This window comes from Oncorhynchus clarkii, chromosome 17 (assembly GCF_045791955.1).
Source record: "Oncorhynchus clarkii lewisi isolate Uvic-CL-2024 chromosome 17, UVic_Ocla_1.0, whole genome shotgun sequence".
Lineage (NCBI taxonomy): Eukaryota > Metazoa > Chordata > Actinopteri > Salmoniformes > Salmonidae > Oncorhynchus > Oncorhynchus clarkii.
The window spans coordinates 41,624,160-41,912,517 of record NC_092163.1 but is presented as its reverse complement, the minus strand read 5'-3'; the positions used below and the strand labels follow the sequence as shown (position 1 = coordinate 41,912,517).

The window sequence follows — 288,358 nt, the reverse complement described above, 5'->3', positions numbered from 1 at the left end:
ACAGACAAACTTGAAGGTTTCCAAATTCTGACTTGCACTTTACTCTCGTACAAAGGTTGGATAGAAACCTGGTTAGTGTTGTTGATATTGACTTGTGTTTGAACAGAGAGGCTTTGACTCTGCTCCTGGATACCTTTCACAACGAGGCTGAGTCCTTTCTACTATCAGAGGTAACCTACTACACACGCGCACACAAACACGCATACGCACGCAGGCACAGACACACACACAAATGCACATGCACGGCACGCACACACACACACACACTGTCTTTCACACACACACACACACACAAACAAAAGCAAACATGTTTGGCTCTTTTTATTTTGAAAGTGTATGTGTGAGGTTGAAATCGCTCTGTTCTCCCTCCCCCCTCTGAAGGTGGAGCTTGTGTTGCATGTGGAACGGTTGGTCCAATCAGTGAAGGCTCTCTGCAGCTCGCTGGCTGCTGTGGAAACGCCTGACATCACTTCTGCCCTCAACCAGCTCCCAGCATGCCCCTGTCGTCTGCAGCCTAGAGTCCAGAAGGTAGACACATACACACACTGCCACATTTCAGATAGAAATGACCTTTAGGCACAGCTCTAATGTAACCTTAAAAAACAAAACTGAGCTTAGATCAGTTCTGTAACTGTGTGAGTGTCTCTTCACAGGATCCGTCACTGCTGGCCATCAAAGAGAACAGAGGTAGGTTCCTCGTGTCTTACTGTGCCACCACACAGAATATAACACACACACAGATACTGTAGCGTAGGGGATGAAAGACAGGACAGGCGGAGGGGAAGAGGAAGGAGAAAGAAGACAGAGAGAGGATGGGAAAGAGAAGAGGAAGTAAGGACGGGGAGGAAAGAAGGAGATGATATGGCACTATAGATGGGAGAAAGAGGACAGATGGAGAGGAGGATCGCCGGATTATAGGGTCATGGGATGATGGACAGGTCTGTACAGTAGTGTGACAGAATTAAAGGGATAGTTCACCCAAATTATCAAATGACGCATTGGTTTCCTTACTGTGTAAGCAGTTTATGGACAATGCATGACTGCAATCCATGCTTCGGTTTAGTTTCATTGGCACTGTTTGCACATGCTAATGTTTTAAGTCACGGGACCGATATTAGCATTTCTCATGATGCTCGAAAAATGCTGATATCGGTTCTTTGACTTGAATGTGGGTGGCAGGTAGCCTAGTGGTTAGAGTGTTGGGCCAGTACCCGAAAGGTTGCTAGATAAAATCCCAGAGCTGTCAAGGTAAAAATCTGTCTTTCTGCCCATGAGCATGGCAGTTAACCCACTGTTCCTAGGCCGTCATTGTAAATAAGATTTTTTTCTTAACTTACTTGCCTGGTTAAATATACAGTTGAAGTCAGAAGTTTACATACACCTTAACCAAACACATTTAAACTCAGTTTTTCACAATTCCTGACATTTAATCCTAGTAAAAATTCCCTGTTTTAGGTCAGAATGTGAAATGTCAGAATAATAGAGAGAATGATTTCTTTCAGCTTTATTTCTTTCATCACATTCCCAGTGGGTCAGAAGTTTACATACACTCAATTACTATTTGGTAGAATTGCCTTTAAATTGTTAAACTTGGGTCAAACATTTCGGGTAGCCTTCCACAAGCTTCCCACAGTAAGTTGGGTGAATGTTGGCCCATTCCTCCTGACAGAGCTGGTGTAACTGAGTCAGGTTTATAGGCCTCCTTGCTCACACACTCTTTTTCAGTTCTGCCCACACATTTTCTATAGGATTGAGGTCGGGCTTTTTGATGGTCACTCGAATACCATGACTTTGTTGTCCTTAAGCCATTTTGCCACAAATCTGGAAGTATGCTTAGGGTCATTGTCCATTTGGAAGACCCATTTGCGACCAAGCTTTAACTTCCTGACTGTTGTCTTGAGATGTTGCTTCAATATATCCGCATAATTTTCCTTCCTCATGATGCCATCTATTTTGTGAAGTACACCAGTCCCTCCTGCAGCAAAGCACCCCCACAACATAATGCTGCCACCCCTGTGCTTCACGGTTGGGATGGTATTCTTCGGCTTGCGAGCATCCCCCTTTTTCCTCCAAACATAACAATGGTCATTATGGCCAAACAGTTCTATTTTTGTTTCATTAGACTAGAGGACATTTCTCCAAAGTACATGTCCTAACCGACTTGCCAAATCTATAGTTTGTTAACAAGAAATTTGTGGAGTGGTTGAAAAACAAGTTTTAATGACTCCAAACTAAGTGTATGTAAACTTCCCAACTTCAAGTGTATATATATATTTTTTAAATGGGATTTGTGCCATGAATGCTAAAGCGATAGCATGTGGAAACCAGGGAAACTAAACCAAAGCATGGATTGCTCTCATACCTTGTCCATAGACTGATTATAGGGTAAGGAAACCAATATGTATTTTTTGTAATTTGGGTGAATTATCCCTTTAAGATCATACCTTAAGCTCTCCCAACAGCTTGAAATGTCTCCACTCACGTCACCGAATTACAAGCTTTTCAGCAGCGCAAGTACGTTGTGAAGCGGGCGGTCAGGTGTGTTTGCGTGGCATAGGAACCTGGTTTGAGCCGTTGTACGGACAGTGTACCCAGATGGGGAAGAAGCTAAACTGCTAAGCAGGCACACTGGTCTGTCACAGTAGCCCTACCTCGTGTCAGAGCGGAAGTGTCCTTGACTCGCTGTGACGTACGCCACGGATGTCCCTCTTTATCGATTTCTCTGGTTGGGTCCCAAAAGGCACCCCGTTTCCTTTATATTACACTACTTCTGACCAGGGCCCATTGTTCTCTGTTCAAAGGTAATGCACTACATAGGGTGCCATTTGAGACAAATCCCCTACCTCCCCCAGCTATACTCCGACAAACAGGAAGGATGGCTAATTTCATACAGGATACACAGATACACTCACCACCTCCTCCATCCATCTGCATCTCTATCCGTCTGTCTGCCCTCATAAAGAAAGGGGTAATATTTCCCGAGAGGTTGGATATTGTTTTCCCTACAGGGCTGAGCTGCTCCACTCGACGTATGAAGAGACATATGTAAAGAGTGGAAACCCAGCCAAATGAGCTGTGTTGACATGGCTGAATCCCAAACGGCATCCTATTCCCTACACAGTGGACTACTTTTGACCAGGGTCCATATTCCCTACATAGTGCACTGCTTTGGACCAGAGCCCTATGAATGATGGAGCTGATGTTTGACTCTCCTCTGGTAGTGTACAAACACAAGGCTATTAAGAGGTCAAATACACACTGTATGAGAGGTCATAGGATCAGTGTAGGAGTAAAGAGCTCTCAGGGATTAGCAGTATGGTGATAACATGGCAGTAAACTCTTAAGCGCATGGACTTGGTGTTGTGTATTACTCTGACTCTACTCTTAGATAACGAGTAATACTGACAGACAGCTGTTGTGATTCAGGAGAGATCTTTAATACATGCTAAGTTCTGCACACTGATTGTTACTAACATTTATTATTTAAGGTTTTACTTTTAAAGCTTGTGTTAAGTGGTTGTTTAGCCCTCTTTAATTGAATTCATTTAGAGAGTGTCCGCTAAATGAAGGCTCTGTGAATCTAAATGGTTTACTTCCCCCCTTGCAGAGAAAGTGGTGGAGAAGCTGACGGCAGCCATTTTGGATCTGGTGGAGCTGTACTGTAGCACGTTCAATGCTAACTTCCACACCACGGTGCAGAGCAACCGGCACACGTCACCCACACAGGAAGCAGGCCTGGTCACCAACGTCCTGTCTTTCAGCGTCTACGCTGCACATCGCATCCCCATCACATGGGCTGCCAGGTAAAACATATACTGTACACTCAGGCACGCACATACGCACGTAACAAGTAGTGTAAAGTACTAAAAATACTTTAAAGTACTACTTAAATAGTTTTTGGGGGCATCTGCACTTTACTTTGCTATTTATAATTTTGACTACTTTTACTTCAATACATTCCCAAAAGTACTCACTCATTACATTTTGAATGCTTAGCGGGACAGGAAATTGGTCCAATTCACACACTTATCAAGAGAACATTCTGGTCATACCTACTGTCTCTGTTCTGGCGGACTAAGTAAACACGCATTCTTCATTTGGAAATGATGTCTGGGTGTTGGAGTGTGCCCCTAGCTGTCCATAAATAAAATAAAACAAATAGTGCCATCTCGTTTGCTTAATATAAGGCATTTTAAATTATTTATACTTCTACTTTTGATATTTAAGTATATTTTAGCAAGTGAAAAAAAAAGACATTTTCTTTTAATATTAAAGCATATTTAAATACTTTTAGACTTTTACTCAAGTAGTATTTTACTCTGTGACTCACTTTTACTTGAGTCCTTTTCTATTAAGGTATCTTTACTTTTACTCAAGTATGACAATTGTGGGCCAGCTGTTCAGGCTGGATTTCCCCAGTATAATCCAAGTGGATTACATGGTGTTATGGAGCATAGCAGCATACATAGAGAACCCTGAGAAACAGCCTCATCTGCCACCCCCCCCCCAAAAAAAACTATTCATCCCCTTTTTCCTCCCCTCCCTTTACCCTTCTCCCCATTTTCACTTCCCTTTACTTCCCTATCCTCTCTTCCCTCCCACGTTTTCCCTTCTTTCTCCCATTACATCGCTCCCTCTATATTGGCCTGTGTATTCAGCTCAGCCCAACCCCCCCCCCCCTGAATCTCCATTCATATGTCTCCTCTCAGTAACTGCTCTTTCCTCTCCTCTCTTCTCCCCTGGCACAGCTCCATAACCAGGGCCAGATGCACTGCCACCTCACTATTCCCATACATTCTATCCAATGCATTCTATACCCCTGTCCTACCATTCCCTAACCTTCACCCAACAGCCTTATTGCCCCGACCACTGTCTCTGCCCCTGCACTTTACCCTGTCCCCACTGCTGTGCATTGGAATGGTCCTGCCACTCCCTTACCCCCTTCCAATCACGTGAATGGTCCACTGCTCCACCCCCACTCCCCTCGCTGAACCCCAGTTTGCTGTCTCCTTTGTCTCCCCTGAAACTGTTGCTGGCACGTGATTGGTCCCTAACAAAGGGTGATTGACAGCCTGGGAACCCTGCCTGACCTCTGACCCGAGGGGTGGGGCCGAGCTCTGATTGGTTGCTAGGCACTTGTGTGTGTGTGTGTGTGTGTGTGTGTGTGTGTGTGTGTGTGTGTGTGTGTGTGTGTGTGTGTGTGTGTGTGTGTGTGTGTGTGTGTGTGTGTGTGTGTGTGTGTTAGAAAGACACTAAAGGTGTGTGCAGGAAAAACTGATAATTGATACCAAAAGTATCTGATAATCTCCCACACGAGGTTGATATCATCTGCAGTGATAAGGTTTTCAGATCGAGTGCTATAGCTAGTTAAATCCCTATCTCACTGTAAGAAAAATAACATGGTAGCATTATTACCCAATGTTATTACCCTTTAATTACTATTCAGTCTGATGGGTAATTAATTGAAATAAGTACATCTGAATAATAATACGCCTAATACATCTCAACTTTAGGTTGGAGTTGATAGCTTAAACGGTGAAAGGTTCAAACACTCTTTTTTTTACCATTGTAGCCTATGGCCCTTTTGTGCCATTGAAATGCATTGGTATCCATAGCAATGGCTCCGTTTGGGCTGCTCAATGACGAGACACGAGAGAGCTGTTAGCTGGCGTTAGCTAGCTACTTTTCTAGCTACTCCGACAAACAGCTACTTTTGATTGGTGACAGATAATTGTCTTCTGATTCCAGATTTGAATACAGGTAAGTAGACCAATATGTCATACCCTCTAAAGTTTGATATAACTTATTGGGAAAGTGGTCAAAGTAACTGATTTGTGTAAAAAAAAAAAATGGTATTGTTGCGTCCACAGTGAATGGAATAGGAAAGGGGGATACCTAGTCAGTTGTACAACTGAATGCGTTCAACTGAAATGTGTCTTCCGCATTTAACCCAACCCCTCTGAATCAGAGAGGTGCGGGGCACTGCCTTAATCAACATCTACGTCATCAGTGCCCAGAGAACAGTGGGTTATCTGCCTTGCTCATAGGCAGAACAACAGATTTTGACCTTGTCAGCTCTGGGATTCGATCCAGCAGCCTTTCGGTTACTGGCCCAACAGGCTACATTAGAAGTCATGATGTCACAATGGAAGCTTTAGAATGTTGAAGAAATGCCATGAAAGTGGATGGAAGTTTAATGAAAGTGTAATAGTTCAAAAAGTATATGTAGTATCAACAAGTTGTAAGCACAATATCAGACCAGTCTGCACGTTTTAAAGTTAGCTTAAACGGAGTAAGAGGAGTAGCGTTGTAAATAATAGTAACGATAAGTCAGCAATAAGTGGTACACGGTTCCCCAACGTGCAGCGTGCGGGCCAAGTTCATCCCGCTGACCGCCAGTTTGGTAACCATGTACCACTTATTTTTAACTTATAGTTTTTATTGTTTTTTATTTGGGCCCCCCTATATTCTCTCCCCCCCCCATTTCATTGTTGGACTTTATTAGTTTTTTAAACACCAGGAAATCAGTTCCAAGTTATTTTAATTTAGGAAATCTGTTCCCAAGTGTTTCCATGCATAAGAGAGAGACACGTGATCATATACAAATGTAAGCAATGTTTGAAATGATTATATTTTAGTCAAATATTATATCTGTTTGGGCTTCTTGCGGTCAATTTGCAGTCTACAAATGATTTGTAATTATTTGTTCTGGCCGTCCCACCATCCACTCAAGAACAAATCGTTCCGTGCCTGAATCTAGTTGATGATCCCTGTAGTATTAGTATATAATATTATAAATGTCACATATACTCATATACACTGAGTGTACAAAAAATAAAGAACACATTCTTAATATTAAGTTGCACCCCCACTTTGTCCCTCAGAACAGCCTCAATTTATTGGGGCATGAACTCTACAAGCTGTTGAAAGCGTTCCACAAGGGATGCTGCCCCATGTTGACTCCATTGTTTCCCACAGTTGTGTCAAGTTGGCTGGGATGTCCTTTGGGTGGTGGACCATTGTTGATACACACAGGAATCTGTTGAGCGTGAAAAACCAAACAGTGTTGCAGTTCTTGACACAAACCGGTGCGCCTGGCACCTACTATCATACCCCGTTCAAAGGCCCTTAAATATTTTGTCTTGCCCATTCACCTTCTGAATGGCACACAATCCACGTCTCAATTGTCTCAAGGCTTAAAAATCCTTCTTTACCTGTCTCCTCCCCTTTCATCTGCACTGATTAACAAATGACATCAGTAAGGAATCATAGCTTTCACCTACATTCACCTGGTCAGTCTATGTCATGGAAAGAGCATAATGTTCATAATGTTCTGTACACTCAGTGTATACTCTAACATACACTGATATACACTACACAACTGACACACACTCACAAGAGAACTCCGTTCATTTCCCATAGTCAGAAGACATGGATTGAATTGAACACAGACCCACGGAGAAAATCTTGCTTGTTATGCATCATTTCGCATGACTCCAACTTGGTCCTCAGTTACTTGTAATAATAGCGTTTACATACATAGGCCAATGGGGTTTCATAATGACTATCATCTACTCTGTTGTCCCATTGGCTGACCTCCTCTTCCTCTTCCTGTTAGCTACGAGGGCTTCTTCCTGTCATGCTCTCTGACCCATGGAGGGGCGGAACTTTGTGCCCCGCAGCACACCAGCAAACAGCAGGTCAGCAAGTACCTGTTTCACCTGGTGGTCTGGGACCAGAGGTATGTACCCAAACACAGCCTGTTTCCCACAGGCCTTATAGACATTTTAACCAATCACAGCCAGGTACCTCAACCAACCTCACAGCCTATTAAAACATACCTTACAGACACCCAGCCTAGTTACAACCCACAAATAAAAACATACTGTGAACGGTTCACATCTGCTTCAATAAGCTTGCACGCTTAGTTACAATTTGTGGGTTGTAACTTATCTCCTTTACAAGAGATGTGAAGGTAGCTATGCAGCAGCATCCGGTGGCTATTTTCTGATCTCTCCAACCCCTACCTCATGTCCTTAAAGCATTGTCCCTGGGGCTATTTTTGAAGAAACTGTTGTTGGGATCTTTTTTTAGCGTCTATTGTAAGGATATTTTGAATCCTCCGGTATCCGGGTAGATTTAGTGTCCTGGTGGATTATCAACCCTGAGCTGACCTAGTGGTGCTGACATCTCCAGATGTGACAACAGCAGTGCAAAGCCTTCACAGTAAAACACCACTTCCCGAGAAGACTGCTTGACCCTGTCCGGCTTGATGGAGCCACTTAAGATAAGGTGGAATAAACACCAATAGGCCAAGTTTAGGGTTGCAAAATTCCGGGAACTTTCTATAAAAGTTACAACCAACAAACCAAGAGCTGTTTGAACAATCCTCCAACCCGGGATTTGGGGAAAACCAGGGAATTTATTTAAAGTTCCTGGAATTTTGCAGCCCTAGCCATGTTTAATTCTGTCCGGAGTGCTTTGGACAGGGAGTGCAGCGATCTACATCTTTGTAAGGTAGCCTTCCTCAAACAGCTCTTGGTTTGTTGGTTGTATAAAAGTCCTGAAAGTAAACTTTTTGGCTGGACATCTTATCGTGAGAGGCTTTTATGAGGCACCCGTCCATAATGTAGCCCACAGTCTGGCCGCATAACTGACAATGTTTTCTTAGTTAGCGACGCATGCTAATAGAACCCCCCATTGGCAATGGTGTGTGTTTTATAACGCGGCTATTTTTTGTTAGCAAGACGCTAGCTCCTTTCATGCTAACTAGTCTTTTTGAAGTTTTCAAATTCCAACAGAGTACTTAATATGTACTTCGCTATCATGTTGAAAGCGCACGGGTCCCATGTGGATGACACAGGGCCAAATATAATAGATGGGATCATTTACTGTTGACTAACAGTTACAGTGGTACTACTCTCTTGTAGTAAAATTTGAATTTACTTTATACTGCATTTCACAAGGACTCACGTGCAACTCTCTCTCTCACAACCCCCACCCTCTTTCCTTTTCCATTCCTCTCTTCCCCTTATATGCTTCTTTACCCTCCTCTCCATTGCATCTCTCTCCTCTCCCTCCCCCCTGTCCCTCTCGCCCCCCCAGGGTGTGTTTCCCAGTGCAGATTAACCAGTTGCCAAGGGAGACCCAGCTGACGGTGACTCTGTATGCCAGCGCTCTACCACCCCCTGGAGGTGCGGAGGAGAAGGGCAGCAAGCAGCGGAGGAGCATCGACTCTCTGGGCTGGGTCACCATGCCCCTCTTCAACTTCAGACAGTGAGTAGCAGTTCAGGAGGCTCTGTGTGTCTGTGCGTGCGTGTCGGTGGGATGACCGTCATCCTGTGTCTCCCCCAGCATCCTGACGTGTGGGAGGAAGCTACTGGGTCTGTGGCCTGCCACCCCAGGAAGTAACACTCGCTCCAGCTCCCCCAACTTCAGCCAGCCTGACAGCGTCATCCTGCAGGTAACTGGCCTAATCTCTCTCACGTACGCACGCTCACACACACACACGCTCGCTCACACACACACACACACACACACACGCTCACACACACACCATTTCTCCTCCTCCTCGTCCTTCCTTCCTCTCTCTTATCTGCGTCAATTTGTTTTTCAGGGTGTAGTTCCCTGATATTATCCACTTTTTCACTCCCAATCTCTTTTTTTCTCTTCCTCTGCTCTCCTATCCCTTTCTCTTTCTCTCTCTCCCTTTTACACCTTACTGTACTGTATGGGAACTTAGAGAGGTTTTAGACTGATCTGCTGCAATAAAACATCTACCTTAGCTCCTGGTCCAAAGAGCAATCTATAAAAGACATGCACGCGCGCGCACACACACACACACACACACACACACACACACACGTTACAGATACAATGTTAGTCCTCCTGGGTGTGTAACATATGAACATTTGATGTCTATATGGCCTGTTTTCGAGCTGTGGAGCATGAATGGTGTTAAGGGGATTTTCAGGTGAACAAAAGAGATGAGCATTTGCGGATATAATCAATAATAAATCAATCTGGTTTCATACAAGTCGCAATAGGGAGACACCTCCAAAACAGAAGCAGAGAAAATGTCACAGGATATACACAGCATCAGGAAATCAAAACAACTTTGTCAGCTACTAAAGAACCCACGGTGTTCCACAGAACGCAACAACAATCTGTCTTTGGCCTTTGGACCTCAAAGATAAACAGATATAACTTTAACATACAGCCTCGAGTCTAGGGACCATCCACCCGCACAACCAGAACACTTTTGAGATCATGTGTATTACTGAAAGGGGAAACAAATCTCCTCATCACTGCCTGTATGTGCCTATCTACGTCAAAACCATCAGAATGGAGAATTACATTTCAATTCACTTAGAATGTATTCTTTTTGCCATTCTAGAGTCATGCACTACTCATAAAACATGTTTAGAACTTGTATTTTTCAGAAACGTAAAATACCGTTAAAAATAAGAACAATATAGTGATATGATGCAGTATTTTGGCCATACCGCCCAGCCCTGTGTAGTACACATACACACAGATGTGGACCTTTACGCTCACACAGAAGCACATGCACGCACACACGCACACACATGCGCGCGAGCTACTGCTGCTTGCAGAAGGGACCTGAAAGTAGGTCAGATAGCTCTGCTCTGGCCAACAAAACTCGCCCTTCATATTAGACTCTCTATACCCTCCCTTTTGACACACACATCCTCTTTTCTCTCTATCGCTCTCTCTCTCTCTCTGTCACGCACGCACACACACACACACAGTGTTTCCTCTCAGCAGTATTGTAGTGTAAACTCAGTCCCTCCTGCAGTGCCAGCCCAGTGTCTCACAGTGCCAACTGGCCCGTGGCTCTGGTGCCCTATGGGTTTTTGTCTCAGTGCAGTGGCCTGTGTTCAAATGGGATGTGTGTGTTGCTGCAATCAGTCTCCTCATTAGCGTGGTGACATCATTTCAGGTTTCGTTCTTCATCACTGACGGCAGAACACATGCTTACGAACACATACGAACATCGCATAATACACATCTGGAGCCTGGCGTCCATCTGTCTCTCATTAACCCAAATGTAACCCCCTCACGCACACGTGCACACACACGTGCACACCGTCATACACACACGTACGTGCACACCGTCTAACATTACCCTCTGACTTTTTTCTCTTAGTTGTTTTTTTACATTCCTCTTCTGTTTAGGCCTCTGTCTTTCTTCCTCAAACTCTTTCCCCCATTGGCTTTTCCCCTCTCGGCTTTTACTTATTTTTCTTTTTTCTCTCTCTCCTACTTTCCTTGGATGAATTCTCACATCATTTTGTTCCTCTCCTCTCTCCCATCTCTTCATCTACCCGTTGCCTTGTCCATCTGCTCTGTAACAGTCAGGTCAGAAGTCTATTTCTACTCAGTGCCTTCGGAAAGTATTCAGACCCCTTGACTTTTTCCACATTTTGTTACTTACTACAACATTATCCAAAAATGGACGACACTGGGAGTCGGGAAGCAAGATCCGGGTGTGAATCATTTAATGAATAAATGAAAACATAATACAAAACAAGAAACCCGAACAACGCACAGACATGAAACAGAAACAATGACACCTGGGAAAGGAACCAAAGGGAGTGACAAATATAGGGCAGGTAATCAAGGAGGTGATGGAGTCCGGCTGAGTGCCATAATGCGCTGATGCGCGTAACGATGGTGGCAGGTGTGTGCCACAACGAGCAGCCTGGTGACCTAGAGGCCGGAGAGGGAGCACAGGTGACATAAACAAACAAACATCCTCAGTAATCTGCACACAAGACCCCATAATGACAAAGCGAAGACAGGTTTTTAGAATTGTTTGCAAATTGTATACAAATAAAAAACAGAAATACCTTGTTTACATAAGTATTCAGACCCTTTGCTGTGAGACTTGAAATTGAACTGAGTTACATCCAGTTTCCATTGATCATCCTTGAGATGTTTCTACTTGATTGGAGTCCACCTGTGTTAAATTCAATTGATTGTACATGATTTGGAGAGGCACACACCTGTCTATGTAAGGTCCCGCAGTTGACAGTGTCAGAGCAAAAAATCAAGCCATGAGGTCGAAGGAATTGTCTGTAGATCTCTGAAACAGGATTGTGTCGAGGCACAGATCTGGGGAAGGGTACCAAAACAGTTCTGCAGCATTAAAGGTCCCCAATAACACAGTGGCCTCCATCATTCTTAAATGGAAGAAGTTTGAAACCAAGACTCCTCCTAGAGCTGGTCGCCCAGGCCAAACTGAGCAATCAGGGAGGTGACCAAGAACACGATAGTCACTCTGACAGAGCTCTAGAGTCGCTCTGTGGAGATGGGCACATGACAGCCTGCTTGGAGTTTGCCAAAAGGCACATAAAGACTCTCAGACCATGAGAAAAAAGATTCACTAGTCTGATGAAACCAAGATTGAACTCTTTGGACTGACAGCCAAGCGTCACATCTGGAGGAAACCTGGCACCATCTCTATGGTGAAGTGTGGGGATGGCAGCATCATGCTGTAGGAATGTTTTTCAGCGGCAGGGTCTGGGAGACTAGTCAGGATTGAGGCAAAGATTAACAGAGAAAAGTACAGAGAGCTCCTTTGTGAAAACCTTCTCCAGAGCACTCAGGACCTCAGACTGGGGCGAAGGTTCACCTTCCAAGAGGACAAAGACCCTAAGCACACAGCGGAGGCAACGCAGGAGTGGCTTGGGGACAAGTCTCTGAATGTCCTTGAGTGGCCCAGCCAGAGCCTGGACTTGAACCCGATCAAACATCTCTGGAGAGACCAAGAGCTGTGCAGCAAAGCTCCCCATCCAACCTGACAGAGCTTGAGAGAATTTGCAAAGAAGAATGGGAGAAACTCCCCAAATAGAGGTGTGCCAAGCTTGTAGCGTCCTACTAAAGAAGACTCGAGGCTGTAATCGCTGCCAAAGGAGCTTCAACAAAGTACTGAGTTAAGGGTCTGAATACTTATGTAAATGTGATATATTCGTTTTTCATTTTTTATAAATTAGCAAACATTTCTAAAAACCTGTTATTGCTTTGTCATTGTGGGGTATTGTGTGTAGATTGATGGAAAAAATAATTTAATCAATTTAAGAATAAGGCTGTAACGTAACAAAATGTGTAAAAAGTCAAGGGGTCTGAATACATTCCGAAGGAACTGTATCTTGTTTAGATTAAGCTGTGAGAGATATAATGATTTAAATCAAAACTTGTCGATTTTTATTTATGTACATTTCCCTCCTCACAACACATTTTTTATTTTACCTTTATTTAACTAGGCAAATCAGTTAAGAACAAATTATTTTTTTCATTGATGGCCTAGGAACAGTGGGTTAACTGCCTGTTCAGGGGCAGAATGACAGATTTGTACCTTCTCAGCTCAGGGATTTGAACTTGCAACCTTTCGGTTACTGGTCCAATGCTCTAACCACTAGGCTACCCTGCCGCCCCACTTCATGAACAATCTTAATGTTGTGGTTAGTGTGACGCCTAACCTCTGACCTCTTCCTGTAGGTGGACTTTCCCACGTCGTCGTTTGAGGTGCGCTTTAGCACCCCCCCTCCCGCAGAGTTCAGTCCCCAGTATGACTTCTCCAGACTCGACCAGCACAGCCAGAGACAACTGCAGGATGTACTGCACAAGAAATCACTCTTCTGGTGAGACTACCACACTGTCAGTCAGTCAGTCAGTCTCTCTCTCTCTCTCTCTCTCTCTCTCTCTCTCTCTCTCTCTCGCTACCTTTCTGCTCACTCACTCACTCACTCCATGGAATGACAGAACAGCCCTGATAGACTGACATACATTATTACCACGTGTCATTATAATGTCACTGTTACGCTGCATTAGAGAGTATCGTATGTTTTTGTGCTAGTGTTCAAACCCAACAGCTGTAGACATTATTGAGGGGCGTTAATAGGTTAGTAGTAGCCTGAAATCCAGAACCTGTTTTGCTGACATTCAACTCCATGAAGTCCGTGTCATGCTAAACATGGCAAGGAGTGGAATGATATCTCAAACAGAATGGTACCCAGGCTAGGTTAATAGTGGACAGAGCAGGAAGACAGACAGGAGATGCAATGCTGCTGGAAAGTATGTGAACCCTACAGGGGTTTGCTGTAAAATATTAAAATAAACATAGAAAATCCTGATCTAAACCCCAATTTGTAATAAAGACATTCCAAGTAAATGACAGAAACCCACAAATATTATATTTTCGTTGTTTATTTAACAAAAGTGGTTTATTTAACAGATACTCAGATTTGATGTGTGCAAAAATATGTGAACCCCTTCAGTCAATAGCTTGGGGCACCTCCATTAGCAGCAATAACTTGGAGTCTCCTATAGCCAGTAATCAGTCTCTAACATCTGTTTTGAGGGATTTTCCCCCACTCCTCCTTACAGAACTCAGCCAATTGAGTGAGGGTTGAGAGGTGTCTGGCATGAACTCCCCGCTGCAGGTCCTGCCACAGTATCTCGATTGGATTTAGGTCAGGACTTTGACTTGGCCAATCCAAAACACAAGTCGTCTTTCTCCTGAGCCATTCTTTGGTAGATTTGCTTGAATGCTTTGGGTCGTTGTCTTGTTGGAAGATGAATTTTTGGCCCAGCTTTAGCTCCTTGACTGATGGCCTGACGTTCTGTTCCAGAATTTCCTGGTATACTTCAGAATTCATGGTTTCCTTTAATGATGTGAAGTCATACAGGTCCAGAGTAGGAAAAGCAGCACCAGATCTTGACATTCCCACCACCTTCCTTGACTGTTGGGATACGGTTCTTTTGGTGGTAGGCAGTGCTGGGTTTTTGCCAAACATAGCTGTGTTGATTCTGACCAAAAAGGTCAAAAATGTCTAGACGTTATGTTTGGGTTGGCTTTTACCTGATTTATTATTGGGGATATTGTGGAAGGGCGTTCACTTCTAGGCTAAGTTGCTGTCATGGTAAGTGCTCTCCGTTTGTAAATGATTTGCCTCAAAGCTCTAATCTTTTTTGAATGATTTTATGATTTGAGAACTGCTTTCCTCTCGGCATGGCGTGCTTTGCATTCACCTGGATGGGTAACACCAAACAGACCAGGTTTCTGATCCGTATTGATCAGAGTCCCGCCCAAACTCTTTACTAACGATCTCTCCTTTCATTGGGTCATTTGGTACCCGATTATTTACCCACCTGATTCTGCTCGCCGACTTGATTTAACCAATGCAACTTGGGGCTCACTTATTTTTGCACCTGCACTAATGACTTTTGTATTAGATTTTTCTACGACACACATGATTTCCTTTTCACCAACACATGGTAATGGTAAATATAAACCTGTAATATCAGATCAAAAAGACTGGTTCTGATTAAATGAAGATTTTATGGTAAAAACAAAAAAATATCTAATTGCAGCAGGGGTCCACATCCACATCCATCCGTCCAGTTGATGAGTGATGTCATAGCAGCAGCTGGTGGTGAATCCTCCCCAGATGATATTATACCCCCTCTCTCCTCCCCCCTCTAGTCTCACCATCCCCCTCTCCTCTTTTGTCCCGTGTGTGTGTGTGTTTGCATGTGTGCACCATTTACAAAAGAGAAGAAAAGGTCACTGAATATTAATCAGACCGGTGATCTGAATTCCTAAGAGAGGTAGAAAGAAACTAGGAGTGTTTGGGGAGCTCCGCTGGCCTTCTCTGAGGAGTGTGTCAACAACGTTTAACTCAACCCTCCCTGGATAGAGAAGGGTGTGTGTCTGTCTGTTTGTATGTGTGTCTATTCACCATATCTCAGTATAGTGTTTAGCCCATTAGTGGTTGTCATAGTTTATGATCTGTTTCCTGTTTGTTGTGAGAGAGATAAACAGAACCGTGTTTATCTTGGACCAGTGTGTGTTTTGTTTACTTCCAAGTATAATCTTTTTTCTGGGGCTTTGGAGCATGCCTTTGGATGGAAGGAAGGGAGATGTGCTCTTATCTGTGTCTCTGTCTGTGTCTCTGTCTTTGTCTGTGTCTGTGTCTCTGTCTGTTTGATGTTCACTTTGAGATAGGTCTCCCTCCCCTCTCTTTACCTCTAAATAACGTTGGCTTTTGACTAGAATGTACAATGTGCACACATTCAAAACTTCAACAAATGACCATTTATGGTCAGGATAAGTTTAATATTACATGGCAACTACAGGCAGATGAAGAAGAACGGATATATCAGTGTTGACAAACAATTATTTAAAGAACATTCTCTTAAGGTGCAGTGTTTCCAAACAAGTGTACTGGCTTCAGTGCCATCCAGTATCAGGCTCCAAGCAGGAAGTAGATTAGAGGAGTTCATCCAATAGCAACAACTGTTGTCCAGCTGGATCATCCAATCCCAACAATGACACAGTATATTCAGCCAATGGAAACAACCGTACCAAGGAGAACTCATCATACGTTAACAGCCCTCTGCCCTGTGTGTGTCTGCTAGAGCAGTTAGAGAAACCCGTGTGTGTAGATTTAGGCAGAGATTCAAACAAACATTGATTAACGTGTGTGTTGCGTGTGTGTGAGTGAGTGAGCGTGTGTGTGTGTGTGATGAGAATGAATGTACTCACTGACCTTTTAGTTTTCAGTTGACATTTTCACGGTTTCTCCACGAGGTACATCTACTGTTTATTCTCCCTTCTCCCAGTCATTTTATCTGTCTTTATCGTTCTTCCTCTACCTTTTGTCTCGCCTCTACTCCCTCTCTCCATCTGTCCCCCTCTCCCTTACACACCCGCTCCGATCAGTCTCTTTTTGTCTTTGTTTCATGCCTGTTTCAAATTCAGCTTGATCGTTTTTTTTCCATTGGTGTAACCGCGTTCAAATGAGGGTGGCCAAAGCAAGGAGAAACAAAGTAATGTTATCATGAAGACAGAACAAAGACATCATTGATACGTGTTGGCCACATTTATACAAAGGTAATCTATCTTTTTTTTTTTTACAGTGGAGAATGGCCATCTAATGCTGCAGTAAACAACACCACACTCTCTTTCCCTCTTTCTTTTCCTTTCATTGTGAGAAAGTATTCCAAGTATGCATTATTTCACTCCCTCTTCCCCTCTCTACCTTTTACCCTCTATACCCCTCCCCCTCTCCACATCCCCCTCTCTTTCTCTCACTCTCAAGCTAAGTATGCATGTAAGAAGGTGTTTATGTTTCTCCTCACTCTCTCCCCTCTATCTGCCCAGGTTGACTCCAGAGGACAAGCGTCTGTTGTGGGAGAAACGTTCGTTCTGCCAGTCAGAGAGTGGTGCCCTGCCCCTGGTGCTGGCTAGTGCCCCCCGCTGGGAGTGGGCATGCCTGTCAGATATCTATGCCCTGCTCCGCCAGTGGGCATGTCTCAACCACCACGACGCACTGGGCCTTCTGCATGCCACGTAAGGGAACTGTGCGCGTGCGTGTGCGTGTGTGTGTGGTTGCCAGGCAATGGTTTCTGGGGCAACACTCGTCAGGGAAATAGCCACCTTGGCAACAGTCAGTAGGCAACGGTCACCAGAAGGCCTGCGGTCGCCATTCGACCTTGTCATGTTGTGTTAGGACTGTGTAAACAACAGACACATTGGCAGTTTGGGGACATGGTCAGAGACGGGAGTGGACCAGACTTGCTTAGAATCCTGTTCTGGAACATAAACACCATGAACTCACCTCAGCAGGGCAACATGCAAGGCATCACATGCATCACTCACCTTTTAGAATTACAGTTCAAATATGAATGAGGAGGTTAGCAATTGATGTTCTTCAATAACACAAACTCCGAAGCAAATCAGGGGGAGAAAAAAAGGTTTATTTGAGAAGGACAAATCATAGATGTTATGCTGGGAGATACATGTTCAGTCTCCCCTGTCCTCAGCTTTTCTCCACCGAACAAAGAAACAGGATGCCACTTATAACCCCCCACCCTATCCTGGGGTTGACCTATCAGAAGTCTTTGCAGTACAACTGGACCAATGGCCAAATAACAAGTATCCTGCCCCAGACTCAATATACAGAACGTAGCACACACGTAGCTCTGAGTTCAGGTAAGGGAACTGTGCCCGTGCGTGTGTGTGGTTGCCAGGCAATGGTTTCTGGGGCAACACTCGCCAGGATCCACAGATTCTAAACAGATGTTGAACTGAAACCCAGCTCCTACTTACATTGACAATTCCCTATTGATCGTTACTTCCAGTACTCTCATCCTCTGCAAAATATTCGTATACTCCCACTAGACCATGTAAAAAATAAGTATAGTTAAAATGTCTTTTTAGAAAACAATAGAAAGCATGAAAAAATAGACAGAATATAAAAATTTGCAACAAGCATAAAATTGTTCACATTAAACACCTTGCATTCCTATAAAACACAACGGGCATATTTTAAATGCTGTTGCAATAAGAAATAGATTTCACACAAAGTTATAGAAAAGAGGTATTAACAAGTGTGTTACCACATCTGAGAGAGCATGTTTCATTACAGCACTGAGGACAGTTACCACGGGCACATTGACCACAATCATGAGGCTTGCTTGGTGTGATGATGAAGATTCTTATGATCCGAACCACATTCTTGTGAACACTACTGACACCCGTCTCCAAAAGGAAACGGTTGATGAGTCTTATGATATTCCCTATCTCGTAACCATCGGATTTTAGCAGACAAACATCGGGCAATAGCACACTTGATATCCTAGATGAGGATGAGAGAAATAACCACAGCTCCCACTATTGGAAGTATCATGCCTACCAAAAAACTTCACCATGTACCGAATGTGGAAGACAACCACATGACTAAGCCTAAATCATCTAGATTGTAATCATGATATTTAGCACCCTCAGTCCTGATCTTTTGGATTAGGTCAGTTATTTCCTCAGGATGATCAGGAATATTTGTACAGCCTCCAGCACCAGTAACAGCACATGCAACCACTTGTTCGGACAGAAGATAATCAAGGGCCAAACGATTTTGCATTGCCACTGTCCGAATGGCAACCATCTCAGCTGTGTTTAACTCAAGACTCTTAACTGTACTATTAGCTAGGATTTCCAAAGAGTCAGCTATATTCATAACTTCCCGTGCTATTTTACAAACACCATAAGAGGGAAAAGCAATCGCAAAGAATCTCTCCCTTTCTGTAATCACACGTTTATGACGCTGTGAAAAAAGATAATTCACAGAATGTCCTAATAACCCGACCCTTGACACAACTTTGGTAACCAGGAATAGGCATAGGATCCACAGATAAAGTAAGTCCCAGGAGCTATCATACCATTGTTGAAGATATTTCCAAAGGTTTTGGCATAGAAAGTAGTCCTAGTGCCATTACTGAGTGTCAATTCAACAGACCTTCAACAGACCATTAGACATTCCGCAACCAGTCACAGACAGATAGATAGATCTGTTGTCTGATCACACTTATTCTGTCCTACTTTGACAAATGCGTCCTGGTGCAGTTGATAAGTTATAAGAGAGAGTGACCTATTAACCTTTCTGGCGCAGGCGTTCCGCTAGCGACCCACCTCGACAACATCCGGTGAAATTGCCGAGCGCGAAATTCTAATTACAGAAATAGTCATATTTAACATTCATGAAAATACAAGTGTCATACATCAAAATAAAGCTTAACATCTTGTTAATCCAGCCGCTATGTCATATTTCAAAAAGGCTTTACGGCGAAAACCCACCATGCGATTATCTGAGGACAGTGCCCTGCACACAAAAGCATTAAAAACATTTTTCAACCAGGCAGGTGAAAGTCAGATATAGCGATAAAATAAATTCCTTAGCTTTGAAGATCTTCTTCTGTTGGCACTCCAAAAAGTCACAGCTACATCACAAATGCTCGATAAAGTCTGACTTTATATCCCCAAAAGCTCAGTTTAGCTGCCGTTCAATAATCTACCGGTTTCCGTCCTTCAAAATGCAAACAAAATGAATCCCCAACATTACCAATAAACTTCTCCAAACAAGTCAAACAATGTTTATAATCAAACCTCAGGTACCCTAATACGGAAATAAACGATAAAATTTGAGACGGAGAATCGTTATTGTCTTTACCGGAGATAAACAACAAAGAACGCGCTCTCATCCATGCGCATGAAAACACTACAGCCAAAATGGGAGCCACTTAGAAAAACTACAAATTCTAGCTAATTTTTCCAAAAACAAGCCTGAAACTCTTTCTAAAGACTGTTGACATCTAGTGGAAGCCCTAGGAACTGCAATCTGGGAGGTTTTCGCCTCATGTTAAACATGACAGTCATTGGAAACAGTGTAGGCTGAACTTTTTTTTTAATGGTTTGTCCTCGGGTTTTCACCTGCCATATCAGTTCTGTTATACTCACAGACATTATTTTAACAGTTTTAGAAACATAGAGTGTTAGAAACGTAGAGTGTTTTCTATCCAAATCTCCCAATTATATGCATATCTTAGCTTCTGGGCCTGAGTAACAGGCAGTTTACTTTGGGCACGCTTTTCATCCAGACGTCAAAATACTGCCCCCTAGCCCAAAGAGGTTCAAACATAAGCAGCCAACAGAGGCATGTGTAATAACTAGGTACGGTGGTCGCTGATTAGTGTCATTGGTAATCTCAAATGAAGGAAGGGACCTACCACTCCAGGATGTCAGCTCCACCCCCAACTCATCCACATGTTGTTGAATGGACACATATATAGGAGTCTCAGGCCTCCTCCAGCACCTATCGGCAGAACTAGGTACTCTCGCATGATGATGCGCAACATTCTTACCCAAATTAGGACCAGTATTTGTCTTATACCAATTAACATCTCTCCATATACCCAACATTTCACTCTGGTTAAAAGGAATAGACCCTTTTGGAATACCTGCCCGTGATGTGAATGGTACGTACGTACAAACCCAGCAACTACTTTGATTGACTACCGTGGCATAGCGTAGAGAGGGCTAGAAACGTATTGACTTCCGAGTGTCCCTCATCCATCGCTGTGTTAGAAATGGAAACACAACCCACATCCTGTATTAGGAGGAAACTCGCAAGGAAAATAGTTTCAAACGTCTTTCACTTGTCTGCAAGACCATAATGTTCAATCATCCTATTGACAAGGTATTCATTCACCACGTCCTTTAAAAGTGACCAGCTCTTCCACACTGGTATCAGTCCCACATAGATAACTATTTAAAATGATGTTCTGACAGTCTGTCGGTAGTGAGGAATTCTTCTTCCGTTCCACTGGTTGCACTTCACCGGTGAGCTTGTATCGTTTCAGGTACAGTCAAGGGATATTGCTGCAGCCTCAGACGATAGATTCTCATAACCTGTAACGAAGGAAACAAAAAAGTGAAAGTAACATGTCCTGGTTTCAAGAGAAATGTATATTTCACCTAGATTTCCCTAAGTAAGTATGTCCTGATTTTCCGGAGGAAATTGTACATTTCACCTAGATATCCCTAATATGAGGACTGCGGTACACAACATAGAAGCGTATCAGGTTCTGATCATCTTACTGTGCTTCTTCACCCGAGATTGGCCCCCAATTGCTAATCAATCAGTTCTGTTCTCCAGGCTCCGCTTTTGTCATCAAAATGGACAAGCTTGCAATGAATGACATGTATCCCATCGTGATTTTCCCTGGACTTTTACTGCTGACCATGATAATGACCTTCCCATTTTGGCCCTAATGTCTCTGTCACATATATTTTTTTACCATCACCCACTGTCCTGGCACTACGTCATGTCCCCCCTCGGGAGTTATTCCCCATTAAAGAGTTCTATGCAATAGTTAAGCTTTATGTCACTCATAAAGTGAACTTCTGTTTTTCTTCAAATCTAACGTGCCTGGTATGATCACCTTGTAGTAACTACCCATCCTACCTCCCTCACACCCCCCTCCATAATGCGTGAACCGTCTGCGTATAAGATAAGCTCAGGGTTTTCCAACGAGTGACTCTATAAACCCATCAGAGAGCTGATACAAAACCAACTCACAACAGTCGGTGTTCAAGTAATGTGGTGTCTGGAGGAAGCTCCAGAGTAGCTGGATTACACCGGGTCTTTTCAACTATACCCATGTCCCTTAGATCTTTAATCGCTACTTTAGTCACGTCCATAGCTTCCTTGCTAATGGGATATTGTTTCGTGCAAGGTAGGGCAGCACCTGTCAAGCACACTGATTCCATATCCAAAGTTCCACACTCATTTTTCTTCGTGGTCCAAATAGCATGGTTCTGAACTGTAGAGCCTGCTTCAATCTTCATTGGACCAATAGAAATTGATAATGGTTTGGTTTGTTTCACATGTGTCTTCGTCTCCCCCCCCCACTCCTGTTGCTCTCATCTTCTTGCCTGTGTACTGAGGACATATCATATATGTTTTGCATAAGATATATATATATCAAATACAGTGACTTCAGCACCCGTATCTACAAAAAAATCTCCTGCCACGTTGTTAACAGTCATATTCACATATATTCCATCCGATTTGATACAGTATGTACACCAGCTGAGATGGGACGTAAGAGGGGGTCTGTTAGTTTACCTCCACAGCATCCAGCAAACTCTGCTGCTGAGCCAAAGAGAGCTTCTTACATTTCTGCAACAACATTGTGCCGTTGGGGCTGTTGTCCTGATTCCATTTTCACTTAGATGGGCCCTTCTTCTCGATTCCACTTTTCATAAAATCACGTTTTCTTTTCCGACATTCTCGTTGCCAGTGACCCGAAATCCCAAAATAATAACACACACCAGGTTTCTCTTCTACTGAACGAATAATGTTGTTGGTTTCACTCAGAACCTGCACAACTCTGATACCCACGTCTCGTGGATGCTTCAAAGTTTTTGAGCATTCATCCAACTGTTTTGGAGATGCTGATTTGTGTGTGATTACTGTCTCTAGAGGTTTGTCTTACCTCCCTTTTACAGCCTGTGTTCTGGTTGGCCTAAGACATCGTTCGTCACTGCTGTCAGAATCTGTTGACTCAATGCCAGGCAGTGCTGACCAGATGCTTGAAACCTGATCTGCCTTACACAACTCAATGTGAGGATAGATTGGAGAACAGAGGTCGGGGTCACGTCTGACTTTTTCACCTGTGTCTCCTGCTGCAATAGGGAATTTCTCCTTTTAAGGTCTTTATTTGTTCACCAAGAGCTTTCAAACTACAATTTTCTCTCTGCAATGTCATAATATTAACTTCCAAAGTTGTATAATATATATCTCTATGTTTATATATGTATTTATCCCCAAAATATATATATTTATATAACCCCTTTTGAGGACTCAAACCTCTTCTAGAACACAAATTGTTTCTGTAGGGCCTGGCTACCCATAACTTATGTTCATTACTAAGAGCTTGTTGAAGGCTTACATTAACCACACGTGTAAAAATTGCTACTTCACTAGCAACTCACTTCTGTGCAACAAGAAGGTTTCACAAAACAAGATGCCTCAAACCTTTTAATAGAGTAAGGACTCCAACCTTTTAATCGAGTAACAAAGGACTAAACTCTGTAATACAACAAAGGACTTGAATGCTTATACATCACAGATACATATCACTCATTGCATGCACTTTTTGAACCTGATTTGGTTCTTTTTAAATGATATTGGTCCAGACTCACCCAGCAATTCTGCCGTCAATCAGGAGATTATGAGTTGACTCCCCAAAGTGGGTTGCGCGCAGCCTTCTCTCTTTCCTCTGGATCAACACACAGGTGATACGTTTTTCTGGTTGTTTAGAGCAAATCATCCGGGTCACGGCACCAAGTGTTATCAATTGATGTTATTCTTCAATTATACAAACTCCAAAGCAAATCAGAGGGAGAAAAATAGGTTTATTTGAGAAGGACAAATCATAGATGTTATGCTGGGAGATAGACGTTCAGTCTCCCCTGTCCTCAGCTTTTCTCCACCGAACAAAGAAACAGGATGCCACTTATAACCCCCCACCCTAGTCTGGGGTTGACCAATCAGATGTCCTTGCAGTATAACTGGGCCAATTGCCAAATAACAAGTATCCTGCCCCAGACTCAATGTACAGAGCGCAGCACACGTAGCTCTGAGTTCAGGAGTGACAATCCACAGATTCTAAACAGATGTTGAACTGAAACCCAAATCCCATTTACATTGACAATTCCCTATTGGTCGTTAATTCTAGTACTCTCATCCTCTGCATTGTGTATTTATCTTCAAAGTAGAAGTCCATGCGTTTGTTTGACCTCTCAAATATGTCATCATTTTGGATTGAAACAATGTAATAATTGAATGCATAATGGATTCAAATGTCTGTCAGCTTCCCTGATCAGGAGCTGAGGCGTACTGCAGTACAGTGGATGGACACCATCTCTGACCCTGAGCTGCTGGACTTCCTGCCGCAGCTGGTGCAGGTAAAACCTTTATAAATGCTTAATGAATGTCTTACAAACACTTCACGAACACCTTATGACCACCTCATCAAATGGCTATGTGGAGCTATATCCATATTTCTTACACCTATCCGTTGCACCTTTCTCTAACCATCTCTCTCGCTTTCTCTCAGGCTCTGAAATATGAGTGTTACCTTGATAGCCCGTTGGTACGTTTCCTGCTACGGAGAGCCATAGGGGACATGCGCATCGCGCACTACCTCTTCTGGTGAGACCGAATTCAGATATCAGCCGTACACTCAGCCTTCTCTGTCACACACAACTTGATGTAGGCTCTCACAGACATATACACATGTATACATGACACGTGCAGTGCCTTCAGAAAGTATTCACACCACGTTGACTTTTTCCCACATTTTTATTGTGTCACAGACTGAATTTAAAATGGATTAAATTGAGATTGTGTATCACTGTCCTACACACAACCCCATAATGTCAGTGGAATTTTGTTTCTAGAAATCTTTTCAAATTAATAAAAAATGAGAGGCTGAAATGTCTTGAGTCAATAAGTATTCAACCCCTTTGTTATGGCAAGCCTAAATAAGTTCAGGAGTAAAAATGTTTTTAATAAGTTGCATGGACTCACTCTTTGTACAATAATGTTGAACATGATTTTTGAATGACTACCTCATCTCTGTACTCTACACATACAATTATCTTCAAGGTCTCTCAGTCGAGTAGTGAATTGCTAACAGATTCATCCACAAACACCAGGGAGGTTTTCCAATGCCTCGCAAAGAAGGGCACCGATTGGTAGATGGGTAAAAATAAAATAAGCAGACATTGAATATCCCTTTGAGTATGATGAAGTTATTAATTACACTTTGATGGTGTATCAATACACCCCGGTAACTACAAAGATACAGGCGCCCTTCCTAACTCAGTTACCAGAGAGGAAGGAATCCGCTCAGGGATTTCACCATGAGGCCAATGGTGACTTTAAAACATTTTCAGAGTTGAATGGATGTGATAGGTGAAATCTGAGGATAGATCAACAACTTTTTAGTTACTCCACAATACTAACCTAATTGACAGAGTAAAAAGAAGGAAGCCTGTACAGAATACAAATTATATAATACTGCAAAATATTTGGGAAAGCGATTCACTTTTTTATCCTGAATACAAAGTGTTATGTTTGGGGCAAATACAATACATTACTGAGTACCACTCTTCATATTTTCAAGCATGATGGTGGCTGCATCAGGTTATGGGTATTCTTGTAATCGTTAAGGACTGGGGAGTATTTAAGGATAAAAAAGAAACTGAATGGAGCTAAACACATGCAAAATCCTACAGGAAAACCTGGTTCAGTCTGCTTTCCAGCAGACACTTGGAGATGAATTCTCCTTTCAGCAGAACAATAACCTAAAACACAAATCCAGATCTACATGGGAGTTGCTTACCAAGAAGTCAGTGAATGCTGCAGAGTTACAGTTTTGATTTAAATCTGATTGAAAATATATGACACGACCTGAATAAGGTTGTATAGCAATGATAAACAACCAATTTGACAGAGCTTGAAGAATTTTGATGAACAATCCAGGTGTGGAAAGCTCTTCAGAATATATTTTAATCCCAGTTTGTAAAACAACAATGTGAAAAAGCCAAGGGGTGTTAATACTTGCTGAAGGCACTGTATGCAAATTTCTATATTTAATTTTCAATAACTGTGCAAACATTTCCAAAAACATGTATTCACTTTGTCATTATGGGGTATTGTGTAGATGGGTGAGAAAAAAATAAAGAATCAATTTTGAATTCAGGCTGTAATGTGGAATAAGTCATGTGGTATGAATACTTCCTGAAGGCACTGTACATACAACCACCTCTAATTCACATAGACCAGTCATCTCATGACTCACATTCGCTCACAGAAACACCCGTTTAATCATACAGTACTGCACCGGAGCCCATACATGACAATGCAGTAATGTACGATATCATTGACACTTTGTATGCATGTTTGTCCTGAAGACATGTCGCCACCTGCTGGACAGATTGGGAAATGCCAGAACAAACTTTATGTAGTATACATTAGGATTTTCTGAATGGATTCTTAAAAATGACTTAACACAATAGCATCAGAACACAAAGTACACAATTGTATATATTTACACAATATACAGTACTGCACAAGGGACCGTAACAGAGAGTTGCAGTCCATTTTAGAATGGGTGGCTAGTAATAAACTAGTCCTGACCATCTCTAAAACTAAGAGCATTCTATTTGGTACAAATCATTACTTACGTTCTAGACCTCAGCTGAATCTGATAATGAATAATGTGTGGCTGTCGAGCAAGTTGAGGAGACAAAATGATTTGGTGTGACCTTGGATTGTAAAACTGTCATGGTCAAAACATATTGATTTAATGGTTTGAAAGATGGGAAGAGTTCTGTCCACGATAAAGAGATGCTTTGCTTTCTTGACACCACACTCCACAAAGCAAGTCCCACAAGCTCTAGTTCTATCTTGATTATTGCTCAGTTATATGGTCAGGTGCTGCAAAGAAGGACCTAGACAAAACTGCAGTGGTCCCAGAACAGAGCGGCACATCGTACTCTTCACTGTAATCAGACGGCCAATAATATGCATGCCCGTCTCTCCTGGCTAAAAGTAGAGGAGAGACTGACTGCAAATGTTTTTGATTTTATAAGAAACGTGTTAAATTCCAAAATTCCAGTAGCCAGGGAGATATTGGCCCTGTTGGAGTACTTCAGAAATGCGTTATTCTTTCCTACATTACTTTAAGAATACAGACCTGAATTGATTGAATTTGTGAAGAAAATAAATATGGTAACATTACTTTGACCACCAGATCATTTATAGATCGGTGCTTGCCTCAAGGGGGAAAAAGGATGGATACACGGCAATTGTTATAAAACAGTTTCTTTACGTGTTTTGAACCTCTCTCTCTCGCTCTCCCAGGTTGTTGAAGGACACTCTGCAGGACAGTCAGTTCAGTGGGAGGTACCAGCACCTGTTAGCAGGCCTGCTGTGCTGCGTGGGTCGGGGCCTCAGGGAGGAGTTTGACAGACAGTGCTGGCTGGTCACCATCCTGGCTAAAGTAGCCCAACGTGTCCGGGACACCTCTCCCTCCAGCAGACAGGCCATCCTTCGGGAGGGACTGGAGGAGGTCAGGCAGTTCTTCTCAGTCAGCAGCAGCTGCCGTCTCCCCCTCAACCCTGGCATGCTGGTCAAAGCCGTCAACATACAGGTACGTGTTTATTTAATTTAATCTTTATTTTGACAGGGAGTCAATGCTGAGACCGAGTCTCTTTCCCAGATGCACCGCAATACACATCAAAATACAATAAACACATTAAGCTACACATTCATATACACAATAAAATGCACATTATTATACACGAAAAGCTTTACACAATCAAATAACGGACACATTCTTCAGTTAAAAGGTCCCCTAACAACTGTCTGAAATGCCCTAGAGGCACCAATTCCTCCTATTTTAAAGTGTATTCTAGATCATTCCACACGTAAGGTGCACGGAAATGAAAGGCTGATTTACCTGACTCTCTAGACACCAAAGGAGTCTCCAGAGTTAATTAACCCTGTGAAGGGGTTTGATAACTTGTCATTTTCAATCTTAACAGTGATGTTAGGTAAGTCGGAAGTTTGCGGAGCCGGGCTGTGTAAACAAAAAGAGCGTGAGGATGTGACCTAGGTGACTTCAAAGACGTCCAGCCAACCTTTTGGTAAACAATGCAGTGATGAGTAATAAAACGGTCTGTGATAAAAGGAAGGGCGCTATGAAAACGTAGAGGCACGTGCACTTTGATAAATAGTAGAACCATAATCAAGAACCGGAAGAAAGGTTGCCTGCACAACCTGCTATCTAGAGAGAGACGAGATCTGTTTCTGTAAAAAAGAAGAAACAAAAGCAGACTATTTAAGTCTTAGTTTCTTAACAAGCTCGGTGGTATGTTTTTTAAAACAATAAGTCACTGTCTATCCAAATACCAAGGTGTTTGGATGCAAGGACTCGTTCGGTTATAGAACCATCCGATGAGTAAAGATGTAATCCACCCGAGACAATCGGACACGAACTAGAAAACAACATGTATTTCGTCTTTATCAGTAAGGGCTTCCTGCACAACTGCAAAATCGGACTGTAGCCTTGTCATAGCCAGGTCAGCAGTCGGGGCAATTGCCTGTGTAATAGTATCATCCGCATACATTTCAAAATGTTAACAGATTAATAGCATTTATATAAATACTGAAAACAACAGGTCCTAGTTGTCACGTTGGTCACAACGAGGAGACCAAGGCGCAGCGTGATGAGAATACATACTTCTTTTATTAAGACGAAGAACACTAAACAAACTATACAAAACAACAAAACCAACGTGAGGCTATGAGACACGAGTACTGACAGGCAACTACACATAGACAATAACCCACAAAATACCTAAGGAATATGGCTGCCTGAATATGGTCCCCAATCAGAGACAACGACAAACAGCTGCCTCTGATTGGGAACCAATCTAGGCAACCATAGACATATAAACCCCTAGACATACAAAAACCCCTAGACACTACAAAAACTACACAAACCACCCTCGTCACACCCTGACCTAACCAAAATAATAAAGAAAACAAAGATAACTAAGGCCAGGGCGTGACACTGGTATAGACCCATGCGGAACACCTTTATGTACTTCAAGAAATTCAAGAAACCCCGTCAATCACAATGGCCTGAGGTCTGACACTAAGATAATTATAAATCCATGACCAGGCGTCAGAGCTCAGGCCTATCGAGGACAACTTATTCAGTGAAATAGCATGATCAACAGTATCAAAAGCTTTTGGCAGGACCACAAACAAAGCAGCACTTTTCATTGTAGTGTCTAAAGCAATGACAAGATCATTAACAACTAAAGTGGTTGCTGTAATAGTCCTGCAGTACGCCCAGGCCTAAACCCTGGTTTACATTAAAAAAAATACACTTCTCAGATAAAAAGAGCAAAGTTGTACATTTCCCAAGGATTATAGAATCTTAGCTGGACAAGAAAGTCTTGAAATGGGGCGATAATTATTAAGATCACTACTATCGCCTCCCTTATGGAGTGGCAGCACAAGAGCTGATTTCCATACTTGGAAAATTTCATGATAACAATATTAAATAAAAAATGAGGGTTATTGAGCCAACATTGATGGGCGCTGCACACTTAAGCAGACCGGGATCCAATTGGTCGCCCCCTGTGGATTTATTGTTGTCTATTGCTAGCAAAGCATCCCGGACGTATTTTTTAAATAGCCTAAAAGAAAAGCATCCAACCCAATAGCATTGTGAATAGGCTTATTAGTTCCTTTCAAAGAGATAGCCCACTGAAATAAAATGGTGATTTAAATGCATCAATGATGGCATTTGTGTCCGTAATGAAGCCGGTCTGAATTAAGATGTTGGCAGAGAGGATGAAGGATTTGACAGTTTTCCAGAATTTAGCCGGGTTCCCATTACAATGGGAGAGCGGTTACATAATAATCAGATTGAACCTTTCTGATTTGTCTTACGCAATGATTCCTCAGTTGCTTAGAAGCTTGCCAGTCTGGGCCTAAGCCTGTGTTCCTGTCATTGACCCAAGTATCATCGCTTTCATGAATGATAATTCCCTGGTCAAATGAAGGATACTGTAGGGAATGGGGACGCATGCCCATGGTTTGTTTGCATAAATGCTAATGCACAGTGTCTTTGGTTTCTTGTGTGTATGTCTGCCTCTGGGTGTTCTGTGTTCAATTGTAGTATGTGTATGTTCCTTTTGTGTTTTAGTGTGTGTATGTGCTCCGTCCGGTGTGTGTTTTTAGTCTGTATGTACGCTCCTGTGTGTGTGTATTTGATCTCTAATCCTTTCTCTCATCTCCGGTCTGCAGTCGTGTTCCTACTTCAACTCCAATGCCGTGCCCCTCAAACTGTCCTTCCAGAACCTGGACCCTCGAGGAGACAACATCAACGTCATCTTCAAGGCACATATTCTAAACTACTGAATCAACAAACCACTTAATTGTGCCTTTCTGAACCCTTGTTGACCTTCGACATCTGTGACCTCTGTGACCTCTGTGTCTTGTGCCCTTTGACCTCTGCCTCACAGTCAGGTGATGACCTGCGCCAGGACATGCTGACCTTGCAGATCATCCGCATCATGAACAAGATCTGGATCCAGGAGGGACTGGACATGAGGATGGTCATCTTCAGATGCTTCTCTACTGGACGGGGCAGAGGTGAGAAGGGAGGAAGGGAGAGAGGGGGGAGGGGGGTGGAGATATAAATTGGGGATGAGTTACAGTACTGACTCGCTCCCCTCTCTACCTATCTCCTCCCCCTCTTTCTCCTCCTTTCTATCCCACCCTCTCTCTACCTCTTCCTTCCCCTCTCCCTCCCCATCTCTCTCTGTCAGGTATGGTGGAGATGATTCCCCAGGCTGAGACTCTGAGGAAGATCCAGGGGGAACATGGAGTGACTGGTTCCTTTAAGGACCGCCCCCTGGCTGACTGGCTACAGAAACACAACCCTACAGAGGACGAGTACGAGAAGGTACGGTCACTAAAGCGCACGCACACACTCACTCAAGCACACACACATATGCACACACACTCTCGCTCTCTGTCTCTCGCTCTCTCTCTCTGTTGTACACACTTTGACCTGTAACCTGTAACCCTGTTCCACGGCATGCTAGGCTGTGGAGAACTTCATTTACTCGTGCGCAGGCTGCTGCGTGGCCACCTACATCCTGGGTATCTGTGACCGCCACAACGACAACATCATGCTGAAGACCAGCGGTCACATGTTCCACATCGACTTCGGCAAGTTCCTGGGACATGCACAAATGTTTGGCAACATCAAACGGTGAGCCCGTGAGGCAGAGAGGACGCTGGGAAATGTATGCCCAACTTCAATTTAAAATCTAGCCGTAGCCCCTATCGCTGGGACAGAGGATCACAACTTTAGCCACTTAGTCTTTGTTTTTGGCTATGCCTTACCGAAGGGTCCTTGCTATCTAGAATCCTTTGGATGTCCCAACTCTGATGTCACCCCACTGAAGTTGACATTTAAAATGGTTACGGTAAGGGTAGGAGTTAATGTTAGGGCTTAGGGTATGGACATCCCAAGGATCCCGGAAACTGTCTTTTTCTGATTGGCAGACCGCTAAAGATGGTTCTGTTCCTATTGGCAGAGACCAATCGCCCTGTGTTCTGATTAGTGTTTCTCTGTGCGTGTGTGTTTGTGATTGTCAGGGACCGTGCTCCGTTTGTGTTCACCTCTGACATGGCCTACGTCATCAACGGAGGAGACAAACCTTCCAGTCGCTTCCATGACTTTGTGGACCTGTGCTGTGAGGCCTACAACCTCATCCGCAAACACGCACACCTCTTCCTCAACCTACTGGGACTGGTGCGTACACACACACGCACACGCAGACACACACACACGCACAAACACACACACACGCACACACACTGATGTTTTCCTGTGTTTTCTGTGTAAGATGTTGTCGTGTGGCATCCCTGAGCTGTCCGACCTGGATGATCTGAAGTACGTCTACGACGCGCTGAGACCTCACGAGTCTGAGGCTGACGCCACCATGTACTTCACCAGGTACACACACACACACACACACACTTCTGTTTCAATGTCTGACGTCAGATAGATCAGTGCAGGCGGCCGTCTGATAACTCGCAAACACCCATGGGATAGCTAGAAAGAAGTTCAGCTACAATATGCTGTCGAAAATGTTACCAAGGTGACACCGTAAATTTTTGATGGTAGAATAATTTATGAAATTTGAAATGTGCATGAAAATTTGCTCGCTGCTTGCTGGCTGAACTAGTATCAAATCAATCCATATGAAACAAAAGGGAGGGATGCTAACAACGCTAGTTCACACTCTCAATTCTGAGTACCCCATCATGCTAGCTAGCTAGTGTATTGGTGCTCTAGCAAATTTGCATGATATCTGTTCTGCCCTGATTAATGCGCTGAGTTCTACAGCACAGCTGAGTTCCACATTCTACATGACAGATTGGTTGAGGGACGAGTGTCACGTAGGAGTGATGCCATCTGACATGATACTATGACTTCTGTGAATAACTCCATAGACTGTGTGTCTCTGTCTGTTTTTTTCACTTGTCTGCTTTGGTTGTTGTCAATTGTTTGACTCATACCCCCCCCCCCCCCTCTCTCTCCTCTCTTTCCTCCCCCCTCTGTCTCCTCTCTCTCCTCTCTTTCTTCCCCCCTCTGTCTCCTCTCTCTCCTCTCTTTCTTCCCCCCTCTGTCTCCTCTCTCTCCCTGTCTTTCTGTCTTTCTCTTTTGTCTCTCTTTCTCTAGGTTGATAGAGTCCAGTCTGGGCAGTGTTGCCACTAAGTTGAACTTCTTCATCCACAACTTGGCTCAGATGAAGTTTGCCTCATCCGAGGAGCGTCCTGTGCTCTCCTTCGCCCCAAGGGTTTACACCCTCAAGACTGACGGACTCATCCGCAACCTCTTTGTCTGCCGACACATACGAACCTACAGCCCCAGCAAAGGATACGTAAGTCTACAGTCATACACACCTACGACCCTAGTAAATTAAACATACGTAAGTCTACAGTCATGCACACCTACGACCCTAGTAAATTAAACATACGTAAGTCTACAGTCATGCACACCTACGACCCTAGTAAATTAAACATACGTAAGTCTACAGTCATGCACACCTACGACCCTAGTAAATTAAACATACGTAAGTCTACAGTCATGCACACCTACGACCCTAGTAAATTAAACATACGTAAGTCTACAGTCATGCACACCTACGACCCTAGTAAATTAAACATACGTAAGTCTACAGTCATGCACACCTACGACCCTAGTAAATTAAACATACGTAAGTCTACAGTCATGCACACCTACGACCCTAGTAAATTAAACATACGTAAGTCTACAGTCATGCACACCTACGACCCTAGTAAATTAAACATACGTAAGTCTACAGTCATACACACCTACGACCCTAGTAAATTAAACATACGTAAGTCTACAGTCATACACACCTACGACCCTAGTAAATGTAACATACGTAAGTCTACAGTCATACACACCTACGACCCTAGTAAGTTAAACATACGTAAGTCTACAGTCATACACACCTACGACCCTAGTAAATGTAACATACGTAAGTCTACAGTCATGCACACCTACGACCCTAGTAAATGTAACATACGTAAGTCTACAGTCATGCATACCTACGACCCTAGTAAATTAAACATACGTAAGTCTACAGTCATGCACACCTACGACCCTAGTAAATTTAACATACGTAAGTCTACAGTCATGCATATGTAACGGATGTGAAACGGCTAGCTTAGTTAGCGTGGGCGCTAAATAGCGTTTCAATCAGTGACGTCACTTGCTCTGAGACCTTGAAGTAGTAGTTCCCCTTGCTCTGCAAGGGCCGCGGCTTTTGTGGAGCGATGGGTAACGACGCTTCGAGGGTGACTGTTGATGTGTGCAGAAGGTCCCTGGTTCGCGCCCGGGTATGGGCGAGGGGACGGTTTAAAATTTATACTGTTACACATACCTACGACCCTAGTAAATTAAACATACGGAAGTCTACAGTCATGTACACCTACGACCCTAGTAAATTTAACATACGTAAGTCTACAGTCATGCATACCTACGACCCTAGTAAATTAAACATACGGAAGTCTACAGTCATACACGCCTACAGTGGAACTTGCTTCAAGGTCCAAAGTTGAGTTAGTGGGACCTACACCACTAGTATAGGCCCATCAAAAATATAAAATTCAAACGGCCTCTACCGCACGCTTACCCACAGTATAGCCTCAGTAAAGAATACATCATGTAAGGGTCCAGTCATGTAAGATTATCTCTTCTATGGTTTAAGCCAGCGCCGCGGAACACATACTTCTGCAGTATGGGTTGGAATCTGTCCCTCTGCTGTTTCAGCAACTCTCTCCTCTTGTCTTTCCTCTCTATCCTACACCCCCCCCCAAAAAAATATATATGTTTAAAAGATCAACTTTGCTCCAGTATGTAACATACAAATCAAATACAAATCACATTTTATTTGTCACATGCGCCAAATACAACCGGTGTAGACCTTACCGTGAAATGCTTACTTACAAGCCCTAAACCAACAATGCAGTTCAAGAAATGGAGTTAAGAAAATATTTACTAAATTATCTAAGGTAAAAAGTCTAATAAAAAGTAGCACAATAAAATAACAATAACAAGGCTATATACAGGTGGTACCGGTACCGAGTCACTGTGCGGGGGTACGGGTTAGTCGAGGTCATTTGCACATGTAGGTAGGGGTAAAAGTGACGATGCATAGATAATAAACAGCGAGTAGCAACAATGTACAAACAATAGTTGGTGGTGGGTCAATTTAAATAGTCCTGGTGGCCATTTGATTAATTGTTCAGCAGTCTTCTGACTTGGGGGTAGAAGCTGTTAACGAGCCTCTTGGACCTAAACGTGGTGCTTCGGTACCTCTTGCCGTGCGGTAGCAGAGAGAGCGGACTATGACTTGGGTGACTGGAGTCTTTGACAATTTTTTGGGCCTTCCTCTGACACTGCCTAGTATATAGGTCCTGGATGGCAGGAAGCTTGGCCCCAGTGATGTACTAGGCCATACGCACTACCCTCTGTAGTTCCTTATGGTCAGATGTCGAGCAGTTGCCATACCAGGTGGTGATGCAACCATGCTCTCAATGCTGCAGTTGTACAACTTTTTGAGGATCTGGGGACCCATACCAAATCTTCTCAGTCTCTTGAGGGGGAAAAGGTGTTGTTGTGCCTTTTTCACGACTGTCTTGGTGTGTTTGGACCATGATAGTTTGTTGGTTATGTAGACACCAAGTAACTTGAAACTCTCAACCTGCTCCACTACAACCCCGTCGATGTGAATGGGGGTGTGTTCGGTCCTCTTTTTCCTGTAGTCCACAATCATCTCCTTTGTCTTGCTCACGTTTAGAGAGAGGTGGTTGTCCTGGCACCACACTTCCAGGTCTCTGACTTCCTACTTATAGGCTGTCTCATCATTGTCGGTTATCAGGCCTACCACTGTTGTGTTGTGAGCAAACTTAATGATGGTGTTGGAGTCGTGCTTGGCCACACAGTCGTGGGTGAACAGGAGGGGACTAAGCACGCACCCCTGAGGGGCCCCGTGTTGAGGATCAGCGTGGCAGATGTGTTGTTACCTACCCTTACCACTTGGGGAGGCACATCAGGAAGTCCAGGATCCAATTGTAGAGGGAGGTGTTTAGTCCCAGGGTCCTTAGCGATGAGCTTTGTGGGCACTATGGTGTTGAGCTATAGTCAATGAACAGCATTCTCACATAGGTGTTCTTTTTGTCCAGCTGGGAAAGGGCAAGTGTGGGAAAGGGAAAGTGTGGAGTGCAATTGCATCATCTGTGGGGGCAGTGTGCGAATTGGAGGGAGTCTAGGGTTTCCAGGATGAAGGTGTTAATTTGAGCCATTACCAGTCTTTCAAAGCACTTCTTTTTATTTATTTAACCAGGTAAGTTGACTGAGAACATGTTCTCATTTACGGCAACAACCTGGGGAATAGTTACAGGGGAGAGGAATGAGCCAATTGTAATCTGGGGATGATTAGTTAACCATGATGGTGTGAGGGCCAAGACACCGGGGTTTAGCCAGGACACTGGGGTTAACACCCCTACACAGGGCAATGTCCTGGGATATATTTATTTAGACCAGAGGACAGGGTGCCTCCTACTGGCCCTCCAACACCACTTCCAGCAGTGTCTAGTCTCCCATCGAGGGACCAACCCTGCTTAGCTTCAGAAGCAAGCCAGCAGTGGGATGCAGGGTGGTATGCTGCTGGCACGTCATGGCTACCGAGTGCTACAGGGCGGTAGTCATTTAGGCAGGATACCTTCGCTTTCTTGGGGACGGGGACCGTGGGGGTCTGCTTGAAACATGTAGGTATCACAGACCTAGTCATGGATAGGTTGAGAATGTCAGTGAAGAGATTGTGTGTGTGTGTCCCTCTCCCCAGGCTTTTGTGGTGAAGGTGGAGCGGGAAGGCCAGCAGGGGTCAGTGTTGGTTCAGAGGAGCTTTGAGGAGTTCTATGAACTACACAGTAAACTACGCCTCATCTTCCCCTCATCCAAACTACCCAGGTAACACGCACACATGCACTTATGCACACACACACACACACACACACACACACACACACTGATCGTGCACAGAGAACATCGCCCTTCTCTTGAAACAACAGTTAACTCTAAGTAGCGATAGAGGAATAGTCAAATTTTTCGGATAATAATGGAGTAGTAATCTCTCGTGGACAGACTGCGCATCTGACCAAATTCCGTTACATTTTAGTTCTGGATTAATTGAGCTTAATGGAGTCTAAATAACTGAAAGGAAAGGATGTCAGTGGTAATCTATCTGTACCCATACTAACTACCTACGGTAACTAGATGTAGCAACTGTAAAGTGAAACCATGACAAAGTCCTTTGCTGCCCCTCCCAGTTTCCCCAGCCGCTTTTTGATTGGGCGGTCTCGAGGAGAGGCGATGGCTGACAGGAGGAAAGACGAGCTGAACGGATACGTCTGGCATCTGGTGCATGCTGCGCCAGAGGTCGCCCAGGTAACCAGTCCCCTCTGACCTTTGGTGTGTTCACGAGACTGTCATCCTAATCCTGTAACATCCCATGTACAGTGGTTAGTGTAAATGACTGTATGAAACTACTGCGATTCTAAAATGACTGTATTCTTTTTTTCTAACTGACATCATAAAATATCCAGACGTGCACTTGGCAGAATGACTGGTGCAGAGTGTCTGTGTGTCTGTGGTTTCAGTTTGACTGCTGGGTTTCTTAGAATTCAGCCCCTCCTTTTTTCGAAGCAGCGTCATATCAGCTTTACAGACTTAGACACACATGCTGTCTCGGGGCGAGGTACTGCAGGCCCATATCAGAACTGTCCAGCCTCTGTGTGCTGGCAAACTTTCGTCCACTGTATCCGTAATAGAACAGTTGGACAAACTAAAACGCAAGCTAGAATTGCTAGCCCCGAAGTATTAGCATTTCATTTTTACGTTTTCAAAATGTTCATGTGCTACCTGTAAATGAATTAGACCTCATGGAGGTTGGCATTTTGTTGTTTTTCTGTCATCACTGAATATACACTTCCTCATACTCCTCTCTATCCCCCCCCCCCTCTCTCTATCTCTCAGTGTGACCTCATCTACACTTTCTTCCATCCTCTGCAAAGAGACGAGAAACCTGGAACAGTGGTGAACACACTGCAGAGCAAACCTGCAGGTACACAGACACACACACACACACACACACACACACACAGTGTGTGATTCATCAGATGACTCACTGACAGGATCGATAGTTATTTTAATGAGATCATTTGCACTGTAGGCACAGGGTCAAAGTTCATCACTTACTAAAGTGATGAGTCCAGTGTACTGCCAGCATCAGCTGACCCCGGGGCTCTGTGCCCTTAGCGACAGGAATAATAGCCTATGTGATAACTTTAACCAATCATAGACTAGGGTCTTATCATGCGCTGTTTGAACAACGTGTCGGCAATCACACAGCATGTCAAACACAGAGGTGTACACAAACACTAACGCACGTCTCTTAGACCATGCAGCATTTCTTGCTATGGGAGCAGTTTTCTTTACTTATTGCTGTTAGCACAGTTGTACAGTGCGATTTTATGGTTGCTGTGTTTGGTTACATTGATGTTGACCTCAGGTTCATGTGTTAGGGGTTAGAGGTTAATGGAACTCTAGCTGTCACTCTGCCTGATTGGCTTTCTAATGAACCTACAGCACTTACAGAGGAATAGAATCACCTATCTCTGTAGCTCCATCCCTCCCTCCTCCCTGGCCTGTCACACAATACGTGGACACATACTTCCTGCCACTATAAACACACACACTGTAGGCTATAGACTTATTCAGGTCCTACATTGTACTCTTTCAGCTCTAACCACATACTCTGTCTGAGTCTCTGTCTCTCTCCCCCAACTCCAGAGATCTGTTGGGGTCCAGTCTCAGGCAAAGTGGTAGGAGAGGTCAAGCTCTCCATCTCCTATAAGAGTGACAAGCTCTTCATCATGGTCATGCACATACGAGGCCTGGTGAGTGTGTGTGTGTGTGTGTGTGTGTGTGTGTGTGTGTGTACGCTCAGCATACTGTTTAAGTTGTATACTGTTATTGTGGATATACTGACTACCCCCCCCCCCCCCCTCTCTGTCTTTCCCAGCAACCCTTGCAGGATGGGACAGACCCTGACCCCTACGTCAAGCTGTACCTCCTCCCAGACCCCCAGAAAACCGGCAAGAGGAAGACCAAGGCTGCGAGACGCACCTGCAACCCCACCTACAACGAGATGGTGAGGAAATGTTCCTAAGTACAAAATAAAACAATTCATTCATCTTACAATGAAGTCAAGAAGATCAAATTTGTCCCTTCTCTCTCCCCGTAGCTGGTGTATGACCGTATCCCTCGCGGGGACCTGCAGCAGAGGGTGATCCACCTGCGGGTGCTGGGGGAGGGTGCGTTCTGGGAAAACACCCTGCTGGGCGAGGCCTTCATCCCCCTAAAGACCCTGACAGCCGGGCAGTGCTGGGCAGACTGGCACCAGCTGGGCACGCCCAGCACCGACTCCACACGCTGAGAAGGAGAGTCGGAGGTGGAGGGTGAGAGGGAGAGAGGAACGACTGATCAGGTTGTGCGTGCACACAGGTGTACGTGAGTGCGTTCAGTTGTTATGGTCAGAGTTGTCCAGCTTCTCGGGCTGGTTTATTCCCCCAGTGGGGGTGTGTGTGAACCCGTATCCTGCCCAGGTGGGATGTGTGTGTCCTATGTAGGTTTGAGGTGTGTTTGTGTGTCTGTAGACTCATTGACTCATTCGCTCCCGAGTGGCGCAGCTGTCTAAGGCACTGCATCTCAGTGCAAGAGGCGTCACTATGGTCCCTGGTTTGAATCCAGGCTTGTATCACATCCGGCCATGATTGAGAGACCCATAGGGCGGCGCGCAGTTGGCCCAGCGTTGTCCGGGTTTGGCCGGGGTAGGCAATCATTGTAAATAAGAATTTGTCCTTAACTGACTTGCCTAGTTAAATATAGGTTAAATTAAAAAATATATATAATTGACGGTCAATCGTCACTGGACACTGTATCCATGGGACTGTACTGGACTGTATGGACCCACTTTAAGACTCTCTGATCACCATAAGAAGGGACAACTGGGGCATGTGAAGATAACCAGTCTGTTCTTCTCAGTGACTCTTGACTTCCAGAAGACTTTTCTCTGGTAACAACATGGCCTCCCAAGACCAGGCAGCATGGGGGACCAGTGGGAGGAAGCAGAGGGCATTGTTACTCTGTGAAAACATGGACCGCTTCTTTCCCCTTTATCTAGGGGCAACGGAGAGACGTCCATCTTACCGCCTGGCGAAAAAGACTTTGAAACGGGTCTGGTCCTCTCCAAAGTCCTGTCTTTTAAAAGACTTTGAAACGGGTCTGGTCCCCTCCAAAGTCCTGTCTTTTAAAAGAGAACCGTAAGTTATTTATTTTTCAAGCGTTACCCTTCTGTTAGTGCCGCTCCATTTCGAGCTCTGTTTGGTTGTGTGTGTGTGTGTGTCTGTGTGTCTGTGTGTGTGTGTGTGTGTGTGTGTGTGTGTGTGTGTGTGTGTGTGTGTGTGTGTGTGTGTGTGTGTGTGTGTGTGTGTGTGTGTGTGTGTGTGTAAATGATTTTGATTTCTGTGTGTACCCCAGATTTATGCAGATCGTGATATGTGAATGATGTTGGATCCAGTCTTTCTGATTTGAGAGAGAGAGAGGGCGTAGATGCTTTTGTGTCATTGTGGGGTAGAGATGTACAGTATCAACCGGACCTGCCTATGGTTTGGGTCCTCCCTAACACATTTTAAAGACTCACGTGACTTTTGTCCACTCAGCCTGATTCAGTAGCTCCTCTGCATTAGAACTTGTTGGAGTGTGCACTGGTTTGGGTGTGTGTGTGTGTGTGTTTGTGTCTCCCATTGTTGACTAGCTGTTGTAAATCCAAGCCTTACCTACGCTTCATTTCGCCGTTTGATGATAATTGACACAGGTCACTAATCAAATTTTAAATGTAGTACTGTGCGTTGACATAACAATGTTGTCTTCATGGGAGAATCCTCAAATCTCAAACGTTTGTTCAAAAATGTTTCTTATATCAACGCCTTTAGAATATTTATTTTGTTGTCGTTGCATGAGTGCTTCTACGTTTACGTCTATGTGGGGAAAATCAGACGATTTGCTGGCGTCACGGATAAACTGCCTGAGCAAAGAAATGCTCTTTCAGACACTAAACTCTCACGCCATTCCGACTGTATGCAGTGGAAATGTTTCACTTGGTTTTTATTTCTCATGCATTTTGAACTTACATTTGACTTTCGTGGCTTTTTCAAACGACAAAGTGATCCTGTTCATGTGTTTTACAGTACTGTAGCTATAAGAGGGGGGACGGGTTGGGGGGGGGGGGACAGTGACAGAAGTGCTGACGAAGCAAATCAAGGTTTTGACTACGTGCACATTGCTCAACTCATTTGTGTCTTTCCTTGGGAGATACTCAGTGATTTGATAGTTTGCCATTTTTTGGCATTGATATCTCGCTCTCATTTTCTTGTGTAAGAGCTGGACACACTGTCCTTGTTTCACTGGCAGACAGACACTGTGACCTTTCGCAATGCAAAATTCCCACTTTCAGTGGGAAAATCTGCTTGTGGGCAGAGTTGTTGCTATTGAGAGAGGAATATCAAGGTTAACTCATGAATTGAGCAAGAAGGGTTGACCTGTAAAAAAAATATATAAATAACTAGGAGAAAGTTTATTCCTGGTCAGGAAAAAACAACTCCTGGTGAAATATGGTTAATCGGTGAAGGAAGTTTCTATAACAGAGCAGCTATCGGTAAGATAAGGACATCTTGGTGTCCGATGTTTTCAGATCACAATACAATTACAGACGACTACAGGTTAAGGCTGGCTTTCTAAGGTGTTGAAATGTAATGCGTATTTGTTTGGATCATTAAACATACCCGCATCCATTGCAAGGAATATTTAGATGCTATTTGTTTTGGTTTGCTTGCATAGGCTTTGACATAACATACAATTCACCAGCCCTGTTTTAAAAGCATTGATCTTTTTTCAAAATCTCTGAAAATGTTTCTTCATTCAGTAATCATAAAGAGTAGCTACATCGCTGTTTTAGAAACAAGGGTAAGACAGTTTTGAACAGGTGTGTGTTAGAAATGACAAGAGGAGCTCTTCGACTAAAGGTTAGCCTATCTCAGGCTGAAGTGCAGTAATCACACAGGACCAGCATGCTTAACCCGAACCAACCAGTTTAACCACTGCTCTCGTTCAAAAAACACTTTATTTGACTGCCCTTTGAATGTGTCTGGTGGATATTTACATATTTTTTCTAGAACAGGAAGAATATTCCCTGGGGGTGTTTCACTACAGTCTGAATGGCTATAATGTGGCTATAGTCTCTTAGTGTGACATTTTTAAATGATTGAAAGAGGACTTTCTCCATATTGAGTGTTGGTATTTGTTGTGTGCTAAACGACTGATGACCGATATTAAAGTGATTTTAATTGTTTTTTTCCCTTGTGACAGTTGTACCACTTTGGGGGAAAGGAGGGACACCATATGGCTTCCTTCTCCATGTCTCTTTTTCTTTCTGGTCTTGACACTCTAGCTAAGAGTAGAGTCAAATATGGATCTCTATGCAGTATAGGGCTCTGGTTAAAAGTTTTATGATAGAAATGTTGCTCTTGCCTAACAGGCCAGTGATTACACATGGAAGGAGACCAGGACAGGGGTTAATTGGAAGGCATTGGGACTCCCAAACCAAGCACCTACCTGCTAAATACCAAGTGTAAATCTGAAAATAATGTATAGGTCTGAGCAATATAGTGAAAATTCTACCAGAAGGTACCTCTCTAGTTCTTTCAGATCTATGTGAAGTGCCTAGGGGTAGGGGCTAGGGGTCAATTTGGGATGGGCAAGAGTTTGACCTGAGTCCTTCCAGGTCAGCTCCAAGGGACTGAACTCTGACCTCTATGGAATGCTGGGAAAACGGGACCGAATGTAAGTTCAAAATGAACTGGATCTTGTGTACTGTAAATACTGAGAATATCATTAATGTGGTTTCTTTCTTTTATTCAGGATATAGTTTTACCCCACTTCTTATGCTTTAGACTTTAAAATTGTATTGCATTTTCTTATTTTTTGACCATGTTTTGTAATATTGTTTGCACTAAATAATAACAAAATAAACTTGAATCTAAAAGACGTGTGTGGTGATATTGGTGTTTGTGTGAGCACTGTTCTTTTGTTTGTGTTTCATCTGATGAAAGCACTGTGTAAGATGAAACGTCCACTGACTCTGCAGCAGTTGTCTAATTACCATGAAAACCCAACTAGTCACAAAACTATGGGGGATCGGATTAATGATAATTAATGCCATAATTAAACCTCAACTTCTGTTGAAGGAAAAAATACTTTTCTGCAGATACAGCATTGGGGCTTAGGTATGGGTGGCGACCATGATATACCCCATTATTTTTGATAGAGGTAAGATTGAATCAATCAATTCCCTCTCTGTATCATAATACACCCCCCCCCCCCTTCTCGCTTTCTCTGAAACAGTTTCATGCGATGTTATTTGTTAATCGTATAGCTCAATGCCATGCCCTTATAATCCTTTTCACTATGAGGGAGGGAGGGAAGATAGGCTACACTTCAGTCAGTCTGCATACCTCTGTGTCCCAGCACACCTAGGCAGTCATCTGTGTAACAATCCGATTATTATAAGTGTGAATCACCGTGAGTAAACCTCTATGTGGGGAAGCAAGGTTCACCATTGCAGGGGTGTTGCTCAGACAAGATCTGCTGGCTAAATCTGAGAGCCCACAGATGACCACACAGAAACTTAAATACAGTATGATGAGAGTGTATGACATTCAACAGCTAGGAGTCAATGCTCCGTACCAGGCATACTGTAAGGGAAAGATTCAAGTTACACTGTGTTAGGCACTGATTAAATAAATCAGGGCACCCACATACGTTTATTTAACTAGGCAAGTGAGTTAAGAACAAATTATTATTTATAATGATGGCCTACCGGGGAACAGGGGGTTAACTGCCTTGTTCAGGGGCAGAATGACAGATTTTTACTTTGCCAGCTCAGGGATTCGATCCATTGTACAAATACAATGTATTATTTGGATTTTGGTCTGGACACTATTTTTAATGCTATCTCTGGCAACTTTCAGATGAGTGGACACTAATTTTGCTGTAAAATATATACTCGTTCATGTCTGACAGGGAGAGATTGAAACAAGATACTTTTCAATATAAACATTGACGGATCACAAAGAGAGCACTTACATGAGTTGGATTTTCATCCCGATGTGCAACCCTCCTTTTAAAAATGGGGAATTGAAAAATTTCTTGTCATGAATATTTGATGCCTTAAGAAGACCGTACAGGCAGCACTCAGAGAAAATGGGACATGATGCATACTTCATAAATACATGCATGGGTGGGTGGCCTCCTACAGGACACACTGCTGCATCAAAAGTTCAGCAGAGCAGCAGACACCTCTCACAGAATAAACCAGTAGAACGCTAATGGCTTCAAATGGGACCAAACACCCATTCTTCACGGTTATCAGGACCGCCGTGGGTTTGCTGCATCACTTATTAATCACATGCTCCAGAAACGTGAAAGATAGGCTATTGCTGTTGTGTGCTGTGTCAGTATAGTAGCCATCCATAGGCCTTCTGCAACTGGAGGGCAACAGAGTGGAATGTTAACTTGATGCTAAACACACTACTATATATGATTCCAAGTCCTGATGTATGGGTTGATTCCAGAAATACTATACCCTATGCAAAACGTATGACACAAACTCCTATTTTTAAGATGCAATATTTCTAACTATTCAGTTTATCTTGAAACCCAATATTTTTTTATTCAGTGTGAAGCATCACCAATTCAACACCTGTCACACTGTGCTTTTTCTATACACTGCAGGAGTCGGGACTTGGATTCACTTCATTATATAACCGGGACACTGCGTGTCATGCAACACCGCCTATGTGGTTTACTGACGCCGGTAACTCTGCGACGGTCCCTAAACAGTTCTACAAAGGCTCTTTCACGACGCCCCCTAAAGTTTCTGACGAAATCCTCTTGTGAAAAGCGGGCAAATGAGCAGCCGCACAAGGAAATGAAACAACGATTGAGAAAAGAGGAGAAATATAGCCCTGAATTCTTACAGCGAAATAATATATTTAGTTGATATCTAGATAAGACTATTATTTGTCTTACGGTGGCATTCGGTTAGGTTCATTGTAGCGAGTGAATATACATATAGTCCGTTCGTTGAAGTCTCTTTTTCAGACCACTGATTGTGGCGCAAAACATCCATTGGTTAGTGTTAGTAGCTAACTTAGTTTAAGTTCTAGTTACGTGTTGGAATTCAACCAGCTTTTTCTCCAGGCAAGACCAAAAATGGCTCTTATATCATCGTTGGACCTGGATTTATCCCTATGTTATGACTCGTCAAGTCTCTGCTCCGTTTCTACCGTCACGACGACCGCTGTTTTTACGAATCTTACTGCGCGAAAGAATATGAGAGTCGCGGACAACATGGACGATGCTATCCAGGAACCTAAGGAGAGCTAACCGGTATGCTATTGCTAACCTTCTGTAATGGATAAGGGACCGTAATGGCATTTTCACTGATCTGAACAACACACCAAGTTACCAGCTAAATTACCAGATTATGTCGCTAACGACAACTGCCAACGAAACGAACAATCTCAAATCAAGATAACGTCGTTAGTTAACGTTACCTAGCCTGTTAACAGCTGTGAAAACTAGCTACCAAGTTGCAAGTTCTTGCTATCCTTGATTGCCAGACCTAAGTTTGGTCGTAATAGACTTAAGCTAACGTTAGTTGTTTCATAACAACGATAACGTTGCTCCTGGACGTATACTTAACTTAGTTAGCTAGCTACAGCAACGTTAGCTAACCAAAAACGCTTTAGACAAACTGCACAACGGCAAGCAGTCAATTGGTATTCTTTATTAAAACTACTCATTTAGTTATCTTGCATAGCGACAATTTGTTTGCCACAAGCCAGTAGTACGAATGTTTAGGAACATGAATCGCGGGGAATACTTTTCTGGGGTGCAGACACCTCCATCCACTGCCGCCGGGCATGCAGTGGCCTCTCTCCGGCAACCAAACCAGAACAGCTCGTTGATGGGCATGTTCTCCGTGATTTCTAGGCCTGCCCTGTCATTTCTGCAAAATTATTTACCAGGGCGCCCTCGTAATCCTGCCCTGGCCGACAGTGTGTCAGGGTGGGTCAGTTGGGATTTCAAGCAGAACTTTGTAGAGGCAGAAAGTGCGTTTTTAGGACAACTGGATGACATATTGCCTGGAACTCCGCAGCATGCACACCACCTACCATACCTGCAATACCAGCATGGGCTACCAGCGTCAGGTTATAGTAATATGAATTGGTTGACAGCAGATTCTCTTAGCGAGTTAGGGATTCGAAATGCTGCTGAAATGGACTTACATTTAAGGCAAACTCCGGTAGGATACCTCGCAACCGGTTTTCTCGGTAAAGTTTTGTTGAACGCAGCGTCGTCTCAGGAAATTAAACACGCCAAGCAAGGGCACGTCCTTGGCGGGGATAGTTTTTCATCCGACGCGGTGACAGCCAGGGCAAAGAGTAGTACCGATGGTAAATGGTGGGGCGGGCTTTGGGGAACCGATGACAGTGCTCAAGGGTTGCTGTCAAATTTGTCGTCGAGCAGAGAGAGGACTGTGGAAAACAATCACAACCGCAACGTCCATTGTCGTCAACCAGAGTGTGGCACAAAGGCCGCCGTTACCATGCCAACAGAGCTGTTTGTACAGTGCAATGGTGGCGAAAGGACTGGACCCTTCTGCCACAAAGAGGAGCCAACGGACAATGGAAGCCTTCAAATGGCCACCCGGACAGAATCTCTCCCTAGCCCTGATGTTCTCCCCTTAGATCACCGGGAAACAGTCTGTTTCAGAAGTCATATTGTCAGTGTTGCAGCTGTCACTGCCTTCAGTGAGTTGTCAGTTCTCACCCCTGACCAGGATCATGGCTATTCCAGTCTGGAAGAAGAACACTCTACCTCCAGACTGTACATGTTGAGGCTTCCCTGTGAAGAGCTACAGGGGATCACAGAGAGAAAAGAGACAGACACACCAACACTGGGGAGTTCTGGTAAGAGGGAGCCGGAGGGAGAATTGGGTGAGACGGCCTTCACAGGAGGGATGGAAGGGGAGGAGGAGGAGGTTGAGGACTCGGACGTCACAGACTCTGAGGAAGAGGAAATGGCGTCCGCTGCACCCCCCTCCACACCTCGGTGCAGTAACAAGGCTATCGCCTACATCATGGGCAGCCCCTGCAGTGATGACAGCCAATCAGACGACTCGCTCAGCGAGGATGACGATGGTTTCAACAGTGACAGCTCGTCACAATTCTCAGATTCCGATGTGCTAGATGAGGATGCATCCGATTCCGAGCGGCCAGACTCAGAAACGGAGAGACTGTGGAACTCACTGTGCCAAAGCAATGATCCCTATAACCCCCAAAACTTTACTGCCCCCCTCCTCACCAGCCCTAGAACCGTCCTGTCCACCTCTACAGCCACAGCAGCCTGCTCCCTTCAAGCCTCACCTCCAGAGCAACCCCCCTCTCCCTTCTCCTCTTCCTCCTCTCCTGCGGAGGAGTTTGGCTCTGGGGATGAGTCCAGCAGCGGTGAGGTGGATGAGGCTGAGAGCCTGAGGCTGTGGAACTCCTTCAGCTCCTCCTCAGACCCCTACAGCCCTTTCAACTTCCAGGTCCCGCTCAGGACTAGAGAGCCGACAGGGGCTAAAGCAGGTGCAGGGACAGGGGCGCGCTGTAAGAGGAGCAGCAAGACAACCCCATGCTCCCACCGTCACGAACAGGGACAGAGCCACTCGCCTCCCCAGTACAAGAAAGAGGCAGCAGAGGAGAGGCTAGATAGTGGCTTCTCAGAGACCCTCTCCATCCCAGAGATCACCACCATGGGCTGTGTCACAGTAAAAAAGGTCAGTATGACTTCAGACACTGCTCTCTCTAGTGGAGAGTTCGTAATAGGCCTAAATAATGTTTACACACACTGTTATACGTCTCTTCCTTATACATGTTTTTCAAGGAATTGTAGGTAGTCCTATTCTTATCAGTCAAATTGTCATCTGTGGACCTTGGTCACTCGCATTCTTGTGACTGTTGTAAAATGTGGAAATCCATTGAGTCATAAAATATTGAATCTTCCCACTCGGCAGTCAGAAACGGCTGTATTTGTTAATGAGTAGCTGAAGAGGAAGTCTTTTATCTCCTGTAGTGTACTTGATGTATTATGACAGTATGTTACACTCTGCCACGCCCCATTTTATCATTCATAGATGGGTCCAGGAGTTTTCCCTGGCCATGTGAGTGAGGTGATGTGACCAAGAAAAGAAAACGAATGTCACACAAATGTCAAATAAGATATACAAACAATGCATCCCAAAAAATATACAAACAATACCACTCAAGAATAATGTGTCCATGTGTGCATGTCCACTCACAGTCCCTGCCATTACATTTGTTTTTTTTTGTTTTTTTTATCTGTTTTTCAAAAGTAATTTTGCTGTTTGCTTGCGCAATTGGAAATGTGAGTTCCATGCAATCATGGCTCTGTATAAAACTGCGTTGCCCTGAATTTGTTTTGGACCTAAAGAGACCCCAGGTGGTATGTATTGTGGGTTATTTCTGGGTGTCTGAGCTGAATGTTAATTGATTATGCAGACAATCTGGCATTTTCGTCACAGTAATATTTCTCGTAACTAGAAGACGAGCAGTTAATCTCTCGTCAAGCCTCAACCAGGGAAGACTGGCATGCATGTTGCTGTTCATTCTGTGTGTGCAGTTAAGGGCAAGACGTGCTGCTCTGTATTGAGCCAGCTGCAGCTTTGCTAGGTCTTTCTTTGCTGCACTTGGCCATATTACCGGACAGTAATCAAGATGGGACAACACCAGAGCCTGAACAACTAGTACAGTTGATTTTTGCGTAGGAAATGCAGAACAACTTTCTTTTTTCTTACAGACATATCTTCACATCAGCTTTAGCAAAATGACTTGCCCATGATAATTGACCATCCATTGTTATACCTAGGAGTTTAGCTTCCTCAACTTGCTCAATGGTCAATGGTTTAGCTCTTAGAGAATGTTTTGAACCAAATACAATGATTTTGGTTTTAGATGTATTTAAGACCAGTTTATTATTAATCACCCATTCTGATACTGACTGTAACTCCTTATTTAGAATTTCAGTGAGCTCACTGGCGTTGGGTGCTGACATGTAGAGTGTGGAATCAGCCACATAAATAGTCATTCTAGCTTGGTGTAAGACCAGCGGCGAATCATTTGTAAAAATAGAGACGAGTAACGGCCCAAGGCAGCGGCCATGAGGGACACGGCACTGTACATATTGTACGTTAGAGACGCTTCCATTGAAGAACACCCTCCGGGTTCTATTGGATAAATAACTCCAACAATTTGATGGCAGGTGACGTAAAGCCATAGCAAGTAACTTTTTGTCAAAAACTATTTAACATCAAAGGCTGCACTGAAATCTAACAATACAGCTCCAACTATCATCATATTATCCATTTCTTTTAACCAATCATCAGGAATCTGAGTCGGTGCAGTAGTCAAGTTTAGTGCCCTAAAAGCTTGTGCCCTCCATTCATGACAAATTTCCTCTGTTAGCGACGTAGCGCATCGTTCAAGCTCCATAGCCAATGTGGCTATCACTGTCAGGGGAATTCTTATGCTGGTTGTTGAACCATTCTGTGTGTGTGCGTGTGATGGATTTAGAACGTTGGCGTCTAGTCTGTCAGCATGCAGACAGGGAAAAGAGGGTAGCATGTTTACGTCTCCAGGGAGACGCGTCCGAGAGACACAGAGTGGGTTTTTAGAGAACCTCTGGAGCTCTATAACTGCTGGGAAAGCATCTTTCATTCTAGACATTTCTAATCAAATGCAGTCTAATGCTATGAGACCATCACCATGGGAGTAGACTTAATCACCAATGCACAATCCCACGGATTTCTTTGAAATGCTCGGGCTTCATTCTCCATGCCTGTTCTGTGACATTATCCCCCCTATTATGAGCACAGAACTGCCACGTTACTTAGCAACAGTGATAACTGGGCAAGACAAGAGGGAGGGAAAGAGATTTCTTCGAAGGCCTTATTTTTTTTCTTTCTTCTCCGTTTCTCTGGCTTAGAGCGTCAGCTCATAACCACCTCGCTCCTGCAACGTTTTCGCAGCCCTCCAGCCCGTGCCAAGCACATTTCAGTGTCTTTCATCTTTAGTTAATAACCTCCGCTCTGAATAGTGTATGTCAGTCGCTCCCAGTCTGCAGTGCTCAGTGGGTTGCTGCTTTATGCAGGCGAATTTTAGTGCGTCTGTGATGCGCTACAGGCCATCCATCAAACAGTCATTTCATGGTGATACTGATTCAGCTTCTTTACCCCTCTTTGCCTCTCCCTCACTTCACCTCTCCAATTTCTGCTTCTGCCTGTATTGCTGTAGCAGGCTAGATGTATAGTGAGTTTGGAGGGAAAAAAAGTAAAATGTGCAGAGAGCTGGAGCAAGTGTGATTTTCCGTGTGTGTGAATGTCTGGGTTTAGGCCTACAGTTTCTAATGGAAGTGTTTTTGGACACAATTGTAGTCCTGGATTTTGGATGAATTGTCCTGCAGTCCTTTCAGAATGTTTAGGACTATAACCCAGTGATGCTTTTTAATTAAATGTAGTTTCAGTGTGTTGAAAGTTGAGATCTGTTGTCTCACGTCTCTGTATCCTGCAGGTGTGTTTTAGTGATTAGTTAGGTGTGATTTAGTGTTTAAGTCGTATGTCAAGCTGATTTTTATGTTCTGTCGTACTCCAGGTGTGTTTCTGTGACACGGTGGAGGAGTTCTACGCCAGCGAGGACGACGAGGACCGGTGCGGGCCGTGGGAGGAGCTAGCCAGAGACCGCGCTCGTTTCCTCCGGCGTGTTCAGGATGTGGAGGACGGCATCGGCTACGTCCTCAGCACTACCTTCCGCGTAGCCGTCTACCAGAGACTACAGCACTACAACTGATCCTCACCCCTGACCTCTGACCCCTAATGTCCTACAACACTTGTGATCATCTGTCTTGTCTCTCTGTGACCCCTGTAGCACCAGTCCCATCTTCAACAGAATGCATCAGAACTTCTAAGTCATGCTTCATCCCCTTCCCTGTCGACCCCCAAACCTCATCTTCAACCTGGGTGTGTAGAAAAGATTACATCAGAGCGGTTGAGAACCCCCATACACTCCATCCCTCCTCACCCCCCCCTTTACTCTCAGTCTGGAGTGTTGGGGAAGATGTGATAAAAGACTTGCTCCCTCTCTTCACTGCCCTCTTCCTGATCGTTTGCTGTTTTTCTTTAACCTCAGTGGAGTGATGACCTAATTTACGATGTGATTCAGGATGACTGCTAACTAGGAGGAGTGCTGGTAATGTAAAGGTATAAGGGCTTACTGGTTCCAGTGGGAGAAACTCAGTCAAACACAGAGCAGGTCTTCCTGCTGGGCTGTGTGCTCAGTAACCTGACTGAAACGCAGAACTCTACACTTCAGCTAAGACTGTTTCTTTTAGTTTTAAAATGGATTCAAAACATTTTTTAGTCCCGTTGAGTTTACTGAACCTTTCGGTGTTGCGCCGTCCTTTTCTATCTGACGCGTGCTATCTGGGTCTCTGCCTGGTAGTGTTCTGTTTCATGTTAACCTGATCCCAGGCCGTGCCTACTGTCCTGTTCAGTATTTAAAATGTTCAGTATTATCCCCCTGAGCACCCATAGCCAAATGTCACACTGCTCCCCGGAGCTGAATCGGGTTTAAGAGCTTTTGGAAAACAAACCTGGTTTGAAATAACAGAAGAAAATAAATAATTCAAGGCTTCCTGTAAGCCGTAACAAGCAGAGTACCCGAATGTTGAAAGTGTTCTATTTGATCATAAGCCGAGGGTGTAAACCTACAGTATGTTGACGTGTATAGCAAGCCTCTATACTGTATTGATGGTAAAGTGTTGAAACCAAGCCTGTGTTGTTGTGGGCTCTTCCTGGTTTCGTTCATTTAGCCATTGACTTCAGTTCTATCCCATGTATTATTAGCTAACTGCAAAGATAACCCACCTCTGCCCTCAACTGGCTCTTCCAGTATTTACACCTGTAGATTTCCTCATAACAGCCCACAGTATGAATACACTAACCATCATAGAATAGACAATAGCATTGCTCTGCTTGTGACCTATCCAGTAATGTACAAGGCAAGATTTAAAAAAAATAATCTCTGGCTGCAAGCCAATGATCAGTAAAGGCCGAAGTGAATGCTTATGGGTAAGGGTGAAGTGAAATTATTTGCATGATCAACGCATCTTTAGTGGCTTCCTCGTCTACCTCCCTTAGTCATCACTGTGGTTTCCTCTAACAAAACAATATTGCTTTAATCTATTTACAGTTTGCACCAATAGGTTTCCTTCAGTAATGTGTTTCCCTTCTCCAGAGCTTGCATCCATCAGTGGTCATCTAGGAAAGGAGACGAGGAAAGCAAGCTCTCTACGACTCCTCCATTTATAGATGACCTATCCCCACTATTTATTAACCCTGTAATGCCTGTACAGACCCAGTGTTGTGTTACTCATTTTGAGGGGTTAATTTCTCCTATGTGGCTAAAAGGGTTCATCGCTGGTGTGACCAGGTTGGAAAGAAAGCAGGGATGTGAAATGCACGCTGTTCTGAAGTGATTCTCAGTATCATGGAGAAAATCAAATATATAAAAGATGCTTGGGAACTGAAAAATATAACTAATTTAACTTGGTGTTCTTTTAGTCAATACAGTTAACATGAAATTGATTTATTTTTGTAAAATATTTTAGGATGAGTTAGTAGTTCTACACTGTTCCTTATAATATACATTTTGAATTAATATTCAGTGGAAATAAATCTTCAATTATGAACAATGTTTCTGTCTCTTTTCTTGCGCCACATCTCCTCGTTTTAAATAATTTGCTGGTCTTATTTGGTTTGAATGTTGACACCCACCGACACTGGAGGGAGGAAGAATTGGGAGATCCGTTATTCTTCCTGGAGACACCAGATGAATATGGTTACCGTCGTTATAAAATGGTACTGCACCATCAACACGATGGCCGGGTTCGAACAGCGTCAAATCCATGGTGCGTTGGGGGTAAATTGTGACTGATCTACAAATAATAATGAGTAGTTACTTAAGCAAGGTGATTTGTAGTTTTACGCAGCACGTTTCTTTCTGAACATCCTGTAACGTTGCATGCACCGGACCTGTACTAGGCCCCAGTATTTATTATAGTCAGCGGTAGTGCAATCTCTAGCAACTGGAGCCAGTCAACAATGTGAGAGGTGCAGTAAGATAAAAGAACATGCACAAATGCAGACAGCTGTCAGACGGTCTCCCCAAAACATCACAGGCATACTCCGCCTGGAAAGGATTATAGAAAGATTAGCATATTTTTAGGACTGATTTGGACCCAATCCTTGTAGAGGCACTTAAAATGAGGTATGAGATTGGTGGCTGTATATATGGATATCCTATAGACATCCTTATGCAGATCCTTTACACGTTATGGATAGCAATCCTTTTAGTGGGATACGATATTGTCAGTGGTATTTTGTTGTAGTTACTTTTATGCCCACAGGAGAGAGCCATATTCTCAAGTAATCATTCTCAACCACTAGAGGTCGCTCTTGCTTGTTAGTCATTACAGTGCACCAGTCGAGCCATAGAGACAACCGACCAGTCTGGAATGGAGAGAACGGTCACTGTAATGGTTTTCAGCTGAAGATTTGCAGTGTAATAACATGACCAATTTGTATATGAATGAATTGAAATTCATTGCACTAGCCTTTTTTGCAAACCAAGTAGCACACACTAAGTATATGTCCATTTATTATTGGTAGAAACGGTGAAAATGTGTAGTCGGATACGCCCAAAGCAGGTTGATTGTAGATTTCAGTGTATGTCCTTCCCGGTTTTTGTGGTTACAGCATTATCAAAATATGAAGAACTGATCAAATCTGAACCAGTTAAATTGAGATTTGTCTATATTTTCTCAGGCATGTGTGACCTTTAACCTCAAAGTTTGATCTGCATTGTGTTCTTTCATTACACTGTCTGTTAGCTGATCTCCTTTTGTCCTTCTTCTTCTTTTGTCCTTCTGAGAACTCTATTCTTCTGAGGTAATGTGCTTCTCCTGCAGGGACATCCTGGGGGGACTGACCAATACTGTCACCTCATTGGCTCACTGGGATGCCTGGGGGTGGTGCCTAGGATGAGATTACAGGTCTCCCTCTTTCTCCCTTTCTCTCTCTCGCTCGCTCTAATGAAAGGAGGTTTGAACAGCCGTGACGTCACCACCCACCACCGATCCAAAAATCACTCTCTCCCCCTCCCTCTCTGTCGTTCTTCCTCCATCCCTCCCGCTCCCCTCCATCTCTCTCTATCTTCACTGCTTACAGAAGGACTGCAGCCTGGATGGGCTCATGTGACATTTAAATACCCTGGCATTTTCGACTGGGCATGCTCCGTTGCATCAATCGGTCGCTCCCCCTCCTCCTCGTCTTCCCCTCATTCCTCCTTTATCCATCCTTTCCTGAGGAGACGATGCCTATTATTGTCCTGTATCCCTGCTCAGTCACGCTGGTGCCTGTAGCTACTGGGGCTGTTGTCTCTCTCTGTTTCTCTCTGTTTCTCTCTCTCTCTCTCTGGTTCTCTGACTGACCGAGAGCTGTCTTTCCCCTGTTATTGTGAGGACGTGGAGGGATAGATAGACAGTGTGTTCTTCATGGTCACACTCTCTCTTCCCGTCTCCTGCTGTCTAACCGGGCTGACCGACCGCCTGCTGCTCTCTCCTGGGATGGATGGATGTACACTGTTCTAGCCTGACTGTCTGACACCCTCACTGACTGACTACAAAGGAGGAAGGAGGAGGGGCACACTGAACACATCAGCAGGTGGCTGGTAAGGGACACGCAGATTCATAATATCTATGTGTGTGTGTGTGCACCAGTTAATTTGCAACATGTCTTGGTTGAACAAGCTAGTAAGAGGGAGCGCTAGTGAGTGTGTGTGGGTTGTCCATTGCACGGTTCTCTGTGTGTATTTGTTTTATTGCCTACTGTGTATTGCTTTGTGTTGATGTCGATGGTCATAGACTGTGTCTATTTTCCTGCACGCCGTTTTTTCTCTCTCTCATATTACAGAGACAGGGTTGGTTCAGAGGGATAGAGGTTGGCTAGGGGTTGAAGTAATGGTTGTGGTTGGGTGTGGGGGCTCAGATGTGGCTGGCACCAGTAGCCAGGTTGTTGGTGCCCCGCTGCAGATGGGCATAGTCTGTCAGTCAGGGACCCCAGCGGTGCCACCACCTCTTCTCACACACACACACACACACACACACACACACACACACATACACTCTGCATATACATTCACACATACAAAATACTCGCTATAACACTCCAGCCATGCATGTTGATGGGTGATGTTTGGCAGTGCTCTGCTGCATGTTAAACGGCTCATGGCAGGACTAAGCCCGTCCAATCCCATCCCAGACAAGCCCGGCAGAGCCGATCTGAGCCAAAGCAGGGGGGATGAGGTGGACTTTGATTCAGAGGATAAGCGTTATTGACTTCAACAGGCGCCTGTCCTGTGTGCTGTGTGTAAGTGTGAGTGTTAGTGTGTCTGTGTGTCGGTGTGTGTGTCGGTGTGTGTGTGTGTGCGTGCGTGTGTGTGTGTGCGTGCGTGCGTGAATGCGTGTGTGTGTGTGTGTGGCTCTAGGTGTCTGATTAACATTGCCATTAATACACCCTGACAGTGACGGAGGAATTAGCCTGACCCTTTAATGCCCTTAGCGTTAGGGTATTGTAGTGTGTAGTGTGTGTGTGTGTGTGTGTGTGTGTGTGTGTGTGTGTTTTGTTTCTTTGAGACTCTGGCAGTTGCTGGCAGTTGAGGTGCTTCTGATTTAGGCATTAAACTGGATTTGTGACGCTTCTTTAAGAATGCCTGTGGATGGACACATACACACAAACACACATGCATGTTCCCACGCGCACACACGCGTCCTGTCTGTTGGCAGGTCACACCGTGTTCTGATGGTGCTTCCTAGCTCCCTGCCAGGGGTGCGGCCTGAAATGGTCCCCAGAATAGAGCCGTATTTGCGAATGACATCCCTCTTCTCTGTCCCAAGCGCCTCTGCTGACAACACTGCTGTCTGTTTGGCTGTTTTCTCACCGTGTCTCTGTCTCTTGTCTGCCTCTCTCTTTCTCTCTCTCTTTCTCTATCTTAGCCTCACTCTCTTTCCCTCTCTCTTTCTCTCTCTCTTTCTCTATCTCACCTCTCTTTCTCTCTCTCTTTCTCTATCTCACCTCACTCTCTTTCCCTCTCTCTGCCCTCACTCTCTCTTTCCCTCCATCTCTTCCGCTGTTTGCTGTGTGTTGATTGGTTTCTGGAAGGTAAATAGAACTGTTGTCCTGCATTTCCGTGGCTGTTTTTCTATGATGACTGCAATATGTGGTTTGTAATGGTTTTGCTGAGCCGTGTGTGTGTGTGTGTTTCTGCAGGGAGTGGGGTTATTGCTGCAGTGCTTACTGCACCCTCTCCGGCAGAGGGTGTGATCAGGAATTTAAGCACGTCTCAGTGCACACACACACACACACGCACACGCACACACGCACACACACACACACACACACACACACACACACACACACACACACACACACACAAACTGGGTGGAGTGAATACAGTTGTTCTCTGCAGAGAACTGCTACAGACCTACAACAACAACAACTGCATCTATATATCTATCTATCTCCCTCCCTTCGTTTCAACCTCTGTCCTTATGTCAATCCTCACCGAGTCGTAGAAATGGGTTTGCAGGTTACAATAACATCTCCTCGGCTTATCAACGACGTTACTGAGAGGGATGTGGGATACGTGTTTGAGAACGGAGTGAATATACACGGAGTGTACAAAACATTAAGAACACCTTCATAATATCGAGTTGCACCCCAAACCTTTGCCCTCAGAACAGCCTCAATTCGTGGGAACATGGACAGGAAACTGTTGAGCGTGAGAAAACCCAGCAGTGTTGCAGTTCTTGACACACTCAAACCGGTGCACCTGGCACCTACTACCATACCCCATTCAAAGGCACTTAAAATATTTTGTCTTGCCCATTCACCCTCTGAATGGCACACATACACAATCCTTGTCTCAATTGTCTCGAGGCTTAAAGATACTTATTTAACCAGTCTCCTCCCCTTCATCTACACTGATTGGAGTGAATTTATCAGGTGACATCAATAAGGGATCAAAGCTTTCACCTGGATTCACCTGGTCAGTCTATTTCCTGGAGAGAGCAGGTGTTCCTAATGTTTTGTACACTCAGTATATATACTGAACAAAAATGAAACGCAACATGCATATGAGGAAATCGAAATCAATTGAAATCAATTCATTGGGCCTTAATCTATGGAGTTCGCATGACTGGGAATACAGATATGCCTCTGTTGGTTACAGATACTTAACAAAACGGTAGGGTCGTGGATCAGAAAACCAGTCAGTATCTGGTGTGACCAACATTTGCCTCATGCAGCGTGACACATCTCCTTCGCATAGAGTTGATCAGGATGTTTATTGTGGCCTGTGGAATATTGTCCCACTCCTCTTCCATGGCTGTGTGAAGTTGCTGGATATTAGCGGGAACTGGAACACGCTGTTGTACACGTCGATCCAGAGCATCTCAAACATGCTCATTTGGTGACATGTACGGTGAGTATGCAGGCCATGGGAGAACTGGGATGTTTTCAGTTTCCAGGAATTGTGTACAGATCCTGGTGACATGGGGCTGTGCATTATCATGGTGAAACATGAGGTGATGGTGGCAGATGAATGGCACGACAATGGGCCTCGGGATCTCGTAACAGTATCTCTGAGCATTCAAATTGCCATTGATAAAATACAATTGTGTTCTTTGTCTGTAGTTTATGCCTGCCCATAACATAACCCCACCGCCACCATGGTTCACAATGTTGATATCAGCAAACCGCTCGCCCACACAACGCCATACATACTGTCTGCCATCTGCCCGGTACAGTGTAAACCGGGATTCATCCGTGAAGAGCACACTCTTCAGTGTGCCAGTGGCCATTGAAAGTGAGCATTTGCCAGCCGAAGTCGATTACGACGCCAAACTGCAGTCAGATCAAGACCCTGGTGAGGACGACAAGCACACAGATGAGCTTCCCTGAGCCGATTTCTGACAGTTTGTAAAGATATTCATCGCTTGTGCAAACACACAGTTTCATCAGCTATCCGGGTGGCTGGTCTCAAACAATTCCGCAGGTGAAGAAGCCGGATGTGGAGGTCCTGGGCTAGCGTTCTTGCAGTCAGCTTGTCAATTGTACACTTCCTCAAAACGTGAGACATCTGTGGCATTGTGTTGTGTGACAAAACTGCTAATTTTAGAGTGGCCTTTTATTGTCCCCAGCACAAGGTGCACCTGTGCAATGACCATGCTCTTTAATCAGCTTCATGTTATGCCACACCTGCCACACCTGGATAGGTTATCTTGGCAAAAAAGAAATGCTCACTAACAGGGATGTAAACAAATTTGTGCACACAATTTGAGAGAAATTAGCTTTTTGTGTGTATGAAAAATGTATGGTATCTTTTGTTTCAGCTCCTGAAACATGGGACCAACACTTTACATATTGCGTTTATATTTTTCTTCAGTGTATACGTATATATACAAAAGTATGTGGTTACCCCATAAAATATGTGGATTATTTCAGCCACACCCGTTGCTGACAGGTGTACGAAATCGAGCACACAGCCATGCAATCTCCATAGAGAACCATTGGCAGTAGAATGGCCTTACTGAAGAGCTCAGTGACTTTCAACGTGGCATTGTCCTAGGATGCCACCTTTCCAACAAGTCAGTTCGTCAAATTTCTGCCCTGCTAGAGCTGCCTCAGCCAAATATAAGTGCTGTTATTGTGAAGTGGAAACGTCTAGGAGCAACAACGGCTCAGCAGCGAAGTGGTAGGCCACACAAGCTCACAAAATGGGACCGCCAAGTGCTGAAGCGCATAGTGCGTAAAAGTAGTCTGTCCCTCAGTTGCAACACTCACTACTGAGTTCCAAACTGCCTCTGGAAGCAGCGTCAACACAATAACTGTTTGTCAGGAGCCTCATGAAATGGGTTTCTACGGCAGAGCAGCCGCACACAAGCCTAAGATCACCATGCACAATGCCAAGTGTTGGCTAGAGTGATGTAAAGCTCACCGCCATTGGACTCTGGAGCAGTGGCAACGCTTTCTCTGGAGTGATGAATCACACTTTGCCATCTGGCAGTCCAACGGAAGAATCTGGGTTCGGCGGGAAATCTTAGCGCTACAGCATACAATGACATTCTAGACGATTCTGTGCTTTCAACTTTGTGACAATAGTTTGGGGAAGGCCCTTTCCTGATTCAGCATGACAATGCCCCCATGTGTGGTTCACACAGAAGTGGTTTGTCGAGATTGGTGTGGAAGATATTGACAGAGCTCTGATCTCAACCCCATCAAACACCTTTGGGATGTATTGGAACACCGACTGCGAGCCAGGCCTAATCGCCCTACATCAGTGACCAACCTCACTAATGCTCTTGTGGCTGAGTGGAAGCAAATCCCCACAGCAATGTTCCAACATCTAGTGGAAAGCCTTCCCAGACGAGTGGAGGCTGTTACAGCAGCAAAGGGGGAACCAACTCCATATTAATGCCCATGATTTTGGAATGACAAGTTCGACGAGTAGGTGTCCACATATTTTTAGGTCATGTAGTATGTACAGTGCCTTGCGAAAGTATTCGGCCCCCTTGAACTTTGCGACCTTTTGCCACATTTCAGGCTTCAAACATAAAGATATAAAACTGTATTTTTGTGTGAAGAATCAACAACAAGTGGGACACAACCATGAAGTGGAACGACATTTATTGGATATTTCAAACTTTTTTAACAAATCAAAAACTGAAAAATTGGCCGTGCAAAATGATTCAGCCCCCTTAAGTTAATACTTTGTAGCGCCACCTTTTACTGCGATTACAGCTGTAAGTCGCTTGGGGTATGTCTCTATCAGTTTTGCACATCGAGAGACTGACATTTTTTCCCATTCCTCCTTGCAAAAGAGCTCGAGCTCAGTGAGGTTGGATGGAGAGCATTTGTGAACAGCAGTTTTCAGTTCTTTCCACAGATTCTCGATTGGATTCAGGTCTGGACTTTGACTTGGCCATTCTAACACCTGGATATGTTTATTTTTGAACCATTCCATTGTAGATTTTGCTTTATGTTTTGGATCATTGTCTTGTTGGAAGACAAATCTCCGTCCCAGTCTCAGGTCTTTTGCAGACTCCATCAGGTTTTCTTCCAGAATGGTCCTGTATTTGGCTCCATCCATCTTCCCATAAATTTTAACCATCTTCCCTGTCCCTGCTGAAGAAAAGCAGGCCCAAACCATGATGCTGCCACCACCATGTTTGACAGTGGGGATGGTGTGTTCAGGGTGATGAGCTGTGTTGCTTTTACGCCAAACATAACGTTTTGCATTGTTGCCAAAAGGTTCAATTTTGGTTTCATCTGACCAGAGCACCTTCTTCCACATGTTTGGTGTGTCTCCCAGGTGGCTTGTGGCAAACTTTAAACGACACTTTTTATGGATATCTTTAAGAAATGGCTTTCTTCTTGCCACTCTTCCATAAAGGCCAGATTTGTGCAATATACGACTGATTGTTGTCCTATGGACAGAGTCTCCCACCTCAGCTGTAGATCTCTGCAGTTCATCCAGAGTGATCATGGGCCTCTTGGCTGCATCTCTGATCAGTCTTCTCCTTGTATGAGCTGAAAGTTTAGAGGGACGGCCAGGTCTTGGTAGATTTGCAGTGGTCTGATACTCCTTCCATTTCAATATTATCGCTTGCACAGTGCTCCTTGGGATGTTTAAAGCTTGGGAAATCTTTTTGTATCCAAATCCGGCTTTAAACTTCTTCACAACAGTATCTCGGACCTGCCTGGTGTGTTCTTTGTTCTTCATGATGCTCTCTGCGTTTTTGACGGACCTCTGAGACTATCACAGTGCAGGTGCATTTATACGGAGACTTGATTACACACAGGTGGATTGTATTTATCATCATTAGTCATTTAGGTCAACATTGGATCATTCAGAGATCCTCACTGAACTTCTGGAGAGAGTTTGCTGCACTGAAAGTAAAGGGGCTGAATAATTTTGCACGCCCAATTTTTCAGTTTTTGATTTGTTAAAAAAGTTTGAAATATCCAATAAATGTCGTTCCACTTCATGATTGTGTCCCACTTGTTGTTGATTCTTCACAAAAAAAATACAGTTTTATATCTTTATGTTTGAAGCCTGAAATGTGGCAAAAGGTCGCAAAGTTCAAGGGGGCCGAATACTTTCGCAAGGCACTGTATATATATATACAGTTGAAGTCGGAAGTTTACATACACTTAGGTTGGAGTCATTAAAACATATTTTTCAACCACTCCACAAGTTTCTTGTTAACAAACTATCGTTTTGGCAAGTTGGTTAGGTGTATGTAAACTTCCGACTTCAACTGTATATAATCCTGACATTTAATCCTAAAAATTCCCTGTCTTAGGTCAGTTAGGATCACCACTTTATTTTAAGAATGTGAAATGTCAGCATAATAGTAGAAAAAATTATTTATTTCAGCTTTAATTTCTTTCATCACATTTCCAGTGGGTCAGAAGTTTACATACATTCAATTTGTATTTAATAGCATTGCCTTTAAATTGTTGAACTTGGGTCAAATGTTTCTGGTAGCCTTCCACGAGCTTCCCACAATAAGTTGGGTGAATTTTGGCCCATTCCTCCTGACAGAGCTGGTGTAACATAGTCAGGTTTGTAGGCCTCTTTGCTCACACGCTTTTTCAGTTCTACCCCCAAATTTTCTATTGGATTGAGGTCAGGGCTTTGTGATGGCTTCTCTAATACCTTGACTTTGTTGTCCATAAGCCATTTTGCCACAACTTTGGAAGTATGCTTGGGGTCATTGTCCATTTGGAACACCCATTTGTGACCAAGCTTGAGATGTTGCTTCAATATATCCACATAATTTTCCTACCTCATGATGCCATCTATTTTGTGAAGTGCACCAGTCGCTCCTGCAGCAAAGCACCTCCACAACATGATGCTGCCACCCCCGTGCTTCACAGTTGGGATGGTGTTCTTTGGCTTGCAAGCCTCTCCCTTTTTCCTCCAAATGGTCATTATGGCCAAACAGTTCTATTTTTGTTTCATCAGCCCAGAGGACATTTCTCCAAAAGGTACAAACTTTGTCCCCATGTGCAGTTGCAAACCGTAGTCTGGCTTTTTTATGGCGGTTTTGGAGCAGTGGCTTCTTCCTTGCTGAGCGGCCTTTCAGGTTATGTCGATATAGGACTTGTTTAACTTGTGTACCTGTTTCCTCCAGCACCTTCACACCTTGTACAGATGGCTGATTTCTTTTGATTTTCCCACAATGCCAAGCAAAGAGGCACTGGGTTTGAAGGTAGGCCTTGAAATACATCCACAGGTATTTTCCAATTGACTCAAATTATGTAAATTAGCCTATCAGAAGCTTCTAAAGCCATGATATAATTTTTCTGGAATTGTCCAAGCTGTTTATAGGCACAGTCAACTTAGTGTTTGTAAACTTCTGACCAACTGGAATTGTGATACAGTGAATGATAAGTGAAATAATCTGTCTGTAAACTATTTTTTGAAAAATTACTTGTGTCATGCCCAAAGTAGATGTCCTAACCAACTTGCCAAAACTATGGTTTGTTAACAAGAAATTTGTGGAGTGGTTGAAAAACAAGTTTTAATGTCTCCAACCTAAGTGTATGTAAACTTCTGACTTCAACTGTATTTATTTTTGCGTAATATAGTGTTGATGCGTAAAGGAGATGATTATTAGGTGATGACACACATATGTTCACACACCATCCTTGATGTCACCCTTATCAGTCAGAGGGGTTCACACATGCTCAGTGAGGGCCGTTGATGTCAAGCACTATCTTAATGAGTTTCGCTGTTGGTTTAGCTTGAATCTTGACATTTCTATGTAATGGACACCTGTCATTTTGTTATCTAGTGTATTCAGATGAACTGGGTTGTGCACAACTCTGTGTGTGTCCCTCTCTCTCTCTCTCTCTCTCTCTCTCTCTCTCTGCATGCTGGTTTTCTTCTGTGCATGATTAAGGTTATTGTTTTTGTTGTGGTAGAATTAAGCATTTTGTTTTTCGTATCGAAATTACCCTGATTTTGGCGGGGATGGCAGCCCGAATGGGGATGCCGTCCCTGTCACTTCGGCACGGCTTTAGGTGTGTAAGGGAATACCCCCCTGAATTGTACAAAAATGAATGGCAAGATATTGGCATTGGACAAACCATGTACACGATGTCCAATACCACCCAAAGCGGCGTTGATTCGTGCAAAGTATATGGCAAATGCCATATGGCAATTGCCAATTGTAACACCTCAAAAATCCAACAGGGGGCGAGTGCGCTCCACATGGGTTTTTCATATTGGAAATGCAACCCAAGTCAACATCCAAAAGAAAAATTTTGAAAAAAGGATATTTTTTTCAAAAACTTTTCACCCCTTAAAAAAGTGCTTTCTGGGCCTTTTTTCGAAATTCTTTCGCTTTTTTTGTCAATTACACATGTGTAAGAACTGTATGAATATACTTTTGTCCAATTTTGATATCAATTTTTTTTTGTTTTTAATTACATGCGCATAAGGCATATGTTTTGTCCATTTGCAATATGATTTCATAGGAAGTCAAAAGTCAAAAGTCAAAAATGTCAAAATTTGGTAAAAAACTTCACACATCCTTAAAAAAGTGCTTTCTGGACCGTTTTTCAAAATTCTTTCGAATTTTGTGTCAATTACACAAGTATAAGAACTGTATCAACATACTTTATTCGTATTTTATTATCATAATTTTTTTTTTTTTTTTTTACTTGTGCATAAGGTATATGTTTTGTCCATTTGCAATATGATTTAATAGGATGTCAATAGTCGAACATTTGATTTTTTTTTTAAACTTTAAAAACTAAAAAAAGTGCTTTCTGGACCGTTTTTCGAAATTGTTTCGATTTTAAGACAATTAATCATGTGTAAGAAGTGTATGAATATACTTTTGTAAAATGTTATTATCATAATTTTATTTTTTTTACTTGTGCATAAGGAATATGATTTGTCCATTTGCAATATGATTTCATAGGAAGTCAAAAGTCAAAGTCAAAAGTCAATTTTTTTGGGGGCCAAAATTGACTGAACTGATGAACTCGGGACGGCCGGGCAGTGATAGTTGTTCATTTCCATCACTCGTTGTGTTGATTTCATCATGTCCATTTGCAATATGTTTTTTCACTATAGAATCATATTGCAAATGCGCGTGCAACTGGTAACCGGGAAAAAAAAAATGATGATTTCATTATGTCCATTTGTTTATGTTTCCTTACTTTTTCAAAGTCACTGTGCATTTGCAATATGTTTTACCATCACGAATTTGTCATGCTCAAAATTCAAACTATACTTTGCTCAAACTATACCTTTGTCAACTTGTATTATCATAATTTTTTTTTGTTTTACTTGTGCATAAGGCATATGTTTTGTCCATTTGCAATATGATGTCATAGGAAGTCAAAAGTCAAAGTCAAAAGTAACGATTTTCCTCCGTGCAACTGGTGATCTGAAATGTGCAACTGGTGATCTGAAATGTGCAACTGGTAACCCAAAAAATAATAATTTGATTCTGTTTCCTTACTTTTTCAAAGTCACTGTGCATTTGCAATATGTTTTAATGGGCAGGTACCATCACGAATTTGTCATGCTATAAAAATCCTGCAGGAATGTGAAATTGACTGGCCCGATGAACTCGGGATGGCTTTGCAGTGATTCTGGGTCATCTCAATCGCTCGTTTGGGTTGATTTCAGAATGTCGCTTTTGGTGATGTTTTTTCACTATAGAATCATATTGCAAATGCACGTGCAACTGGTCACCCAAAAAAAAAATGTTTAGATTTTTTTTGTTTATGTTTCCTTACTTTTTCAAAGTCACTGTGCATTTGCAATATGTTTTTTCACTATAGAATCATATTGCAAATGCACGTGCAACTGGTCACCCCCCCCAAAAATAAAAAAATGTTGTTTATGTTTCCTTACTTTTTCAAAGTCACTGTGCATTTGCAATATGTTTTTTCACTATAGAATCATATTGCAAATGCACGTGCAACTGGTCATCCCCCCCCAAAAAATTTAGATTTTTTTTGTTTATTTTTCCTTACTTTTTCAAAGTCACTGTGCATTTGCAATATGTTTTTTCACTATAGAATCATATTGCAAATGCACATGCAACTGGTCACCCAAAAATAAAAAAATGTTGTTTATGTTTCCTTACTTTTTCAAAGTCACTGTGCATTTGCAATATGTTTTTTCACTATAGAATCATATTGCAAATGCACGTGCAACTGGTCATCCCCCCCAAAAAAAATTAGATTTTTTTTGTTTATTTTTCCTTACTTTTTCAAAGTCACTGTGCATTTGCAATATGTTTTTTCACTATAGAATCATATTGCAAATGCACATGCAACTGGTCATCCCCCCCCCCAAAAAATTGATTTTTTTTGTTTATGTTTCCTTACTTTTTCAAAGTCACTGTGCATTTGCAATATGTTTTTTCACTATAGAATCATATTGCAAATGCACGTGCAACTGGTCACCCAAAAAAAAAAAAGTTTGATTTTTTTTGTTTATGTTTCCTTACTTTTTCAAAGTCACTGTGCATTTGCAATATGTTTTAATGGGCAGGTACCATCACGAATTTGTCATGCTATAAAAATCCTGCAGGAATGTGAAATTGACTGGCCCGATGAACTCAGGATGGCTTTGCAGTGATTCTGGGTCATCTCAATCGCTCGTTTGGGTTGATTTCAGAATGTCGCTTTTGGTGATGTTTTTTCACTATAGAATCATATTGCAAATGCACGTGCAACTGGTCACCCAAAAAAAAAATGTTTAGATTTTTTTTGTTTATGTTTCCTTACTTTTTCAAAGTCACTGTGCATTTGCAATATGTTTTTTCACTATAGAATCATATTGCAAATGCACGTGCAACTGGTCACCCCCCCAAAAAAAATTTAGATTTTTTTTGTTTATGTTTCCTTACTTTTTCAAAGTCACTGTGCATTTGCAATATGTTTTTTCACTATAGAATCATATTGCAAATGCACGTGCAACTGGTCATCCCCCACCAAAAAATTTAGATTTTTTTTGTTTATTTTTCCTTACTTTTTCAAAGTCACTGTGCATTTGCAATATGTTTTTTCACTATAGAATCATATTGCAAATGCACATGCAACTGGTCACCCAAAAATAAAAAAATGTTGTTTATGTTTCCTTACTTTTTCAAAGTCACTGTGCATTTGCAATATGTTTTTTCACTATAGAATCATATTGCAAATGCACGTGCAACTGGTCATCCCCCCCCAAAAAATTTAGATTTTTTTTGTTTATTTTTCCTTACTTTTTCAAAGTCACTGTGCATTTGCAATATGTTTTTTCACTATAGAATCATATTGCAAATGCACATGCAACTGGTCATCCCCCCCCAAAAAAATTTGATTTTTTTTGTTTATGTTTCCTTACTTTTTCAAAGTCACTGTGCATTTGCAATATGTTTTTTCACTATAGAATCATATTGCAAATGCACGTGCAACTGGTCACCCAAAAAAAAAAAAGTTTGATTTTTTTTGTTTATGTTTCCTTACTTTTTCAAAGTCACTGTGCATTTGCAATATGTTTTAATGGGCAGGTACCATCACGAATTTGTCATGCTATAAAAATCCTGCAGGAATGTGAAATTGACTGGCCCGATGAACTCGGGATGGCTTTGCAGTGATTCTGGGTCATCTCAATCGCTCGTTTGGGTTGATTTCAGAATGTCGCTTTTGGTGATGTTTTTTCACTATAGAATCATATTGCAAATGCACGTGCAACTGGTCACCCAAAAAAAAAATGTTTAGATTTTTTTTGTTTATGTTTCCTTACTTTTTCAAAGTCACTGTGCATTTGCAATATGTTTTTTCACTATAGAATCATATTGCAAATGCACGTGCAACTGGTCACCCCCCCCAAAAAAAATTAGATTTTTTTTGTTTATGTTTCCTTACTTTTTCAAAGTCACTGTGCATTTGCAATATGTTTTTTCACTATAGAATCATATTGCAAATGCACGTGCAACTGGTCATCCCCCCAAAAAAAATTTAGATTTTTTTTGTTTATTTTTCCTTACTTTTTCAAAGTCACTGTGCATTTGCAATATGTTTTTTCACTATAGAATCATATTGCAAATGCACATGCAACTGGTCACCCAAAAATAAAAAAATGTTGTTTATGTTTCCTTACTTTTTCAAAGTCACTGTGCATTTGCAATATGTTTTTTCACTATAGAATCATATTGCAAATGCACGTGCAACTGGTCATCCCCCCCCAAAAAATTTAGATTTTTTTTGTTTATTTTTCCTTACTTTTTCAAAGTCACTGTGCATTTGCAATATGTTTTTTCACTATAGAATCATATTGCAAATGCACATGCAACTGGTCATCCCCCCCAAAAAAAATTTGATTTTTTTTGTTTATGTTTCCTTACTTTTTCAAAGTCACTGTGCATTTGCAATATGTTTTTTCACTATAGAATCATATTGCAAATGCACGTGCAACTGGTCACCCAAAAAAAAAAAAGTTTGATTTTTTTTGTTTATGTTTCCTTACTTTTTCAAAGTCACTGTGCATTTGCAATATGTTTTAATGGGCAGGTACCATCACGAATTTGTCATGCTATAAAAATCCTGCAGGAATGTGAAATTGACTGGCCCGATGAACTCGGGATGGCTTTGCAGTGATTCTGGGTCATCTCAATCGCTCGTTTGGGTTGATTTCAGAATGTCACATTTGGTGATGTTTTTTCACTATAGAATCATATTGCAAATGCACGTGCAACTGGTCACCCAAAAAAAAAAAAATTGATTTTTTTTGTTTATGTTTCCTTACTTTTTCAAAGTCACTGTGCATTTGCAATATGTTTCAATGGGCCGGCACCATCACGAATTGGTCATGCTATAAAAATCCTGCAGGAATGTGAAATTGACTGGCCCGATGAACTCGGGATGGCTTTGCAGTGATTCTGGTTCATCTCAATCGCTCGTTAGGGTTGATTTCAGAATGTCGCTTTTGGTGATGTTTTTTCACTATAGAATCATATTGCAAATGCACGTGCAACTGGTCACCCAAAAAAAAAATGTTTAGATTTTTTTTGTTTATGTTTCCTTACTTTTTCAAAGTCACTGTGCATTTGCAATATGTTTTTTCACTATAGAATCATATTGCAAATGCACGTGCAACTGGTCACCCCCCCCAAAAAAATTTAGATTTTTTTTGTTTATGTTTCCTTACTTTTTCAAAGTCACTGTGCATTTGCAATATGTTTTTTCACTATAGAATCATATTGCAAATGCACGTGCAACTGGTCATCCCCCCAAAAAAAATTTAGATTTTTTTTGTTTATTTTTCCTTACTTTTTCAAAGTCACTGTGCATTTGCAATATGTTTTTTCACTATAGAATCATATTGCAAATGCACATGCAACTGGTCACCCAAAAATAAAAAAATGTTGTTTATGTTTCCTTACTTTTTCAAAGTCACTGTGCATTTGCAATATGTTTTTTCACTATAGAATCATATTGCAAATGCACGTGCAACTGGTCATCCCCCCCAAAAAAATTTAGATTTTTTTTGTTTATTTTTCCTTACTTTTTCAAAGTCACTGTGCATTTGCAATATGTTTTTTCACTATAGAATCATATTGCAAATGCACATGCAACTGGTCATCCCCCCCCCAAAAAAATTGATTTTTTTTGTTTATGTTTCCTTACTTTTTCAAAGTCACTGTGCATTTGCAATATGTTTTTTCACTATAGAATCATATTGCAAATGCACGTGCAACTGGTCACCCAAAAAAAAAAAGTTTGATTTTTTTTGTTTATGTTTCCTTACTTTTTCAAAGTCACTGTGCATTTGCAATATGTTTTAATGGGCAGGTACCATCACGAATTTGTCATGCTATAAAAATCCTGCAGGAATGTGAAATTGACTGGCCCGATGAACTCGGGATGGCTTTGCAGTGATTCTGGGTCATCTCAATCGCTCGTTTGGGTTGATTTCAGAATGTCGCATTTGGTGATGTTTTTTCACTATAGAATCATATTGCAAATGCACGTGCAACTGGTCACCCAAAAAAAAAAAAATTTGATTTTTTTTGTTTATGTTTCCTTACTTTTTCAAAGTCACTGTGCATTTGCAATATGTTTCAATGGGCCGGCACCATCACGAATTGGTCATGCTATAAAAATCCTGCAGGAATGTGAAATTGACTGGCCCGATGAACTCGGGATGGCTTTGCAGTGATTCTGGTTCAACTCAATCGCTCGTTAGGGTTGATTTCAGAATGTCGCTTTTGGTGATGGTACCTCACTGTTTAAACATATTGCAAATGTACAAGAGTCAAGTGGACAAGAGTCCATCAGTCAATTAGATATCATTCTGACACCAAACTGATACAAACTGACACCAAACCCACTTTTTCCAACTCGTTTAGTAGCCAACTATTACATACTTCAGAGCTGGCCCAAAATTCACAACGCCTTGGGTTCAAACCATAAAAAAACCATAAAACACGTAGTTACGTTCTAGCTGCGGGTCCATTTCTTATGTTATGTGTTGGCCTAGCTGAGGCGACCCCGAATCCCAAGTTTCGGCTCGATAGGTCATTTGGTGTCCGAGAAAAACCCTAATTGGTGCTGAAAATCCACTATTTTCCATGACTTGCTACGGGGTCCTTGAACGAGCTATCGGACAGAAACGTCGGGGTCCGTCTCTATGGGCCGAGCCGGTTTCAATGCACCTAGCCTTGCGTCTCTGAGACTTTTCTAAACGTTGTCATTTTCGTGATGGTCAAAATGAATTGAAGGTATTGCAAATGTACGAGGCTGTTTCTCGGTCCGAGAACCATCTAGAGCCACGTAACTCACCACGCACCATCGACCGGAGGTCTAGAACAGGTTTCTAAAGTTTCGGAACTCTAGGTCTGACGGTTCTTTTTTAGCTCCAACAAAGCTAACTATTGCAGCCACTGTCTGTCTCTACGCACCCCAATACGTCCCTCCTTCCAAGTTGTGTTTTAGTGTAATTTTTTTTTCCTTTGAATTTTTTGGGGAAAAATGACTGATTTACAGTTCATGGGGGTTGCCTAATCACACATATGAAGTTTTGGACAGATCTGACTTTTTTAACCCTTCGAAACAGCCCCTGAGACACCAATTATGGCACTTCCGGTTGGCACAGGAAGCTACAAATCAACACATATCCTCATTGGGGTATGCTGTTACAGAATCCTGAGTTTTAAGTCCTTACGTTAAGAACTGACTGATTTACACAGGGTTGAATGCACTATGTCTGTCAAACTGCAGGCAGGGTATGGGTAAACACTTTTAGGGGCATTTTAACCACTTCCGGTTGGTCCAGGAGGCTCAGAATCAACACAGGTAGACCTCATAGTGGCCTGATGGACTGGTACCGAAGACAGGTTCATACGGCATTCATAACCCATATAGACTTCAGGTTGAAATTAGGGGTGCAGGCAATGTATTCCTATGGGGAGAGATGACACTGTAATCTGTGAGATCAAAAAACACTGTTTTACTGTTAAGGGTTAATGCCACACGGTCAAGGTTAGGCTTGCACGGATCGGGAGGACCTTAGGAACATTCCTGTGGTGGAATTTTTCTTCTCACCCTAACGGTTCTCTCACTCTCACCCAAAATCAAATGACGTTGTGGGGCAGGCTTCATTTTGGGCCTACTATTCTAATGGTTGCTGCGCCTAGACCGAGCGAGCTACGGTCAAGCGGGATAGCTCGTTGAACTCGGCACAGTCTGGAGACTATGGTGATGCCATTTTTTGTCTTGATTTCAGACTGACATTTTGGTGATGGTCCCTCTCCGTTTAAACATATTGCAAATGCACAAAAGTCAACTAGCAAGTCAGTGTCCATCAATCAATTAGATGTCATTATGACACCAAACGGATATCAATTGACACCAAACCCACTTTTTCCTACTCATTTAGAAGCCAACTATCACATATGTCAGAGCAGGCCCATAATTCACAGCGCCTTCGGTTTAAAACATAATAAAAAGGTAAAACACATAGTTACGTTTTAGCTGCGGGTCCAGTTCGGACATTATGTGAAGGCCTATGTGAGGCGACCCCGAATCCCGAGTTTCGGCTCGATAGGTCATTTGGTGTCCGAGAAAAACCCTAATTGGTGCTGAAAATCCACTTTTTTCCATGCCTTACTACGGGGTCCTTGAACGAGCTATCGGACAGACACGTTGGGGTCCGTCTCTATGGGCCGAGCCGGTTTCAATGCACCTAGCCTTGCGTCTCTGAGACTTTTCTAAACGTCGTCATTTTCGTAATGGTCAAAATGAATTGAAGGTATTGCAAATGTACGAGGCTGTTTCTCGGTCCGAGAACCGTCTAGGGCCACGTAACTCACCACGCACCATCGACCGGAGGTCTAGAACAGGTTTCTAAAGTTTCGGAACTCTAGGTCTGACGGTTCTTTTTTAGCTCCAACAAAGCTAACTATTGCAGCCACTGTCTGTCTCTACGCACCCCAATACGTCCCTCCATCCAAGGTGTGTTTTAGTGTGATTTTTTTTTCCTTTGATTTTTTTTGGGAAAAATGACTGATTTATAGTTCATGGGGGTTGCCTAATCACACATATGAAGTTTTGGAAAGATCTGACTTTTTTAACCCTTCGAAACAGCCCCTGAGACACCAATTATGGCACTTCCGGTTGGCACAGGAAGCTACAAATCAACACATATCCTCATTGGGGTATGCTGTTACAGAATCCTGAGTTTTAAGTCCTTACGTTAAGAATTGACTGATTTACACAGGGTTGAATGCACTATGTCTATCAAACTGCAGGCAGGGTATGGGTAAACACTTTTAGGGGCATTTTAACCACTTCCGGTTGGTCCAGGAAGCTCAGAATCAACACAGGTAGACCTCATAGTGGCCTGATGGACTGGTACCGAAGACAGGTTCATACGGCATTCATAACCCATATAGACTTCAGGTTGAAATTAGGGGTGCAGGCAATGTATTCCTATGGGGAGAGATGACATTGCATTCTGTGAGATCAAAAAACACTGTTTTACTGTTAAGGGTTAATGCCACACGGTCAAGGTTAGGCTTGCACGGATCGGGAGGACCTTAGGAACATTCCTGTGGTGGAATTTTTCTTCTCACCCTAACGGTTCTCTCACTCTCACCCAAAATCAAATGACGTTGTGGGGCAGACTTCATTTTGGGCCTACTATTCTAATGGTTGCTGCGCCTAGACCGAGCGGGCTACGGTCAAGCGGGATAGCTCGTTGAACTCGGCACAGTCTGGAGACTATGGTGATGCCATTTTTTGTCTTGATTTCAGACTGACATTTTGGTGATGGTCCCTCTCCGTTTAAACATATTGCAAATGCACAAAAGTCAACTAGCAAGTCAGTGTCCATCAATCAATTAGATGTCATTATGACACCAAACGGATATCAATTGACACCAAACCCACCTTTTCCTACTCATTTAGAAGCCAACTATCACATATGTCAGAGCAGGCCCATAATTCACAGCGCCTTCGGTTTAAAACATAATAAAAAGGTAAAACACATAGTTACGTTTTAGCTGCGGGTCCAGTTCGGACATTATGTGAAGGCCTATGTGAGGCGACCCCGAATCCCGAGTTTCGGCTCGATAGGTCATTTGGTGTCCGAGAAAAACCCTAATTGGTGCTGAAAATCCACTTTTTTCCATGCCTTGCTACGGGGTCCTTGAACGAGCTATCGGACAGACACGTTGGGGTCCGTCTCTATGGGCCGAGCCGGTTTCAATGCACCTAGCCTTGCGTCTCTGAGACTTTTCTAAACGTCGTCATTTTCGTAATGGTCTAAATGAATTGAAGGTATTGCAAATGTACGAGGCTGTTTCTCGGTCCGAGAACCGTCTAGAGCCACGTAACTCACCACGCACCATCGACCGGAGGTCTAGAACAGGTTTCTAAAGTTTCGGAACTCTAGGTCTGACGGTTCTTTTTTAGCTCCAACAAAGCTAACTATTGCAGCCACTGTCTGTCTCTACGCACCCCAATACGTCCCTCCATCCAAGGTGTGTTTTAGTGTGATTTTTTTTTCCTTTGATTTTTTTTTGGGAAAAATGACTGATTTATAGTTCATGGGGGTTGCCTAATCACACATATGAAGTTTTGGAAAGATCTGACTTTTTTAACCCTTCGAAACAGCCCCTGAGACACCAATTATGGCACTTCCGGTTGGCACAGGAAGCTACAAATCAACACATATCCTCATTGGGGTATGCTGTTACAGAATCCTGAGTTTTAAGTCCTTACGTTAAGAATTGACTGATTTACACAGGGTTGAATGCACTATGTCTATCAAACTGCAGGCAGGGTATGGGTAAACACTTTTAGGGGCATTTTAACCACTTCCGGTTGGTCCAGGAAGCTCAGAATCAACACAGGTAGACCTCATAGTGGCCTGATGGACTGGTACCGAAGACAGGTTCATACGGCATTCATAACCCATATAGACTTCAGGTTGAAATTAGGGGTGCAGGCAATGTATTCCTATGGGGAGAGATGACACTGTAATCTGTGAGATCAAAAAACACTGTTTTACTGTTAAGGGTTAATGCCACACGGTCAAGGTTAGGCTTGTACAGATCGGGAGGACCTTAGGAACATTCATGTGGTGGAATTTTTCTTCTCACCCTAACGGTTCTCTCACTGTCACTCAAAAGCAAATTACATTGTGGGGCAGGCTTCATTTTGGGCCTACTTTTCTAATGGTCGTTGCGCTTAGACCGAGCGAGCTACGGTCAAGCGGGATAGCTCGTTGAACTCAGCACAGTCTGGAGACTATGGTGATGCCATTTTTTGTGTTGATTTCAGAATGCCATTTTGGTGATGGTCCCTCTCCGTTTAAACATATTGCAAATGCACAAAAGTCAACTAGCAAGTCAGTGTCCATCAGTCAATTAGATGTCATTATGACACCAAACCCACTTTTTACTACTCATTTAGAAGCCAACTATCACATATGTCAGAGCAGTCCCATAATTCACAGCGCCTTTAGTTTAAAACATAATAAAAAGGTAAAACACATAGTTACGTTCTAGCTGCGGGTCCAGTTCGGACATTATGTGAAGTCCTATGTGAGGCGACCCCGAATCCCGAGTTTCGGCTCGATAGGTCATTTGGTGTCCGAGAAAAACCCTAATTGGTGCTGAAAATCCACTTTTTTCCATGCCTTGCTACGGGGTCCTTGAACGAGCTATCGGACAGAAACGTTGGGGTCTGTCTCTATGGGCCGAGCCGGTTTCAATGCACCTAGCCTTGCGTCTCTGAGACTTTTCTAAACGTCGTCATTTTCGTAATGGTCAAAATGAATTGAAGGTATTGCAAATGTACGGGGCTGTTTCTCGGTCCGAGAACCTTCTAGAGCCACGTAACTCACCACGCACCATCGACCGGAGGTCTAGAACAGGTTTCTAAAGTTTCGGAACTCTAAGTCTGACGGTTCTTTTTTAGCTCGAACAAAGCTAACTATTGCAGCCACTGTCTGTCTCTACGCACCCCAATACGTCCCTCCATTCAAGTTGTGTTTTAGTGTGATTTTTTTTTCCTTTGAATTTTTTGGGGAAAAATGACTGATTTACAGTTCATGGGGGTTGCCTAATCACATATATGAAGTTTTGGACAGATCTGACTTTTTTAACCCTTCGAAACAGCCCCTGAGACACCATTTAAGGCACTTCCGGTTGGCACAGGAAGCTATAATTCACCACATATCCTCATTGGGGTATGGTTTTACAGAATCCTGAGTTTTAAGTCTTTACGTTAAGAACTGAGTTATTTACGGAGGGTTTAGTATGTGTGTGTTATTTCAGAAAATCATAGAAAATCACAGAAATCTCGCAGAGCTCCGCAGCCCACTTTAAAAAGATTCGTATGAACACCCAGCAAATGGATCTGTAACCGTTGAAAAAAAAAACCGCCTATTTGTGACCATCGCCAAGTTGTCATTGTTCCGTTTCTCTTAAATGACGATAGATAAATGGCTGGTTCTTTTTTTATTGACACCGGAGGCTCCTTGACTTTGACCTGAAGTGGAAAAATAATTTCTCTATTTCCATTTAGGACCTTTAATCCCAGAAAAACGGCCATAACTCAAAAACCGTCGAGGCCTAGACGCCATCTTGTTCGGGGCCAACTGCCCATTATGCCAAACCTACGCTCACCAAGTTTCGGCTTCGAAATATTTTCCGTTTTCGAGATAAGGCCCCGTCGTGATTCGTGATGTTTTGCCAAATTGCCATATGATTCCGTATGCCCTCTGGAAATTCCGGGATAGCGGAAAAACGGTCAAAAACTTGTTTATTTTATAAAACGGAAACCGAATGTCCGACAAAGTTCATTTGATGACTCTAGGTCATTTGATGACTAGGTCTGGCCCTACCGCACGGCCCGACGCCGACCGCGAATTTTACAAACGATTTCGGACGTCTAGTAAGGGACCGTACATTTGCAATATGGACTTTCTCACTGATCATACACGAAATGCCGAAATGTTCCCTTAAGGTATGTGTTAGTGAAGCTACTGTCACGGTGGAGGAGTTTCTGGTCGCCGTAGAAGAGATGGTAGGATACGAGAATGTTGCTAATGCATCCCGGATGAATAAAGCGGTGGTGTTATTTCTTAAAGAAGAGTGTCTTGTTGATCGGATGGTTGAGCATGGCGTACTTCTTAAAGAAGAGAGTCTTGTTGATCGGATGGTTGAGCATGGCGTACTTCTTAAAGAAGAGTGTCTTGTTGATCGGATGGTTGAGCATAGCGTACTTCTTAAAGAAGTGTCTTGTTGATCGGATGGTTGAGCATGGCGTACTTCTTAAAGAAGAGTGTCTTGTTGATCGTATGGTTGAGCATGGTGTACTTCTTAAAGAAGAGTGTCCTGTTGATCGTATGGTTGAGCATGGTGTACTTCTTAAAGAAGAGTGTCTGGTTGATCGGATGGTTGAGCATGGTGTACTTCTTAAAGAAGAGTGTCTGGTTGATCGGATGGTTGAGCATGGTGTACTTCTTAAAGAAGAGTGTCTTGTTGATCGGATGGTTGAGCATGGTGTACTTCTTAAAGAAGAGTGTCTTGTAGATCGTATGGTTGAGCATGGTGTACTTCTTAAAGAAGAGTGTCTTGTTGATCGGATGGTTGAGCATGGTGTACTTCTTAAAGAAGAGTGTCTTGTTGATCGGATGGTTGAGCATGGTGTACTTCTTAAAGAAGAGTGTCTGGTTGATCGGATGGTTGAGCATGGTGTACTTCTTAAAGAAGAGTGTCTGGTTGATCGGATGGTTGAGCATGGTGTACTTCTTAAAGGAATGTTTATTCAAGTTACGCCGCTTTTTTCTCCATTTCTCCATGGGGCGGCAGGGTAGCCTAGTGGTTAGAGCGTTGGACTAGTAACCGGAAGGTTGCGAGTTCAAACCCCCGAGCTGACAAGGTACAAATCTGTCGTTCTGCCCCTGAACAGGCAGTTAACCCACTGTTCCCAGGCCGTCATTGAAAATAAGAATTTGTTCTTAACTGACTTGCCTGGCTAAATAAAGGTAAAATAAAATAAAAATAAATAAATAAAAACAAGGGTAACGATTTCAAATGTACCACCGTTTATTCCAAATGAGCTATTGGAGCGCGAGTTATTGCGCTTTGGGAAGTTCGCCAGTTCAATTAAGGTTGTCCCGTTGGGTTGCAAACACCCGGTGTTGAAACAGGTTTGTCATTTCAGCAACAGGTGTTTTTGTTTTTGGACTCACCGGAGCAGACTTTAGAGTTATTGTTTAAAATTAAGTATGACTATAGACTGTATATGACTTATGCTAGTACGGGTAGTCACCGCTGTTTTGAGTGTGGGGATGTTGGTCATAAGCGACATGCTTGCCCGAAAAGGGAGAAGGCCGAGGGATTGGCGCAGGTGGTCATTGTAACGCCTGGGCCCACTGATGTAGGGAGAGGTTGACCGACAGCGGTAGAGCAGCCACATGCACCTGTTGCTGAGGAACAAGTTATCCGTGTTGAGGGCACAGAGTTGCAACTTGTATTAGAGGAAAATGTTATGCTGCAGAAAAGTCTTGTTGTAGAAGGTAAGGATGTATCTAAAGAGCCAGTTCCTCAGACTGGTGAGCAGGTGCCCAGTACGAGTGCTGGGGTAAAGGAGGGGGTTCATGTGGAGCTAGGCTCCCACGTAGTGGAGGAGGTGCCCAGTACGAGTGCTGGGGTAAAGGAGGGGGTTCATGTGGAGCTAGGCTCCCAGGTAGTGGAGGAGATGCCCACTACGAGTAATGAGGTACAGGAGGGTTTTCATGTGGAGCTAGGATCCCAGGTAGTGCAGGAGATGCCCACTACGAGTGCTGGGGTTCATGTGGAGCTAGGCTCCCGGGGAGCGGAGGAGATGCCCACTACGAGTAATGAGGTACAGGAGGGTTTTCATGTGGAGCTAGGCTCCCAGGTAGTGCAGGAGATGCCCACTACGAGTGCTGGGGTTCATGTGGAGCTAGGCTCCCAGGTAGTGGAGGAGATGCCCACTATGAGTGCTGGGGTTCATGTGGAGCTAGGCTCCCAGGTAGTGGAGGAGATGCCCACTACGAGTGCTGGAGTTCATGTGGAGCTAGGCTCCCAGGTAGTGGAGGAGATGCCCACTACGAGTAATGATGTTCAGGTGGGGCTAGTCTCCCTGGTAGTGGAGGAGATGCCTGGTACGAGTGATGGGATGCAAGTGGGGAGTGTTGAAAGGGATGTGGTAGAGGGGAGTCAGTGGTCTGTGGCCTCAGCTGAGGATCAGGAGAAGGATATGGATATCTATTTTGATATGATAGCAGCTGGTGAGGACTCAATTTACGATCTAGAGGAGGTAAATGAGTTTCTGGATCAGACTTTTGGGAAATCTGTCAAATTGGCAGATTATTTTGATGTTGATAAGTTTGTCAGGTCAGCTGTGATGTTACAGAAGACGGTGGGGTTAGACCAATTGAGTGAGAAGAAGCGGTTTCGCTTGAGGAAATGTATTACTGCTGTTGCAGCAGCAAAAGGTGGTGGGAAACGTGGTCAGGTTAAGAGAAGATGAAAATAATGATGATGATCATGCTTCATAGGGTGCCTTTTTTTCACTTTGGTTTCTCTGTGGTTTCTTCTGCTTTTCTTTTCTCTTTTCTATATGGAGGTACTAAGAGTGTGTTCTCTCAATATTAATGGGGGAAGGGACAGGAATAAGAGGGCTTGGGTATTAGAAGTGATAAAACAGAAAAGGCTTAATGTAGTTTTCCTACAGGAGACACATAGTGATGAGGAAAATGAGGTTGACTGGGGTATGTGGTGGGAGGGGCAGCATGTACTCAGTCACGGTAATTTCAGTGCTGGTGTGGCAATCTTGTTTTCCTCAGGTTTAGGGGTGACTGTGGTATCTACAACAGAGATTGTCAAGGGATGGGTTTTATTGGTCAAGGTGGATGTTTTTTTTATGTTTATGCTCCTAATGAGGGTACAGAGCGTATTGCTATATTTGATCAAATAAAGGAAACCTTAAGACAGTGTGATCAAGAGGGGTGTATGGTTTTAGGGGGTGACTGGAACTGTACAGTGGATTTTACTGTTGATCGCACCGCTGAAGAACCTCACCTGCGGTCAGCCACTTGCCTATCTGGCCTATTAACTGAGTTTGAGCTTTCTGATGTGTGGAGAGTAAGGAATGCAAAAGTTAGGCAGTACACATGGCTAAAAATGAATGAAGGTTGTGTCAGTGCAACAAGGTTAGACAGGTTGTATGTATCTGAGCAATACTGTAGTAGGGTTGGAAGGTGTGCCATTACTCCTGTGGGTTTTTCTGATCATCATATTGTTACTGTTGATATTCACTTGTCCTGTCCACAAAGGTCATCACCTTACTGGTATTTTAATGTTAAATTGTTAAATGATGTCATGTTTTGTGACAGGTTTTTGTTGTTTTGGGAAAAATGGAGGGTTACAAAAAGGGAATTTTGAGTCCTTGAGACAATGGTGGGAGGTTGGGAAGGCCCAAATACGAGTATTTTGTCAACAGTATACTGCTCTGTCTCAAACTGAAGTTAAAGAGACTATCAAGGCCCTTGAACAGGACATCAAGTCTATTGAATTGAAGCTGCTCACTCAGAACGACCCTGGACAAGAGACATTAACTGAGGTCGTTTCTGCATGAAAGAGTGAAGGGTGCCTTGATTAGGTCTCGTTTCGCTTCCCTCAAGGATATGGATGCTCCTAGTGCTTTAAAAAAATTACCTAGGACAGTCGACATTGCAACGTAAACAGATGGTCTGCCTTCGTCTCCCTGATGGGAAGGTGACCACGGATGACAGTGAAATGCGTCAACATGCCGTGGATTTCTACTCGGCCCTCTATAAGGCGGAGGATTTTCATGAGGGTTCTCTTCCTGTATCCTGTCAACGTGCGGTGCTTTCACTGTTGCCAAAAAAGGGGAATTTGGCTCTCATAAAAAATTGGAGACCTGTTGCTTTGCTATGCGCTGAATACAAAATTGTTTCTAAATGTTTCTCAAACAGGTTGAAAGAGTATCTGGGATTGTTGGTCCACAAGGACCAGTCCTACTGTGTACCTGATCGCTCTATTGTTGACAATTTGTTTCTGATAAGAGATGTTTTAGACATTTGTAAACTGTCTGATGTAAATGTGGGTTTACTTTCTTTGGATCAGGAGAAGGCTTTTGATCGTGTGGACCACCAGTACTTGTTTAAAACAATGAAAGCCTTTGGGTTTGGGGATGCTTTTTTGTCTTGGGTGAATTTACTGTATGCTGGGGCCTCGTGTATGGTGAAGGTGGGGGGTGGTTTGAGTTTCCCCATCCCTGTCCAAAGGGGCATCAGGCAGGGATGCCCAATTTCAGGGCAGTTATATAGTCTGGCGATTGAACCAATGCATTGTTTTTTAAGAGAGAAGCTTACTGGTTTCTCTGTGCCAGGTGTCATGAAGGGTCCCACGATAGCACTGTCTGCGTATGCAGATGACGTGATAGTTTTTATTACAGGGGGTGAGGATGTTAAGGTTCTCTCAAACGCTTTAAAGGTGTGTCAATTGGGGAAAGAGTGAAGCTCTGTGGGCAGGTCAGCTTTAAACGGGGTCCGATCCACGGTTTCCAGGGGGCCTCAGTGGGGCAGAGATGGGATGAAGACTTTGGGGGGTTTTCTAGGCTCCGATGTCTTTCAGAAAAATAACTGGGAGGGTGTAGTGGAGAAAGTGTGTGCCAGACTGTCAAGATGGAAATGGGTTCTGCCCCAGCTGTCTTATAGGGGAAGGGTCCTGGTAGCTAATAATCTTGCTGCCTCTACCCTGTGGCACAGACTAATGATTTTGCAGCCACCAAAGGGTCTGATACAAGAGCTTCAGAGGACCCTTGTCAATTTCTTCTGGTCTGGACAACACTGGATTAAAGCTGCAGCCCTGTACCTGCCACTGCACGAGGGTGGACAAGGCCTGGTGGACATTTCCTCTAGAATCATGGCTTTCCGGCTTCAAGCAGCCCAGAGATTGTTGTACAGAGACGGTTCTAGCTGGGTCGAAACAGCCTACATATTGATGAGGAGAGCGGGCTGTTTGGGCTTAGACAAGCACCCTTTCCTCTTATAGCTGGAGGGGGGTGATTTGCCTGGCCTGACTCCATTTTATGTGTCTGTTATGCAGGCTTGGAGAGTCCTTGTCAAGTCCCGTAAGGCCTGCACGCCACCAGGGATGTGGCTTTTTGAAGAGCCTCTTTTTGGGTTCAGCTAGCCTACGTTCATGCCTGTTAGGCGTGGGGTGTACCAAGCTGGGTCATCTGATGCGGAGCAGGAGCAGTTCGTTGGAGGAGCTGGGAGAAAGAGCGGGGATCCGATAATCTCGCCTACTGAGGAAGGTCATCGCTGAGGTCTGCGACTCCTTGCCAGTGCTTCATCTGCAGTATGTGACTGACACTTCCAATTCTGATCAGTGGAAGGAGGGTCTGGATTATGTGTTCCCTGCACTGATTGTAAGTGCTGCGATGGGGGCATTCGAGGAAGACATGGGGATGCTGCTTTCCTTCCATACGCCGGAGCTTGGGGAGTTCAAGGAGGTGGGAAAGAAGGCCATGTACAGAATATGTGTAAAGGTGTCCCATGCCTCTTCCCTGGAAGGGGTAAAATCGACGAGGTGGGCGGGTGTGCTTGGTCCAAGTGCCTCTCCAAAACGCTGTTGGCGATCATTATACAAACTGCCTATTGATAAGAAGACAGCTGACATCCAATGGAGGATAATACATGGAGCTATAGCCACCAACATGCATCTGGTACACCTGGACCCTACTGTTGTCTGAATCTCTGGCACATCTGTTTTTACTGTGTCCCAGGTTGGTCGGGATGATTGAACTGATCACTGATTGGTTCTCAACGTTGGGAGAGGTTTTCTCTTCCCAACTGTATATATTTGGGCCAAAGTACAGGTTCAGTCAAAAGGGTGTAGTTGTGTTGCTTAATTTTGTGTTAGGGGCAGCAAAATTAGCGATATGGAAGACCCGAAAGAACAGTATTCAGGGACAGGGGTCTGTGGATGTGGTGGGAATGCTGGAGGGAATGTTGGCAGCGAGACTAAGGGTTGAGTTTGCCTATTATAAACTTGTCAACAACATTGATCTGTTTTTGAGTATATGGGGTATTCAGAGGCTGTTGTGTTTAGTTACTGTGGAGGAGGAATTGGAGTTGTGTTTTTAATTGATGTGTAACTGTGGTTTTGTATGAGTATTTATTGTGTGGTGGGCCCCCAAACCCAATAAAGATGATTTAAAACTCAAAAACTCTCTCTCTCTTTCTCGCTCTCTCTTTCTCTCTCTCTCTGTGGCTCTCTCTCTCTCTCTCTCTGTTTCTCTCTCTCTCTGTGGGTATCTCTCTCTCTATCTCTGTGGGTATCTCTCTCTTTCTCTCTGTGGGTATCTCTCTCTCTCTCTCTCTCTCTCTCTCTCTCTCTCTCTCTCTCTGTCTCTGTGGGTATCTCTGCCTGTGTCTGTGTCTGCCTGTCTGTGGGTGTGGCTGTGTGTGTTATCCTTTACTGTACTTATCTGTCAGCGCCCCTCGACTCTAATGTCATTAGTGGGTGTGTGTTTGTTTGTGTGAGAGATATATGGTATATGTAATGTAATTAAGGATAGTGAACAAGGCTTCATTCATAGACATACTACCTATAGACAGTCTTTCTAGATCTGTGCGTCTCTACGTGTGTGTGTTACATGTGAATGTAATTTGTCTGATGGATACCGGGCAGTGAGGATTAAAAGGTTAAGCCGCTCATCCTTCACCTTTCCCTGAAACCCCCAGGTGTTACCATAGCAACTCCTCAAGTAAGTGAAGCCAGGCAACCCCTCCATTCTGGGAGAGGAAGGGAGGACAAAGGAGAGAGTGAAGAGAGAGAGGGGGAAAGCGAAAGAGAGGGGAGAATAGGAGGAAAGTGTCCTGACAGAGGGAATGGGGGACTGTGCGAGGGGCAAAAATAAAAATGAGAAAGGAAGATATCCCAAGTAGGGGGAAGATAGATAAAGAGTTAGATGAAGGACGGTTTCCATACAGGGGGAGATAAAGCAAGAGAGAGGGAGAGAGGTATTGATAATGCTCTGTGCAATGTTCACCCTTTCCTCTGTCCTTGACTTGCACCTTGTTTAAGCTCCCATCCCCCATACTTTATACTGATAGAAATGGGACCCTCTCAATGCACTGTGTGTGTGTGTGTGTGTCTTTGTTAGTACTGTATGTGTATCCATGTCTTTGTCTGGTCTGCTCCTCCTCTCATGTGGTGTGTGTGTGTCTGTGTTATTCATTCTGGGACAGACTGTGTGTGTGTGTGTGTGTGTGTGTGTGTGTGTGTGAGAGAGAGAGAGAGAGAGAGAGAGAGAGAGAGAGAGAGAGAGAGAGAGAGAGAGAGAGAGAGAGAGAGAGAGAGAGAGAGAGAGAGAGAGAGAGAGAGAGAGAGAGAGAGAGAGAGAGAGAGAGAGAGAGAGAGAGAGAGAGAGAGAGAGAGAGAGAGAGAGAGAGAGAGAGAGAGAGAGAGAGAGAGAGAGAGAGAGAGAGAGAGAGAGAGAGCTGTGCCGGGACGGGACAGCAACATGCCCTCACAGTCTGACTTCAGAATCCGACATTGGTACGTAACTTTTCGAAGGATAAGTGAATAATTAATTCAGAGTAATTAGAGTAAGGGTTAAGGTTTGGGATAGAGATAAAACAACTCCACTGTTAACCATTTGGAATTAATGCCTAAACTTAAGGTAAGAGTTAAGGTTTGGGATAGGGTTAAAAGAACAACATTTAAATGAATGCGGAGCTCGTAGGAACAATTTGTTACATTCCCTAAAAACAAACCTAGAACTCGTCGCTCAACAGAAAAGGAAACTAACAAAGGATTCACTTTGACAACCAAACCAAAACATAAGACGTTTTCAAATGTGTGCTGAAAGACACCCATGGGGTAGCCCACTGAAAGTTGGGTCCTAAAAGACACCTATCATGGATATCCACTAGATTTGCCTCAGAAAAGGGAAACGAAAGGAAAAAACCTACACAAACGTGGGATAGGGAGTTACAAAGAATATTGACCAAACTCCACGAACTCAGAGCTGGAGCTCACGGTATACGCCCATCCCCCATCCCTGCCCACAACGGCTGAGCAAATCCCAAGCCTACATCATGGTAATAGCACTCACCATTGCCCCTAGTGGTCAGTTTTTGAGTCATCTCCCGACGTCCTGGGTAAATGGATGGACGTCGAATTCGACTTGGATCTTGAGCCGCCTGGCTGGGGACAGAGGAGCAGGTGGTGTATCAGGTGGCGTATCAGGTGGCATGTCAGGTGGTATAGCAGGTGGTGTATCAGGTGGTGTAGCAGGTGGTGTAGCAGGTGGTGAATCAGGTGGTGTATCAGGTGGTGTATCAGGTGGTGTATCAGGTGGTGTAGCAGGTGGTGTATCAGGTGGTGTAGCAGGTGGTGTATCAGGTGGTGTATCAGGTGGTGTATTAGATGGTGTATCAGGTGGTGAATCAGGTGGTGTATCAGGTGGCGTATCAGGTGACGTGTCAGGTGGTGTAGCAGGTGGTGTAGCAGGTGGTGAATCAGGTGGTGTATCAGGTGGTGTATCAGGTGGTGTAGCAGGTGGTGTAGCAGGTGGTGTATCCTGCCAAGAACCAGGCAGGCTGCATACAGTGTGTGTGTGTGTGTGTGTGTTTGCGTACGTGCCTCTCGCTCCTTCCTCTCTCGCTCTCAGGCAGCAGTTGAAGGATATCCACCTCTAAAATAGGATTACAGTAAGATACCACCTAGGAGGCATTTCAATAGTCTAAAGTGTCACCTTGTATTCCTTCCTTCATCTGCACTGGTATGGGAGAACTGAAAGCACATTAACAATACACAACCACTGTTTCGGCAAACACCTCTTCTATATAGATGAAGGAGAGGAGATGAAGAGAGGAGTTAGTGTGTGTGCACGCACTTGTCTATATGCTGGCGTGCATGCGTGTGTGAGGGCTGTGAGATGACAGTTGAGAAATTATTTCAGACTGCAGACTCGTTACAGGAGGCAATCTGCTGGGAAACAGCGGGAGGTCACACACGCACATGCGCACTCGCGCACACAGTCTCACTCACTCACTCACTCACTCACTCACTCACTCACTCACTCTCTCTCTGTTTGCTCTGCCCCCCCCCCGACGACTGTAGCAGTTTAATGACTGTAGCAGTTTATGCTGTGTCATTTCTGGGGAGGGTTTAAAAGCCACATCAGCGGGTGCTGAGGTTCTGAGCTCAGTATAATCCTCCCAGAGGCCCTGACTCTAGCAGATATGCTCATCATGGGGGTCGGATATGCTCCTTTCTGCTGCAGTGGAAAATACCCATCCCTTTGATGTGGAAGCCGCATTATACTCAGATCAGCATTCTGAGCTCAATCTGCCCCAACACACACACACACACACACACACTATTATTCTTGTCGTTAGCTTTCCGATCCGTCACTTGGATCGACCCAGAAAGCCCCATAGAGTCACAGTCAGTAGACTCCACAGAGGACAGACTCCCTAGTCTCTCCTGTGTTCTCCTGAGGCTTCAGGGTTAATCTAATCAGAGCTAGTCCAGGACAGACTTGAGGTAAGACATGGTCAGATGTAGCATAGGCACCATGCCAGGAGACTGTCCCTGCCCCTGTCCCTCTCTCCTCTCTCACCACTTCTCTACCTCTTATCCCTGTTTCTCTCTCTCCCTCTCCGTCTGACTCTTTTTCATCCTACCCCTCTGTCCCCTGCTATCTTCATTTTCCCCTCAATGGCTACCCCCTCTCCCTCCCCCTTACCCTCCATCTCTCCCCCCTCCCTCTCTCCTGTCCAAGGCCTCATTAATAGTCCTTTCTCCCTCTGCTCCTCCCCTGCATGTAGATGACAGTCAGTTCACCCTGGACCAGGTCGAAGCCCAGTCAGAAAGCCCCCAATGTCTGGCCTCATCTCAATGTGCTGTTCTGTACCATAGATGGATTCTTTAAGTCTCACACTGTATATACACTGTTATGTTAAGTATATCAATTCACACTTTATTCATTGCTGTATAAGAGGAGTTAGTGCCACCAGAGGGCGTGGTGTTTATAATGAGTGTTGGTCTAAACACTCTCAAGTCGTTCATTTGACGACGGACCATGACTAGACACTTCTACCGTACCATTAGTGGCCATTTTGAGTCAGCAAAGACTCACCACTCGGGACCTGGGGTTGAGGAAGGCTTGATTGGTTAATTAAACATTAAATTAGGCTAGATTGGACATTCATGCATTCCCCACAAGACATGCCACCAGAGGTCTCTTCACAGTCCCCAAGTCCAGAACATTCTATGGGAGGCGCAGAGTACTACATAGAGCCATGACTACATGGAACTCTATTCCACATCGGGTAACTGATGCAAAAAATGATAAAAGTACACCTTATGGAACAGCGGGAGAGAAAGGGATGGGGACTGTGAAGCAACACAAACATGAGCACAGACACATGTATACACACACATGATAACATACTCGCTACACACACACACGTACACATGGATTTTGTGTTGTAGATATGTGGTAATGGAGTAGGGTCCTGAGGGCACACACTCAGAGTGTAGTGAAATCTGTTGTGAATGTATTGTCATTTTTAGAATTGTATAACTGCCTTAATTTTGCTGGACCCGAGGAAGAGTAGAATAGTAGAATCCATAATAAATACAAATATAAATTGGTTAGTTAAACATTGAGTTAGGCTTGATTGGTTAGTTAAACATTGAGTAAGGCTTAATTGGTTAGTTAAATGTGTGTAATGCCACTAATTGAACAGGCAAAAATAAATAAGAACATGCACGCCTAGGAACACACACACAGCTGGGTGTGTGAGGGAGTGAGACAGATTTGGAGAAAAGAAAGCTCAGAAATCGGTTATGTCCATGTGAGATGCCCCTTGACCTAAAGGAGGTTTCCTAAAACCGAGATATAATTCAGACTAAAACGATCCATTAACCCTGCCCTGCCCTGCCCTGCCCTGCCCTGCCCTGCCCTGCCTTGCCTTGCCTTGCCCTGCCCTGCCCTGCCTTGCCTTGCCTTGCCTTGCCCTGCCCTGCCCTGCCCTGCCTTGCCTTGCCTTGCCTTGCCCTGCCCTGCCCTGCCCTGCCCTGCCCTGGCTTGCCTTGCCCTGCCTTGCCTTGCCTTGCCCTGCCCTGCCCTGCCCTGCCCTGCCCTGGCTTGCCTTGCCCTGCCCTGCCCTGCCCTGCACCACCTGCTGCCATACTGTCCATAATCTCCAGCGGCATAAAATAATCCCTGTGTTGTTATTCTCTCTATCCCAGGAGTTATGACCCACATCACAGACATAATACACAGACCTAATATTATGCCCCTCCACCATTAACCTGAGCAGAGAGCACACAGGAAATATAAACTCCTGCTTTATAATCTCAACCCTGCATTTTGCCCCTACTTTCATCATTGTTGTGAGGGGACAGCAGGGGCGGACTGGTGGATGGATGGCTTCCTTTCCTCTCAAAACCACATCCAACTGTCCTCCACTGTTTCTACACGCCTATATTACATCAATATCTGCTTTTTACTTTCCACTGACTGTGTGAGTGTGTGTGTGTGTGTGTGTGTGTGTGTGTGTGTGTGTGTGTGTGTGTGTGTGTGTGTGTGTGTGTGTGTGTGTGTGTGTGTGTGTGTGTGTGTGTGTGTGTGTGTGTGTGTGTGAGTGAGTGAGCGCGTGTGCGTGTGCGAGTGCTACTACATAGAATCCCAATCTGTTTTGTGAATGTAGCTGTCGCACTCTGTTTTTGTATCCTTGGGCCGCCGTCTACATGCCCCAGCTCTGTCACTGAATAACATGTTTTGAAGGAGAAAATAAGAGAGGGAGAGAAAAGGAGTGCAGGAAGAGAAGATATAACAGCCTGGTGTGTGCGGCTGACTCATAGCGGATGTGCCAGTTCGCACATCATGTCCTAACACATTGATAACACATCCACAACAACCTCACAACGCACTCAGACCACACATACAGTAGCCTACACAATTATTAATTCAGGCAAATGCCAGATGGGCTGGTGGATTTTTATCTCAGTGGGCCTGTCTAACTTAAGTATTTAGTTAAGTATTTAGCTCCAAAATGCAGGTGTTCCAGCCTAGCTCAGTGCTTTCTGTGGTGGTGGGGCTAGCCAGTAGAAAATACAGAGCGTTGCGCCTGATTGGCTCAGTTTTCTGTCACTCATGGGACAGTACGTCATCACCAATTCCACGGTTAGAGCTCGAAAATGTTTGCCCCTTGGGTTCTGCCATAGAGTTATATTAGAAGTGCCCATCCAAGAAGGCTCAAGGTCATTGGCCACAGATATAATTACATCAAATCACGTTATATCTACAGTAGCTTTGTGTAACGGTATTCGTCGTCTGAAGAAGAGGAAGAGGAATCATCGGACCAAAGTGCAGTGTGGTCAGTGTTCATGCTTTTTATTGGAACTGAACACTATAACAAAAATAACAGAGAATAACCGAAACCGAAACAGAAACAGTCATGTAAGGTGCAAAACACTACACAGAAATTAACTACCCACAAAAACCATGTGGGAAAAAGCTACCTAAGTTTGGTTCCCAATCAGAGACAACGATAGACAGCTGTCCCTGATTGAGAACCATACCCGGCCAAAACAAAGAAATACAAAGACATAGAAAAAATAACATAGAATGCCCACCCAAATCACACCCTGACCAAACCAAAATAGAGACATAAAAAGCTCTAAGGTCAGGGCGTGACACTTTGGACTCAACATCTTACTTTCGAAGTCTTAGCTAGCAGTCATTATGAGTTGTCGACAATCTACTGGCAAATCCTTTTTAATCCTTGTTATATGAAGAGAGAAAATTAAGAGGAATTATAGATAAAACATATCGGTGCTCATCGGCCATTGTACATAAAGATTACACAACAAGTTGGAAATGGCAAATTCAACAATGAGTTGTTTGAAAGGAATCAAAGGATAACTGCAAGCGTTAGCATGCTATTCAATGGAGTGGCTGTGTGTTTTCTTCCCCCCGAGTTCCCACCATAAATCCAGATAATGGCAGACTTTGATGACAAAGTTTGATGAGAAAATTTGCCAACAAAGGACCGTTGCACCACCTTCACAAGATGAGTCCAAAAATGTCCTGTATGCTTCTACATAAATTATTTATTATGCAAGGGAGAAATGTACACTGTACAGTAGCTAAGACAGTAATACTAAATGTATGTTGTGTAAGCTTTTAGTAGCCCATGTGCCTCACCCTAATAATTTGGTTTATTTTCACCAACGCGGTATTGTAAACACATCGTTCGTGGCCCGGTGTGTGCATGTTTGGCTCCTTTTTTTGTACAGCTTTGACAGTGCTACTGATAGTAGTGGTGGTGCTTGGCTTGCACGTGCAAATGTATATTCATTCTATAATTGAATTGTGTTATTTGACGTGTCAAATTAAAGGCTTATTTAATGCGTCAAATAGTGTTATATGACGTGTATCTTTATTGACAGGCAAAGACCCAAACGGCGTTCAATGTGCCTCACCCTAATAATTTGGTCTATTTTCACCTCTTAATTTCGCCTACTGTTCTGACTTGGTGTTGCACAAATGGCCTATAACCTGTTTTAAAGAAATGTAATCATTGAATATTGTAAGAGCTTGTCTGTTTATATGCCCCATTTATTTATCCTACAGTTCTGACTTGGTGTACAGGGAGAGCACTGTAAGAATGACCCATGTTCTGAATTCTGTCGCTGTACATTTCAAAAGTGCTGAACAAATAGTTATATTGACTACGTCCTTTGTCGCTTGCTCATTAATGTCTTCATTGAAATTACGGATGGCCTCTTATCCACTTGTCATCGTCCCCTTATGCCATAGTTTGTACATCTTAATTGTCAGTAGACAATTAACCACATTTGTAGTAACCACATTTGTTTAAGCAAGTCAGCCATATCAGCTGTGATTTCATGTGTAGTGGCTTTTCTGGCAGGCATCCCACTTTGTTTTGCTCCATCGAGATTTACATGCTAATATCGCCAATGTGTAGTTGGCAGGCGTAGGAGATTCCTTTTGAAGAATGGATTGAGAGACAGCGGAAGAGAGAGAGACAGAATATTTCTGAGTATTAGAGGGAAGCAAAATAGATTAGTAAATATGAGCGCGAGAAAGAGATAGAGGGAGAAAGAGAGAGAAAGAGAGACAGATGAGTGCTCCATCTGCAAAGTCAGTCTAAATCTCTTTGTGATGACCTCATCTATTCATCCAGCGAGAAACACTTCTAAAGACCTCCCCAAACACACAGCCTTTGCTGATAAAATACAATACCCCCCCTTCATATGGACTAATCCGAATACCCAAGATCTACATGGACACAACTCAAACCACAAGACCCAAAGAGGGGTGGGAGGATTACCGCGACAAGAAAGATATGAGAATAGGGTAGAACTTCTGTTCTCTCCCTTTCTGTCTCTCTCTCTCATTATCTCCAACTCTCGCTCTTTCTAACGACCTCTCTTTACCTCTTTTCTCCATCTCCCTTTCTCTACTCTCCCTGTATTCTCTTTTTCTTCCAACCCCTCTTTGTTCCTCTTCCTAACTCTCTCTTTGCCTGAGATCATTCATTTTAATCCAAGATGCCATGGTTGGTCATGTGGAAAATAAGGTACAGTATGTACGATATGGTCAACGGGACAGTGAACCCAAATCTGCGCCTTGAAGACCACTATTTTAGGTCTGTGTATGTTCAGATGTGAAATGGGCCACTAATGGCCCACCGGCAGTAGTAGCCTACCCTACATACCCCTGTGGTGGAAGTCTATATACTTATGGGTCGTGTGTTAGTGCTCTCTCTCTCTCTCTCTCTCTCTCTCTCTCTCTCTCTCTCTCTCTCTCTCTCTCTCTCTCTCTCAACCTTAAACTCTGACGCCCTCTGGTGGCATTTTCTAAACAAAGCATAATATTGTATACTACCCTCATAAAGTAAATTTCAGTGTCATAACTATAGCTCCTACAGACACATGCTTAGTACTTTTAGAATGATAAGAACTGTGAAATGCTGATAAAGGTGTAAGAAGCAATATGACTACCACAGAGCCCATGTTCTAAGAGATTTGAAAGTCTAGGTTTGAAATCAAACACGTCACCAATTACTGTTCCAAAATTATATTTTTTTTTAAAGAAAGAAAATGGTCAGATCCTTCACCTAATTCTGGCGCTCTAAACATGTGCAAATTCCCATAGGAACACAGCCATAAAAGCGCAGGGCTTGTGCAACGTGCCATGTGTTAATTTTTCGAGCACTAGTAGCCTCCAAAGTCTGTGGACCCTGTACTGGGTCCAAAACAATAACTCTGAGTTTAACAGACTAGGCATAGTCTTCTGTGTTTTATGAAGTGGTGTTGTTGCTGTTTATTGCTGTAGAGGAAGTGTTGTGAATGTGTTGCATTGTAAAAAAAAAAAGCTTATTTTTAGTTTACTCAACTTTTCGGCCGGTACCGGAATTTAAAATGTTTAGGTCTCCCAAACTTAGCCCCAAGTTGAGAAAAGTTCAGACAACATAAAATAGTGTGTTTGCTCGTCTTCTCATATTCAACTCTAAATTATTATTTGACACATGGTGGCGAAACAGAAAGATCAGTATGCTGTGAACCAAGAGATTGTGAGTTCAAGTCCCAGTTGAGGACATGTTGCATAATAATTTCAATTAGTAATCATGCATGTCAATTATGTAAGTTGAAAACATTGTATGTTAAAAGCACTGTTTGTGTGTGTGCAATTACTTCCTTTTTTAGATGCCCAACATTGTGTCATGAACGTGTCAGGGATGGCCGCCCCGTGTTCGGTTGTTAGTGCCGGGGACATGATGTATGAACTCGCACATCCACTATGAGTCAGCCTCACACACCGGGGTATTATATCTTCTCTTCTCTTCCTGCACTCCTTTTCTCTCCCTCGCTTTTCTTCTCCTTGAAAACATGTTTTTCAAGGACAGAGCTGGGACATGTAGACGGAGGCCCTTGCATAACAAGCGGTGTGACAGCTACACGCACACACACACACACGCAGTCAGTGGAAAGTTGAAAGCAGATATTGATTTAATATAGGCTTGTAGAAACAGTGGAGATCAGTAGATGTGGGTTTTGAGAGGAATGGAAGGCATCTATCGGGCCTGGAGAGAAGGTGTGGCAACTAAGGTATGGCTAGAAGTGTTAGCTAAGGTGTGGTTGTCTACCTCTGTGGTAAACATAGATACACATTGCTGTAATAACTAATATTAAGGGCGGGATGAACCGGTGTGGCGACACCCACCCACGCTTCATTCCTGAAGCAAGCAGGTGCGAGCTCTGAGTATCTTCAAGTTGGGACATGCTATGGCTTATGCCTCACAGAAGTCAAAGCCTAACAGTGTACTGCTAACAGACAGGTACCGGAATTTAACGTTAATGTTAGTGGCCGTTTAACGTTAATGCAAATGGCCACTAATGCTAGAAGCTAACGCTAATAGCTTCTGTTAGCAATGTGGGTACTATCGCTAGTCTGGACTGGTTGCAGCTGATTCATTACATCTGAAGCCAGGAAGAGATCCATCTTTATTGAACAGGGACACTTCACTTCCTGTGTGAAACATGACAGGACAGGACAGGACAGATCACTCCTAAAGGTATGAGAAGAGAGGGGGGAGAGGAGGGGAGAGGCTTGATGGGAGGTGGGAGTTAGTTTAGCTGACTTGGTCAGAGGTTTCAACAAATACTGTAGAGCTTCCAATGATTCTCGGAGAGCCTGTCAAATATGGATGTGGCACTCACATCAGCCTATCTGCTTTATAAGTCATCTGAAGTAAAGATGGAGGAGATGGAGAGTGAGAAAGGTGGAAACGAGAGCGTCAGTTAAGAGAGAGTAGTGAGATAAGTTGAGATAGAACCACTGAGATACCAGACAACAGGAGACTAGTTGGCTGTTTTATGGTGTTCCCCTCACTAAATCCAGATGTGTCTGCCATAGATTGAACTGACAAGGTGTGTGTCTTAGTCAATGTTTGTGTGTGTGTGTGTGTTATGATGGGATGTGAGACGGGCTGAATTAGCGAGGCGGTTAAGTCTGCAGTACAGTATGTGTCTTTGTTCTCCCTCTCTGTTTGTCTCTGTCTACTACCTCTCAATATCCCCATTCCATCGTTCTCTTCCCCTTTCTCCTCCCTCTTTTCTAAGTCTCCATCGCTCAGTCTCTCCATGAGTGTTTGTGTGTGGTATACTATATAGTGATATCTAGTATAGTGTGTGTCTGTGAGTGTACAGTGTGTGATTCCATGTGTGTGTGAGAGAGTGATGGTTCAGATTACAGCCCAGTTAGATAGTAATCTTACTGAGGCACCTGCCCTCTCTCCACACACACACACACACACACACACACACACACACGCACACACACACACACACACACACACACACACACACACACACACACACCACATCGCCTGTCCCGTTTGTCTCAGTCTCTCTCACTGTGCCAACCCCTCTCGACCCATACGCCACACGGCTAACACTTGCATAACAAGTCTCTCTCCATCTTCTCCTTTCTCTGATGTCCACCCATTCATTCACTTATCTAGTCTCTCCATTCTCCCTGCTACTCCGCCATGACTGACACACAATGGCTGACACGGACGCACAATGGAGAGGGGGAATGTCGGCTACTGGAGAGCCTGAATGAGGAAATAGACACGCACGCGCCTGCAGCAGGGCGAAGAGAGCTGAGGGCCGAGGGGACACTCTTTCGCTCCATCTCCTCTATAAGATCCTCTTGGCTCGGTTCTCCCATGCTCCTCTTCTCTTACCGGTTAGGCCAGAAAAGTAGCATTCACTTCTCTGTATTCCTTTCATGTGAAATCTGGGGTAAGTAACTAAGAAAGCATGTCCATTATATGATGGATTGGAAAGGCATTGCAACTACTCAGCCTTGAATTGGGCTTAGAAGGCATCCAAGTAATTGGCCATGATTGCATGGAACTTCCTTCCATCTCAGATTGCATGGAACTCCCTTCCATCTCAGATTGCATGGAACTCCCTTCCATCTCAGATTGCATGGAACTCCCTTCCATCTCAGATTGCATGGAACTCCCTTCCATCTCAGATTGCATGGAACTCCCTTCCATCTCAGACTCCCTTCCATCTCATATTGCTCACGTGAACAGCAAACTTGGTTTCAAAAACCAGATAAAGCAACACCTCACAGCAGAATGCCTGATACAGGTATGTAGTCTATGTGCGACGTTTTAAATGTATAGAGTTCTGTCCTTGATGTTCTGGATTATTATTTTATTCAGATTGTTCAGGGGGTGCCACAGCACCCTCAATCAATCAGTCAAATGTATTTATAAAGCCCTTTTTTTACATCAGCCAATGTCACAAAGTGCTGTACAGAAACCCAGCCTAAAACTCCAAACAGCAAACAATGCTTATATAGAAGCACATAGAAGTGGCTAGGAAAAACTACCTAGAAAGGCAAGGCTCTGAGGGGTGGCCAGTCCTCTTCTGGATGTGCCGGGTGGAGATTATAACAGAACATGGCCAAGATGTTCAAATGTTCATAGATGACCAGCAGGGTCAAATAATAATAATCACAGTGGTTGTAGAGGGTGTAACAGGTCAGCACCTCAGGAGTAAATGTGAGTTGGCTTCTCAAAGTTGATCATTCAGAGTTAGAGACAGCAGGTGCGGTAGAGAGAGAGAGTCCAAAACAGCAGGTCCGGGACAAGGTATCACGTCCAGTGAACAGGTCAGGGTCATTGGCGCAGGCAGAACAGTTGAAACAAGAGCAGCAGCATGGTCAGGTGGACTGGGGACAGCAAGGAGTTATCAGGCCAGGTAGTCCTGAGGCATGGTCCTAGGGCTCAGGTCCTCCAAGAGAAGAGAGAGAGAAAGAGAGAGTATTAGAGGGAGCATACTTAAATTCACACAGGACACTAGATAAGACAGGAGAAATACTTCAGATATAACAGACTGACCCTAGCCCACTGACACATAAACTATTGCAGCATAAATACTGGAGGCTGAGACAGGAGGGATCTGGAGACACTGTGGCCCTGTCCGACGATATCCCCGGACAGTGCCAAACAGGCAGGATATAACCACACCCACTTTGCCAAAGCACAGCCCCCACATCACTAGAGGGATATCTTCAACCACCAACCTACTACCCTGAGACAAGGCCGAGTATAGCCCACAAAGATCTCCCCCAAGGCACGAACCCGAGGGGGGCGCCAACCCGGACAGAAAGATCACGTCAGTGTACTGCAGTAAGCCAGTGACTCTGCTCCTGTAATAGGTTTAGAGGCAGAGAATCCCAGTGGAGAGAGGGGAACCGGTCAGGCAGAGACAGCAAGGGTGGTTTCATCGCTCCAGTGCCTTTCTGTTCACCTTCACACCCCTAGGCCAGACTACACTCAATCATAGGACCTACTGAAGAGATGAGTCTTCAATAAAGACATAGGCAGACCATTCCCTAAAAACTGAGCTGTATAGGAGAAAGCCCTGCCGCTAGCTGTTTGCTTAGATATTATAGGAACAGTAAGGAGGCCTGCGTCTTGTGACCGTAGTGTACGTGTAGGAGCAAGCCCATGTAATGCTTTGTAGGTTAGCAGTAAAACCTTGAAATCAGCCCTAGACTAAACAGGAAGCTAGTGTAGAGTGGCTAGCACTGGAGTAATATGATACAATTTTGGGGTTCTAACGTAAGTTTATTTAGTGCTTTATCCGGGTAGCCGGAAAGTAGAGCATTGCACTAGTCTAATCTACAAGTGACAAAAGCATGGATTAATTTTTCTGCATAATTTTTGGTCAGAACGTTTCAGATATTTTGCAATGTTACAAAGACGGAAAAAAGCTGTCCTTGAAATATTCTTGATATGTTTGTTAAAAAAGAGATCAGGGTCCAGAGTAACGCCGAGGTCCTCCATAGTTTCATTTGAGACGACTGTACAATCATCAAGATTAATTGTCAGATCCAACAGAAGATCTCTTTATTAAATGGAACCTAGAACTAGCGTCTCTGTTTTGTCCAAGTTTAAAAGTAAAACATTTGCTGCCATCCACTTCCTTATGTCTGAAATACAGGCTTCCAGGGAGGGCAATTTTGGGGCTTCACCATGTTTCATCGAAATGTACAGCTGTGTATCGTCCGCATAGCAGTGAACATTGAAAATGGTAGGAGGGACGACCCAACTTCAAGTGGTTTCATATTTCACATCCTACGTCACACAGGCTCAGTGTCGGTGGAAACCAGGGCTATTGCTCAATGCAAGCCACTTCGATTAACGGTGTCCACAGATCGATTTATAAGTGAAAATGTCAGTCGGAACTGGTACCAGAACCACGAATGTCCCATAAACAGGGGACTTTACATCTAAGAGGTTTTAACCCTGTATGTCTGTATGTCACTCTGGATAAGAGCGTCTGCACATTTATTATTATTTTTGATGTAATGGGGTTCCTAATAATATACCAAATATCAACTACTGTAAGCCTACTGTGGGAAGTGGTCAGATACTGAACATTATGGTTTGCTTGGTCACATCGAATCCGTTTACAGAACAAATTCATTGTAATTAATTGAAATGAAATCAGATATTTCTGGAACCTATCAGTGCCGACTTTCAGTGCTGACTGTGATTGTCTGCTTCCCAATACCGTCTGGATTGTGTAATTCAATTACTTCAGCTGATAGCGATGATGATGGGTTAACGTGACCAATCCTGAGTCTTCCTGTTAGAACACGGTTTAGGAGGACGAGCCCTGATCAGTGGGTTTGTTATTAAGTAGAGTCTCTGAGATATGTATTTGTTGTTTAGCCTCAGGCCTTATAAAGGGTTTAATTGGCATGCAAAGGAATTCAACACACACACACACACACACACACACACACACACACACACACACACACACACACACACACACACACACAGTTTGAATGCAGTGGATTGTGAAATCTGATGCTGCCCTTGCGTCTGTTTTCATTCCCTGCGCTCCACGTTATGTGACCCAGGCCTCTCCCTCCTTGACCCTGCGTCTCCACTCATCAGGGGTCTTGTGTTTGGGCTCTGTTGTGGTGCGATCCCCTTTCACTGTATCTGTACCCAGTCTGTTGATTTCTTTGCTCCGCTGTGTGAGAGTTTAGGCACGGTGGTCCATTAGGTGTAGTGTAGGTGCAGGGTATCCAATTGCCTTCCCATCATGACAGTTTCATGTGAGACATCTGCCGTGAGGGAAATCGAATCGCTATCTTTAGTTTGAGATGCATCATTCAGTCTTTCATTTTAAACTGAAATATGTTTGTTTGTTCAACAGTGTCATCTAGGAACTAATCCCACCCTTCCCTCCATACACACACACACACACACACACACACACACACCACACACACACCACACACACACACTTGCTTAGGGAGTGAAGGAGTGAGACACAGCTTACTGACACTTGATTAGTAGTTTCAAGTTTCAAGTTTTAATGCCACGTGCACAAGTACAGTGAAATGCCTTTCTTGCGAGCTCCAGACCCAGCAATGCAGTAATCAATGTAAATGTAGTACTAAAAAAACAACATAAGGCAGAACCCCACCCTACAGTTTTTTTTACAATCACTTTGGCACTAATTGTAACGGATTTCCTCTTCCTCTTCTGAGGAGGAGTAGGAGAGATCGGACCAATGCGCAGCATGGTACGTATCCATAATGTCTTTTTATGAGAATGAATGCAAAATACAAAAAGCTAATCAAAATGAAAACCGAAACAGTCCCGAATGGTGCAAACACTGAAACTGAAAATATTCACCCACCAAACACAGGTGGGAAAAGGCTACGTCTGGTGGGAAAAGGTGGGAAAAAGCTAAGTATGATTCTCAATCAGAGACAACGAACGACACCTGCCTCTGATTGAGAACCATACCAGGCCAAACACATAAACACAACCTAGAAAAACGAACATAGACTGCCCACCCCAACTCACGCCCTGACCATACTAACACAAAGACAGAGTAAAGGAACTAGGGTCAGAACTTGACACTAATTTCGGGACTCTTGACACAAAACTCACAATCATTGATCAAAATGCACATTTTTCAAAAGTCTAACACTTTTTTCCAATTGCTTGGATACAATACACATAAAGATAAGACCATTTGTTCATTGAACTTAAATCACCTGTTCAAAATGACACAACATAACATCAAAGTACTACCATTTCAAAATGCAATTCACACATTACATCTGAGATGACTGTCTATTCACACATTACATCTGAGATGACTGTCTATTCACACATTACATCTGAGATGACTGTCTATTCACACATTACATCTGAAATGACTGTCTATTCACACATTACATCTGAGATGACTGTCTATTCACACATTACATCTGAGATGACTGTCTATTCACACATTACATCTGAGATGACTGTCTATTCACACATTACATCTGAGATGACTGTCTATTCACACATTACATCTGAGATGACTGTCTATTCACACATTACATCTGAGATGACTGTCTATTCACACATTACATCTGAGATGACTGTCTATTCACACATTACATCTGAGATGACTGTCTATTCACACATTACATCTGAGATGACTGTCTATTCACACATTACATCTGAGATGACTGTCTATTCACACATTACATCTGAGATGACTGTCTATTCACACATTACATCTGAGATGACTGTCTATTCACACATTACATCTGAGATGACTGTCTATTCACACATTATATCTGAGATGACTGTCTATTCACACATTATATCTGAGATGACTGTCTATTCACACATTACATCTGAAATGACTGTCTATTCACACATTACATCTGAGATGACTGTCTATTCACACATTACACCTGAAATGACTGTCTATTCACACATTACATCTGAGATGACTGTCTATTCACACATTACATCTGAGATGACTGTCTATTCACACATTACATCTGAGATGACTGTCTATTCACACATTATATCTGAGATGACTGTCTATTCACACATTACATCTGAGATGACTGTCTATTCACACATTACATCTGAGATGACTGTCTATTCACACATTACATCTGAGATGACTGTCTATTCACACATTACATCTGAGATGACTGTCTATTCACACATTACATCTGAGATGACTGTCTATTCACACATTACATCTGAAATGACTGTCTATTCACACATTACATCTGAGATGACTGTCTATTCACACATTACATCTGAAATGACTGTCTATTCACACATTACATCTGAGATGACTATCTATTCACACATTACATCTGAAATGACTGTCAATTCACACATTACATCTGAGATGACTGTCTATTCACACATTACATCTGAGATGACTGTCTATTCACACATTACATCTGAGATGACTGTCTATTCACACATTACATCTGAGATGACTGTCTATTCACACATTACATCTGAAATGACTGTCTATTCACACATTACATCTGAGATGACTGTCTATTCACACATTACATCTGAAATGACTGTCTATTCACACATTACATCTGAGATGACTATCTATTCACACATTACATCTGAGATGACTGTCAATTCACACATTACATCTGAAATGACTGTCAATTCACACATTACATCTGAGATGACTGTCTATTCACACATTACATCTGAGATGACTGTCTATTCACACATTACATCTGAGATGACTATCTATTCACACATTACATCTGAGATGACTGTCTATTCACACATTACATCTGAGATGACTGTCTATTCACACATTACATCTGAGATGACTGTCTATTCACACATTACATCTGAGATGACTGTCTATTCACACATTACATCTGAGATGACTGTCTATTCACACACTACATCTGAGATGACTGTCTATTCACACATTACATCTGAGATGACTGTCTATTCACACACTACATCTGAGATGACTGTCTATTCACACACTACATCTGAAATGACTGTCTATTCACACATTACATCTGAGATGACTGTCAATTCACACACTACATCTGAAATGACTGTCTATTCACACATGACATCTGAGATGACTGTCTATTCACACATTACATCTGAAATGACTGTCTATTCACACATTACATCTGAGATGACTGTCTATTCACACATTACATCTGAAATGACTGTCAATTCACACACTACATCTGAGATGACTGTCTATTCACACACTACATCTGAGATGACTGTCTATTCACACATTACATCTGAGATGACTGTCTATTCATTTCATTACAATGATCTAACTATCAATTGATACAACTGCTCAAAATGATAAATGACTTTTGCATTAATCTTAATGCAAAGTTTTATGAAAACTGACAAACAATATTCCATGTTTAGATCATGAAAGTTTCAGGATAACGAGATCCATTGACACCAATTATCGTGGAACATGAACCAATTGGACAACGTTATCTATGGATGTAATATTTCATCATCATTCTTTATCAGACACTGTTTCTATGGTCACATGTACCACTTTTCCAGACCATGTTTTCAGATTTTACATTACTGTACACTCACCGGCCACTTTATTAGGTACATATATCTAGTACTGGGTAGGACCCCCTTTTGCCTCCACAACAGCCTGAATTATTTACGGTGTTGTACGTTAAGAGATGCCCTTCTGTACACCACTGTTTTAAACAGCTGTTATTTGAGCATTTGTGGCCTTTCTGTTAGCTTGAGTGCGTCTGGACATTCTCCTCTGACCTCTCTCATTAACCAGGTGTTTTGCCCACAGAACTGCCGCTCACTGAATGTGTTTTGTTTATCGCACCATTCTCTATCAACTCTAGAGACGGTAGTGTGTAAAAATCCCAGGAAGGCAGTTGTTTCTGAGATGCTGGAATCTCCATGTGTGGCATCAACAATCATACCACAGTCAAAGTTGCTTAGATTACGCATCTTGCCCATTCTAATGTTTGGTCGAACAACATCTAAAGCTCTCTACTCTATATACTCTACATACTGAGTTGCAGGCAGCCACATGATTCGCTGTTCAAATGTAGCCTTCCTTGATGAGCTAAATCAGGTCTGTAGAGCTGATGGCATGACCTATGTCATTGTGTGGGGATAATGTCAGGTTTCACCATGCTCAAGTGGTTCAAGCATGGTTTCAGGCCCAACCACAATTTACCACCCTGTACTTACCCCCATACTCTCCTTTCCTAAAACCCGATTTAGGAATTTTTCTCCACATGGAGGTGGAAGATATATGATAGGCTCCCTCACAAACAAGCCGCCCTTCTCCAGGCCATGGATGACGCATGCAATGACATCACGGCAGACCAGTGCCAGGCCTGGATTCGCCATACAATGACATCACGGCAGACAAGTGTCAGACCTGGATTCACCATACAATGACATCACAGCAGACCAGTGTCAGGCCTGGATTCGCCCGAAGATTCTTCCCAAGATGTTTGGCTAATGAAAACATCCATTGTGATGTGGATGAGAACTTGTGGCCAAATCCACAAGACAGAGTTGATGGAAATATAGAAGTACAGTAATCAATCTTTTGTTTTTCACAGTAAACCAGGTGAGGAACACTGCGGTGATGTTTTACAGTAAGCCAGGTGAGGAACACTGCAGTGATGTTTTACAGTAAGCCAGGTCAGGAACACTGAGGTGATGTTTTACAGTAAGCCAGGTGAGGAACACTGCAGTGATGTTTTACAGTAAGCCAGGTGAGGAACACTGCAGTGATGTTTTACAGTAAGCCAGGTCAGGAACACTGCAGTGATGTTTTACAGTAAGCCAGGTGAGGAACACTGCAGTGATGTTTTACAGTAAGCCAGGTGAGGAACACTGCAGTTGATGTTTAACTGTAGTTTTTTTCTTTTTTTTTAGCTAATTATTTTTGCTTTGATTCAAAGAAACCTATGTTGTGATTTTATTGTATTTCATCAATACATTTCAGATTTTGTTCCATGATTCCACTGTGTCTGTAGTATTCTCTCTACTTGTCCTTTTACAGTGATGTATTTACGTGTAGTAGCATAATGAAACATGTATCACAGATTTTGTACGACAATATTTAATGATTGTACGAACAACTACACAGTGAAACTATCGGTATCTTGTGTGTGGGTGATCTAAATGATTGTTCCTATGGTATTTCATGATAAATTAGTTATTTGAACCAATGATTCTGCAAGTGCAAGGTTTCTTTAAAGATATGAATGCACAATGCAATGTTTTGAACACTGGAAGCCTGTATTACAAGTGATGAGCATTTTGAGTTTTGTGTCTAGAGTTTTGAAAAATGACCACAAGGTTCTGAAATTAGTGCCAAAGTGATTGTAAAAAAAAATGTAAATAAAAATAAGAGGAACACGAGAAAGTAAGTAAGCTATTTACAGGGTCAGTTCCAGTAATATATTTACATTGTGCAGGGAGACTGGGTCGATAGATGTGATATGTATAGGGCTAAGGTGGCTGGTCATCAGGATATACTGTATGATTAACAGAGTAGTAGCAACGTAGGTATGTGCATATTTTGTATGTGCGCGTGTGTGCGTGCGTGCATGCGTGTGTGTGTGTAGGGCCCTGTGAGTGTGCATAGACAGTGCAAAAATATAATGGAAAACTCAGGTAGTCTGTGTAGCCATTTTGTTAACTATATAGTTGGCTATTTAGCAGTATTATGGCTTGGAGATAGAAGCTGTTCAGGAGTCTGTTGGTGTCAGACTTGATACACCAGTACCGCTTGCCGTGCGGAAGCAGAGAGAACAGTCTATGGCTTGGGTAGCTGGAGTCTTTAACGATTTTCCGGGCCTTCCTTTCACACCGCCTGATATAGAAGTCCTGGATGGCAGGGAGCTCGGCCCTAGTGATGTACTGGGCTGTTCGCACCACCCTCTGTAGCGCCATGCAATCGAGGACGGTGCTATTGCCATACCCAGCAGTGATGCAGCCAGTCAAGACGCTCTCAGTGGTACAAACATAGCACCTTTTGAGGATTTGAAGGCCCATGGCAAACCTTTTCAACCTCCTGAGGGGGAAGAGGCACTGTCGCGCGTCTTCATAACTGTGTGGACCATTTTACGTCCTTAGTGATTTGAAAACCGAGGAACTTAAAGCTCTTGACCTGCTCCATTTCTGCCAAGGAGCAGATTGTTTCCTGTAGTCCACAATCATCCTCATCATTGCAGGTGATCAGGCTTACCACTGTTGCTTCTTCAGTGAACTTGATGATGGTGTTGGAGTCGTGCGTGGCCACGCAGTCGTGGGGGAACAGGGAGTACAGGATGGGACTACACACCCCGGTGGGGCCCCCGTGTTGAGGGTCAGCGTGGCAGAGGTGATGTTGCCTACCATCACCACCTGGGGTCGAACCCGTCAGGAAGTCAGAGGGAGGTGTTGAGTCCTTAGTGCTTAGCAATTAACCAAAATGTTGGTTATTTTTAGTTTTTTTATCAACTAATTGACCGACGTCATTAAATTATTTGCATTCCATTTAATTTCTTCTGTGAGCTCAATGCTCATATTGCGCTGTATTTCTCTAGAGATAAATCGATAACACTTTACTTGACACCCAGCGACCATGTCAAAACGTGTTATGATACTGGGTGTCAAGTAAAGTCCTACTGATAAATCAGATCATGCCCGAACCCTGCGATGTAGTAGGGAGTTGTAGTTTCCAACAGGCCAATGTTCTACATAGTTTAGTGCAGAAAACATGATCATTAACCACAATGACCATAATCCACTGGGTGGCTACTTGTCCAGTCTGTGTTTATTTTATGACTGCTACATAAGAAAAAAAATTATGAGTGATCAAGAGGGGACACATCGAGAGCAGTTGCATCGCGAGGTATTGGTATTCAGCAGTCATAAAAGTATGTCTTATTTACATAACTACTAACGTAGTCATTTTGTCAGACAGCATAAGAAGCAGCTCTATAGAGATGAGATGATGACTTATTAAATAGTAAAGAAAATGTAATATACACAGCAACTGGAATATGTTATTAAAGTCAAGTTATGTGAATAACTGAGCAGTACTTGGGCAGTCACTGCCATCATGGGACTTTTAATAATTGTTTTATTCTGTGTTGTTCCAGCATTCAACCCACATTATGCGTGGCGCATTTAACGTTAAAACAAATAACAGATAGCCCAAATCAAAATAACTCGTCCTTAAAGTAGCACTAATCGCTCAGCACTGTCAGTCCTAGGGTCCTAAGCTTGGTGACAAACTTGGAGGGGACTATGGTGTTGAACGCTGAACTGCAGTCAATGAACAGCATTCTCACATAGGTGTTCCTCTTATCGAAGTGAGTGAGGGATGTGTGGAGTGCAGTTGAAATTGTGTCGTCTATGGATCTGTTGGGGCCATATGTAAAGTGAGGTGTCTGGGATGATGGAGTTGATGTGGGCCATAACCAGCCTCTCAAAGCACTTCATGATTACATATGTGAGCGCTACAGTCATTTAAGCAATAAGGCCCGAGGGGCTGTGGTATATGTCCAATATATCATGGCAAAGGGCTGTTCTTAGGCAAGACACAACGCAGTTGTGTTATTTTGGCCATGTACCAAACCCCCCCAAGGTGCCTTATTGCTATTATAAACTGGTTACCCAATGTAATTAGAACAGTAAAATGTTTTGTCATACCTGTGCTATACGGTCTGATTTACCACGGCTGTCAGCCAATCAACATTCAGGGCTCGAACCCCCCAGGTTATAATGTGGCATGAAGCCTTAGAGTTACTGGGAACAGGAATGATGGTGGTCATCTTAAAATCATGTGGGAATTACAGACTGGGACAAGGAGAGGTTGAAAATGGCTATGAATATGCCTCCCAGCTGTTCTGCGAGTGCTCTGAGAAAGCGCCCGGGAATACCGTCAGGGGTGCCTTGCGAGGGTTGACCTGATTAAAGACCTTACTCATGGTCGGTCTTGGAGAGAGAGATCACCTCGTCCTCTTGGTCGGTGGCGGCCCTCACACCAGTCGCAATTTTGTGACTGTCAAAGCGTGCATTAAAATGCATTGAGTTAATCTGGTAACTCATTGGGCAGATCATGGCTGCCGGAGGAAAGATAGGGAGAGATCGAGATCGAAGGGAGAGTAAAACAGCACGGCCGACTTGGCAATAAAATTTAATCATCCCCCTCTCATCCTGCCTGAATCCTCTGCTCTACTTCCACACCTGCTCAGTCCCTTCTATCTTCCTTTTTCACTCTATGCTGTCCTCTCCTCTTCTTGTTACTAGGCAGAAAGGAAGACTGTGTAATGTCTATGTAATAACACGTGTGTAAAGTTTGGGGCCAGTCAGTCAGCAGCCTTAGAGGGGTTTATATCTATGAGTGGAACCATGCCCTTAATCCATCTTTCTCTCCCAATCTCTCTCTCCTCTCTCTCTCGCTCTCCTTCTCTCTCTCTCGTCTCTCTCTCCTTCTCTCTCCCAATCTCTCTCTCCTCTCTCTCTCTCTCTCTCTCTCTCGCTCTCCTTCTCTCTCTCTCCTCTCTCTCTCCTTCTCTCTCCCCCCTTCTCTCTCCCTTGCTGGCCTACTGTGATTGCGTGCCCAGTGCAGTAATCGCTTCAGAGGAGCTGCCATGACGGAGGACTCAGGGTCTGATTGACTGGGAGGCAGGGATCCTTCTGAATGGATGCTGATCAAGCCTGCAAATGCCAACCCTTTAACTCCAATGAAGCGACAGGATTAAAGTTGAAAGTCATGACTGAAGAATGATAGCCCTATGGCTGTGTGTGTGTGCGCGTTTTGGAGTCTTATATCCTGCAGTTCTGTGTAGTTCTGGACGGGGGGAGAGGACTGGGAAGTGCAGTTTCTTGAGGGGATTGCTGGCTTGTAAATAGCATTGCTCATTACCCTACAGCCCCCAGTGAGGCTAAGAGATGGAGAGAGAAAAGAGGAGTAGAGGATAGAGGAAAAGGGGAGATGGTTCCATAGAAACTGAGTAGGGAACAGCGGGATAAAAAGAGTAACACATTGGGAGAGAGGCATACAGAGAGACAGGGAAAGACAGATGGAGGAGGAGAGAGCAAGAGAGAGACAGGGAAAGGGAGGTGGATAGAGAGAGAGCCAGAGAGAAAGAGAGAGGAACGTGAGAGAGGGAGAGAGAAGGAAAGAGCGAGTGATAGAGGGCGAGGGAGAGGGTAACGGCACTATTAATAGGATGGGAACTGTTGGCAGTGTGTCTCTCAGGACATGACGGTGCTGCCAAACATCTTCCCAGAAGAGCTTTCTCTGCTGGGTCGCTGGGGTCAGCACGGCATAACCGCCAGAGGACCGCCCTGTCCTGTCTCACCCTCTCTCCTGCCATGCTAGATACTCTCTTTCACCTCCCCCACTATCTGGCTCCCTCTTTTCTTTCTCTTATGTTTTACCTCCCTCTCTCTCCATCTTTTCTATTTCTTTCCCTATTCTGTTCTCTTCCCCTTTCCATGTATTCATCTATCTTCCTCTCCCATCTCCTCAGTCCCTCTCTTTCTTTCCCTTCTGTCTTTCACTCTCCCTTGTCACCCTCTCTCCATCACTCTCTTGCCCTCACACTCTTTAAACCTCCTGTTTAATCCAGTTGTATCCAGTCCATCCTGCCTCAGGGTTGTGGGAATGGCAGGGATGGCAATATAGCCTTTCCTTCCCCGTGTTTGAGGCCGTGTCTGTCCCCTTATGTAAATGTCAATCCAGAAATACACATCAGACATGGGCTTGCCTCACTTAGTAATGACCCTGGTCTCATAGAGCTGGTTTCTCTGGTAAGATGGAAAGGTGGTGAGATGGAGGGATGGAGAGATGGAGGGATGGTGAGATGGAAGGATGGAGAGATGGAGGGATGGTGAGATGGAGGGATGGAAAGATGTAGGGATGGAGAGATGGAGGGATGGAAAGATGGAGGGATAGAAATATATATGGATGGTGAGATGGAGGGATGGAAAGATGGAGGGATGGAGAGATGGAGGGATGTAAATATGTAGGGATGGAGAGATGGAGGGATGGAAAGATGTAGGGATGGAGAGATGGGGGATGGAGAGATGGAGAGATGGAGGGATGGAAAGATGTAGGGATGGAGAGATGTAGGGATGGAGACATGGAGGGATGGAGAGATGTAGGGATGAAGAGATGGATGGAAAGATGCAGGGATGGAGAGATGGAGGGATGGAAAGATGGAGGGATGTTGAGATGGAGGGATATAAATATATAGGGATGGTGAGATGGAGGGATGGAAAGATGTAGGGATGGAGAGATGGAGGGATGGAAAGATGGAGAGATGGAGGGATGGAAAGATGTAGGGATGGAGAATAGATGGAAAGATGGATGGATGGATGTAAGATTTGTAGGGATGGTGAGATGGAGGGATGGTGAGATGGAGGGATGGTGAGATGGAGGGATGGAGAGATGGAGGGATGTTGAGATGGTGAGATGTAGGGATGGTGAGATGGAGGGATGGAAAGATGTAGGGATGGTGAGATGGAGGGATAGATAGATGTAGGGATGGTGAGCTGGAGGGATAGAGAGATGGATGGAAAGATGTAGGGATGTTGAGATGGAGGGATGGTGAGATGTAGGGATGGTGAGATGGAGGGATGGAAAGATGTAGGGATGGTGAGATGGAGGGATAGATAGATGGATGGAAAGATGTAGGGATGTTGAGATGGAGGGATGGAGAGATGACGGGATGGTGAGATGGAGGGATGGAAAGATGTAGGGATGGTGAGATGGAGGGATAGAGAGATGGATGGAAAGATGTAGGGATGTTGAGATGGAGGGATGGTGAGATGTAGGGATGGTGAGATGGAGGGATGGAGAGATGGAGGGATGTTGAGATGGTGAGATGTAGGGATGGTGAGATGGAGGGATGGAAAGATGTAGGGATGGTGAGATGGAGGGATGGAGAGATGGAGGGATGTTGAGATGGTGAGATGTAGGGATGGTGAGATGGGGGGATGGAAAGATGTAGGGATGGTGAGATGGAGGGATAGATAGATGGATGGAAAGATGTAGGGATGTTGAGATGGAGGGATGGAGAGATGACGGGATGGTGAGATGGAGGGATGGAAAGATGTAGGGATGGTGAGATGGAGGGATAGAGAGATGGATGGAAAGATGTAGGGATGTTGAGATGGAGGGATGGTGAGATGTAGGGATGGTGAGATGGAGGGATGGAAAGATGTAGGGATGGTGAGATGGAGGGATAGAGAGATGGATGGAAAGATGTAGGGATGTTGAGATGGAGGGATGGAGAGATGTAGGGATGGTGAGATGGAGGGATGGAAAGATGGATGGAAAGATGTAGGGATGTTGAGATGGAGGGATGGAAAGATGTAGGGATGGTGAGATGGAGAGATGGAGGGATGGTGAGATGGAGGGATGGAAAGATGTAGGGATGGAGAGATGTAGGGATGGAGACATGGAGGGATGGAGAGATGTAGGGATGGAGAGATGGAGGGATGGAAAGATGCAGGGATGGAGAGATGGAGGGATGGAAAGATGGAGGGATGTTGAGATGGAGGGATAGAAATATATAGGGATGGTGAGATGGAGGGATGGAAAGATGTAGGGATGGAGAGATGGCGGGATGGAAAGATGGAGAGATGGAGGGATGGAAAGATGTAGGGATGGAGAATAGATGGAAAGATGGAGGGATGGATGGATGTAAGATTTGTAGGGATGGTGAGATGGAGGGATGGTGAGATGGAGAGATGGAGGGATGTTGAGATGGTGAGATGTAGGGATGGTGAGATGGAGGGATGGAAAGATGTAGGGTTGGTGAGATGGAGGGATGGTGAGATGGAGGGATGTAGCGATGGATGGAAAGATGTAGGGATGTTGAGATGGAGGGATGGTGAGATGGAGGAATGGAAAGATGTAGGGATGGAAAGATGGAGGGATGTAGAGATGGAGGGATGATGAGATGGAGGGATGGAAAGATGTAGGGATGGAAAGATGGCGGGATGGTGAAATGGAGGGATGGAGGGATGGTGAGATGGAGGGATGTTGAGATGTGGGAATGGAGAGATGGAGAGATGGAGGGATGGTGAGATGGAGGGATGTAGCGATGGATGGAAAGATGTAGGGATGTTGAGATGGAGGGATGGTGAGATGGAGGGATGGAAAGATGTAGGGATGTTGAGATGGAGGGATGGAAAGATGTAGGGATGGTGAGATGGAGAGATGGAGGGATGGTGAGATGGAGGGATGTTGAGATGTGGGAATGGAGAGATGGAGAGATGGAGGGATGGTGAGATGGATGGATGGAAAGATGGGTGGAACGATGTAGGAATGTTGAGATGGAGGGATGGAAAGATGTAGGGATGGTGAGATGGAGGGATGGTGAGATGGAGGGATGTTGAGATGGAGAGATGGATGGAAAGATGGAGGGATGTTGAGATGGAGGGATGTAGCGATGGATGGAAAGATGTAGGGATGTTGAGATGGAGGGATGGTGAGATGGAGGGATGGAAAGATGTAGGGATGTTGAGATGGAGGGATGGAAAGATGTAGGGATGGTGAGATGGAGAGATGGAGGGATGGTGAGATGGAGGGATGTTGAGATGTGGGAATGGAGAGATGGAGAGATGGAGGGATGGTGAGATGGATGGATGGAAAGATGGGTGGAACGATGTAGGAATGTTGAGATGGAGGGATGGAAAGATGTAGGGATGGTGAGATGGAGGGATGGTGAGATGGAGGGATGTTGAGATGGAGAGATGGATGGAAAGATGGAGGGATGTTGAGATGGAGGGATGGAAAGATGTAGGGATGGTGAGATGGAGGGATGGAAAGATGGATGGAAAGATGTTGAGATGGAGGGATGGAAAGATGTAGGGATGGTGAGATGGAGAGATGGAGGGATGGTGAGATGGAGAGATGTTGAGATGTAGGAATGGAGAGATGGAGAGATGGAGGGATGGTGAGATGGAGGGATGGAAAGATGGGTGGAAAGATGTAGGGATGTTGAGATGGAGGGATGGGAAAGATGTAGGGATGGTGAGATTGAGAGATGGAGGGATGGTGAGATGGAGGGATGTTGAGATGGAGGGATGGAAAGATGTAGGGTTGGTGAGATGGAGGGATGGTGAGATGGAGGGATGTAGCGATGGATGGAAAGATGTAGGGATGTTGAGATGGAGAGATGGTGAGATGGAGGGATGGAAAGATGGAGGGATGGAAAGATGGAGGGATGTAGAGATGGAGGGATGATGAGATGGAGGGATGGAAAGATGTAGGGATGGAAAGATGGTGGGATGGTAAAATGGAGGGATGGAAAGATGGTGAGATGGAGGGATGTAAAGATGGTGAGATGGAGGGATGTAAAGATGGTGAGATGGAGGGATGTAAAGATGGTGGGATGGTGAGATGGAGGGATGGAAAGATGGAGGGATGGTGAGATGGAGGGATGGAAAGATGGTGAGATGGAGGGATGTAAAGATGGAGGGATGGTGAGATGGAGGGATGGAAAGATGTAGGGATGGAAAGGGATGGAAAGATGTAGGGATGGAGAGATGTAGGGATGAAAAGATGGTGAGATAGATGTGTGGAGTCGTTTCAGCTGTCAGCGTTGTGTGATTGGCTCGTGAGACTCCCAGAGGAGCAAGTGAAAATAACCCAATCACACACACACATGCACATCACACGTCTGTCCCTGACAGCTGGACACCCATATGGATATAAACATGGATGAGTGAACAGACACACACACACACTTACACACACACACACACACACACACACACACACACACACACACACACACACACACACACACACACACACACACACACACACACACACACACACACACACACACACACACACACCAGGGAGGGCAGTGTCAACACAATGCCTATCAGCGGGTGTGGTCTCTCCAGGGTGACGTCTGTTGCTTGGTAACTACACCCTGCTCATTAATATGTAGATTTATACACATCCCTCTGTGGCACTTTTGGCAAACACACACGTCAAAGTATTGCGTAAAAAAACCTTTTGCTTAAGCATGTTTTCAGAATAGCCTGCAATAGACTTTGAACCAGGAAGATCATAAACGTTTCCATCTGAGTCTGGACCCTTTTTACATCAGCAGTTGTCAATAAGTGCTTTACAGTTACCCGGTGTACAGTCCAAAGAGCAAGCCAAGCAGAAGCTAAAGCACAGCTGCCAGGACTAACTCCCTAGAACAAAGTAACCTAGGACGAAACCCAGAGAGGAACCCGGCTCAGATTGGTGGCTCTATTACAGTACATCAGAGGTACAGCAGTAGTACAGCAGTAGTACAGCAGTAGTACAGCAGTAGTGTAGCAGTAGTGCAGCAGTAGTACAGCAGTAGTGTAGCAGTAGTGCAGCAGTAGTGTAGCAGTAGTACAGCAGTAGGGTAGCAGTAGTACAGCAGTAGTGTAGTAGTGGTACAGCAGTAGTGCAGCAGTAGTACAGCAGTAGTGTAGTAGTAGTACTGTAGTAGTGGTACAGCAGTAGTACAGCAGTAGTGTAGTAGTAGTACAGCAGTAGTGTAGTAGTAGTGCAGCAGTAGTACAACAGTAGTACAGCAGTAGTGTAGCAGTAGTACAGCAGTAGTACAGCAGTAGTACACCAGTAGTACAGCAGTAGGTTAGCAGTAGTACAGCAGTAGTACAGCAGTAGTACAACAGTAGTACAGCAGTAGTGTAGCAGTAGTGCAGCAGTAGTGTAGTAGTAGTACAGCAGTAGTGCAGCAGTAGTGTAGCAGTAGTACAGCAGTAGTACAACATTAGGGTAGCAGTAGTACAGCAGTAGTACAGCAGTAGTACAACAGTAGTACAGCAGTAGGTTAGCAGTAGTACAGCAGTAGTACAACAGTAGGGTAGTAGTAGTACAGCAGTAGTGCAGCAGTAGTGTAGCAGTAGTACAGCAGTAGTACAACAGTAGGGTAGCAGTAGTACAGCAGTAGTACAGCAGTAGGTTAGCAGTAGTACAGCAGTAGTACAGCAGTAGTACAGCAGTAGTGCAGCCGTAGTGTAGCAGTAGTACAGCAGTAGTACAACAGTAGGGTAGCAGTAGTACAGCAGTAGTACAACAGTAGTACAGCAGTAGGTTAGCAGTAGTACAGCAGTAGTACAACAGTAGTGTAGCAGTAGTACAGCAGTAGTGTAGCAGTAGTACAGCAGTAGTGTAGCAGTAGTACAGCAGTAGTGTAGCAGTAGTACAGCAGTAGTACAGCAGTAGTACAGCAGTAGTGTAGCAGTAGTACAGCAGTAGTGTAGTAGTAGTACAGCAGTAGTGTAGCAGTAGTACAGCAGTAGTGTAGCAGTAGTACAGCAGTAGTGTAGCAGTAGTACAGCAGTAGTGTAGCAGTAGTACAGCAGTAGTGTAGCAGTAGTACAGCAGTAGTACAGCAGTAGTACAGCAGTAGTGTAGCAGTAGTACAGCAGTAGTGTAGTAGTAGTGTAGCAGTAGTACAGCAGTAGTGTAGCAGTAGTGTAGCATTAGTACAGCAGTAGTACAGCAGTAGTACAGCAGTAGTGTAGTAGTAGTGTAGCAGTAGTGTAGCAGTAGTACAGCAGTAGTACAGCAGTAGTGTAGCAGTAGTGTAGCAGTAGTACAGCAGTAGTGTAGCAGTAGTACAGCAGTAGTGTAGCAGTAGTACAGCAGTAGTGCAGCAGTAGTGTAGCAGTAGTACAGCAGTAGTACATCAGTAGTGTAGCAGTAGTGTAGCAGTAGTGCAGCAGTAGTACAGCAGTAATCCTCAGCAAAGCATCATCCTGCTCTCCCTCTGGGATCAGTCACTGTCTCAGACCACCTGAGACTGATCTACCCAGTAATCTCTAGGGTTAGCTCAGGTTATCACACTCTCTATATCAATTTACATCCTCTCCAATGAAGGTGCTTGAGCTGCAGTGATGGACGGGTATGTAAGGAGACAGGTTTGGACTGTTGTTGGGACTCAGAATCTGCCATAACTTGTCTTGTGGGAAGGGTGCGGTGGTATGGTTGTGAAATATGCTGTCCCCTATTAGAAGCCTGATAGCTAGGCTTATAGCTCCCTTTGCCCTTGGATGCATCCCAAATGGCACCCTATTTTCTATATAGTACACTACATTTGACCAGGGCCTATAGGGCTCTACTCAAAAGTAGTGCACAGGTCTTTGTCATGAGGTATCAGGATTAAACCACACTAATGACTCTCACACACAGTCGTGCAATCCTTCAACTGTTCAGTGCCCACATCTACCCATCCGTAAAGAAAGAGAACAAGAGTGCTTTAAAAACAGACAAACAAACAAATATGAATAAAACTTGTTCACTCGTTCCCTTCCCAGAACGGCACGTGTCTCTCAGCTGTTCTTCTAAAACTAGGGTATAATTGTGTTGTTGTCTCCTTAAGCTCTACTAACTGTCCCACGCAGCCCTCTCTCCACCCCAATCCATCGAGTCAGAGGTGAAAAAGTTATGTGACTTTTTACACATTTTCTGAGTCTCTCTCTTCGGAGGACAACTTGATTTGTGTTTGAATAGATGGCCTAGTCTCCTCCGTAGCTGGGGGATAGAGGCCGAAGCTCTGTCATGGAGCTGAATAACAGATACATTTGCTGTGGCTGATGACAGGGACATGTGTGTTTTGTTGTGTGTATGTTACTGCCTGAAACAGCAGTGTGTGTGTGTGTGTTTTGAAAACCTTCCCCGTATTCAATGTGATGTACGGCTCCTGGCTATGCCCAAGGCCAGAACGCACCATCCTCTGTACAGTGTGGTTAATGATATAATACTGTGTAAATATGTGGCACATGTTTGAACTGGGAGTGTGTGTATGTAAACATGGGTGTGTGTGTGTGTGTCGTGTGTGTGTGTGTGTGTGTGTGTGTGTGTGTGTGTGTGTGTGTGTGTGTGTGTCTGTGCGCTGACGCACACACACACGCACGCATACACGCACACCAAACAAGCTGATTTGAAATGTTTGACTAGGTTAAAGCACGGGGGCCTGTCTTGAGATTTGTTATGTCAAGATGGAATCCACCTTACGGGAAACAGCGCCACTGTCTGCCCGTCAGCCATTGTTTTTGCTTTGTTGAAGGAGCAGAGGTGAGGAGCGCACAGCAAGGTGGTAAATAAATAAATGAATGAATGAATGCAGCACACGTCCTGCCGTTCTATCGCGCGTGCAATGTTGCCGGAGGGTAAGAAAACTGTGTTCGACTTCTTTGTTGTTGTAATATTGCAAACGGACGTGGCCGTTTCACCACTGAAGATTCCAGCTGTAACCTGTTCAGTTCTCTCAGACCAGGAGAGGACACAGTGGGAGTCAACAACCATCAAATATTGAGACACACCCGATGGCAGTGATTATGGTCTAACCACAGCCTGAGGTTAGCAGGTTACTATTTTCCGTCATAAATCTTGTTCGGGAGGCAGCTCTTAACCCTAATCTTAACCACACTGATATCCCTAACCCTAAACTTAAATTAAGACCAAAAAGCACATTTTTTGTTTTCATACTTTTTTTGATTTTTGACTTTGCAGCTGGCCCATCTAGCGGAAATGTCTCAGTGCTGCCTCCAGGACAAGACTCATCCCAATAAACTTCAAACTGCGAAGAATGGAGTCTTTATAGCCTCACTAGAGTCTACCCTCAGTCAGGTAGGACAGGCAGAGGAAGAGGAGAGGGAGAGGAGGGGAGGGGGGAGGAGGGCAAGACAGAGGCAGCAATTCTGCTGACAAACCTTTGACAGACAGTGGAGAGAGAGAGAGAAGGGAGAGAGGGGGAAGAAAGAGAGAGAGAGCGAGAGAGAGAGAGAGAAGGGAGAGAGGGGGAAGGAAGAGAGAGAGAGAGAGAGAGAGAGAGAGAGAGAGAGAGAGAAAGAGAAAGAGAGAGAGAAAGAGAAAGAGAGAGAGACAGAGAGAGGGAGTGGGGGAGTGGGGATCAATAGACCTGTTCAACCAGATCAAAGGACATGTTGAGTTTGTTAACTTCAGGGCTGCTGCATGTGCAGTTTGCGTGTATGTGCGTGAATGCGTGTGCATACGAAACCACTGGTGTGAGACTTAGTGTTCTACACAGTGCGCCTCCAGCTGTGCATTGATAGTATTCGAGCTGGAGCTCCAAGCTGCTCACCAACATCATCATCTAGAAATAAAACACTCTCATGTCTACGACACTGACAAACATTTATATACAGCTCACATATTTCATTTACACGTGAACTCTCTGACTGAACTATTTCAACAGGAAATGTATTTTCTGCGTGATGGACAAAGTGTGCGAGTGTATGTGAGACGCGCGCGCGCGTGTGTGTATGTGTATGTGTGGTTTACGTGCACACGTGCATGTGATGTGAGGGCACTAGGTCCTGTTTTCGGCTGCAGTGTGTTTTCATTAAAGGGTCTGTCATCACTTAACCCCTGAACCGTAAGCCTCTCAGGGTCACGGGCCTGCAGGCTAGAGAAAAGAGCGGATCACAGTCACACTGTTTCTCTCTGTGTGGTTATGATGTTGTATAGGTGTGCAATGTGGGTGATGTAGTTGTGTTGCGTCTATTCAGCTTGGCGTGTTTTTCAGAGGAAACAGGAACGAGGGAACACAAGCCTATGCGGCTACAGAGAGAAGTTTGTCGTGCCTCACCACACACGTGTGACTACATAGCTGTGTGAAGTGTACTTGTTACGTTGGCATTTGTGGAGTCGTCAGTTTGACTGTTGGCCGTCAGTGATTAGAGAGAGTAGATACACACGGAGGCTATTTCTGAGAACACACACACAAACACACACGCACGCACACATACTTGCCCCAGAACCAGAACATGATGATTTACTGCAGAAATAGTAGGCCTACAACAGTAGAGCTTTCATGTAGTGAAAAACAACTGTGATGTGAGAACATGTTCTGTTCCATCTTTAATGACTGTTATACATTGTTCTCTTTTATGACATTTTATGGCATGCGTGTGTGTGTGTGTGTGTGTGTGTGTGTGTGTGTGTGTGTGTGTGTGCATGTGTGTGCGTGGGTGTGTTTTGCTAACAAAAGACATCTTGGGAAACTGTCCCATCTCCCTGCGAGTGAAACTGGATGAAGATTGGATGAAGATTGGATTTTATTGAAAACAATTCTCATCACTTCAGAAGAGCAGCCCAGTCCAACACAAACACAACTCAAGCCATTTGTTCTAACACAAACACAACTCAAGCCATTTGTAATATCTCTCTCTCTCTCTCTCTCTCTCTCTCTCTCCTCACCAACACGCCTTGATCTAGTTTGTATTGCATAACGAGACACCTATGCTGTGTGTATGTGTGTGTGACTTTGTGTTAAAGTTCATACTGTACCCTTTTCTGTATTCTGTGTGTGTGTGGGTGTGTGTGTGGGTGTGTGAGCCTGTCTGTATGGGAATGTGTCAGTCAGAGATTGAGAGAGATGAGTAATCTCACTCAGTGATAACCCCTCAAGGATGTGCTATCCTCACCTCACCTCACCTCTCCTCTCCTGTCCTGTCCTGTCCACTCGCTCGCTCTCTCTCTCTCTCTCTCTCTCTCTCTCTCTCTCTCTCTCTCTCTTTCTCCTCAGCACACCTGTGTCTGGAACCAGCCTCCTCTAATTAACACAGACTCACCTTACAGTTTTTTACATTCACTTTGGCACTAATTTCGGAACCTTGATGTAATTTTTCAAAACTCTAGACACAAAACTCACAACCAATGATCAAAATGCACATTTTTCAAAACTCTTTGCTTGGATACAATACACATAAGGCTAAGATCATATGTTCATTGAACTAAAATAACCTGTTCAAAATGACACAACTTAACATCAAAGTATTACCATTTCAAAACGAAATGCACACATTACATCTGAGATGACTATCTATTCATTTCATTACAATGATCTAACTATCAACTGATACAACTGCTCATCATCAAATGTCATCATCATTCTTTATCAGACACTATTTCTATGGTCCCATGTACCACTTTTCCAGACCATGTTTTCAGATTTGACATTACTGTACACTCACCGGCCACTTTATTAGGTACAACTATCTAGTACTGGGTAGGACCTCCTTTTGCCTCCACAACAGCCTGAATTATGTACGGTGTTGTACATTAAGAGATGCTATTCTGTACCATTGAACCTGTGGCCAAATCCACAAGACAGAGTTGATTGAAATATAGGACAGTAATCAATCTTTTTTTTAATTTTTTTTTACAGTAAGCCAGGTGAGGAACACTGCAGTGATGTTTTACAGTAAGCCAGGTGAGGAACACTGCAGTGATGTTTTACAGTAAGCCAGGTGAGGAACACTGCAGTGATGTTTTACAGTAAGCCAGGTGAGGAACACTGCAGTGATGTTTTACAGTAAGCCAGGTGAGGAACACTGCAGTGATGTTTTACAGTAAGCCAGGTGAGGAACACTGCAGTGATGTTTTACAGTAAGCCAGGTGAGGAACACTGCAGTAATGTTTTACTGTAGTTTTTTTTTTTTTTTAGCTAATTATTTTTGCTTTGATTCAAAGAAACCTATGTTGTGATTTTATTGTATTTCATCAATACATTTCATATTTTGTTCAATGATTCCACTGTGTCTGTAGTATTCTCTCTACTAGTCCTTTTACAGTGATGTATTTACGTGTAGTAGCATAATGAAACATGTATCACATATTTTGTACTACAATATTTAATGATTGTACGAACAACTACACAGTGAAACTATCGGTATCTTGTGTGTGGGTGATCTGAATGATTGTTCCTATGGTATTTCATGATAAATTAGTTATTTGAACCAATGATTCTGCAAGTGCAAGGTTTCTTTAAAGATATGAATGCACAATGCAATGTTTTGAACATTGGACAGCCTGTGTTACAAGTGATGACTGTTTTGAGTTTTGTGTTTAGAGTTTTGAAAAATGACCACAAGGTTCTGAAATTAGTGCCAAAGTGATTGTAAAAAACTGTAACACCTCAGGTTTTACAGTCCCGACTACAACACACACACACATCCACACACGCACACACACACGCACGTGCACGCACACACACACGCACGTGCGCGCGCGCACACACACACACACACACACTCGCACACTCGCACGCACGCATGCACGCACGCACGCACACACACACACACACACACACACACTGACTCTCTGGTCGTGAAATATGGAGTTTGGTTTTAACTCACCAGGAACCTACAGTGGTGCTGATGTTTTGACAGGCTCCAGGGAGGGTGCAGAGCTCTATTAAAGTCTATGAATTGTTCTTGGTAAAACTGTGGGAAGAAGAACCTTTTCTCTTTCCACGCCCTCAGACCAAGGGAGGGGTTCGCTTTCAAAAGAGGGAAAGACAGGGAAAGAGCCAGATGGAGAGAAGGAGGGGGGGGGGGGAGGTGATCGGTAGGCGTAATGAAGATGAAAGGAAAAGACAAGAATAAAGAGAGACAGGTAGGAGAGATGGGAATGTGAAGGATAGGAAAGGAGAATGAGGGGAGAGAAGAGGGGGAGAGAAGAAGAGAGAGAAGAGAGGGAGAGAAGAAGAGAGAATAAGAGAAGAAGAGAAGAAGAGAGAGAAGAGAGGGAGAGAGAATGGTAAGGGAGAGGCAAACATGAGTTACAATAAATGATCGGATAAAGAGTTGGAGGGAAGAGAAAGGGGGAAAAGGAAGTGTAGAACGCGGGGGAAAGCGGGAGAGGGGAGAGAGTGAGCGAGTGGGAGGGGTAAAAGGGAGGGAACGGGAAAAGAGAGGGAGGGAGAGATGATTGTTTCAGGACCACTGGTGGTTTCATGTTTCTCCTCTGCCCTGCAGCTTTCCATTCTCCCGCTTTTGTGCCGACTGACTGACTCTCTCCCTCCCTCCCTCCTTCCTTCCTTCCCTCTCTCTCTCTCTCTCTCTCTCTATCTCTCTCTCTCTCTCTCTCTCTCTCTCTCTCTCCTCCGCCCACTTGCAGCCAAGCCTCTCCACGCTGTAGGAGATTACTAAGAGGAGGACTTCAGACTCACTGAGGAGAACACAAAGAGAAGAAGGGATACAGACAGAGAAGAAAGAAAGAAACTCTGCAAGGTATGTAGAGCTCCACACATACATTATTTTTTCCCTCTCAGTCGGATAGAAGGGCAGGAAGAAAAGAGAAGGTTTCTGATTCCGCTTTTGCTCTCTCTGGGATTCTCTGTTCCGTTGTTCCCTATTGGCTGATGTAGTCGTGCTCTCTGATCTCTATTCTGTGTTTTCTGTGTGTGTGTGTGTGTGTGTGTGTGTGTGTGTGTGTGTGTGTGTGTGTGTGAAGTGTGTTCTGTGTACCATGTTTAGTCAGAGTGCTGCTGATGTGAAGGGAGGAATTAAACCATGCCGGTAGGGTGTGAATAGTGAAGTTATGTGTATGAGTGAATGCGTGTGTGTACACATTCAGATGTTATGCATGTGTGTTGCATGTGTGCGAGTGTAAGTGGGGGTTGGTGTGTATGTGTGTGTATATGAATGTGAGTTGGGGGTGTAACAGTAGGTGTGATTGCAGATGTCAGTTGTCTAGACAGTGAGGTAGGCACTAGTCATCTTATTGATGTATGGAGGCAGGTCTGTCTGCCAGGGGATCAACAACCCTGCCTAAACATCCATTGACTAAATAGAGGATACATTATGCTTCATAGGACATACATAGTGGACATACAACGCACATACATAGCAATACACAGCACATACAATAATACACAGTTTTAGGTAAAAAAAAACTTTTCACCAGTTTCCTGGAGAATTCAAGAACCTCATTATTCATTTCCTGCATGAACAAATATTGTATACGTGATATTGCATTCATTCACTAAACCAAACAGAAAGAACTTTGGTTGCAGAAAGCGTATACACCCATATCAATATCCACTAATAGATAGTTAGCCAACGCACTGTGTGCGTATGATTTTAGTCCTATGCTGGAGGCTTGGTTAGTAATTACTATTGAATAGGGCCCAGCCAGTGTGCAGGTGTGGAGTATAGTACCAGGTTTCCCTCTCATTTGTCTGCTGCTGGCTACGTTCCAAATGGCACTATGGACTCTGGCCAAAGGTATGCCATTACGTAGGGAATAGGAAGCCATTTGGGACACAGATTTTACTGCGGTGTTCACCCTGACTCGGGACCTATAACCATCAGGCTTTAAACAACCATGGTCTGCTCTCTCCTCTCACATTACCAGGTGGCTGGGTTGCTTGCTAGGCTGTTTTTAGCCTAGCTTTTTTACTGCAATCAAGCCTTGAGTTCAGCATGTGGTTTTGGTTTAGAAGGTCTGTGTCTGTGTGTGTGTGTGTGTGTGTGTGTGTGTGTGTGTGTGTGTGTGTGTGTCTGTGTGTGTACATGTGTGTGTGTACATGTGTGTATGTGTGTGTGTATGCGTGTCTGTGTGTGTACATGTGTGTATGTGTGTGTGTGTATATGTGTGTGTATATGTATGTGTGTGTATATGTGTGTATATGTGTGTATATGTGTGTATATGTGTGTGTGTGTGTGTGTGTGTGTGTGCTTATGTTCATTCCAATCTGGCTCTCACTGTAGCAGTAGCACAACAACTCCGTCGCTCAAGTCCTCCTTGATGATGATGTTCATTTTTATTAGCGTCCGTGGCTAACCCACAGCCCACATGCTGTCCTCTTTCGTTTGGATGCTAGCGAGGCGGCTAATTGCACATCCAAATGCTATCCCCTCAAATTAGCATTTGGTTGCTAGTTTGTAATTACCACGTGCACCAATAAAGGCCCTCAGCCTCCCTGTCAGCAATCATCATTATATAGGGCAAACATGTGCTTGGCTGTTCTCAGAAAACGTTAATGTATCGCTCTCTCTCTTTCTCTCTCCTCCTCCCTCCCTCAAGGACTTCCTCTGCCTCTATCTTGGCGTTAGGTTTAGCATGCTAATTGCTCAGGTTTTTTTATTTTTATTTTTTTATTTCACCTTTATTTAACCAGGTAGGCTAGTTGAGAACAAGTTCTCATTTGCAACTGCGACCTGGCCAAGATAAGGCATAGCAGTGTGAACAGACAACACAGAGTTACACATGGAGTAAACAATTAACAAGTCAATAACACAGTAGAAAAAAGGGGAGTCTATATATACATTGTGTGCAAAAGGCATGAGAAGGTAGGCAAATAATTACAATTATGCAGATTAACACTGGAGTGATAAATGATCAGATGGTTATGTACAGGTAGAGATTGGTGTGCAAAAGAGCAGAAAAATAAAAATAAATAAATAAAAACAGTATGGGGATGAGGTAGGTGAAAATGGGTGGGCTATTTACCAATAGACTATGTACAGCTGCAGCGATCGGTTAGCTGCTCGGATAGCAGATGTTTGAAGTTGGTGAGGGAGATAAAAGTCTCCAACTTCAGCGATTTTTGCAATTCGTTCCAGTCACAGGCAGCAGAGAACTGGAACGAAAGGCGGCCAAATGAGGTGTTGGCTTTAGGGATGATCAGTGAGATACACCTGCTGGAGCGCGTGCTACGGATGGGTGTTGCCATCGTAACCAGTGAACTGAGATAAGGCGGAGCTTTACCTAGCATGGACTTGTAGATGACCTGGAGCCAGTGGGTCTGGCGACGAATATGTAGCGAGGGCCAGCCGACTAGAGCATACAAGTCGCAGTGGTGGGTGGTATAAGGTGCTTTAGTGACAAAACGGATGGCACTGTGATAAACTGCATCCAGTTTGCTGAGTAGAGTGTTGGAAGCAATTTTGTAGATGACGTCGCCGAAGTCGAGGATCGGTAGGATAGTCAGTTTTACTAGGGTAAGTTTGGCGGCGTGAGTGAAGGAGGCTTTGTTGCGGAATAGAAAGCCGACTCTTGATTTGATTTTCGATTGGAGATGTTTGATATGGGTCTGGAAGGAGAGTTTAGAGTCTAGCCAGACACCTAGGTACTTATAGATGTCCACATATTCAAGGTCGGAACCATCCAGGGTGGTGATGCTGGTCAGGCGTGCGGGTGCAGGCAGCGAACGGTTGAAAAGCATGCATTTGGTTTTACTAGCGTTTAAGAGCAGTTGGAGGCCACGGAAGGAGTGCTGTATGGCATTGAAGCTCGTTTGGAGGTTAGATAGCACAGTGTCCAAGGACGGGCCGGAAGTATATAGAATGGTGTCGTCTGCGTAGAGGTGGATCAGGGAATCGCCCGCAGCATGAGAAACATCATTGATATATACAGAGAAAAGAGTCGGCCCGAGAATTGAACCCTGTGGCACCCCCATAGAGACTGCCAGAGGACCGGACAGCATGCCCTCCGATTTGACACACTGAACTCTGTCTGCAAAGTAATTGGTGAACCAGGCAAGGCAGTCATCCGAAAAACCGAGGCTACTGAGTCTGCCGATAAGAATACGGTGATTGACAGAGTCGAAAGCCTTGGCAAGGTCTATGAAGACGGCTGCACAGTACTGTCTTTTATCGATGGCGGTTATGATATCGTTTAGTACCTTGAGCGTGGCTGAGGTACACCCGTGACCGGCTCGGAAACCAGATTGCACAGCGGAGAAGGTACGGTGGGATTCAAGATGGTCAGTGACCTGTTTGTTGACTTGGCTTTCGAAGACCTTAGATAGGCAGGGCAGGATGGATATAGGTCTGTAACAGTTTGGGTCCAGGGTGTCGCCCCCTTTGAAGAGGGGGATGACTGCGGCAGCTTTCCAATCCTTGGGGATCTCAGACGATATGAAAGAGAGGTTGAACAGGCTGGTAATAGGGGTTGCGACAATGGCGGCGGATAGTTTCAGGAATAGAGGGTCCAGATTGTCCAGCCCAGCTGATTTGTACGGGTCCAGGTTTTGCAGCTCTTTCAGGACATCTGCTATCTGGATTTGGGTAAAGGAGAACCTGGAGAGGCTTGGGCGAGTAGCTGCGGGGGGGGGGGAGCTGTTGTCCGAGGTTGGAGTAGCCAGGCGGAAGGCATGGCCAGCCGTTGAGAAATGCTTGTTGAAGTTTTCGATAATCATGGATTTATCGGTGGTGACCATGTTACCTAGTCTCAGTGCAGTGGGCAGCTGGGAGGAGGTGCTCTTGTTCTCCATGGACTTCACAGTGTCCCAGAACTTTTTGGAGTTGGAGCTACAGGATGCAAACTTCTGCCTGAAGAAGTTGGCTTTAGCTTTCCTGACTGACTGTGTGTATTGGTTCCTGACTTCCCTGAACAGTTGCATATCGCGGGGACTATTCGATGTTAGCGCAGTCCGCCACAGGATGTTTTTGTGCTGGTCGAGGGCAGTCAGGTCTGGAGTGAACCAGGGGCTATATCTGTTCTTAGTTCTGCATTTTTTGAACGGAGCATGCTTATCTAAAATGGTGAGGAAGTTACTTTTAAAGAAAGACCAGGCATCCTCAACTGACGGGATGAGGTCAATGTCCTTCCAGGATACCCGGGCCAGGTCGATTAGAAAGGCCTGCTCACAGAAGTGTTTTAGGGAGCGTTTGACAGTGATGAGGGGTGGTCGTTTGACTGCGGCTCCGTAGCGGATACAGGCAATGAGGCAGTGATCGCTGAGATCCTGGTTGTAGACAGCGGAGGTGTATTTGGAGGGCCAGTTGGTCAGGATGACGTCAATGAGGGTGCCCTTGTTTACAGAGTTAGGGTTGTACCTGGTGGGTTCCTTGATGATTTGAGTGAGATTGAGGGCATCTAGCTTAGATTGTAGGACTGCCGGGGTGTTAAGCATATCCCAGTTTAGGTCACCTAACAGAACAAACTCTGAAGCTAGATGGGGGGCGATCAATTCACAAATGGTGTCCAGGGCACAGCTGGGAGCTGAGGGGGGTCGGTAGCAGGCGGCAACAGTGAGAGACTTATTTCTGGAGAGAGTAATTTTCAAAATTAGTAGTTCGAACTGTTTGGGTATGGACCTGGAGAGTATGACATTACTTTGCAGGCTATCTCTGCAGTAGACTGCAACTCCTCCCCCTTTGGCAGTTCTATCTTGACGGAAGATGTTATAGTTGGGTATGGAAATCTCAGAATTTTTGGTGGCCTTCCTGAGCCAGGATTCAGACACGGCAAGGACATCAGGGTTAGCAGAGTGTGCTAGAGCAGTGAGTAAGACACACTTAGGGAGGAGGCTTCTGATGTTGACATGCATGAAACCAAGGCTTTTTCGATCACAGAAGTCAACAAATGAGGGTGCCTGGGGACATGCAGGGCCTGGGTTTACCTCCACATCACCCGCGGAACAGAGAAGGAGTAGTATGAGGGTGCGGCTGAAGGCTATCAAAACTGGTCGCCTAGGGCGTTGGGGACAGAGAATAAGAGGAGCAGGTTTCTGGGCATGGTAGAATATATTCAGGGCATAATGCGCAAACAGGGGTATGGTGGGGTGCGGGTACAGCGGAGGTAAGCCCAGGCACTGGGTGATGATGAGAGAGGTTGTATCTCTGGACATGCTGGTTGTAATGGGTGAGGTCACCGCATGTGTGGGGGGTGGGACAAAGGAGGTATCAGGGGTATAAAGAGTGGAACTAGGGGCTCCATTGTAAACTAAAACAATGATAACTAACCTGCACAACAGTATACAAGGCATATTGACATTTGAGAGAGACATACAGCAAGGCATACAGTAATCACAGGTGTTGAATTGGGAGAGCTAGCTAAAACAGTAGGTGAGACAACAGCTAATCAGCTAGCACAACAACAGCAGGTAGAATGGCGATAGATTAGGCAGAGAGGGTCGGATTAACTACACACAGAGCCTAAGTGCGGCTGGGGCCGACAGATAAAACATAAACAAGCAGAATGGATTACCGTGAATTAATGGACAGTCCAGCCTGCATCAGCTATGTAGCCAAGTGATCAGTGTCCAAGGGGCAGCGGTGGATGGGGCAGGGAAGCTGGACTGGCGAGTGTTATCCAGGTTAGAAAACTAACAATGACTAAATAGCTTGTAGCCAGTTAGCTGGTTAGCTTCTGAAGGTTCTTGAGTGTGTTCTAAAAATGTAAAGATAATAGCGGTTCCGTATCACATTGGGTGAGGCAGGTTACCGGAAGGTATAAACAAATTAAAAATCGAAAAGGGATAGAAAGTAAATATGGGTTCAGTGAGTGTTTGGGACGCGGCGATTCAGATGGTTAGCAGGCCTGTGCTAACAAGCTAACAGTTAGTAGACGGTGCTAAACACGGTAGCAGTTAGCGGACCGGGCTAAACAAGCTAGCAGTTAGCAGGCCGAATTTGCAAGCAAGGAGATAGCAAGGGCTAGAGAGTTAGCCTTTGGGGACGTCGCGATGGGGGGAGTCTGTTTATTCCTCTTCATGCGGTGACATCAATGGACCGGTCGTGGGTCTGGATATTGTAGCCCAGGAGCTCAAAATGTTCCGTTTGCGATGGGAATCCGGGGGTGAAAAATAAAATAAAATAAAATAATAATAATAATAATAGATAGGTCCGTTATGCTCTGGTTAGAGTCGCGTTGTTCGAACTGGCGAGAGCTTTCCGAGCTAAAGGTTAGCTGATGACCGGTTAGCTGACCGGTTAGCTGAAGACCGCTAGCAATGTTTTGCTGAAGCTGGTAGTTAGTTGGCTAGTTGGCTAGCTTCAGTTGAGGGGTTCCAGATCCGAAGTAAATATAAATACTATAGGAAAAAAGCTACGTTGGGTGAGGCGGGTTGCAGGAGAGTATTTAGAAGAAGTTGAGGTTCAGCAAAAAGTTTTAAAGATATGTGAAGAAAAAAACGAAAACGAAACGAAAACAAACGATATATACAAGGAACACGACAACACGTCCTACTGCTACGCCATCTTGGAAAGGTATATATAGGCTTAGAGGAAATGCCAAGGTGCTTATTAGGTTTGGGCAGCTAGCCATGAGCCACCATTATCCTTAGCAGTGTGTGAGAGAGAGAGAGAAAGAGAGAGAGAGAGAGAGAGAGAGAGAAAGAGAGGGGGGAGGTGGGGTGTCACTAATGACAAGCCTCAGATCAACCCTGGCAGTGCCACTGTCTAATTATACCTCATAGCCTTAACCACCACGCAGAGAACAGAGGACCACAAACTAACCACAGGCAGCAGATCACTGGTCTGGCACTGGCCTGTTGGGAGCGTTATCAGTGTCATAGCTAGAGTGTACTGTAATTGCAGTGGTTGTTCTACTGGTCCAAACTGGTCATTTTTTTATGGCTACATTTAAACTTCTGTAAGTGGAAATGTTGTCTGAACTGTTACGCAATATCCAGAGATTTTTGTTTCCCTTTATGGTTGGGTTAGTGGCTGGTTTGTATGGACTTATGATGATGATTCAAATCCCATTTGTAGGTAGAAAGTGCCATACTGACAAACGTTCTAACATGGTCATAGAGTGAGAAGTGATTTGGTGGACGTCTGGCGCAGGCCTGGCAGAGCTCCATGGTTAGGCTGCTGTCGGACTCGACCATGCCCACCAAGGTGATCTTAGCGCTGGGTAAAGATTGCCCAGGCATCAGCATAGCCTGGTGGTCTGAGTTTGCCACCACTGTCCAGGTTAGGACAGACAGACAAAGACCTAGGACCTGGTAGGTGATGGATGACAGAGAGGAGAAGAATACTGCTCTTGTACCCAATGAATAGAGGCCTTCTCTCGGTGTGTCTGTGTATGTGTGTGTGTTTTTATGGGCATGTGTGCATTTCTGTGTGTGTGTCTGTGCTTGTGTGTGTGTGTGTGTGTCTGTGTGTGTGTGTGTGTCTGTGCTTGTGTGTGTGTGTGTGTCTGTGTGTGTGTGTGTGTGTGTGTGTGTGTGTGTGTGTGTGTGTGTGTGTGTGTGTGTGTGAGAGAGAGAATGCCCGCCATGAGGGCACCATTTCCTGTTCCACTGCCAGCTCCTGAAAGACCAATTTATGCCGTGATTTTCGGGAAGAATCTTCTGCTGCTCAGGCAGATTTCCAGATTATTTGGAGAGGGGAACAGGCAACAACCCCCCACTGGGGACAGAACCTGTCTTTCTATAGATAGAACCACTTTACTTATTGCTGTGTTTATCCAACCAGATCTCACAGTCTCACATCAGAATTAGACGTTCATCCATGTTTCTCAAAGTTGTTGCAAACGTCAAATTTAGAAGCATTTAAGGTTAAGTTTAGGCGTTAACTCCGAATTTGAAGGTTAGTCATTAACTCCAAATGGTTAAGGTGATGGGAAATGTTTACCATAACTGAACTAAAACAACTGTCTATCGCTGGATTAGAATCTGCAACCTTTGGAATCAGAGGCAGATGCTGACTCCTGTCCAAAGTCCCCGTCCACAACACCAAAAAGAAACCTACTTGAAGGTAACACTGTTGTCCCTAGTGGCCGGTTCCCACCTCATCTCCCGACGTCCTCAGACATGGATGGACGTCGAATTCTGACGTGTATCACGGGTGACCTGGCTGGTTTATCACTCTTGGCATCATGTGCTGCCCGTGTTTTCATCCAAAGCCCTGGTGGTTCAGCCCATAGTGATTGAGTGGTCGAACCAAACAAAGAAAGCAGTGCGGTAGAGAGAATGGGCCCTGGTAAAAAGTAGCGAATAAGGTACGTTTTACATTTACATTGAGTCATTTAGCAGACGCTCTCATCCAGAATGATTTACATTCATCTTAAGATAGCGAGGTGGGACAAACACATATCACAGGCGTATAAAGTACATAGAAAGAAAGTTAATTGTTTTATATTGGAGATTCTTCAAAGTAGCCACCCTTTGACTTGATGACAGCTTTGCACACTCTTGGCATTCTCTCAACCAGCTTCATGAGGTAGTCCTCTGGAATGTACTTTAATTAACAGGTGTGCCTCGTTAAAAGTGAATTTGTGGAATTTCTTTCCTTCTTAATGCGTTGGAGCCAATAATTTGTGTTGTGACAAGTTAGAGGTGGTATACAGAAGATAGCCCTATTTGGTAAAATACCAAGTCCATCTTATGCCAAGACCAGCTCAAATAAGCAAAGAGAAACAACAGTCCATCATTACTTTAAGACATGAAGGTCAGTCAATCTGTAAAATGTCACAAACTTTGAAGTGCAGTCGCAAAGACCCTCAAGCGTTATGATGAAACTGGCTCTCATAAGAACCATCACAGGAAAGGAAGACCCAGAGTTACCTCTGCTGCAGAGGATAAGTTCATTAGAGTTACCAGCCTCAGAAATTGCAGTCCAAATAAATGCTTCACAGAGTTCAAGTAACAGACACATCTCAGCATCAACTGTTCAGAGGAGACTGTGTGAATCAGGCCTTCATGGTCAAATTGCTGCAAAGAACCACTACTAAGAACATCAATAATAATAGGATACTTGCTTTAGGCAAGAAACATGAGCAATTGATATTAGACTGGTGGAAATCTGTCCTTTGGTCTGATGAGTCCAAATTTGAGATTTTTGGTTCCAACCGCCGTGTCTTTGTGAGATGCAGAGTAGGTGAACGGATGATGTCCGCATGTGTGGTTCCCCCCGTGAAGCATGGAGGAGGATGTATAATGGTGTGGGGGTGCTTTGCTGTTGACACTCTCAGTGATTTATTTAGAATTCAAGGCGCACTTAACCAGCATGGCTACCACAGCATTCTGCAGCGATATGCTACCCCATCTGGTTTGAGCTTAGTGGGACTATCATTTGTTTTTCAACAGTACAATGATCCAATACACCTCCCGGCTGTGTAAGGGCTATTTGACCAAGAAGGAGAGTGATGGGGTGCTGTATCAGATGTCCTGACCTCCACAATAACCCGACCTCAACCCAATTGAGATGGTTTGGGATGAGTTGGACCACAGAGTGAAAGAAAAGCAGCCAACAAGTGCTCAGCATACTGTATAGGGGAACTCATTCAATACTTTTTGAAAAGCATTCCAAGTGAAGCTGATTGAGATAATGCAAAGAGTGTTCAAAGCTATCATCAAGACAAAGGGTGCCTACTTTGAAGAATCTCAAATATAAAATATTTTTTTGATTTGTTTAACACTTTTTTGGTGACTACGTGATTCCATATGTGTTTTTTCATAGTTTTGGTGTCTTCACTATTATTATACAATGTAGAAAATAGTAAAAATAAAGAAAAACCCTTGAATGAGTAGGTGTGTCCAAACTTTTGACTGGTAAGATGGCCAAGATGTTCAAATGTTCATAAATGACCAGCATGGTCGAATAATAATAAGGCAGAACAGTTGAAACTGGAGCAGCAGCACGGTCAGGTGGACTGGGGACAGCAAGGAGTCATCATGTCAGGTAGTCCTGGGGCATGGTCCTAGGGCTCAGGTCCTCCGAGAGAGAGAAAGAAAGACAGAAGGAGAGAATTAGAGAATGCACACTTAGATTCACACAGGACACCGATTAGGACAGGAGAAGTACTCCAGACATAACAAACTGACCCTAGCCCCCCGACACATAAACTACTGCAGCATAACTACTGGAGGCTGAGACAGGAGAGGTCAGGAGACTGTGGCCCCATCCGAGGACACCCCCGGACAGGGCCAAACAGGAAGGATATAACCCCACCCACTTTGCCAAAGCACAGCCCCCACACCACTAGAGGGATATCTTCAACCACCAACTTACCATCCTGAGACAAGGCTGAGTATAGCCCACAAAGATCTCCGCCATGGCACAACCCAAGGGGGGGCGCCAACCCAGACAGGATGACCACATCAGTGAATCAACCCACTCAGGTGACGCACCCCTTCCAGGGACGGCATGAGAGAGCCCCAGTAAGCCAGTGACTCAGCCCCTGTAATAGGGTTAGAGGCAGAGAATCCCAGTGGAAAGAGGGGAACCGGGCAGGCAGAGACAGCAAGGGCGGTTCGTTGCTCCAGAGCCTTTCCGTTCACCTTCCCACTCCTGGGCCAGACTACACTCAATCATATGACCCACTGAAGAGATGAGTCTTCAGTAAAGACTTAAAGGTTAAGACCGAGTTTGCGTCTCTCACTTGGGTAGGCAGACCGTTCCATAAAAATGGAGCTCTATAGGAGAAAGCCCTGCCTCCAGCTGTTTGCTTAGAAATTCTAGGGACAATTAGGAGGCATGCGTCTTGTGACCGTAGCGTACGTGTAGGTATGTACGGCAGGACCAAATCAGAGAGATAGGTAGGAGCAAGCCCATGTAATGCTTTGTAGGTTAGCAGGTTCTTTGCACTCTGGGAGGATGACACTGTGGACTTGTCAACTGTGATGGAGAGGTCTTTGAATTCCGTCTTGTTGAGCTTGAGGTGGTGGGCTGACAGCCACGTTGAGATATCTACCAGGCAGACAGGGATGCATGTAGCCACCTGGGTGTCAGAAGGGGGGAAGGAGAAAAGTAGTTGACTGTCATCCGCATAGCAATGATAGGAGAGACCATGGATATGATTGAGCCGAGTGACTTGGTGTATAGAGAGAAGAGGAGAGGGCCTAGAACCGAGCCCTGGGGGACACCAGCAGTCAGAGCATGTGGTGCAGACACAGATTCTCTCCACGTCACGTGGTATGAGCGGCCTGCCAGGTAGGATGCAATGCAAGAGTGTTCAGAGCCTGAGATGCCCAGCTCTGAGAAGGTGGAGAGCTGGATCTGATGGTTCACGGTGTCAAAGGCAGCGGATAGATCTAGGAGGATGAAAACAGAGGAGAGAGTCAGCTTTGGCAGTGCGGAGAGCCTCTGTGACACAGAGAAGAGCAGAGACGGACGAGTGACCCGTCTTGAAGCCTGACTGGTTCGGGTCAAGAAGATTGTTCCTAGAGGGATAACAAGAAAGTTGATCAGTGTTTTAGAAAGAAAAGAAAGAAGGGATACAGGTCTATAGTTTTTGCCATCAGTTGAGTCCAGGGTTAGTTTCTTGAGGAGGAGTGCAATTTGGGCCTTTTTGTAGTCAGAGGGTACGCAGCCAGTGGTCAGGGATGAGTTGAGGGAAGTGAGGAATGGGAGAAGGTCTCCGGAGATGTTCTGGAGAAGGGAGGAGCGGATGGGGTCGAGCAGGCAGGTTGTCAGGCGGCCAGACCTCACTAGTCACAGGATGTCATCTGGAGAGAGAGGGGAGAAAGAGGTCAAGGTCGTATGGTAGTTCCATGTGAGTGAGACCAGTGGACTCAATACGCTGAGTGAATGAGTAGCGGATGTCGTCAACCTTTTTTTCCAAAATTGGTTGACAAAGTCGTCGGCAGAGAGGGAGGAGGGAGAGGGAGGTGGGAAATAGTTTCCTAGAGAAATTTAGAGTGGTAGAAAGGACGGAGTCTGTTGCCATTTGGGATGCATCCCAGGTCAGATCTAGCCTTCCCACACCTCCCCCATATAACCTTTTAAAACAGGGCTTCCCAAACTGAATTCAGGACCCACTAGTGGTCCCTGCTGGCCACATGTGGGTTGTTACTAAATACCTGTTTTGTTTATTGGTTGGGTCACATGAAAATGAAACAGGCTTTAGGAGGTTAAGAGTGGGTAGGCGGAAGTGGCTATGGTTAAGTGGTTATGGTGTGGGAAAGAACTAAACCAAAGAGCTGCAGACTGTGGGAGGATTTCATTTCAATTACAGTACTAAAAATATCAGCTAGGCTATATAAGAGCACTGCTGGTTGTCTTCACTGCCCTCTGAGAACCACACACTAAGAACGTCCTCAGACCTAAACCGAGTTATGATTACCAATTACCACGCAGAACCCTGCCCCACCCTGCACTAATTAGAGCCTAGAGTACAGTGTGCTTGTGTGTGTGTGAGTTTGTGCATGTGTGTGTGTGTGTGTGTGTGTGTGTGTGTGTGTGTGTGTGTGTGTGTGTGTGTGTGTGTGTGTGTGTGTGTGTGTGTGTGTGTGTCATCGGACCCCCCCTCTATCTCACACCTATTAGTGTAATTATGAGTCTAACGCTAAAGTGTCAACGCCTGCAGGTCCACAAAGAGAAGAAGAAAGAGAGGAAAAGAGGGATGATTGAATAGACAGACAGAGCTCACAGCTCATTGCTGTGTGGTGAGTCACACATTAGGCCAGCAGCAACCTGTTATGGCCAGTCCCAGTCTGTCTGTCTCTAGGGAGACAGGGATGGAGAGGAGGATGAGAGGGGGAGAAGAATAGAGGAAAGAGGAGGAGGATAAAGGGAAGGTGGAGTGAAGGATAATAGAGAGTTGAAACAGATAATAAGAGGGGAGGGGGAGAGGAGGAGTTTAGAGGAGAGGGGGTAGTTTGTGTGTGTGTGTGTGGTGTGTGTGTGTGTGTGTGTGTGTGTGTGTGTGTGTGTGTGTGTGTGTGTGTGTGTGTGTGTGTGTGTGTGTGTGTGTGTGTGTGTGTGTGTGTGTGTGTGTGTGTGTGTGTTTTAGATGTTGAACACCAGGAGGATGAGCCACAGGACTGGAGAGGACAGGTCTTTTGTTACAACATGATGGCCTGTGGCTGTGGAATAAGTGGTTGATGACAACCAAATCCAACGTCAGCTTCTGACTGGGTTACGATGTCTCAGCGACATGGTCAGTGTTGTGGCGACTGGGTGTACGTGTCGACCTCTCAGAGGAGAGATAATAACTCACACACACACGCAGGAGGAGTCACATGGTGTTACAGCATTATGCACACCTTACCCGAACTACTCTCTTACAGCAGTGATATGCATCTGTGTGCGTGTGTGTGTTTCCGTCTGTGTGTGTTTCCGTCTGTGTGTGTGTTCAGAGGGACCGCCGTCTCCAGCTGTATGAAGTTGAGATGACCACACATTCCTGTAGTTCCAGAAACCTGTCTCTACCTGTTCCACACTCAGCAGGAGGGGATGACCCCTCCCTCCCTCCCTCCCTCCCTCCCTCCCTCCCTCCCTCCCTCCCTCCCTCCCTCCCTCCCTCCCTCCCTCCACCTCCACCCGTACTCCCTCTTCTTCCTTTAAACACAATATGGGCCTTCAGCATGTCCTGCAGTCAGGTAGTTATCACAAGCCAAGGTGAGATAGACCGTGCTTAATATATTACACATGTATCAGAACCTTCATTTTACACTGTAAAAAGCCTTGAGCCCCCCTCAAGGCTTAATGAGAGAACGCAGCGGGTGTATGTGTGTGTGCATTTGTGTGTGCGTAATTACGGACACCCCGTGACTGTCTGAAACCCACACAGTGAGGGGACACACGTTTGCCTTGCGGTTGTGTTGCTCTACAGATTAGCACTAAATTAACACCTAATGGTCGTCAGAGAAAACAAAGGATGGGGCCCTGGAATGTCATAATTGGCCAGGGAGAAGGGGGGAAGGGGAGAAGGGGAGAAGGGGAGAGAGGACGGAAAAAGGAAAGAAAGAGAAAATGAGGAGATTTGTGGCTCTCTGGGTGCTGTTGGATCCCAAAGTAGAGGGAGGGAGAGAGGAAGGAAGAATAGAAAGAGAGAGAGACCTCAGGCTGTGGTGTGGTCAGACTGTCATAAATCAAGGTTTAGGTATGTGTGTTTGTGCATGTATGTGTGCGTGGGTTTGTTTGTGTGTGTGTGTGTGCGTGTTTTCGTGCGTGTATGTGTGCGTGTGTATCAAAACAGCTCGCGAAACATTCTTACTTAAGTTGATTTGAAGTCGGGTCACTGACCGGTGAAGGTTCACGAGGCCAAGCATCCGTATGGAGATTCGGTTCTTTTGTGGTAAAAGGCTGACAAATAAGGCCCGTTGTGTCATTGTGAATCCAAATAAAGTAATATGTTTAGAATGACAGTGAAGTGTTCCAAGTCTACAGTCTGGCTATTGATGGAGTCACTGTTGCAACATCGGTGTGTACGTGTGGGTGGGTGGGTGTGTGGGTGTGTGTGTCCTTACACGTGTGTGTGCATGCTGTACATACGTCTGTGGGGACAATGAACGGTAGGGTCATTTTTAATCAGGTCAGCGGAGACTGTCCATCTGCACTGTTGCATAGTTCACCCGGTTCAGATAGGCCTGATACTCTTTTTCAACGTTCCTACCGCTCCTCGTGGATCAAGTGTGTTTTAGCTCCTTGGTATTTGAGATGGATTCGCAGAAGTTGTGTTCCATTGTGATACACAGTCGCTTTTGGACCATTACTGTACAGTATAGTTGACCAAGCAAATGCTAGGAGGCCGGTCTAATATTGAATAAAAGTGGCTTGCTTGACATAGTGTTTGCTAGCTCTGGTCCAGGGAATGTGCACTGGCGTCCTGGACCGGAGATAGACAACAGCTAACGCTCCCAGCAAGCAAGACAACAAATGGATTCGACAACTTGCAGCCCTGGTTGAGAAATTCATGTTGTGTTAATGATCTGCTGATGGACTGTTGATATGGATCTCACTGTTGAATATGATTTAAGAGTGTTTCTTAAGGGATGTTTTAAGAAAAAAGGGGGGGGGGGGTCTGCCAAAGATATGCACAGTTATATTTGCAGCCAATAGGCAAAGATCCTGTACTACCAACGGAATGAGGTGCCTGCCATCGCTTTTGCTCTTATATGGCAGAATTATAGACACTCACAGTAAACCTGGTGTTATTTTGGCTTTCTGCCACGCCTCACATAAACAAACCTTGTAAATCTCTCCTCCCCTACCTCGTGTTGAAGATAACATCGTAGCCTGCTCTCATTTGGCAGCATCCCTCCCTGGCTTATGAATGAAGCAGAACACAACAGAGGCTATACACTATACATTCTGCCGGAGAGATAGCGAAGGTTGGAAAATGGGCAGTATCAATGAGAAACCGTCTCCACTAGTACAGCTGAGTCTTTGTGTGTGAGGAGCTCTTAGAAAACAGTGTAAAGAAAAAAACAGAACCATACTAAGCCAACTTCAATCCTACTAGTGTGCCCTGGACTATCAGAGAGACCACAGTGAGTTATGTGGACAGGGCTGAGGAAGAGTTTGTATAGCGGGAATGACAAGCGGAGACCGTATCTCCAGGCTGTTGAGATAGAAGGTCATGCGCTATAGACTGGAGCGCTACATTGTTGTGTGCTGCGAGTGACCACATGAATGTTTCTTTCCACAGCTTTGTATTACTGGGCCGGAACCAATCAGAACCAACTAAGGAATCAATGACTAAGCTGTGGCAAGAAACATTAAACTGGTCACTCACAGCGCAAAGCAATGTAGAGCTCCAGTCGAGTGCATTACCTTCCAACCAGTTATGTTGCACAAACCATTATAGTTTGAACGCCATGTAGCATCAGACTCAAGAAGCCTTGCTGAGACAGGTGCGGTTAAGCTGTTGATTCTCCAAGGCCTCCCTAATGCAAAGACGAAGGGAAGGCGGGAAGGAGGGTTGAGACTGACATAGCACAGCTGGAAAGGAAGACAGAGCTGGAACAGAAGGAGTGGAACGATGTCTGTCTGTCTGTCGGTCTGTCGGTCTGTCTGTCTCCCTGTCTGGGACCTTCCAAGGACTTTTGGAATACATAAACCTAAATGTGATTTTATCACTTCTACTTTTAGCTTTTGACCAAGCATTTGAGATTCAACAAAGTCTTCAGAGTCCTTCAGAGTTGAGTATTTTCCCATTATGTAACATTCAGTAGCTCATCAGCGCAGTCCCACATGGATAATATGCATGTGTGTGTGTGTGTGTCTGTGTCTTTGTGTGTGTACCTTGCCTTGGCTGTGAAGGTTACTTGATTAGGGGTGGCCTTGGGGTCGGGTTGAGTGTTTGGCGCAACAGATAGAGTGAGAGGGGGGTTGGGGGGGTTAAGCTGGCCGCTGTCACTGCCTCTGACAAGAGTTAATGATTGGAAAGGAGAAGACAGGCAGAGGAGAGGCAGGGGAGTGAGGGAGCAGACAGGGCCGAACGGATGGAGGGAGCAGATGGAGAGAAAGATGGGAATGAGCGTTGTGCTTAAATACAGCTGTCTGCTCCTCTGGGAATGTAATCCATGTGTATGTGTGTGTTTCTGTGTCTGTGGGTGTGTGCACCTTGCCTTAGCTGTGTAGGGAATATAACCCATGTGTGTGCACGAGTTCAGCTCAGGGAGAAAGAAAAAAGATATTAGCCGCAAAGGAACGATTGTTTCTGCTCTCTGCCCTGTTTAAATTCCACTCATACCGGCCTCTGGACCCTGGCTCTGAGTCAACTGTCTGCAGAGAGGGAGAGAGCGAGAGAGAAAGAGAGCGAGAGAGAGGGGGAGAGGGAGGGAGGGAGGGGAGAGAGGGAGGGAGGGAGGGAGGGGAGAGAGAGGGAGGGAGTGGAGAGAGCGAGAGAGAGAGAGAGAGAGAGAGAGAGAGGGAGGGAGTGGAGAGAGCGAGAGAGAGAGAGAGAGAGAGAGATGCGAAAAGAGAGGGAGAGAAAGTGGGAAGGTGGAGGACATTGAGAGTTAAATAGCGAGAGGGGAGTAAGCGAGTGATAGAGTGAGAGGGGAGGGTAGAGTAAGTGAGAGGGTAATAAGAGAAAGAGAGGAGAGAGGGAGAAGAGAAAATAGTGGAAAGAGAGAGGGCAGAGCAGACTGCATTTCCAGACTGCGAGATAGGGGCATTAGACGGAGAATCTACTGAGAGAGTTCAAGAGAGAAAGGAGGGGGATCATGGAGGAGTCAGCAGTGAGGTAGGTCAGTCTTCATTCTGCTCTTGCACTATATATACAAAAGCATGTGGACACCCCTTCAAATTGGTGGCTTTGGCTATATCAGCCACACCAGTTGCTGACAGGTGTATTAAATCGAGCACACATCCATGCAATCTCCATAGACAAACGTGGGCAGTAGAATGGCCTTACTGAAGAGCTCAGTGACTTTCAACGGGGCACCGTCATAGAGGAGGCTGGAGAGTGTAGGTTTAGGAGGACAGGCTCATCGTAACGGTGGGACTGGAATGGATGGAAAGATACTCAAGACAATTATTACACAATTTAATTTATTCCATCCCAGTCATTATAATGAGCCTGTTCTCCTTTATCGCCGACCCGCCAGCCACCACTGACATAAACACATGTAAACCCCTAATCACCCGGCCATGTACAGTCATAAAGATTCTTACATTGCATACCTGTTCACACTCACATGTCACGGATGCACACACAGACAAAACAAACTGTATCTGTTTGTGATGCAACCGTAGCCACGATAGAGGAGACCACGTGGACTCAGTGAGAGAGAGGTGTGTGGGTATGCATCCATGATAAACCAGGTAGTGAGTGGTAGACCATGTTAATAGTTGACCAGGTGATTGTGAGCTTGCCTCCTATCTAGCTGTTCTGTTCAAGGTTTCCTTTGCTATACCTGCTCTGGCCTTCATATCAGCAGATATCATGGTAGAATCTGTGTCCCCAATGTAACGTGATATAGGGTACTACTTTTGATCACCACCCATAGGGAATAGGGGGGTACGTTTGAATGGCCGTTCAAAGGGCTGATCACGTTTTTTATTTTGTCGACACTTATCCAGAGCAACTTACAGTACAGCGCATACATTTTCATACCGGTCCCTTTCATACTGAACCCATAACCAGGCATTGCAATTGCGATAAACTACCAACTGTTTTTGGTCGGGACGCGGTTCTGGTTCTGGATCCAGACCGCCAGTCTGCCTGTTGAGTACGGCTGGACTAAGTCATCTGTATGGAGATCTTACAGTAATAAAGTGACCAATCAATGGCTAGTGGCCAGTCAATGGCATTTATTGAGTTCCATTTATTGAGTCTTCAGTACCAAGAATCATTGATCCATTGGTCTTTACTGGAGATCCATTGTGACCACCCCCTGTGAGACTGACTAGTGATGTTACTGAGGGTGATAAGAGAGTTATTCTCCCTGACCTCTTGTTTTTGTGGCTGGGTTTAAAGGTCAAGGGAAGGACTGCTGCCTGACTGAACCTGCTGTGAACCTATGCACAACACGAAGGCACAGACGTGCACAGACAGACTCACACCAGTCACGGTCTGTGCCGTTTAAGATGAGGGAGGATGATTATTTTTGTTTCTATTACAGCGTGTTGAATGACTGCCATTCATATTCCATTCACCCAGTTCAATGTAACATTGATAGGTTTAGGCTACTACATGATACTAGAATTTTCCCTGTACCCATCATGAAGTTGTTGCAACCTAGCCAATGAATGAAGTTTTACACAGTAGGTGCACAGGTCGAGAACATGTTGAGTAATCAAGGTGACAGTCTGTGACACGTTCAAAACCACCTTGCACACTCTTCTTGCCTGCATATAGCTGATCTAGGGTGTAATCATTAGTCCAACAGTTGTAAACAAGCATTTCAATTGGACAAATTCAGGTATGTTTATTCCATTTAAGAAATGTTTTCAACAGAATCGGCGCAATGAATACGCCCCTGATCACATGCAAACACAGTTCACTTTCATAGCAGCCACATGTAAACAGCTCATTGCATATAATTCCTTCTTGCATCTATTTACGCGCTCTCCTCCTCTCACCCTTTCCTTTCGCTCGTAGACTTCAGTGCACAACACATCAGTTGTCTGTGACCAGGATTTTTTTTTTTCAAGCCAAACCTTCATATCCTGAACGCTAACCACTACACACAGCCTACATTGTTGGCACGTCATCGTCAACATAGCTACTAGAACTAACACATTAGTAAACCCACTACATTCATATAGTAGTATAGTATGCTTACTTTATTGTGTACTTCATATTTCCTATTCTATTTCTTGTGTTTCTTTTCCTAGTAATACATTGTTATTGTTATTGATTGCATTGTTGGGTTTTGAGTTTGCAAGAAAGGCATTTCACTGTACTTGTGCATGTGACTAAAACTTAAATCATGCAGTACAGTGTATAGTCAGCAGCAAGCAGTTTAGCAGGTACACTAAATTACTAAAACCAAAAGCTTACCTTGACATGGAGGAGTTACAGTGTTGGATAGCCATAGCCAGCTAGATAACAGATCTCTTTTTGAGCCAGGTATTTGAGTAGGCTATTAAGTGAATAAATATATACTACGAAATATAGCTTGTTCTCTTTCTCTCACTCTCTCTCTCGCTCTCTCTTTCATTTTGGAAGAAATTCATTTGTTCAAAACTGTTCACCTATTTTCTAAGTACTAGATTAATTCTCTGATCCTTTGATTGGGTGGACAACATGTCAGTTCATGCTGCAAGTGCTCAGATAGGTTGGAGGACGTCCTTCGGAAGTTGTCATAATTACTGTGTAAGTCTATGGATTGGGGTGAGAACCATGAGCCTTCTAGGTTTGTATTGAAGTCAATGTACCCAGAGGAGGACAGAAGCTAGCTGTCCTCCGGCTACACCATGGTGCTAACCCACAGAGTGCTCCCGAGGCTACTGTACATTGCAAAACAGTGAATATGCACTATGTAGGGTGAGAGTATTGTAGAGGAGTGGGTGAGAGGAGAGGATGAGGGCTCTAGGGAAGGGTTGATGATGGGAAGCTGAGTTGTCAGAGATGAGAGAGGGAGTCTCTCTTCCACCAGGACGTTTTCTTGGCAAACAGAGAGAGGAGACTGGCCTGTTTTTCCTGGAGGAATTCCTCTAGTTCAAACTGAGAGAGAGATAAAGAGCAGGAGAGAGGGAGGGAGAGTGAGGGGGAGAGGGAGAGAGAGAGAAGTAAGGGAAGAGTGTGATAAAGATAAAGCTTAGAGGAAAGGGTGACAGACTTTTCACTTCCCCAAGTGAAACCAGGAATTAATTTGAATTCAGCTCTATTTGCACTGTGCCTCAAGTTATGTATCACTCTATGACTAACAAAGGGCCCATGCCTGTTTCCTTCAAAGTGAGGCCAAACACAACAATGGTATAGTACAAAGCATATAGGCTGAGAACTGTGAGAAACATAGAAAAGGACCAGATTCTATAGGTGGGACCCATCCTTCTCTCAACCAGTTCAGGGCAAGTATGGCGTTTGATTCTCTGAGCCAAATACAACATACAGTGGAGGGGAACAGGAGCAGATAGTAGCACATCTGGTGCTACTGAAAGTCAGACAACTACCTTCCTTCTCCTCTATGGGTCAGTGCTCTGCCTGGGACTGTCTGAAGGATTTGTTGACAGGTGAACAGGTGAGCAGGAAGCTGTCACATGATCAGGTGTCACTTCCTGTTCAAATCTCACCTGAGGGTTCAGAGAGGACATTCACCTGAGCAAGTGGAAGAACGCAAGCACACACACACACACACACACACACACACACACACACACACACACACACACACACACACACACACCTTTGTCACTCTACGGTAGTATGTAGTCTGTGTATGTGCCGTGTGGGGCTTTCTCTCTGGCGTTGTGCCTCAGTATGTGCCTTCTCGTCTGTGGAGTTAACGAGAGTCTGAGTGTGCCGGTGGAGAGAGAGAGTGAAGACAGAGTCAGGGATAGAGAAACGGATGGGGGATTTTATGGCCTGGAATGTTCCGGCATGGTCCCTCTGCAGCTGGAATGTACCGGCAACGCCCCTTTGTAGCTGGAATGTGTGCTTAACGGGAATCTTCCCTCTGTAAAACCGGGAATGGGATGAAAATAATCCAGCTCTTTGAGAGTTTTGGGACTATAGGGTTCTATCTGCAAAATGAGGATTCTGAAATAATTGGTTTTAAAGTACCAAACCCTCATCGGTTTGAATGGTGCCAGCAATTGTTAAATTCTATTCTTTTGAACTTAACAACATGAATCGGGGTATCTAGAGTACTATGTCAATAACGCAATAATTTTGATAAAAATGCAGCATAACCTTATGGTGCCAGGCCCTCTCGACTTCTGGCAGGATTTATTTGCTTCCGAGAGTGCATTCTAGAAACTTGATTTTGATCGTAGTAAGAACTTCAGTGAGACTGTATGTTGTTCTGATGTCGTAGATAGCATTGGCCTCAGTCAATGCTGGTATGCTGTTGTGAAACGGTATGCTGTTGAATCCCTCCTGGAGACCTGGGACTGGGGTTGGGAGAGGACGTGTTATGCACTGAGCTCACTGTGGGACTGGGGTTGGGAGAGGACGTGTTATGCACTGAGCTCACTGTGAGACTGGAGTTGGGAGAGGACGTGTTATGCACTGAGCTCACTGTGGGACTGGAGTTGGGAGAGGACGTGTTATGCACTGAGCTCACTGTGGGACTGGGGTTGGGAGAGGACGTGTTATGCACTGAGCTCACTGTGAGACTGGAGTTGGGAGAGGACGTGTTATGCACTGAGCTCACTGTGGGACTTGGGTTGGGAGAGGACGTGTTATGCACTGAGCTCACTGTGGGACTGGGGTTGGGAGAGGACGTGTTATGCACTGAGCTCACTGTGGGACTGGGGTTGGGAGAGGACGTGTTATGCACTGAGCTCACTGTGGGACTGGGGTTGGGAGAGGACGTGTTATGCACTGAGCTCACTGTGAGACTGGGGTTGGGAGAGGACATGTGTTATGCACTGAGCTCACTGTGAGACTGGGGTTGGGAGAGGACGTGTTATGCACTGAGCTCACTGTGAGACTGGGGTTGGGAGAGGACGTGTTATGCACTGAGCTCACTGTGGTGGTCAAACAAGGAGCCAGAAAACTTGACGGCTGAAGAGTAGGCTTTCGCTTTGAGTGTATTGCTGATATGCCAATGTACATTACTATATGATTAGAAAGGTCATCTCTCCATGTACATTATCTATGTCATACATACATAGATTTGTGAAGTCCGTGTGTAGCATTAGAAGCTTGCTATGAGCATTCATTTACTTAAGCCACTGGGGTTCCCCTTGAATGAGGTTTCCACTGTGAGTTGCCACTCATTCAGACTCCAGTGCCAGATAAAAGTCGCAAATGCTAACACGCACGTACGCACGAGCGCACACACCATAACGCACCCACACACAATCTTGCATGCATGTACACACACACACACACACAAGTGGGTCACGTTTGTTTAAGAGCCTCACCACTGTGACCAAGCTGATTAGCTAGTGTGGTTGTGTCGGCGCTAGTAGCTAAGCTGTGCTGGATAAGCTTCTAATTGTAAAATTAACAGCAGGGGAATTCCTAAGAGACCCGCAAAATCAGTTCTTTGTTTTAGCGCTCACTGAAACGCATTGGGTCAGGAGGTTTACAAATTTAGATGATGGAGGGGCCAATTTCCTCCAGTTCTATGTGAATGTAATCAGGGAAAGATGCTTCACGCTAGTTAGCCAGGCATTCAGCTCTGGAACATTGGCCAAAAAAAGGAACCTCTCTGACTGAGGTTATTCACCACAACCTGAGTTCAACTCTGACTCAAAGCAGCTCTATTATAGACTCCCATGCAACATCTAAATATCAAAGCCATTAATGTCTCCGGGAATAGTCTTTGTACCAGAGTGGTTTGTGTAATGAGCACAATGAGCACAGTTCTCATTCCTGGGTTGTTAGCAATGAGTTGAGTGTTCCACATGTTATCAGTGTGTTTGTTCTCTGTGTATCAGTGGCAGTGCAGCAGGCGTATGGTTTATGTTAGTGGTTAGCTTCTATTGCTAACAGGGACGTTATACACTAATTAGCCTGACTGAATGAATATCTGCCTGTCCATAACTAAAGGCGAGGGCCAGGCGCCAGCCTCTCCTCCGGGTCCCCCTTTCCTCTCCTCCGCTTCTTCTCCGCTTCCCCCAGCTTCTCCTCCGCTTCCCCCTAGCTTCTCCACCGTTTCCCCCTCTTTTATCTGAGATGGAAGATGCCTACCTCCTCACTCTAGCTGCTGTTTAACCAGATCTGTTTCTTTCTCTCTTTCTCGCTCTCATCTCCATGTTGACACAGGGCTATAATTGGAAATGGGAGAGATTGAAGGGAGTCGGATATCCTCGTCACCGAGAGGAAGAGGGCGGGGAGCTAAAGAGGAGGCAGATGATATGCAATGTTCCTTTGCAGCCTTCTGATTTAATGTCATGTGGTGTTTAGAGGATGGAGGGATCATATGGTTTAGGTTTGACAGACAACCAACAGAACAGATGACTTGTTGTTGTACGTTCTATTCAGATACAGTATCACAGAGCCAGATACATTTTACAGATTAAAAGCATGTTTAAAACCTTTTAAACATTAAGTCCCTTATTTTGGGGGCTTTGAGCGGTTCTGGACCAATTCCGACCGACATTTTTGTGTACGGAGCGCTCCGTTAATGGTGCGACATCAATTGCTGTGCACTCCGTGAACGCGCTGGTTGTCCCGCTTCGCTCGTCGTTCTCTGCTCTTATCTGAGATGCAGAACGTGAAACCTGACACCTCATTTGCATAGGGACTACCACATCACATTTTCTGGCCTATCCAGACAAAGGATCGATTTCCACTGCCTGTGAACCTCGCTGCTCCCCTTACAATACGGCATATGAAAGGGGAGACCCTAGAGATTGCAGCAAAAGCAGTCTCGCTATGATTTTCTCAGAACCTGAAAAAAGAGAAAATAATTATGTCGAATTTAAACAAGACCACGTTCTGCTTAAAGCTGAAGTTGTAACGAGCCAGCAGACAGTGGGCAGAAAATACTCTGTCATCATTTATATTAAATGGTGACAATTTTGTACTGTCACTTAGTATGATCATATTTATTTTACAGTTATAAGAAATGTGAAATATTATAGTAAGTCATTTATTATTTGATTGTTACTATATTTTGAAAGAATTTCAATCATTTCAAGCACTGTTCCCCCAATTTTGTTGAATAGGGAAAAACATATTTGTGCATCATATCTGTACTCTGTTCTTGAGCTTATGTCTTCAAAAGTGGCTACACCTCAGCAATGTATAAACAAAAAATTGACCAAAAAGGTGAGATCTTAATCTTTATGATAGTGTAAGCATGACTAGGTATTGTTTATGGCTCTCTAATTACTTTGGGGTATGTCTACATTTTTAAAACAACTCCCCTTTGAGTCCAGGAGTATAGTTCATCTGTGAATCTATATAGACCTTAGCCTTTCACACAGAAAAAGTAGACAGACATATAATCCTTCCCCTATCACTGCTTTGGATTACGTCTCGTTGATAGCCAACACGGTCCCAGCGTTATACGAGCCCTTTCTCATTTTCCCTGGCAGTGTGAGTTAGTGGGATGAATAGGATGTGTTAAAACAGTAAATGTTCATTCCTTCATGGTTCTGTTTTGTCATGATGCTTCCCTCCTCCTCAGCCTCCCTGTCATCTTATCTTGGACTGTCTTGTTAGCTCTGTGAGGAGGTTGACAAACTCCAGCTGCGTTGGTCCAAGGAGTGATTTGTCTAAAACATTCCCAGGCCTGACCCTTCTCCCTCTCTTAATCCATCTCTGCTTGTCAGAGATTAGCTAGTCTCTTTGTCTCTGTGGTATGCTGCCTTCCCGCCCCACTGACTAACTGGACCCTAGATTTAGAGGAGGATGAACTTGACCATTGTTAGCACATTTCTGTGCCCAAATCAAATGGCAAAGTTGTGTTTGAGGATACTGAATCACTGGGCCTCACTGCTAAACAAGGCAGAGCGCCATATGTTAGCCTAAACAAGAATTGGTTTCAGCAATGGGTTTCTGGCTGGTGTGTGTATGCGTGTGTGTGTGGCATGACCCTGTCAGGGTAGGGCAGCTTAACTGTGGCCTGACTGTCAGGATGTTAGAGGAGGATTCCACCAGATGCTAAGCGAGGTCATCGGACAGACATGATCTGGAGGAGGTGACATACTGTATATAATAGACTGTACATTTGGACTGCTAAACTGACGAATGTCCTTGAATTATGGTGTATTGACAGAACGTGTTATTTAGTATACTTTAACAGACTGACATCACAAACAGAGTTATCTTCTAATCTAATCTTCTCCATTCTATTTGGCATCAAGAAAAATTGTCTTCAAATGGTCTGTTGCTCATTTAAGGTTGCTACCCCTCTCTATTAGAAAAATAATCATTATGCGTGGTTATTTTTGCTCCTATCGCTCATTATCTGACATGATTCAGTCAATACTACACATGCGGCATTAATACACTTCATAAAGGATATTGTCTGGTAAACCTGACTGCTTTTTGGAGACATCTGTAGAGACTGGTGTTTGAAGTCCACCTAAACCATGATAGATTGCTGACTCCTGTACTGTACTGAAATCCAGCCAGTCCACCCCTGTGTTGACACAGCTCTGCATGCTGCTGGGCCTGCAGTTTAGGAACTCTACCCTCAATTACACACACACACGCACACACGATTTAGTTACTCCTTGTAATTAGAAAAGTGTGTGTGTGCGTTGTGTGTTTGTATGTCTCTCCCTCTGTAGAGAACAGCTTTCACTGAGTTTGTGAATGCACTGAGTGACACATTAGGCTATGAACTTCATCTAGCTGCCTCCAGAAACACATTAACTGCTGGGAGGATTTGCATTGATGTTAACATCGCTGATCAATAAAGTTAATTTAGGGTAAGGTGCGCCAGAGGTTCATCTACTTAGGGCGTCAGTAAATGACAACGTTGACGGCATGTTTGCAGTAGTTTGTTGCTTGTAGGCTACATTTTGCAGTGTTGGTTAACTCTTTTGAAGGCAGTGTGTGGTCCAAAAAATTGCTTTAGTACAGGTCTGTTCACTTCCGGTCTTGGAGGGCCGAAACACATCTGTTTTTTGTTTCTACCTGGCAGTTCATTCCACTCGCCCCGTGTAGCAGGTCTGAATCAGTCCCTGATTAAAAGGAGGGGATGAAAACCAGAGGGCTTGAGCTGTGAATGACAGTCAACCACACACTCCAGGATCCTATTCATTCATAATCCCCACTCACTGTTATCGGAACTACGTGGCTTTCAGCTTTCACAGTAGTGGTATTGGATCACTTTCCTCACAGCGTCCCGTTAAAAACACTGTCTGACTCACAAAAATGAGATGACACGGATACGTCGCTTGTTATGCTCTGCTCTGGACATCTACAGCTGATACTCTCTCTGAGACAATGGGACAGGAGCCACCTCTCTCTCTCTCTCTCTCTCTCTCTCTCTCTCTGAGACATTGGGACAGGAGCCACCTCTCTCTCTCTCTCTCTCTCTCTCTGAGACAATGGGACAGGAGCCACCTCTCTCTCTCTCTCTCTCTCTCTCTCTCTCTCTCTCTGAGACAATGGGACAGGGGCCACCCCTCTCTCTCTCTCTCTCTCTCTCTCTCTCTCTCTCTCTCTCTCTCTCTCTCTCTCTCTCTCTCTCTCTCTCTCTGCATGGTCTTTAAGTAGAGCTGGGGTCTGTTTCAGTAGTGCTGTAGTGGGTGTGGGGGGACAAGAGAGGGACAGCGAAGTGGGGCTGATTCAACACTAGAGGGGGCTAGTCTGCTCTAGAATGAGACCGTTCCGCTCACTTGTTTTAATGTGCCAGTGTTAATATCAAAGCCATTGGGAGTTGTGAGTAATTCCAAAATATGTAACAGTTGACACATAGAACAGATTCTACAACATCTCATGAGCAAGACAATACTGAGTTCGACTTGAACATAGTAGTGTAGTTGCAAATGCCATCTCCTCTAGCTAGAACTGTATGTGCACTACTCTTCTCTCCTGTCCTAGTATGTAACTGGATAGTAACGAGTCTGCGGTGCATACTCACTCACCAGTGATGTTTCCTTAAAAAAGGATTTCAAACACTACATAGGGAATAGGGTGCAATTTGGGACTCTGTTGTCACCGTTAGATCTTCATATCCTCCTGCTATCAGATACAATATTGTGTTGTCTCAGACTTGGCACTCGGCACTCAGCTGCTGCCTTTATAACTGTTGGCAAGCAGGCTGTGGTCATGTGAATCTTTTTTAAATCTCAATGATCTTATCAGCCTGTGTGTGTGTGTGTGTGTGTGTGTGTGTGTGTGTTAGTGTGTGTGTGTGTGTGTGTGTGTGTGTGTGTGTGTGTGTGTGTGTGTGTGTGTGTGTGTGTGTGTGTGTGTGTGTGTCTGTGTGTGTGTGTGTGTGGGTGGTCTTGTTGCTGTTTGTGAATATATGTGTAGCCTACAACGACGTGTGTGCATACGTGCCTGTTTGTGAGATACTCTTGATGTTAATGTGGGACAAACCCAGAAACAAACCTAGCCTAGTTCCCCTCCAGCCATAATGAAGTCCCAGACTATGAAGTGTTTTGGAATAGATTACATGTTAGAGTAATTCATACGGTCATATTTCTGTCAGCAGCACAGCAATCCCATTAAAGAATCATGCAATTACCATTACTGTATTACAGGCTTGTGTTTGACCTTGTCTACCGAGGGCGGTAATGTCCGACCCAGCTTACTACAGTAGAATACATTTGGTACACAGCTCTAATATCTTTGTAGGCCAAGTGTCATTTAGAATAACGTTGCAGTATATGCTACGAAAGCAAATACATCATCATGTCAGAGCTGGGAAACTGGCGATCTGTTTGTGCTGATTGAAATGATGTCTTTATTATTCTGTTGTGCGGCTAATGGTCAGGCAAAATGAAACCTCCAATAGGGGATTGTTTGTGCCCTGGCTTTTCATACATTCATCTGTCATTGAGCGCGAGACTGAAGGTCAAATCCTCAACCTCCACAGAGAAATCCTTCTGTAGAGTGACAAGGAAATAGTAGGATCTCAGAAAGTGATACTGACAGGCAGAAATGTGGTGGCAGATAGTCACTCTTTCTCTCTCTTTCTCTCCATCGCTCTGTCTCCCTCCATATCTCCCTTTCTCTCTCTTTCTCTCCATCGCTCTGTCTCCCTCCATATCTCCCTTTCTCTCTCTCTGAGGAGCGATACACATGTTTGCTATTAGACATTTCATTTCTCTGACAGTAGAACTCCCTTTAGACCTCGGAGGCTATCTGTCATCAGCGTGATTAAGACTCCAACCATGTTATAATAACACACAAACCTGGCCTATACGGACAGGTCTCATTCCCTCTAGTCCTCCTCCTCTAAAGAATGAAAGGTAGAAAAATCTAATAAAGGGAGAGAGAGAGAGAGAGAGAAAGAGAGAGAGAGAGAGAGAGAGAGAGAGAGAGAGAGAGAGAGAGAGAGAGATCTATAGACCTGGCATTGAGCCCCCATCCATCTCCCTGGGGACATGATGTCATCAGGGTGCGTCTGATAGATTTACAGCCCTCTGGGCACACGATAATGACCTGTACAGAAAATGCTACATCCATAACCGATACATTACATCCAGATCTGCCGGATCATGTTTCATGAAGCAGTTACGCAACCCTGCAACCTGTTTACCGAGATTAGGGACCGGTTAAAAGCCTGTGATTGGTTGACTTTCTGTGGATTTCTGTTTATTGTTTCACATGGTGGCTGGGGCAAGGGGCTGTAAAAACTCGGAGACCATTAAATACCTTGTCACAATGTTTCTCAAGGGATTTTTCAAGGGGATCAGTTTTCTAGGGCAAGTCAGCATGTTATCACCTACGAAAGTAGCATTATCTTGTGCTTGTTACCTGGTAGTGTGTTAGTGCTGTAAACGGTGCTTAGCTGTATACTGTTAGTGTATCTTGGTGAGGCGCAGTGTGTACATTTATATGTGTTCTTTGAGGCATTTGTTGTCCTGTGATCTGTGCCATGTCGTGATGCTATTGTCTATCACGTTACTGTGCTGCCCTGCATTGTGTTGTGCTAATGGTAATTGTGGGGGTTGTTCCGTGGAAGGTCCAGTAAGGCCCAGTCAGCAGTCTCTGCCCAGGCTTCATTGATCTGTTTGCGGGGAGACTGAGGCCAGAGAGAGCCTCACTCTCCAGAGACACAGAGACCCAGAGATCAATACCCTCAACGGCCTGTTGTCATACATTAGACATGGATACACTCAATACACAATACAACTAAACACTCCTCCCATCTTTTTTTTTCTCTCGCCCTCTCTCTCTCTCTCGCTCTCTCGCTCTCTCTCTCTCTCTCGCCCTCTCTCTCTCTCTCTCTCTCTCTCTCTCTCGCTCTCTCGCTCTCTCTCTCTCTCTCTCTCTCTCTCTCTCTCTCTCTCTCTCTCGCTCTCTGTCTCTCTGTCTCTCTTTCTCTCTCTCTCTCTCTCTCTCCCTCTCTCTCTCTCTCTCTCTCTCTCTCTCTCTCTCTTTCTCTTTCTCTTTCTCTCTCTCTCTCTCTCTCTCTCTCTCTCTCTCTCTCTCTCTCCCTCCCTCCCGCAGTTGAATGGTGGCTTAGTGTGGGACTGCCCAATTCTGGTTCTGATTTTCATCCTCTCCATCTAATCAGGGACTGATTCAGACCTGGAACACAAGGTGAGTGCAATACATCTTTTTTTTCTTCTTCAATTGAACCTTCATTTAACTAGGCAAGTCAGTTAAGAACAAATTCTTATTTATAATGACGGTCTACCCCGGCCAAATCCGGGTGACGCTGGGCCGATTGTGCGCCACCCTATGCGGAATTAACTACAGAGTAGTAACAAAAACCTGAAGTGTTTGTGGTTCAGTCAGCTCCGTGTATCTAATTAAGTAATTGGAGGCCTTGAAGAATATGAGAGGGAATCAGGAAGCCTTTTCATGCTGGACTGTACTCTCTTCTTTCTTTCACAACCAACCTAATAGGGTATTTTTCATATGTGTGTGCGCGTGCTGGTGGACTTTTATGTTTTGTGGAATATTTCCAGAGAGGACCCCTGTAGTGTCCCACTAGTTTGCCTACATCCCCTCAGGTTCACCACAGCAGTGACGTGATCACACCCTGCATAAAGTGATGATAACTAACACTTCCAGGCAGGCCTACATCACATTACTATTCATTTATGTCCGTATTTACATATCTACACAAAGCCTGCAGCGACTCTTTCTGGGTTACATTCAGATATAATTACCATAACAGTCAGATAACATTACAATACAAAACGGTCTGTTCGGGTCACTGTTGCATCATTCCTGCAAAAAGGAAATACTGTCGTTATTCCTTCATGTAATGCCCAGCATATTATCCGGTTTCAGCAGGGAAGGGAAAGGCAGAGTTTTTTTTTTGTGTGGAAATGAGATTTACAGATTTGTACACAGAGATTGCGGTCGTGTCCATGTGGTAATGGATTTAGTCTTATCTCTGGGTAATGTACTGTATGTTGTTCGAGAACGGACGGACAAATTGATTTTTGCCGCTTCCCTCAAAATTGTATTTGTTTGAATCTTATGCTAGTTACAATGTTTCAATATTGGTCTTTGCCAGGTTCTGGGTAATAACATCCATTGGGCACTCATTACTAAACTTCCTCCTCCTCCGGTCCTCTTCTCTTCTGGTCCCTGGGCCTTCCTGTGTGATGTGGGTAGGGCCGTGGCCATATTAGGAAGGCAGAGTAGCTGTTGCATCACTCTGCGACAGAGTTTTTACTGGAAATCTTTGTTTACTGAAATGTTTATATGATTCATCATTTGCCTACCGTATCATTAGCACCAGAGCACACAACTCGTAGTTATGTTGTAGGAGTGAGAAGGGAGTTATGCAGTTTCAGGGCTTACATGTTTGATAGTCAGAAGGCTAGCTCTGCTCAGTTGTTATCAGAGGCTCACTGGCAGATAGAGAGTATAATGAAGGAGTTTGAGGTTTGGGAACCCGACCGGGTCGCTGCGCCCCTGTGCTGAACGTTTGCCAGCTAACTACCTGCCAACAAGTGGGAGCGATCACAAGACTGTGAACTCAACCGCATGTCCAAACTCTCTCCTCTGGTTCCCTATCAGAGAGCTAGTCTGCCAAGTGACCCGACGCTGTATTAAAACAGACGGCTATGCTTGACTTAAAATAGGTCTTTATAAAAGAGTATTGCAGTAGTAGTGAAATAACCCTATGTTAGTTATTGGAACGGGCTCGTAGGTACATGCGTTGATCCTACAGGCCTACTTCTTTTGTTGCACACGTTTTAGTGTTAACTCAGATTAAAGTAATTAGCATCGGTAAGGACTATGAAACTACCTGTACTTACATACAGGTACCTGGTACAATGTGATTAAATCGGTTGTTGCCTACAGTACGTGAGGTGAAAGCGTTTCCATTGAGGCTTACACAGTAACGTGTTTTTTAATAGATTGCACATGAGTACGGTGAAAGACAGAGGCTGATACTCATCAGAAACTCCAAATGAGCAATTTGACATTTCCGATGAGGAATTCTAAATTCTTAATGAGCAATTCCAAATTCTAAATGAGGAATTCCAAATGACAAGACCCATTGCCTGTTCCTCTAGCTACGCTTTGTATCCAGAGGCACCCACCCAGCTCTGACTTTCTAATCTGAGGTGCAGTGCATCTGTAGTTTCTCTACTTCTGTCTACATCTCCGTAGGTTTCGACAAGGATTACAATACCCAAAGACCATTCTCCTGCTATATATAAAATGGAGTGATCAAAAATGCATGGAGAAAATCTCTTATAGGCCATTAACTATTCATGAGACTGAATATTCATCAATTCACACTGAGCGAGGAGACATTATTCAAGAAAGCCATTTGACAAAATAAAGCATTAATGCTCATATGAACAATTCAATAAGGACATTGAAGATGAATAGAAAATAAGAGGGAAGCCTTCGTCTCTTTCTTTCTCACACACAAAGAAAATGTGAGATATTTCTGGGTACAACTCAGCATCGACTTGCTTGTAAACATTGCAAGGTTGACAACAGTATAACTGAAACACAATTGTCTATATGAAGAACTGGATAGCAGTAAGAGGAATTATTGCATTTTGAGTTAGAAAGCCAATCCGCCCACACACACACACACAAATGCTGACTCAAAATGTACTCTAGGCCTACTGTATACACTCTCTCTCCTCACCCACTCGCTCCTTGTGTTTGTCTCTGAGTGATAATAGAACTCTTCCTCCTCCTAAGGCTGCTGTTAACACACTGACCCTCTGGCTGGCCCTGATACTGCTCCCTGAGTACTCTGTGTGTGTGTGTGTGTGTGTGTGTGTGTGTGTGTGTGTGTGTGTGTGTGTGTGTGTGTGTGTGTCTGTGTGTGTGTGTGTGTGTGTGTGTGTGTGTGTGTGTGTGTGTGTGTGTGTGTGTGTGTGTGTGTGTGTGTGTGTGTGTGATTGAGAGAGATTGGAGATACTCAAACATGGTAGAGAAAATACCTCTATACAGTGTCCACGCAGTGATTTTTGTGGCACTCTTGTTTTCTTCACAGAAATAATTGACGTTATTTAACTAGCTCTTAAGGTACGGGATTATCCTCTACGTTCGACCACTGTACATGATAGAAGAACAACTGACACAGGTACCCTGCTCCACCCACCCAGCATTGCTACTATATCCTTTGGGTTTTCGCCAGACATCGTTTTGCGTTCAGGCCAAAAAGTTCAATTATGGTCTCATCTGTCCGCAGCACCGTGTGCCACTTGGCCTCGGAATCTACAATGTGCTTTTTGGCAAAGCTCAAACGAGGCTTGATGTGGCTTTTTTTGCGGAGTATTTTTTTTCTCTCGCCACCCTCCCATAGAAGCCAGATTTGTGGAGCGTTTGTGATATTGTGGTCACATCCACACATTGACCAGTCTTTGCCATAAAGGCCTGAAGCTCCTTCAAAGTCGCCATTGGCTTCTTGGTAGCCTCTCTGATCAGTCTCCTCCTTGCCCGGTCATCCAGTTTGGAGGGACAGTCTGATCTATGCAGGGTCTGGGTGGTGCCATACTCCCTTCTACTTCTTAATAATGGTATTAACTGTGCTCCGAGGGACAAAGCCTTTGAAATCTTCTTATATCCATCCTCTGACTTGTGCCTTTCCACAACTTTATCTCGTACATCTTTCCGCCCATAGTGGATTCTTTGCTTTGAATTGCACTACTAAGAAGTGGAGTCCTCTATCAACAACTGCTTTTATTCTGAACTAATCAAAGTCAATACAATTGATCACAGATGGAAGCCAATTAGCTTGATTTGTGATCTGGAAGGTGGTCGGTTATACCTCAGCAAGTTTGCAATTGCAATTCTAAGGGGGGGGGGGGGGGGGTGTTCACCTCTCCAAATAGAGTATTTTACTGTTTCAATGTTCACTTTCTACTTGGATATTGTGGGTTACTGTGTGTGTACATAAAGCCAGAAAATGTCACATTTGATGTGTTTTCATCTCAGGCTGTAAGGCAACAAAAGGTGAACATTTTGAAAGGGGGTGGTGTCTTTCTATACCCATTGTATATGGAAAAATCTATGTCATTGAAATAAGAGTATAACATATATCTCAGCCTGGCTTTCTGCATCAATCCCCAATACATCTGGTGTTTCATCTGTGTCGTCACACACACGCCCACACGCACATACACACACATTAAATAAAACCTAGGCAAAGGAGACCGATACATCAGCAACCCAGTCACTTCACTATCTCAGGTTGAGTGTGTGTAATACATACTATCAGACTTCCTGATAGTAGAACACCTTCATTCCATCAGATTTCACATGTACAAGCCTCTGCTACCATAGAGGAAAAACTGCCATTAGGAACGGATGGTGGACATGAAAAAGGAAATGTCTTACTCGGGCAAATGGTGACATTCACTGCATGAAAAGGCACATTTATGGGTCGAACACTCCAGTGCACAAGTCCGAAAATGTACCGCATCTGGAAATTTGCGAGCACGTGTCCAGCAGTGTTTGGCCCTGCACACGTCCCGTAAATCTCTAGCGAAGAACCACTTTTGTGCCACCAGAAACGACCACACAAGTCTACCCACTTACTAGGATACATCTTGAAATTCCAGTGCACGCCTTTGACACTTACATTCTAGACATTTAGAAGTTGCTCTTATGCAATACACCTCTGTCCATGTCTGCCCACATCTCTCCCATAAATGGCATGTCTGTGCACTAGCTCAAGGTTGGGCAAGCTCCGCCCCCACTGAATGCTAATGCTAGTCATTGCTAGCTTGCCTTAGTGGCTGGTATGTTAAAAACATAAATATGAAAATGAATGAATGAATAACATCGAATTAGGAATTCATGAATTAATAAATGACTTTTATTTTTTGGTATTATTATCAATATCACACGAGTTCCTACACTTTTTCAGAAATAACATTCAAGCACCACTATCACAGTTTTTCCAGCACCCCACAACACACCTATACTAAAATAACTCTTAGTTCCTTGAAAAAAAACACACAAATACACTTCTTGAAGGATGACTATTCATTTCGTTAGAGCAGGAGAAACCAGGTAATTGAATCTGCATTTAGGCTAATAAGGGCCTGAAACTAAACTAAATCCCATGGAGCCCTGGGCCAAGCTGGATGACCACTGCTTGTAAGGACCGACGCCCGGGATGAGAAGCAGGTACGGGGAGTCAAACATTTAATCAGGAACAGACATAAAACATGACAGGAACAGCGTCAGCACACGGTAAACAAGGACATATGACAATTGATGCAGAAGCAGGGAACAGAGCGTGGAACCAGACAGATATAGGGAAGGCAATGACAGATGTGATTGAATCCCGGTGAGTCCAATAATCGTTGATGCGTGTGACGGTGGGAAGGCAGGTGTGCGTAATGATGATGGCAGGAGTGCGCACTGCTGGGGAGCCTGGCGCCCTCGAGCGTCAGGGGGGGGGGGGGAGAGCGGGAGCAGGTGTGACACTGCCAGTAATCTGCTCAATTATTTTCATATGGAGGAATATGAACGAGCCTGTCAAAGATCAACAAAAGTGTTTTCTAAAGAATCAAGCACAGTACTAACAGGAGTCATCCAGCTTGGTCCAGGGTGAGCCTCCATTGTGTTCAGAGTTGAGAGGTCCGTGGAATATTGGTCGCCTTGAAGAAAACTCCCCAGAAATGATCTGTGTGGTATGGCTTGCCAAGTTGCTCTGGTCCCTCTCCAAGCAGCTCTGTTGTTCTTGACTAAGGGAAGTGAGCACCTCATTCCAGAAGTTGGGGGACTTGACGAACCTCACTGGTTTGTTGTTTTGCAGGCCATCCTCCTAATCGCTCATCAGGTCCATATTAACTCCTCTCCAAATGTCTCTCTCGTCCTCTGCAAGCACTGTTGACCGTGAAACTAGAACCAATAGAATACAGTAAACCAATGCATCAGTCTCAAGTCCCACCAAACCCAGATTGATAGTAAAGCAGAATTCCAACCTTTGACCTTTATCACTTGCCTTGATTGTAGTCCCCCCGAACAGTGTTTTATATCTTGTGAAATTACTGAGATTATTGGTATTATTGTAAGAGAATTATTATTTTTTTCTCTCCACATGGTTTAAAAGGGCTCTGCATGCCTTTGGCTACATGCACTCGCTGTATCACCCACAAACACCTACCCAAAGGTCATTCTAATCAAACAAGCTACAAGTTTTGTATTTAATACTGTCAGTTCACAGAGCTACAGGCAAGTGGACTATTGTAGGAAGCATAATTTTTGCAGTGAGGTTGGATGGAGAGCATTTGTGAACAGCAGTTTTCAGTTCTTTCCACAGATTCTCGATTGGATTCAGGTCTGGACTTTGATTTGGCCATTCTAACACCTGGATATGTTTATTTTTGAGCCATTCCATTGTAGATTTTGCTTTATGTTTTGGATCATTGTCTTGTTGGAAGACAAATCTCCGTCCCAGTCTCAGGTCTTTTGCAGACTCCATCAGGTTTCCTTCCAGAATGGTCCTGTATTTGGCTCCATCCATCTTCCCATCCATTTTAACCATCTTCCCTGTCCCTGCTGAAGAAAAGCAGGCCCAAACCATGATGCTGCCACCACCATGTTTGACAGTGGGGATGGTGTGTTCAGCTGTGTTGCTTTTACGCCAAACATAACGTTTTGCATTGTTGCAAAAAATTCAATTTTGGTTTCATCTGACCAGAGCACCTTCTTCCACATGTTTGGTGTGTCTCCCAGGTGGCTTGTGGCAAACTTTAAACGACACTTTTTATGGATATCTTTAAGAAATGGCTTTCTTCTTGCCACTCTTCCATAAAGGCCAGATTTGTGCACTATACGACTGATTGTTGTCCTATGGACAGAGTCTCCCACCTCAGCTGTAGATCTCTGCAGTTCATCCAGAGTGATCATGGGCCTCTTGGCTGCATCTCTGATCAGTCTTCTCCTTGTATGAGCTGAAAGTTTAGAGGGACGGCCAGGTCTTGGTAGATTTGCAGTGGTCTAATACTCCTTCTATTTCAATATTATCGCTTGCACAGTGCTACTTGGGATGTTTAAAGCTTGGGAAATCTTTTTGTATCCAAATCCGGCTTTAAACTTCTTCACAACAGTATCTCGGACCTGCCTGGTGTGTTCCTTGTTCTTCATGATGCTCTCTGCGCTTTTAACGGACTTCTGAGACTATCACAGTGCAGGTGCATTTATACGGAGACTTGATTACACACAGGTGGATTGTATTTATCATCATTAGTCATTTAGGTCAACATTGGATCATTCAGAGATCCTCACTGAACTTCTGGAGAGAGTTTGCTGCACTGAAAGTAAAGGGGCTGAATAATTTTGCACGCCCAATTTTGTAGTTTTTGATTTGTTAAAAAAGTTTGAAATATCCAATAAATGTCGTTCCACTTCATGATTGTGTCCCACTTGTTGTTGATTCTTCACAAAAAAATACAGTTTAATATCTTTATGTTTGAAGCCTGAAATGTGGCAAAAGGTCGCAAAGTTCAAGGGGGCCGAATACTTTCGCAAGGCACTGTATAGAACTTGAAACATGTAATAGGACCATGTACAAACTTTGTATTCCCAAGGGCCAGGAGTAATACAGGAGTAAACCCAATTAAATAAAAACATCTCTAGAAGAATCTACTTTACTAGCTAATTGCCTTTGCAAAACATGTATGTTGTACTAGGTGAGTATGTATGAGGCATCAGGATTTGAACAGGGTTAGTTACCTAGCTACTGTTAGCTAGTTTATCACTGAAGATGGTGGTGTGCAAAAGCCCTAAATATACACCCATACATTACATGTGCAACAGTACAAACACATTATAGAAGAGGTCTGTGTATGAAATGTAACAAAAACCCATGAACAGCTAGCCAACTACAACATAAATTGAAAGTGGCTAGCTAGTAGGGAGAAATGGTAGGCTAGCTAGCGCCTAGCGCTGAGCTAGCTAACGTTAGTGGTTAGCAATTAGCATGCAACTGTTAGATAGAAATTTCATAAAAAGTACACCTAAAAAGTACATCTAAAATACATCAATCAAATTCAATCGAATGTATTTATAAAGCCCTTCTTACATCAGCTGATGTCACAAAGTGCTGTACAGAAACCCAGCCTAAAACCCCAAACGGCAAGCAATGCAGGTGTAGAAGCACGGTGGCTAGGAAAAACTCCCTAGATAGGCTGGAACCTAGGAAGAAACCTAGAGAGGAACCAGGCTATGAGGGGTGGCCATTCCTCTTCAGGCTGTGCCGGGTGGAGATTATAACAGAACATGGCCAAGATGTTCAAATGTTCATAGATGACCAGCAAGGTCAAATAATGATAATCGCAGTGGTTGTAGAGGGTGTAACAGGTCAGCACCTCAGGTCAGCACCGCAGGCAGAACAGTTGAAACTGGAGCAGCAGCACAACCAGGTGGACTCGGGACAGCAAGGCGTCACCAGGCCAGGTAGTCCTGAAGCATGGTCCTAGGGATCAGGTCATCCAAGAGAGAGAGAAAAAAGAGAAAGAGAGAAATTCACACAGGACACCGGATAAGACTGGAGAAAAACTCCAGATATAACAGACTGACCCTAGCCCCCCTAGCCCCCCGACACTAATATCCGCAAAATGATGGATATTAAACATTTAGGAACATACAAGTGTCTTATATCAGCTAAAAGCTTAAATTCTTGTTAATCTAACTGTCCAATTTACAATAGACTTTACACCGACAGCATGCCATGCGATTGTTTGAGGACGGCGCCCCACATCAAAATATTTTTCCACCAGCACAGGTTCCATAAATTCACAAATAGCGATGAAATATTCACTTACTTTTTGAAAATCTTCTTGTCATCCAAAGGGTCCCAGCTACAACATGACGTGTCGTTTTGTAGGATAAAATCCTTCGATTTGAGTAATCCACTCGTTCAACAGGCAGAGAAAGGATTCCAAAAAGCTACCGCTAAACTTTGTTAAAACATGTCAAAATACATTTCTATTTAATCCTCAGGTACCCTAAAATGTAATTAAACTATAATATTTCATACAGAAAGAAGTATGTTCAACAGGAAAACAATATTAGCAGGTGCGAGTCCTCTTCGTCGCGCTCGCAGACTGATTTCCAAGTCTGTATCCCAGTACTAAAACTCCTAATTCTTCCTCATTTGGGAAGAAACAAGCCATGCAACCTTGAACAAAGACAAATGAAATCCAGTGGAAGCCATAGGAATTGCATACTGGATTGTAAGTTTTCTCTATACCTTCTAATGGGCTCTCAAAAAGCAACAGGCAGTTTACTTTGGGCACGTCAGTCAGACAGGAAGTGGAGAAAATATGAGTCTTACTATTGCAGCATAAATATTGGAGGCTGAGGCACTGTGGCCACATCCGACAATACCCCCGGACAGGGCCAAACAGGCAGGATATAACCCCACCCACTTTGCCAAAGCACAGCCCCCACACCACTAGAGGGATATCTTCAACCACCAACTTACTATACTGAGACAAGGCCGAGTATAGCCCACGAAGATCTCCCCCACGGCACAAACCCAAGGGGGGGCGCCAACCCGAATAGGAAAATCACGTCAGTGACTCAACCTACTTAAGTGGCGCACCCCTCCTAGGGACGGCATGGAAGAGCACCAGTAAGTCAGTGACTCAGCCCCTGTAATAGGGTTTGAGGCAGTGGAGATTCATTAGTGTTGTTTATATGTACAAACGTTTATAACATAAATAAAATAATCTGAGACGCCATCTTGTTCTCATTAACTTACATACAAAGTGTGTGAGCGAGCTTAGCTTGGCTACACTCATATGAATGAGAAAATCTCACTGGTTTTTCCACTAAGTCAAAACACTTCAATTAAACATGAAATGAGTTTAGATAAACATGTCATCTCTTGACTTTGAAAAGAAACCAAACGTATAAATGCCACAAACCTGAAAACAGGATAAATAAGGAGACACAGAGAGTTGGCTTCTTTTCACTGGGCGGGGCACGCGCCTGTGAGATTTGAAAATGTACGTGATGTGCACAGTCCAGATTATTTGAGGTAGATATGTGCATATAACTAGAACGAAATAAACAGTAGCAGCAGCTTATGTGATGAGTCCAAAAAGTTAGTGCAAAAAGGGTCATTGCAGATAGTCTATGTAGCTATTTGGTTAACTATTTATTTAACTATTTAGCAGTCTTATAGTTTGGGGTACAAGCTGTTCAGGGTCCTGTTGGTTCCAGACTTGGTGCATCGGTACCGCTCGCCGTGCAGTAGCAGAGAGAACAATCTATGACTTGGGTGGCTGAAGTCTGAGAGTTTTTAGGGCTTTCCTCTGACACCGCCTGGTATAGAGGGCCGACATGGCAGGGGGCTTGGCCCCAGTTATGTAATGGACTGTATGCTCTACCCTCTGCAGCGCCTTGCGATCGGATGCCATGCAGTGTCCATACCAAGCGGTGATGCAGCCATTCAAAATGTTCTCAATGGTGCCGCTGTAGAACTTTGAAGCTCTCGACCTGCTCCACTATAGCCCCATCGATGTGAATGGGGGCGTGCTCGGCCCTCCATTTCCTGTAGTTGTCCATGATCAGTTCGTCTTGCTGACGTTGAGGGAGACAAAGGACCTGATTGTATTACAGTTTAATTGTTTAAGCACAATTTTGAAAACAGGGCCCGGTTTGTCAAAACACAACACCACCAGCACCACCAGCACAACACCTCAGATAATTTGCAAAATGGAACACTTGTCAAAACTATACACGACTTCATAAAAATAATATTTTGTTACCATACGAAACACACACATTTCATATGACTTCAATATTTTTGAACCAGTTACACGGCTGTTGCTAACCTAAAACACTTTTAGCAAGTCTAATTGTCAGTGATTAGAGTATTGTAAATGAAGTACACAGAGAAAGTGCAACTATACAAACACTACACAAGACCAATGCTGCAGAATCACAACAAAACAGTTTTCATGCTACTACAGTAGTGTGCATAACACTGTTAGCTCAGCAAACAGACAAACGTAAAATACTGTATCCAGTACAGGTTACAATTACAGTAAATAACAACAACAAACATAAAAATAATCTGAAAAAAACTGACAACATTGTACAGAAAATACTTCAGTAAACATACTATACATTATCTCTTCGCCTAGCTGGATCTGTCCAGAGAATTTCATCAACATCACAAGCAATATCGTCATTAGCAAGACAACGCGGGAAGAACCATCTTGAATGTCGAATCCATCCTTGCACAGCTGCGGCGTCGACTTGGTCACAGGCGTCTTCCATGGCCTGAATGAGAGGTACCTGAGCCTGGGGCTGGAGATCGTAAACCTTCCTCCGCCATGCAGAGAAAAACTCTTCGATAGGGTTTAGAAACGGAGAGTATGGTGGAAGGTATAGTACTGTCATCTGTTGATGGTGTTGAAACCAGTTCTGGACCAAAGCAGAGCGGTGGAATGACACATTGTCCCAGATGACCGTGTATTGCATCTGGTGCATTTCATTACCTGCTGTGCCGATGTGGTGCAATCGGTCCAAAAATGCGAGAATGTGAGGTGTGTTGTAAGGACCCATTTTGGCATGGAGGACAACCCCATGCTGTGAAATGGCAGCGCAAAGGGTGATGTTACCCCCACGTTGCCCTGGGACATTTATTATAGCCCTGTGGCCAAGGATATTTCTGCCTCTCCTTCTTGCTTTTGTGAGGTTGAACACTGCCTCATCAATATATATGAATTCGTGCAGGATTTCCTCAGCATCCATCTGCAAAACTCCCGGAAATACAGTGAAAGACAAGATTGTGTAGTTCAGGATAGGTCTAGTATACAGTCAATGTAAAAAAAAGGCATGTGTGCAGAATGCAACATCACAGTGCTAAAGTGAACAATACAAACCTCCACATACTAATGCCACAGCCGTTTGATCCTCTGAATTCCGCTCAAAAGGCACTCGATAAAGTTGTTTCATTTGAACCTGATGTCTTTCCAGGATGCGTGACAGTGTTGACAGAGACCTGATGGACATTATTGAAAATGGCATGGTCACCGATAATGTTGGCTTGTAGTTCTCTGAGCCTGATAGCGTTATTGGCCAAAACCACGTTTATTATCTCTCTCTTGTTCTTGCGTGAATATGGGCCCCCTTCCTCCTTGTCGTTCCCGACCCTCAATCCTATGTAGAGAATAATACATGTAACTTACTGTAACTGTAGACAGATCTACCTGTTATCTTGTCTAAAAGTCCCTATGACAGATGCCACTGTATATCTGCTAAGATTTGGCTGAACTCTCAGTCCAGCCTCCCTCAGCGTCAATCCGTGGTTCACAACATGGTCCGCTAGTGCTGCACGAATGTCATTTGATAAGTTTGGTCCTCTTCTTCTTTGTGCACGTCCTCCTCCTCGACCTCTGGCTCGGCCTCTGCCTCTTCCTCCTTCTCCTCCTCTGTGTACTCCTCCTCTCACCCTCACTCTTCTTCTGACTCCTTCCATGTTGGTTGAAGGCAGGTGACCTACCTGCTGCATTTTTATAGTCAAACCTGATTGATGTGTCTACAATTTAGCAACCATGTGTTTGTGCACCTGATGGCTGTGTTTAACAGATTGGCTCATAGGTGTGGTAATTTGACAGTCAGTGCTTTGGAATTGCAAGGAAGTGACATCATGATATACTTCTGTGTCTGATGTATACAAGTGTGTTTAGTGTTTTGCAAATCACTGTGTGTAATGTTTTGTAAATAGTGTGAAGCTGACAATGTGCTTACAGTTGTGCAAATCTAGCCTTGTGTTTTGCTCCTCGAGTGTAAGGTTTTGCTAATTGTGGGAAAAGTTCAGTTTTAGTGTGTAAGCAATCATAAAAAACTGTAATGCATAATTGGGAAGTTACTATCCCAGAAATTCCCTTATCACGCAAGTGTTCCGGGATGCACAAAAGTCTACAGGAGTCGGCACACTCACATTGGGAAATTCCCACCCATGATTTCACACAGAAACGCTGCTTTTCATGAAGTGATTGTGAACTTTTAATATGGCCGCCCCTCCCAGGGCCCTTGGCTCTGTTCTTTAATGCTGAGCTTGTCTCTTTGTGAAATATGGATCTAATTATGACACGATGAGTGACAGAGAAGCTACGTCTCTCTATTAGGGGGAGGGACGGAGAGGAGTGGCGGAGAGGGGGAGAAGGGAGAAGAGGAGAGGGTGGGGAAGGGAGGGAGTGGCACTGATGTGCTGGCTGTTATACCTGAATGGCCATACGTCCTTTGTTTATCCTCCACTCACTACCCCTCCAGCCGCTGCGTCCCCCTCCACTGTTCCCTGTGGAACAATGCGTACGACTCTCCCTGCCAGACCTACACCAACGCTGGGGATCATTCAGACCTCAATCTGGGGCCCGGCAGGACGCCACATGGGTCTCTGTCATACCGTCTCCCCACTGGGAGAAAACAATAGCGAGGGAGAAGGATGGAAAGATAAAGAGAGAGTGAGGGAGAGATAAAGAGAGGGAGAGAGAGAATGAGAGCGAGATAGACAGCCAGATCCTGGGACTGAATAAGCTGAGCCTTGCAGTTCTGTTAGACAAGGGAGCATGAGAGAGAGAGAGCAAGAGAGAGAGGAGGGGAGATGCAATGGCCAGTGATAGAGAGTGTGTGAGAGAGAGAGGAGAGAGAGAGAGGCTCGTTACAGCATGCGTTCTCAAGGAGAGAAAGGAGGACAGCAATTACTATATCCAACACCCCTACAGCGACAGCAATAAAGCGGCTTTCTCCTGGCAGTGTGTTAGCTAGCCAGCTGCTCCCCTCTCTTTCAATCTCTCTTGCTACCTCTCCCCATCACTCTTTCTATCCCTCTCTCCCTCTCTGTCTGTCTCATCTGTTATATGATTGATCCGGTGAAGGATGCTGAAGTTCCGCGCGGACCGGAGGGTGAGGTAGGTAGGGAGACAGCGGAGTAGCCGAGTCTGGGGGAGGTGGACTGTGCTGGGGCTGGCTGGCAGTGTGTTGGGGGGAGAGAGAACCAGAAGCTGGAGGTCAGAGAGGACTGCAATGCAGTGCTGCTGGAGAGAAAGAACAGGGAATCTATTTTATGGCTTTTATTTGGCAGTTGTGTGAGTTAGCGACTGATACAGTGATAGGATATGTGTATAGGATTGTGTGTGTGTGTGTGTGTGTGTGTGTGTGTGTGTGTGTGTGTGTGTGTGTGTGTGTGTGTAGGGATGTGTGTGTGTCTAGCTGTGTGTGTGTGTGTGTGTGTGTGTGTGTGTGTGTGTGTGTGTGTGTGTGTGTGTGTGTGTGTCTAGCTGTGTGTGTGTGTGTGTGTGTGTGTGTGTGTGTGTGTGTGTGTGTGTGTGTGTGTGTGTGTGTGTGTGTGTGTGTGTGTGTGTTGGGGCTATGGCTTGACTTTCATGCTAGTGTGAGTAGCCTAGCAGTCATGGCTAAACATTGCTACCATATGTTTACCCTATATAGCGTGAGGGCAGTGATTGGAACTGGTCCATTATTTTTCAAGTAATTTTGTCGTCCAGTTTGTGGTCATATTAAGGACACTGATGTTACCGTATGCTGTTTAGCTATTTGTTTTTCCATAAGCAGAAGCAGGCAGCGATATGGTCTCTCTCTATATAGGTTTGTAGGTTACGCATGAACAGGCATGCTCAGTCGCCGGACCCTCTGAGACCAAGTCACACATGCACGCACACACACGTTTGGACCCCAGGAAGAGTATTGGAAGACTACATAAAAACACACACACACACACACACACACACACACACACACACACACACACACACACACAAACACAAACACACACACACACACACACACACACACACACACACACACACACACACACACACACACACACACACACACAGGTCAGCAGCAGCTGTCCCAGTGCCCAGGCAGGCTGTAGGTGGTTTGTCGGAGGTTTGTTATGGTTAGCTGCACACAGGCAGAGGGGTGTGTGTTTTGTCCCTTTGGTGTCAGGAGGTGCATGCCTTCTGCCTGACTGTGTTCTTGGCTGGCCACCATCATCCTCTCTACCTATCACTGCATGTGTGAGTTTGTTTGTGTATGTGTGTGTGTCAAGTGTGTGTGTGCACACGTGTGAGTGCCCAGTGTGTGTCCAGTGTGTGTGTGTGTCTGTGTGAGAAGGAGGATACACAGACTCTCTGCATGGCAGAGTTTGGGCCAGATGCCACACACATATTATCATCCAGTAGTGCGTAGAGCCAGAGCCAGAGAGAGAGACAGGCTGTGGGGGTGGAGGTGTTCGGCCCTGCCTTACATAGAGCGTTGTTCTTCAACCCTGGTTCTGGAGACCCCCGGGGTGGTCAGGCTTTAGTTCCAACCCAGCACCAAAACATCTGATTCAACTAATAAACTAATCATCAAGTCGTTGACTCGCTGAATCAGATGCTTTCAGTGCTGGAACAAAAGCTTGCACAAGCTCTGGCTCTAGGAACAGTGCCTTAGTGTAGTGTACGGCAAAAGACTACCATACAGTATGCTGTCTGTCCTCGTTAAAGGGTCAAGGCCCTATCTAGTGATTTCTAAAACCTGAAACTTGGACCTGCTATCTACAACCTAAAATGGTTCTTTGGCAGTCCCCATAGGAGGACCCTTTGAACAATCCTTTGTGGTTCCAGGTAGAACCCGTTTGGGGTCCATGTAAAACCCTTTCCACAGAGGGTCCTACATGGAACCCAACATAGTTCTACTTGGAACCAAAAAGGGTTCTCCTACTGGGACAGCCGAAGAACCCTTTTGGAACCCTTTTTTTAAGAGTCTAGGTGGATCCCTGGGGCTATGCCATGGACCATCATTGATCCTCACAGTCTTCCTATGTCCTTACTCTGTGTCTTTGGCCTACAATATGTGTCCTCTTAGGCTGTAAAACAACTAGGCTGGCTTCCCTAAGCCTTGGATGAGTAAAGAGAGAAGCTTTCAGGTCATGTACTAGTACAACACTCTTTGAAACAATGGTGCAATCTAGAACCAAATAGGGTTCTTCAGCTGTCCTCATAGGAGAACTCTTTGAAGGACCATTTTTGGCTCCAGGTAGAACCCTTTTGGTTGCAGGTTGTAACCCTTTTGGGTACCATGTGGAACCCTTTCCACAGAGGGTTCTACATGGAACCCAAAATAGTTATATCTGGAACCAAAAGGGGTTATCCTATGAGGACAACCGCAGAACCCTTTTGGAACCCTTTTCTCCCAAGAGTATAGTATACCTAGGTAAGAAGGGTGTGTTCCTATAAACATCTTTCTGACTTCAGGTCTTTCCTCCGGTCCTAACAATCTTACCATCCCCTCCTTTGATAAGGCCCTCATGTGTGCAGTCTGTCTTTCAGACTAGCAGCAGGGGAATCCCACAGTCAGCTTTGAGCATACTCCTGTGTGTTTTGCAAATCCGCTTAAGAAACCATCCCTGAGATCAAAGGTTATTCACTGTTATCTTTCACTATACAAAGCCCCGTCAGTTTAACTCCTGTAATTGTACATCTGTGTACAAGATGTGTGTGTGAGCAGGTATGTTTTGTCTGTGTATGCATGTATGATGTGAGTGTGCACAGGTATGCAATGTAAGTATCTTCATGACTGTACACGACCGGGTGATTAGGGGTTTTCATGTGTTTGTGTCAGTGGTGGCTGGTGGGCAGAGATAAAATGAGAACAGGCTCATTGTAATGGCTGGGACAGAATAAATTAAATTGTGCAATAATTGTCTTGAGTATCTTTCCATCCATTCCAGTCCCACCGTTACGATGAGCCTGTCCTCCTAAACCTACGCCCTCTAGCCTCCTCTGGTTTGTGTTAATGCCAGTGAACCAGGTTGTGTTTGCAATGAATCCAGTCTACAGTGGGATTGATGAGATGGAATATCAAATAGAGTCTAGGATAGCTCTGGTGAGGAGAAGGGGAGGCAGGGTACCACACTGCACCACTCCACCTATAAAACCACAGCTATTTACGACTGGTTAGATTACACTGTGCAGCAGAAACAGGAAAGACATGCACACACCAGCCCTTGCCTCGGCCCGCAGTGGGTGTAAAATCAATAGCAGGGAAGGGACACCGACACACAGATCACAGGAACACTTGTACATCCAGACAAACAGAGAAAGCCACACCACTCCAGACATGGACCTATTCCCTACATAGTCTGTCTAACTGAGTGCAGACATAATGTTTTAGCCTGCTGTCTGATGGACAGAGGAGCTGAGGGAGAACTCATGTTGTGGTGTTGTTTCTTGATCGTCTTGACCATCGTGTTGAGGGAGGTGGTTGAATAGGACCCTGATTGACCACCATGTCATGTTGACCCCTCACCACACACTGATTCTGGATCAGTAACTAATCACCTCTGTTGATAATGAAACTGTTCTGGTTGCTGAGGTGCTGGTTGCTGCTGTGACGTCAGCGATCAACAGATCAGCCATCGATCAGCTGCGCTCATCATGTCTGACAGCTAGACAGCATGGATCTCCACCAAAAATGCCCTTCTTTCTTTCTTTTTCTCCTCCTCTCCTCCTCTCCAGCCAAAATGACCCGAGCGGACCAGCTGGACATCCAGTGATCCAGATCCAGCTGAAAGAGACCGGACCGATTCACACCTACATAACGTGAGTGCAACATTAATCTTACTTTAATACAACCGTACCCTAAGTAAACTTGGACCACTACATGATTGCCTGACGTGAGTACAAGCCAATTAAAATCTTATTATAAACTAATCTTAACCTTAAAGGGATAGTTTGAGATTTTGGCAATTCTGCTCACCCAGAGTCAGATGAACTCATGGATACCATTTTTCTGTCTCTGCGTGTAGTTTGAAGGACATTGAAGGTCGTTTCTGGAGCGATTGCTAACTAGTGTTAGCGCAATGAATGGAAGTCTATGGGATCAGCTAGCATTAGGGAAATAAGAGTAGAAAAAGTTGAAAAAAGGGCTTACTGTCCAAATCTCAAACTATTCCGTTAAACCAACATAACCCTAATCAGACAATTACACAAATAGTTGACAAGAGTACAATCCAAACTCAACCTTACTCCAACTTTACCCTAACCTAAACCGAACCGATACACACATACCGGAGTCCTGACGTGACTACCCCCAATCGTAACCTTAATACAACCTTGTTTAGTGTTGCTGTATTCAGAAGAATGAACAAAACATCCCTTTCACTCAGCTTTACAGCCGACCTGACACTATAGCCTGTCACCAGACAAGAGAACACATCATTGTGTCATGCACACAGACAAATGGTCTGTGATATAGGAGAGGAGGAGACAGTGTGTGTGTGACAGAGGGAACACTCTTAGAAGAAATAGTTCCAAAAGGGTTCTCCGGCTTTCCCCATTTTTTTTTGTTTCCAGGTAGAATCCTTTTTGGTTTAAGCTGGAAACAAAAGGGTTCTTCAAAGGGTTCCCCTATTGGGATTGCCAAATAACTCTTTTAGGTTCTAGATATAACCTTTTGTAGAGAGATGGAATATAGTAGCAGGTTTTCACTGAGTCCCTTTGATCACACCTGTCACTATGAGGTTTGTCACACGGTCTCTACACTGGTATGCACAGTGGTAGAAAAAGTGCCCAAATGTCATACTTGAGTAAAAGTAAAGATATCTTATCAATAGAAAATGACTCAAGTAAAAGTGAGTCACCCAGTAAAATACTACTTTGGTAAATGTCTAAATGTACTTGGTTTTAAATATACTTAAGTATCTCAAGTAAATGTAATTGCTAATGAACTCAGCAAAAAAAAAGAAACGTCCTCTCACTGTCAAGTGCTTTAATTTTCATCAAACTTAACATCTGTGAATATTTGTATGAACATAACAAGATTCAACAACTGAGACAAACTGAACAAGTTCCACAGACGTGTGACGAACAGAAATGGAATAATGTGTCCCTGAACAAAGGGGGGCTCAAAATCAAAAGTAACAGTCAGTATCTGGTGTGGCCACCAGCTGCATTAAGTACTGCAGTGAATCTCTTCCTCATGGACTGCACCAGATATGCCAGTTCTTGCTTTGAGATGTTACCCCACTCTTTCACCAAAGCACCTGCAAGTTTCTGGACATTTCTGGAGGGAATGGCCCTAGCCCTCACCCTCTGATCCAACAGGTCCCAGATGTGCTCAATGGGATTGAGATCCGGGCTCTTCGCTGGCCATGGCAGAACACTGACATTCCTGTCTTGCAGGGAATCATGCACAGAATGAGAAGGATGGCTGGTGGCATTGTCATGCTGGAGGGTCATGTCAGGATGAGCCTGCAGGAAGGGTACCACATGAGGGAGGAGGATGTCTTCCCTGTAACGCACAGTGTTGAGATTGCCTGCAATGACAACAAACTCAGTCCGATGACGCTGTGACACACTGCCCCAGACCATGACAGACCCTCCACCTCCGAATCGATCCCACTCCAGAGTACAGGCCTCGATGTAACGCTCATTCCTTCGATGATAAACGCGAATCCGACCATCACCCTTGGTGAGACAAAACCGCGACCTTTCACTGAAGAGCACTGTTTGCCAGTCCTGTCTGGTCCAGCGACGGTGGGTTTGTGCTCATAGGCGACGCTGTTGCTGGTGATGTCTGGTGAGGACCTGCCTTACAACAGGCCTACAAGCCCTCAGTCCAGCCTCTCTCAGCCTATTGCGGACAGTCTGAGCACTGATGGAGGGATTGTGCATTCCTGGTGTAACTCAGGCAGTTGTTATTACCATCCTGTACCTGTCCCGCAGGTGTGATGTTCGGATGCACCAATCCTGTGCAGGTGTTGTTACACGTGGTCTGCCACTGTGAGGACGATCAGCTGTCTGTCCTGTCTCCCTGTAGCTCTGTCTTAGGCATCTCACAGTCTCACATTGCAATTTATTGCCCTGGCCACATCTGCAGTCCTCATGCCTCCTTGCAGCATGCCTAAGGCACATTCACGCAGATGAGCAAGGACAATGGGCATCTTTCTTTTGGTGTTTTTTAGAGTCCGTAGAAAGGCCTCTTCAGTGTCCTACATTTTCATAACTGTGACCTTAATTGCCTACCGTATGTAAGCTGTTAGTGTCTTAATGACCGTTCCACAGGTGCATGTTCATTAATTGTTTATGGTTCATTGAACAACCATGGGTTGCTTTTTTTGCTGAATTTTTTTTGCTGAGTTTATATAATTAAGTATAGGGATGACCAGGGATGTTCTCTTGATAAGTGCATGAATTTGACAATTTTCCTGTCCTGCTAGCCATTCAAAATATAATTTTGTGTGTCAGGGAAAATGTATGGAGTAAAATGTACATTATTTTCTTTTGGAATGTAGTGAAGTAAAAGTTAAAGTTGTCAAAAATATAAATAGTAAAGTACAGATATCCCCAAAAATTACTTAAGTAGTACTTTAAAGTATTTTTACTTAAGTACTTTACACCACTGGGAAAACACAGTACAATTGTTACAGGAAAGCACTTGAGCTGATGTGGCCCAGCAATCTGCTCATAGGCAGAGAACTGGGGTCTGCTTACTGTCAAACTGTGTGTGTGCGTTGGGGTAACTCGAGCTTATCCAAAAAGCTGGCACAAGAAAAGACATTAAGGACCATGACATTGAGACCTACACCACCCATCCCCCCTGCTCATTCCCCCCACACACACTCACAAAACACTTAACGCACTTCATACACTCACACATTGCAACACTGTTTTGCTGCTAGCATATGGGATCCAGGCTCCTATTGGATTATTAGGCTGGTATTATAACATTTATACCAATAATTACACATTCCTGTCAGGAAGATAAATGCCCTGGTGGTGTTAAGACAATACTCCCACCCCCTTCATATTCTGTTTCTCCACCACAATCAATTCTGTATCGAGCTGATGATGCATTGGACATTAATAAGATATGATGGTGCCAGTAAAGAGGCAGGGTTTTACAGCAAGTTATTGTTCAAAGCTACAATATAAAATACTGTAGCTAAACGTTACAATGGGGATATTTACTATACACAGTATTTACCGTCAGTTTGATAGGGGAGTTGATGGCACTCTTTTACAGCAAAAACCTGAGGAGGAGCTGAATTGGAAGGGAAATGGTTAAATTATTGAACTGGAAGTAGTTTAAAGGGTTAGTTTGGAAACGTAGTCAGGACACTGCAGTGTGAACACCTCTACTCTCATGTTAATTGTCTTGGAATCTGGGTGAGGAGGGGTGCTGTGGGATTATTTCAAACACTCTCACTTGGCAAAAATGGTCAATATCAGGGGATATATTTATCTCTATAAATCTGGATATGTGACATTTTATTAGATAAAAGGAGTAGACATGCTCTAGATCCACATGTTGTCACGTTTCAGGTAAGACCCAAATGCAGACTGTGTTGAAGTAACAATGTTTATTACAGCAAATGACAGGTCAAGGCAGGCAGGTGTTGATAATCCAAAGTAGTGGGGCAAAGGTACAGGACGGCAGGCAGGCTCAGGGTCAGGTCAGCCAGAGGTCGGTAATCTAGCTGAGAGACAACACCGGTTGACTTGACAAACAAGACGAACTGGCCACAGACAAACAGAGAACACAGGTATAAGTACCCAAGGGATAATGGGGAAGATGGGCGACACCTAGAAGGGGTGGAGACAAGCACAGGGACAGGTGAAACAGATCAGGGCATGACAGTACCCCCACCCTCTAGGGACTCCACCTGCCGTCCTACTTGGACGCATACCTGGTTGAGCGGGTGTTAGCGTTGGAATTCAGAGATGAGGCCTGGGTCCAGGATGTCCCTCGCTGAGACCCAGCACCTCTCCTCCGGGCCATAACCCTCCCAGTCAACCAGGTACTGGAATCCCCTGTCCCGAGGTCGAACTTTCAGGAGCATTCTCACCTTGTACTCCAGTTGGTCATTGATGAGACAAGAGAGAGGGGTGGGCCTGGAAACAGGAGACAAATGGCTGTGAGAGATGGGTTTAAATCTAGACACATGACAAGTAGGAAGTATACGGAGGGTACAGGGCAACAGAGGATGAACAGCAGAGGGGCTAATGATTTTGGAGCAGGGGGGAAAGGTCTCGGCTTCCGGGAGTGTAGCCGCGGGGCTATAGTGGCGTGCCAGCGCATTCCGCTTAACATCCTTGGGTACAGGTTGGTGTTGTGGAAGCGAAGTGGACCGTGCCTTACTGAACCCCTCCCTGGGGTCTTGGTACTCTGCGGGAATGGCGGAGAGGTTCGGGGCAATTTCCAAGCCTCCCGGAAGACGTCCCGGGGCAGGCAGAGCTGATTTCAGGCAATGAGCGTGGCAGAACGGGCTCCAGCCCACGATGGCATCAGTAGACCAGTCAATCGAGGGATTGTGTCGCTAGAGCCAAGAGATGGTCAAAGCATTGAGTGTGTTGAGATCCGTCGGTAGTTCCAGGGCTGCAAGCCCGTCCTTCCTCCGATAATCCATGCAGGAACATGTCGAACAGCGCTTCCGGGTTCCAGGCACCCTCCACTGCTAGCGTGCGGAAATCCACCGCATAGTCTGCCACACTGAGGGAGTCCTGCCGAAGCTGGAATAACTTCCGGGCAGCCTCTCTTCCGGACACCTGAGCCTCATAAACCTTTCTCACCTCCGCCATGCATACCTCCAGACTGAGGCAGACGGTGGATTGTTGCTCCCACACCGCTGTGGCCCAGGCGAGTGCCCTCCCGGACATCAGCATAATAATGTACGCTATCATCGAGCAGTCCGAGTGGAAAGAAGAAGGCTGGGGGAAAAGCAGGAGCTGAGACAAAATGCTGGCCACAGACAAACACAGATATAAGTACCCAATGGATAATGGGCGACACCTGGAGTGGGGTGGAGACAAGCACAAGGGAAACAGATCAGGGCATGACACATGTACTTAATTGTTTTATTTTATGTTTTACCTTTATTTAACTAGGCAAGTCAGTTAGGAACAAATTCTTATTTTCAATGACGGTCAAGGAAAGTGGGTTAACTGCCTTGTTCAGGGGCAGAATGACAGATTTTTACCTTGTCAGCTCAGGGATTTGACCTTGCAACCTTTCGGTTAATAGTCCAACGCTCTAACCATAGGCTACCCTGCCGCCCCAATTGTATATTTCTACATACGTACATCTAATCCGGACCTCAGAAATCTCCCTGCTGCCGTATGAGTCCAGGGAGATATCTGGGGTGATATCCCTTCAAGGCATGCCCCTGATGCGAGTGCATCTGCTTATATATTTTTTTGACTATTTTTAACTCCGGAAAAGGTATGTGTCAACATGCTGACATATCTAAGCCTTTATACTTAGGCATGAACATATCCATGTATTTTAAGAAATGTATAATTTATGTTGTCATTAACTGATCTTTTATGGATCCATATAAGAAAAAGAATAATCATAATCTCAGTAGATATACTTACATGATATGTAATATTCATCTTCCGTATGTCTGATCGAAAATTGGCTAAATCCAATGACTGATCAATGTCCAGCGGCCAAAGTATTTGACCTGTTCAGGAGCCGAAAATCATTGTGCTTTTTCACATGAAGGTGACATAACTGAGCATACATTTGCACCATATTCAGTACATTGTCATATTTAATCCAAAGCACACCTCTGCTATGTCTGTTTAAAAAATGCAGCATAGCAAATCCAGAGCTCCAATCAGAACACGTTTTCTGTAAAGATGCAAACGTAGGTCAATCTTTGCTAAAAAAATTCATTTTATTTTATTTTTAAATAAAAGTTGCACACTCTCAATACCCCTGCCTGCCCTGTTTGTTATGGATGATGGATGTGATCGAAATCTAATCTAATCCAATAACATTTTATTGGTCGCATACACATGGTTAGCAGATGTTATTGCGAGTGTTGCGAAATGCTTGTGCTTCTAGTTTGCGACAGTGCAGCAATATCAAAAAGCAATCTAACAATTTCACAAAAATGACCTAATACATGCAAATCTAACTAAAGGGATGGAATACGAATATGTACATATACATATATGGATGAGAGATGGCCGTGCGGCATAGGCTAGATGCAATAGATGGTGTAAAATACAGTATATACATATGGGATGAGTAATGCAAGATATGTAAACATCATTATTAAAGTGTTAAAGTGGCATTAATAAAGTGACTAGAGATCCATTTGTTAGAGTGACCAATGATTTCAAGTCTGTATGTAGACAGCAGCCTCTCTGTGTTAGTGATGGCTGTTCAACAGTCTGATGGCCTTGAGATAGAAGCTATTTTTCAGTCTCTCGGCCCCAGTTTTGTGACCAACCACCTATTTTCAGTCTTATGTTGCAAAATTTGAAATTGTGTTTTTTACGTTGGATGAAAGTACAGACTCAGAGCTACAAAATGAAAAATCCTACACGGCAGTTGAAAAGTAATTCTGCTTTGAGAAAATGGCCCTTGTATGTTTTGGTACACCTACTGGAGAACTCGTTTATGTCTTTACCCATTCAGCATCATTCCTACCCTCTTAAGCCTTTGCCTCCCCCATCTCTTTAATGATTTACATGTAAGGCCATGTGCTAAACAGAGTGAGGTAGCGTAGTTCACATTTTCATGAAGTACAATAGATGACAGTAATCACCCCCAGACACACCTGGATAACTTGATGGGTTATAAAATCATCTGGTGAAGTGGAATCTTTTCTTTTGTTTAGACATGTAGCTAGCTGAACAATGAACCATAATCCCAAACCATACGACTTGCAATACAAAACTGATTGGCATAGCTTGCCACCATGCATTAAATGCTGTAGTATGAATCTTCATGAATCTAGCTAGCTAACATTAGGCTATAACTAGCAATGCAAATGGATTTCTGAGATACAAATAATATTACTACACAAATCATACACTTAGCATTAGCTAGAGAGCCATCCAGCTAACATTACCTAGCTAGCTAACAGTACGCTTTAACTTGCAATGAAAATGACTTTCTGACAAAATTAGAAATGTATAATATCTGAAAATATAGCTAGAGTCTTACCCGTATAGATGGATGAACGCTTCACGGTAGACTGGAATCCCTTTGACTAAGTAAGTTGTCCTGTGTCATTTTAGTTTTGTTTGAACAGCTTGCTTGGCCCGTTGTGTAACGTCACTCCGGTTTACATTGACAATGTGCAATGCCATAAGAATCATCATCTTTCTTCCTCTCTGTCAGATATGCAATCAAACACCAGAATGTTCTCCTTCTGTAACGCCCGGGGTGTGGTGGAGGAAGAAGTCAGGCACAGGAAGCAGAGAGTTCAGGGTAGCGCTACTTTTATTACACCACAACGGTGAAACGACGCCAACCCAAACCAACGCCCCAAACACGGGGAATTTAAACAGTCCAGCAAAATATACACACACTGGGACAACTGTGACCTACAGCCGTGTACACACGTACACTGAAAATAATCCCGCACAACTAGCAGGCAGGCCGGCTGGTAAATAAAGCCCAACCAATTATCCTAAACTAAACACAGGTGCAACTAATAAACAGAAAAGGGGGAAAAGGGATCAGTGGCAGCTAGTAGGCCGGTGACGACGACCGCTGAGCGCCACCCGAACAGGAAGGGGAGCCACCTTCGGTAGGAGTCATGACAATACCCCCCCCCCTGACGCACGGCTCCCGCAGCACGCCGACACCGGCCTCGAGGGCGACCTGGAGGGCGACGCCCTGCCCGTGAAGGTCCCTGAGAATCACGTCTACAAAGGATTGAAAGACGGCTAGAGCATTCTTTAACCCATACGGCATGACGAGGTACTCATAGTGGCCCGATGTGGTACTAAACATGGTTTTCCACTCGTCTCCATCCCGAATACGTACCAGACTATACGCGCTCCTGAGATCCAGTTTTGTGAAGAACTGTGCTCCGTGAAATTATTCCACCGCCGTAGCGATAAGAGGTAGTGAGTAACTAAACCCCACTGTGATGGCATTTAGACCTTTATAATCAATGCACAGGCGCAGACCTCCCTCCTTTTTCTTCACAAAAAAAGAAACTTGAGGAGACGGGTGAGATGGAGGCCCAAATGTAACCCTGCCCCAGAGATTCCGTGACATATGTCTCCATAGCCAACGTCTCCTCCTGGGACAATGGGTACACGTGACTCTTGGGAAGCGCAGCATTTACCTGCGCAATCCCCCTGTCGATGAGGTGGTAATTTAGTCGCTCTCTTCTTACTGAAAGAGATTGCCAAATAGGCATATTCAGGGAGAATGCGCATCGTGGAACCCTGGTCTGGACTCTCCACCGACGTGGCACCGATGGAAACTCCCAGACACCTTCCAGAACACTCCTCTGACCACCCCTGGAGAACCCCCTGTCTCCACGAAATCTTAGGATTGTGACTAGCCAGCCAGGGAATCCCCAGCACCACTAGAAACGCAGGCGAATCGATAATGAAGAGACTAATTCACTCCCTATGATTCCCCTGCGTCACCATGTCCAGTGGAACCGTGGCCTCCCTGACCAACCCTGACCCTAATGGCCGGTTATCTAGGGAGTGCACGGGGAAGGGAGAATCTATCCCAAAGGTGTTTGATGGGGTTGATATCAGGGCTCTGTGCAGGCTTGTCAAGTTCTTCCACACCGATCTTGACAAACCATTTCTGTATGGACCCCGCTTTTTGCACGGGGACATTGTCATGCTGAAACAGGAAAGGGCCTTCCTCAAACTGTTTCCATAAAGTTGGAAGCACATAATCATCTAGAATGTCATTGTATGCTGTAGCGTTAAGATTTCCCTTCACTGGAACTAAGGGGCCTAGCCTGAACCATGAAAAACAGCCCCAGAACATTATTCCTCATCCACCAAACTTTACAGTTGGCACTATGCATTGGGGCAAGTAGCGTTCTCCTGGCATCCGCCAAACCCAGATTCATCTATCGGACTTCCAGATGGTGAAGCTTGATTCATCACTCCAGAGAACATGTTTCCACTGCTCCAGAGTCCAATGGCAACGAGCTTTACACCACACCACTTCAGCTGATGCTTGGCATTGCGCATGGTGATCTTAGGCTTGTGTGCAGTTGTTCGGCCATGGAAACCCATTTAATGAATCTCCCGACGAACAGTTCTTGTGCTGACGTTGCTTCCAGAGGCAGTTTTGAACTCAGTAGTGATTGTTGCATCCGAGGGCAAATTATTTTTACGCGCTTCAGCACTCGGCGGTCCCGTTCTGTGAGTTTGTGTGGCCTACCACTTAATTGAAGGCAGAAGTCGGGAGGTTGAAGTCGCCAAGTACAAAAAGTGATGAGCCATCATCAGCAAATTAGCTGGTCAAGGTATCAAGCTCATTGAGAAACTCTCTAAGGGCAGCTGGTGGGCGATAGATGACAACAATATTAAGCTTGAGTGGACAAGTGACAGTGACCGCATGGAATTCAAATGAGGAGATGGACAGGTGAATGAGGGAGAAACAAGGAAATCTCCACTTAGGATAAATGAGCAGCCCTGTGCCATCACCAAGATGACCAGATGCTCTCCAACTATAAGGGAACACTTAGTCAGATTAATTAACGGAGAGCAGTTGGAGTATATGATTTCTGTATATGTTGTTGTTTTTGTAACTTTTTCTGTGCAACAGAGCTTCCAGTTTGTTTGTGTCTGCATCATGTACATGGGCATATTTATGTACAGATGCTATTAAAAATGAATCACACATTAGCTTTGCTTACCTTGCTTATGCAAATAATCATGCTCTGCTCCCAATTACTGCACTTCCAAAGCCTACTGGACCAGAGAAAAGGAGGGGAGGGGGAGAAAGTGAGATATAGGAAAAGAGAAAGATGGAGGGGGTAAGAGAATGTGATTGAGGAAGAAAGAGGTCAAGATCATGCGCAATAGAGATAGAAAGAGAGATGGGGCTATATAGAGAGAGAGAGAGAGGGGGGGGGTGGGGGGGGGTAGCTGGAGGAAGGAAAATAAACCAAGAGTGGAAAAGAGGGGAGGATTGGAGGTGAGTTAAACAGATAGATAGAAAGAGAGAGAGAGAAAAAGGGAGGAGATAGTACAATTCATCCCCCCTGCTTGTCAGTGGATCAATATCTAGCAGGGTGGGCAGTGCAGAGCAGGACTTGGCGATGCAGGGAGAGGCAGAGCATGCCTTTATATAGACATCAATAACTGGATCACTGAACACACAACACAGGGCTCGGCAGGAGCAGAAGAGGAGCAGAGGAAAGGAGAGAAGTCTTAGTCATTCTCCCTCTTTTCCTCCTCACCTCTCTCTCTCTCTCTCTCTTTATTCCCTCTCCTCTTCACTCTAAAAGCATTTGAGTATCAAGGGTCATTTTTGACACTCCAATCTGATCCAGGCGGTCTCAAAGATAATGTGTTTACATGTGTTATTAACGTTGAGTGTATAAGTCACTGAATCTATCTCTCTGTCTCTGTCTCTTTGTGTAGGAGCTGTGATTTGGAGATGAATGGGAATGTAGGAGGTAGAGGACCTGTGAGTTCACCCAGCGACATTAACTGCAACTCCAACAGCACCACCATGGTATCAGACCTATCCTCCCCAGAGTCTCAGACCCAGTCCCAGCCCTTCACACCACGGGTCAGTACACACACACACACACACACAACACACACACACACACACACACACACACACACACACACACACACACACACACACACACACACACACACACACACACACACATACACACACACGTACACACACGCAGGCAAGCACACATACACACACCTCACGGCACCGTTACACCTGACTACACCACACACCACATCATGGTTTTATGACAGATTCAGTGATGCAAAGAGGTCCCTTTTGTTCTCTCATCTTCCCTCTCCCCTTCTCTCGTTCCCTCGTTTCTTCTCCAGGCATCTCGTACTCCAAAGAAAGCTGCTACGTTTGGGAAGCGTTCTAACTCCATGAGGAGGAACCCTAAAGCTGTAGTAGCTAAGCAGGGCTGGCTATACAAACAGGTAATTAAGCTCTATACACTATTCTGCATCAGCATGATGCACTTTCCTTCATGCGTAGTGGTTTTAAGGGTTTTAGGCTCGGTTTCTGTACCAGAACTTTGTGGTCAACTGCTGATGTAAAAAGGGCTCTATAAATAAATGTGAGTCAAATGCCCCATAATACCCCATAAATATCTCATAACTAGGACCAGATATGCTCTTCTTCCAGCATTGCCATTCTTTTCTACATTTTTCAGTTCAATATTTCCTTGTCTCTCCCATTTGTTTTGATCCAGTATGTCTCAGACACTTACTTTGTTTTGGTCCAGTGTTGCTTTCCCTTTTCTCTTCATTTTTCAGTTCAATATTCCTCGTCTCTCCTATTTGTTTTGATCCAATATGTCTCAGATCGTTACTTTGTTTTGGTCCAGTGTTGCTTTCCCTCTCGCGTTGTTTAGGTCTCATTGAATTTGTCTTCCTGTCTTTTATATAGTGCGGTACTTCTCACACTGTTTAAGTCCAGTTTTTGTGTCCCCCCCTGAAGTTATTTGGTCCAGTCTAAACTGTTGTGTCTACTCTCTGGAGTCCCATCCAGTTCACTGTGTGTTTTTAGTCCCCTTGTCAGTGTCTCCCTTTAGGCCAGTCAAAGCCATCTCAATATGCGTTATTCTCTCTGTCTCCCTGTAGGCCAGCAGTGGAGTGAAACAGTGGAACAAGAGATGGTTTGTCCTGACTGACCGATGCCTGTTCTACTACAAAGGTAGGTTACTGTCATAGTATTGCCTTCTTTCTTTAAATTCTCTTTTCTTTTTTTAATATCCCATTGCAACCCTTCATTGGAGGACATCTTTATAATTCTGCTTTATTCTACTGCATTTCATTGTGTGTTTTAGTCAGAAAGGGTTTTCCTTCATTCTTGACACACTGTTTCTCTTCTCTTGTCTTCTCTTGTGTTTGTGTGGTACTGTGCTATGTTGTTTTGTCAGCAGGTAGAATTCACAGTAACTGACAGATCCGGTTGTTCAACCATGTGTTGGCTACGTCCCAATATACTCTATCTTGTTGACAGTTTTTTTTGTGTGGACGAGATTGGTCAACCTTGTCCAACAATATCTGCAATGCACATATACAGTTGAAGTCAGATGTTTACATACACCTTAGCCAAATACATTTAAACTCCGTTTTTCACAATTCCTGACATTTATTCCTAGTAAAAAATACCTGTCTTAGGTCAGTTAAGATCACCACTTGATTTTAAGAATGTGAAATGTCAAAATAATAGTAGAGAGAATGATTTTCACCTTTATTTCTTTCATCACATTCCCAGTGGGTCAGAAGTTGACATACACTCAATTACTATTTGGTAGTAGTGACTTTAAATTGTTTAACTTTGGTCAAATGTTTCTTGTAGCCTTCCACAAGCTTCCCACAATAAGTTTTGTCCCATTCCTCCGGACAGAGCTGGTGTAACTGAGTCAGGTTTGTAGGCCTCCTTGCTCGCACACTTTTTCAGTTCTGCCTACACATTTTCTATTGGATTGAGTTCAGGGCTTTGGGATGGCCACTACAGTACCTTTTCCTTTGTTGGCCATTTTGCCACAACTTTGAAAGTATGCTTGGTGTCATTGTCCATTTGGAAGACCCATTTGCGACGAAGCTTTAACTTCTTGACTGATGTCTTGAGATGTTGCTTCAATATATCCACATAATTTTCCTGCCTGATGATGCTATTATTTTGTGAAATTCACCAGTCCCTCCTGCAGCAAAGCACCCCCACAACATGATGCTGCCACCCCCGTGCTTCACGTTTGGGATGGTGTTTTTCGGCTTGCAAGCCTCCCCAATTTTCCTCCAAACATAACGATAGTCATTATGGCAAAACAGTTGTATTTTTGTTTCATCAGCCCAGAGGACGTTTCTCCAAAAAGTATGATCTTTGTCCCCATGTGCAGTTGCAAACCGTAGTCTGGATTTTTTTGGGCGGTTTTGGAGCAGTGGCTTCTTCCTTGCTGAGCGTCCTTTTAGGTTATGTCGATATTGGACTCGTTTTACTGTGGATATAGATACTTTGGTATTTGTTTCCTCCAGCATCTTCACAGGGTCCTTTGCTGTTGTTCTGGGATTGATTTGCACTTTTTGCACCAAAGTAAGTTCATCTCTAGGAGACAAAACACTTCTCCTTCCTGAGCGGTATGATGGCTGCGTGGTCCCATGGTGTTTATACTTGCGTACTACTGATTGTAAGATGAACGTGGTACCTTCAGTCATTTGGAAATTGCTCCCAAGGATGAACCAGACTTGTAGAGGTCTACAATTTTTTTCTGAGGTCTTGGCTGATTTCTTTTGATTTTACCGTGATGTTAAGCAAAGAGGCACTGAGTTTGAAGGTAGGCCTTGAAATACATCCACAGGTACACCTCCAATTGACTCAAATGATGTCAATTAGCCTATCAGAAGCTTCTAAAGCCATGACATCATTGTCTGGAATTTACTCGCCAAACGATAACAAGACATTTGTGGAGTTTTAATGACTCCAACCTAAGTGTATTTAAACTTCCGACTTCAACTGTACATACATGGGGTTGACTTAACAAAATATTTACAATATTTACAGCATGTATACATTGTCTATGTAACCTTTATTTGATCCAGGCAGTACCACAGAGCGGCAGGGTAGCCTAGTGGTTAGAGCGTTGGACTAGTAACTGGAAGGTTGCAAGTTCAAACCCCAGAGCTGACAAGGTACAAATCTGTCGTTCTGCCCCTGAACAGGCCGTCATTGAAAATAAGAAATTGTTCTTAACTGATTTGCCTAGTTAAATAAAGGAAAAAAATATAAAGAACCATGGGTAGTGTCTCAGCTGGCATTATTTTAAGCAGAGCCCTTTGTGGCTAGAATCTGTTTTTCAATGGAAACCTGGCCAAGACACCTCACTACACCTGCTACCTCTGTCTGTCTCTCAGAGTCCTACTCTGGGGATTTGTTTGGTTGTATCTGCTTTGGCAACTGGAAAGCTTTGTTCCCTCCTTGGCTTGGTTGTACTGTCATAGGCTGGTGTCACATTTAAAATGGTGACATTGTTTGTGTTTTTTTTAGCTACAGTACATGATGTCATGTCAGTGTGTTCTGTTAGCAGAGTGGAAGGCTGTGGGTCTGGTGCACGTCACCACTATGTCAAGAGGACTGTTGACTTGTTCAAGGTGCTTTAATATCACACAGTGTCTCTACTCTCCTCCATGCCAAGTCCCCAAATCTTTGTGGTCTTCATCTGTCATCTTCTGAGCCACAGCCAGGAGTGGAGAATAAACAATGTGGCATTTGAATATGTCACACGGCTCGAGGTATCTTCTTAGAGTTTGATGTACGAGCTACAGTAAGTGTGTGTGGGTTTATGGGTGGCTCTGTGTACATATAGAAGTGCAAGAGGGTCATTGTGGTATGTGGTGAGAAATGCTTTACAAAAGACTTGAGTACGTTCGGCTATGTCAGCAATCTATAGAGATTGATATTTAACGCACGCACACACACACACACGCACACACACGCACACACACGCACACACACACACACACACACACACACACACACACACACACACACACACACACACACACACACACACACACACACACACACACACACACACACACACACACACACACACACACACACACTCCTTATACAGCACAGTCTCTCCATCAGGGCAGCATTGAAGGTGACTCACATCGACTGCACACTACTCCGGAAGACGGAATTCTGAGAGGGTCGAGGTTGTCTCTGTCTCTTAACATGACAGATGTTCAGTCTGTCACTCCCACTGGTCCACCTGCAGCCCTCTGCTACCCATACAACCCACGGCCAGGTAGAATGACCACATACAAGATGAAGAAGAAAGAAGATGATAATTGTCTTTCCCCCCCTTCCCCTCTCTTTCTTTCTCTCTCTATACTCTAGTCCCTGACCTTCAGGTCCTGTCTGCCATATTTGAAGGGAAAGGGGATACCGAGTCAGTTGCAGAACCGAATGCATGGAATTGAAATGTGTCTTCCGCATTTAACCCAACCCCCCTATAGCAGAATAGACAAAAGTCCTTCTCCAGCACCAAAAAGTGTCATGACATTCAGTGACATTCACTATTGAAGAATAGAAGAAAAGTTGGGACACCTGAAAAGGGGCTGAAATATGGAATGCAAATACAGCGGTGTCTGTCCTGCGCTCATCGAGCTCCATCCAGTCGATACAATGTTGCAAATTTGCTGGCGAAAGACAGACAGATAGAAAGGCAGACTGGCAGAGTAGAGAGATTAACACAATTCAAAGACCCTGAACTAACTTTCACTGGTTTAAACCTTGAGAGGCGGGGGCGCTTGTTTCATTTGGAATAAGCTTTTAATATATCATATTTACCACTGTAGAAGTACAAAGTAGCATTTTAAACAAAATTATGGATAATTAGAGACCCCCCCCAAAGTTGGACTTTTGTTGCATTTGTCTCATTCACACACACAGCTGTGTGTGTGTGTGTGTGTGTGTGTGTGTGTGTGTGTGTGTGTGTGTGTGTGTGTGTGTGTGTGTGTGTGTGTGTGTGTGTGTGTGTGTGTGTGTGTGTGTAAATCATGCACACAATCTATAATTTGACCAAATATTTAGGATCAGGTCATCATTTCATGGAGTATATGAAGGAAGAAACCACATAGAAAAAGTGATAAGCAAGTTAGGTTTAAAAAAAAAAAGATTTTCACCAAGTCAAATGAATTTACTGAGATAGAGGTTTCATGATGCTTGTATCTAAACCGAAGTTGATCATTTAAAGATTGTTTTATACTTATACACCAGTTGTGGTCTCTATAAGCTTCAATATGAGGTCCTAAATCAAGCATGAAAGTGCATCCTTGTGGTCAAAATGTGTTTACCTTGGGGTAAGTTGAGCCCATCGTTGAGCCAATAGCAAGTTGAGCAAATTGAAGTGTTTTGTACCCATTTGTAATGCAAGGCATTATCGCTAGCATATGGAGTAACAACAGGGTCTGGCCTATTTTCAAAGTGTTAAGAAAAGTACAAATTGTTTGTTAGGTGTTAAGCCTGTGTTAAAAGATGCTTAAAATGCGTAAAAGACAAAAAGCGATTGTGATTGTATTGAAATGTGTTTTAAAAAGGTAGTGGTATTATTTCATTCAGTACAATAATTTGTGAGCAGCTTAACTTACCCCACCGGGGTATGCTGTACCAAGAGACCACTTTTTTCTGACAAGCTATGTTTTCAAAACTGTAATGTTTACATGAATTCTGATTATTTCCAGGGATACACAACATCCCGAAATATACACTAAGTGTACAAAACATTAGGAACAGATTCCTAATATTGAGTTGTTTCCCCTTTTTTCCCTCAGAACAGCCTCAATATGCCAGGGTATGGACTACAAGGTGTCTAAAGCATTCCACAGGGATGCTGGCCCATGTTGACTCCAATGCTTCCCACAGTTGTGTCAAGTTGTCTGGATGTCCTTTGGGTGATGGACCATTCTTGATACACACGTGTGTCAAGATCTGCAGCGTTGCAGTTCTTGACACACTCAAATTGGTGCGTCTGTCACCTAGTACCACACCCCGTTCAAAGGCACTTAAATATTTTGTCTTGAATTGCACAAGTACACAATCCATGCCTCAATTTACTCAATGCTTTAAAAATCTTGTCTTTAACCTGTCTCCTCCACTTCGTCTACACTGATTGAAGGTAACATCAAAAAGGGGTCATAGCTTTATGCTGTATTCACCGGGTCAGTCTGTCATGGAAAGAACAGGTGTTCCTAATGTTTGTATACTCAGTGTATGTACGTATCTTTGTTAGAAATAATATTAGATTTCCCTTCTTGACGCTACCCATCCCTGTCACAGGATAATTTTCGTCAGCAACCACTGAATAGCATAGCGCAACAGTCAAATAATATTGATAAAAAATATTCATATTCATGAAATCACAAGTGCAATATTGCGAAACACAGCTTAGCCTTTTGTTAATTCACCTGTCATCTCAGATTTTGAAATTATGCTTTACAGCGAAAGCAATCCAAACGTTTGTGTAATTTTATCGATAGCCTAGCATAGCATTATGTACACTTAGCATCAGGAAGCTTGGTCACGAAAATCAGAAAAGCAATCAAATTAACCGTTGACCTTTGATGATCTTCGGATGTTTTCACTCACGAGACCCAGTTACGCAACAAATGTTCCTTTTGTTCCATAAAGATTATTTTTATACCCAAAATACCTCCGTTTGTTTGTCACGTTATGTTCAGAAATCCACAGGAAAGAGCGGTCACGACAACGCAGACGGAAATTCCAAATGGTCTTCATAATGTCCACAGAAACATGTCAAACGTTTTTTTATAATCATTCCTCAGGTAGTTTTTAAAATATATATTCGATAATATATCAACCGAGTGTGTAGGTTTTTCAATAACAGCGGGAGGAACAATGGCGGCTTTACTCTGTAGCGCAAAAACTCACTCTGAGAGCCCCCACCTATCAAACTATGTCTAAAGACTGTTGACACCTTAGGGAAGCTAAGGTTCTTTGCAGAGCCCTTCTTTGGGTATAAAGTGATTTTGTTGGTGAATCTACCAGTATTCTGTGAGCTACAGAGTGCAATTAGGTGTTTAATTCCCTGTAGTTAACCTGGAATTGCTCCTTTTATAAAACACTCCACTCCATTCCCTGTCCCGTACACACAGATGCAAATCCAACGTGAATAAGGACGTATTCAAAGCAAAGCAGAGAAATGAAATGATAAGAATAGAACCGGGAATCAGAAAACACCCCCACATGAATTGGAGCTTAGCAGCTTCTAAGAATCTTTCATATTGAAATGTTCCGGTTGTTCTGTGATTCAATAGCTCAGTGTGAAGCGACGGCCAAATTCACGTTGAGCAATATTCACAAACTGGCCCCAGAGCCCCGCTTGCTTTTCTATAATTTCTCCATTTCCTTTTCTTTCCTTTTCTTCCCCCTTTCTCTCCTTCTGGTCACAGTGATTCCTCTCTCGGGATTTCACACACGTCTGATGGGATGTTTTCGTCTCCCTCCCTTTTCTCCCAGCTGTGTTGTGGAAAAAAAGAGAGGGAGGAAGGGAGCATGTCTGACTGTGCGATTTACTGCCACGATCACCATGCCAGCAAGGAGAGAGGGGCAAAAAGATGCTAAGGTCTTTTGTTGTTGGGACTTGGAGGTGACATTGTCAAAGCATGTCAGCTGTCCTGGCCAGGGGAGGTGGAGTAGTTGCTCTATACAAGGAGATTAGGAGTGTGTATAGAAGTCCCCGGTTCTCTTCAGTGCTCAGCCAGGGATTCCAACTGGCAACTTAGCAGCTACATTTCTGCAACTCTAACAACTCTAGCACTACATACCACCCCCATCTCCAAAGGATCATAAAACATCCCAAATATAATTTCCCAACAGAGCAAAATAGCTGACTGCCTAATGCTGTATGTACAGTCAGGGACTTGATGTCACAAGTTACCAATGTCCTAGCTGACCCTGAGTGTACAGTAAATATAGAGGAATTCTTTGCTAAATAGAGTGTTTGTGCATCTTCAGAAGCGTTGATATGCTGTTGTTTTGGGATGCTAATATATAGCTGTTAGGGAGCAGATTTACCCTGATCCTGTGTCTTAACTCTCTCACACACACACACACACACCCACCCACGCACCCACACACACACACACACACACACACACACACACACACACACACACACACACACACACACACACACAAAGGGGAGGGAGTCTGTGTGGTGTCAAACAAGAGTCAGACTTGAGTCAGAATGAGGTGACATTTCACAGTCATTATAGGCAACTTTCTTCTTCATAAGTGTTTGTGCTAGCAGGAGTGTCTTCAGAAGTGTGTGTTTTCAGAGGTGTGTTTGCTGTGTGTTTTGCCTCTCCTAGCGTCTTTGTGTCTCTGGATGGGCACGGCGTTTGTTGGTGAACACTGAGAAGCTCTGCCACAGGTTTCACAATCACAACTCTGTTTCTTCTCACCAGTCTTCTCCTTGGGATTATCTTGAGACGACTTTGAAAGGCTGTTTGGCAATAAATCACATTGTTTCTTATTACATCCGTTATTAATGTGCGACTATGTTTATGTGATACAGTATATTTAATACAACTTGATAGCCTTTATAAGATATTTCAGTTGTAGGGTAGAACTGTTTGAGAATGAACAGATTTTTGCAATGAAATACAGAACTTGTGAGCTCAAGTTTGAATTTGTTTGAGGGAAAGAGGAGTGGCTATTTACCTTTTCTGTGTGTTGCAGAAAATCCTGCTCTTTGATTGGTGGAGAGAGGGCAGGTACAGTTAGCTGAAGGCCAGTATTCAGGATTCCAGCAACACTGAGTCACATTGGCTGATCGCTATCACACACACACACGCACACGCACGCACACACACACACACACACACACACACACACACACACACACACACACACACGCGAACACGCACACGCACACGCGCACACGCACACACACACACACACACACACACACACACACACACACACACACACACACACACACACTCACACACACACACACAGCAAATAGTACTGTATGATTGCACAAACACAGCTCCCCCTCCCCCATCCCTCCTCTCAGTCTCTCCCTCCCTCTCTTTCTCTATTCCGCTCTCTCTCAAACACACGTGTGCTCTGCAACCGAGGAAGGCACTTACATCTACGCAGTACAGCTCTGCTTAGAGAGATAGAGCGAGAGAGGGATCAGCCGAGAGAGAGAGAGAACAAGAGAGGGATCAGCCGAGAGAGAGAGCAAAAGAGCCAGGCAGAGCGAGAGAGAAAGAGAAAGAGGGAACGAGGGAGAGAGAGATAAGGAGGGCAGCAGCTACTACTGTGGACTCCCTGTCAGCCTCATCGCCAGCCCTCGAAATTGTCATCATCTGCTCCATTATTTAATCAGCACAAGTGCCGCTCACGCACTCCTCTTTCTTCCCCAGCGCTCTGCTCATTTAAAAAAAAATATCTGACCGCCGTTGGATTTTACGCGAGTTTCTCTGTGTGTGTCAGAGAGAGAGAGAGAGAGAGAGAGAGAGAGAGAGTGTGTGTGTGTGAGTGTGTCACTTATCACTGGACTTCTGGACCAAAATTGATATTTCCCCTACAGTGGGACGTGGGTGTTGTGGTAGCTACAGCTGCAGCTACCACTAGAGGAGTTTGCAAACTGCGACACCAGACTGTGCTTTCACTATTCACCACTCTTTATTTACTGTAGGTGTGGACCCTTTCTGTTATAATAGATCTTTGTCGCGTTTTCTAAAAGATGTGATTTTTTTGTTGATTTTGATCCCAATCTTTATTCTTTCTCTCTCTTTTTTCCCCTCTTCCTCCTACCCAGACGAGAAGGAGGAAGGAGTGTTGGGAAGTCTTCCTCTGCTCAGCTTTCGGATCGGAGAAGTGCAGGTGCTGGATAACATCAGCCGCAAGCACGCCTTTAAGGTCAGTACCCTCTAGGGCTAAGTATGATGATGATGATGATGATGATGAGGATGATGATGACAATGATGGTGATTATGATGACGATGAAGCAGTGTTATGATGATGAAGCAATATTTTTTGGGGACTTCTTGAGTTTCCAAGAGGTGGGGGATAACATTTGGGGCAGGTGGTCAGTGAGGCGAGAGGGAGAATGACCTTTAGGAAAGTGAATATTGGGTGGTTTGAGAGGATACAGTAGCTAAACAAGTACAATGAGTACTGAGTGTACAAAACATTAGGAACATGACATCCCTTATTAATGTCACCTGTTAAATCCACTCCAGTCAGTTTAGATAAAAGTGAAGAAAACATGTTGAAGAAGGATTTTTTTTAGCCTTGAGACAGTTGAGACATTGATTGTACGTATGCCATTCAGAGGGTGAATGGGCAAGACAACACATTTAAGTGCTTTTGAACGGGGTATGGTAGTAGGTGCCAGGTGCACCGGTTTGAGTGTGTCAAGAACTGCAATGTTGCTGGGTTTTTTACGCTCAACATTTTCCCGTGTTTATCAAGAATGGTCCACCACCCACAGGACATCCAGCCAACTTGACACAACTGTGGGAAGCATTGAAGTCAACATTGGCCAGCATCCCTGTGGAACGCTTTTGACACCATGTAGAGTCCATGCCCCCACGAATTGAGGCTGTTCTGAGGGCAAAAAGGGATGCTACTCAATATTAGGAAGATGTTCCTAATGTTTTGTACACTATATGATGGTCACCCTGGACAGAGAGAGCAGAAGTGATATTGGGGGGGGGGGGGGGGGGGGGGGGTAGATGCTGGGGGGACATGTGATCGCCACTCATACAACCCAGTGACAAGCAGTGACATTAGGGAACAATGGGGGATAGTGGGGAATAAGCAGAGATGTCTGGCAGCATGTCAAAACCAAACTAATATATTTACTGTGTGTTTGTGTGTGTGCACGCCCGTGTGTACATGCACATGCATGTGTGTGTGATTAGAGTGCGAGTGCGTGTTTGCTCACACTGTACTTTGCACCGAAGTGCTCATGAATAAACAGAATGGTGAAAGAGAGGGAGACAAACACAAACAGCATGAGAGAGAGAGAGAGAGAGAGAGAGAGAGAGAGAGAGGGAGGGAGACAGAGTGAAAGAGAGAAGGAGAGAAAGAGAAATGGAAGGAGAGTGAGTGTCCTGCCACAGTGCATTCCTCTCTGGTCTTCCAGGCAGTAGCTGAGGGATGGTCAGGAGAGAACAAACAGTCTTACATAAACCCCTACCTAGCACCACGTCACAATATCAGCATGATATATCAAGTTCATTCATATGATTTATTTAACACAGCCAATGCATATTAATCACCATCTCAGAATTTGGCACTGCAATACCAGCTCAAGCTATTTCCCAACACAGTCCCTGTCAGTAGACATATGTCACAAATCAATAAATCCTCTCTAGTACCATAAATGAAAAGGATTCCAGATTTATCGCCATAAAAGCGCAATCACTGTCAAGCTAGAACGCATCTTTGGATTTACAAACAAACTGTCTGTTTCAGAAAAGGTGATGCAATACCGTTTTGCAATATTCCACAATTAGTCAAATCTCTTCTTGAAATATTTGGATTACCTGGTCTCATTAGTGTTTGGTGGTTAAGACAATGTATGGGTTGTACAGTACGTGTATTGCAGTGTTTCTTTGTTGATAGCGTTGCTGTGGGCCATTGGTTGTTGCCACAGTGTCTCTGTGTGTCGGTGTTGATGCGAGACCTGTTGTGACAGCCGCGGTGACATGGCATTTGCCTGACAGTTCTACGAAGCAGTAGACTATGTACTGTATACCAGCAGCTAGAGGGTTCAGCCCGTTACACTGGCTCCTCTGTAGACTTTCATATGTCTATGTGCATGGTTTTAAAGGCAAATAGCAGTAGAAGAAGAAACGTTAAAAAAAAGACATTTGTGATTCCCAAATACCTTTAACGGTCGCCCCAGCATGAGTTGCTTTATGCACGTGATGTCAGAATGCTCCCACTCTTCCTAAATGGGATTGTTACGCAACAGAAAAAGTTCAACGCCAGTAAATGTTTCAATGACTTGTATCCCAAAAGCCTTTCAGAGACAGTACAGGGGAAACATAATGTTTGTACTGACTGACACAGTATTCTAGGTAGCCTATTCAGCTGTATTGTTATGGTGGTGGTGCTGCTGGTGGTGCTGGTGTTGGTGGTGCTGGTGCTGGTGGTGGTGGTGGTGCTGGTAGTGGTGGTGCTGGTGCTGGTGGTGCTGGTAGTGGTGCTGGTGCTGGTGGTGGTGCTGGCCACTGAAAGGTTATTAGTCTTCTCCCCTCCATGCTGTTATCCTGCTGCCCAGTGTTGATTGTACAGGGAGGAGGTGTGAGCGTGAGACAGTATGAGTCATGAGGATGGAGCAGAGCAGCCAGAGGTTTCCAGAGACCTTTAGTCTTCCAGGTATTTACAGTGTGGACTGGATCTGGAAGTGATGCATAGGTCTACAAAATGCTGTTCGTGGTTATGGTGTTATAACACTGAAGTTTCAGGATCTGGCGATCCCTGTTGAAACATTGTCAACCAAGTACATGCTTTTTTTAAATGTTGAAGACTTTTTTGTGCTTTTTTGTTTCGTTGTGGTTCGTATTGTAATGATTCAGGGAAGTGACTCTCATTATTAGCTAGGTATTCGGGGTTAGATAGTAGACAGTACGTGGGGTTATTAATATACTGTATGGCACAATGTTTAAGTATAGGAGAGTGTGAGGCCAGGTATGCAGGTCTAAGTGCTGTGTAGGAGCCAGACAGACAGTACAGGTATGTCATGGTGTTTGCGTGTTCTCAGTACTAATACAGGGTGGTGATCTGGTCTGATTTTGTTCTGGCTGTTGTTAGCGGAGGGAGGCAAGATTTTGTTTCTGGGCTGGCCCCTTTCGTCTTGTCTGGTGGGGCCCCTCTGGGCTGAGGAGGGGAGGAGACGGGACAGGATGGAAGTCGAGTTTGAGCACACACCTGGAGCCTCGGGCTGGGATTCCTGTAGAACTCCTTCTTTATGACACCTGTCATTTCAAAAAGAGACCAATGAGAGAGAGAGAGGGTGCGGGGGAGAGGGGAGAGGGGAAACTACATTTTCACCTTTGATTATAAGATTAAGTTCCAGAGGTGGACTGCTTTGACTTTACTTTTCACTACCGACACACTTTCTTTTTCATGAAGGCATGAATGCTTCATTAAATGCTTAATGGAAATTGTATAAGCTCTAACACTTTGGATATGAGCCAGGACTGCAAGGACTGTTGTTTTGCTGTGAGCTCCAAACCGAAGGGGCAGCCTGGGTCTGTTGTTCCAACTTGACCGTACCTGCAGGTTCACTAAGTACAGGCTGAGCTAACAGACACAGAGGTGTAGTTGGAACCTGGAATATAACTTATTTATGATCGGGGTCACCCAGCCATTACAACACTATCTACAGTATCTTGGCTCATCCCTATCTGACCACACTTGGTTCAACCCTGCATGGTTTAGACTTGTAAAAGGCTATAATGTCTAACAGACACCTCTCAGCTCACAGCATTTTTCAAAGCAGCCTTTTCCCTCCCATGAATTTAAGTAAATTATTAAACGAGAACACTTGGCTGGGGTGTGGTGTGGTGTGTGTGTACGGTGTGTATGACTGGTTAACTAGTGTCTTAAGACTGAGTTACAGCTAGATGTGTATTTGTATGTGTGTGTGTGATTTTTCTTGAGCTTCTTATGTGAAGGTTGTATAATATACAGTACTTGCTCTATCTTGTTGCCACCAGTGAGGCTGCATTGCGTTCTCGTGTGTGTGTGTGTGTGTGTGTGTGTGTGTGTGTGTGTGTGTGTGTGTGTGTGTGTGTGTGTGTGTGTGTGTGTGTGTGTGTGAGACCATATGTGCACATCCTCAGAGAGTGCACTGGTTATTCAACCCCGTGGTGAGAGTAAATCTCATGGTCCATACCACCTTCACTCAGAGGGGTGTCACCTGAGTGTGAGATATTCCCATGTCAAATATTCTCACAGATTATGCATTCTGCCATGGAAGTGCTTACGTGTCTATGTGTTATGGGAGCGAGAGAGAGACACACACAATCTCTCAGTCAATCTCTTACAATATTTATAATGCCTTCAGAATGTATCCACACATTTTTTATATTTCCAAATTTTGTTGTGTTACAGCCTGAATTTAAAATATATTTTTTTTGTGTCACTGATCTACACAGAATATCCCATAATGTCAAAGTGGATTTTTGTTGGTTGAATTTTTTTTACAAATTAATACAAAATGTCAAGCTTGATGTCAATAAGTATTCAACCCCTTTGTTAAGGCAAGCCTAAATGATTTCGGAAGTAAAAATGTGCTGATCAATTCACATAATAAGTTGCATGGACCCATTAAGTATTCAATAGTAGTGGTTATCATGCTTTTTGACTGACTACCCCATCTCTGTGCCCCACATATGTTTGGGGTAAATTCAATACAACACATCACTGAATACCACTCTTCATATTTTCAAGCATGGAGGTGGCTGCATCATATTATGGGTATGCTTGTCATCGGCAAGAACTAGGGCGTTTCTTAGGATGAAAATAAATGGAATACAGCTATACGCAAAGGCACAATTCTAGAGGAAAACCTGGTTCAGTCTGCTTTCCAAAAGATACTGGCAAACAAATTCACCTTTCAGCAGGACAATAGCCTAAAACACAAGGCAAACTCTACACTGGAGTTACTTACCAAGATGACATTAAATGCTCCTTAGTGGCCAAGTCACCATTTTGACTTAAATCTGCTTGAGAATCAATGGCAAGACTTGAAAATGGCTGTCTAGCCATGAACAACAATCAACTTGACAGAGCTTGAAGAATTTTGAAAAGAATATTGGAGAAAAAATGTACAATCCAGGTTTGCAAAGCCTTAGACTTACCCAGAAATACTCACGGCTGTAATCACTGCCAAAGGTGTATCTACAAAGTATTGACTCAGGGGTGTGAATACTTATGTAAATTAGATATTTCTGTATTTCATTTTTAATAAATGATATGTATATTCCCCTTTCTCTAATCACTATTACTATTATTTATTTGTGACTTTTACTGTTGATTTTATTATCTCAGTGGCCTTTTTACTAAAGCTTGAGTGAGAGCGAGAGAGAGCGAGAGTGAGAGAGAGAGAGAGAGAGAGAGAGAGAGAGAGAGAGAAAGAGAGAGAGAGAGAGAGAGTGAGAGTGAGAGAGAGAGAGAGAGTGAGAGAGAGCGAGAAAGAGAGAGAGAGAGAAAGAGAGAGAGAGACAGACCTGTGTCGAAGTGAGGTCTGTTATGCTTACCTTGTCAAAGTGATCAGGTCAAGATACAGTAGAGGCTATCTGGTGTAGCTGTATAAGCTGCTGTCATGTGCAACATCCCTATTGTATTAGCTGCTGTTTCATTGGGTTCAGTCAGCCATGGCCATGCAATGAGAACACTGATAGAATATTGATGAAGGGTTCTTACATAAGTTTAGTGCAGCAGCACTGTATCAGTCTGACGGTTCTCTCTCTGCTACTCTGTTAGAACTACCCCGCCTCTGAGATACCCACCATCATCAAACCAGGGAGAACAACGTGTTTGTTTGTGTGTGTGTGTGTGTCTGTAGTGTGCCCAGACCCAGATTCATTTGCGTACACAAACAACTAGGGTTGCAAAAAGCCCTAAAATAATCACCATGTAATCAGTATACAGCCCTCAACCAGGCAGATTGCTCAAGATTGACTTCTTAATTGGACGTCTGCCCTTGTCTTGAGGACATCGGGAAATGCCTACAAATCCGGCCACTGGGGGCAACAGTGAGCGCTATTACCATCAAGTAGGCTTGGGGTTTTCTATGGCGTTGTGCACGGGGGTGACGGATGTGCGTAATCCCATCACTCCGGATCAGAAGGTCGCCTGTTAAATCCCAGTGTTCGTAATCCCAGTGTGTGTAACCCCATCACTCCGGATATGAAGGTTGAGTGTCCAATCCAGTGGTAGACACTTGTTTATTTTGATTTTGTTTTAACCCTATCCCAAACCTTTACCTTTACCTTAACCATTCAGACTGAATGCCTAAATTCAACGTTTTAACCCTATCCAAAACCTTAGCATGATAGCACATACCGATAGGATCCAGTCCAGGCACTAATGCTAGTTAGTTAGCATTGGCTTTCAAAACTACCTCTAACTTCCTTCATACTGGACAGAGAGGCGTACAAATGGTATCCACGAGTTGATGTGACGCTGAGGAAGTAGATTTGCCAAAATCCTGAAATATCCCTTTAACCTCAAAATGTGATGTTCAGAGCAACTTCACACACACACACACACACACACACACACACACACACACAGACACACACACACACACACACACACACACACACACACACACACACACACACACACACTCACACACATTCTCCCACCAGCCCAGAACAGATATTGTGCTTTCACAGTGTTAAGGTATCCAGTGGGATGGTGCTGTGCTGTTGTCATCAGCAGGTTTAGATAGGTTCATGTAGTCTTTTTATTCTGTGTTCTCTGGGGTGAGAGGGGTCATTCCCAGCCCAGGACATACTTTAGATACGCCAGACGTACACAACCCGTTCAAATGTTTGGGGTCACTTAGAAATGTCCTTGTTTTTGAAAGAAAAGCACATTGTCACGCCCTGAACTTAGAGCTTTTTATGTCTCTATTTTGGTTTGGTCAGGGTGTGACTTGGGTGGGCATTCTATGTTCCTTTTTTCTATGTTTTGTATTTCTATGTCTTGGCCTGGTATGGTTCTCAATCAGGGACAGCTGTCTATCGTTGGCTCTGATTGGGTACCATACATAGGTAGCTTTTTCCCACAGGGTTTTTGTGGGTAGTTAATTTCTGTTTAGTGTTTTGCACCTTACTGTGTCGGTTATTCTCTTTGTTATTTTTGTTAGAGTGTTCAGTTTGAAATAAAGTAACATGAACACTTACCACGCTGCGCTTTGGTCCGATGATTCTTCTTCAGACGACGAATACCGTTACAGAACTACCCACCACAAACGGACCAAGCAGCGTGGTAATGAGGAGCAGAGGGTTCAGGACTCCTGGACTTGCGAGGAGATATTGGACGGACAGGGACCCTGGAGACAGTCTGGGGAATATCGGAAGGAAGAACTAGAGGCAGCTAAAGCTGAGAGGCGGCGATATGAGACAAGGCAGAGCAGCAGGCACGAGAGGCAGCCCAATTATTTTAGGGGGGTGGGCACACGGGGAGATTGCCGGTCAGGCGATAGACCTGAGCCAACTCCCCGTGCTTACCGGAAGCAGCGTGGTACTGGTCAGGCACCGTGTTATGCAGTGAAGCGCACGGTGTCTCCAATGCGCGCTCATAGCCCGGAGCGTTATATGCCAGCCCCCCGCAAGTGCCATGCGAGAGTGGGCATCTAGCCAGGGCGGATTGTGCCAGCTCAGCGCGTTTGGTCTCCGGTGCGCCGTTTCGGCCCAGGGTATCCTGCGCCGGCTCTACGTACTGTGTCCTCGGGGGGCAGGGAGGGTTCAGTTCATCATATGCCTGCGCTTCGCCCGTGCCGGGCGAAAGTGGGCATTGAGCCTAATGGAGAGGTGCGAGTATTAAGCACTAGATCTTCAGTGCTCCCCCACAGCCCGGTTCGACCTGTGCCTGCACTCTGGAGGGGCCAGGCTAAAGTGGGCATACAGCTGCCAAGGCTGTGCACCAGAGCTCCAGTGCTCCCCCACAGCCCAGAACACTTACCACGCTGCGCTTTGGTCCGATGATTCTTCTTCAGACGACGAATACCGTTACACACATTTTTTTGTCCATTAAAATAACATCAAATTGATCAGAAATACACTGTAGACATTGTTAATATTGTAAAGGACTATTGTAGCTGGAAACGGCAGATTTTTTATGGAATGTCTATGTAGGCGTACAGAGGCCCATTATCAGCAACCATCACTCCTGTGTTCCAATGGCACCTTGTGTTAGCTAATCCAAGTTTATCATTTTAAAAGGCCAATTGACCATTAGAAAACCCTTCTGCAATTATGGTAGCACAGTTGAAAACTGTTGTTCTGATTAAAGACGCAATGAAACTGGCCTTCTTTTGACTAGTTGAGTATCTGGGGCATCAGCTTTGTGGGTTCGATTACAAGCTCAGAATGTCCAGAAACAAAGTAATTTCTTCTGAAACTTGTCAGTCTATTCTTGTTCTGAGAAATGAAGGCTATTCCATGTGAGAAATTGCCAAGAAACTGAAGATCTCGTACAAAGCTGTGTACTACTCCCTTCACTGAACAGCGCAAACTGGCTCTAACCAGAATAGAAAGAGGAGTGGGTGGCCCCGGAGCACAATTGAGCAAGAGGACAAGTACATTAGAGTGTCTAGTTTGAGAAACAGACACCTCACAAGTCCTCAACTGGCAGCTTCATTAAATAGTGCCCGCAAAACACCAGTCTCAACGTCAACAGTGAAGAGATGACTCTGGGATGCTGGCTTTCTAGTCAGAGTTGCAAAGAAAAGCCATACAGTATCTCAGACTGGCCAATAAATAGAACATATTAAGATGTGCAAAAGAACACAGACACTGGATAGAGGAACTCTGCCTAGAAGGCCAGCATCCCGGAGCCGCCTCTTCACTGTTGACGTTGAGACTGCTCAGTTGTGCACCGAAGCCTCCCACTCCTTTTTCTATTCTGTTTAGAGACTCCGTTTCCAGCTACAATAGCAATTTACAACATTAATAATGTATTTCTGATCAATTTTATGCTATTTCAATGGACAAGAAAATGTGCTTTTCTTTCAAAAACAGGGATATTTCGAAACCCCAAACTTTTGAACGGTAGTGTAGGTACGCAGGGTATGAATATGGTGAACATTCATTCATATAGAGATATGCAGGGCATTCATATGGAGCATCCAGTGTTGCAGCAGGCAGGGGTGTAGACATCCGGAGTGTTTTGTATTACAGCGGGACATAGACATCAGGAATATATGTTGTAGAGAGAGCCCATGTTGTATAAATCTAGAGAGCTGTGCATTGTAGCGGGACTTCGATATAAAATGTAGGATCATGTGTTGTAGTCCCTTATGTAAAAAACACATGAATTTCACGTGATCTCATGTGAAGTTAATGTGATAACGTGACAACATGTAAAGCAACATGTGATAACATGAAACTACACAAGTGAAAACATGACATTTCTACTCATTTGAAATATGGTGATTTTCCACATGAAATCCTGTGGTTTTTCTGTAAGGGATGTGCTTGGCCTGGCTCTCTATTTTTCTACCTCCCTTGTTGCAGTCCCATACTCCCTTTCCCCCCAGCCTTCCCAACCTCTGATTGTATCTGTTTGTAAAGTAAATTTGAATGGTTGTATTTTTTTGTGTGTCTTTCCTCCCTTCGAGTCCCACACTCCCCTATCACCATTCTTCCTCTCTCTCTCCCTCTCCCCATGCCACCCTCTCACTCTCTCTCTCTATTTCTCTCTCTCCATCTCCACCTCCCTTCATCATCTGCCCTCTTCCCAGCTTGGTGTGGTTTCCCAGGGTCAGGGTTGTAAGGGTTGTTTATTGCGTTACCTTGTACTCAGCCTGGGAGCAACACGTGTGTTCTATGTGTTTGTCTGTCTGTAGGTCTGCTTGTCTGTCTACCTTGGATGCTCTCCAAGACACACACACACACACACACACACACACACACACACACACACACACACACACACACACACACACACACACACACACACACACACTTTGGTACAGTGCAGGGAAGTTACAAGTTACACTATTATAAATCATCCCAGCTCATGTCTTGGTAATGACAGCCATTAGCTATACTGTCTGAGTGGTGGGATAACTCTCTGTGACTCGTTTACTGCTTGCCATAACCACGACAAGTAGGGGTGCTGAGGGTGCTGCACTACCCCCTGAAAAAAATGTAACAATAATAAAAATACAAAAATCACAAAAGTAATGCACTTGGCATTTACTACTATTAGCAGGAAGAATGAATGAAAGGTTGGTTGTGAGTTTTTGCCCTGTCCCTTTCTTTGTGATTGTCATTGTAATGGTATCTAGAAAGAAGAAAACCTTGTCCTCAAGCATTTACATCAAAAGGTGCAAAGTTATGGGCAAAGACACCTAACATCCACATAAAATAAAATATTTTTCGTAATAAAATAACATGGAATGCAACCACTGTTTGTGTAGTATTAATGTACGATCCTTACAAACCACTTTATGTAAATGTACATTACTGTATTGTACATAGGCTGGTCATCTAGGTTTGGACCTGTATACTTTCCATCACCATGAAGAAAAACAATGGACAATACAGTAATTGAGTACATGGAGGCATCAAGGGGTTTGTGATGATGTGATATGATGCCGTGGCTCAGTTGGTAGAGCATGGTACTTGCAATGCTAGGGTTGTGGGTTTGATTCTCACTTGGCACCAGTACAAAAACATATGAAAATGATTGCTCTGGATAAGAGCATTTACAAAAATAATGAATACACCATTTCAGCTTTAAGTTGCATTTGCAAAGTATTTCAAGAAACTAGAAAACATATATCAAGCAATTATCAGACTCAAGTTACAAATGCTGGCAAACACATTTAGTTTTAAAAAATGCACAAAAGCAGTGCACTGGAACTTTGCTAGTCCTGTATTAGCGGACCAATATAGAAGTCTACAGTGCGTCACAGCACCTCCATCCCCAAACGACTTCCCACGGCTATGCTGCTTGCTCTGTGATAGCCAGACAGACACACAGGAGGGAGTGAGAGACTATCAGCAACAGCAGACTCCAACACTCAGTGAAAACAATGTCTTGAGCAAACCTTAAAAATTTGCTTTCTACCAAAATACCTTACGACAGACCACGTATACACTGTACACACCCTTATTGGCAACCAAACCAACCAAACCAAAAACAAAGTATTCTCATCAAATCAAATCAAACTTTATTTGTCACAAGCACCGAATACAATAAGTGTAGACACAACAGTGCAGTTCAAGAAGAGTTAAGAAAATATTTACCAAGTAGACTAAAATAAAAAGTAATAATACAAAATAACACAATAAGAATAACAATAATGAGGCTATATACAGGGGCCACCGGTACCAAGTCAGTGTGCTGGGGTACAGGTTAGTTTGTACATGTAGGTGGGGGTGAAGTGACTATGCATAGATAATAAACAGCGAGTAGCAGCAGTGTACAAAAGAGAGGTGGGTGTCAATGTAAATAGTGCGGTGGCAATTTTATTAATTGTTCAGCAGTCTTATGGCTTATGGTAGAAGCTGTTGAGGAGCCTTTTGGTCCTAGACTTGACTCTCCGGTATCGCTTGCCGTGCGGTAGCAGAGAAAACAGTCTATGACTTGGGTGACTGGAGTCTGTGACAGTTTTATGGGCTTTCCTATTGTATAGTTCCTGGATGACAGGGAGCTTGGCCCCAGTGATGTACTGGGCAGTTCGCACTACCCTCTGTAGCACCTTATGGTCAGATGCCGAGCAGTTGCCGTGCAAGGCGGTGATGCAACCGGTCAGGACGCTCTCGAGAAACTTTTGAGGATGTGAGGACCCCTGCCAAATCTCTTTAGTCTCCGTATGGGGAAAAGGTTTTGTAATGCCCTCTTCATGAATGTCTTGGAATGTTTGGACCATGATAGTTCGTTGGTGATGTGGACACCAAGGAACTTGAAACTCTGGACCCGCTCCACTACAGCCCGGTCGATGTCAATGGGGGCCTGTTCGGCCCGCCTTTTCCTGTAGTCCACAATCAGCTCCTTTGTTTTGCTCACCTTGAGAGAGAGGTTGCTGTCCTGGCACCACACTGCCAGTTCTCTGACCTCCTCCCTATAGGCCGTTTCATCGTCACTGATCAGGCCTACCACTATTGTGTTGTCAACAAACTTAATGATGGTGTTGGAGTTGTGTTTGGCCACGCAGTCGTGGGTGAACAGGGAATACAGGAGGGGACTAAGTACACACCCCTGAGGGGCCCCAGTGTTAAGGATCAGCGTGGCAGATGTGTTGTTGTCTACTCTTACCACCTGGGGGCAGCCCATCAGGAAGTTCAGGATCTAGTTGCAGAGAGAGGTGTTTAGTCCCAGAGTCCTTAGCTTAGTGATGAGCATCTTGGGCACTATGATGTTGAATGCTGAGCTGTAGTAAATTAACAGCATTCTCACATAGGTGTTCCTTTTGTCTAAGTGGGAAATTGTGGAGTGCAATTGAGATTGAGTCATCTGTGGATCTGTTTGGGTGGTATGCGAATTGGAGTGGTTCTAGGGTGTCCGGGAGGATGCTGTTGATTTGAGCCATGGCCAGCCATTCAAAGCACTTCATGGCTACCGACATGAGTGCCACGGTGTGGTAATAATTTAGGCAGGTTACCTTCACTTCCTTGGCACAGGGACTATGGTGGTCTGCTTGAAACATGTTGGTATTACAGACTCTGTCAGGGAGATGTTGAAAATGTTAGTGAAGACACTTGACAGTTGGTCCACGCATGCTTTGAGTACACGTCCTGGTAATCCGAGTACATGTCCTGGCCCAGCGGCTTTGTGAATGTTGACCTGTTTAAAGGTTTTGTTCACATCGGCTACCGAGAGCGTTATCACACAGTCACCCAGAACAGCCGGTGCTCTTGTGCATGCTTCAGTGTTGCTTGCCTCGAAGCGAGTATAAAAGGCATTTAGCTCATCTGGTAGGCTCGCATCACTGTGCAGCTCGCGTCTTGGTTTCCCTTTGTAGTCCTTAACAGTTTTCAAGCCCTGCCACATCCGACTAGCGTCAGAGCCGGTGTAGTATGATTCAATCTTAATCCTGTATTGACACTTTGCTTGTTTGATGGTTCGTCCAAGGGCATAGCGGGATTTCTTAGAAGCGTCCGGATTAGTCTCTCGCTCTTTGAAAGTGGCATTTCTAGCCTTTAGCTTAATGTGGATGTGGATCCATGGCTTCTGGTTGGGATATGTACGTACAGTCACTGTGGGGACGTCATCGATGCACTTATTGATGAAGCTAATGACTGAGGTGGTGTACTCCTCAAAACCATTGGATGAATCACTGAATATTTTCCAGTCTGTGCTAGCAAAACAGTCCTGTAGTGTAGCATCCACATCATTTGACCACTTCCGTATTGAGCGAGTCACTGGTACTTCCTGCTTTTGTTTTTGCTTGTAAGCAGGAATCAGGAGGATAGAATTCTGGTCAGATTTTCCAAAAGGAGGGCGTGGGAAAGCTTTGTATGCATCTCTGTGTGTTGAGTAAAGGTGGTTTATGATGTTTTTTTCTCTGGTTGCACTTGTGACATGCTGGTAAAAATTTGTTAAAACTGATTTAAGTTTGCCTGCATTAAAGTCCCCGGACACTAGGAGCGCCACTTCTGGGTGAGCATTTTCTTCTTTGCTTATGGCCTTGGTTGAGAGCAGTCTTAGTGCCAGCTTCATTCTGTGGTGGTAAATAGATGGCTACGAATAATATAGATGAGAACTCGCTTGGTAGATAGTGTGGTCTACAGCTAATCATAAGGTACTCTACCTCAGGCAAGCAATACCTCGAGACTTCTTTAATATTAGACATTGCGCACCAGCTGTTATTGACAAATAGACACACCCACCCACCCCTTGTCTTACCAGAGGTAGCATCTCTGTTCTGCCGGAACATGGAAAATCCCGCTAGCTCTATATTGTCTTTATCGTCGTTCAGCCACGTCTCAGTGAAACATAAGATGTCCCGTTGGTAGGATAATTTTAATTGTAGGTCATCCATTTTATTTTCCAATGATTGCACGTTAGCAAGAAGAACGGATGGCAGTGGGAGTTTACTTGCTCACCTACAGATTCTCAAAAGGCTGCCTGATCTGTGGCACCTTTTCCTGCATTTTTCTTCACGCAAAGGCGTGGATCTGGGCCTGTTCCAGTGAAAGAGGATATCCTTCTCGTCAGACTCGTTGAAGGAAAAAGTTTATTCCAGGTCACGGTGAATAATCGCTGTTCTGATGTCCAGAAGTTATTTTCGGTTATAAGAGATGATAGCAGCAACATTATGTACACAATAAGTTAAAAAAATAAGTTACACAAAACGCCCCAAAAAATAACCAAATAGCAACAATTGTTTGGGAGAATGTAAAACGTTAGCCATGTTGTCGGCGCCATTATGTTCATGCTTTGTTGAATAAAACATATAGAAATTACTTCCACAAGGCTGTGAATGATTTGGGAGACAAGTCAAGAAGGGCCTTCTACTCTTTCAAAAGGAACATAAAACTTGACATCCCAATTAGAATCTTGCTAAAAATACTTCAATCAGTTATAGAACCCATTGCCCTCTATGGTTGTGAGGTCTGGGGTCCACTAATCACTGATCACTAATCAATAATTTACAAAATGGGACAAACCCTATTGAGACTGTGCATGCAGAATTCTGTAAAAATATACTTTATACTATACTTGCTAGTTATCAAAATCCAGAAAATAGCTGTTAACTTCCTTTTAGGTGGTTGTAGTATTTATGCTTACACATTCCATCACAAAGCCTTCGTCTACAGAGAGATTAACCTAGAGAAGACTCCCCTCAGCCAGCTGGTTCTGAGGCACACTGCCCACAAAATGAGGTGGAAACTGAGCTGCACTTCTTAACCATCTGCCAAATGTATGAACACCTTAGAGATGCATATTTCCCACAGATCACACAAACCCACAAAGAATTTGAAAACAAATCAAACATTGATAAACTCCCATATCTGTTCAACAAAATACCACAGTGTGCAAGCACAGCAGCAAGATATGTGGTCCGTTGCCATGAGAAAAGGGCAACCAGAACAAACAACATAATGTAAATACCACCAATATTTATCTGTTAATTTATTTTCCCTTACTATTCGAGAGAGAGAGAGAGAGAGAGAGAGAGAGAGAGAGAGAGAGATGGCGAGAGAGAGAGAGAGAGAGAGAGAGAGAGAGAGAGAGAGAGAGAGAGAGAGAGAGAGAGAGAGACAGAGAGAGAGAGAGAGGGCGAGAGAGAGAGAGGGCGAGGGCTCCTGTCCCATTGTATGAGCCGTAGATGCCCAGAGCAGAGCATAACAGGAAGCGTATCTGTAAGATGGTAGGTAGTCTACCTCTTCCTGACATGGAAGAGACTCAGTGACATAGAGAGAGAGAGAAGTGTCGCCAATGTACCCCAGGGCATGTTTGACTAGTCAAGCACACTGTGTACTGTATCCCTACATCCGTGGCCTTGGTGTTTACACACACACACACACACACACACACACACACACACACACACACACACACACACACACACACACACACACACACAAATTAGATCAGAAAGCATCAGGATCACAGGAGGCTTGTGTTCAGGGAGGGGTGGGGGGTGGGGGGGATGAAGTGGAGGAGGGGGAGGAAGGGGGGACAGGATAGTAGAAGAGAAAGGTTCAAGGAAATGGGATGGAAATAATGAGGGGAGGGAGGAAAGGAGAGAGGGGACATGTTTGCCGTTTTAACGGTTGAGAACATCTGCACTCGTCTGCACTCGTCTGGCACATCTGTCCGTTCCCTGTTCGTCATTGCCGTTGCCTCCTGCACCGTGTTCAATGGAGCGAGGGAGAGAGGAGTATTCCATGAACACCGGTTACACCCCCTCACCAGTGTCTATTACACTGTCATCCTTATACACCCCTCTCCTCCCTCTCTCTCTCTCTCTATTCATCGCTCAGCTCTCCTCACTGCCGATCCCCCTCCAGGCGGAGCCCGGGGACAGCAGGTAATCATACATCTTCAATCCAGACTCATGTTGCCAATGACCTGCTTCCCTTATAACAGCTAGAAGAACAGGGAGAGAGAGGGGACAAGTAGAAAGCGAGAGATCTCTTAAGTAGAAGCCCAATTGGATTTATACCAAAACACAGTACAACCGATCATATTTGCACCCCACCCTGATTGATAAACATTTATGCTTGCTTTATCAACTTCCAAAAAGCATCTGATTGTATTTGGCATACAGGACTGTTCTAAAAAGCTATTGAAAGTGGTGTAGGGGGTAAAACATATGACATAATTAAATGAATGTATACTGGCAAAACGTGCAGCATCAAAATTGGGAAGAAAATAATATAATTCTTTAACCGGGGGGGGGGGGGGGGGGGGGGGGGGGGACTTTCGCTAGGTTTACAATATGAGCCTAGCGCTCTTCAATATTTACATCAACGACATGGCCACTATTCTAGTAAAATCCTCAGCCCCTGGTGTTAGCCTCCACAATTCAGTGGTTAAATGCCTGTTTTCGCAGATGACCTGTGCCTTCCTGTCACCCACAGTATGTGGCCTACAGCAGAGCCTGGACCTGCTGGAGCAGTACTGCCAGACCTGGGTCCTGGCAGTAAACCCCCCCAAAATTATGATTTTCCAGAGAAGATCCAGATCTCAGGGAATTAGATCAAAGTTCTCAATTAGTACAAAATATGTAGAGTATTGCACACACTACAATTACTTTTAAAAATGGTCTTAACTGGACACAGTGAATGAACTGAGAGAGAAAGCATGCAGGGTATTCTATGCCATTGAAAACAAACTCAAATTGAAATACCTATTAAAATTTGGCTAAAACGAATTGAATGTGTCATTGAACCAATTGCACTTTACGGCAGCGAGGTGTGAGGTCCACTTGCAAAATCAGATTTCACCCCATTGAAACCCTGCATGCAGAGTTCTGTAAGATTCTCCTACATGTCCAAAGGAAAACTACAGCATGCAGGGCAGAGTTAGTCCAATATCCACAAATAATAAAAACTCCAAAAAGAGCAATTAAGTTTGGGAAACATCTAAAATACAGTGACCCCCTCTCATATCATTACTAAGCTCTGCAATGCCAAGATCTGAGCAAAGAAGAGTCCCCTCATCCAGCTGGTCCTGGGGCTGAGTTCACAAACCTGTTACACTTACACACTGAAGCCTCAGGACCAGAACATCCAATCAATCAGAATAAACCAAATTACAACACAGTCAAAACAAAACTACATTGCTTATTGGGAAACACAAGCACAAGAACATAGCAAAATGCAGTGCTATCTGGCCCTAAATCGACAGTACCCCAAGGCAAACTATTTGACCATGGTTACTGATCAAAACCTTTGGAGACTTTGACAAAATGTAGGCTCGTTGAGCACAGCCTTCCCATTGAGAAGGGTAGACATAGGAAAACCTGGCTCCATGTAGAGGAAAGGCTGTGCAACCACTGCACCACAGCAGAACCCAAGACAGAGCTGCATTTCCTGACAAAATGTAAAAAAATATAAAAATTAGAGAGATAGGGGGAAGAGAAAGATGAGGCTATTAAGAAGGGTAAGAGGGCATGATTTTGCATACATTTACAGCATTATCTTAATATTTAACCCATAAAACTGTAATAATTTATGTCCCTTTGCCCTCAGAACAGCCTCAATTAGTCTGGGCATGGCCGATGTTGACTCCAATGCTTTCCACAGTTGTGTCAAATTGGCTGGGTGGTGGACCATTCTTGATACACATGGGAAACAGTTGAGCGTCAAAAACCCAGCAGCGGTGCAATTCTGGACACAAACCGGTGCGCCTGGCACCTACTACCATAACCCGTTCAAAGGCATTTAAATAGTTTGTCTTGCCCATTCACCCAGAATAACACACAATCCATGTCTCAATTGTCTAATGGCATAAAAATCCTTGTTTAACCTGTCTCCTCCCCTTTCACCTACACTGATTGAAGTGGATTTAACAAGTGACATCAATAAAGGATCATAGCGTTCACCTGTATTCACCTGGTCAGCCTGTCATTGAATGAGCAGGCGTTATTAATATTTTGTATACTCAATGTGCATACAGTATACCCTACTGGTACTGACGCTACTGTTACTATGGTATTGCCATGGCTTGCATCAGCATCCTCTCTTCAGGTGGAGGTCCCCTAGCACTCGCCAACGTGCACTCTCCACCCTGGCGCGCAAAGATGTCGATGGCATCAAGTTTGCTACCTAGAACACACATAAACACATGCACGCGCACAAGCACACACACATACACACACACCAAACGATGTCTGGATTGCCTATCTCTTCTCACCAGGCACTGATGCCTGTTGTCTAGGTCCAGGTTATAATTAACCACCCTAGGATAAATATAGATCTTCAGAAACAACAACCTGACAGAAACACTCACATCACAGGCACACACACACACACACACACACAAGCATGCACGCACACTGAGAAGAGAGGATGAGAAGAAGGAGAAAAGAAAGATAAGGGAGGATGGCTTGGATACAGGCATTGGTCATCATGGCGATGTAATTGGCCTCAGTGAATCACTAGGCCTGGGAGAGACACTGGTCTTGCGGTTGTCTTTGACAAGCGTGACTCACAGCTGGGTATTGATTTATTTCAGTAGACTAGGGATGGCAACTTTGATGGGGATGGGGGCCACAAAAAAATCTGAACACATGAGGGGCCGCAGTGGCTTGCAGGTCTGTGTACCCACATCCATAACCACAAATGCTGTAAGAGCCGGCCCTAGCCTTTTAGGGGCCCCAAGTAACATTTTGTTAGTGGGCCCTCTAGCCCACCAACAATAGTCAGAAGGCCAGCATCCCGGAGTCGCCTCTTCACTGTTAACGTTGAGACTGGTGTTTTGCGGGTACTATTTAATGAAGCTGCCATTTGAGGACTTGTGAGGCATCTGTTTCTCAAACTAGACACTAATGTACTTGTCCTCTTGCTCAGTTGTGCACCGGGTCCTCCCACTCCTCTTTCTGGTTAGAGACAGTTTGCACTGTTCTGTGAATGGAGTAGTACACAGCATTGTACGAGATCTTCCGTTTCTTGGCAAGTTCTCGCATGAAATAACCTTAATTTCTCAGAACAAGAACAGACTAACGAGTTTCAGAAGAAAGGTATTTGTGTCAAAACTCCCTAAGGAGATGTGGGTGTGGAGTCAGGCGCAGGAGAAACAAGTTCAGAATGAAAAGGGCGTTTAATAAACCATCAAAAATCACAGGACACCTGACTACAGCAGTAGCCATGAAACACACTCAGACACAGTCCAGGGAAAAACCACCTGTAAAACATGAACTAGCGAAATCGCAATCCAAACTGACAGTAAACGGAAAAAATCCCGCACAAAACCCCAAAGGAAATGTCGAGATAAACACCCCCTAATTAACCCAAATGAAACCAGATGAAACACAAAACAGACATAACTAAAAGAAAAGGAAAAAAGGATCAGTGGCAGCTAGTAGACCATCGACGACGACCGCCACCCGAACAGGGAGAGGAGCCACCTTCGGTGGAAGTCGTGACACTTTGTTTCTGGCCATTTTGAGCCTCTAATCGAACCCACAATTGCTGATGCTCCAGAAGGCCAGTTGTATTGCTTCTTTAATTAGCACAACAGTTTTCATCTGTGCTAACATAATTGCCAAAGGGTATTCTATTGATCAATTAGCCTTTTAAAATGGTAAACCTGGGTTAGCTAACACAACGAGCCATTGGAACACAGGAGTGATGGTTGTTAATAATGGGCCTTTGTAGGCCTATGTAGATATTCCATAAAAAATCTGCCGTTTCCAGCTACAATAGTAATTTCCAACATTAACAATGTCTACACTGTATTTCTGATCAATTGTACGTTATTTTAATGGACAAAAAAATGTGCTTTTCTTTCAAAAACAAGTACATTTCTAAGTGACCCCAAACTTTTGACTGGTATTGTGTGTATATTTGTATATACAGTGGGGCAAAAAAGCATTTAGACAGCCACCAATTGTGCAAGTTCTCCCACTTAAAAAGATGAGAGAGGCCTGTAATTTAGTTTTTTTTTCTCCAGAAAATCACATTGTAGGATTTTTAATGAATATATTTGAGTATTTATCTCAATACTTTGTTATATACCCTTTGTTGGCAATGACAAGGGTCAAACATTTTCTGTAAGTCTTCACAAGGTTTTCACACACTGTTGCTGGTATTTTGGCCCATTCCTCAATGCAGATCTCCTATAGAGCAGTGATGTTTTGGGGCTGTTGCTGGGCAACATGGACTTTCAACTCCCTCCAAAGATTTTCTAAGGGGTTGAGATCTGGAGACTGGCTAGGCCACTCCAGGACCTTGAAATGCTTCTTACGAAGCCACTCCTTCGTTGCCCGGGCGGTGTGTTTGGGATCATTGTCATGCTGAAAGACCCAGCCACGTTTCATCTTCAATGCCCTTGCTGATGGAAGGAGGTTTTCACTCAAAATCTCACGATACATGGCCCCATTCATTCTTTCCTTTACACGGATCAGTCGTCCTGGTCCCTTTGCAGAAAAACAGCCCCAAAGCATGATGTTTCCACCCCCATGCTTCACAGTAGGTATGGTGTTCTTTGGATGCAACTCAGCATTCTTTGTCCTCCAAACACGACGAGTTGAGTTTTTACCAAAAAGTTATATTTTGGTTTCATCTGACCATATGACATTCTCCCAATCTTCTTCTGGATCATCCAAATGCTCTCTAGCAAACTTCAGACGGGCCTGGACATGTACTGCCTTAAGCAGTGGGACACGTCTGGCACTGCAGGATTTGAGTCCCTGGCGGCGTAGTGTGTTACTGATGGTAGGCTTTGTTACTTTGGTCCCAGCTCTCTGCAGGTCATTCACTAGGTCCCCCCGTGTGGTTCTTGTGATAATTTTGACCCCACGGGGTGAGATCTTGCGTGGAGCCCCAGATCGAGGGAGATTATCAGTGGTCTTGTATGTCTTCCATTTCCTAATAATTGCTCCCACAGTTGATTTCTTCAAACCAAGATGCTTACCTATCGCAGATTCAGTCTTCACAGCCTGGTGCAGGTCTACAATTTTGTTTCTGGTGTCCTTTGACAGCTCTTTGGTCTTGGCCATAGTGGAGTTTGGAGTGTGACTGTTTGAGGTTGTGGACAGGTGTCTTTTATACTGATAACAAGTTCAAACAGGTGCCATTAATACAGGTAACGAGTGGAGGGCAGAGGAGCCTCTTAAAGAAGAAGTTACAGGTCTGTGAGAGACAGAAATCTTGCTTGTTTGTAGGTGACCAAATACTTATTTCCACCATAATTTGCAAATAAATTCATAAAAAATCCTACAATGTGATTTTCTGGATTTTTTTTCTCCACATTTTGTCTGTCATAGTTGAAATGTACCTATGATGAAAATTACAGGCCTCTCTCATCTTTTTAAGTGGGAGAACTTGCACAATTGGTGTCTGACTAAATACTTTTTTTGCCACCTTGTATATTAATATGAATGTTTTATTATTATTTTTTTTTAAATGTATCCTCTGGCCTACAAAAGTGCGGGCCTCTGCAGCATGAGGCCCACGGGCTACAAGTCGCCCGTCTCTGCATTAGACATTTTGTTGACTAGTATTACTGTTGTCATTTTTTTTGACCTCTTTGATATTTAATTGCAGTGTTGAGAGGTTAGCAATTAAGCCGTTCATTGCACAGTTTACACACCTCTGGGTCCTGTGCATATGATGAATAAACGTTGATTCGATTGGAATTTTTGTACAAATATTGAATATAATTATTTTGAATATCATGCTAGTTATACTATCTAATTGACTAGATACTGTTTCTCTAATAAAAGGGTATTTTGCTGCAGTTCCTAGTCCAAACTGTATAATATGTATATATCATGCAAACCAACTACTGCCAATTGGCGCCCTGTCGACTTCAATCTAAGTAATGGCTGTTGCTAGCTAGTATGAGCTGTCGTGCTATGGCCCTTATAGTGAATGAGTCACAACACAACACAACACAGGAGGGAGTGTTATTCTCCTCAACACTGACTCTGGGGTGAGATCTGCCCCAGGTGTGTAGTGGATCCTGGTGAACACACACACACACACACACACACACACACGCACAGCTCATTGTCTCACCTGTGTGAGTGTGTGCAGGACCGGTTTTACAACTGCACCGGGGGGGGGGGGGGGGGGGGGGGGGGGGGGTGAGTGGAGCAACTGTTTGAAATCACATACACCTGAACTTATTGTTTTGTCCTGGTGAGGCAGTTGACGTGATGAATTAAAGGACTTGAGAGCTGACTTTATCTTGCCAGGTCGTCCATTTGAGATTAAAATCTCTTTTGTTTTCTTCCTGTTGTTGTTTTGACCTTGATGATGTACAATAACAATTCAGACAAGATTTTATAGATAAAATAGCAGAGAAACCAGCTCTGAAACAATCTGTCAGGCTGTCAAGCTATAACAGCCAGTGGTGTTCTATGTCTTTGGACTAGAATTGCGTTGTCGTCTTTTGGTCTGTGTTTTTAATAGCTCTTTTAAAGATTGTGTTGAGTGTGTGTGTGTGTGTGTGTGTGTGTGTGTGTGTGTGTGTGTGTGTGTGTGTGTGTGTGTGTGTGCGTGTGCGTGTGCGTGTATATGTGTGTGCGTGTGTGTGCGTGTGCATGTGCGTGTGCGTGTGTGCGTGTGCGTGTGCGTGTGTGTGTGTGTGTGTGTGTGCCTCAGCACTCCCCATTCCCAGTCCTTCCTTCCGGCTGGTGTGGAGTTGCTCTGATCACAGGCAGACTGCTAATGTGCTGACAGAAGGACAGAGAGCTGAAAAGGTTGTTAAAGCTCAGACACACACTGGCCTCAGAGACAACTTGGCAAACTTGATTTTAGAATTAGAATATTAATGTACGACATGTTGGCTCTCTGTTCCAAGACAGTTAGGCTACACTCTAGTTAGAATACAAATGAGAATGTTGTTGTCGTGATTGGTGTTTGGTGCAAACATGGAAGCTAGTTTGGCAGCCACTGTACTGTATACTGTCTCTATAGGCCTACTGTGCTCTGTCGAACACTAGTTTGCTGCTACCACTGCTCAATACTTCTGTCTCATACTGTATCTCAGAGAGTAGTTCTCTGTGTTGACCACTGTTGACTGTGTTCTCCCCACCGACTAACCTTCCACAGAGGCACAAGGTGTCCGGAGGTCTTTCACCAGGAAGACTAATTACCTTTAAGTCAATGCTTTAGGTTTTACTTGACCTTCTACTGATAAGGACGTATGCTGTGTACCACTGTGCGTGTTCTCACACTACTCCCTACCTACGGTGCCTCGTTAGGCACTCCCTGTCTTCCTATGTTGGACTGCTGCCAGCCAATACCATGTACTAAGACGCGGTATTACTCACATGTGTGCCGAATACTTTCTTGGGATTTCTGGTTGAGGAGTTTGTCAGGTGTGACTTGGGGAAAGGTAGAGCAGGGGAGAGGACGGGTTTCTCTCATGACTCTTCCTGATTAGGGTTATTCCTTGTTGTCTTGGATTGCTGTCTTTGGGGGCTTTGGGTTGCATAGTTTAAACCTCCACAGTAGACAGGGACAATGGACCTTTGAAACAGTGCTTTATCTATTAATATGTTTCCTGTGTTCTATTGTCTAATCTGTACTGTGTCGAAGATGACTGGGGTCATGTCGGATCAGTGAACAACTGTCCAGTGTCTATATGTAGCTGGCAGAATGTGTATTACTAGTCGCCACGTTTTGGACAAAGTGCATCGAAATAGAACGTTTGATGGCTCAACTTACTTGCACCCCTTTTAGTGCACATCACACTTGTTTCCGCACACCTGTGCCCTCTTGGCTCAGTAACAGATCATCGTTGTCTCATTCCTCTCCATTGACTAGTGACGCAACATGATTGTGCACAATGAAGTTTTTACACACTTCTCTGAAGCTGATATGCCTCTACTGCCCTCATGTGGCAGATGAGAGAAATTACGGTGTTAACCCCGTGATTTTCACATGTTGCTGTGTAGACTAGAATGACCTGTGAGCTAGCTGACCAAGCACAGTGGCACCAGGGAAGAGAAAGGACATGAACGTATCATCTCGTTATTAACCAGTATTTCTTTCAGGACACCAGTGCTTGCCGGATATTTGTGGGTCCTTGAGTTTCACAGAAATATAAGACATACACTGTAGGTCTCACTGCACCCTTACCTCTCTCTAGGATCCTCGCCCACCCCCTTGCCTACCTTTACCCTCTGGGTACCCCACCAATCAATGTGCTCTGACCTCTGACCTTTATAACCTTCTGACCCTTACCGATCTCTCCTCTCCTCCCTCTCACCCCAACCTGTGAGGACCCCTGAGCATAGCTGTCCTCCATTGTGCCTGTGTAGAGTTCCCCGGCTGATCTTATTTCATGTAGGTAGTATTCACCCTTTATTCACCCTTTCTCTTCACCTCCTCCCAACTGCATGGTTCCTCTGCTCACTGCATGGCGTCGGTGACTAACTGCTACAGAGTGACAAACTGGATTCACCCTGTTGGTTTTACTGCCAAGCGTCTGTAGACGGAGTGACTGTTTTTAAACTGCGTGTTAACGGGCGTGTTTGACATTACAGCCAGCCAGCATTGTAGGCAAGGCGCGATTGACCGATCTACAAATCGCCTCGCATCTTAATTAACAACTCACTGTTACTCGTAGATCAGTCAGTCAGTCACAATTTACCCACAATGCATTACAGATTTGATCATTCGAACACAGCCATTGACTGAGTTCTAAATGGCCTCGTTGATATGCCCATCCTTCACTGCTGCGGTGCCATTCTAAAGGCTGGACATTCACCACTAACCTGACCCTATTTTCTGACTGCCCTAACCTGGCCGTGGTTTGCATGCTCTAACTACTCACCAATATATCAGTCAATGCTGATAATTGAAACTAAATACAGCTGTTTAATCATTCTCCAATATGCTAGTAGTACTGTGTATGAAAGGTTTGTTGGCCATTGACAATTATTCAAGGCAACATTAAAATGCATGCGTTTGAGGCCTGTGTGTGTGATTTTGCTTAAAATGCATGAAAGTATGTGATGATGCTGCTGCTGATGGTGATGTTTCACGTGAGGAAGGCTCTGTCCAACGCCGTATCTTCTATCTGTCTGTTCCAGGTTTGGCACGAGGAAGAGGAGGAAGGTGAGATTAAGGGCACCATTGTGTTCTGCCTGCAGGCTGAACACGCAGGAACACGCACGTACTACTTCGGCGCTGAGACTGCCGAGGAACAGGAGGAGTGGATCGACGCTATGAACGAGGCTGCACACGTCCAGATACCGCCTGCACAGAGGTCCACACAAGCACACACATGCATGGACGCACACACACACACACACACACACACACACACATGCGCACTCACGCAAGCACGCATGTACACACACTTTCTAACTCTGTCCCTTCGCCACAGGACCACCAACTCCGAGGCCACCACGCCCACAGCAGAACTCCATGGTAACACCTTGGTAACCAAAGGACCTGAACCACACACCCAGACACACACACACATTGATGACAACGGCCAGACGACTGAACTCCTAGATCCAGAGCGCGGATCACGAGAACCCGCACATCACAAGGTCAACGGGGTCGACGCCATGGAAATGCCCCCTCCCTCTACCAGCCATTCAGAAAAGGACGGGAGGATGGGGGGAGAGAGAGGGGAGAGGGGGGAGAGAGGAGTGCTTGGACCTGGGGGTGCACCCCATCACCAGCCCAATGGGTGGGGCAACTACGGCCCCCCAAACCATGGAAACGGACCACCCCAGGGTAACGGGCGGCCACCCCAGGCACCTCCAGACGGAGGGATGAGAGAGGGGAGGGAGGTGAGGGAGCAGCCTGAGAACGTGGTGCTGAGACGGGGTTTCGTGCCACGGACAAACCCTGAGAGACAAGCCCAGAGGAAGAGCTCCATGACTCAGCTACAGCAGTGGGTCAACCAGCGCAGAGTCATAGCTGTACAGGAGGACTTGAACAGGTGAGAGAGACAGAGGTAGAGAGGTAAGAGAGAGGATGAGGATGAGTAAGAGGAAGTGAGATTAAGGGAGTGGTAGAGTGAAGACGTGTTTGTATTTTTAGTGTCTACAACTACATGTTTTCCCTTCAACCGTCTCTCTCTCGCTCTCTTCCCCCAGTCCATCTCATTATTACACAGTGAACCGTGGCGTACCAGCTGACTACTACAGCGTCTACAGTAGCGTGGGGGGCGGTCCGGGCTACGTGGAGGAGTACCCCCTCTACCCTCCAGGCGTACGCCCTGACAGCATCTGCTCCGTGTCAGCCGTGGGCTACGACCGCATGGGCCCCCCTCGCTGGACCAACGATGAGAAGAGACACTCACTGCGGGACGGGCCACTCTACAGACCCCCACCCCCCCGAGACCCATACGGCCCCCCACCCAGCCCTGCCTATTACGGCCAGATGGATGCAGCCCAGACCGCCATGAGGCGTCTGTCCATCCAACCTAGGTCTAGGTCCGTTCCCAGGTCCCCCTCCTCGTCCACGGGTGGTCCCTACTCTCCCAGCCCCCATAGCTTTGCCTCGCCTATCTGCTCACCCTCGGCCCGGTTTGACAGAGGACCAGGCAGGCTACGGGAGGATGTGATCTACGCTGACCCCTCTGTGTATGGACTGAGGAGATCACTGAGCTCTCCCAAGGTGAGAGATGGGAGAGGGTGTGTGTGTATTTGCGTGTGTGGTGGGGGAGAGGGTGTTGGTGTACTGTTTGTGTGTATGTGGTGGGGGAGAGTGTGTGTGTGTGTGTGTGTGTGTGTGTGTGTGTGTGTGTGTGTGTGTGTGTGTGTGTGTGTGTGTGTGTGTGTGTGTGTGTGTGTGTATGTGTGTGTGTGTGTGTGTGTGTGTGTGTGTGTGTGTGTGTGTGTGTGTGTGTGTGTGTGTGTGTGTGTGTGTTATTGTCAGGAGTCAGCTGTTAATGGGTGAAGATTTGTTTGTGTTTTTAGGCCAAAATCATAGTGATCCCAGAACATCCTGGTTATTTATCTTATTTCAGTATGATTACCCTGGAGACAGGAGGTCGCTAAGCCAAGGAATGTACCACTACAACTACCCTGCCTCCCCCTCTCTCCACAGCAAAATGGTACGTCCTCCCAAAGAATGTTACACTGTCAAGAGATACAGACCAATGAGTCCAATGTCAAGTTTGGGAGACACTTGGCTAGAGTACTCACACACACTTTCACACACCTACACACTCACTTGGCGGGGATAAGGTCCTCGGCAGCTACCTCTGCTTAAAATGTAACCAGCAACTAAAGGTATGCTATAGCTGTGCTTTCCTGTTGTTTCTGGTTTGAGTTCTTATGTCTGTCCTCCCTGTCTCCACTATCTCGCTGTCTCTTTTTCTTTCATTCTTGGTCACTCTCTTTCTCCCTCTTTTTTTGTCTCTTTCTTTCTTTACTTCTGTCTGTCTGTCTGTCTGTCACTCTCTCTCTCTCTCTCTCTCTCTCTCTCTCTCTCCCTCTTACACTCTCCCTGTCTGTTTCTGCGTCTGCTGGTGCCACTGATGCTGCTGCTACTGGTTTGACTGGCGTCTCTGGTACTGGGTCTTGCACTGTCCTTGTCCTTTTCACTGTTGCTGCTTATGCTGCTCTATTAGGAGGACTTGTTAGACCTGCAGCTCCAGAGAAACCTGGAGTACCTCGATCAACAGGTACGTACCGTGGGCATCTCTGGACACACCTCTACCCCTGCCGTGGAACACATCACAGCGCCAAACCAGATCGGATTGTTTTTAATACATTTAATACCTTCACACATTTCGTTGAGTCAGTCAATTTGTGAAAGCTTTGTAACTTACTGAGTACAGAGCAGAAGTCGTGAGAAATTTGCGAAGTGACATTCTGATCATCCGCAAACTGTTGGTTATATCAAACCCCGTCACACAGTGCGGTTGACAGCATTTGTGTTGACAACGTTTGCCACATTGTTTAGATGCATTGTCACGTGGAAGATTGTCCATGTTGTCACCTGCTAAACACCTGTTTCTCACGAACACAGTCCACATTCACTCCCGCTGTCTTACCTTCTTTTCCCTGTCTCACTGTCACGGACTGCTTACACCTTATCATAATGACCAGGTCATAGTGCTACAGTATACTCACCATTTCAGATCACTGTACCACAGTACTGGAACTCTTTGTTGGACATTGTACACAAACAGAAATGTGTCTCTTCGATGTATCCAATTTCATTCTCAAATGTCAGTAAGAAAAGACAGACAAAAAAACACTCGTCAGGGATTATTACTGCTAGACGTCAGGCTCCTGGTCATTACTGTGGCAACCAGGAGAATGATGGGCAGTGTGTTTTGCCCCAGGTGACCGGGAGAGATCACGTTGTCGGCATGGTAACCAGAATGGTGGAGCGATCCTCCCCTAGAGCAAAGCTCTTCGCACAAGTAAGAGAGGAGAGAGTGTCCCAGAGAGACAGGCTTCAGCTAGACCCCCTTTGAACTTTTCATATAAGTAACCAAGTAAAAAATCATGTTTCTAACCAGGACCCAGTCATATGCCATAACCCAAAGGAAAGCAGTTCCAACCCACTATTTGTAAAACACTGCTCCACAAAGACTCCCATACCCTCACACTATCCCCCTCCTCAAAGACTAATAATAAGACACATGTATCTATGCAATAAGACCAGTAAATGCCTACTCTACACTTACTAACAGCTGACTAATGCTTTTCCAAGAAGCCTGGACCGTTACAGCACAGATTGTTTTGTACGTGAGTTGTAGCCACAGGCTTTCTGCTTTCAGAGTGTAACTAAGCTTGTGCTTGTGCTCTTTCCATAGATGTCAGCTACTGCCCTCTTCAGGGCTTTTCTAGTCACTAGTGATTTAGGCTAGGAGGCTCAGCTGTTGTCTAGACAGAATCAAGGTGAAGGATTTCCCCCTGACTCCACAGTTTCCCCCAAGGTCTATACAGCCAAGCCCAAGCCTGCCTCTCCCTCCTCTCTCCAGTACCCTACTCTAGCATGTGGATGTTAGACGCTAGGCTCTCTTCTAGCTTTCGTTTTCTTTGTCCAACCAATTCGATGGCGATTTTAGTTATCCATTTTGCTTCACAGTGCAGTGTTGTATGTGTCTTTGTTAAGTTCCTTTGTTTTTCCATCTGTGTTCTATGTCATATCCTGTCTTGTGCTGTAGCCTAATTGTGTCTTGTTGCTTCACAACAACCGCCCCTCTTCAGCGTGCCCCTCTGTCTTCACTGCGATGTCATATCCTCCTTCACATACTTTCCAATCACAGTGCTCCATAAGGACATGGACAACCTGGATATGACCTTTGACCTTTTGACAGAGGGGTTTATCATTCCAGCTCACCCTGTCGGCTCTTACTGCTCGATGCTGTAAACATCACAGTTTTATTTATGTTTTTTTTTAAAGTTATTGATTGGCTATTGTTATGATCTTATTTGTCTAGTATATCAGTATTAATATTGATTCAATATAAATTGTCCTGTGTAGTAGTGATGTCATAAGTACAGTATGTACTGTGCACATGGTATGGTACGGTGTTTTACACTTATTCTGTTTGGTTCTACACTATTGATAAAGTGTTGTTTACAGCCACATGGATCTGGGCCATTCCAATTGCTCACTCTGGCTGCGAGTTGTTTTTCAAAACCTTGATCTATGGAGAATTTGGTTGAATTTGGTTCTGGTTGATATAATGTTAGTATTAAGAATGAGTCCTGCCTCTGTTTTCCCAGGTGCCTCCGTTCCATGACCCATACAGGGAGCTTCACCCCACACTGAAACTCAATGAGATTGAGACCAGCGTAAGCCCACATCCCTCCATCTAACCATCCTCTCTCCTCCTCTCTTAAACAATCAACCTTCAGAAACCATCCTCTCCCCTGCAAACACACTTTCTCCAATCTCTCTCTCTCTCTCTCTCCCTCTCTCTTGTTCTCTTTCTCTCTCTCTCCTCTGTTAGAAACTCTTGGGTCGTCTGTGTGAGCAAAACAGGTTTCTAAAGGACCAGGAGGAAGTTGTTCACAGGCTGAGAATGGACAAGGTACTGTACGAAATACAAAGCTGCTAAAGAAAGTAAACATAAAAGACCACCCCTAGGTAAAAACCTAGCGTTCCTCTTCCCCTGTCCTAACCTTAACCATTATCAAGTGAGAATGCAAAACTGACCCATGGTCAGCATCTCAGGGCAACGTCACCCTACTCCCCAACCATTGCCTGACATGTCCCCTGTTACCTGCTGTTCCCAGGACAGCCTAGAGGGAGCACTGGTGGCCACACATCAGGAGATGGAGCTGTACCGGGGTCAGCCACTGGTTGCAGACAAACTACAGCTGAAGAAGGAGACACTGCAGAACCAGCTCATCAACATCAGAGGAGAACTCTCCCAGGCATCCAGCGTAAGACACATACAGGAGATTATAGCAATCTATGATAATCCATAGTGATCCATTATATATACTGTAACCTAAATGTGATGAGTAAATCAAGGAGATCCTTTCGAGGTATCCTGTGAAAGAGACATGGAGCATAACCCATTTCTCTAAATCTAAACTATGATCTTCTATTTGTAATCTATAACATCTGATCACCATCAGATGACAACTCTTCTACTCCAATGTGATAGATACTGTCTAGTCAATGGATGCAACATACAGTCAGGGTTTTTCACGCAAAGGAAAAAAACGCATGTGCCCACCCCCCGAGCCCCTTTTTGATCTAGGAAAAACCTTCATAGTTCCAGGTCCTGAGTGTCTCCCTCTATCCCCTGCTGTCCCCAGGCTCTGACCACCACACGGATGGAGTTTGAAGCTCTGGAGGACGAGGTCAACGCTATCCATGGGGACCTGTGGGAGCAGCTCAACGCAGGCGGGCAGGTACACGGACACCCTCTCTTCATCAGGACCCCACACTGGTCATCTACTTCGTGATCCACCTAAATCTTCAACATTTTTCTTGTGGCGTGTTTTTAGCCAGTCACCAATTGAACACTGAATTTGAAGCCTATAAATGAAATGACTAGAATGGAACTGATCCTATAATCTCACCTGCTCATAACCCACCTGTATGGTTCCATTCTAGCTTCTAGGACTTTTCTTTGGCTGTTTTCCAGGTACCACAGTGTTATCCTAGGTTGCTAATAGCTGAGCGGAAACCTTACTTCTAATCAATAATTTAAAAAGCATATGAATCGCTCATCAATAAGAAATGAACACAATTAAAATGTTCATCATGTCTTATTTATCATTGTGTAGTCAACCTGCCCCATTATACACCTGACTGTCACTCCTTTCCATGGGATGTAACCTGGCTCATGGTGGTGAACTGTGAAGAGACTGTCTATAAGAGTGCAGTGTCTGTGACCCACTCACTAACACAGTCGTATTCACTAGGAATGAAATGGACGCAAACGGGCCGAAACTGGGAGAGAGTACCTGAACTTGTCCAATAAAAATGCATGTTTTCATTTTCTGTTGCGAAATGTTTTGCTACGTTTTGCTACAGTGTGCACTAATCAATGCAACCCTGTTGTTTTCTAAGACAATAAGGCTACCTGGTGTCACTCTCTCGCACTACTCTGGTCTTATAACTGAGCCACCGACTGTAACTCCTGCATCACTCACTGACTTGTTTTCTAACAGAATACTTGATAATAACAAAAATATGTTATTAACAAGCTATTATTCAGTAGTAAACTTAAAATGTTATTCTCTAACATTTTCCTCTCCTCTATCCTTCTCGTATCACCTTTCCTTCCCTCGTCTTCTTTCCACCCCCTACTCTCCTTGGTCAGAGTGAGATGGTCCATAGACACATTCAGAAGGAGTTCTGGAGAGTTCAGGAAGTGTGGGAGGGGCTCCACAAGAGCAACCTTTCCAGAGGCACAGACACAGCCAAACACAGGGGTACGCATCACCTCACAACAACATAACATACACTATAGTCTCACACAAATATAGTAATTGCCACTCCAACACAAGATGATAATCGAATAAATTAATAAATATGAGTATTTGGGTGAACAGTATGCTACATGCATATCTAACTCCCTTCTCTCTTTTTTTAATCAATATCTCCTATCTTCTTTTGTTTACGCAATTCTCTTTCTTGTCCTTTCCTCTCCTCTTCTATCATGTCCCCCCATCTCCCTTTCCCCTCTCTCCCACAGTGGCCAGTGGGGCATCAGGTTCCTTTAGCACCAATAGTCCTGCCAGTCCCCTGAGTTCAGTAAGCCTCACCAGTCCACTCAGCCCCTTCTCCCCAGTGCCCGGCTCCCAGGCTTCCCCCACCAAACAGCTGGGTCCGGAGGTAAGCACCAGCCCTTCCTACCACCCACGCAACCATCCAAACACCAACCTGGGTCTCCACCTGTGCCCTCAACCTAACACCCACCTGAGTCCTCAACCTAACACCCAGCCAGAACAAAGTGTTCAACTAGGTCCTGAATCCAACACCCAACTAGGTGCTGATCCAAATAGACCAGTGTCTGAGCCAAAAACCCACCCGGGTCCTCAACCTAACATCCACCTTGGTCCTGACCCAAACACAAAATACCCCCATATACACTCTTTACCTCACACCCAGTCCAGGTCTCTCAGTCCTGAAACACAGTACGAAATCCTGTACTTAGTCACCCAGTCCCGTCCTAAACTTAAATCCATACTTAACACCCAAACAAGTTCTGAGCCAAATAGGCGCACTGGTCTTGAACGAAATGTACACCCTGGTCCTGAGCCAATCTCCCAGCCTTGCACTTGCCAAGCCAACCAGCTTGCCCCTGTAGAGAGTATAGACACCCAGCAACATGCACAACCATACACCTCCCAAGCCAACCAGCATGACCTTAGAGACACCAAAGACACCCAACCAAACGCCCGCCCCAACCCCAACCCCACCCACAGCACCAGCCAAGTCAATCAGCTTGCCAATATGGACAGTACCCATCTAGAGCCATACAGCCACCGAGCCAGCTCTGGAGTTCCAATCCTCCAAGGAGACAGCCATAGCTTTACCCACTCACCCACCCACCCTGCCAAACTAACCAATCAGCAAGCACCTACTGGCAGTAACCCCAGCCACCAACACACCCAGCTAGCCAATGAGCTTTCCCCTCAGCTAAAACAGCAAGCCATTGGCTACAGGAAAGATGTTCTCCCAGACCCACCTTCCTACCGAGCTAGCTACCCTGCCTTCCTCAGATATCCACCTCAGCACACCCACCTGACTGTCCCTGAGACCAAGTACTCATCTTCCCGCCAAAACTCCTGTCTGGTTAGCCAACTAGCCTGTAGCCATACTCCAGACCCACATAAACACTCCCTACCACCTCACCCCAGGACCAGAGTTCTCAGTACTGAAACACAGTGCCGGGTCCTCTGCTTAGCCACTCAGTCCCGAGAACAATCCCAAGGACGATCCCGCTCACGTACCCGCACTCGCCCACTCACCTTCCCCAACAACCAGCTAGATGTTAGCGACGGTGCTTACCCTACACCCCACACCCCGATACCACCACACACCCATCCAAACAACAGGCCTTAGGTCAGAGTGTACAGGAAGACCCATCTATAGACCTGGTGGACAGTACTGTCACGTCTAATCAAGGTGGGTGGAATCAGGCGCAGAGAGCAGATAGCGATATAAAGTTTTATTCTCCGGTGAACAAAAACAAACACGGTCAACCCAAACACACACAGGGTGAAATTATCCAACACAGGATAACAGACTAACCGGAGAATAAGAAACACAAAAACACCGATAGACGAAAATGAATGACAACAAACAATCCCGCACAAAACAAGGGTGGGACAACCTACATTATATACAGACACTAATTAACTAAACAACACACAGGTGCAACCAATCAGACAAAACCAACAGATACACGAAAAGGGATCGGTAGTGGCTAGTAGGACGGTGACGACGACCGCCGAGCACCGCCCGAACGGGCAGGAGAGCCAACCTCGGCGGAAGTCGTGACAAGTACGGTGCCACAACCGCAGCAATTGTAGCCCACACCAGACAGACTTGACACAACAACAGTTAGAATGTGATGTTGTACTATGTTATGATGATGCAGCTTATATTACAGTGTATTGCCAATAGTAAAAAGCATAGCTGGAAGTTTGAAACAGAATGTGTTATGCTTTCTGGGGAAAAGTTGAGGCTGAAGGTGACTAATGGTCCTAGTCAGTGGTTAATAAAGTTAAAGTTCCGTGTCCAGCAGGCTCAGGGAATCCTCACTGAAGGACATTCCCAGGAAAAAGGGAAGTCATGAGTTTTCAACCTGCATAACACATAGTTAAATAATTATATAAAGTGCCATTTCAACATCAATGACTCCTTTCACTGCCAGAAAAAAAAACTAGCTCTGAAGTTCCTGTAGTGCTGTTATTGTCCAGGGCGCAAACACACGTTTTCCTTTCATCTCAAATCTAAAGAGCATGACCTGGTGTGTCCACCAGGCAACAGAGAGCCTTCACATATCTCCTGATCCACTTAGCTAAGATTCAGTTAGAGGCAGTTAGGATGACAGGTTATTTCAAGTGTTCTGCGTAATCCCTGGCCAACTACACAGACACACATTATTTATAGAAACATAATTGGGAGGTGGAGCAGAAATGTGGCGATGTGGAAATGTTCTCCTGTTTCTTCACGGCATCACTCACTATGCAGAACATGGCACTCAGTGGTGTAGGTCTGTGGGATACACAAAGTGCCAGGCAGACCGTCCGTTCAGATCCGCACCTCTGACCAATTAGGAAGTTGTGTTTTCATCCATCTTATCTGTGGTTGGATGGCCGTGTGATATAGTCCTCCAGGCCTTCAGGGTCAAAGTGTCTGCTGTTCTTCTTTCCTCTATGGTGCTTAATCAATCAATAGATTCATTCATTGGTATCAAGGAATATGATAGGCCAAGAAATCCCCTCAGCGGGTTTCCCAGGTCCATATCAGCTGATTGATTAAAAGTGAGGGATGTAGTTCAGACGATACGGAGGCGCTCTGGCACTGGGGACGGATCCTCCTGTTTTAGTATGAAACCCTGAAGCCTGTAGTGCTCTGCCTTCCTCTGGCTCTCAGCCAACTCTCTCTTTCTCTCTGTTGGGAATGGAGTTCATAATGCCGCTGAAATTTGAATTATAGTGCAGAAAGAGCAGAAAATAACAGTTGATTTTGTGAATCATATAAGCCTACGTATCATCTGTGTTGCGTAATAACTGTAACTGTTTACAGTGTCTGTTGAAAACTGTGGTGCTACTTTCTATCTTGTTTTTCAAATTCAGCAGCAATCAGTGGTCTGTATCAGTACTACTAATATGATTAGAATGCATCAGTGTGTGCATTCATGCTAGCTCTCAGTACAGGCATCTCATTGGACACCTGTGACCAATTACCCCTGAAGTTCTTGGGGTCGGGGCTCCATTCCTCAAATCGTCCCATGATCCTCTCTGCTCTGCACTCCGCCTGGCTTTTGTCACTCCTCCTGATGCACAGCGCTCTCTCTTCCTCCTCCTCCCTTCCTCCTCCATCCTTCCTTCCTTCCCTCTCTTCCTCTCCGTCTCCTTCCCTCCTTTTCGTGGCTGTAGGACATTGGCCCGCCACGGCCACCACTTCCCAAATCCTACTGCCCCCTGGAATCGCCCCCCTCCATCCCCCCTCTGCCGTTCGACAGCTCTGCCTGGCCACGCAGCCTGGGCCTGGAGGACGGTTACATTGACGATGAAGAGTCCCACAGCAGAAAGGTATTTGGTGACGGGAGGGTGGGAGGGAGTTACCGTCCCTGCCATGCCCCCGGCCACGCCCCCAAGGAGGTATATGTCCATAACCACTGATTCAGGGACAGATTTATTTTCATACCCCTACTGGGTAAAGTAAGGATAAGCGGTATAATAAACTGATCCTAGATCTGTGGTTAAGGCAACTTCTACCACAAGCGCAGTTGTTACCTGTCCTTGAAGCCATCACTGTCTTCCCCAAAATGTTACCGAACTCCTAAAGCTTTTTCATTCCTCATCACCCAATCCCTCCACCATACACACTCTCACACCTCTCCGTCTGTTCTAGTGCTTCACTACTCATGGCTCCTATTCCACCATCTCTTCCTTCTTTCTCTCGCTCTCCATCTCGGCTTGTTTCAGCTCTCCAAAAGCACCAACACTAGAAATGATTATTCTCCTCAGTGACACTGGTCTCACCTTAGTATGCTCTTACACATTGAACAACAGCTGTCAATCAATCACTTTCTATGGTTGATACTGCAAACTCTTCATACATTTAACAGCACATTTGATTATTGTGTGGCCAACAATATATTCATCAGTTGACCAGTAATTAATCAAACATGTTCTAAAGCAACAATATCAAACAAAAACGAAAACACAATGCAGTATTTTAAATATAATCTAACAATTCATTCTAGTGTACTGGGTGCTTCTGAATGCTACGGCTAAGCTAAGGGTGAGTTGCAGGTTCCCATAGGAACGCTAAGGTGGTGGTTTCTTTACCATGTTGTCTGTGTGTCAGTTGGTGTAGTGATGTGGTAGTAATGTGACTGTGCTCGTCCCTGTGCTAGTGCTGTGTCTGTGCTGTAGTGTGTAGACCGTGCGCTTCCGCTTATGCCGGATCTCTTTCCAACCATTGAGCTCTGGAATCTGCCACTATATCTGTCAATAACCCCATCATTGCTGTCCACACTAATGCATATTATGTAATGCATTCTGTGTTTGGGTAACCATATGGCTAATAGCTACCTGCGTAGCTGGGTATGATGCTGTTGCCTGAATAGTGCCAACACTCTCCTGGTGTGTAAAGCTCTTACTTTTGATTGGGTGATGATTCATTATCGCCTCCTCGTGTTCTGTGTTGCAGCAAAAGTATGGTTACCGACAGGATGTGTCACCGGGAGAACGGACCAATAGCAACGAAGCTCAGGAGCTGGATCAGGATCGACAGGCCAACATGAATAAAGGTACAGGAAGCAATGGAGCCTGAGTAATGAAGTTCTGGTTTGTCAGTCTGCATAGGCAGCAATGACTCATACCTTGTAGTCTACTGTTTGAGGCCTTTGTGTGTAAATGTGTAATTATACCTTGCATTTAAACTAGCAGAGTTATACAATCTCTATGGTGCCAAAAAGGGGAGTTATATTTCAGTTCTCTAAACCTGTACTGGAGCTACTGTGAACTTCTTTATTAATATTACATATGACTTCTTTCGCAAATGCATTTCTGATCTAATCCCCAACTGTTAGACAATGCTAAACCTTTTAAAAAAAAAGAAGGCTCCCCTCAGACTCGGAATGAAATCCACTTCAAATGTCAAACCAAATCTAATAATAGATTAAATGACATCATAATCAAGTATATACTATTGCTAGCACAAAAACAAAATTAGATTACTAATACGGTCCTCATGACTAGCTGGACCTTATAAAAGTCAATTGTTTACAGAATAATAGATTGGATTATAGCCCCCGTGACTCATCCTCTGTGTGGATGCGTCCCAAATGTCATCCTATTCCCTACATAGTGCACTACTCTTGACCAGAGACTATATAGGAAATAGGGTGCCATTTGGGACGCATCATGTCATCCTCTGACACGCTGTTTGTCTGTCCCCTGACCAGTGGGGATTGTTCCTCCGAGAACAAAGTCTCCAATGGAGGACCAGGGCCACTCCTACGACCATGGAATCACCCGACGCAACGGCAAAGTGTCCAATGGAATCTCCAGGGTAGGCAGCATGCCCGGAGAGGGCATTATGGAACTCAGGAAGCTTATCATCATGTGGATGATGTGATGTGATCAATAGACATGATGTATTGTAACTATATTATGATATTTTACCGATTTGATGTTGTCTTTATGTTGTGGGCCTATGTCTGGTGTATTGAAGGGTGCAATCAAATTGATCCTTTAAAAGATCATGAAATTTGACGTTTTATCATATTCCATTGTCATTCCCTCCATCATCATTTCCATGTCATTCCTGTGTCACAGGAGCGCCCGAAGAGTGCAGTGTTCCCTGCTGAGGTGAAGTCCAAGATGAGCATTGAGGAGCAGAACGAGCGTATCCGTAGGAACCAGAGCAGCTCTGTCAGGGACAAGAGACGCAGCCTGAACCTGGGTAGCCAGGCAGGCACAAACTACAGAGTGGTAGGCTCTCATAACTATTTACATATACATATAGATTGATAGCCAGCCACCAAGAATATGTACTGCACGTTGAAATGTAACTTGAGTAGGATCCAATATATTGTTCTGGCTAGAGGTATTCTCGGGTCTAAAAAGTTGGACCTGGACCCGGACAGACCTGAGGACAATTCAGACCCGGACCTGAACGGACCCAGTATTTTTTTAAGGGGGATCTGGACCCGAACGGACCCGAGAACCATCAAACCTGAACCCGAATGGACCCGACGACAACCAGACCTAGACCTGAGTGACAAAAAAATATATGTTTTTCAGCCAATTTGCTCTTCTGATTTATGAATACATTTTTTTATGTTGGCTAGGCCTGTCAATAAATTCACCTTATTAGTGTAAAATAAATATGCAATAGGCCATGCGGAGCTGTGGTCAGGTACATTCAGTTCCACACAGGTCTATCAGCTGTAGTTACATAGATCCGAAACCCGATGAAAATCAAACAGGATCCGATCCGGACCAGAGGAAAAGTTTGAATTTTGGGCCCCAATCTGCTCGTGTCCCAGGTCAGATCTGGGGTATTCGGATTTGGGTGGATCCATGAATACCTCTAGTTCTGGCCCCTTGGCTGTCTCTCCTGGCCATGTTGATTGGCTGTGCCTTTGGTATTGCCTCCCAGTCTCTTTCCTAATTGTTTACCTCTGTGCGTGTCCAGGTGAAGCGGAGGCTAACAGCCCATGAGGTGGACATCAAGGACCTGGAGGCTGCAGTACGGGGCGAGGGGGTGCTGGAATCACCCCGGGAGGAGATTGCTCGCCTCAGACGGTTACAGATGGAACCTGACCACTACGACCTGGACATCGGCAAAGAGGTGAGACACACTCTGGAAACCAAAACAGTGTAATAAAATCACTATGTGACTATGATCCAGTCGTGAAATGATATCCCAGCAAATATGACCCCATTGGCCCCATGTGTGTGTTTGGTGGGGAAGGTGGGCAGGGGTTAGCCCACACAAAGTACTCACCAAGCCCACACCAGCCCAACACGGACTATTCCAGAATTGGCTAGCCCACACCAAACCTAGCACAGGCTAGCCCACACCAGCCAAACACGGTCTAGCCCACACCAAGCCCAGCACAGGCTAGCCCACTACTTAATAATGTAGAGGTGGGGGATAATTTGAATAATCAAGGTCATGGTTTGAAAATACCCCAATTCATGTTGTTTAGTTAAAAAATTATACAAGATAAAAATTACTGACACCATTCAAACCAATCAGGGTTCGTAATTTTCAAGCCAATTGTTTCGGAATCACATTTTTTCAGCTAGAACCTTATAATTCCAAGGTGACTGTAACGTTGTGTGAAGGATCGGGAAACAGGCGCAGGAATGGGTAATAGGATTTTTTATTGCCCCAATTACATTGTGCCATGTAAAGGCATGGGGACAAAGACCAAACAAACATGTATACAAAACACAGGGTGGAAACCCGAACAAAAGTGCGAGGAGTACCTTGAATACATACACGGGACGAGAACCGAAAACACAAGAGTACAATGATACACCACAGGACGAGACCCGTAATCATATATGCACAATTTGCACGGCACAAAAGCCAAAACAACACAGCACAGGTACTCACAGGCACAACGGACATGGAAACAATAATCAACAGCCCAATGATAAAACAAAGGTCACATTTCATTTATACAAATACAATCAGTGAGGAATATGACACAGTTCAGTGCCTAGAGGCCGGTGACGTAAACCATTACTGAGAGTGCCATTCCAGTTTAAGTGTTCTGTTGTATAATGTAAAACTTTTTATTTTTTTAAATCCCCATTTTCGTGATATCCAATTACAATCTTGTCTCATCGATGCAACTCCCCAATGGGCTTTGGAGAGAAAAAGGTTGAGTCATATGTCCTCCGAAACATCACCCGCCTAACCGCGCTTCTTAATATCTTCCCACTTAACCCCGAAGCCACCCGCACCAATGTGTGAGAGGAAATCAATCAAGCCTTGAATCAAACCCAGGTTTGTAGTGATGCCTCAAGCACTGCGATGCAGTGCCTTAGACCGCTGCACCACTCGGTAGGCTATGTAATATTTTTTTTGTCTTGTATATTGCCAATGATGAAGTCTGTACAGTTGATATATTAGGAATTTTCTCTTGTAAAAATAATAACACACAGTACTGGTCAAAAGTTTGGACACGCCTACTCATTCCAGGGTTTTTCTTTATTTTTAAAATTTTCAAAATCCAAATATATGTTTTATTTGAAATTCTTCAAAGCGGCCGCTCTTTTCCTTGATAACAGCTTTGCACACTCTTGGTTTCCTCTCAACCAGTTTCATGAGGTAGACACCTGGAATGCATTTCAATTCACCTTTTCACACGTACCAACAAATGGGTGAGATCATTCAACAGTGATCCCTGGAGGGTATGCTCAAATCGGTTTGATAAGAATGCTTATTTAGAACATCCAGTTTCGATTGACTCAACAGTCAGGATTTGAGCTAGCCACACTGTATTTTCACAGAAACATTTTGCACAAACATAGTCCTTACAAAGTTATGTCCTGAATGTGACGAGTTGATTTTTGGATGCAATGTTCAGACATTCACAGAAGTAGCAACATCATACACAATCATCCAAACCGGAAAATGTAAGCTACATTAGTCCTAACGCTAACTGAGGAAATATTGACGTTACACAAGCGGTCATATTTAAATAACTCTCGGCTGACAGAAACAACAATATGAATTAGCTAACATCAATTACTATTCACAATGAATCACATCACAGGTGAGTTCAACATTGATTGATTGAATAATTGAGTAAAATGCTTTCTAGAAATCGAAAAGTAATAAGATGATGGGTAGTTTGTGTGCACCGCCATATTTGTTTTTCGCGTCAACCAAAGATAATAAGAGAAGACAAGATGAGTTTGGTCTGTTTGCAGTATGCTTGTTGAAGGGGGGGTGTCATCTATGATCATTCACTTCCCTTTCTTCACTTCTGTAAGTTTACCCAAAAGATGAGTGAACCATTCCTAGACATACAAACCCTAGACATACAAAACCCCTAGACAATACAAAAACTGGCGTACCCACCCTAGTCACACCCTGACCTAACCAAAATATAAAGAAAACAGAGATATCTAAGGTCAGGGCGTGACATTGACAAGTTGAAACATACCCTATAGATAATTAATAGGCAGCTCGTGTTAACTGTTCTGTTGCGTAACAATCACATTTTGGAACAGTGAGTGCATTCTGACATCACGTGCATAAAACAACTCACTCTGGGGCGACCGTTGAAGAAATGTGGAACTCACGTTTGAAAATTGTAAGAGGTGTGCCTTATTAAAAGTTAATTTGTGGAATTTCTTTCCTTCTTTCCTTCCTTCTTAATGCATTTGAGCCAATCAGTTGTGTTGTGACAAGGTAGGGGTCCATATTATTATGGCAAGAACAGCTCAAATAAGCAAAGAGAAATGACAATCCATCATTACTTTAAGACACGAAGGTCAGTCAAACCGGAACATTTCAAGAACTTTTAAAATTTCTTCAAGTTCAGTCACAAAAACCATCAAGCGTTATAATGAAACTGGCTCTCATGAGGACTGCCACAGGAAAGGAAGACCCAGTGTTACCTATTCTGCAGAGGATAAGTTCATTGTAGTTACCAGACTCAGAAATTGCAGCCCAATAAATGCATCACAGAATTCAAGTAACAGACACATCTGAACATCAACTGTTGAGTGGACACTGCGTGAATCAGGTCTTCATAGTCGAATTGCTGCAAAGAAACCACGACTAAAAGACACTAATAATAAGAGACTTGCTTGGGCAAAGAAACACGAACAATGGACATAAGACCGGTGGAAATCTGTCCTTTGATCTGATGAGTCCAAGCTAGTGATTTTTGGTTCCAACTGCTGTGTCTTTGTGAGATGCAGAGTAGGTGAACAGATGATCTCTGCATGTGTAGTCCCCACCCTGAAGCATGGAGGAAGAGGTGTGATGGTGTGGGGGTGCTTTGCTGGTGACACTGTCTGTAATTTTTTGGAACTCAAGGCACACTTAACCAGCATGGCTACCACAGCATTCTGCAGTGATACGCCATCCCATCTGGTTTGCGCTTGTGGGACTATCATTTGTTTATCAACAGGACAATGACCCAACACACCTCCAGGCTGTGTACGGGCTATTAGAAGGAGAGTGATGGAGTGCTGCATCAGATTAACTGGCCTCCACAAGCACCCGACCTCAACCCAATTGAGATGGTTTGGGATGAGTTTAAATGTTTTATTTCATTTACAAAAGTGACCTGGCCAAGATAAAGTAAAGCAGTGTGACAAAAACAACAACAAAGAGCTATTCACACATGGGATAAACAAACGTACAGTCAATAACACAATAGAAAATCTGTATACGGTGTGTGCAAATGAAGTAAAGAGGTAAGGCAATAAATAGGCCATAGTGGTGAAGTAATTACAATTTATCACTTACCACTGGAGTGATAGATGTGCAGATGAGGATGTGCAAGTAGAAAAACTATATATATGGGGATAGTTGGTTGGATGGTCTATTTACAGATGGGCTGTGTACAGCGGCAGCAATCGGTAAACTTCTCTGACAGCCGATGCTTGAAGTTAGTGAGGGAGATATACATCTCCAGCTTCAGGGATTTTTGCAATTTGTTGCAGTCATTGGCAGCAGAGAACTGTAAGGAAAGGCAGCCAAAGCAGGTGTTGGCTTTGGGGATGACCAGTGAAATATACCTGCTGGAGCGCGTGCTACGGGTGGGTGTTGCTATGTTGACCAGTGAGCTGAGATAAGGCACATCTTTACCAAGCAAAGACTTATAGATGACCTGGAGCCAGTGGGTTTGGCGACAAATATGAAGCGAGGACCAGCCAACGAGAGCATACAGGTCACAATGGTGGGTAGTATATGGGGCTTTGGTGACAAAACGGATGGCACTGTGATAGACTGCGTCCAATTTTTTGAGTAGAATGTTGGAGGTTATTTTGTAAAGGACATCGCCGAAGTCAAGGATCGGCAGGATAGTCAGTTTTACGAGGATATGTTTGGCAGCATGAGTGAAGTAGGCGTTGTTGCGAAATAGGAAGCCAATTCTAGATTTATTTTGGGATTGGAGATTCTTAATATGAGTCTGGAAGAATAGTTTAAGAGGAGTTGGAGGCAATGGAAGGAGTGTTATGTAGCATTGAAGCTTGTTTTGAGGTTTGTTAACACATTGTCCAAAGAAGGGCCAGATGTATACAGAATGGTGTCGTCTGTGTAGAGGTGGATCAAATAATTAACAAGAGCGACATCATTGATACAGTTGAATTCGAAAGTTTACATACACTTAGGTTGAAGTCATTAAAACTAGTTTTTCTCCCACTCCACAAATTTCTTGTTATCGTTTTGGCAAGTCAGTTAGGATATCTACTTTGTGCATGACACAAGTCATTTTTCCAACAATTGTTTACATACAGATTTTTTCACTTATATCACAATTCCAGTGGGTCAGAAGTTTACACACACTAAGTTGACTGTGCCTTTAAACAGCTTGGAAAATTACAGATTTTTTAAAATGTCTTTAGAAGCTTCTGACAGGCTAATTGACATAATTTGAGTCAATTGGAGGTGTACCTGTGGATGTATTTCAAGGCATACCTTCAAACTCAGTGCCTCTTTGCTTGACATCATGGGAAAATCAAAATAAATCAGCCAAAAACATTGTAGACCTCCACAAGTCTGGTTCATCCTTGGGAGAAATTTCCAAATGCCTGAAGGTACCATGTTCATCTGTACAAACAATAGTATGCAAGTATAAACACCATGGGACCACGCAGCTGTCATCCTGCTCAGGAAGGTGATTATGATATAATTTAGGACCTTGAGTGTGGCTGAGGTGCACCCGTGACCAGCTCGGAAACCGGATTGCATTGCGGAGAAGGTACAGTGGGATTCGAGATGGTCGGTGATCTGTTTGTTCACTTGGCTTTCGAAGACTTCAGAAAGGCAGGGCAGGATGGATATAGGTCTGTAGCAGTTTGGGTCTAGAGTGTCTCCCCCTTTGAAGAGGGGGATGACAGCGGCCGCTTTCCAATCTTTAGGAATCTCAGACGATACGAAGGAGAGGTTGAACAGACTAGTAATAGTGGTTGCGACAATGGCGGCGGATGATTTTAGGAAGAGAGGGTCCAGATTGTCTAACCCAGCTGATTTGTAGGGATCCAGTTTCTGCAGCTCTTTCAGGACATCAGCTGTCTGGATTTGGGTGAAGGAAAAGCAGCCCCCCCCCCCCCACCCACCCCGCTGCAGAGTTGTTGGCCGGGGTTGGGGTAGCCAGGTGGGAAGCGTGGCCCGCAGTAGAGAAATGCTTATTGAAATTCTCAATTATCGTGGATTTATCAGTGGTGACAGTGTTTCCTAGCCTCAGTGTAGTGGGCAGCTGAGAGGAGGTGCTCTTATTCTCCATGGTGTACCAAAACTTTTTGGAATTAGTGCAAATTTATGTTAGAAAAAGCTAGCCTTTGCTTTCCTGACTTTGTATGGTGGTTCCTGACTTCCCTGAAAAGTTGCATATCGCAGGGACTATTCGAAGCTAGTGCAGTGTGCCGCAGGATGTTTTTGTGCTGGTCAAGGGCAGTCAAGTCTGGAGTGAACCAAGCGCTATATCTGGTCTTAGTTCTATCAGTTTTTGAAAGGGGCATGCTTTTTTAAGATGGTGAGGAAGGCACTTTTGAAGAACAACCAGGAATCCTCTACTGACAGGATGAGGTCAATATCCTTCCAGGATACCCGGGCCAGGTTGATTAGAAAGGCCTGCTCGCATAAGTGTTTTAGGGAGCGTTTGACAGTGATGAGGGGTAGTCGTTTGACCGCGGACCCATAGCGGACGCAGGCAATGAGGCAGTGATCGCTGAGATCCTGGATGAAAACAGCAGAGGTGTATTTAGAGGGCAAGTTGGTCAGGATGATGTCTACGAGGGTGCCCATGTTTACAGATTTGGGGTTGTACCTGGTAGGTTCCTTGATAATTTGTGTGAGATTGAGGGCATCTAGTTTAGATTGTAGGACGGCCAGGGTGTTAAGTGAAGAGTGAAGGAAAAGCAGCCAACAAGTGCTCAGCATATGTGGGAACTCCTTCAAGACTTTTGGAAAAGCATTCCAGGTGAAGCTGGTTGAGAGAATGCCAACAGTGTGCAAAGCTGTCATCAAGGCAAATGATGGCTACTTTGAAGAATCTAAAACACTTTTTTGGTTACTACATGATTCCATGTGTGTTTTTCATAGTTTTGATGTCTTCACTATTATTCTACAATGTAGAAAATAGTAAACAATTAAGAAAAACCTTTGAATGAGTAGGTGTGTATCCAAACTTTTGACTGGTACTGTATATACAGTGCATTCGGAAAGTTTTCAGACCCCTTCATTTTTTCCACATTTTGTTACATTACAGCCTTTTTTTTCTTTTTTTTCCTCTCATCAATCTACATACAATACCCCATAATGACAAAACCAAAAAAAGTTTTTAGACTGAAATATCACATTTACATAAGTATTCAGTCATTTTACTCATTACTTTGTCAAAGCTCTTTTGGTAGCGATTACAGCCTCAAGTCTTCTTGGGTATGGCTTGGTGCACCCTTATTTGGGGAGTTTCTCCTGTTCTTCTCTGCAGATCCTCTCAAGCTCTGTCAGGTTGGATGGGGAGCGTCTCTGCACAGCTATTTTCAGATCTCTTCAGTGATGTTCAATGGGGTTCAAGTCTGGACTCTGGCTGGCCCACTCAATGACATTTAGAGACTTGTCCCGAAGCCACTCCTTCATTGTCTTGGCTGTGTGAACTAAACAAAAATATAAATGCAACATGTAAAGTATTGGTCCCATTTTTCATGAGCTGAAATTAAAGATCTCAGAAATGTTCCATACGCACAAAAAGCGTATTTCTCAAAAATGTTGGTGCACAAATTTACGTCTTATGTCTCTGTGAGTGAGCATTTCTCCTTTGCCAAGCTAATCTATCCACGTGACAGTTGTGGTATATCAAGAAGCTGTTTAAACAACATGATCCTTACACAGGTGCACATTGTGCTGGGGACGATAAAAGGCCACTCTAAAATGTGCAGTTTTGTCACACAACACAATTCCACAGATGTCTCAAGTTTTGAGGGAGCTTGCAATTGGCATGCTGACTGCAAGAACATCCAACAGAGCTGTTGCCAGATCATTTAATGTTAATTTCTCTACCATAAGCCACCTCCAAAGTCATTGGCAGTCCATCCAACCAGCCTCACAACCGCAGACCACGTGTAACCACGCCAGTCCATGACCTGCACATCCTGCTTCTTAAGGGTGGGCTTATTTCAGGCAGTGAGGGCTGCCCTTGGAGCAAACTACCTTGGTGCCAATATGGAGCCGATGATCATAGGTGCATCGGCACAATGTGTGCAGTCTACATGGGTCCAATGTTTTAACCCTCATTTGTTTGCTGGGAAAAGATGAGCTTATTTCAAGCAAAGTGAAGGCTGTCCTTACAGGATATGGGCTGCCCACACTGGGACACACTGGGGCAATGCCTTTGGGTCCAATGTGGATTCGATGAGGAAAGGCACATGGGCCCAATGTGGGCAGCCTACTTTTAGACCGCATTGTGTTAATCTGGGCATGTTTGCTGGGTTAGCGCTTAATGCAAAGTTAATGAAACACTTTGATAACAGCCTGAAGTGATTTCAGTAACACTTCATTCTGTAGTGCTGTCTAAGATGGTAATTGTTTTATATTTTAAAATGACATGATAATTGCTTAGTTTTATATGAACATTAAATTCTCTAGCAACAGCTCTAGTGGACATTCTTGCAGTTAGCATGAATTGAGGAAGTCAGCTTCCTCAAAACTTGAGACATTTGTGGCATTGTGTTGTGTGACAAAACAGCTAATTTTAGAGTGTCCTTTAATTGTCCCCAGCGCAACGTACATCTGTGTAATGATCATGCTGTTTAATGAGCTTCTTGATATGCCACACTTGTCAGGTGGATGGATTATCTTGGCAAAGAAGAAATTCTCACTAACAGGGATGTAAACAAATGTGTGCACAACATTTTAGAAAAGTATGCTTTTTGTGCGTATGGAACATTTCTGGGATCTTTTATTTCAACTCATGAAAAATGAGACCAACACTTTATATGTTGCATTTATATTTAGTTCAGTATAAATGGCCCATAAAGTAAAAGGTTACAAAACCTCTTCTGACATGTGTGGTGTCCTCAGCTTTGTGCTCCAGACAAGGTTCTGATCCCGGAGCGCTACCTGGATGTGGAGCCCAACACTCCTCTCAGCCCAGAGGAGCAGAAGGAGAAACAGAAGAAAGTAGAGAGGATCAAGACTCTCATTGCCAAATCAAAGTAAGTACAGACACCACAAACTACTGTCCAACACACCCCTCACTCACACATACGTACAGAAGTGTATTTACTCACATTTTGACTATACTTTCTCTCCGCTCCATCTTCTGTTTCACATAAGTTTTATGAAATGCCACATGCTCTGTATTAAAAGTTATAATTTAATCTCCTTTCTCTTGCTCTCTTTGTCACACTTTCTCCCTCCCTTCTCTCCCCTGCCACCTCTCCCTCTCCCTCCAGTCTCCAGAATGTGGTTCCCCTATTGGATGGTCCTACTGAGGGGGGCGGTCCTCATCACCAGGGCAACCCAGAGCAGAAGATCCAGGAGCAGGAGAAGAGGATCGAGATCTCCTGTGCTCTGGCCGCCGAGGCCTCGCGACGCTCCCGCCTGCTCTCCGGTGAGGACGCCTCAGCCGCCTGCCGCTCCACTGCCACCACCCCGACCACCCTGTCACCACGGTTACTGCCTTCACAGTTACCGTTGCCCACCCCGACCGTGGCCCTGTTGCCCCCCTGCCACTGAGGGGACCCCCTAGCGATGACAGGCGATGTGTTGCTGAAACACCTCCCCCTTCCTCCAAAACCCCTTCCCTCCTCCCCTCTATGACACACATTTCCTCTACCAATCACTGAAATTATCAATCCCTCTCCTGTTTGCAACACACTCAACACTCAGCATCAATGACAGCTTTTTAGGGGTTAAATTGGAGGTGAACATAGTGGAACTGCCTTGTTCGAAAGAAAAATATTTTGATAAAATATATACAGTAATTTTGGGGGGAAAAGTTTCTAAGGCCCAGTTTCATGAAGAATAAAATCCTAATATAACCCCTAGTTACATCTCACTGTCAAATGTCTGCAAAATATCCGCTGCTTAAACCCAGCCAACCACACTCCTTCACTCCCTCATTGTCTGCTGTACTGCAATATACTCCACTATCCACTGTCCACTACTCAACCACTACCTAACCCAAACCAACCACACCCTCAGTTCCTCACCGTGTGCTGTAGTGTGCACCTGGGGTGTTTTCACTAGAAACCAAAGGGAGCAATTGGGATGAAACGGGGAGAAACCTACCTGAATTTGTCTAATATCAAACTCTCGTTGTCTTTGCGGTACATTTTCCATTACAAAACATTTTGCTAGAGCTTGCGACACAGTGCATTAAATGAAGAAAAAAAACTGGTCACAGTTACACTCATTGCTATTCAAAGATCTGTATCCTCTCCTACAAAAACTGTTCATAAACCTTGTCATTTCGCAGGGCATCCAAAGACAATGCCACATGTTACCTGTCCCTGTTCCCAGAGCAATAGATTAACAGAGATATGATCAACTCAGATGAACCAAGATTTAGAATCTGTAATGTCGCCATGTTTCCACCAAGCGTTCTAAAATGATCATCTTCCATTGAGAAATCCAAAGAAGAATGCATTGTTGTGGAAAGTATGGTGCCAGCAGGGAAGATTTACCAAACTGTTATCTCTAGTTCCTGCTGTCTCGCTGTCTGTTTCACTAGTCCACTTCTGTCCATGCGATGCACGTTTGACCACAATATTGTTTTAGGACTCAACGCCCAACTGAGTATTCTTCTCAATGCATTCTCAATTGACGCTGATGAAGATTTTATCTAAAGTGCATTACAGGGGCTTGGAAACACGATGACGTGTCAAAAGTTGGCAAATAATGAGTATGACAACCTTTTGTCATCACCAGATTGCCTTTAGATGCAGTAGCACTTTATCTCGCTAGCTAAGACTGAGGGGACAGCATCGGATTGTAGCTAGCTAACATTAGCATTGCTGCATTTGATGAACTTAATTAGCTAATGGTAACATTTCCATTCCTTTAAAGTACATTTGACGACATCATAATGATGAAAAAGTGGTTTCCTACTAATTATTTGCCCACTTTAGCAATGACATCATATGTCCAGGCCACTATAGTGTACTTTAGATTCCTTAGCCCCTCTTCAGTGACTGTACACCAGGAGTGGTTTGCACCAGTTGTGCATAAAAAAGTTGGTCCTAAATAATGGTTCAGCGTAGATATGTCCGACTTTGGTAGCAGGATTTACACTTGTTGCACGCCCCCAAAAAATAACTTGTTGTAGCCAAATCCGGCATAAGCAATGCGTGTTCATTAGATGTGATGCTTCAAAGTGATGGTTGCTAGGCAGCGCCTGTTACTAGGCTGTTACCATCTTTGTGGCAGTTCTAAACTTTGCGAGGCATGTCCCATCACTTCGCAAAGCCAATCACAAAGCCTATCACTATGCATGAATGTTTTCTTAACCACAACTGGCTGGATGAATTAATAATTGCTGTGAGAATGAATATCACTGAATTACAAAAATATTGGGGTAAAGTATGCTAACGCCATTAAAGGCATTTATCATATTGTAATGAAACAGGCAGGGAGCAGGCATCGAACCCTCGACCTTCAAGCCCGAAATCCAGCGCGCAATCGACTTTGCCCCAAAAGCATGTTCATACGGCTGAGTCGATATCCGCGCTTATAAACCCAGGGTCGTTACACTATTATTGCTTACTGAAATTAAGTCATCCAACTGTTTTAAATACTTTAAAGCAATAGCCGTGTGTGGTCAACTATAACCCCACTGGAGCAACGCCCCCAGTAGCCCTTTTGGCACCAATATGCTGGAGGAATCTTAAGAACGTTCATAACAATGACATGACATGAATGAGTGGTGGAGGTGCAACCCATGAATAGTGAGATTGACATTTTTTTTTCTGAAAACTACAGCACAATTTCTCACCGCTTAGTACATATCTCTGTCTCTACCCTACCACAACCAACCACATATCACTTATGCATAGTCATCACAGATTATGATCATGGGAAATTGAACATAAATTTGTCAATGTAAAGTGATGACATGAAGGAATTTTTTTTTTTTTTTTTTAATCAAGTCTCATAGGACTCTTAAGTATTCAATCATACTGTGTGCTGCCTGCTATCCGTCTTAAAACCATACCTTTGAGCATGGTCCACCCTTGACTGGACAGATACTGTTATTGTCCAGCTGCACAGAGTTCAGTACCACGTATCTGTTACGCTGCTGGTGCCAGATCGCAGACTTTGTTTTATCTTGCGTCCAGAAAAGCACTTTGCAAAATGTTCAACCATATTATCTTTATAGTCATAATATCCTATCCACATATATTCTGCAAGTTTACCTACAATTTGTTACTTACGTTCATGCTTTCTGTCGTTACAAGCGTTTACTTTGTCAATGTAATCTAGGTAACAGCTGTTCAAACTGCTTCATTTTCTAAAGTCTTCTGAATGTGTGTAGTCAAACTCCAGATCCAGGTGTAACAATTTCTTCCGTGCAACATTCTATTGCTTACGCAGTACAAAGCTATACAGGCTTAGCACCATATCCCTACAGATGTATCCCCACAAGCATAACCATATCCTGTTATGCTTGTGGGGTGGAGTGAGTGCACAGTCCTCCCTGTTGTAGCTGCCTCAACCCTTTATTATTGCTTTACACCTTCATGTTTTGCTATTTGTTTTGCTCGTTCTCACCTCACACCCCCATTCCATTCCAGCCCAGTGCGCCCCCAGCCTCCCCGCCTCCCCGACCAACCTGGCCCCTCCCCCGTCCTCCACCGACTTCTCCGACTCCGTTCACATCATGAAGGTGTGAGTCTGTGAAGGTGAGTCCCCGCCCACCAACCACACCTGCCACCCCCTCCCCCCCTCCCTCTTCACCCCCTCCCTGGTCCCCACCTCCTACCTCACACCTCCTCTTTCACCTCTCCTGGTTTGGGCAGGCATCTTAGTTTTTCACTCATGTGATGTCTTGACCAATGGCAGCAAGTGGAAATTGTATTGCTATCTGCTTTACTCAATTGTTTTATTAACTGAAAACTGGTTTGGAATGCTCTCAATGAACAGTGCTAACACAATATTTATGTTTACTATACCGAAATAACCGTACGACAATCGTATATTACTACCAGTAAAATATCCCTCGAAGATTTGTGGAGGCCTCCCCCTGAAGTCGGGATTATCTGTCTCTCAGCTTGTGCTGATGTAGGACACGGAGAGGAAGTGAGACTGAAATGACGCTGTTAGAGAGAGTGCAGACAGCTGACTCAGATGTGAAGTTATCTATTCTGTACTTGTACACAGGGTTAAATTAGTAGTGCTAAGCAGGGACAATTCAAGATGGGGCCTCTGCCAGGGACCAGTCAATTTAGAGCTATGTTCTTTGAATGAAGCCAGGCTGCCACGTCCAACACATACTCAGCAATAAATGCCAATAATGATAAACTGCTGTTTCAGACTTGAAGCTAACAGCCGTCTCATTAAACTAATAGGAGGATCAAGCTTCCTGTCAGCACCATTTGGACCAGCGGAGATCAAATGTCAGATCGTTTCTGTCATTTTTAATTAGCTTATGTGCTTGGTTATGACCATAATCACCATAATCACGGTCCTGTCATTCCTGGACAAAAACATACAGCTCACAAACGATCCTGATTTACTTCCCCGCATTGTGTTTGACAAAAACAACTTGAGATATTGGCAAAAACATCTTGAGATATCCGCCTTACTTTTAAACATTGGTAGGGTCACACATGGCCCTTCCCAAAACCCAGGTGCACAAATTGAATGCAGACTTGAACAAATGGCACAACAATGCAATACCGTAAAAGAGCTTGAAGTCCTCGTGTAGTATCGTTAGTTCCAACCTAATGTCTTTCTGCTTAATTCATGGTGTTCAGGGTCTGTTGTCTGCATACTCACACCAAACGCTTTGATTCTAAATGTATTATATAAAGCGGCGGTCCCACTTCAATGGCTTTCTATTACCATTGTTGTTGTTTTCAAGCTGATGTTAGTTCATCAAATCAAATGATATTGGTCACATACATATGGTTAGCAGATGTTAATGCGAGTGTAGCGAAATGCTTGTGCTTCTAGTTCCGACAGAGCAGTAATTTCTAACAAGTAAAAAGGTGAAAAGCACCATTGTGGACTTGTACCCAAATTGCAACCATGCAGAGTATGTTCAGTGGAAAATGACTCAAGTCGATGTTGCACTGCAGCTTTCTCAGCCTTGTTGTAACATCTATTGAGTCCCCTCAATAACCACTCTTAAAGATAAAAGGGGCACATCCTGTACTCAACGACAGAACCCTCAGCAGTGATTGGTACAAACTGGTCTGAAGTGGAGTGGTTTACCAAAATGAGGCAGCACAGAGAGTTGTCCTGTGGTCAAATAAGCATTTAGAGAGTTGCACAAACAAATAGCAGAAAGGCAACTCATCTGAGTCTGGAAACATTTCCTTTCTCTGCTTTCAATTTTCATTGTGTCTTTGTTTGAGTGTTTTGTAAAAGTGAGTTTTACTGGGATTAAAGTATGTTTTCTCTCTCTCATCTCGCTCTCTTTCATCTCTAGCTCAAGCTCTGGCTGCCGTCAAGTTTGACGGAGCGTCCTTCTGAGGATCCACTGGAATATAAAAACAATGCCCAAAGAAACTGGTTAATCTCCCAGACCATCTGCCCACCGGTGTATAAACCCAATGACCTCCACAACAACACAACCGGAAACATGAGGCGGTCACAGGAAGTTTGGGAAGTTGACCACCTGAGGACTTTTTCAAGGCAAACAGACTATGATGGAGGCCCACACCTCTCACCACAAAGGGGTCTATAACGGCTCCCTCCACTCTCTCTCTATCCTTCACCACACTTACACAATTCTTCTTAGTCTAGGCCTGGCAGAAAATAGCTTCTCTGTAAGGGCAGGTAACGCAAACTAAACAAATGCAAATAAAACACAATGCTGTCATGTTTCACTATTTTGGGGATGATGCGTTTGACACAGCATTTGATACTACTAAGCTAGCCAGAAACCAGGGGGTGTATACAGCACTCAAACATGCTCTCCTCCATGCTACACTGACAGTGAGACTGTTTCAACAGTTTTTCTCCGTTACTCAGCTCAGGAAAGGTGTATGCTATAGAGAGATTAGAAGGTCCACAGAGACTAGAAGCCCAGGACAGTAGAGTTCTGTGACTGAACGGTTCAGGAGGGGACTTAACGTACGTGATGCACGGATCTCTGTTAAGATGAAGAGGGATTAGGACTGCCGGTGCTGGACTTCAGGAAGAGGGACTGGGGAGTGAGAGCTTCTTATTGGTGCAGAGAGCAGTAGAACCAATCAGAGGCTGATGTTACAGTGTAACAGGAAATGGTCACAGAAGAGGAGGCGGACAGATGGTAGTTCAAGAACCATAAAGAGAGATAGGAGTGGGAACAGTAACATAACATAGGGTTTCCCAAACTTGATCCTGGGGCCCCCCTGGGTGGACATTTTGTTTTTTGCCCTAGCACTAAACAGCTGATTCAGGATCGAGTTTGGGGAAACCCTGACACAACAGGAAATGGCCAATGTTGTTTTGTCTCTGATTGGCTCCCAGGTAATTGTTTCAAACTCAGTTAAACAGCCCTTGCCCTTCGACTTCCTGGCGTCGTCTTCGGAGGCCATTAGTGGGAGAGCTGTACTGTATGAAAGTATCCCCCCCCCCCCTCAATACAGTAGTCGCAGGAAATTGGTGTACAGCAGTGTTTGCATGAGTCTCCCTTCGATTCCTTCCAACACCTCTCATCCCAGGTGAGGAACACACCTATTGAACACCTAACCCACTGTGACGCCTGCCTCCCAACCTTTTCTCCAGGCTAGGCTACACCCCCTCTGTCCCCTTTCCCGTCCCACACCCAGGGCTGGTTGGGACCTATATGTGTATGTGTGTGACTGTCTGCAGGAAGACCTATCCTGCCTCACTCTGAAACCACTGTTAGTTCTCTGGTAACTGTGTGTCTTGATGTGAGTACAGCCCACACACCATTGGCATTAAAGCCATTGGACTCCTCTTAGTTCTCTCACTGCTATAAGACCTTACTTCAGTGGTACAGTATGTCAATAGATACATGTGTAGATAAAAATCTCTCTATATCTACATTTATATATATATATATATATATATATATATACAGTACAGTATATAGTATGTGGAAAGACGTCAGTAAAAAAAAAAAAGAAGTGACCTTAGAATAAGTATGCTAGTTGAAACACTTGTTTGTGTTAAGATGGGCCAGCAACCTGCATCACAGCCAACTTACAGTGTGTACATATCAGAAAGCTAAATGCATCCTACATGTATCATATCCCTAATATTATACAGTGCTATGTTGAAGACTGAACCTTTTTTAGAACATAGAGATCGTTTATTCTGATCAATACGTTTTTACCTCTCAAAATACATCTAATTATTTTTCTATGAACCATCACTTCTAACGTGATCAACCACTTTGGGTGAGAGATAGATAGACACAGAAATATATAGACATATTGCTGTCCTGGTCAGGGTTGTAGGAACTCATATATTATACACGTATATGACAAGTCACTCCACATTCTAAGTGGAGGATGTATCATGGTGCAGGTATGTGCAACATCCTCGTCGTCCTCCTGTCCTCTAATATAAGTTGCCGACCCATCCTTTGCATTTTAGCTGTCTCTTAATAAGGAACATTTTGTTTGTCAGTCGATCACTGTTAGCGTCTCCAGATTTAACCTGTGGCCCTCTGAAAGCGCAGCCCTTTCTATTCCTGTCTACATTCCTCCCTCGCAATCCACCCATCTCTCCTTCTCTGTCTTTTTTCCTCCATCCATTCGTTTCTCCCCCTTTGTCATATTGGCTCAGAGGCAATGCTGTGTCTGTATAAGAGGATGTCTTTCTTCAGACTCAAGCCATCATGTTTGGAGGCAAGGGAAACATTAGTGTACACAGCAGATTATTATTATAAAAAATAAAAAAAAGTCTGAAGAAAATAGTTATATTTTTTTTCTTGTTTGGGAAAGGGACAACTAAGGTCAAAAGATGCAGTACATATTTTTTTAGACTCATGGGTATTTGATGACTAAAATAAGGTTTCAGCCGACAGGTTACATTTTTAGCATGTAATCAGGAATGTTTTGCGTTTTTCACAATATTGGGGGAAAATGATTGTTGCTAAAATATTTTTTTTATTTGCTTTTAAGATTTGTCTTGAAGGCCCTGGTTTAAAGATGCTTTTGAAAATATTGGTATTTTTGGAACAATTGGCCTCATAATGTGTTGAGAAACACAAAACAGCCAAATACGGGGTGTCCAATATTTGATAAAAAATGTAGCATTTATGGCTAATAATGATGTGGAAAGATTTAGCACATTGGTCTATGTACATATTTCCCATTTCAACTACGTATATCTTAATAATAACACCAACTGTTGCTATTTTGGCAAAAAATACACAAAATGCTTGAACTATGCAAATAAAAAAGTGAAAAATCATATGCTTGCTTTAGGAAAACCTTGCAATAAAGTGAATGTATACAAATATATACAGTATGTGTTTCTCTTTAGATGTTTTCGGAATATTCCGCCGTACTTTCTAAGAAAAATTATAATCATAATCATTGCCATTATTACCGTTATTGTTTTGATCATGTTATTGATGTTGAGTATCACTGCCAAAATAATTATACTACTGATCATCATACTTTCTGTCTGTTATATTAATAGACCTTTACTGACAATATCATAAGGACTCATTATATCATATGGACTCTTACATTATATCATAAGGACTCTTATATTATATCATATGGACTTTGTTATATTCTATTATATGTGTATGTCTGATAAATAAACCTGATGATATCATGTAGACTTTGAAGACTGACTGGATGTGTGGAAGACACAGTATGAAATCAACTGTCATTTGACTTTCAGTATTCCTTTGGAGAAAAAAATGTATCCTGTGTCTCGTACAAATTTGACTGAAAGATGATGGAGACCCGGACATGGTGAAATTATGGGGCTCGCATTGAGAACACTTTCTGGACTGTGCTATATGGTCAACAATACTGGACTTCATAGGTAACTCATTTACACACTCCAATAAAGTATATTTGAATTATTATAAGGCAAAGCTATAATCTGTTTGTTCTTACTGGCATGAGTAGCCTAGTTGAAGTGTTTGGCAAACTCCGACTTTTAAACTTCTATTGAAAGATCACAATTTTATATCTGGCAACAACAACAAAAAATCCCCCAACATACTGTTATTGTCAAAGAAATGTGTTGCAAACACATAGATTAGTATGCCAAACTCTGTTTAGTGGCAGTCCAAACACCAATACTAGCATCCTAAATTGTCCGCCATTTGAGTATGAGAAAAATAGTATGTGACATTTCAATGTCAATCATTTTGGCTTCTCAGGTTGTATGAATGCATTGTAAACGTTTCGGGAGTTTCACACCAACAGTGCAATCCTGCTTTAGTAGGATTTGAAGTTAACTGAATATCTGATAAGCAGGGCTGTTGTTGAGCGGCAACTTCATATTTAACCTAGCTAGCCAGTTATATATCCGAATCCATAGCCGTGGCATACTGCATACTTTTTACTAAACATTACGTAATAAATAGTACATGACGATGAGTACATACTATGCAGTTTAAGTATGTAGTACGCTAGTATGGGAATTCGGATGCGGCTTGTGGCTCTGTGTATTGGGTGGTATTTGGACTACTGGTAATGACCCAAGCCTTCCTCAAGAGGGACCTATATAAAAACATCACAATCACCTTGATTCAATCAACAGTTCACACAGAGCTCTCTCTCCCTCACTCTGACTGTCTGTCTTCGTGCATCTGCATGCCTCTCACACACACACAGAGAGAGAGAGAGAGAGAGAGAGAGAGAGAAAGAGAGAGAGAGTACTAAGTGAGCTTCCACACTGTGGACAAAGACAGTCCTGCTGCTTTGCCAATATTTGTCCTTTGTAGGAGACCACCTGCCTTTTGCCTGCGTCATTACTCAAAAACAGGTTGAGATGGGATTCAACTCTCTGGGGTCTGTGTATGCGCCAATGTATGCTGGATATCTTGTTTCTTGTAAGACCATGTGGTGCCTGTAGCCTCTTTGAAAATATTATAACCATGCCATAACAATCCCACAGAGTCTGTGAAAACAGTGAATTTATTGATCATGATAGAGAGAAGAGTCTCTCAGACAATCCAATCAGATGACAAGCCTTCAGAAAAATGAAGGTTACTTGTGTAACCCCTGTTCTCTGAAAATAAAAGTGAGACTTCTCACTAGTGGGATTCACCAGAATCTCTAAGCAGCTCAAAGAACTAATTATGCACTTATTTCGGAGACATGAGGAGAATGAGGGAGCCACTCCCCTCATACTGAACAGCCACCCTCCTGCCCCTCTGATCATTATCAAGCATAACCAACATCCTCACAGTCTTGCGAATTCGTGAATGTGGTACCTTAGAACCGGGGTTGAGCAAGTCACCTTCAGTTCTCTTTCAATTATTTGTTTTGACATATCACTAGCGGGATATGGCCAACTCACGTATAGCAGATGATCTCCGATCGTATGTACTCATCGCCGCATACTATTTATGATGGAATGTTTAGTAAAAAAGTATGCAGACCTCAGGCCCTACAGAGGCTGTAATCCCTTCCTATTATAGGCCAATACATTGTAATCACTTCCACAAACCAATGTGATAACCGTTGATAAGAAAGGGGTGTCCCCTTGCAGGGAGGGACCCAGGACACAAAGAGTTTGTGGCTCTTGCGCAAAGCGCTCCCAAATGTTTTATTTGTATTTATTTTATTTAGCCTTTATTTAACCAGGCAGGTCAGTTAAGAACAAATTATTTTTTACAATAACGACCTACCCCGGCCAAACCCGGACGACGCTGGGCCAATTCCAACTGTGCACCGCCCAATGAGACTCCCAATCATGGCCGGATGTGATACATGTAATTAAAGTACTGTATATGCGCAACGTGAGTACTGGACACAAATGGTGTAGCCGCTCCCCTTCTATAGAAGGCAAAGGCGGCAGGAGGAAAGCCACACGCTCCAAGTTGAGACAATTGTAATTGTCGCTAACCTTAGGCATAAAGGCAGGGCTGGGCAAGAAGGTAACCTTGGAAAATTCCCAGGCAAACTAGTAAAGTGGTCTTAAATTAAAGATACAGTATTTTATCTCCACGCTTTCCTTTGTTTTTTAATGTATAGGGTACCAGTCAAAAGTTTGAACACACCTACTCATTCAAGGGTTTTTCTTTATTTTTACTATTTTCTACATTGTAGAATAATAGTGAAGACGTCAAAACTATGAAATAACACATATGGAATAGTAAGTAGTAGTAACCAAAAAAAGTGTTAAACAAATCAAAATAGATTTTAGATTTTAGATTATTCAAAGTAGCTTGATGACAGCTTGAACACACTTGGCATTCTCTCAACCAGTTTCATGAGGAAGTCACCTGGAGTGCATTTAAATGAACAGGTGTGCCTTTCTTTCTGTGGAATTTATATCCTTCTTAATGCATTTGAGCTGATCAACTGTGTTGTGACAAGGTAGGGTTGGTATACAGAATATAGCCCTGTTTGGTAAAAGACCAAGCCCATAATATGTCAAGAACAGCTCAAATAAGCAAAGAGAAATGACAGTCTATCATTACTTTAAGACATAAAGGTCAGCATTGAATGAGAAGGTGTGTCCAGACTTTTGACTGGTACTGTATTCAGTTGAAGTTTACATACACAAAGGTTGGATACATTAAAACTAATTTTTCCACCATTCCACAAATGACTTCTTTGTGCATGACACAAGTAATTGTTCCAACAATTGTAACAGACAGATTATTTCACTTATAGCATCACAATTCAAGTGGGTCAGAAGTTTACATACACCAAGTTGACTGTGCCTAAAACTGTGCCTTTAGAGTCATTTTTTTCGGAATTTCCGCCTGAATGACGTGCCCAAAGTAAACTGCCTGTTACTCAGGCTCAGAAGCCAGGAATTGCATATAATTTGTAGCATTGGATAGAAAACACTTTGACGTTTGTAGAAATGTTAAAATAATGTATGAGACTATAACACAATTGATATGGCAGGCAGAAATCCAAAGAAAAACCAACCAGAATGTTATTTTGTCGCTCCCAGGCTCTTATAATGGAAAGCTATGGGTTTTATGTAATTCCAGCTCCCAGATTGCATTTCATATGGCTTCCACTAGATGTCAACAGTCTTTGTTCATTGTTTCAGGCTTGTTTCTTCAAAAACGAGCAAGACTTGAGTTTTTGTACAAAGAGTCCCGGCACAATATCAGTCTGTTGTTGCGCAATGAAGAGGATGCGTGCTTACTAATTTTACTTTTCTATTGAACATACTTCTTTCCGTATGAAATAGTATAGTTTATTTACATTTTAGGACACCTGCGGATCATATGGAAACGTAGTTTGACTTGTTTGAACAAAGTTTAGCTTTTAGGTCTCCTTTGTCTCCATGTTGAACGAGTGGATTACTGAAATCAATGGCACCAACTAAACAGACTTTTTGGGATATAAAGAAGGATTTTATCAAACGAAATGACCATTGATGTTATAGCTGGGACCCCTGGGATTGCAAACAGAGGAAGATTTTCAAAAGAAAGTGATTTATTTAATCGCAATTTGTGATTTTATAAAGCCTGTGCTGGTTGAAAAATATGTTTATGTGGGCCGCCATCCTCGAACAATTGCATGGTATGCTTTCGCTGTAAAGTTTATCACAAATCGGGCAATGCAGTTAGATTAACACATATTTAAGCTTTTAAACAATATATGTTCATAAATGTTTAATATTCCGATTATTTATTTGAATTGCGCGTCCTCCAATTTCACCGGATGGTTTCGACAGGTGTCCCGCCAGCGGGACGCCTAGCCTTAAGATTAAACATTAACATCTTATGGTATAGGGGACGCTTGCGTCCCACTTGGCCAAAAGCCAGGGAAAATGCAGTGCAGCAAATTCAAATAAAATGATATAAAAATCTAACTTTCATTAAATCACACATGTAAGATACTAAATTAAGCTACACTTGTTGTGAATCCAGCCAACATGTCAGATTTTAAAAAGGCTTTTCGGCGAAAGCATAGGAAGCTATTATCTGATGATAGCACAACAGTAAACAAAGAGGGTAGCATATTTCAACCCTATGTCATGCAATAAAATGCAAATGAATTACTTAAAAATCATTCAATGTGATTTTCTGGATTTTTGTTTTAGATTCTGTTTTTCACAGTTGAAGTGTACCTATGATAAAAATTACAGACCTCTACATGCTTTGTAAGTAGGAAAACCTGCAAAATCGGCAGTGTATCAAATACTTGTTCTCCCCACTGTATCCAAAATGTCCATTTATTTGCCGCGTTTGATCCAGAAAAAAACAGCTTTCAAATTGCGCAACGTCACTACAAAATATTTCAAAAGTTTCCTGTAAACTTTGCCACAACATTTCAAACTACTTTTGTAATACAACTTCAGGTATTTTTAAACGTTAATAATCGATCAAATTGAAGACGTGTCTATCTGTTTCAATACAGGAAGACAACAAACCAGGCTCCTTTTCAAGTCTTGCGCAACTCTCAACAGTGTTACGCAGTTCCTAGATAGCCGTACTTCTTCATTGCACAAAGGAATTAACCTCAACCAAATTTCAAAGACTGGTGACATCCAGTGGAAGCGGTAGGAACTGAAAACAAGTTCCAAAGAAATATTGTTTCCCAATGAGAACCCACTAAACAGACAGAGACCAAAAAAAATAAAAAATCTGAACGGTTAGTCCTCAGGGTTTTGCCTGCTACATAAGTTCTGTTATACTCACAGACATGTTTCAAACAGTTTTAGAAACTACAGATTGTTTTCTATCGAAATATACTAATACTATGCATATCTTATATTCTTGGCATGAGTAGCAGGAAGTTTAAATTGGGCACGCTATTTATCCAAAAGGGAAATGCTGCTCCCTATACCTTAACAAGTTAAGGATAACAATGTCAAGGTATTGGAGTGGCCATCACAAAGCCCTGACCTCAATCCTATAGAAAATGTGTGGGCAGAACTGAAAAGGCGTGTGCGAGCAAGGAGGCCTACAAACCTGACTCAGTTACACCAGCTCTGTTAGGAGGAATGGGCCAAAATTCACCCAACTTATAATGGGAAGCTTGTTGAAGGCTACCCGAAACGTTTGACCCAAGTTAAACAATTTAAAGGCAGGCTACCAAATACTAATTGAGTGTATATAAACTTCTGACCCACTGAGAATGTGATGAAAGAATTCAAATCTGAAATAAATAATTCTCTCTACTATTATTCTGACATTTCACATTCTTAAAATAAAGTGGTGATCCTAACTGACCTAAAATAGGGATTTTTTTACTGGGATTAAATGTCAGGAATTGTGAAAACTTTCGACATTAGACTATTAGACTCGAAATTGAGCTCAGTTAGTTTCCATTGATCATACTTAAGATGTTTCTATAAGTTGATTGGAGTCCACCTGTGGTAAATTCAATTGTTTGGACACGATTTGGAAAGGCCCAGATCTCTTTGTACAAGGTCCTACAGTTGATATTGCATGTCAGAGCAAAAACCAAGCCATGAGGTTGAAGGAATTGTCCGTAGAGCTCTGAGACAGGTTTGTGTCGAGGCACAGATCTGGAGAAAGGTACTAAAACATGTCTGCAGTATTAATGGTCTGTAACGATTGTCGCCGGGAGAAGGAGAAGAGGACCAAAGAGCAGCGTGGTACGTATTCATAATGATTTTAATAAAGATGAATACTGGAACAAAAACAACAAACCGACAAACGAACAGTTGGGCAAGTTGCAACCAAACACTAAACAACACTTCATTGGACTCACCTGGACTCCATCACTTTATTGATTGCCTCCTCTATATCTGTGTATTCCTCAGTTTGATACCTGTGTCAGCATTAATGTTGTTATGTTTCCCTTGTACAGACGCTGTCTGTGTTTCGTTTCATGTCTGTTATTTATTAAATATTCACTCCCTCCTTGTCTCCCAGCATCTGTCTGTCCTCACAGAATGCTGACACAAATATAGGAAGCATCAGGGAGTTTTTTTGTTTTGGTTGGTGACATCGGGTCCGGGTGCCACTGCTGAAGGAACCAAGAATGGCTCAGCTGGTTCATCAGGCTTTCATGCCTTAGCTGGCTCGAGAGGTTTTCTTGCCTTGGTTTGCTCGGCAGTCTCCCATCCCATGTCTTGCCTCACGTCTTGCCACGTCTTGCCTTTATAGACAAATTGTCTATAAATGGAGAAAGTTCAGCACTGTTGCTACTCTCCCTAGGAGTGGCCGTCCTGCAAAGATGACTGCAAGAGCACAGAGTAGAATGCTCAATTAGGTTAAACTTGTTACGGCTACAATCCCCCTATCGGGATAAGTGTCATCAACAACCGCTGAATAGCATAGCGCTACAATCAATAAATATTACTACAAATATTTATATTCATGAAATCACAAGTGCAATATAGGAAAACACAGCTTAGCCTTTTGTTAATCCACCTGTCGTGTCAGATTTCGAAATTATGCTTTACAGCGAAAGCAATCCAAGCGTTTGTGTAAGTTTATCGATCACACGACAAAACATTAAGTACACTTAGCATCAGGAAGCTTGGTCACGAAAATCAGAAAAGCAATCAAAGTTTTTTATAATCAATCCTCAGGTTGTTTTTAAAATATATATTCGATAATATATCAACCGCAAATGTGTTCCACAGTAGGAGAGGGAAAAGTAATACCTATCCAAACTCTGTTGCGCGAGCAAAACTCATGTGACCACTTGACACAATGTTATCGTTCTGGCTCATTTTTCAAAATAAAAGCCTGAAACTATGTCTGAAGACTGTTGACACCTTGAGGAAGCGCTAGGAAAAGGAATCTGGTTCATATCCCTTTAAATCCAGCAAAGGGAGTTTTCAAAATAGAAGCCACTTCCTGTTTTGATTTTCCTCAGGGTTTCGCCTGCAATATCAGTTCTGTTATACTCACAGACAATATTTTGACCGTTTTGGAAACCTTAGAGTATTTTCTATCCAATACTAATAATAATATGCATATATTAGCAACTGAGACTGAGGAGCTGGCCGTTTACAATGGGCACCTTTTCATCCAAGCTACTCAATACTGCCCCTGCAGCCATATGAAGTTAAGAAGAACTTACACAAAAGACTTACAGAAATCTCTGGAACATGCTGACATCTCTGTTGATGCGTCTACGATACTTAAAAAACACTAAACAAGAATGGTGTTCATAGGAGAAAAAAGGCACAGCACACCAACATCGAATCCTCATCCCGACTGTATGGTGTATGGTGTATGGTGAAGGGAGCATCATGGTTTGGAGCTACTTTTCTGCCTCAGGGCATGGACAGCTTGCTATCATGGGAAAAACGAATTCCCAAGTTTATCAAGATATTTTTGTAAGGCTATCTCTCCTCCAATTGAAGCTCAACAGAAATTGGGTGATGCAACAGGACAATGACCCGAAACACAGAAATAAATCAACAACAGAATGGCTTCAACAGAAGAAAATACACCTTCTGGAGGGGCCCAGACGGAGTCCTGACCTCAACCCGATTGAGATGCTGTGGCATGACGTCAAGAGAGCGGTTCATACCAGACATCCCAAGAATATTACTGAACTGAAACAGTTTTGTAAAGAGGAATGGTCCAAAATTCCTCCTGCCCATTGTGTAGGTCTGATCCGCAACTACAGAAAACGTTTATTTTAGGTTATTGCTGCCAAAGGAGGGTCAACAAGTTATTAAATCCAAGGGTTCACATACTTTTCCCACCCTGCACTGTGAACTTTTACACGGTGTGTTCAATAAAGACATGAAAACGTATAATTGTTTGTGTGTCATTAGTTTAAACAGACTGTGTTGTATAGTCAAATCAAATCCCATTTATTTATATAGCCCTTCGTACATCAGCTGATATCTCAAAGTGCTGTACAGAAACCCAGCTGAGCCCTAGGTCAGTTTCAACTGACCTAGGGCTCAGGTCAGTTGAAACTGGAGCAGCAGCACGGCCAGGTGGACTGGGGACAGCAAGGAGTCATCATGTCAGGTAGTCCTGAGGCATGGTCCTAGGGCTCAGGTCCTCCGAGAGAGAGAAAGAAAGAGAGAGAGAAAGAGAGAATTAGAGAGAGCACACTTAAATTCACACAGGACACCGAATAGGACAGGAGAAGTACTCCAGATATAACAAACTGACCCTAGCCCCCCGACACATAAACTACTGCAGCATAAATACTGGAGGCTGAGACAGGAGGGGTCAGGAGACACTGTGGCCCCATCCGAGGACACCCCCGGACAGGGCCAAACAGGAAGGATATAACCCCACCCACTTTGCCAAAGCACAGCCACACAGCCACACAGCCACACCACTAGAGGGATATTTTCAACCACCAACTTACCATCCTGAGACAAGGCTGAGCATAGCCCACAAAGATCTCCGCCACGGCACAACACAAGGGGGGGGGGGCGCCAACCCAGTCAGGATGATCACATCAGTGACTCAACCTACTCAGGTGACGCACCCCTCCCCGGGACGGTATGAGAGAGCCCCAGTAAGCCAGTGACTCAGCCCCTGTAATAGGGTTAGAGGCAGAGAATCCCAGTGGAAAGAGGGGAACCGGCCAGGCAGAGACAGCAAGGGCGGTTCGTTGCTCCAGAGCCTTTCCGTTCACCTTCCCACTCCTAGGCCAGACTACACTCAATCATATGACCCACTGAAGAGATGAGTCTTCAGTAAAGACTTAAAGGTTGAGACCGAGTTTGCGTCTCTGACATGGGTAGGCAGACCGTTCCATGAAAATGGAGCTTTATAGGAGAAAGCCCTGCCTCCAGCTGTTTGCTTAGAAATTCTAGGGACAATTAGGAGGCCTGCGTCTTGTGACCGTAGCGTACGTGTAGGTATGTACGGCAGGACCAAATCAGAGAGATAGGTAGGAGCAAGCCCATGTATTGCTTTGTAGGTTAGCAGTAAAACCTTGAAATCAGCCCTTGCTTTGACAGGAAGCCAGTGTAGGGAGGCTAGCACTGGAGTAATATGATCACATTTTTTGGATCTAGTCAGGATTCTAGCTGCCGTATTTAGCACTAACTGAAGTTTATTTAGTGCTTTATCCGGGTAGCCGGAAAGTAGAGCATTGCAGTAGTCTAAGGGCTCTTCAGTACTGCACGTTACTTTCTTTCCAAGCTAGTCGAAAGACTTTCAGTTTGGTATGGCGCCATTTCCGTTCCAATTTTCTGGAAGCTTGCTTCAGAGCTCGGGTATTTTCTGTGTACCAGGGAGCTAGTTTCTTATGAGAAACGTTTTTAGTTTTTAGGGGTGCAACTGCATCTAGGGTATTGCGCAAGGTTAAATTGAGTTCCTCAGTTAGGTGGTTAACTGATTTTTGTCCTCTGGCGTCCTTGAGTAGACAGAGGGAATCTGGAAGGACATCAAGGAATCTTTGTGTTGTCTGTGAATTTATAGCACGACTTTTGATGTTCCTTGGTTGGGGTCTGAGCAGATTATTTGTTGCAATTGCAAACGTAATAAAATGGTGGTCCGATAGTCCAGGATTATGAGGATAAACATTAAGATCCACAACATTTATTCCATGGGACAAAACTAGGTCCAGAGTATGACTGTGACAGTGAGTGGGTCCAGAGACATGTTGGACAAAACCCACTGAGTCGATGATGGCTCCGAAAGCCTTTTGGAGTGGGTCTGTGGACTTTTCCATGTGAATATTAAAGTCACCAAAGATTAGAATATTATCTGCTATGACTACAAGGTCCGATAGGAATTCAGGGAACTCAATGAGGAACGCTGTATATGGCCCAGGAGGCCTGTAAACAGTAGCTATAAAAAGTGATTGAGTAGGCTGCATAGATTTCATGACTAGAAGCTCAAAAGACGAAAACGTCATTTTTTTTTGTGTAAATTGAAATTTGCTATCGTAAATGTTAGCAACACCTCCGCCTTTGCGGGATGCACGGGGGATATGGTCACTAGTGTAGCCAGGAGGTGAGGCCTCATTTAACACAGTAAATTCATCAGGCTTAAGCCATGTTTCAGTCAGGCCAATCACATCAAGATTATGATCAGTGATTAGTTCATTGACTATAATTGCCTTTGAAGTAAGGGATCTAACATTAAGTAGCCCTATTTTGAGATGTGAGGTATCATGATCTCTTTCAATAATGACAGGAATGGAGGAGGTCTTTATCCTAGTGAGATTGCTAAGGCGAACACCGCCATGTTCAGTTTTGCCCAACCTAGATCGAGGCACAGACACGGTCTCAATGGTGATAGCTGAGCTGACTACACTGACTGTGCTAGTGGCAGACTCCACTATGCTGGCAGGCTGGCTAACAGCCTGCTGCCTGGCCTGCACCCTATTTCATTGTGGAGCTAGAGGAGTTAGAGCCCTGACTATGTTGGTAGATAAGATGAGAGCACCCCTCCAGCTAGGATGGAGTCCGTCACTCCTCAGCAGGTCAGGCTTGGTCCTGTTTGTGGGTGAGTCCCAGAAAGAGGGCCAATTATCTACAAATTCTATCTTTTGGGAGGGGCAGAAAACAGTTTTCAACCAGCGATTGAGTTGTGAGACTCTGCTGTAGAGCTCATCACTCCCCCTAACTGGGAGGGGGCCAGAGACAATTACTCGATGCCGACACATCTTTCTAGCTGATTTACACGCAGAAGCTATGTTGCGCTTGGTGATCTCTCACTGTTTCATCCTAACATCGTTGGTGCAGTGGAGGATAACAATATCTCTATAGTCTCTACACTCGCCAGGTTTAGCTTTAGCCAGCACCATCTTCAGATTAGTCTTAACGTCGGTAGCCCTGCCCCCTGGTAAACAGTGTATGATCGCTGGATGATTCGTTTTAAGTCTAATACTGCGGGTAATGGAGTCGCCAATGACTAGAGTTTTCAATTTGTCAGAGCTAATGGTGGGAAGCTTCGGCGTCTCAGACCCCGTAACGGGAAGAGTAGAGACAAGAGAAGGCTCGGCCTCTGACTCCGACTCGCTGCTTAATGGGGAAAACCGGTTGAAAGTTTCTGTCGGCTGAATGAGCGACACCGGTTGAGCATTCCTACAGCATTTCCTTCCAGAAACCGTGAGAAAGTTGTCCGGCTGCGGGGACTGTGCCACGGGATTTATACTACTATCTGTACTTACTTGTGGCACAGACGCTGTTTCATCCTTTCCTACACTGAAATTACCCTTGCCTAACGATTGCGTCTGGAGCAGGGCTTGTAGCACAGCTATCCTCGCCGTAAGGCGATCGTTCTCCTGTATATTATGAGTACAGCGACTGCAATTAGAAGGCATCATGTTAATGTTACTACTTACAGTGCCTTGCGAAAGTATTCGGCCCCCTTGAACTTTGCAACCTTTTGCCACATTTCAGGTTTCAAACATAAAGATATAAAACTGTATTTTTTTGTGAAGAATCAACAACAAGTGGGACACAATCATGAAGTGGAACGACATTTATTGGATATTTCAAACTTTTTTAACAAATCAAAAACTGAAAAAATGGGCGTGCAAAATTATTCAGCCCCTTTACTTTCAGTGCAGCAAACTCTCTCCAGAAGTTCAGTGAGGATCTCTGAATGATCCAATGTTGACCTAAATGACTAATGATGATAAATACAATCCACCTGTGTGTAATCAAGTCTCCGTATAAATGCACCTGCACTGTGATAGTCTCAGAGGTCCGTCAAAAGCGCAGAGAGCATCATGAAGAACAAAGAACACACCAGGCAGGTCCGAGATACTGTTGTGAAGAAGTTTAAAGCCGGATTTGGATACAAAAATATTTCCCAAGCTTTAAACATCCCAAGGAGCACTGTGCAAGCGATAATATTGAAATGGAAGGAGTATCAGACCACTGCAAATCTACCAAGACCTGGCCGTCCCTCTAAACTTTCAGCTCATACAAGGAGAAGACTGATCAGAGATGCAGCCAAGAGGCCCATGATCACTCTGGATGAACTGCAGAGATCTACAGCTGAGGTGGGAGACTCTGTCCATAGGACAACAATCAGTCATATATTGCACAAATCTGGCCTTTATGGAAGAGTGGCAAGAAGAAAGCCATTTCTTAAAGATATCCATAAAAAGTGTTGTTTAAAGTTTGCCACAAGCCACCTGGGAGACACACCAAACATGTGGAAGAAGGTGCTCTGGTCAGATGAAACCAAAATTGAACTTTTTTGGCAACAATGCAAAACGTTATGTTTGGCGTAAAAGCAACACAGCTGAACACACCATCCCCACTGTCAAACATGGTGGTGGCAGCATCATGGTTTGGGCCTGCTTTTCTTCAGCAGGGACAGGGAAGATGGTTAAAATTGATGGGAAGATGGATGGAGCCAAATACAGGACCATTCTGGAAGAAAACCTGATGGAGTCTGCAAAAGACCTGAGACTGGGACGGAGATTTGTCTTCCAACAAGACAATGATCCAAAACATAAAGCAAAATCTACAATGGAATGGTTCAAAAATAAACATATCCAGGTGTTAGAATGGCCAAGTCAAAGTCCAGACCTGAATCCAATCGAGAATCTGTGGAAAGAACTGAAAACTGCTGTTCACAAATGCTCTCCATCCAACCTCACTGAGCTCGAGCTGTTTTGCAAGGAGGAATGGGAAAAAATTTCAGTCTCTCGATGTGCAAAACTGATAGAGACATACCCCAAGCGACTTACAGCTGTAATCGCAGCAAAAGGAGGCGCTACAAAGTATTAACTTAAGGGGGCTGAATAATTTTGCACGCCCAATTTTTCAGTTTTTGATTTGTTAAAAAAGTTTGAAATATCCAATAAATGTCGTTCCACTTCATGATTGTGTCCCACTTGTTGTTGATTCTTCACAAAAAAATACAGTTTTATATCTTTATGTTTGAAGCCTGAAATGCGGCAAAAGGTCGCAAAGTTCAAGGGGGCCGAATACTTTCGCAAGGCACTGTATATGCTTAGTGACGAAAAAACCCAGTATTGTTTAGCCAACGACCGACTAACGCCATTTTTAGTAGCGAGATATCATGCTGTGTGACTGCTGAACCATCTAATTTAACACACACACACACACACACACGGGCCACCACAAGTTGGTAAACATGAGTCACGCTCAAATAAAATTTAATTGGTCACATACACAAATTCAGCAGATGTTATTGCGGGTGTAGAGAAATATTTGTGTTCCTAGCTCCAATAGTGAGCTGCAACAGGATATAAGATGCCTGCATACGCACTATGTACAAGCATGAATGAAAATGCATATAAACTTGCTTACTACTATCCTAAAATTATGTGCCATCGTACTGCAATTCTCCAGTAGATGCTGTGAAAGGGATAGCTAGTGTTGCCCTCTAAGTCACCACAAACTCATTGTGTGCTCTTGCAATAACAATGATAGCACCCATGCCATTTCGACTATGTGTAGGTGATGCAGAACATACTAGCCAATGCATGAATAAGCACAACATTCACCTAGGTGATGTATACAGAGCCTAACCAGCATGTGCTCCCAGGATGCAATATTGGCAGCCATGCCATTATGCATACTGGGTGTAGAAAATAAAGCTAAGAAATCAGCTAACATCTGAATGTGCGAGCATTCACCACAGCATTGAGAGTTGCAGCTTAGTAATGTTTACATATTTTGCATTACTCATCTCATGTGTATATACTGTATTCTATCCTATTCTACTGTATCTACGTCTATGCCGCTCTGACATTGCTCGCCCGATATTTAATTCTGTTTCTTTACTTTAGTATTCTTTACTTTAGATTTGTGTGTTTTGTTGTGAAAATTTTAGTTATTACTGTTAGATATTACTGCACTGTTAGAGCTAGAAACAAAAGCATTTCGCAACACCCACAATGACATCTGCTAAACACATGTATGGGACAAATACAATTTGATTTGATTTGACTATTGAACACATATACTCTGATTGCTCAGAGCAGAAACCAGCAAAGTTACTTTATACAAGCGCACTAATACAAACCAGTCTGCAAGGTAAATTGAATGCGTTCTATCTTAAACTGTGTAAGGGAATAGGTTCTAAGAATAATAACCATAGACATAATGATTTGTACTACATTTGAGGTGTGACTGCTGCTGCACCTCACTCTAACTAATGTGACTGGTATGACCCTTAAAATATTGGCTATCAACGATAGCATGCATTTATTCAGCGTTCTCATGAGCTGCGCAGTGATAACTATTGATATTGGTGCTGCAATAACAATAAAAGTCTGCATAGAAACTGAAATACTGTCAAATCACCATGACAAACACTTACTGTATATCAATGCATAGCCTGTATACTAGCCTAGCATAGGCTACTTTCTCCTTGTATGACGGGGGATGATTCCCCATGATGGGGTGTGTTCACTGTTGCGCCAAATCTGCCCAAAAGCTGTTATTGGGAACAACGAGTAGGCTATATGATAGGCTACTCCCGGGGTTAATTCTACTTAGCTAGCTAGTTTGTAGCCGGCTATTGACTGACAACAGTAGAGCAGCGACATTGTTGATCCTCGCAATCAATGGCATCCCCACAGCACCCAAACATTGCAATATCATCTTATTCATCGACGCAGGCAAGGTTAAAACAAAGCTAGCGAGCAATCACAAAGAAAATATTAGATCAGAACACAGTAGCATAGCGAGAAACATCTAATTACACAGCAGTGTCAATGCAGAAAAAGAAGCCATCGCATAGTAGCAGTAGCAGCATACGGCAGCAGGATGAATGAGCAGACCCGGTCTGCTTAAATAGACTGCCAAAAGATTGGTACTCAAATCAAATATCACATGTGCTGAATACAAAAGTCTTAGACCTTACTTACAAACCCTTAATTAACCAAAGACAATATTAAAAAATTTTAAAACTAAAATACAAAATAAAACCAAAATAACAATGACACAAAAAATAACAATAACGAAGATATATACAGGGGGTACCGGTACCAGTGTGCGGTGGTACAGTTTGTCAAGGTAATTGAGGTAATATGTACATGTAGGTAGGGGTAAAGTGACTATGCATAAATAATAAACAATGAGTAGCAGCAGCGTAAAAAAGGGTGTCAAAGCAAATGTATAGGGCCTTCCTCTGACACCGCCTGGAATAGAGGACCCGGATGGCAGGAATCTTGGCCCCAGTGATGTACTGGGCCGTATGCACTACCCTCTGTAGTGCCTTGCGGTTGGATGCCGAGCAGTTGCCATACCAAGAGGTGATGCAACCAGTCAGGATTCTCTCGATGGTGCAGCTGTATAAATTTTTTGAGGATCTGAGGACACATGCCAAATCTTTTCAGCCTCCTGAGGAGGGATAGGGCGTTGTCGTGCCCTCTTCACGACTGCCTTGGTGTGTTTAGACCATGTTTGTTTATTAGTGATGTGGATGCCAAGGACCTTTAAGATTTTCCAGCGTATTCTGCCCCCCTTTTCCTGTAGTCCACGATCAGCTCTTTTTGTCTTGCTCACGTTAAGGGAGAGGTTGTTGTCCTGGCACCACACTGCCAGGTCTCTGACCTCCTCCTTGTAGGTTCTCATCATTGTCTGTGATCAGGCCTGCCACCATTGTATCGTCTGCAAATGTAATGATGGTGTTGGAGTCGTGCGTGGCCACGCAGGTGTTCCTTTTGTCCAGGTGGTATAGGGCAGTGTGGAGTGCAGTGGCGATTACGTCATCTGTGGGTCTGTTGGGGCGGTATGCGAATTGTAGTGGCTCTAGGGTTTCTGGGATGATGTGAGTCATGAACTGGTATTGATGTAAGCCATGAATAGCAATTTCAAAGCACTTCATGGCTACAGACGTGAGTGCTATGGGGCGGTAGTCATTTAGGAAGGTTACCTTGCATTCTTGGGCACAGGTGGTCTACTTAAAACATGTAGGTATTACAGACTCAGTCAAGGATAGGTTGAAAATGTGAAGACACTTGCCAGTTGGTGCTTGCTCTGAGTACACATCCTGGTAATCCGTCTAGCCCTGTGGCCTTGTGAATATCAACCTGTTTAAAGGTCTTACTCAGATCGGCTACGGCGAGCGTGATCACCCAGTAATGCGGAATAGCTGGTGCTCTCATGCATGGTTCAGTGTTGCTTGCTTCGAAGTGAGCATAGAAGGTATTTAGCTCATCTGGTATGCTCGCATCACTGGGCAGAGGCCGGCTGGTATTCCCTTTGTAATCCGTAATAGTTTGCAAGCCTTGCCACATCCGATGAGCGTCAGAGCCGTTGTAGTATTATTTAATCTTAGACCTGTATTAATGCATTGCCGTTTTAATGGTTCGTCGAGGGCTTAGTGGGATTTCCTATAAGCGCCTTTAGCTCAGTGCTGATGTTGCCTGTAATCCATGGCTTCTGGTTAGGATATGTACGTACTATCACTGTGGTGACGATATCGTCAATGCACTCATTGATGAAGCCAGTGACTGATGTGTTATATTCCTCAACGCCATCGGATGAATCCCGGAACATATTCCACTCTGTGCTAGCAAAACAGTCCTGTAGCTTAGCATCTGCATCATCAGACCACTTCCGTATTGAGCGAGTCACTGATACTTCCTGCATTAGTTTTTGCTTGTAAGCTGGAATCATGAGGATAGAATCACGGTAAGATTTGCCAAATTAATGGGAGGGAGAGCTTTGTACACATCTCTATGTGTTAAGAAAGTAAGTAAGATGTTTTTCCTCTGGTTGCACATGTGACATGCTGGTAGAATTTAGGTTAAACTGATTTATGTTTTCCTGTATTAAAGTTCCCGGCCACTAGAATCGCCTCTTCTGGGTATTCTTCTGAGCATTCTCTTTTTAGCTTATGGTCTTCTACAGCTCGTTGAGTGTGGTCTTAATGCCTGCATCGGATTGTGATGGTAAATAGACAGCTATGAAAAATATAGATGAAAACTATCTCTTGTGTGGTCTACAGCTTATCATGAGGTACTCTCCCTCAGGGGAGCAAAACCTAGAGACTTCCTTAATATTAGAGATCGCACACCAGCTGTTGTTGACAAATAGACACAGACCACCACCCCTCATCTTACCGGACCTTGCTGTTCTTTCTTGCCGATGCATGTAAAACCCAGCCATGTCACGTTCTGACCTTTCTTTCCGTTGTTTTGTATTTATTTAGTATGGTCAGGGCGTGAGTTGGGTGGGCAGTCTATGTTTGTTTTTCTATGTTTTGGGGCATTTCTATGTTTTCGGCCTAGTATGGTTCTCAATCAGAGGCAGGTGTCATTAGTTGTCTCTGATTGAGAATCATACTTAGGTAGCCTGGGTTGCACTGTTTGTTTGTGGGTGATTGTCTATGTTGATGGCTTGTTTCAGCACAGTCCATATTATTAGCTTCACGGTTGTTATTTTGTTTACTGGTTTTGTATAGTTTTCAGTGTTCACTACTTTCTTTATTAAAGATTGACCATGGACACTTACCACGCCGCGTATTGGTCCTCAGATCCTTTTCGCCTCTCCTCTTAGGACGGCCGTGACAAGCCAACTGTATATTATCCATGTCCTCGTTCAGAATATCACGATTGGTTTTGAGCCCGTAAAACGGAAGCCATCCCCTCTTTGAGCCCATCGGCAGCCATCCGTGACATTCTGTAGTAATCGGAGTGAGCCAATTGGCTTTCATCAAACTGCCCACTCAAGAAAAAGCTTCAAACTGTAACCATTGCCTGCAGCCTGGTTCAGGTTATCAGTCAATCTACCATGGTAGTTACAAACAGCACAGGAATGAAATCATCAACATGTATTGATCACATCTTTACTAATGCTGCTTGAAAGCAGTATCCAGATCCATTGGATGTAGTGATCACAATATAGTAGCCATATCTAGGAAAACCAAAGTTCCAATGGCTGGGCCTAATATAGTGTATAAGAGGTGTCATGATGTGGCCCTCTTTGGTTATAGCGAGTGCCTTCCCCCTCTCTTCTCTCCTTCACCCAGGTTCTGTTATTTCAGGTCTTAAATTCCTGGAGGAGACACTCTCCCTCTGGCCATGCAGAAAGAGACACATAGAGAGAGAGAGAGTTCCACAGTAGAACAAATTAACTTCTACTTCACAGAAGTAGAGAACTGAACAATATCCATGTTTTGGAGAATGTGTAAACGGTCAGTGGAGAAGTCAGCTATGACCCGGTCCATTTTGTTTAATGTTTTGGACCTCATGAAAGAAAATACAGCCACATTACCATAACTCTGTTTATACAGGTGCCTCCATTATCAGGTTTGCGTCTAATTATTGTATAAAATGAATGAGTAAAGATGAAACTATTTGTAAAATTATGTAATGCTATGTCAAACCATTAATGTGAGAGAATTGTATTCCCATTAAAGTTTAACTAAGTCATTGGCCCGCCCCCATGAGCACAGACATGATCTGGCTCATGGGACAGCGCTTTTCTACTGTTACGAATAAAAACCCCACCTGAAGAAATCCTCTTCGGACCATGCATACCTCGGTCATCTGAGGGGGCGAAGGTTGAGTAGAGACAACAAAAACCTCACTATAAGCTAAGGTTGTAATGGTTGTTGAATTCCTAACCATACCACGTGGAGCATTGGCTACACGGGTGGAAATGGTTCAACTCTGAGACTATCGATCCCGACAGAATAAGAGCAAATCTTCAATACTAATTACTAGTCTGCAGCTAGAAATTATGTCAACCTGCCATGCGAAGACCGACAACCTCCGAAACATCTATCTATAAGAACATTTCTGAATGGAAGGAAGCTTGGTCACGAAAATCAGGAAAGCAAACAAATTAAATCGTTTACCTTTGATGAGCTTTGGATGTTTTCATTCACGAGACTTCCAGTTAGACAGCAAATGTTCATTTTGTTCCAGCCGAAATACCTCCTTTTCTTGTTCACGTTTTGTTGGGAAATCCACCGGAAATTGCATTCACAACGCCAAAATAAATTACAAATTAGATCCATAATATCGACAGAAACATGGCAAACATTTTTTATAATCAATTCTCAAGGTGTTTTTCAAATATCTAGTCAACAATATATCAACCGGGATAATTGGCTTTTCTCTAGGAGCAAGAGGAACAATGGTCGCCTTTGTCTATTATGCACAAATCACTCTGAAAGCCCTCACCTGACCACTGACGCAATGTTGTCGTTCACGCTCATTTTTCAAAATAAAAGCCTGAAACTATGTCCAGTGACTGCATACACATTAGGGAAGCCATAGAAAAAGGAATCTGGTTGATATCCCTTTCAATGGTCAATAGGGATGCATAGGAACGCAGAGGTTTCAAAATAAGACTAACTTCCTGATTGGATTTTTCTCAGGCTTTCGCCTGCAATATCAGTTATGTTATACTCACAGACAATATTTTTACAGTTTTGGAAACTTTAGAGTGTTTTCTATCCTAAGCTGTCAATTATATGCATATTCTATTATCTGGTCCTGAGAAATAGCCCGTTTACTTTGGGAACGTTATTTTTCCAAAAATGAAAATAGTGTCCCCTAGCCTTGAGAGGTTTTAACTGATTCCATATGTGTTGTTTCATAGTTGTGATGTATTCACTATTATTCTACAATGTAGAAAATAATACAAATAAAGGAAAATCCTGGGATGAGTAGGTGTGTCCAAATTTTGATTCATTTGATTAATATTATGCTGTTTCTATTCCATGAACATGAAAAACCCTCTGGGTGTCTGTGAGGATGGAATGGAAAATATGGCGCTGTACAACGTGACACTCATAAATTCAGAGCCTTGTCAGATTTTCAGTTTGTAAATTCAGACCATTTCTTTCTCACGTTGTAGGGTTGATTTGAGCATTCTGGCTTTACAACGGCAGTCAAGCACCCAAGCTAACGTTGGCTAGCATGCTAGCTACTTCCAGACACAAATGAGGCCACTCTGACCATTTTACTCACTCTAGCAGAGCTGATTAGGCAGTTTCAATGTTAACCAGAGAGTTGGTGACAGTAACTGTGCTGCTGGACATTTTTTTTAATAGCTTTTTTGCCAATGTTTACTGACACCGGCCAGTAAAATTCATTATTTTGCGCTGTGGTACTCAGATGACAGTGCTCTGAAATAGGTGTAGATAGCCAGAGCGAATTTGCGAAAGCACCCGAACGTCCATTGAGAACGCACAACGACTATATCATTTAGCTGAGCTAAGAATGACGGGAATAATCAAGTCAATAAACGTTGTGTAGTTAGATAGCTTATAGTTAATATACTGTAAAGTTTGATGTATAACTGCTAACGTTAGGTAGACAGCTAACATACCGGTACATACTGCTGTAATGATATGCTATATGGTTTGTAAGGACAGCGTAGCTAACAAATTGTCAGCCAATATAACGTGTAAGGTAACTTATTTGAAAAGTCATTACTTTATTACATTGAGTAGCAAGCTACCGCGAGGATGCTCTCTATCGGCTCTGCGACTTGAGCATGCTTTTGGTGCACAGTCGATAGCGCGCTGGACTTCGGCAAAAAGGTTGAGGACTCGAAACCTGCTCCCTGCTTGTTTCATTTGAAGTTGTGAGTTTATTATTTGGTTTATATTGCCTATTCATTGTCAGTTAGAGACACAGTTGTGCATTGGGACCCAAAAGCATAATCAGTGCTCTAACTCTCCCTTGATCGTTAGGGCAAATCTGGTCTGTGATAGGATGGGTTTTTTTCACACCTAGCTCGGCTATTAGACTATTCTTTAGTAAAGGTTGAATAGTCTATTGTTCAGCTAATAGCCCCCCTACCCAACTTGAAACAAATCTATGTCTTTTTGTCAAGAGCAAAACATTTTTTTTTATCCAAAATAATTTTTCTAAAAGCAACAACGAGGCTCCAAAGTAAAAATAGCTTTCCATTCAAATATTTTGTAACAGAGCGCAAAACCTTGTCCATTTTATTCCCCAAAAATATTTAGAGAACAAAAAATGTATTTGAAAGTCAGTTTGGTTACTATCAAAACTGTTCAGCCTTTCTTTCCAACACAAAGGAAGTCATAGCGGACACCTACAAAGAAGGACTGTGTGATGATGAAAGCACTGGGCGTCCTTCCGTCCAACTTTTAAATAGCTAGTAGTTAGCTGATCAATGATGTCGCTCTTGCTGCTGGTGATTCTCTGATCCACCTCTACGCAGACGACACCACTCTGTATACTTCTGGCCCTTCTTTGGACACTGTGTTAACTTACAAACCTCCAGATGAGCTTCAACGCCATACAACACTCCTTTTGTGGCCTCCAACTGCTCTTAAATGCAAGTAAAAATAAGTGCATGCTCTTCAACCAATCGCTGCCCGCACCCACCCGCAAGTCTAGCATCCCTTCTCTGGATGGTTCTGACTTAGAATATGTGGACATCTACAAATACCTAGTTGTCTGGTTAAACTGTAAACTCTCCTTCCAGACTTTAATTAAGCATATCCAATCCAAAAATAAATCTAGAATCGGCTTCCTATTTCGCAACAAAGCATCCTTCACTCATGTTGCCAAACATACCCTCTTAAAACTGACTAGCCTACTGATCCTTGACATCGGCAATGTCATTTACAAAATAGCCTCCAACACTCTACTCAGCAAATTGGAGGTAGTCTATCACGGTGCCATCTGTTTTGTCACCAAAGCCCCATATTCTACCCACCATTGCAACCTGCATGGCTGTCCCTCGCTTTATATTCGTCTCCAAACCACCTGGCTCCAGGTCACCTATAAGTCTTTGATAGGTAAAGCCCCTCCTTATATCAGCTTACTGGTCACCATATTAGCACCCACCCGTAGCATGCGCTCCAGTAGGAATATTTCACTGGTCACCCCTAAAGCCAATTCCTCCTTTGGCCGCCTTTCCTTACAGTTCTCTGCTGTCAACGACTGTAACAAATTGCAAAAATCCCTGAAGCTGGAGACGTATATATCCCCCTCACTAACTTTAAGCATCAGCTGTCAGAGCAGCTTACCGATCATTGTAAATGTAAATGAAAACTTGTTCTCAACTGGCCTACCTGGTTAAATAAAGGTGAAATGCAAAAATAAATAGACATATAATCACATTTCATGCCGGTATAACAGTTAGCTTTTTTTTACAGAAGGATGAAAGGACACAATATTTCTGTCAGAGGAAGAGTTAGACCAGAAAGTCAGCGCCATTAAGGCAATGATGCCCCATGCAGGCTTTAGAATGGTCAAAAGAAGTCTCCAAGCAATGGGCCATCGTGTACAATGGCGAAGAGTTAGGGAGTCTTTGCAGCTTGTAGATAGATGGTACAGGTATCATTGCCAGAATGATCCAGCTTTGTTGCATTGCTCTGCAAAAATAGTCAGTTCCTGCTCCCCTGTCTCTATTCCACATTGATACAAATCATAAATTGATGAGGTACTAAGATGTATAATGTCTCCCTAAAATCTAAGTTATTTTTTACCTTTTAATTCTTACTTATGTGTCGTATTCTCACTTATTATTCGTAGACAAACTTTCAATGATGTATGAAATTGGAGTTGTTTCTTCATCAACTGGTTATACATAAATAATGAAACAGGTTAGAAGGTTAAACATTTCACTTTTAATTCCAATGCTTTTTTTCAAGACACAACAGGTAAGTATATTATTTTGTACACATATTGCATATTTCCCATCACCTAATGAACAATCACAATACCAGTCTGGTGTTAAGCTTTCTGTGCTGTATTGACGTATCCTGAAAATGATATCTGCTGCTTTAGATTGAATGGTCATATGTCAATTATTTTTTTCATATCTACAAAAAATAAGCTATTTTCTTTACTTTCAGAGTGCGAGCTGATCAAGGGGTCAAAAATGTAGATATTGGCAGATGTTCACTGTCTGAGGAACAGGCCGTGGAAGCTTTATTGCTTACAAACTTGTGCATAACCAGAGGTAATTAAACTGTTCTGTGTTTTTTTCTCTCTTCCTCTCTGCCTGTCTTGTTGTACACGGAACCTGTCCCACATGCACAGTTTGGAGGAAGAAGGATACCTTGACCTGTCGAATTCTATCCACCTCTTCTGTTTGGGATATGTGTTCCTACCTCGTCTGCGGGCAGATCTGCAGCATTTCACAGAGAGTTGGAATATTTATCCTTTAAGTACAGAGGAAAACCTGACACCGCACCAGCTGTGGCATATAGGAATGCTCCAAACAGCTGTGCACATTTTTGTTTTTGCCTTAGCACTAAACAGCTGATTCAAATGATCATGTCATCATCAAGCTTCAAGTTGTATTTATGTCTAATAATGACATTATCTTCTATTGTCTGTCCTCATGTGTCTGTTTTTCAGCATAAAGTACTCTGTAGCCACTTAGTGTGGACACCATGTGAGACCACACACACACACAATAACAGTCTCTCTCTTTCACTTCATCATTCTCCCCCTTCTCCCTAAATCCTCTGGGTTATATCAGCTGTGTTGGTGAACCCCTCCCGCACCTGAACTGGCTGACACAGAAGGAACAGCATGATCATAGGTGAGAGGTCACTTGGTCGGGTCAACAGGAAGTATTATTAAAGAGATGCTTTACATTGAAATACAGATAGAGATGTAGTAGCCCCAGAGTTACTGATCCAAGGTCAATTTTGCATTTCACCTTCTTTTTAAATTTCTTTATTTTTCATTTCACCTTTATTTAACCAGGTAGGCCAGTTGAGAACAAGTTCTCATTTACAACTGCAACCTGGCCAAGATAGAGCAAAGCAGTGCGACAAAAACAACATCACAGAGTTACACAAGAAAACTTACAGTCAATAACACAATATAAAAATCTATTTACAGTGTGCAAATGTAGAAGAGTAGGGAGGTAAGGCAATAAATAGGCCATAGAGGCAAAATAATTAAAATTATTCTGAATACTCCTAATGATTATGATGACTGACAGTGTTATAATAAAAAAATCAAGGCTCAATCATGCTCTCTCTATCCATCTGTCTCTCGTCTGCAGGTATGTTTTGATGTGAGAGAGGAAGCCAGTCCCGTCATCGCCACCTCACCCACTTTTAAGATAACCTTTTGGCCAACTGGGGGCCCAAGGCTGGTTAAGAGACACCGCTAGAGACACTGTAATTGTGATGAACTGAGATAATATTAGGGAAGCACTGTAAGTCATGAATCATATTCTGTCTGCCTCTGTTCCTACCTCTTTCCCTTTCTGTCTTCTATACCTCTCTCCCCACCTCGTCTTTCTTCCTCATTTTGTAATGCACAACATATGTGCATTGAAGTACAGATTAAACTTGTATTCATAATTATCATAATTATAATGCATGTATTATGTATTTATAACACCTGGATAATGAACTTCTTCAATAAAGCATTTCACATTCTCCACTGGTTGACATTAAGTATCTCAGTGTTCTCAGATGAATGCAGATGAAGGGAGTTAGATTTCCATAGGTTTGTTTTCTGTATATATGAATTACAATTCGGCCATTACATAACTCCTGTTTCTAGTCTATTGCATAGTTACAATGTGTAATCATTGATGTCCCAGGAGCAGGAGTGGTAAACACTGTTGAAGTGTATAATTGTAATACATACATGCAGACACAGCATCATTCAAAGAATGGAGATTGATACACCTGGTATTGGATATGACTGAAAAATAATGTCTCACAGAGATTCATACCTGAACCACATTTATTTGCCAAGGAGGGATACATGATCAGTGTATATATTCAATGTACAGGCTACAATGTGATGATCTCATGTATATAGGACTTGCATCCTTGTCACGATAAACGTATTATATTCTACTCAATCCATAGGCTTCATTAATGCCATTCAAACTTGAAGTTGACACAACAACTATGATAGCTGAGGTTCATAGATTGGTACATACTGCAGCTAGCTACACATCCATAGGCATACAGTTATTTTTATCCTCCACTACACAATAAGCAAGTAAATAGTTAGCCAGCTATGTTACTTCAGCTGCATTGCACGGCAAGGCAAGCTTACACAATTGTACATTCAATTTGCAGTAAATTCTTTAGCTAACTAGATTCTTTACATCCACTATTTCCCAAGACGACAGCCTGGTTTGCTGGTTTTCTCAGAAGTCCCTAAAACATTAAACAACACAAATTACAATGTCATACTCATGTCAATACACCAGCTAGCTAGCTGGCTAATGTTAGCTAGTCTGCTAACTTGCTAAATATTGATTTTAATAAATGAACTTTGCACAATCGTTTGTCTCTACGTTAACTAACATATTCCTCTCAATTGTACAGTTTTTATCTTGACTGATTATGATGTTATTACTATTGACATTTGCTTCCCCCGTAATGTTTTGTCAGCCATCTTTGCCGAAGAAATTCACCAGGGACGGAGGGCTCACGTCAAATTCGTCAATGGAACCACTCGATATGATTGGTCATATAAAAACCTTGGGACCCAAATGCATAATGAGTGCTCTAACTCCCCCTTGTGGTGTTCTGGAGCAATGAAGCTGTAACGCTGGGTACCTCTAAGTCCCGCGGTGTTAGCACGTAACTTTTGAAAGGAGAAGCCACTGTAGATATGTGGTTGTGGTGGGGTGGGGGCCTGGGGGCACACAGTCTATGAATGTATTGTAATGCTTTTTAAATTGTATAAACTGCCTTAATTTTGTTGGACCCCAGGAAGAGTAAAACAAAACTTAGAGTCTTAGTTGTAAAATAGTTGCAATTGAGCTGAATTTACTAACAGAAAGCTGAGACTTTCTTCTCTTTGACAGAGACAAAGGGACAACGCTTCTGAAGGTTTGTTTTTCCTGCAATTGCATTTTGAAATGTTATACGATTAGAATGCATTCTTCTCTTGAGCACATGAGGGAGAGGAGAGTGGCTCACTTGTCACACAGCAGCATGATCCATGATCTTGGCTGTCTAACTGATGATGGAGTTGGAGCAAGTTTCTTTGCTGATGACGCGTTTGACTTTGTATGACTTCAGGTCCGCCTGTCAGAAAACAAGGCCCGCTCATCTAGAAAGCTGTTGCCCACTGATCAGCCAGAGGCTCATTATAGATTAGTTTAACATACTGACCAAACCGGTTCCGCCCATGCTCCATCGTGCGCATCTTGATTTTGTCAATCCCTACCAGATGCATTCATGAGACGCAGGTTAAAACCACTTTGATGTAATGAACCTGCTTGGTTTTGATAATAGTTCTTTGCTTATAAATTGATCTGTGGACACCGTAGATCGAAATGGCTTTCAAGGAGCAGTAGCCCTGATTCTCACTGACACAGAAGTATTTATCTTCCACCAATGTGATGCAGGATGTGAAATCAGACACCACTTGAAGCTGGTATGTCCTTCCCACCATTTTAATCGCTCTTCTGACTTCATCAACTCCTGGCAGAATCCCACGTCACAGCCACTAACAACGTAAACTCAGCAAAAAAAGAAACGCCCTCTCACTGTCAACTGCGCTTATTTTCAACAAACGTATCATGTGTAAATATTTGTATGAATGGAACAAGATTCAACAGCTGAGACATAAACTGAACAAGTTCCAAAGACATGTGACTAACAGAAATTGATTAATTTGTCCTGAAAAAAGGGGGGTTCAAAATCAAAAGTAACAGTCAGTATCGGGTGTGGCCACCAGCTGCATTAAGTACTGCAGTGCATCTCCTCCTTATGGACTGCACCAGATTTGCCAGTTCTTCCTGTGAGATGTTACCCCACTCTTCCACCAAGGCACCTGCAAGTTCCGTACGTTTCTGGGGGGAATGGCCCTAGCCCTCACCCTCCGATCCAACAGGTCCCAGAAGTGCTCAATGGGATTGAGATCAGGGCTCTTCGCTGGCTATGGCAGAACACTGGCATTCCTGTCTCGCAGGAAATCACACACATAATGATCAGTATGGCTGGTGGCATTGTCATGCTGGAGGGTCATGTCAGGAGGAGCCTGCAGGAAGGGTACCACATGAAGAAGGAGGATGTCTTCCCTGTAACACACAGCGTTGAGATTGCCTGCAATGACAACAAGCTCAGTCCGATGATGCTGTGGCACACTGCCCCAGACCAAGACGGACCCTCCACCTCCAAATCGATCCCACTCTGGGGGACAGGCCTCGGTGTAATGCTCATTCCTTCGACGATAAATGCGAATCTGACCATCACCCCTAGTGAGACAAAACCACGACTCATCATTATAGACCACTTTTTGCCAGTCCTGTCTGGTCCAGCCACGGTGGGTTTGTGCCCATAGGCGACATTGTTGCCAGTGATGTCTGGTGAGGACCTGCCTTACAACAGGCCTACAAGCCTTCAGTCCAGCATCTCAGTCTATTGCAGACTGTCTGAGCACTGATGGAGGGATTGTACATTCCTGGTGTAACTCGGGCAGTTGTTGTTGCCATCCTGTACCTGTCCCTGTTCGGATGTACCGATCCTGTGCAGGTGTTGTTACATGTGGTCTGCCACTGCAAAGACGATCAGCTGTCCCTCCTGTCTCCCTGTAGCGCTGTCTTAGGCTTCTCACAGTACGGACATTGCAATTTTTTGCCCTGGTAACATCTGCAGTTCTCATGCCTCCTTGCAGGATGCCTAAGGCACATTATGCAGATGACAAGGGACCCTGGGTATCTTTCTTTTGGTGTTTTTTAGAGTCAGTAGAAAGGCCTCTTTAGTGTCCTAAGTTTTCAAAACTGTGACCTTAACTGCCTACCGTCTGTAAGCTGTCGGTGTCTAACGACCGTTCCACAGCTGCATGTTCATTGATTGTTTACGGTTAATTGAACAAGCATGGGAAACAGTGTTAAATAAACCCTTTACAATGATGATCTGTGAAGTTATTTAATTTTTTACAAATTATCTTTGAAAGACAGGGTCCTGAAAAAGGGACATTTCATTTTTTTGTGTAGGGGGCAGTATTTTGATGTTTGGATGAAAAATGTACCCAGATTAAACTGCCTATTTCTCAGGCCCAGAATCTAGAATATTCATATCATTATCAGATTAGGATAGAAAACACTCTAAAGTTTCCAAAACTGTCAAAATATTGTCTGTGAGAATCACAGAACAATATTGCAGGCGAAAATCTGAGGAAAATCCAAACCGGAGTGGCTTCAATTTTGAAAGCTCCATGTTCAATAGCCTGCCTTCGCTCCATTTAAAGGGATATCAATCAGATTCCCTTTCCTATGGCTTCCCCATGGTGTGAACAGTCTTTAGACATAGTTTCAGGCTTTTATTTTGAAAAATGAGTGAGAAAGATCCCGTCATTGTATGGCTGGGTGCCAGCAGCGTTTTGTATGCGCAACAGCTTGGAGCAGCCATTTTCTCTCTCTCCCCTATTGAAGAAGCTACATTACCGGTTGATATATTATCGATTATATATTGTAAAAACAACCTGTGGATTGATTATAAAAAACGTTTGAAATGTTTCTACGAACATTACGGATACTATTTGGAATACTATTTGGATACTATTTTCGTCTGCGATCTCGTGACCGCTCGAGCCTATGGATTTCTGAACTTAACGCGCCAACCAAATGGAGGTGTTTTGGATATAAAATCTTTATTCATTTTTGTGTAACTGGGAGTCTCGTGAGTGCCAAAATCCGAAGATCAAAGGTAATCGATTTAATTTATTGCTTTTCTGACTTTCGTGACCAATCTACTTGGCTGCTAGCTGTTTGCAATATTTTATGTCCTTACATAAACGCTTGGTATGCTTTTGCCGAAAATCTTTATTGAAATCTGACACGCCAGGTAGATTAACAACAAGCTAAACTGTGTTTTGCTATATTGCACTTCCCGCTAACGGGATGGGTGCATCAAGAAGTTAAACTTCAATAGGTCTTAAAATTCTAAATCAAATCACAAAATTGTCTTTTGTATGACATTCTTTAAAAAAATCCATATAGCTTAGTAGAACCTAAGAACCCCCCCCCCCCCCAGCTTTGACAGGGCTTAGACTCTTATGGGTTAACATGATTTTTGAATGACTGCCTCAACAAAGACCAGGGAGGTTTTCCAATGCCTCGCAAAGAAGGGCACCTATTGGTAGTTGGTTAAAAAAAAAGAAGACATCTAATATCTTTGAGCATAGTGAAGTTATTAATTACAGTTGATGGTTTATCAATACACCCAGTCACTACAAAGATACAGGCGTCCTTCCTAACTCAGTTGCCGGAGAGGAAGAAAACCGCTCAGGGATTTCACCATGAGGCCAATGGTGACTTTAAAACAGTTAGAGTTTAATGGCTCTGATAAGAGAAAACGGAGGATGGATCAACAACATTGTAGTTCCTCTACAATACTAACCTCATTGACAGACTAAAAAGAAGGAAGCCTGTTTGCAACAAGCCACTGAGGTAATACTACAAAAAATGTGGCAAAGCAATTAACTTTTTGTCCTGAATACAAAGTGTAAGCAAACAGGAAAACACTCATCCAGAGGCTGCGCTCCTAGTGGCCGGGGACTTTAATGCAGGGAAACCTAAATCAGTTTTACCTCATTTCTATCAACCCAGACGAAAAAAAATTGTTATAAGCAACCGCTGAATAGCATAGCGCAACAGTCAAAAAATATTACTAGAAAATATTCATATTGTTACGGCTTTCTTCCTGGGAAGGAGAGGCGGACCAAAACGCAGCGTGGTTATAGTTCATGGTTTTTTAATAAGAAAACTCAAACATGAACAAACTACAAAAACAATAAACGTGAAAACCGTAACAGTCCTAACTGGTGCATAAAACACAAAGACAGGAAACAATCACCCACAAAATACCCAAAGAATATGGCTGCCTAAATATGGCTCCCAATCAGAGACAACGATAAACACCTGCCTCTGATTGAGAACTAATCCAGGCAACCATAGACTTACCAAGACACCTACAAAAACACAACCCCATAAATCTACAAAAACCCCTAGACAAGACAAAACACATAAAATCACCGATGTCACACCCTGGCCTAACCAAAATAATAAAGAAAACAAAGATAACTAAGGCCAGGGCGTGACAGTACCCCCCCAAAGGTGCGGACTCCTGGCCGCACACCTAAACCCATAGGGGAGGGTCTGGGTGGGCGTCTGTCCACGGTGGCGGCTCTGGTGCAGGACGGGGACCCCACTCCACCATAGTCTTAGTCCGTTTTTGTAGCATCCTAGGAACGGCGATCCTCGCCGCCGACCTCGGATTTGCAACCCTACTAAATGGCCCCACTGGACTGAGGGGCAGCTCCGGACTGAGGTAGCTCAGGACTGAGAGGTAGCTCAGGCTGGTTGACGGCTCTGGCAGCTTCTGGCTGAATGGCGGCTCTGGCGGATCCTGGCTGAATGGCGGCTCTGGCGGATCCTGGCTGAATGGCGGGTCTGGCGGATCCTGGCTGAATGGCGGCTCTGGCGGATCCTGGCTGACTGGCGGATCCTGGCTGACTGGCGGCTCTGGCGGATCCTGGCTGACTGGCGGATTCTGGCTGACTGGTGGCTCTGGAGGATCCTGGCTGACTGGCGGCTCTGGAAGATCCTGGCTGACTGGCGGCTCTGACGGTTCATGACAGACGGGAGACTCTAGCGGTTCTGGACAGACGGGAGACTCTAGCGGCTCTGGACAGACGGGAGACTCTAGCGGCTCTGGACAGACGGGAGACTCTAGCGGCAATAGACAGACGGGAGACTCTTGCAGCTCTGGACAGACGGGAGACTCTATCAGCTCTGGACAGACGGGAGACTCTAGCAGCTCTGGACAGACGGGAGACTCTAGCAGCTCTGGACAGACGGGAGACTCTAGCAGCTCTGGACAGACGGTAGACTCTAGCAGCTCTGGACAGACGGGACGCACTGTAGGCCTGGTACGTGGTGCCGGCGCTGGTGATACTGGGCCGAGGACACGCACCTCAGGACGAGTGCAGGGAGGAGGAACAGGGAGTACTGGGCTCTGGACACGCACAGGAAGCCTGGTGCGGGGGGCTGCCACCGGAGGGCTGGTGCGTGGAGGTGGCACTGGATAGACCGGACCGTGCAGGCGCACTGGAGCTCTTGAGCACCGAGCCTGCCCAACCTTACCTGGTTGAATGCTCCCGGTAGCCCTGCCAGTGCGGCGAGGTGGAGCAGCCCACGCTGGGCTGTGCAGGCGAACCGGGGACACCATGTGTAAGGCTGGTGCCATGTACGCCGGCCCAAGGATACGCACTGGAGACCAGATGCGTAGAGCCGGCTTCATGGCACTTGGCTCGATGCCCACTCTAGCCCGGCCGATGCGAGGAACTGGTATGTACCGCACCGGGCTATGCACCCGCACTGGGGACACCGTGCGCTCCACAGCATAACATGGTGCCTGCCCGGTCTCTCTCGCTCTCCGGTAAGCACAGGAAGTTAGCACAGGAAGTTGGCGCAGGTCTCCTACCTGGCTTCGCTTACTTCCTGTCCCCCCCCAAGACATTTTTGGGGCTGACACTCGGGTTTCCAGCCCTGCTTCCGTGCTGCCTCTTCAAACCGCCGCCTCTCCGCTTTGGCTGCTTCCAGCTCTGCCTTGGGGCGGCGATATTCCCCCGGCTGTGTCCAGAGTCCATCACCGTCCAACTCGTGCTCCCATGTCCATTCCTCCTTGCGCTGCTCCTGCTGCCGCTTCTCCTGCTGCACCTTGGGGCGGCGACACTGCGCAAGAATCACTCCCACCTGACCACTTACGTAATGTGGTCGTTCACGCTCATTCTTCAAAATAAAGGCCTGAAACTATGTCTAAAGGCTGTAGACACCTTAGGGAATCATAGAAAAAGGAATCTGGTTGATATCCCTTTCAATGGTCAACAGGGATGCATAGGAACACAGAGGTTTCAAAATAAGAGTCACTTCCTGATTGGATTTTTCTCAGGCTTTCACCTGCAATATAAGTTCTGTTATACTCATAGACAATATTTTTACAGTTTTGGAAAATTTAGGGTGTTTTCTATCGTAAGCTATCAATTATATGCATATTCTAGCATCTGGTCCTGAGAAATAGGCTGTTTACTTTGGGAACGTTATTTTTCCAAAAATAAAAATAGTGCCCCCTAGCTTCAAGAGGTTAAAGCAACATCTCAAGACATCAGTCAGGAAGTTAAAGCTTGGTCGCAAATGGGTCTTCAAATGGACAATGACCCCAAGCATACTTCCAAAGTTGTGGCAGAATGGCTTAAGGACAACAAAGTCAAGGTATTGGAGTGGCCATCACAAAGCCCTGACCTCAATCCTATAGAACATTTGTGGGCAGAACTGAAAAAGCGTGTTTGAGCAAGGAGGCCTACAAACCTGACTCAGTTACACCAGCTCTGTCAGGAGGAATGGGCCAGTCCACCCAACTTATTGTGGGAAGCTTGTGGAAGGCTACCCGAAACATTTGACCCAAGTTAAACAATTTAAAGGCAATGCTACCAAATACTAATTGAGTGTATGTAAACTTCTGACCCAATGGGCATGTGATGAAAGAAATAAAAGCTGAAATAAATCACTCTACTATTATTAAAATAAAGTGGTGGTCTTAAAATAAAGTGGCGATCCTAACTGACCTAAGGCAGGGAATTAATACTAGGATTAAATGTCAGGAATTGTGAAAAACTGAGTTTAAGTGTATTTGGCTAAGGTGTATGTAAACTTCAGACTTCAACTGTATATACTATATACTGTATCCTTCATTATCTATTGCATCTTAGCCGCTCTGTCACTGCTCATCCATATATTTTATACTTATGCATTCTCATCCCATTCCTTTACTAGATTGTGTGTGTTAGGTTTTGTTGTGGAATTTGTTATACAGTTAATTAATTAAGTTTTGTTGTGGAATTGTTACATATTACCTGTTAGATACTGCTGCACTGTCAGATCTAGAAGCATAAGCATTTCGCTACACTCGCAATGACATCTGCTAACCATGTGACCAGTACAATTTTAATTGATTTTATTTGAGATGGTTGAGTTCAGGCTGTAACACATTAAAATGTGGAATAAGTCAAAGGCTGTGAATACTTTCTGAATGCACTGTACGTGTATATTTATTTTGCAACACTTGTGCACGCAACGCGGCCAGTTTAGTCAGCATGCAACAGACAAATTGCGCAAAATGTATAAAACTAAATCTTAACAGGCCATGTCAATTTCGACTAGCCCACCAAACAAAAAAATTACCCAGCCCATCTGGCATTTTCTAGAATTGCCAGATGGCCAATCCACCCCTGGCTCATTTCTTCAAACTAAGGGATTATTTCAAATTTGGAAATCCCATTATGATAATCTGAATCCTTTTCGAAGAGACACCTTTTCAGGGAAGGCAGCTCCAGTATAAATGAATGGATAAACAGATGCTATTGGCAATCCCAGTATTGATTGACAACTAAATTTATCATCGCTAAGGTCTGGTGACTTTTGGGGGTTCCCTCCATCTCCACCCCCCCCCCTCCCCCCGTCTGGTTAATGTTCACACGGTGACAGCTCAGTTCAAAGGTCACCACAGAGAAGGAAGAAGCACAGATCTACACCGAACTCCAAGGAGAAGGAGCGAGAGAGATACGCAACAGGGGGGAGTGAAGGAGAGAGAATTCAGGGGAGGACGAAAACATCATCATGGTTTCAATCACAGAGACTCAGAGTAAGTGGTTAAGAACGGCTGTCCATACAATCACAGTGTTTATTTGTTTTACCTTCAACTCTGAGACTTGTGTTAAGCAACATGTACTTGGAATTGAGTGATGTCATTGTGAAGACTTTGAACTTTGAAGTGTGTTATGGTGAAAGCCTTTATGGATATGAATACTGTGAGTTTTACTTCTAGAGGTTATCTAAATGTATGAACAGTCTGTAGGCCTATAGTTGGTTGAACTACCCGGGCTGACTCTCACAAATGTTTGTGTGTGTGTGTGTGTGTTCCAGAGATTGGTGTTGGTCTCACAGGCTTCGGCCTCTTCTTTCTGCTCTTTGGCGTGCTGCTGTACTTTGACTCTGTCTTACTGGCATTTGGGAATGTGAGTAATAATCGCTATCGCACACTGACACTGTGCTCCCCTCTCACCATCATGCAACGTTCCTTCACCGCCTGGCTAGGGGAAGCAGGTAACAGGTCAACAGAGGCCACTGATATAGCATTAATAACATGATGTTACACACAGCATGACTTATACTCTTTTCACATGGTACTCTGTAAATCTATAACCAATATTTTGGAATTAATACACACCTGCACTGTACTGTCTACATATTTTTTTCAACGGCAATTTGGTTGCTTGACAATAGTCACAGTAACAGGAAGTAATAGTGACAGTGACAATATTAGCTGCACAAACAGGAAGAATGTATGTTCTACGTTTTCAAACAAAGCTTGTCTCGTCCTTCTTTCCTTCAGGTTCTGTTTCTGGCTGGCCTGGCGTTCATCATTGGCCCGAGAAGGACGGCAGGGTTCTTCTTCCAGAGACAGAAGCTCAGAGGCTCCACCTTCTTCCTTGGTGGCGTGGCCTTGGTGCTCTTCCGCTGGCCAATCATCGGCATGGCTGTGGAGAGTTACGGCTTCGTGCTCCTGTTCAGGTGTGTAAAAAAAGAGCACCTCTAGGATAGTGAAAAAGAGGACATTTTACATTTTAGTAATTCAGCAGACACTTTCATCATTGAGGGCCTTAGACATCCAGAGCATCATAGAAAACATGCGTTAATGGAAGCAAGTTGGAACAACAACTTAAAAAACAGGATAGCTGGGAGAGGATTATGTTAGATGAGAAACATACAGTACCTTGCGACAGCACTGTATTTTTAAACGCCTGCCTCGTTTCAACCACAAAACAATGGCGCCAAATTAATTGAAATCGATGGCAGCAATTATTTGGACTGAAGAAAGAGAATATAAACTTCAGAATGGAATGTTGCCCATTCATATATTATATGTGTCACGTCTGCTCCTGCTCCTTCTTACTGGCGCTCGAGGACGCCAGAATGCCCATCATTACGCACACCTGTCACCATCATTACACGCATCAGCGCTTGCTGGACTCACCTGGACTCCATTACCTTGTTGATTGCCGCTCCTATATCTGTCTGCTCCTCAGTTAGATCCCTGTGCTCTCTGAGATGTCGTTCTGTACACCACTGTTTGCCTGTTTGTGGCCCATCTGTTAGCTTGCACAATTATTGCGATTCTCCTTCAACCTCTCATCAAAGAGCTGTTTTTGCCCACAAGACTTAACCCTAGACCCTGTCGTGCGTGATAAGCACAGGAGCCCAAACTTTTCTGAGATACTGGAACCAGGCACCTGGAAGCCTGGAACCAATGATCATACCATGCTCAAAGTAGCGTTGGTCACTCATTTTGCCCATTCTAACTTTCAGTCGGACAGTAACTGAATGCCTCAATGCCTGTCTGCCTGCTTTATAAAGCTTGTCTGTCGAAAATGTTGGATATTAGGTTATTAAATTATTGCATCTGAGCTCCTAGAGTGTGCGGCTCTCCTTTAATTCTTCAAGTGTTCTGCTTCGCTATCCAGCACCTCACCTAAATAGGTGTGCGTTTCTTTCGCCTCTAGTTTAATCTGCTTTATAAAATCAAACCATGGCCACGTGACTGTTTGTAGGAGTGATCACTTTTCATGAACGGGGTGGTGTTTCTACTAAACTGGCCACAGAGTGTATATCACGTTACTGACCACATCCAGGGACCAGCCTTGAACCACTTTCTAAGACAAACATTTTACCATGGCCAAAACATGTGAGAAAGCTTACATTTCAAAAAATCATAAATGTCTGATACCTCCCTGTGGTTCTAAGAGAAAATAAGATTACATTCATATTTCCCAAATGGAGATTTGCCTAGGAAACCTGGGCAACATTAAAGACAGACTCACTCTGTGGTAGTTCTAGGCTGAACTGACAGTATTTGCTGGGTCAGAATGTTCTCACATCATATGTATTTGTCTATCTCCCTCCAGGTCATTCTTCCCTGTGGCGTTTGGATTCATTTTATCATTGGTTAATATCCCCTATCTCAATGTGGTGAGAGCAATAATCTTTATTTTTGTTCAACTGACAGTGACTCTGCCAGGCTCATAACTTTGTATAAACACAATAAGTTATGATTTAATTATAAGCATGATTTGTATAATTCTCCCATAAAATAATGGAGATATAAAAGTACATTTGGGAATCGTTGTTTGAGCTAAGAAAGCGATGGAAAAAAAACTACAATGCATTAGCCCACTCCAAGACTGCTTGAGGTTTGTGTCGACACTCCCGATGTTTCAACAAAGAGAGGATCACTCCGCATAACATTTTCACAATGTGTCTAGTGGAAAGCTGTAGTCTTCCAATAGTCCTGCTTCATGAAGACTGACATCTCTCCCTCTCTCTTTCTTCCCTTTTTTTTCCTTCTCCCAGGGAAACAGCTCCTTGATGGTCTGAGAGAATAGAAAGGTAGGGGAAGCTCTCTCTACATTTCTCTCTCTCACTATCTCTATGCTTTCCCTTTCTTATCTCCGTTACACAACAACTTCCTAGGAAGTGGCCCTTCCATGGTCTGAGGAAAGAGAATGAGAGTGGAAGAGTTGAATAGAGGCTGCAAAGAAGAGAGGAGGAATGAAAGTGATGGATTCAAAAAAGGAAAAGCTTATGGGCTAAGACTGGCTACAACCTTTGACAGAGACTGACAGAGAAGTGGTGGAGACGAGGTAGCTAAGAGCCTTGTCTGTCAACAAGTATTAACCAATGGACTTTAACTATTCTTCTTAGAACGTTTATAATAAAATGATCTACCAGAGAAACCATGTGTGGCAATGAGTGTTTGCCATTCCACTAATGTATTTATAATAAAACCATGTTTTTGATCTACAGTTTATCATATCCTTTATTACACACTTTATTTTAAGGTAAACATGTCATCTATTACTTTGTAGATGACGGTGTACATTTTGAAAGTTTTGGGTGATGTCTGTATTTCATTTAGAAATAGATATGCCTTCTATTATTCAGAATGTCTCATGAATACATTTTTTTGCATATTTTTGAGCGAAGGGAAAAGGACTAGTGCTATTTTGTAACACCCTGACCCACTTTTGTGCAGTTTAAATACAAGAACAAGGACCAATATCGGGAAAAACACTACGGGTATGAGGGTGCATGTTCATCAAACCACTTCTCCTTTGCAATGTTCCATTATTTCGTTTATTTTCCGGATAATCTTGACCTTCAACTCAAATACCCTACATTGTGTGTTGGACAGGTTGGAATAAAGTAAAGTAATACTTTTAAAGGAGGCTAGTTTAATTGCTTCTTTAATCAGCTCAACAGTTTTCAGCTGTGCTGACATAATTGCAAAAGTGTTTTCTAATGATCAATTAGCCTTTTAAAATGATCAAGTTGCATTAGCTAACACGACGTGCCATTGGAACACAGGAGTGATGGTTGCTGATAATGGGCCTCTGTACACCTATGTAGATATTCCATTAAAAAATCTGCAGTTTCCATTTACAACATTAACAATGTCTACACTGTATTTCTGATCAATGTTGTGTTTTTTAAAATTACTCTATGTATTTTCTGAAAGTATTACTATGTGAATTACTAATACTCAATTGACCCATTTTTGTCAGTTTTTATGGCAATGTTAATTGCACATACAGACAATTACTCTGTGGCAGAACAATGAGCCAAACAGGGGGTTGATACCTCCAATGTTGACTCAGCGAAGAGGGCAATGACTAAATCAATCAGATTCCTTCTAGAGCCACCTGGTGAGGATTTCTTAACTACTCTTCTTCCATTGTGTGCATTACATGCATCAGGAAGTAGATAAAAAAATATATACTTTTTTTGTATTGTGCTTTGTAAGATGATGCAAGTGAAGCACTCCAGAAAAAGACAAATGAACCCAGATAAGCCCAGCTTCCAGTGCCCCAGCTTCCACCAGTCCATAGTGGTAAGATCCTGCATTATGCAACTAGGTCATTAAATGTATAATCAGCAAGTTGACAGTACGTTTGACACACAATCAAGTATGTGGGTGAAGAAAAGTGTACAGTTAATGCAAGTACAAGTCTTAAATTGTAGAGACGGCATGAAATCATAACCTAAGTACAGTTGATATGAGAAGAAATTACCTCACCCATCTGATCTTGACATACTTGGTTATTAGTCACATTACCAAAGTGTAACAGTTCTATTTCTTTCTTCTATTAGCAACTTCAAAAGCTAGTGTCTTTAAAAAGACCCTACAGGGCACATCATTTTTTAAATGTTTCAAGTCTGATTAAATGAGCCTACTTTCTCAAAGTTCTGTTCCCACCAACTGTACGGGATGCACTGTGAATGTGATAATTGTTTGACATCTGTGATATTCTTTGAAGTTGCAGATGCCGAGGCCATCTGCCATTTGCCACCTCAAGCCGGAGTGACAGCAAGTGTCTGGTTGTAATGTGTTAGGGTAAACAATTTAATTGTATGAACTGTTCTAGCTTTACAGACATTTCAAAGCCACTCAATAGAATACATTACCATCACATGTTTTCATATTAGGTTATTTAAAGTATTATTACTACTTTGTGCATAATGTTACAACTTTCCAAATACTTGTGGTGCTGTGTATGGGTAAAACTTGTAGTAAATCAGCATATTTTCTTGAGAAAAACACAAGTGTGATGCCAGTATAAGTAGTGTAAGTATCTGTATGCATTTGCCATAACACTAAAAGGATTATTTAAAAACAAAATGACGCTAAGAATATATTTTTGTTGGGATTCATTAACCTTCCCACTGAGCTCCATACTGACATTCCTTCACTTTTTGTGCTGTGTCAGTTTCAAGAGCATGCAAAGTATGTATTTTCTTCTGTTTTCTCAGTTAGTGGCAGCCAGGAGAAGCTGGCCAAGACAGAGCACCCGAATCAGGTTTCTTGAGCCATCAAGGTATTGATATTGAACTCGTAAATGTAGACAGTTTAAATAACAGCATGGATTTTGACTTATATTTTAGACCAAGAGCTGCAATCCCTGCTTGATGAGCCCGTGGCTTCTGAGATGCCCGCTGGATAAATTGAAGGTATATTATGCTAGCCTATATGTTACAAAATGTTGCTTCTCTTCTATTATCAACATTAATTCCAAAATGTATGGCTGTCAGCAGCTATATGGTTATCAATACTACTAATATATATGAAGGGTGGATATTTTGATCGAGGTATTCCACATGGCCTTCATACATGTCCTGCCTGTTACTCATGGCTTATATTGTCACGCTGTTTGCAGCTAAACTGAGTCTTTATTATTTTGCAGATCTTCAAGCAGTGGAGATGAGTATAATAATGAAGCTGGAGATGATCCATACAGAGTTCAAGACTGCTCTGAACCAAGTTATGGAGGCCATAGAGGCCCAGCAGCCAAGAGATTCAGAGTCCTTGGGACAACTTGAAATGCTGCAAAACCCTGCAGAAAAAAATCAGGAACAGAAGGATATCTGTGAAATACTTAAAAACTCACACTATCGAAAGAAAATGGAAGGGATGGCCATTTAAAATGTATATGTTTGTAAAACAAAAAGTAATTTATATCACGTATTTGAACAGCAATTGACAAAAAAAGTTAGCTATTTATTGAGAGCCAATTGAATGCAACCTGCAATATTATTGAATCGAAATATCTTAATGTCAATGAAATGCAGTTGTCATATATGCCATATGCCTATTTAGTGTTTGGATTGATTTCCCATTTAACACTTAACTTATCTTAAGAAGAAACAATCAGCCCTCTGCCTGTTTACACAAGTTTTAGCACATGATTGCATGATACACTACAAAAATGACTTCTCATTACTATCAATCAGAACTGTATGGCCAACTGTTTTAGCCGAGGAACACACAAAGGAGTGGGAATTATTATTATTTTTTAAATCAGACCTGATACCTGACCCTCTGCTGTGGCCAGGACCTGGGATCAGGAATCAGACGAATGATGAGGAAAAATTGGAACAGAGGAGCTGTGGACAAGCTACTCCTTGAAGGGCAGGAAGGGGAAGAGGATCTTTAATGAGCTATCAATCTATGATGCTGTCACAAGTAAGTAAAAAAAATCATTTTTTTTCAACAACATAGGAGCATCCTTAAAAGCACACCCCAAGGCTACCTACCAAGAGGTAGATGACAAAATAGCAGACGCTCTAAAACATGCACCAGCTCGGCTCAAGAGTAAGAGAAAGGTATGATAAAAAATAAAAATAAATGTTATATATATTCTTTCATTGTGACTTCCAGGAGCAGATTGGAGAAGCGACAGTGGATGAGGACGGAGTGCCCACTGCACTGAAGATAGGAAACACTTCAAAGGGGGGACACTCTTGACCCAAACTGCTACAAACCTATATCTATCCTACCCCGCCTTTCTAAGGTCTTCAAAAGCCAAGTCAACAAACAGATTACCGACCATTTTGAATCCCACCGCACCTTCTCCGCTATGCAATCTGGTTTCAGAGCTGGTTATGGGTGCACCTCAGCCATGCTCAAGGTCCTAAACGATATCTTAACCGCTGTCGATAAGAAACAATGCTGTGCAGCCGTATTTATTGACCTGGCCAAGGCTTTCGACTGTCAATAACCACATCCTCATCGGCAGACTCGATAGCCATTGTTTCTCAAATGATTGCCTCACCTGGTTCACCAATTACTTCTCTGATAGAGTTCAGTGTGTCAAATCAGAGGGCCAGTTGTCCGGGCCTCTGGGAGTCTCTATGGGGGTGCCACAGGGTTTAATTCTTGGACCGACTCTCTTCTATGCATACATCAATGATGTCACTCTTGCTGCTGGTGAGTCTCTGATCCACCTCTACGCAGACAACACCATTCTGTATACTTCTGGCCCTTCTTTGGACACTGTGTTAACAACCCTTCAGACAAGCTTCAATGCCATACAACTCTCCTTCCGTGGCCTCCAATTGCTCTTAAATACAAGTAAAACTAAATGCATGCTCTTCAACCGATCGCTGCCTGCACATGCCCGCCCGTCCAACATCACTATTCTGGACGGTTCTGACTTAGAATATGTGGACAACTACAAATACCTAGTTGTCTTGTTAGACTGTAAACTCTCCTTCCAGACTCACATCAAACATCTCCAATCCAAAGTTAAATCTAGAATTGGCTTCCTATTTCGCAACAAAGCATCCTTCACTCATGCTGCCAAACATACCCTTGTAAAACTGACAATCCTACCGATCCTCGACTTCGGCGATGTAATTTACAAAACAGCCTCTAATACCCTACTCAATAAATTGGATGCAGTCTATCACAGTGCCATCTGTTTTGTCACCAAAGCCTCATATTCTACCCACCACTGAGACCAGTACGCTCTCGTTGGCTGGCCCTCGCTTCATACTCGTCGCCAAACCCACTGGCTCCAGGTCAACTACAAGACCCTGCTAGGTAAAGTCCCCCCTTATCTCAGCTCGCTGGTCACCGTAGCAGCATCCACCTGTAGCACACGCTCCAGCAGGTATATCTCTCTGGTCACCCCCAAAACCAATTCTTCCTTTGGCCACCTCTCCTTCCAAGTTCTCTGCTGCCAATGACTGGAACGAACTACAAAATTCTCTGAAACTGGAAACACTTATTTCCCTTCACTAGCTTTTAGCACCAGCTGTCAGAACAGCTCACAGATTACTGCACCTGTATATAGCCCATCTATAATTTATCCCAAACAGCGACCTCTTCCCCTGCTGTATTTATTTATTTATTTTGCTCCTTTGCACCCCATTATTTCTCTCCACTTTGCACATTCTTCCACTGCAATTCCAGTGTTTCACCATCTACCATTCCAGTGTTTTACTTTCTATATTGTATTTACTTCACCACCATGGCCTTTTTTGCCTTTACCTCCCCTATCTCACCTCATTTGCTCACATTGTATATAGACTTATTTTTCTACTGTATTATTGACTGTATGTTTGTTTTACTCCATGTGTAACTCTGTTGTTGTATGTGTCGAACTGCTTTGCTTTATCTTGGCCAGGTCGTAATTGTAAATGAGAACTTGTTCTCAACTTGCCTACTGAATAATTACAATTTAGCAGATTAACACGAGTGATAAATGATCAGATGAACATGTGCAGGTAGAGATACTGGTGTGCAAAAGAGCAGAAAAGTAAATAAAATTAAAACAGTATGGGGATGAGGTGGGCTAAATTGGGTGGGCTAAATACCGATGGACTTGGTACAGCTGCAGCGATCGGTTAGCTGCTCAGATAGCAGATGTTTAAAGTTGGTGAGGGATATAAAAGTCTCCAACTTCAGAGATTTTTGGATTCGTTCCAGTCGCAGGCAGCAGAGAACTGGAAGGAAAGGCGGCCAAATTAGGTTTTGGCTTTAGGGATGATCAGTGAGATACACCTGCTGGAGCATGTGATACGGGTGGGTGTTGCCATCGCGACCAGTGAACTGAGATAAGGCGGAGCAGTGGTGGGTGGTATAAGGTGCTTTAGTAACAAAACGGATGGCACTGTGATAAACTGCATCCAGTTTGCTGAGTAGAGTATTGGAAGCTATTTTGTAGATGACATCGCCGAAGTCGAGGATCGGTAGGATAGTCAGTTTTACTAGGAAAAGTTTTGCGGCGTGAGTGAAGGAGGCTTTGGGTGGTGATGCTAGTCGGGCGTGCGGGTGCAGGCAGCGAACGGTTGAAAAGCATGCATTTGGTTTTACTAGCGTTTAAGAGCAGTTGGAGGCCACGGAAGGAGTGTTGTATGGCATTGAAGCTCGTTTGGCGGTTATGATATCGTTTAGTACCTTGAGCGTGGCTCAGGTGCACCCGTGACTGGCTCGGAAACCGGATTGCACAGCGGAGATGGTACGGTGAGATTCGAGATGGTCAGTGATCTGTTTGTTGACTTGGCTTTCGAAGACCTTAGATAGGCAGGGCAGGATGGATATAGGTCTGTAACAGTTTGGGTCCAAGGTGTCTCCCTCTTTGAAGAGGGGGGTGACCGCGGCAGCTTTCCAATCCTTGGGGATCTCAGATGATACGAAGGAGAGGTTGAACAGGCTGGTAATAGGGGTTGCGACAATGCCGGCGGACAGTTTCAGAAATAGAGGGTCCAGATTGTCAAGCCCAGCTGATTTGTATGGGTCCAGGTTTTTCTAGCTCTTTCAGAACATCTGCTATCTGGATTTGGGTAAAAGAGAAGCTGGGGAGGCGTGGGCGAGTAGCTGCGGGGGGGGGGGGGGGGGGGGGGGAGCTGTTGGACGAGGTTGGAGTAGCCAGGAGGAAGGCATGGCTAGCCGTCGAGAAATGTTTGTTGAAGTTTTCGATTATCACGGATTTATTGGTGGTGACCATGTTACCTAGCCTCAGTGTAGTGGGCAGCTGGGAGGAGGTGCTCTTGTTCTCCATGGACTTTACAGTGTCCCAGAACTTTTTGGAGTTAGAGCTACAGGATGCAAAATTCTGACTGACTGCGTGTATTGGTTCCTGACTTCCCTGAACAGTTGCATATCGCGGGGACTATTCGATGCTATTGCAGTCCGCCACAGGATGTTTTTGTGCTGGTCGAGGGCAGTCAGGTCTGGAGTGAACCAAGGGCTATATCTGTTCTTAGTTCTGAATTTTTTGAACAGAGCATGCTTGTCTAAGATGGTGAGGAAGTTACTTTTAAAGAATGACCAGGCATCCTCAACTGACGGGATGAGGTCAATATCCTTCCAGGATACCCGGGCCAGGTCGATTAGAAAGGCCTGCTCGAAGAAGTGTTTTAGGGAGCGTTTGACAGTGATGAGGGGTGGTCGTTTGACCATGGACCCGTAGCGAATACAGGCAATGAGGCAGTGATCGCTGAGATCCTGATTGAAGACAGCAGAGGTGTATTTGGAGGGAAAGTTGGTCAGGATAATGTCAATTAGGGTGCCCATGTTTACGGATTTAGGGTTGTACCTAGTGGGTTCCTTGATGATTTGTGTGAAATTGAGGGCATCTAGCTTAGATTGTAGGACTGCCGGGGTGTTAAGCATATCCCAGTTTAGGTCACCTAACAGAACAAACTCTGAAGCTAATCAATTCACAGATGGTGTCCAGGGCACAGCTGGGAGCTGAGGGGGGTCGGTAGCAGGCGGCAACAGTGAGAGACTTATATCTGGAGAGATTAATTTTTAAAATTAAAAGTTCGAATTGTTTGGGCATAGACCTGGAAAGTATGACAGAACTTTGCAAGCTATCTCTGCAGTAGATTGCAACTCCTCCCCCTTTGGCAGTTCTATCTTGACGAAAAGTGTTATAGTTGGGTATGGAAATCTCAGAATTTTTGGTGGCCTTTCTAAGCCAGGATTCAGACACGGCAAGGACATCAGGGTTGGCAGAATGTGCTAAAGCAGTGAGTAAAACAAACTTAGGGAGGAGGCTTCTGATGTTGACATGCATGAAACCAAGGCTTTTTCGATCACAGAAGTCAACAAATGAGGGTGCCTGGGGACATGCAGGGCCTGGGTTTACCTCCACATCACCCGATGAACAGAGCAGGAGTAGGATGAGGGTGCGGCTAAAGACTATCAAAACTGGTTGCCTAGAGCTTGGGGACAAGGAATAAAAGGAGCAGATTTATGGGCATGGTAGAACATATTCAGAGCATAATGTGGTAGGGTGCGGGTACAGCGGAGGTAAGCCCAGGCACTGGGTGATGATAAAAGAGGTTGTATCTCTGGGCATGCCTGTTATAATGGGTGAGGTCACCACATGTGTGGGAGGTGGGACAAAGGAGGTATCAGAGGTGTGAGGAGTGAAACTAGGGGCTCCATTGGAAACTAAAACAATGATAACTAACCTGAACAACAGTATACAAGGCATATTGATATTTGAGAGAGACATACAGAAGGGCATAAAGTATTCACAGGTCTTGATTTGGAGAGCTTGCTAAAACAACAGGCGAGACAACAACAGCTAGTCAGCTAACACAACAACAGCAGGTAAAATGGTGATGACTAGGCAGAGAGGGTCGGATTAACTACACACAGAGCCTGAGTTTGCAGCTGGGGGCGACAGATAAAACATAAATAAACAGAATGGAGTACCGTGATTAACGGACAGTTCAGAAGGCATCAGCTATGTAGCCAAGTGATCATAGTGTCCAGGGGGAAGCAGTAGATGGAACAGGGAACCCGCCACTACGCTAGCACGTGGGCGACACGGCGTTTAAAGTTAGTAGCCCGGGGGTGGTAGGGGGGGTCTGCTCAGACGGAGGCCGGTTGAAGGCATAGCGGATGGAGTATGCGTCGGCAG

At 44.0% G+C, this 288,358-nt stretch overlaps 4 protein-coding genes across 15 annotated transcripts in view; all 4 read left to right on the top strand.

Moving 5' to 3' along the window:
- The window catches only part of LOC139370869 (phosphatidylinositol-4-phosphate 3-kinase, catalytic subunit type 2 beta), a 66,233-nt gene extending 23,503 nt beyond the window's left edge, over window positions 1-42,730 (top strand). Inside the window, exons 8-32 of the mRNA XM_071110703.1 lie at window positions 107-170; window positions 382-528; window positions 654-687; window positions 3,608-3,803; window positions 7,619-7,741; window positions 9,106-9,276; window positions 9,355-9,463; window positions 13,525-13,667; window positions 17,192-17,380; window positions 24,244-24,337; window positions 24,490-24,584; window positions 27,303-27,591; window positions 30,264-30,356; window positions 30,482-30,611; window positions 30,788-30,924; window positions 31,067-31,236; window positions 31,626-31,782; window positions 31,877-31,986; window positions 32,716-32,917; window positions 36,413-36,537; window positions 36,897-37,014; window positions 37,603-37,690; window positions 38,419-38,525; window positions 38,651-38,779; window positions 38,873-42,730. Of these exons, the coding sequence (XP_070966804.1) occupies window positions 107-170; window positions 382-528; window positions 654-687; window positions 3,608-3,803; window positions 7,619-7,741; window positions 9,106-9,276; window positions 9,355-9,463; window positions 13,525-13,667; window positions 17,192-17,380; window positions 24,244-24,337; window positions 24,490-24,584; window positions 27,303-27,591; window positions 30,264-30,356; window positions 30,482-30,611; window positions 30,788-30,924; window positions 31,067-31,236; window positions 31,626-31,782; window positions 31,877-31,986; window positions 32,716-32,917; window positions 36,413-36,537; window positions 36,897-37,014; window positions 37,603-37,690; window positions 38,419-38,525; window positions 38,651-38,779; window positions 38,873-39,064 (3,412 nt within the window). The 3' untranslated portion in view covers window positions 39,065-42,730. The remainder of the gene's footprint in view (window positions 1-106; window positions 171-381; window positions 529-653; window positions 688-3,607; window positions 3,804-7,618; window positions 7,742-9,105; window positions 9,277-9,354; window positions 9,464-13,524; window positions 13,668-17,191; window positions 17,381-24,243; window positions 24,338-24,489; window positions 24,585-27,302; window positions 27,592-30,263; window positions 30,357-30,481; window positions 30,612-30,787; window positions 30,925-31,066; window positions 31,237-31,625; window positions 31,783-31,876; window positions 31,987-32,715; window positions 32,918-36,412; window positions 36,538-36,896; window positions 37,015-37,602; window positions 37,691-38,418; window positions 38,526-38,650; window positions 38,780-38,872) is intronic.
- Window positions 42,731-44,628: 1,898 nt separating this feature from the next.
- On the top strand, window positions 44,629-52,557 carry LOC139370868 (protein phosphatase 1 regulatory subunit 15B-like). Its single transcript, XM_071110702.1, has 2 exons — window positions 44,629-47,572; window positions 50,463-52,557. Exons 1-2 carry the CDS (start codon window positions 45,602-45,604, stop codon window positions 50,655-50,657), a joined length of 2,166 nt encoding a protein of 721 aa, XP_070966803.1. The 5' UTR covers window positions 44,629-45,601; the 3' UTR covers window positions 50,658-52,557.
- A 1,726-nt stretch (window positions 52,558-54,283) lies between these two features.
- LOC139370866 (pleckstrin homology domain containing, family A member 6) lies at window positions 54,284-239,995 on the top strand. Of its 12 annotated transcripts, XM_071110691.1 has the most exons (29): window positions 54,284-54,596; window positions 118,396-118,508; window positions 118,732-118,796; window positions 148,330-148,422; window positions 165,813-165,896; window positions 176,670-176,820; window positions 177,108-177,212; window positions 177,879-177,951; window positions 186,605-186,705; window positions 211,712-211,887; window positions 212,008-212,574; window positions 212,732-213,254; window positions 213,607-213,693; window positions 214,213-214,266; window positions 216,329-216,397; window positions 216,556-216,636; window positions 216,842-216,991; window positions 217,373-217,468; window positions 218,386-218,497; window positions 218,761-218,900; window positions 222,179-222,334; window positions 223,461-223,560; window positions 224,218-224,324; window positions 224,591-224,746; window positions 225,453-225,608; window positions 234,039-234,172; window positions 234,413-234,570; window positions 237,752-237,859; window positions 239,611-239,995. In XM_071110691.1, exons 6-28 carry the CDS (start codon window positions 176,686-176,688, stop codon window positions 237,847-237,849), a joined length of 3,534 nt encoding a protein of 1,177 aa, XP_070966792.1. In that variant the 5' UTR covers window positions 54,284-54,596; window positions 118,396-118,508; window positions 118,732-118,796; window positions 148,330-148,422; window positions 165,813-165,896; window positions 176,670-176,685; the 3' UTR covers window positions 237,850-237,859; window positions 239,611-239,995. The 12 variants fall into 12 exon arrangements, with proteins under 12 accessions (XP_070966792.1, XP_070966791.1, XP_070966795.1 ...); XM_071110690.1 differs by lacking the exon at window positions 118,732-118,796; XM_071110694.1 differs by lacking the exon at window positions 118,732-118,796 and having other exon boundaries at window positions 54,286-54,596; window positions 211,772-211,887.
- A 36,587-nt stretch (window positions 239,996-276,582) lies between these two features.
- On the top strand, window positions 276,583-279,816 carry LOC139369746 (vesicle transport protein GOT1A-like). The gene is made up of 5 exons (XM_071109007.1): window positions 276,583-276,729; window positions 277,011-277,102; window positions 277,480-277,658; window positions 279,050-279,113; window positions 279,495-279,816. The coding sequence occupies exons 1-5, from the start codon at window positions 276,705-276,707 to the stop codon at window positions 279,516-279,518; spliced, it is 384 nt and encodes a 127-aa protein (XP_070965108.1). The 5' UTR covers window positions 276,583-276,704; the 3' UTR covers window positions 279,519-279,816.
- Window positions 279,817-288,358: the final 8,542 nt, after the last annotated feature.

Excerpts from the sequence above, each read along its gene's own strand:
- LOC139370868 (XM_071110702.1), top strand. The coding sequence starts at position 45,602 with ATGTTTAGGAACATGAATCGCGGGGAATACTTTTCTGGGGTGCAGACA. Across the intron at positions 47,573-50,462 it reads GCTGTGTCACAGTAAAAAAG|GTGTGTTTCTGTGACACGGT; the intron begins GTCAGTATGACT and ends GTCGTACTCCAG.
- LOC139370866 (XM_071110690.1), top strand. The coding sequence starts at position 176,686 with ATGAATGGGAATGTAGGAGGTAGAGGACCTGTGAGTTCACCCAGCGAC. Across the intron at positions 218,901-222,178 it reads CCAAACAGCTGGGTCCGGAG|GACATTGGCCCGCCACGGCC; the intron begins GTAAGCACCAGC and ends TCGTGGCTGTAG. Across the intron at positions 234,571-237,751 it reads ACGCTCCCGCCTGCTCTCCG|CCCAGTGCGCCCCCAGCCTC; the intron begins GTGAGGACGCCT and ends ATTCCATTCCAG.
- LOC139369746 (XM_071109007.1), top strand. The coding sequence starts at position 276,705 with ATGGTTTCAATCACAGAGACTCAGA. Across the intron at positions 277,103-277,479 it reads TCTTACTGGCATTTGGGAAT|GTTCTGTTTCTGGCTGGCCT; the intron begins GTGAGTAATAAT and ends TCTTTCCTTCAG. Across the intron at positions 279,114-279,494 it reads ATATCCCCTATCTCAATGTG|GGAAACAGCTCCTTGATGGT; the intron begins GTGAGAGCAATA and ends TCCTTCTCCCAG.